Here is a 249,377-nt window from a genome sequence, read left to right on the forward strand (position 1 = left end):
GATAAGGTCTTATATAATATATATGGAGAAATTTCCAATGACTTGGGTTGAAGTACCAACTTGGAAGAGTATTCCAGCACAGCATCACTTAACCAAAGCAAAAAGTTTGATTGTTGGAGGAAAAGACTGGGCTTGATTGTAATGGTATTAATGCTTAATTTACTGATAGCTTTGGATAACTATAAAACTTTATTATTATTATTATTATTATTATTATTATTTTTCATTCATGATTCAATGTAAAAGTCAGTAACGTGCAAATTCTATAGAAAGCAACTGAAATGTTCTTAGGAAGTCTGGGCAAACAATGTTGAGGAAAATTACCTTTTTTAAAAAAACTTGATTGATTGATTGGCTTTGAGGCGACATCCAGCAGCGCTCAGGGTTTACTCTTGGCTCTGCACTCAGAAATCACCCCTGGCAGGCTGGGGGACCATATATGATGCCGGGAATCAAACCAGTCCCCCCACCCAGGTTGGCTGCATGCAAGACAAATGCCCTACCGCTGTGCGATCTCTCTGGCCTCGGAAAATCACTTTCTTGGGTTACTGTATATAGCCCCTCTGTTTGGCAAACTCTAGGATGAAGGCCTTCATCTATAAAGAGGCCAATGCCCTACAGCTGTGCTATAACTCTCTGGCCCCGGAAAATCACTTTCTTGAGCTACTGTATATAACCCCTCTATTTGTTAAACTCTAGGATGAAGGCCTTCATCTATAAAGAGGCCAGATTAGTGCCAGGTTTGCAGGCCTTTCAGCATAGGATGGTGGTCTTGCTTGGGGGCAATGTGCCGGTTATAAAAGGAACCCCTACTTAAAAATAAATTAATTAAAGAAAATAGAACCCTTTTGTGCTGAATTTTTCCCGTGATAACCCCACCCCTACTCCAAGCATATTAGTCAACTTTCACTGCAGTGATTGATTGATCTTTAGGAGCCTGAAAGAAGGAGTGACTCTTCTCTGAGGCCCTCTGGACATAACCTGTTTGCAAAGCCAAACACCTTTCAAGTTGTTGTTCATCCTTGATAATAGTGTTCTTGACATTTTCCTTTTGTGGGTGATCATCACCCCACTCTTAAAAGGGTGTTTTCCCTGCAAAAAAAAAATCCCTCTTTGGTCCTTGAAAGATCAAGAGATAGAACAGTTTTTAAGGGAAGAATATGCTCTGGCTGTTGCTGTGGCAAAGAAGCTAAGAGACACTGATGCAATTCTGGATGGATTACAACTCTATCACCACTTCCAGAACCTTGGTTGGTCTTGGGGTAATGTTGTTGAGAAGTGCATGAGAGGCATTCTAGAGGACATGCCAGAAATTTTACTGGTTTTCAGAGAATTTGTTGAGGATGAAGAGGTTGCAAAAATTATCATATATTCTATGCCATTGGTTTTGTACTGCCAGTTCCACAGACAGTGCTATTTACTCTGACATTCATACAACAAAATGTCTAACCATGCATTTATCAGAACATATTCTTGTCACAAAGGGATGTGTGTCTAATTTGTGTGCATCACAATATCAGAACATTTATTAGCAACAACAATTTGTTCAATGTTCAATGTTCCAACCACTAGGTGATTAACTATCTTCTCTGTGAATTTACTATCTTCTCTGCGGAGTCAGGTCGACATTTGGATTTTCCATTAAATTACTCAGTTTAATTGCTATATTTTTAATTCTAAAATTTCTGTTGGTGTGTGTGTGTGTGTGTGTGTGTGTGTGTGTGTGTGTTTGGACCACACTTGGCGATGCTCAGGGTTCAATCCTAGCTCTTCATTCAGGAATTATTTTTGTCAGTGCTCATATAACCTTTCAGGATGTCAAGAATCAAGCCTGAGTCAACTGCATGTAAGGCATTTGTAATACCCGTTGCACTATTGCTTCAATCCCTTGCTTTGTTTATAAAAATCATTTTTTATTGCTGTTGAACTTGTTATTTGTGTTTGCACTGTTTTTCTATTTTCATCAGTTGTCTGTTTCCTTATAAATATATCACTAAACCTCCTTAAAGGATTATTTTAAATTCTTGGCTTATAAATCTGTTTCTTTAGTGTCAGGTACATGAATTTTGTTATTTTGTGTGTGTGTGTGTTTGTGTGTGTGAAATCATGTCTTCCTCATTTTTGGTGCTCTCTGGTCTCCTTTGTTTGTATGTGAAAATCTGAATTCTTGATTGTCTCTCCTAGACTTTGCAGGTTTACTTCAACAGAGACAACTCACCGGTCAGGTCAGTTAGAGTTTCTGGGTGTGTCTGTTGGTTATATCCTAGGTAGGTGGGGTTGCTATTATTGTCTGGTTTTGATGAGGCAACTCTTCCAGTTTTGTGGATGGGTATGAAGGAAGTAAGGGAGGTGGGGTGTTGTGTCCCATTAGTTGGGACAGTTGAATTAATGCTGGGATATTGTTTACCCAGTTGAAACTGTAGGATGTGACCTGCTGTTACCTATATCATTGGGTCAGACTCAAATGGATGGGGCTGGGTCCTATATCTGGGAGAGATGGGCTCTGGATGAGATGGTCAGAGCTGGGTGCTATATCTGGTAGAGATGTGTTCTGGGTTAGTTTCCCTAATTTACTAGGAGATGTGGTCAAATTGTACCATGGTGTAACCTGAATTTCACAGTCAAGTAAGGTCTTCCTTGCTCGGTTTTACTCTGCAGTTAGGACAAGCTGTGTCTGTGTTCTCTGCTCATGTATCACTATATCCAGGACTGTTGCAGACTCCTCAGCTTTCTTTATGCTTTTAGGCTCCTGGTCATTTAGGCTGAAGAGCATCTTCAGAGATGAGAAGGCTTTACCTGTTGTTCCTTGCCCTGGCACCATGCAGAAAGCAGCTCTAAGGTGGGTAATATCCTGTGTTGCTTTCAGCTGACCTGCACTCCAGTTAGAACAGGACTACTGGCTTTTCTCTGCAATTCAAGGCTGGCATGGTGTTCTAGGTACTGGCACTTCTGGGCCCTACAGCATTGCACCCCTTCTATTGTTCAGGTGGGACTAGAAGAGACAATCTCTACATTGAGTGAAGCTGTGTCTGTGTCCTTTGCCTTTAGTTTTCCAGAAGGATTCCTGGGCCAGGAGCCGAACTGACAGTAGTATTCTTGAATTTGGATAAATCCTGTATTTGAGGACACAGGAGAGACTTATCTCTGACTTGACTTTAGGGTTCTGTCTCAGAGAGGCAGCTTTGTCAGTCTGCCTCTCAGCTTGAGTGCCAAGAAGCTGCACAGAGGTAGGACATTGTCACCTGCCCTTCTGCACAGTAGGGCTGGAAGGCATCTCTGCAGCAGTGGGGCCATGATGTAGCCTATACCTGCATTCCCGCACTGGGCCTGAAAAACTCCCCTTGTGAGTATTTGCATGGAGCAGCTCTGGGTCCTGCCAGACTTGGTATAGCCCTTCCTTGGTACAGCAGGGCTGCAGATTGGGGTGACTGTTTGAATTCTTGAATGTCCCAGCCACAGCCAGGATAGTCTCTGCACTCTGGTGGTCTCTGCTGAGAAGAGATTTAACTGGTCACAAGAGACAAACATTGCCCAGAAAAAAAAATTAACAAAACAAAACAAATAAAATGGGATCCATTTTCTCATCCCACCCTGCTTTGATCCCAATTATTAAACCTAGGGCCCCATACATGCACTCTGCTGCTGAGCTATTTTTGTTGTTGTTGATTATCTAGCTGGGAAGTTTATAATCTGCTTTCATATAATTTTTTGACAGCAGCAGTGGTGGAAGATGAGGATGGAGGAGGGTTATTAAGTGTTTAGTGGACTTGGGGGCCATTTCTAGTGATGCTTCATGCCAGGACCTGGTGATGTTGTGCTACTTAGATCCACACTGGACTGTTCCAAGGACCATACTCTGTCCTTTCCCATGTCAGAAGTGTACCGAGCCCCAGAGAGTTCTCCCCAACTCTGAATTATTTATTTACTTTTAGTTTTCAAAAGAAAACTCAGAGGAATGTTTCTAATAAAGATGCGTGTGTTTCATCATTATTAGCTGAGGTGAAAGGAGAAACACACTTTCTATTTTTATTATTTTATTTTATTATTGTATTAATATTTTTATTTAAAGACCTTGATTACAAATATGATTGTAGTTAGGTTTCAGTCATGTAAAGAACACCCCCCCCCCCTTCACTGGTGCAACATTCCTACCACCAATGTCCCAAATCTCTCTCCTCCCCACTTCACCCCTTCCTGAACTCTAGACAGGCTTTCCACTTCCCTCATTCATTCACATTGTTATGATAGTTCTCAGAAATACACTTTCTGGGGCCGGTGAGGTGGGACTAGAGGTAAGGTGTCTGCCGTGCAAGTGCTAGCCAAGAAAGGACTGTGTCTCCATCCCCCGGCGTCCCATATGGTCCCCCAAGCCGGGGCAATTTCTGAGCATTTAGCCAGGAGTAACCCCTGAGCACCAAACGGGTGTGGCCCAAAAAACCAAAATTAATTAATTAAAAGAAATACACTTTCCTAGGCAGTCCTTTTCCAGTTTCTGTGATCATTAAAGCGATCATGATTTGTCTAGCCTATTTGGACCATAAGAAAATGTGATATTCCTAACTGTAAGTTGGCCTATCTTGAAAACAAATAAGTCTATTTTGGGGGGAAAGTGGGAAAATGAGCCTTTCAAGGTATAATTGCTTGGGGTACTTAGTGATACCCTCCCAACCAGGCTAGCCTAGTCACTGCTGAGGCCTGAGGGACCACAAGGGACAAAACTTCTTGTCCTCAGGAAAAGGTTAGATCCTTGACCCCATGGGATGGTAGCCCATCAGTTGATAAACCTCTTGAAGAAGTTCGTGCCTCAATGCTCAATCTCTATAACTGCATTTCCTTTCATGGCGATGGGGATTTTGACTGTCATTACATTAAGGTTTTTGACCTAGAAAGACTTCTGGAATGTCCAAATAGGACCAATGCCATTACAAAGGCTCTGAAAAATAAACGCAGGAGAAAGAAACATAAGAATCAGCATGAGCCCAGAGAGATAGCACAGCGGCTTTTGCCTTGCAAGCAGCCAATCCAGGACCAAAGGTGGTTGGTTCGAATCCCGGTGTCCCATATGGTCCCCCGTGCCTGCCAGGAGCTATTTCTGAGCAGACAGCCAGGAGAAACCCCTGAGCACCACTGGGTGTGGCCCAAAAAAACAAACAAACAAACAAACAAAAAAGAATCAGCATGATAGAGCATATGTAAGATTTCTATTAGTCATTTTTTGGCTTTCCAGGACACAGCAAAACCGAGAATGTAGTCGGCTAATAAAGGTTAGTGCTCTACCCTTGGCCTTCATTAGGAATAAGGCTTGCCAACTCATTTTAGATTTAGATTCCAGAAGAGTTGACAGCAGATATGTATTAGTAATTTGGTAAAAAATATCTATCCAAAATGAGTGCAACATACCTACAAATTCTAAGGAAACTTCTTGTTCAAGTTTCCATGTCAGCTCTACCAATTTCCCTGAGAAAGTTTGTCTCCAGATATAGGACACTCAACTGGAGGTGCTCAGTAGAACATGTTATTTCCAAGGACTGGAACTGGGCTTCTACATGCAGAATCTACTCCAGCCCTTTGAGCCTTTCATTGGTCCAAGTGAGGCAAGTGTGGAACCAACTTTGAAATGCAGTTCACCAAGCATTCAGTGTGCGTATACCAGAGAGGATAGTGCTATGGTGTGACATAAACATCAGCAGTGTACCTCTCATGGGTCCTATGGACAAAGTGTGTGATATTTACTTTAGAAGCAGGGTAAATTCATGAGCCTTTTACCTGTATTCTGTTTTTTTTTTTCTTTAACTTATAGTGACACTGAATCAGGGGCATTCCCACCACCAATGTTGTCCTCCCTCCACCCCTGTTCCCAGCATGCATCGCATATCCCCTTCCTTCCCACCCCCCCTCCCCCAGGCTGCTAGTATAAGTGATCTCCCCTGTGTCTAGCTTGTTGTAGATTGGGTATCTATTCTGTTGTCATTGGCTTTGGATTTGGTGTTTAAGTCTGATCATCTTTTTTTATTTCTACTCTATGTTTATATGACTGTTTAGTCATGGTGCCTTCCATTATTTCTCCCTCAATTTGTGAGGCAGAACAAGAAGGAAAGAAAAAAAGTGGGGGGTTGCAAAATCAAGCAAGCAAAAAATGGGAGGAATTCTTCTAGAGGCTATAAATATCAATTTAAGAGAAGAAAGGGGGAAAAGGAAGAAAAACATAACAAGTAAACAGTAAAGTAACCCTATTCAGAGGTTGACTAGATGGTGTTCATACAAGGAACTGTCTATGGTGGTTGAACCTGCGTCAGAATTTAGGGTCACTTTAGTAATAGTATTGCAAATCAAGGTGTATAAAAGAGAATAAAAATAAGGAAGACAAAGAAAGAGAGAAGCAGGGAGAAGAAAAATGAATGCCATAGTGGCAGGTAGGAAGAAGACTAGAGGGGATGGTGTGAAGGGAAACTAGAGACATTGGTGATGGGAGATATTTACTGGGTATCTATTGGACATTGTATGATTGAAATCGAGTCATGAGCAATTTTATAACTGTATCTCATGGCGATTCAATTAAAAATGTATTTGAAAACATTTAGGGTCAAAGAGGGACAAACTATTATTAGAACATTGTAAGCAACTTTCTCAGAATTCTTAACATTTTAATTTAATTTGGAAACAGCCTAGATGCCCCTCAATAGATGAATGGTTCAAGAAACTATGGTAGATATACACAATGGAATATTATGCAGCCATCAGAAGAGATGAAGTCATGAAATTTTCCTATACATGGATGTAAATGGAATCTATTATGCTGAGTGAAATAAGTCAGAGGGAGAGAGAGGGACCAGAGAGATAGCATGGAGGTAAGGTGTTTGTCTTTCATGCAGAAGGTCATAAGTTTAAATCTGGCTTCCCATAAGATCCCCCGTGCCTGCCAGGAGCAATTTCTGAGCATGGAGCCAGGAGTTTCCCCTGAGCACTGCCGGGTGTGACCCTAAACACCCCCCCAAAAAAAAAAGAAAAGCAAAAAAAAAAAAACAAAAAAACAAAAAACAGAGGGAGAGAGAAACACAGAATGGCCTCGTTCATCGTGGGTTTTGAAAAAATGAAAAATATTTGTGTAATGATTCTCAGAGACAAAACAGAGGAGGACTGGAGGGTCCAGCTCCTGACATGAAGCTCACCACAGGGATCGTTTAGTGCAGTCACAGAAATAATAACACTGAGAACTATCATAACAAAATGTGACTGAATGAGGGAAGTAGAAAGCCTGTCTAGAGTACGGGCCATTGTGGGGTGGGGAGGAAGGACACTTGGAATATCGGTCATGGGAATGTTGCACTGGTGAAGGATTTTATATAATCAAAAAAAGATAAGGCCTCCCAATTCTTACCACAGGCTGTGTTCTTTACACTGACTGTATAGAAAGAGGAGGTATAGTAAATGCACCCCATATACACCTCAACACAGGCCCTTTGCCTGGTCTGTATTGTGAATTGGGGGACAAAAAAAAAAGAATAGAAAAATTTTTTTGCCTTTAGGACCACACCCTGCTGTGGTTAGGGGTTTCTCCTGCCTTTGCACTCAGAACTTACTCCTGATGGTTCATAGGAGGAGCCATAAGAAATCGAACTCAGATTGGCCTTGTGTAAGGCAAGCATCTTACCCTCTGTAATATCTCTCTAGCCCCTTAACATTTTATTTATTTATTTATTTATTTATTTATTTATTTATTTAGTTTTTGGGCCACACCCGGCATTGCTCAGGGGTCACTCTTGGCTGTCTGCTCAGAAATAGCTCCTGGCAGGCACAGGGGACCATATGGGACACTGGGGTTCGAACCAACCACCTTTGGTCCTGGATCGGCTGCTTGCAAGGCTATCTCTCCGGGCCCAACATTTTTATTTTTAACTGAAGTATAAATTATTTCAATCATAATATAGTAATGTATTGCTTAACTTCTTTCAGTCCACATGTACCATAAGTATGGGTTCATGGCAAAACATGCCATCTAGGTTTGGTTAATTACCACAGTCTCAGAATAAGTCCCTAATGTGAAGCAATGCTTGCAGGCATTGGTTTCAGATGAAGAACATAATGTTTTGACATAAATATACAATAAAAAATGAACACGATAAAACTATTTTATGTTCTTAGCAATTTTTTGAGTTTGCAATTTGGTCTTATTGCTTATCTCCATGTTGACTCTTTATACTCTCAGGACTCAATTTCTATGTGTTTTTTCTATGTGTTTCTTAATTTGCTTCATCTGTTTTTCACCTAATCGGTCTCCTGGTACTTGCCATACAGTTCTCTGTGAGGATTTCTGTTTGTTTCATTTTTATTTCTTTGAACAGAAGTGTCACATCCAGCCACACTCAGAAATGGACACTGAGCCTGTGATATTCAGGACCACCAAGGCTGAGGACAGGGCATGAGGCACTAGGTATCAACTTAGGGTCTCATATGTGCTTGACATCCCTCCAGCCCCCAATTTTTTTATGTTTTTAGTTTACACATAAAAGTAATATTTGCATTAATTAATTTGCTCTGAATTTACTGAAAACAGTAGATCAAGTTCCATTCAAGTTGTTGAAAATGAAAGATTGTATTATGAAAGATTGTAAATGAAAGATTGTAGTTTTTATGAATCTGTAGTTTGTTTCTGTGCAAATGTAATGTGTCCATTATACTCTTTATTCTATGTTTGTTTCCATACCTCAGCTATTATATTTATTTTTTTATTTTTTATTTTTTGGTTTTTGGGCCACACCCGGCGGTGCTCAGGGGTTACTCCTGGCTGTCTGCTCAGAAATAGCTCCTGGCAGGCACGGGGGACCATATGGGACACCGGGATTTGAACCAACCACCTTAGGTCCTGGATCGGCTGCTTGCAAGGCAAACGCCGCTGTGCTATCTCTCCGGGCCCACCTCGGCTATTATAAATCATGCTATAATGAATATTGGGATGTATAAATCAATCTATCTGTACCAATATACATTCTTGCCCCCAGTACATGAATTGTCCTTTTATCCATATCCTCACCAGCACTTACATATTTTTTATTTTGTCTTTGACAATGGCTATTGTGTTCAGTGTGAGGGGTTAGTGCTGTGGCTTTTATGGGCAGTTCCCAGGTGAAGAGAACTGTGGAAGTTCATTTCTTGTGCCTCTTGCTCAACTGCATGGGATGTAAACAATTATCAGGGATATTGGCCTATAATTTTCTTTTTTGGTGATGTTCTTATATTTTGTATCAGAGTAATGCTGGCATTGTAAGATGATTTTGAAAGCATTCCTTCCTCCAGTTTATTGGAGTTTGAGATATATAGATCATTTTTGGGATGGTATCATTTTTTCGAAACCAATGGATTTTAAACTTTTTCTTTTGGGGATATATTTGTTTATTGTTTCAATCTCTTTATTAATTTGTCTGTTCCTATAATTTTTTGAATTTATAGTTCAGTTTGGAGATAGTATGATTTAAGCTTTTGTAGCCCAATTTGCAGGCATATTGCTAATCTCAGTAGCCTCTTATGATTCTTTTTATTTTTGTTGTATAGTATAAACTTTTTTGTTTATAATTTTACTGATTTGAATACTATTTTTTCTTAGAGATTCTCTCAGGGATTGTCAAATTATCTTCATAAATAACTAGCTCTTAACTCAACCTTTTACCTTTTTGTCCTTTAGTCTCTCATTTATTTTTTAATATTATTTCTTTCCTTTGCTCTATTTGGATTTTGTTCTTTGTTTATTTTGTTCTTTATTTTTGGCATAACATTCGATTGGCTATTTTAGATTTTTTCTTGTTTCTATACATTTATGTAGTTACAGTGTTAAAGTCTCCTGCTATTACTATGTTGTCAGTGTTTTATATTTTTCTTAGATCTTTCACCTCTTTAGTTAAGTTGATTCAAAGTACTTGATTTTCTGAGGCACAATTATGAATGGGATTTTTATTTTTTTATTTTTTAAAATTATCTTTATTTAAACACCGTGATTACAAGTATGTTTATAGTTGTATGGTTACAGTCATGTAAAGAGCACCCCCCTTCGCCAGTGCAACATTCCCACCATCAATTTCCCAGATCTCCCTCCTCCCCACCCCACCCACATCTGTACTCGAGACAGGCTTTCTACTTCCCTCATTCATTCATATTGTTATGATAGTTTTTAGTGTAGTTATTTCTCTAACTGCACTCATCACTTTATGTGGTGAGCTGCATGTCATGAGCTGCACCTACCAGCTCTCATCTCTCTTGTCTCTGAGATACTGTTAAAAATGTCTTTCATTTTTCTTAAAATCCATAGATGAGTGAAATCATTCTGCGTCTTTCTCTCTTTCTCTGACTTACTTCACTCAGCATAATAGATTCCATGTACATCCATGTGTAGAAAAATTTCATGACTTCATCTCTCCTGACGGCCGCACAGTATTCCATTGTGTATATGTACCACAGTTTCTTTAGTCACTCATCTGTTGAAGGGCATCTTGGTTGTTTCCAGAGTCTGGCTATTGTAAATAGTGCTGCAAGGAATATAAGTGTAAGGAAGGGATTTTTGTATTGTATTTTTGTGTTCCTCGGGTATATTCCTAGGAGTGGTATAGCTGGCTCGTATGGGAGCTCAATTTCCAGTTTGTGAAGGAATCTCCATATCAATTTCCATAAAGATTGGACTAGATGGCATTCCCACCAGCAGTGAAAAGAGTTCCTTTTTCTCCACATGAATGGAATTTTTAAAGTTTCTTTCTTCTCTTTTATTATTTGCATATAAAAAATGTCATGGATGGGGCTGGAGTGATAGCACAGTGGTAGGGTGTTTGCCTTCCATGAGGCCAAGCTGGGACAGACCTGGGTTTGATCCCTGGCATCCCATAGGGTCCCCTAGAGCCTGCCAGGAGCAATTTCTGAGCACAAGCCAGGAGTAATTCCTGAGTGCAGCCAGGTGTGGCCCAAAAACAAAACAAAACAAAAGTCATGGATTTTTATCTATTAATTTTGTGGTCTGCCACTTTACTATACAAATCTATTATTTTTATTTTATTTTATTTTATTTGGTTTTGGCTTTTTTTTTTTTTTTTTTTTTTGGATCACACTTTGTGACACTTAGGGGTTATTCCTGGCTATGCACTCAGAAATCATTTCTGGCTTGGGGGACCATATGGAATGCCAGGAGATCTAACTGCGGTCCTTCCTGGGTCAGCCATGTGCAAGGCACATGAGCCACCTCCCCAGCCCCAAATCTATTATTTTTAGCTTTTTGTAGAGTCTTTAAGATGTTCTAAATATAGTACTAATACCATCTGCAAACAGTGAGAGCTTGATTTCTTTCTTTTCTAAGTGGATGCCTTTGATGTCCTTTCTTTGCCTAATTGCTATCACAAGTGTTCCCAGTACTATATTGAATAGATATGGTGAACGTGGGAAACCTTGTCTTGGGCCAGATCTTAGAAGAAAGGCTTTTAGTTTTTCCCCAATTGAATATATTCATGTTTGCCAATGGGTTGTGGTAGATTACTTTGACTATATTTAGGAAAGTTTTTTAATTCCCATCTTGTTGAGAGTTTTATTTTTTTTTTTATCATGAATAGGTAATGGATCTTGTCAAATGTTTTCTCTACATCTATTGATATGATCATATGACTTGTATTTTTCTATAAGTGATATATTGCATTATGTTGATTGACCATATGTTAAACCATCCATCCCTTCCTGGGATGAATCCTACTTGATTCATTTTCTATCCAAACCTAAAAATGGATTGATTGTAAGTCTTTTTTTAAGGAGCTGTAGGTACTCTCTAAAGGTTTGAAAGGATTCACTAGTGAATCCACCTGGGCTTTGGCTTTTATTTTTGGGAAGCCTTTTGATACCATTTCAATTTCCTCCATAGTGATAGGTCTGTTTAAGTATTTCATGTTATCTTGGTTCAACCTTGGGAGATCATAGGAGTCCAAGAATTTATCCATTTCTTCTAGGTTCTCTCACTTTGTGGCATATAGATTCTCAAAGTAATCTCTGATTATCTTTTGAATTTCTGTAGTAGCTGCTGTGGCATTCCCATTTCATGCTTGTTTCCGTTTATTAGAGCTTTCTCTCTCTCTTTCTCTTTCTCTCATTCATTTTTCCAAAGAACCAACTCTTACTTTTATTAATTTTTTGAATTGCTTTTTGGGTTTCCAGCTTATTAATGCCTGCCCTGAGTTTTATTATATCCTTTCTTTTGCCTGCTTCGGGCTCATTTGGTTGATTATTTTTTTATTTTTTCACCCATATCATTAAGTTATTTATGTATGCCTTTCATTATTTCCTGATAAATGCTTGCAAATCTAAAATTCTTTCTCTTAATACAACTCTTTCTGTGTCCCATAAATTCTGATCATTTGTGTCCTCATTCTCATTTGTTTCCAGGAATGTTTTGATTCCTCTCTGACCCACTGGTTGTTTAGGAGTAAGCTGCTCATATGTTGATTTCCACGTGTTAAAGTTATTTCTCCTTTTCTGTTGGTAACTCACTTTTATTTTAATGCATCAGAGTCTGAAAATATAGTTTATACATTTTATATCCTTTAGATATTATGGAGTTATGTTTTGTAACCCAGCATGTGGTTTATCTTGGAGATAGTTCCATATGCATTGGAGAAGAATGTGCATTTAACTTTTAGGGAATGAAAAGCCCTATATATATATATATATATATATATATATATATATATATATATATATATATATATATATATATCCCTCTCTTCCATTTTCTCTTTCAAAGCCAGTATACTCTTGTTGAGTTTTGTCCTGGTTGATCTAGCAAGAGGTGACAGAGTGGTGTTGAATTCTCCAACTATTATTGTGTTCCTATTTGTGTCTTTCTTCAAGTCTCTTAGCAGTTGGTTTAAGTAATTTGCTGACCACTCACTGGGTGCGTATATATTAAGGAGTGTGATTTCTTCCTGTGTACATATCCCTTGATTATTAAGAAATGACAAGATATTTATCTTGTAATCTTTTTAAGCCTGAAGTTATGTCATCTGACATTATACTCATCCCGCCATTTTAAGGGAGTTGCTTGCTTGAAGTATTGTCTTCCAAACTTTGACTTTGAGTATGTGATTGCTCTGACTATTCACATATGTTTCTTGAAGGTAGTAAAATGTTAGATTTAATGTTCTGATCCATCTTGCCACTCTGTGTATCTAAATTGGTGCATTTAGTTCATTTACAGCAGTACTCAATTATTTTCTGTCATGCCCCCCAGGAAGAAAAAAAACATTTTTACACCCCCATTTAACTATGAATAGTATCTGTATTAAAAAAAAAACTTTAGCCTGCAAAACAAAAATATATTAAATAATTTGAGCTGATTTTTAATCAAAGGTGGTGACTGGATTAATGGCTACAAAGAGCATGTTTAGCAATGCAAAGCTTTTCGAAGTGGGGTTTGAAGCAGGACACAGCAACTCTCAGCTTCAGAGACACACAGAGACATAAAGACAGGGCTTAGCTTGTTATGACAGTGTTTGCCTAGGTCAAACACGCCCCGCTTTATGGAGCCTCGCACCCCCCCTGGGGGGCGTGCCCCACTATTTGAGAAGCACTAATTTACATTGATTAGAGATTATTGTCATGGGACTTTGTGCCAAATTTTTGTAGAAGTTTGGTGTATTTGTGGTGTTTGCCTTGGCTTATACAAGTAACCCTCTTCAGCTATTTTAAAGCTGGTTTTGAGTTTGTATAGTTTCTGAGATATTGTTTATCTGTGAAGCTATATTTCCTTCCTGAAAATCTGAATGAGAGTTTGAGAGACTGACTGGGTGAAGTATATTTGGTAAAGCTTTTATTTCATTGAGTTTTTTTTCCCTCTATAGTCCACCACTGCTTTTGAGCCTGAAGGGGTTGTTTGTGATAAATCTGCTGTAACTGTTAAAGATAATTTTTAATGTAGTTTCCTTTATTATCTTGCTGATTTTAGTAATCTATATCTATAGATTTCTTCATTATGACTAGTATGTATCTTGGGGTGTTTTTATGTAGGTCTCTTTTAGCTGGTATTCTGCAGGCATCCAGGATGTGGGCACATGCATTATTTAGCTCTGGAAACTTCTCAGCAATGATGTATTTGACTGTTGCTACTTCATAGGGGGTTTCTTCTTGGCTCTTTGGGATCCTGATGATTCTTATGTTGTTTCTGTTTAATTTATTGCAAAGTTCTCATATTGTCTATTCATTTATTTTTATGATTTTACTCCCATCTCCTGCTCTTTTATTTTAAGACTATTTTCCTCTTCTGTTATCTGGAAGTGCTTGAGCTCACTAATTCTGTCATCAGCAGCTAGCTACTTTGCTAGTGAGGCCTTCCAATAAGTTTTTCACTTTTCCTATCAAAATTTTCAGTTCCGTCATTTCTGTTTGCAGTTTTCTCATTTCTACTCACGTATCTTCTTGAACAGTGGTCCTCAAACTATGGCCCGTGGGCCACATATTTGTATTTTGCTCCCATTTTGTTTCTTCACTGCAAAATAAGATATATGCAGTGTGCATAGGAATTTGTTTATAGTTTTTGTTTTTACTACAGTCTTGCCTTCCAACTGTCTGAGGGGGCAGTGAAATGGCCCCCTGTTTAAAATGTTTGAGGACCACTGCTTGAGTGTTAACTGTTGTTTCCGTGATTTTCCTTAATATCCTCAACATTTTGTTCCATCATTTCTTTGATTTTCCTTAACAAACATTGTCAACATTTTCTCTCTAACACCTTATCAGAGGATATATAGATGAATGATACTAGTTGGCTCTTCAAAACTACCATCCTCATTTACTAAGCATGGTGGGTCCTGCATGGCTTTCCCATTGTGACATTTGCATTTGTGGTAGATTTTTTTTTTTTTATGTCTTTCAGTGTGACGCATTGACTAGAAGGAATGCACAAAATAAAGCAAAGTGCTCTTCTAGGGAACACTGACCTGCAGTGTAAATGGCTCTTCTGGGGTCCTGAGTAACACCACAGTGGGTAGGGCATTTGCCTTTCATAGAACTTGGGTTCTATCCCTAACATCCCATTTGGAGTGCCAAGTCTACTAGGAGTAAATTCGAGTGCAGAGCTCAGGAGTAACCCAAGTGCTGTTAGATATGGTCCAAGCAAGGAAAACAAAAGCAAAGAAAGAAAAAAAATAAGAAAAATGAAAGAAAATGCCTCTTCTCTTCTGAGTCACAAAAAAGACCCTTCTACTGGTCTACAGATTTTGTTTTAAGGTCTAGTGTATTATGAAATGTTATATTAGCTTTATTTTTATTGTTATTTGTATGAGTCTCTGTTTGTATTTTCTCACCTATGGCTTGTATTTATGTGTGCCTACATCAGAAGTGGGTCTCTCGGTGGCAATGTGTAAATTAACTTGTTTACTTGTTTATTGTTTACATGTTCTCTTACATGCCTGGCTCTGCTAAGGCTTACTCTTGACTCTGTGACTCTGACACTTGGTGGGCCTTAGAGGACCATATGGGTTGCCAAAAATCTAAGCTGGGTTGGTTGCATGCAAGGCAAATGTACTATTAATCTGATCCCTCAGCCTCTCTCTTTGATTGGAGACTAGTAATTTTATATTTAAAGTCATTATTGATATATTGTCTTTTTTGGTTCATTTCCTTTTGGTAATATGTATGTATTATATTTTATCTGTCTATAATGGACTGTTTTTTAAATTGATGGCAGTTTAATTTTGAGTTCCTTTTGGCTTTGTCCTTAACTTTTGGAGTTTTAAGTAGAATATGTCTTGGTGTGAATTTCTGTGTGTTTATTTTGTTTGGAACTTTGAGCTTCCTAGGCCTGATTCCAATGTAATCATATTCAGGACTTTTCTAACTGATACATTCTATTAAAAATAGTTAAGTTTTGGGGGTCAGAGCATTAGCATAGCAGGAGGGCATTTGCCTTGCATGTGGCCAACCCGGGACAGATCCAGTTTCAATCCCTGGCATCCCATATGTTCCCCGGAGCCTGCCAGGAGCAATTTCTGAGCTCAGAGCCAGGAATAACCTCTGAGTGCTACCGGGTGTGGCCCCAAAACAAAAACAATTTAAGTTTTGTTGTAAATGCTTAGATATCAGGATTCCAGTGTTATTGACTGGTTTTTATTTTTTATTTTTGATATTTAGCTCTATCATTACTTACCCCACTGATATGCCTTTGTCCTTTTAACATCTATCCTGATATTTTTCATCTGTCTTTCTCCCCCTCTCCTTTTTCTTCTCCCTATACTGTGAGGGTGGTCTAGGTATATCCCTTTTTAAATTGCATTCCTTCATCCAGTTATTCTAAATACCACATATAAGGGATATCAGCCTGAGTTTATTGTTCTTCTGGCTTACCTCATTTAACATGATACCTTCTAGTTCCATCCATGTTGTACCAAATTACATGCTTTCATTATTCCTTAAAACTGTGTGGTACTCCATTGAGGATAAATACCACTTCTTCACGAACTGTTCATCTGTAGTTGGACATCTAGGTTGATTTCAAATCTCAACTATTGTACTAACAGTGTCTGTCAAGATGGCAGGCATAGAGTGTGGGATAGTATGGGAGAGAATTTGGGATTATTGGTGGAGGGAAGATGACGCTGGTGGTTTGATTGGTGCCAAACTATTGTATGTCCAAAACTCAACTCTGAACACCTTTGTGAACTATGGTGCTTTAACAAAATTTAAATAAAAACGTTGAAACAAAATTCATATTGTAGCTCAAAATGACTATGTGTTCTCATCATGTAGCTACAGGGGCAAGCTTTAATGAAAATAATCAATTAGGACAATTATCATGCCAAACACTATTTTTGGGATTGTATAGCACATAACCTTCACCTTTCAGGCACCTATAGAAGATGAATATTATTCTGTTTCATGTTGTGTTATATGTTTGTAAGCATCTTGCCTTAAAAATAATTTTTTCTGGGGCCGGAGAGATAACATGGAGGTAAGACATTTGCCTTGCATGCAGAAGGTCGGTGGTTTGAATCCCGGCATCCCATGTGTCGTCCCCTCCCCCCCCCCCCCAGCCAGCCAGGAGCGATTTCTGAGCATAGAGCCAGAAGTAACACCTGAGCGCTGCCAGGTGTGACCCAAAAACCAAAAATAAACAAACAAACAAACAAATAAATAAATAAATAAATACTTTTTTCTTCTTGTAGCTATTCTTTTTGTTTGTTTGTTTTGTTTTTGTGCCATACCCGGTGATGCTCAGGGGTTACTTCTGGCTATGCACTCAGAAATTGCTCCTGGCTTGGGGGACCATATGGGAGCCAGGGGATTGAATCATGGTCCATCCTAGGCTAGCGCAGGCAAGGCAGAGGCCTTACCGCTCGCGCCACCACTCCAGTCCCTTTGTAGCTATTCTTGGTGAGATCATTGCTCCTTCTTGGGGTTCAATGATGGATTCTGCGGCAACTAACTTCTCTATTTTTCAGGTTGGTTATTTTATTTGGGGGGGGGCGCCACACCTGAGGGGTTACTCTTGGCTCTGTGCTCAGAAATTGCTCTTGGTTCTGGGGACCATATGGAATGCCAGAGATTGAACCTGCAACCATTCTGGGTCAGCTGTGTGCAAGGCAAATGTCCTACCACTTTGCTATCACTCCAGTCCTGGTTATTGTATGTTGGAGATGTACATGAATTGGGTTAAACCCGGTGGTTCTCAGAGGTTATTCGTAGCTATGCGCTCTTGGGTACTTCGAGGGTGGGGCACATATGTGATGTCTGACATACAAGTCAAGTGCCTTCATCACATTCTATTCTTTAGCCCTGTTTATTGCCTTCTTCAGTGATATGATTTCGTGAGGTATTTGTCTTGTTGAAGTTCTCACTGAAAACTCATTTACTCTGAGTTTGGTGAACATCTTTTTTTTTTTTTTTTTGGATTTTGGGTCACACCTGGCAGTGCTCAGGGATTCCTCCTGGCTCTCCACTCAGAAATCGCTCCTGGCAGGCTCGGGGGACCATATGGGATGCCGGGATTTGAACCACTGTCCTTCTGCATGCAAGGCAAATGCCTTACCTCCATGCTATCTCTCCTGCCCCTTGGTGAGCAGTTATTTTTGTTCATTATATGATACATTGAATATCTCTATCTTATTAAAATATTTTTGAAAATTTTCTTTTTGTTGTTGTTTGTTTTTGTTTTGTTTTGCCCCAGTGACTCCTGGCTATGCGTTCAGAAATTGCTCCTGGCTTGGGGAACCATATGGGACACCAGGGATTGAACCAAGGTCTGTCCTGGTTTAGTCGCATGCAAGGCAAGCACCCTACTGCTGCGCTACGACTCCGGCCCTGAAAGTTTTATCTTGTCTTCTCTTTTGGGACATACTCCTGTCCTCCTATTGCCTAAATTGCTAGGTGAACAGTTGCCTTGCCCAGTCTTAGAATAGTAGTCTGGTGAACAAGATTACTCGTTTTGCTTGTATTTTTGTTATCTCCCCAACTTCTTTTGGTTTTGTTTTGGTTTTGGGGCCATAGCTAGTAGTGCTCAGGGCTATGACTAGATTAGTACTGGGAGTATTGACAGTGCTCAGGGAACCATTTGGTACTTGGGTTGAGACCTGGTTCTCCTACATGTCAGGTCTGTTCTCCTACCTATTGAGTTGTCTCCTACTCCTGGATCTCTGGGTAGCCATGCTATATTTGGTTGACCCTCACTGGCATGTGTGTGCTATCCTCTAGGGGTAAGGGCTGACAGAAGGGAACACAGCAGTGTTTTCAGGTATCAGTTTTCAGAGTCTGCCAGTGTGATCAGTCCTGGGACCATCATAATCCTGCTGCCCCCAGCCAAGTCAGGCGGGGGTGTCCCCTCTGGAGAGATGCAGGAATTTGGGTTCTTAACAGTTGTGTGTGTGTGTGTGTGTGTGTGTGTGTGTGTGTGTGTGTGTGTGTTGGGCTATACCCAGCAGTGTTCAGGGCTTATTTCTGGCTCTGCACTCAGGAATTATTCTTGGTGCTGTTCCGGAGACCATATGGGGTGCCGGGATCAAATTCACGTTGGCTATGTACAAGGGAAATTACCTCTCTGCTGTGTTATCACTACAACCCTCAGTTGGGTACTTTTCCTGGGAGGTCCTAATAAGCTGGAACTAGGCACTGGAAATGTATAAAGAGAGCCTCATCAACCCTGTTCTTTGAGGTCCATTGTGCCCTGCTGAGGACGATGCAGATCTCTGAGTCCAAAAGCAGAGGCTGGAATCCCTGAAGTTATGTAAGAGAGGGGGGGGGTCTATAATTTGCACTGGAGTGTTAAATAAAGAACAATCCAGGATCGTACGGGTGTCAAGATCATGCCTAGCAGGACTGGGAATGCGATATTGAGTTGTAGGTCAAAGTAGCTCATGAACTAAGGAAATGTGTCATACTCAAGACAAAACCTCTTTCTATAGTCAGGAAGTCAGTCTTGGGTTCAGCACAAACACAGATATGAGAATAATTTTCTGGAATGCATGAACTTCACGGTAGTCCTCTTTATAAGTCCAGTTCAAACTGATAGTTAAAGCATGATTTGCAGACATGGTGGTTTACATTCTCCCAGTAGTAACTATGACCAGGTTCATTTAGTGGAACAGAAAGCAGTTCTGGTCATGCAATCTTCAGCTGAGATTGTGGTGGGGCGAGAGAAAAGGGAAATGATTATATTGCAGAGTAATGGGAAATAAAACTGAATAGATCCATAATAAATAAATAAAAATAAAATAAATAAAGTGGGCAATATTGCCTCCAGAGATGGCGGATGACTTAGGTGGTTGGTGGTAGTTTCAGGTACGACTGGGAGGTGCTAAGTATTTTTTCCTAAAATAGGTCAAATAAGGTTGGGAACCTGTGTATTCTTTTCTTGATGTTTCTAACTACCCAAAGAAGTAAATGTTGATACCTCTCCTCTTTAGAATGGGATGAAAAGGAAAACAAGGAAAGGATTTGCTCAGAGTGATTGAAACCACTAACTCCGAGGTCATGTTCTTTCCATACCAAAATATTGCCAAGTGGATTTGGAAGTCGATTGGTACTTAACATACCAGTCATGTGGTTCAGCTTTCCTTACCAAACCTGGTTTTTCTTCCCTAGAATTTTTTCAGAAAGTTTCTGACCAGACTTTCTCAGTGATAGATTCTTTATATCTGGTTAGACTTTCCTGGTTAGTCCCAGGAGCAAACAGGTTAAATTCTAGGATCGTCTGACCTTAAGGGACCAGAAATGTTAGGCCAGTTCTTTCCATTAGTGCTTCTTGCAGAGAGAAGACGCACTTACGTTGTGAGATTCTTTTTGTTGTTGTCCAGAATTCACCTTAGGGGTTTTTCTCAAGCTTTATTCTTATTCTGGAGTGGTTTTTTTTTTTTTTTTTAGCTTTCTTTTTTTTTTTTCTTTCCAGACAAGGTAGATGATGCAGTTTCACTTCTACGTGTTAGGATTCTCTTTTCACACTTGTTTTGTCATGACCTTAAAGTATTTTTATGTTTCTCCTTCAGAAGCTTTTTAAAATATGCAGTGCCACAGTGGGCCAGTGGTTTGTTTTACGGGGATAAGTTTGAAATGCTGGCAGCAGGGAATGGGCAGTCCATGCAGATTTTTGAAATGGAGTGGAGATATTGAATAAAAGTTACATCCCTTTTTATTTTAACTTGAGGCTTGAGGGCTCAGACTTGGGGATTATTTACCTTCGGCATCCATCTTTAGGATGTAACAGGTACTGGATGTGGCATGCAATACCCGAGGTGAGATGCAGAAATCATAATCATAAGTGTCTTAATTTATAATTGCCAGTGCAGCCCCCATGGAAGCTAATTTATGAGGCCTTCGAGCTGCAGCCACCCACAAAAACCACAAACATGGCATTTTACTCAAAGCTTTACTTTAACCACGACTTTATGATGCTAAACTAGTGGAATTTTCGGTACTTTCTGTAAAACGAAATCTTTCTCGGGGCTTTCCAACTTTCTCATTACAATGAAGAACGCAGTAGGGCTTGCTGCTTTTCCTGGGATAGGACAGGATGCCAGAGTAGACCTGAATATTTTCATCTGGACAAGCCTTTCTTTTCAACAGAATGGTCTCCGTTGTAAAAATGCAATTACATAAGCTGTAAATCTATAAAATGTATAGTAGTAAAACAAAGGTATTAGGAGTTTATTTTTGCTTTCACTGCTTTTAGTCTCGACAGAGTCATCATTCAAAATACTCTCATCTTCAGATCCTTTTAGGAAAGTGATTAGAAAAGAGCAAATTGTTTGACATCGCAGCACAACATATGATCTACATGAGATCTTTCTGCTCCAGGAAACCAAATTCTGATGAAATGCCATCAACATCCCATGCTAGAAGGGAGATGACAGAGTGAAAAGAACCTTATGGATTTGGAAAGTCTGAAATCAGGAAACTTTGTTTATCCCACAGCTGAGTCTTTGAGCAAATTCCTTTGATGGGTGAAGGTTATTTCTTGTGAGTGTGTGTGTGTGTGTGTGTGTGTGTGTGTGTGTGTGTGTGTGTGTGTTTGTACGTTAGAAATATTTTTATTAGGGACCAGAGAGATAGCATGGAGGTAGGGTGTTTGCCTTGCATGCAGAAGGATGGTGGTTCAATTCCCGGCATCCCATATGGTCCCCTGAGCCTCCCAGGAGTGATTTCTGAGTGTAGAGACAGGAGTAACCATAACCCCTGAGCGCAGCCAGGTGTGACCCAAAAACAAAAACCAAAAAAAAATTTTTTTTATTTCACCTACAATTTTATTAAAGCACCATAATTTACAAACTTATTTATAGGTGAGTTTTAGACATACAATTTGTACCAGTTTCACCACTGGGTTTCCTCTCTCTCTCTCTCTCTCTCTCTCTCTCTCTCTCTCTCTCTCTCACACACACACACACACACACACACACACTTCTGCTATCTTGCTAAGCACTTTTCAGTTCAGTTGTTCAAGTTTGGTTCTCATAATTTCAGTGTTGTCAATTTTATGGTTAAGATATTTAGCTCTGGGCCCGGAGAGATAGCACAGCGGTGCTTGCCTTGCAAGCAGCCGATCCAGGACCAAAGATGGTTGGTTCGAATCCCGGTGTCCCATATGGTCCCTGCCTGCCAGGAGCTATTTCTGAGCAGACAGCCAGGAGTAACCCCTGAGCACCGCCGGGTGTGACCCAAAAACCAATATATATATATTTAGCTCTATCATTCCTTAAATTGCCAATGTGCCCAAATCCCTTTGATGCATCTTCCATTGCTTCTCATCTATCTCTTCTCTTTTCCCCTTCCCTCTACTTCTTTCCTTCTCCCTATAATCTGTGGCCAAGGGTGAGCTAGTCATTTCCCTTTGCATTTTCTCATCAAGTTATTAAATAGCACATATCAATATTTATCCTTCTTCGACTTACTTCACTGAATATGGTATCTCCCAGTTCTCTCCATGTTGTAGCAAACTGCATGCCATCATTCTTTGAAGCTGCATAGTATTCCATTGTGTAGAGTCACTCATCTATGGTTGGCGATCTAGGCTGATTAACTTTTCTATCTGCATAGCTATACCCCTACTGTATTGGAATTGTTTTCTAGGCAACTCTTATTATCTTTTTTTTTTTTTTTTTTTTGGTTTTTGGGCCACACCTGGCAATGCTCAGGGGTTACTCCTGGCTGTCTACTCAGAAATAGCTCCTGGCAGGCACGGGGGACCATATGGGACACCGGGATTCGAACCAACCACCTTAGGTCCTGGATCGGCTAATTGCAATGCAAACACCGCTGTGCTATCTCTCCGGGCCCAACTCTTATTATCTTAAAAGCCTCTGTAGAAGGCCTTTGTTGTTATAGCCTGTCTTCTGTAAGAGTGATTTTCACTGGCCTATAATTTCAACTTTCTACCAAGCACATATTTTTCAAAACTCAGACTTATTCTATTTTCCTAAATATTTCTTTGTGTTTTTGTATTATGTTTTCAAAAAAAAAATTCCCATCGATATATTCTAGAAGTTAGACTAATGATCTCAAAATTAGCCTTAAAATAACTATGAGAAAATTTCAGGATGTTTCTCGTTACTGCCTTATCCAAATAACTAGCGTAAAAAGATAGCGAGGTAGAATAGAGTGCTTAAGAGTTGAATGCTTTATTTTACTGTGACGATCTTGGCAGTTCTCCACTAGCATATACGGTTTGTTTAGTTTGCTACTGCAAAGACTGTGTATGGGTTAGCATCCACAAATAAAATGTCCTTGTTTTATCATTTGTAGGGAATATTTAAATAGGGTGAAAGATCCATTTTTCACAGGATCAAAATCGAGCAATTTGTTTCCAGAAAGCTCAATAAAAAGAATCGCCTGGCTGAGAAACAATGAATAAAGACTGTGAACCTGGAAGCAAATCAAATTAAATCTTCAAATTTTCAAAGGAGGTAAAAAGCAGCTTTGTGTGTGTGTGTGTGTGTGTGTGTGTGTGTGTGTTATGTGTTCTATTTGTGGAGGAAGGCTTTAGACACATATAGAGCCAAGAAAAAAATTATAAGCTGAAATACCATTTAAAGTTTGATTTATAAAAAAAATTTAAGTAAAAAATATAAAAATATATATCAGATTTGGGGCTGGAGTGATAGCACAGTGGGCAGAGTTTGTGTCTGTCTTGCACACAGCTGACCTGGATTTGATCCGAATGATTTCTGATTGCAGAGTCAAGAGTAACCCCTGAACACCGCCAGGTGTGGTTCAAAGATAAACAAAAAATAACAAAATAAAAATAAATAAAATAATTTATTTTATAATGAAATGTGATTTATATATTTTATACTATATACTTATATAAATATATTATATATGTTATAATTAAATATAATAATTAAAAATAAATAATTTGAGGACACAGCAACTCGAGTAGGAGCTTGAAGGTTGATCAATGCATAATTTAAGGGACGCAAAAAAAGGGCTTAAAACTAGAATGGGATTCCCTACATCTTAATTTAATATATCTTTTAGTTAAAGAAATTGGGAAAAATGCCTTTGCAATTGCAATGGGCCCTATAGCAAAAAGCACAAGTTCCTCTGTCACATCTCGACTCTCTCCCACCTCAGTCTTTGCTCAGTCGCCTCAAACAAACTCTGCCTTTTGGGCAGGTAACTCTGAAGGTGATTTGCACCTTGATCCCTGAAATAGAGGCGTGGAGAAAAAGGAATGTCTGGAGAAGGGTGAAATCACATCACACACACTGAAAAAAAAAAAAAAAAAAAAAAAACACAAAACCGCAGGAGTCTCAACTTGGGTTTTTGTGTTTCAGCGAGGCTTAGCTTTGTGCTCACACCCAGACTCAAGGTTAGCAGGGTGGAGGAGCATGAGACTGGAGTTGGACAGAATGGAGATTTATAGTTTATATCGCCAGTGACAGGCCTTGGAGAAAGCCAGTATGGCAGGCCCGTAAAAGCCCTGGCCAGAGCAAGTCAGTGCAGAGCCTCACAGGGCATGAGACGGGGTGTGGGAGAGGAGAGGCACTGTGGTACTGGGCCTGTCTGTGGAAAGGAGAGAGAGGCCAGGAAAGGGAGGAGGGAGGGAGGGGAAGGAGCAAGGGATGAGGAGGAAGGCAGTGAGAGAGAGAGAGAGAGAGAGAGAGAGAGAGAGAGAGAGAGAGAGAGAGAGAGAGAGAGAGAGAAGAGCCTGAGAGAGAGCAAGCAAGCCCTAGAGAGAGAGGGGAGGGAAGGAGGAGAGCAAGAAGGAAAGAGAAAAGAGAAAAAGAGAGAGCACAAGAGACAGGGAGAGGGAGAGAAAGAGGAAGGAGAGGGGGAAGGAGAGAGCCAGCCTGAGGAGTAAGAGAGAGTCCAAGAGAGAGTCTGAAGAGAAAAAGCCTGAGAGAGAGAGAGAGAGAGAGAGAGAGAGAGAGAGAGAGAGAGAGAGAGAGACCAAGATGGAGGAAGAAAGGAAAGGAATGAGAGGAGGGGAGAGGGAGGGGAAGAAGGATTGGGGAAGGAGAGAAAGCCTGAAGAGAGCCAGAGAAAGAGAGAGAGAGCCTGAGAGAGAGCAAGCCCTAGAGAGAGAGAGGAGAGGGAGGGGAAGGTGAGAGAAGAGAGAGAAAGAGAGCCCAAGAAAGAGGGAGAGGGAGGGAAAGGAGGAGAGGGGAAAGGGGAGAGAGAGAGCCCGAGAGAGGCAAGCCCAAGAGAGAGAGAAAGAGAGAGGAAGAGAGAGAGTGGGAAGGAGAGGAGAGAAAGAGAGATCCCAAGAGAGAGGGAGGGGAAAGGGAAATGGGGGAAGGAGAGAGAGAGCCTGAGGAGAAAGAGGGCCTGAGAAAAAGAGAGAGAGAGAGAGAGACCAAGATGAAGGGAGAGAAAGGAAAGGAAGAGAGAGGGAGAGGGAGGGGGAAGGAGGAATGAGGGAAGGAGAGAGAGAGAATCTGAGAGAGATAGAGAGTGAGCGAGTGAGAGAGACCAATATGGAGGGAGAGAAATGGAGAAGGAGAGAGAGCCTGAATAAAGAGAGCCAGAAAGAGAGAGAGAGAGAGAGAGAGAGAGAGAGAGAGAGAGAGAGAGAGAGAGAGAGAGAGAGAGAGAGAGAGAGAGAGAGAGAGAGAGAGAGAGAGAGAATGGGCTAAGTGGGACTCTATTTTCCTCTCCTGTCCAGTGGAGAAACCTCTGCTCCGGCTCCTTAACCAATCTTATCAGCCTGCTGGAGCAGCAGCCTGGGTTATGAAACTAGGCCTTAAGCCAGGACTGAATCCTGACCCAGTTCCCAGTGTTGGGTGCGAGGCCATTTGTCAGAGCTCAGAGGACTCCGTGGGAAAAAGAGGCACCAGTAGGGAGCTGTTTTGGGAATGGAACAAATCTGACTGACTTTCAGAAAAGTCCATCCTCCGCTTTTTAGCCCAAGGACCCTGACCACCCTGTGAAAATGAAAATAAACTTCAGCCCTTGGCAGTTCCTCCCAGTGACTGGTCCCCAGAGAGGCCCCAGGAGGCAGCACCCCACAGGGCATGTGATTTCCAACTTGCCAGGCTCAGGCAGAAGAGATGAGCAGCAGAGCATAGGCTCCCCAAATTTGCTCCAGCGGTTCTCTCTGAGGTCTCCCTAATCAGGGAGCCATTTTCTTTTTTCTTTCCTTTCTTCTTTCTTTCTTTCTTTCTTTCTTTCTTTCTTTCTTTCTTTCTTTCTTTCTTTCTTTCTTTCTTTCTTTCTTTCTTTCTTTCTTTCTTTCTTTCTTTCTTTCTTTCTTTCTTTCTTTCTTTCTTTCTTTCTTTTCTTCTTTCTTTCTTTCTTTCTTTCTTTCTTTCTTTCTTTCTTTCTTTCTTTCTTTCTTTCTTTCTTTCTTTCTTCTCTCTCTCTCTCTTTCTTTCTTTCTTTCTTTCTTTCTTTCTTTCTTTCTTTCTTTCTCTCTCTTTCTTCTTTCTTTCTTTCTTTCTCTTTCTTTTCTTTCTTTCTTTCTCTCTTTCTTTCTTTCTCTTTCTTTTCTTTCTTTCTCTTTCTTTCGTTCTTTCTTTCTCTTTCTTTCTTTCTTTCTTTCTTTCTTTCTTTCTTTCTTTCTTTCTTTCTTTCTTTCTTCCTTCCTTCCTTCCTTCCTTCCTTCTTTCTTTCTTTCTCTTTCTTTCTTTCTTTCTTTCTTTCTTTCTTTCTTTCTTTCTTTTCCTTTCTTTCTTTTTTATAAGTTTTTTAAATTAATATCTTTATTTAAACACCTTGATTACAAACATGATTGTGGTTGTGTTTCAATCATGTAAAGAACACCCCCCTTCACCAGTGCAACATTCCCATCACCAATGCCCCAAATCTCCCTCCTCCCCACCCCACCTTTGCCAGTACTCGAGACAGGCTTTCTACTTCCCTCATTCATTCATTCACATTTTTAGGATAGTTCTCAATGTAGTTATTTCTCTAACTGCACTCACCATTCTCTGTGGTGAGCTTCATGTCATGAGCTAGATCTTGCAGTCCTCCTCTTTTTTTCTCTGAAAATTAATGCAAGAATGCCTTTCATTTTTCTTAAAACTCATAGATGAATGATATTCTGCGTCTATCTCTCTCCCTCTGACTTATTTCACTCAACATAATAGATTCCATGTACATCCGTGTATAGGAAAATTTCATGACTTCATCTCTCCTGACGGCTGCATAATATTCCATTGTGTATATGTACCACAGTTTATTTAGCCATTCATCTGTTGAAGGGCATCTTGGTTGTTTCCAGAGTTTGGCTATTGTAAATAATGCTGCAATGAATATAGGTGTGAGGAAGGGATTTTTGTATTGTATTTTTTGTGTTTCTAGGATATATCCCTAGGAGTGGTATAGCTGGATTGTATGGGAGCTCAATTTCGAGTTTTTGGAGGAATCTCTATATATTTTCCATAAAGGCTGGACTAGATGGCATTCCCATTAGTCACACATCAAACTGGTCCTCAAGAAAAGGATGTAATTAGAATAGCCGTTAAGATGCAAAGAAAGCATCTTTCCAAAGAAAGCCACCGGTCACTATCATACAGCATCATTTATTAAATATTCTTATAAATGCATTTACAAACTTCACTCGTTTCATAACTCTGCTTTCAATACATTTGAAACTTTTTTTTTTTAAAACAGAGATTCTCTGGTAAAACAAGACCCATGTACAAAACTAGTCAACAGATATAAAAGTCTCCTTTCATACTTTTCATCCAGCAAGAAATCATGTGACAAAGAAATAAAAACCAAAATGAGGCTCTTTCACAAGAATAACATGTCAGTATTCAACTCTCAGCTCTAATGGGCTAGGTCCTATTTCATCTTTCTATGGGTGTAGGTCATCTTATTAATTCTCAGCTACTCTAGCATGTTGGTTTAGATGAAGACAAAAAAAAAATCAATGCTATTATTTGGACTAGATCATCTAGAAACCATTAAATTACTCGTTTCTTTAGACTGTGACTATACAATTCACCCAGGAGAGATGATACAGATTGGCCAGCGATATATGCATTTATTCCAAACAAGGTACAGAAAGTTTTCTTTCAAGAACTCGTACTAGAAGTTCTGCTCAACCTAATCATGTTCACGCTCTTATTTGAAGAACTAGTTGAAGCAATCAGTTGAGAAGCTTAAAAGTTATCTTAGAAACTAAAGTTGCTTTTCTTAAAGGAATGCTGACTTGGAGCATTGTCACTAAAAGATGGACAACTAGTGCCATGAGCAGGGTGTTGGAGTCACCGAGGACAATTACATGGAACAAATGCCCACAGGGCCAGAAACTCACTTTTCATAGGGTTTGGCAGCAGCATCATTGGACGTTTAACCATTTTATTACACAGTATTAACACACCAGCTTCAAAGATGGTCACTCCCTTCAGAATACCCAGGAGTTCAATTTCTCGTGATTGCATAATCATATTGCACAGTTTTATAAAAAAATAACATAAATACCGGCTATTCTAGTTTTAAATACAAAATACATGTCAGATACTTTTAAATCTATCCTCTGGTTCAAGTGCAAATCAGGTGCTTTCTTTAGTCCTGCCAAAGAAGACATTTTTCTTTTTTAAAAAATGATTTTTTTTGGCAGACACGACGACGTTTCGTTTTGCCAACCGTTCTAATTACATACATCCAAACCCTTAAGAATAGCAATCATATACATACAGTATAAAACCGAGTATTTACAAATGTACGAAGCATAAGTGTAACCTTTGTGTGTGTGGGGGAATCAGAACTCATCAGCTAAACCCACACAAGAAATAAGTAGAAAAGGTTCATCGGACGTCTTTATTTCATCTTGCTTATGCTGGTTGCTGTGGGTTGGCGTTCATGTGAGGGGGTTGTCCTAGGAGACCAATTCTTTGTTTCTGCTTCCTTTGTTCTGTCATCTGGAAAGTTAAAACAGTTTCATCATGAGACCCAGACGCTTCCTGTACGTCAAATTATACACTGAACCGTAGATTTACCTCTGTGGTTATGGTTTTTATACTGAAACCCACTTTCTACAAACAGTGAAAAGTCACTCTGTCATACGCACCAGCTTCAAAGGGACACGGTCCCGGGCGGCACGGGGGAATTCTGTGACCTAGTCCGTAGTGTGACATTCAGTTGTCTTGCTTTTACCTTGTTTCACCAAGAAACAAAACTCCACTCAACGATGAAAGAGTGAGCTCAAAGGGTTGAGTTCATGTTTTGCATACAGGGGGAGACCCCGGTTGGATTCCCAGCACAGCCAGGTGTGGAACACCCCCATGCACCCCCAAATGAAACAAAAACAAAGACGAAGCTAAGCGCAGGTGTCTGGACAGCTTTATAGGTCCATTTGCAGATGGATTTTTTTTTAGAACTTTATTTATGTATTTACTTATTTATTGGTTCTTGGGCCACACCCAGCGGTGCTCAGGGGTTACTCACTCTAATACTTAGAAATCACTCCTGGCAGGCTGGGGGACCATATGGGATGCCAGGAATTGAACCGAACAGGAGAGATAGCACAGTGATAGGGCATTTGCTTTGCATGTGGCTGACTGGACTGACCGGATTTGATTCCTGACATCCCATATGGTCCCCTGAGCTTGCCAGGAGTTTTGCCTGGAAATTTTCTTCCTGGTTCTCTGGGATTCCAATGATTCTTATGTTGTTTCTTTTGAGTTTATCAAAGACTTCTATTTTCATCTGTTCACATTCTTTGAAGATTTTTTTTTCCATTGTTTGATCACTGCTTTAAGGCTCCTTTCCTCTGAGCATCATCGGATGTGACTCCAAAACCAATCAATCAATCAATAAACTGCTTTAAAAAGAAAAATCCTGCAGCATACACCCCCCTTGGAGCTGAGTGTCTGTGCCTTTGAGGGCCATCCTAAGCAAAGCTACGGCACCCACAGAACGGCCATTCGAACCCGGATACAGACATGGCTTCAGGTTTGCAGAGACCATCTCTAAGGCTGGTCCCCCATTTTTCTTTTTCTTTTTTTTCTTTTTTTTTTTTTTTTTGGTTTTTGGGCCACACCCAGCGGTGCTCAGGAGTTACTCCTGGCTGTCTGCTCAGAAATAGCTCCTGATAGGCACGGGGGACCATATGGGACACCGGGATTCGAACCAACCACCTTTGGTCCTGGATTGGCTGCTTGCAAGGCAAACGCCGCTGTGCTATCTCTCCGGGCCCTGGTCCCCCATTTTTCCAGTGAACTTCCAGCACCCAGACAGTGAGTTTAGTTCAATTGGTGGATACCTTTCGCTGTCTCTATCTAGCCTGTCTCCGACCTTGGATATTCCTAGCTCTGTATCTGGCCCTGGCTATTTACATCAATTCTAATAAGGTTGTGGAGGACCAGACAGACAACACAGGGGATGAGGTACAAGCCCTGAATATTGTTGATATAGACTGGAGATGATCCCAGTACCTGAGCCTCACTACTTCCTTGATCCTCACACCAAACCACCATACCCGTTGGGCCAGGACGACCAAGAGGGCCCTGGGACAGAAGTGTTTGGAGAAACACCCTCAAAAAAAAAGGAGAAATGGCTTTATGATATAACTTAGTAGGTTTTAGTCCCAATTTCCAGCTTTTCCAAGTGAGAGAAACATTACATTCTAGTGGTAAAACAGGGGATTTAGGGACACAGATCCTTCCCTCTGGCTTTATTTCCATCTCGTTTTCTGTGCTAGCTCCTCTGCTAGGTGGTGCTGAGAGGAGACGTGCCATTTCTGGATCTGGTGTCAGATTGGAGGTGAGCATTTTGGTTTGGATTTGGACTGTTTTTTTTTGGTGCAGAATATCATAAAGAGAACGGAGAGTCTAACTTGCCTAGGTCAGTTTTGATTCTTTTTTCTTCTTTCTCTTTCTTTCTTTCTTTCTTTCTTTCTTTCTTTCTTTCTTTCTTTCTTTCTTTCTTTCTTTCTTTCTTTCTTTCTTTCCTTTCTTTCTTTGTTTCTTTATTTCCTTTCTCTTTCTTTCTTTCTTTCTTTCTTTCTTTCTTTCTTTCTTTCTCTCTCTCTCTCCCTCCCTCCCTCTCTCTTTCTTCTTTCTTTCTTTCTTTCTTTCTTTCTTTCTTTCTTTCTTTCTTTCTTTCTTTCTTTCTTTCTTTCTTTCTTTCTTTCTTTCTTTCTTTCTTTCTTTCCTTTCTTCTTTCCTTCCTCTTTCTTTCTTTCTTTCTTTCTTTCTTTCTTTCTTTCTTTCTTTCTTTCTTTCTTTCTTTCTTTCTTTCTTTCTTTCTTTCTTTCTTCTTTTCTTTTTCTTTCTTTTCTCTTTCTTTCTTCTCTCTCTTTCTCTCCCTTCCTTCCTTCCTTCCTTCCATCTTCCTTCCTTCCTTTTTTTTTTTTTTGGTTTTTGGGCCACACCCAGTGATGCTCAGGGGTTACTCCTGACTCTGTGATCAGAAATCACTCCTGGTTTAGGGGACCGTATGGGATGCTGGGGATCGAACCACAGTCCATCCCAGGTCAACCGCATGCAAGGCAAATGCCCTACTGCTGCACTACTGCTCCAACCCAAGTTTTGATTCTTTCAAGTCAGTTTTGTTCTGTGATGGGGGGCTCAGGGGAAGGTCCCCATGTGTCTCGGTCAGTGGATGAATGTGGTGCTGCCTGGGTGACTCTCTACGAGATGCCGGGATTCTACTGGGCCTTAGATCCTATACTACCTCTTTTTCCCCTCAAGATACTATATTTAGGTGCCTGTAAAATGTATTTGCTATTATCATTTGGGCCAGAAGATATAATAAGAATGAATTCTTTCTGAAAGATAGCATTTAAAGTTTAAAAAAAATTTTTAGAGGCCAGAGAGAGAGCATGGAGGTAGGGTATTTGCTTTGTATGCAGAAGGTCGGTGATTCGAATCCCGGCATCTTATATGGTCCCCCAAGCCTGCCTGGAGCGATTTCTGAGCATAGAGCCAGGGGTAACTCCTGAGCACTGCCGGGTGTGACCCAAAAAGTCCAAAATAAATAAATAATTTTTTTAATTATTTATAATTTTTGGTGTTTGGTTCAGATCTGGCAGTGTTTCAGGGCTTACTCTTGGCTCTGCACTCACAAATCACTCTTGGAAGGGGCTTGAGGGATTATATGTGATATTGGGGACCAAATCTTGGGGGACTATATATGATATTGGGGACCAAACCCAGGTCAGAGCTGAATTAGGGTACAGCTATTGCTTGCTACTTTACTCAGCTTCCTCTCCCCTTCCTCACTTCTGCCCCAAATATTCTCTGGGCAGGTAACCTCGACACAGAATCCAATAAAACTTAACTAAATTAAAAAAAAAAAACACAGGGGCTGGAGCGATGGCGCTAGAAGTAAGGCGTCTGCCTTGCAAGCACTAGCCGAGGACGGACCATGGTTCGATCCCCAGGAGAACCATATGGTCCCCCAAGCCAGGAGCAATTTCTGAGTGCATAGCCAGGAGAAACCTTTGAGCATCAATGGGTGTGGCCCCAAAACAAACAAGTAAAACCAAACAACAACAACAACAAAAAACCCAAAAACTTAGCTAAATTTCAGCAATCTAAAACACTGCTAATGAATTCAAGGTTTTGTGGGTGTGACGCCCCAATGGTATCAAGGGTTTCCATCACAACTGGGACTCAAGAGACAGAAGACCTGCCTTCAAGACATGGAGCCTGGGTTCAATCCCTGCCATGGAAAAAAGCCAAATTATCAAAGCTGCGAAGACTGGAGTAGGAGCCATGGATAGCAGGGAGAGTGTTTGCCTTGCATGTGGTAGATCCAGGTTTGATCCCCAACATCCCATCGGGTCCTCAGAGCACCACCGGGAGTAATTCATGAGTGTAGAGTCAGAGTTACCCCTGAACATCCTGGGTGTGGCTCAAAAATCTTGAAATAGTTTTTAAAACGTCATGGGGATCCTTCTATGGTCAGAGTTGGCTACTAAAGTTTTCTCCGGAATTTTCTATAAATAATGACAGTGACCTTTTATGTATATATATATGTTTGTTTGTTAAATCAGTTTTTCTTGACTTCTCTGTCATTTTTCCAGTAATTTTTTTAAAACTATATTTATTGATTGATCAAATGGCTTTGGGGCCACATCCAGCGGTGTTCAGGGGTTACTCCTGGTTCTGCACTCAGAAATTGCTGCTGGCAGGTTGGGGGACCATATGGATGCCAGGAATCAAACTGGGTCCCTCCTGGGTGGGCTGCATGCAAGACTATCACTGTGCTATCTCTCCAGCCCCCCATTTATCCAGTAATTGATTTTCTCAAAGCCTCTACAACTGTTCCCTACTAGAGCAGTTGAGTCTTCCATATATGGGGTGTCCCCCTCACACCCCAGAGGGCACCCCTCCCCTAGCCCTATCTCATCCTTTCTGCCATATGATCCTACAACTCTCTGCCTAGGTTAGAAGCCTAAATTTTTGTTCATTCATTTTCCTAGTAGAGACCTCATTTTGTCTTCTAGTTCCCTACACTGGGGGGAAAAAAATCGGTCACCTGCAAAACTATGTTTTTAAACTCTTGTATGACCTTCCTTCAGAAAGTCTGTTAGGGCACAGAGCTGGGCCCCTACATATATGTCCCACCAAGGTTCCAGCACTGCTGATGCTGCGGGTCTGAGGAACACCAAGAATTCCTGAAGGGTCTAGGGCTATGTGGGGCTCTTTCTATGAACCTCTACTTTGTGTATTTTGGTTTTGGGGGTCACATCTGGTGGCACTCAGGGGCTATTCCTGGACCTGCACTCAGAAATCGCCCCTGGTGGGCTCAAGGGAACCATATGGGATGCCGGAGATTGCACCACCATCTGTCCTGTGTTGGCTGTATGCAAGGCAAATGCCCTACTGCTGTGCTATCTCTCCGGCCTCTGAACCTCTACTTTATAAATGAGGTACCTGGGGTAAGTATATTTAATCAGGAGGAGAGCCAGGGCCTGCGAGAAGCTTCTCTGCAGTAAACACCAGGCAGATACACAAATGGGATTCTAGATGTCACTCAACCTTCCTCAGACAGAAGAGGCTCCTTAGGTGAGGGTTTAGTGCAGGGTAAAGTCACCTGCTTCAGACAGCATCTGGCCCTTTTGCAGCCGCTGCCTGCGGTATCTGCACAGCATCTGTGCTCTTCCCCCAGGAAGATCTTTGGTCTGGAGGAAACTGGGGCCGAAGGTCAGCATGGCTAGCTGGCAGGTGCCTCTGTTCTCAGTGCATTTTCTCACGTAAGTTCAGACTTTTTTTTTTCCCCTTTTACAGGCCATTCCTGTCTGGACTCAGGGTTATTCCTAGCTCTGTATTCAAAGATCACTCCTGGAGGTAGTCTGGGGGGACTTATAGGGGTACCCAAGATTGAACCTGGGTCATAAACATGCAAAGCAGGTGCCTTTCTTGCTACAGTACTGCTCTGGTACCTAATTTCTTTCTTTTTTTTTTGGGGGGGGGGGGTTCACACTAGGCAGTGCTCAGGGGTTACTCCTGGCTCTGCACTCAGAAGTCACTCCTGGCAGGCTTGGGGGACCATCTGGGTTCCATCCTGTGTTGGCTGTGTGCAAGGCAAACACCTTACCGCTGTGCTATTGCTCCAACCCCATGACACCTAATTTCTAACTTTTATTTTGTTTTGTTTTTTATTAGTTCAGTTCAACCTACATGCTATCACACATATACACTCTATCTCTATTTCACTGATATATTACGGATATAAAAACAAATATATATATATATATATAAACAAATATATTGGGCCCAGAGAGATGGCACAGTGGCGTTTGCCTTGCAAGCAGCCGATCCAGGACCAAAGGTGGTTGGTTCGAATCCCGGTGTCCCATATGGTCCCCTGTGCCTGCCAGGAGCTATTTCTGAGCAGACAGCCAGGAGTGACCCCTGAGCACCGCCGGGTGTGGCCCAAAAACCAAAAACCAAAAAAAAAAAAAACCCAAATATATAAAAACAAGGACAAAAGTCTATCCTTAGCAACATTCTAATATAAGTATTTACAATAGAATTGACCTGATAAAAATGTCCATCAGATTTCAATCTAAGATGACTGAAAAACTCTCATAATAAAAAAAATCTATTTTTGAATAGTATAAAATGTCTTATAGTATGTCTTGTAATTTATAAAATGTCTTGTAGTATGTATGGTTAATATCCTCAAAATTCCCAACTGCTTCTGGTGAACATTTCATCAGCGGTACTCTTCCTAGTTTCCTAAATACAGAAATGCCAATGCAATGGCACAGTGGGTAGGGCATTTGCTCTGCACATAACTAACCCAGGTTTGATCCCCAGCATTCCATATGATCCCCAGAGCCTGCCAGGTGCAGAGCCAAGAGACATCGCTGGGCACTGCTAAAGTGTGACCTCCTAAAACTAAAAAAATGACCAAAATCACATACAGAAATAAAAAACAAATAACAAAGTAAAAAAGAGAAATGCACTTGAATCTCTTCTGCATTTCTTCTTTTGGCCCAGTCTAAAAAAGAAGCAGAAGATATCACAGTTGTCTAAATCAGACATCTGAAAGAGTCCTCATGAAAACACTGAGAGTACAAATGAACAAATTTTTAATCTGCCAGCACTGGATTCTGAAGGAGTGATGGCTGGCCCACGACAGAAGGTCCATTCACAGTGCCCCCGCCAGGCGCATCTTTGGAGATCTGTCTGGTCGGAAAAGTGGTTTTCATGTCATAGTAAACTCATCGTTACTCAGACTAAAGAGCCAGGAAATCTTAGTAATTGAAATTCATTTTTAGAGGCCTGTAAATGCAGTCGCACTCAGATTATGAGCCTAAAACACTAAGAACAAAAGCAGTGTCTCTTCAATGTAGTGATGATGGTTGGTCTGAATGGACGATGGTGTCAAACTGTAGAACTGGTCCTAATGACCTGTTTTTTTTTTTTTTTTTTTTTTTTAAACAACCGCCTGTTAAGCTGTAATTTCAAATATAGAGTGAAAAGCCAACAGGCATCTGTTTTTGTTTTTTTTTTTTTTTTAAACAACCGCCTGTTAAGATGACCTGTTGTTTTTAGATCTAGCAACCTTCTGTGCCCGAAAAACAAGCTTCTGCACCAGCTCTGAGACTGCCCTGTTTTTCACATCTCTCCCAGAAACCAGGACCCACAAAATCTTTTGTTGACTTTATTCCCAGAGCTGTAAATCCACACCTCTGTTGCAGACTTGCCACATTCGGTGACAAGTTACTGTTTGTCTGACTTATTTTATTTTTAAATAAATAAATTAATTAATTAAATAATTTTGGGGGGCCAGAGAGATAGCACAGCAGTAGGGCTTTTGCCTTCCTTGCATGCGGCCAACCCAAGAGGGACCGGGTTTGACTACGGGCATCCCATATGGTTTCCCAGCCTGCCAGGGGTGATTTCTGAGTGCTCTTCTTCTTCCTCTTCTTCTCTGCCCTAACTGTACTCCCCCACTCTTTGTGGCAAGCTTCCTATCAAGGATCAGTCCTCCTGGCTGACTTCTAGACTGCCAGTTTGGAGAACAAGGAAAAACAATTGTGCTCATCTCTGTCATTCAATCACCTTGCCAACAGGTGTTTCAAAGAATGAATTAAACTGACCAGAACAGGGTACACCATTCCTAGAGCATGCATGCGTGTACTGTTATGCCTCTGCTCGTGTCCATCCCTCTCCTGGGGTAGGGGGGTGCCCCTTCCAGCATTTCTCAGCCATCTCAGTGGTCACGAGCATCTCAGTGGAGACGGTAGCAGATAAACTTCTTCCCCCCTCTTTTCCTTACACTGGGCCACCTGCCTCCCTGACTGTCCGGCTTACTTCATGCTTCAACTCACAGAACTTTGCAGACTCATTTCTTAGTTATAGGCCATATCTTTGTTTTGTTTTGTTTTGTTTTGTTTTTTTCTGGTTATTATGGGATACTTCTGGGTAGAATTTACTTCAATCCTTTATGGTTTCAGCCCAAGTAAGGAAGACAAACACTCAGAACCATTTGTTTAACAGTCCTTTTCCAAACTCTGGGCAATTATACCTATAGTTTAACTGCCTATACCCTTCTTTCTCTTGCAAGAAAAATGCCAAACACCACAACATGCTAACATTATCTAATTTTTTAAAGCATGTTTACAACCAATGTGAACTCCTTTCTCCATATTTGCTCTTTTGCACTATGAAGAAAACAGGCCAACAAAATTGTTGTTCTGACAGTAGTTCTCCTTCTTAGAATAAGGATTTAAGAAAACCATATTTAATGCTCAGAATTTCTTGGGAGGGAACACTTGAATATGAGATGCATCATTACAAACCCCTTAGAATAAGAATTATGATCATCTCTGTTTGGCAATAATAGAAAACATGCCAATAATGATCTTCATCCTTGACAATAACTTTTTCTCCTCACATCGGTATTTTCAAGAAAATATCCACCAGAGGCTAGAAGGGCATTTGCCTGGCAAGTGGCTGACCTAAGACAAACCTGGACCTGAGTTCAATCCCTGGCATTGCATATGGTGCCCAGAGCCTACCAGGAGGAGCAATTTCTGAGTGCAGAGTCAGAAATAACGCCTGAGCACTGCCAGGTGTGGCCCAAATATAAAAGAAAAGAAAAGATCCATTAAAGAGATAAATAACAGTGAAAACATTCAAATTCAACTATCATTGCACCATTATACTATTTTTTTTTGATTTGAGGTTCTAAATAAATAACTCAGCGATGAAGCAATTTTTCTGTTTTCCATCATGCTTCCCAGTGAATGGTATTCTTTCATAGCTGCTTAAAAAATATCAGAGTATCTTTCTTATTAATCATTTTGGGGGCTTTTCTTCTTTAATTCAGAAGAATTCTCTCTTTTTAGAAGCAGGAATTCTCACAACAGCATCTGAAAACTTAACTTTGTGGCTTCCATGGAGAGCAGCTGAAGAGATCTTTATGTTTGTTACCGAATCCAACTCTAAGGAAACTAAATCTCTTCAACAAGTGGATTCTCAAATGCAGTGATAACTTTTTAGAAGTGGTAAAATCAAAAGAAAACATGATTTCTTTTTGAAAGAAGCAACACTTTCTCGGAAAAAACAGATCAGTTCATTTCTGTCTCCCACCCTGTCATTCCATGTACATAAATAGATCCTCTCAGATCAAGGTGTAGAACCTGGTTTCATACTTCCTTTAACCTGCAATATTGTCTAAGAAAAAAAATTTTCTGAAGAGGGCTGCCAACATTAAAATGAAAAAATGTGGGAAGGATGAAAGCCAGCATGTTTAAACCTAAATGATTTTTTAATGTCACACAAGCTCACGCCAGCACAGATCTCTCATGGCTCATACTTGGATGTGACTTAATGGACATGAAAGCCATCACAAACATCAGCCTTCGTCCATCTAGAATCGGATTTGGCATATTTTGTTAGAGTTGATTTAATAGAAACAGTTTGACCTGGAGTTTGAAAGCTGACAGGTCACTACTGGGCTCTGTGGTTCTACGTGATGACGCATAAGTTTGCAGGTTTGGCTTTTCAGACTTTAAGATCCATGAGAAAGAATTTAAAAGTCAACCAGGAAAGACAAACAGGGTGGAGGGGGAAAAAAACCAAGTACACGAAAGCACAAATATACACAATTTATAGACATCAAAGTGTGGCAGGTAGTGCCCTTGGAAGCTAGGGCAATTCCTCAGGCAAATGGTCTCAGCATCCTGACTGGCTACATGAGACAGTTGGTGGTGCCAGTTGGTGGGTCTGGTCACCCCAAACAGAGGCTCTTTCTACTAGCCCCTCACTTAGCTCATTCCTTTGACTGAATTCACAGATAAGCTAGGGGCTTTAGAATGGCTCCAGTGAGCGCTTCAAAGTGAGATTCTTAGCACAAATAGCTGGTTTCAGGTCTTGCTTACAACTGACTCGGTCCTTTATTTAAAGTTGGTAATGGGTCAATTTATGTAATTTTTTTTTTGTTACCTAATTTAAAACATAGGTTTTAATTTCAATTCCTGGAACCACAGCTTTCTCTAAAGGAAGAAAATAAAAATGAAGCTTTGTTAGGTGTGTGAAGAAATTTGCTTCCTCGCCAGGGGTGGGTTGGGGGATAGAGACAAAAAAGAGAAGCAACATGTCTTAATGTGTGTACTCGTGAGTTGCACATGAATGCATATGTGTGTGTTTGTGTATGTATTTGGGCCACGCCTGGTGATGCTCAGGGGTTCCTCCTGGCTCTGAGATCAGAAATCGCTCCTGGCTTGGGGGGCCATATGGGACACCAGGAGATCAAACCACGGTCTGTCCTAGGTCAGCCACATGCAAGGCAAACACTCTACCACTGTGCCACCACTCAAGCCCCATTTATTAATGTCTTAATGTGGGTAAAAAAAAGAAAAAAAGAACAAGAACATGAGGCCATGTGGCCTGGAGGAACGCTGTGGGGGAGCATGGGTGGAAAGGAGATAGATTAGAGCAGAATGGCTGAAACATTGGCAGAAAGAGGCTGTCCACAGTCATGACCACAGAGACTGGCACATTGCCCCTCTTGCCCGCAGTCACGGGTTGCCTTGCCTGGTCTCTGGAGATGGCCGGGCACTCTCAGCAGCCAACAACTGTGCCAGAGTGTGACGGTTTGGCCAGTCAGTGGTGCCAGGGCACCTGTTTGACGCCTGCTTGGGCACAAGCCCTGGCACAGTCTGACCTGACTTGCCAGAAGCCCCTAGGCCTGGAACCTTCACATCAAGGGAAGAAATACAGGTTTGGCACAGCCCCAAGTCACTTCAAAAGGCAGAGCAGGGGCCGCAGAGATAGCATGGAGGTAAGACATTTGTTTGCCTTGCATGCAATAGGACGGTGGTTCGAATCCGGGCATCCCATATAGTCCCCGGAGCCTGCCCGGAGTGATTTCTGAGCGTAGAGCCAGGAGGAACCCCTGAGCGCTGCCGGGTGTGACCCCAAAACAAAACAAACAAAACAAAGCAGAAGAGGCAGAGCAGCAGAGCTTATGTCGAAGACCTTGAGGCCAGGTCAGGTCAGGGCAGAAGCGTTGAGTTAATGCTATGGGGCTGAGGGGACTTTCCCCATTTCACCCTGGGTGTGGGGGCAGAGGGGATCTTCCTCATTTCACCCCAATACCCAGGAGGTGTATGAATCTGGTAAACATGCAGTGAGAATTTTGCTTCAGGACTGGTTTCTCCTGGGACACTGGTTTCAGCGTCTTGGCTGAAGGGCTGATGGATGTATGGAGTGAAGCCACAAGGCGCCTTGAGTTTGGCCAGTGGAGCTTTATTCATGTTCTGGCTCAGCGCCTTCCTCAGGCCACCTGCAACAGGGCCCTCAGGTCCTCAGGAGAACCTTGTCCTGAGATGCTGTTGGCCACAGTTCCCCTCCTCTGACGCAGGGCCGGGGGTGGACGTGGGCCCTCCTCCACTTACCTGATCTTTCAGCTCTGTCAGCTGGCCTGAGAGGTTGGCCACAAGCTTCATGGTGGACTCGAGCTTCTCCTGCAGGTTCCTCAGCTCGTTCTGCTCGCCTTCCGAGTCACTGCTCACGAGGGACATGGCTCTCATCCGTGGAAACCAGTCCAGGTTCCTTTCCTAGGAGTATGTGGAATACATGAGGACAGGGAGCATGTCAGCCTAACTCCATGCTAGGCTGTGTAGTTCTGTTTAGCAATTTGGCCAAGTTCTACCCATAGGGCACTGGATCTTCTTTGGGGGGCTCCCAAGTGATAGCCAGGAGGCTTTGGGACCCTCTAGCATTTCTCAGGTAGCTGAGTTGGCACCACAATAGGCTGGCAGCTCAGTGTGAGGCCTGAAGATGAGGGGAGCTAATCAGAGCTGGGAAACTCCTTCGATTCTGCACTATTTTCTCTAGCCATGACAGAACCCCCTTAAAGCTTAAATATAGGGGGCTAGAGTGACAATATAGAGAGGAGGGTGTTTGTTTTTTTCACAGAGCCAACCCGGCATCCCATATGGTCCATTGAGTACCACCAGGAATGATTCCCAAGTCTGGATCCAGAAGTAACCAACCCTTGAGCATCTCCAGGTCTGACTTCAAAATAAAACAAGAGCTTAAATAGATGAGAAAAACAGATTTCTTAATAAGATTCCTGATTTATGGGGCTGGAGAGATGGCACAGTGGTAGGGTGTTGGCCTTGCACGCAGCTGACCCAGATGTACCACGGTTAGATTCCCTGGTGTCCCATATGGTCCTCCAAGCCAGGAGCAATTTCTGAGCGCATAGCCAGGAGTAACCCCTGAGAATCACTGGGGGTGGTCTCCTCCCCCCAAAAGAGAAACGAGTGGTCAACATAATATATGCTCAAATAAGTCAAGTTAAACACGGAGAAATGACCTCTGGATTTAGCAACAAGAAAATCAGGGTGATGAGAGTTTCTTGGGATTATTTGGGAAGGAATATACAAGTAAATGCTTAACAGCCCTCAAAAATAAGTATGCATTTATAGATATATTTAGTTTATTAAAAAATTTACTGATTAGGGACCAGAATGATAGCTCAGCAATAGAGCATTTGCCTTGCATGCGGCTAACCAGGATGGACTTGGCTTCAATCTCCGGCATCCTATATGGTCCCCCAAGCCAGGAGCGATTTCTGAACACATAGTCAGGAGGAACCTCTGAGCATCACCAGGTGTTGTGTCCCCCCCCCCCAAAGAAAAAAATTCCCGATTTGCAAATATAAATAATACTGCTTTGTTTCTGATCCAAGTCAACAAAATGGTTAAGGAGCCTTGGGTTGAAAATATGGTGGTAAGGTATAAAAACATTACATTTATCAACTCCCCCCACTGGGGCACTAGAGCTTGAACCCAGGACCTCTGTGCTGCTGCCATACCAGACTAGTGCCCCCTCTCAGTTACTTTAGGTGTGTAGATTGGTGGCCATCAGCTCAACTCTCCAACTTCCTCAGCTGGAACTTCATCCCTTGACACAAATAAGTCCCAGAATCTAGGCAGGGGTCCTCAAACTTTTTAAACAGGGGGCCAGTTCACTGTCCCTCAGACCATTGGAGGGTCTGACTCTAGTAAAAACAAAAATTAGGAACGAATTCTTATGCACACTGCATATATCTTATTTTGCAATGAAGAAACAAAACAGATACAAATACAATATGTGGCCCGCGGGCCATAGTTTGAGGACCACTGCTAGCGATCCCATTCTATACCTCTATGCCTCTCCCTCTTGTCCACCCCTCCTACTAGGCAGGATCTTTCTGGAAACATCAAGAAAGTTACCTGTGACTATTCTAGACATCTCAGATGTGTGTGTGTGTGTGTTTGTATGTGTGTGTGTGTGTGTTTGTATGTGTGTGTGTGTGTGTGTGTGTGTGTGTGTGTGTGTGTGTGTGTATTTGCTTTATGGGGACTTTCAACAGGCTGGAAATGGGGAATAGACTTTTTAAAAGAATTTCTTTTGGGGGGGTCACACCCAGCAGCACTCAGGGATTACTCCTGGCTCCATGCTCAGAAATTGCTCCTGGCAGGCTTGGGGGACCATATGGGATACCAGGATTCGAACCACTGTCCTTCTGCATGAAAGGCAAACGCCTTACCTCCATGCTATCTCTCTAGTCCCTTTGAAATAATTTTTTAATTTAATTGAAAAACTATGACTTATCTAGTTGTTGACAGATGAATTGGGCACACAATATCCCCACACCAATACTGCCACCAGCATCCCCTGCTCCCTTCTGTCCTACCTGCCACCATAACAGACACATTTCAGATTCTTTTTTTTTCTTTTTTTTTGTTTTTTGGGCCACACCTGTTTGACGCTCAGGGGTTACTCCTGGTTATGCGCTCAGAAATCGCCCCTGGCTTGGGGGGACCATATGGGACGCCGGGGGATCGAACCGCGGTCCGTCCTATGCTAGCGCTTGCAAGGTAGACACCTTACCTCTAGCGCCACCTTCCCGGCCCCACATTTCAGATTCTTTCTGCAGCTTAGCTCTCATGTTTTCAGTGGAGCTGAGTCTGTGATTCGGATGTACAGCTATTCCACTCTTCTACATTACCAGTATAACCGAAGCCCCTACCAGGGGTCTCAAACTTGAAGCCCACGGGCCGCAAACGGCCCTCCATACAACATTTTGTGGCCCTGCCCTAGAGGAATCTTTTTGTTTTGTTTTAGTTGTTTGGGTTATACCCCCCAATGTTCAAGGCTTACTACTGACTTTGCACTCAAGGATCACCCCGACTTTGCCTCCTGCGGCCCCCAGGTAAATTGAGCTTGAGACCCCTGTGCCTAACCCCGGTCCCCTATTACTTCCCTTTCTCAATTCCTTCCCTCTTAATTTCTTTCCTTCTCTGTGGAAGATCGGCTTCTTTAAAACAATTTAAAAATTTAGACTTCGAGTAACAGTCCTATCAATGAAGAGCTCTGGCCTGCACCCACACCATATACCTTTAGCCCATGGAGGTGGGCTCCTTGTTCAGTTCCCCTGCTTGGGGGGGGTCACTGAAATAATCTTTCTTCTCTTTTCTCTTCCCCTCCGCTTCCCTCTCTGAGATGTGAGAAGGAGGGACAGCCCACCCACCCACCCACTCACCCATCCATCTTCTCCCTGGCCATCCATCTCCCTGCATGCTCTTTCTTTCTGTGGATGTTTGCAGGCCACACCTGAGAACAGAGCTTCACAAAACCATGGAACTGAGACTCCCCCAGCTCACTTTTTCCTGCCCACAGAAGCCTTTCCACGAAGCTGGGAGCTTTGCGCATGATACCTGGATGTGGTCAGGAGAAATTCGAAGGCTGCTTTGCATATTCCAGGGTTAGAATTCTGGGTGGGTGACTTCTGACAGTAAATACCTTTGCCTTCGTAGACCAAGGATGTGGTCTCTGGCACAAGAACACTGACACTTATGTAGCGCTGTAAACAGCTAGACAACCATCAGAGATGTGTTGGCTGCATCTCAGTCACAGCCACTGACCCACGTGACATTCAGGTGTGACAACCTCCCACACAGACAACAGAAGGAACCAGTGTAATTAAATCAGAAACAAAGTCCACGCACTGGCCTGTGTCTGAATTTCATATATGTGACAGCAAAGCCTCATCTGAACTGATAGATTCACTCCTCAAGTCCAGTACATTGGGGAGACACGGGTCTGGAAGCAAACACCAATGCAGGAAATAATATATATATGGTAAAGGAGATAAAAAAAGGTTCAAGAACTCTTAACATGCAAGCCTTTCATTCCTAAGAAGCAGATAGCTCAGTGGTGGAAAGCGGGAAAAGCAAGAGAGCTTTTTCCTGAGTCCCGGGTTCTTTAGTAGAAAGCGCCAGATCGCACCCTGGGGTGGAGAACAAATGATCCATAGCACCAATCCAAAAGGTGCTTCATTCAAAGGTGTTTGCTATCAATGAGTAACAAGCAGACATTAAAAAAGGAAGAGACTTGGTTAATCTAGCACCACCGTAACCTAGACTGGACAGTCCAGCCAAACCAGGAAGAAAAGCGCATGACAGAGGTCAAGTGACAGATGTCTGTTATAGCAGATACCGACTTGGCCCGTGTGGTCACTGTGTACTGTCAGATCTGGGTGTGAAACTGGACCCTTGGGGATATCAGGCTGGTGCACAATGGCATGGGAGAGGCCAAGAGAAGAGAGTGGTTGAGTCTCTCTTTGAAGGACATTATTCGCTTTCTGCTATCTTTTTTTTTTTTTTTTTGGTTTTTGGGCCACACCCGGCGATGTTCAGGGGTTACTCCTGGCTGTCTGCTCAGAAATAGCTCCTGGCAGGCACGGGGGACCCTATGGGACACCGGGATTCGAACCAACCACCTTAGGTCCTGGATCGGCTGCTTGCAAGGCAAACGCCACTGTGCTATCTCTCCGGGCCCATTTTTCTGCTGTGTCTTACCCATAGCTTCCACTCACTCACCAGCCATACGTCGCCTGATTCACACCCTGCACCGTTTTTTATAGTCATTTCCAGCCATGCAGCATGATAAGACATCCCGGGAAGAGAGCCTAGGAATCAGGGGTGCTTCCATGTCCATGCCAACAGCCAGCATGCTGGCACCAAAATTGCCATACAGCATGACCCTGTGTGTGGTCGAGGTAACTGTGTCTGTAAGGTCAGGACCATAGTATCAGAACTTACAGTGGAATGAGGTGAGGGCTGCAGCCCAGGCACTTTAGAAAGGAAGCAACTTACCACATAAAAGACAGCAACACCTGGGTATGGCAGGGTGGAGGGAAGAGGCCATAGATAATGCCAAGAGGCCTAGGGAAAAAGGCTTGTGGGCACTTGCCCATCCAACCGGAATAGCACCCAGCATGTGATGTCTATGATACAGCAGTTAGAGCCCTGAAAAGAACCAGTGAGTAGGAGGCAAGAGTGATGGAGAAAGGATGCACCCCTGCATTCCACAGGCATTCTGGAAAATTCTGAGGTGCTTACAAATTGGAGACTTTATTGCATGCACCATTAGGGGTGTTGATAGAGCCCTAGATGAAAAGGAAAGATATGCAAAGCCAGACAGAGATGCTGCAAATAAAACTACTGAACAATATATATCCCTGATGAACACAGAGGCAAAGATCCTCAACAAAATCCTAGCAAACTGGATCCCAACACCTTATCAAGAAGGTCATACACCATGACCAAGTAGATTTCATCCCAAGGATGGTTTAACATACATAAATCAATCAAGATAATACACCATATCAATCAATAAAAATAAAAATCATACAATCATATCAATACATGCAGATAAAGCATTTAATAAGGTCCAAAATCCATTCATGATAAAAAAAACCTCTCAACAAGCTGGGAATGGAAGGAACTTTTCTCAATATAGTTAAAGCCATCTACCACAAGCCAACGGCAAATATTCTCAATGGAAATAAACTAAATGTCTTTCCTCTAACATCTGGTCCAGATAAGGCTGCCTCCTCTCACCACTCCTATTCAACAACTGGAAGTACTTGCCATAGTAATTAGGCAAGAAAAAAAAAATCAAGGGCATCGAGATCAGAAAGGAAGAAGTCAAGTTCTCACTGTTTGCAGATGGCATGATACTATATTTAGAAAACCCTAAAGACACTATCAAAATGCGTCTAGAAACAATAGATTCATATAGTAAAGTGGCAGACTACAAAATTAACACACAAAAATCAATGGCCTTGTTATTCACAAATAATGATAGAGAAGAAATAACATTAAAAAAGCAATCCCAGGGACCAAAGAGATAGCATGAAAGGCGTTTGCCTTTCATGCAGAAGAACGGTTGTTCGAATCCCGGCATCCTATATGGTCCCCCGAGCCTGCCAGGGGTGATTTCTGAGCATAGAACCAGGAGGAACCTGTGAGTGGCACCGGGTGTGACCCAAAAGCCAAAAAAAAAAAAAATCAATCCCTTTCACATTAATGCCACACAACTCAAATACCTTGGACTCACTTAACTAAAGAGATGAAGGACCTATACAAAGAAAACTGCAAAACCCTGCTTCAAGAAAAAAAGAGGACACAGAAAATGGAGACACATACCCTGTTCATGAATTGGAGGATTAACATCATGGAAAAGGAAATACTCCCCAAAACATTGTGCAGATTTAATGCAATGCCTCTAAGGATACCCATGACATTCTTCAAAGAAGTAGATCAAACACTCCTGAAATTCAGTTGGAACAATAAACATCCATGAATAGCTAAATCAACCCTTAGAAAAAAGAAAATGAAAAAAAGGAAAAAAGAAAAAAAAAGGGAGGCATCACTTACCCCAACTTTAAATTGTACTACAAAGCAATAGTCATTAAAACAGCACGGTATTGGAAGAAAGACAGAACCTCAGATCAATGGAATAGATCTGAGTATTTAGAGAATGTTCCCCAGATATACAATCAATTAATCTTTGATAAACGGGGCAAGAAATGCAAAATAGAGCAAGGAAAGCTTCTTCAACAAGTGGTGTTGGGACAAATGGTCAGCCACATGCAGAAAAGCAAACTAGGACATTCATCTAACACCATGCACAAAGGTCAAATAAAAAACGGATTAAAGACCTTGATATCAGATATGGAACCATAAGATATATAAAAGGTAAAAGGTAGGTAAAATACTCCATAACGTTGAGATTAAAGGCATCTTCAAGGAGAAAACATTACTGTCCAAACAAGTGGAAGCAGAGATAAATAAATGGAATTATATTAAACTGAAAAACTTCTGCAATTCAAAGAAACAGTGACTAGGGTTAAAAGGTCACCCACAGAACGGGAGGAACTATTCACACAACACTCATCAGATAAGGGACTATTATCTAAGATATACAAGGTACTGACAGAACTTAACAAGAAATAAACATACAACCCAATCAAATGATGTGGAGAAGAAATGAATAGACACTTTCTCAAAGAAGAAATACAAATGGCCAAAAGGCACATGAAAAAATGCTCCACATCACTAATCATCAGAGAGATGCAAATCAAATCAACAATGAGGCATTATCTCATGCCACAGATACTGGCACAGATCATAGAGAACAAAAAAAATCAGTGCTGGCAGAGATGTGGGGAGAAAGGAACTCTCATTCACTGCTGGTGGGAAGGCTGTCTTGTCCAGCTCTATGGAAAACAATATGGAGATTCCTCAGAAAACTGGAAATTGAGCTCCCATATGATCCAGCAATACCACTCCCAGGGATATACCTTAGGAACACAAAAACACAACACAAAAATGCCTTCTGCACACCTATCTTCATTACAGTGCTATTTACAATAGCCAGAATTAGCAAACAAGTCAGATGAGTGGCTAAAGCAACTGTGGTACATATATACAATGGAATACTATGCAGCCGTCAGAAGAGATGAGATCATGAATTTTTCCTATACATGAATGGACATAGAGATGAGGGCTGGAAGTACTTGCCTATGATATGTAGCATACCACAGAGTGGTGAAGGCAGTTATAGAAATAGAATGCCTGGCTCGATTATAGGCAGGGGTGGGAAAGGAGGGAGTTGGGAGTCATTGGTGGTAGGAATGTCGCACTAGTGAAGGGGGTTGTACTTTTTGTTTGCTTGTTTTTGGGTCACACTCAGCAGCGCTCAGAAATTTCTGGCTCTACGCTCAGAAATCGCTCCTGGCAGTCTCGGGGGACCAAATGGGATACCGGGATTCGAATCACCATCCTTCTGTATGCAAGGCAAATACCCTACCTCCAAGCAATCTCTCCAGCCCTGTACTTTTTTTTTTAATGATTGAAACCCAACAACAAACATGTTTGTAATCATGATGCTTAAATAAAGATATTATAAAAATTAATGCTTAAAATAATTAAAATGGAAGGCAGTTCTCTAAGGCAGAACATTTTCTAGGATGTCTGATATCAAACACATTCTTGGGTTTTGTTATCATTGTAGTTAATTGTTATTTTTTGGCCACACCAGCAGTGCTCAGGGGTTACTTCTGGCTCTGCACTCAGAAATCCCTCCTGGCGGTGTTGGGAAGGGGTAGAGGATGCCGGGGATAGAACCTAGGTTGGCTCATACAAGGCAAATGCCCTATCCACTGTGCTATCACTCCGGCCCTTTGAACACATTCTTAAAAGGGGGACCTTCTTTGTGTATTTGAACTATTTCCATGCATTCATGAATGCATGAATGGCTACCTGACAGGAGAGTGCGGTGTTAATTCTTCCCTCAGGTAAGCTGCAGCAAATGTTTTTTCAGAGCTGGGTTGATGCTAGTGAGGTAGTGAGGTGGGGCTGAGATTGTCTTCCTGACAGGCTCAGGCAAGCATAAGTCACTGGCCAACAGAGCGGGACCAGACCGGGCAGCAGGGACCCATTGCCACTAGAGTGATGCACAAGGGGACAGACAGTACAGGGGCACAGAGTGAGTGGAGACGCTGAGAAGGAAGGGGAGGGACCCAACCGGTAGACTAGGGAGTGAAAGCCGTTAACAAGCACTTGTTCCATGCACGAGCACACACGTAAACATGCACAAAGATGCTGGAACACATGTCCTAAATCTTCCCATAAAAGCCAGCTGGTACCTGGCTCTCGAACGTCTCATGTTCCTGTACTTAGCAAACCTTCCATAAAAATAGAAAATGTAGGGTGGGGAGGAGGGAGATTTGGGACACTGGTGATGGGAATGTTGCACTGGTGAAGGTGGGTGTTCTTTATATGACTGAAACCCAACTACAATCATATTTGCAATCAAGGTGTTTAAATAAAGATATTTAAAAAAATCTAATAGTCTTAATAACATGTCTTAAGAAGAGATAGTCATAGGAGAGATAACCATAACAACAGTGATAAGCAGTAAGAAGAAGAATAAAAGAGAAAATATAAAAAAAATAGGAACCGCAGAATTCACATGAATGAGGACTTGGAAAGAACAGAAAACCCAACCCACGCGAGAGTGTACAAAGTCATTTTCCCTTCCTTATTCCAGTCATGAGGGGTTGAATGACCTCTGGAAGATCTTTATCTTCCTGGGCTCCAACTCTCGATGCCCCCTTAGTGAGGTGTTTCCTCAACTTCATTCAAGCACCCACCACAGTTCCCACCTAGGCCAGAGCTCTAGGCCTAGAGAAAGTTCCAGAAAAACAGCAGCAAATACCGTTGCATCCCATCAAGGAATTCCCTGAAAGCCGACAGGAAGCAGAACAAAATCATGGAGACCTTTGGAAATTTGCCAGACTGCCTGGGTCACGTTGTGCTGGGAAGAACATGGCTCCAACTGAGGAGAGACCCCAGGGTACCCATGTTCTTGGCTCTGCCAGTCTCGACACATGCCAGCCACCAGCATACGTGTCCCCCATCTTCCTCCACCCAACATCAAACAACCAACGACGACGACGATTCCATAACCGCACAGTGTCCAAGACTTCAACAACTCGGGTGATGATTATGCTTCGCTGCTCTCCAAATCTGAGATCCAGGGTGTTACCAGTCTTTTAATTAAATAATTGTCCCGGGCTCTGAAATCAGGTCTCAAATTACTAAAGGCAGTTAAAAAGTGAATCAGAAATTCTGGCCGAACTGTTCTCATCATTTCCATCTGGCTCTGGGCCCTGTGCAGCAGCAGAAGTCCCAGCCGGGAATCAGTCTTCCCTCTCTCCCAAACTTGGGTTCTGATAAATGAATCCCACTGCAGTAGTTGGAGTAGCAAAGAAAGCCTTTCTTTGCTTCTCTCTGGTCCAGCAAGTGTTTGCCTGACACCATCTGTCAGCTGAAGATGACAAACAGCTCAGGGCCTGACTTCTGTGACATATTCATTTGTTTGTTGGTTTGTTTGGGGGCTGTACCGAGCCGTGCTCATGGGCTACTCCTGGCAGTGCTCAGAGATAATATGGGGTGCCAGGGATCAAACCTGGGCTGTGTCCAAGACATAAATGTCTATCACTCCTTTTCCTTCTATGGCATTTTTTAAGAAGCTTGCCTTAGGGGCCAGAGAGGTAGCATGGAGGTAAGATGCTTGCCTTGCATGCAGAAGGATGGTAGTTCGAATCCCAGCATCTCATATGGTTCTCTGAGCCTTTCAGGAGTGATTTCTGAGTCTAGAATCAGGAGTAACCCCTGAGCACTGCTGGGTGTGACCCAGAAACAAACAAAAAAAGAAGCTTGCCTTCTACCAAGATGCTCTGTTTTAGACCTGAATTTGCTATGTGGAGCTGTGTGTGTGTGTGTGTGTGTGTGTGTGTGTGTGCATACAAGTGCAAATATGCATGTGTTTGAGTGTTTGTGTCTGGGGGAGGCTCCTGACTTCCTCAGCCTCTGTCTCTGCACGTACTGTTCAGGTTCCAGGCTCTCCCGGTTGCTGGCATCTCATAGACCCATGGCATTAGTCAATGCCTGCCAGGTTTGCTCCCCAATCCAGCCCATGGATTCCCAGCACAGATGCGCTTCCTGTCAGAACAGGCTAACTGACTGAAGCCACAGCCGGAAGCAAGCTGACCACAAGTGCTAAATTTCTGGTGAGTTCTTTTCTAGGTAATATTGGAAAAGTCCCTGTGCAGAGGCAAAACACTGAAGTCTTAGGCACGGGGGCGGCACTGACCTCTTAAAATGTCTTTGACTGGAAAAAGAGAGAGAGAGGGGGAGAGAGAAAAGAGAGTGAGAAGAGAGAGAGTAGAGAGAGAGAACAGAGGAGAGAGGAAAGAGAATGTGGAGAGAGGAGAGAGGAAGTTGCATTGCATGATGCAAATTCTAATTATTCTGAGAAGTGTCTCTCCCACTATGCCCCACCCCGCCCCAATGATCTCAGGTTCAAGGGAAGAATATGTTCTGAGAAAGACTGAGGTGAGACCAATGTCCTCAGAGAAGGCTCAGGAGGAACAACCCAACACTGCCCGCAGTCCTGCCCGCAGTAGGCCAGGAAGGGCTTAGGGCATGCAGGTGAACAAAGCGTCATAGGAAAAGATAGTTTTCAAATGGAGAATCCACAGCTTCTCAGCTCTGGGAAGCCTCACAAAGGCCAAGGCCATTCTTCCACCCAACTCTACTTCTATTTATTTTACATCACATAATGACAAGATAAATTTCTTCAGAGGACTGTGGATGCTTCTAAGTGGCAGAATGGACAGAGTGGAGAGGTTAACCCTAAATTTAAAAGTGGTGGGAGGGGGGCCAGAGCAGTAGCACAGCAGTAGGGTATTTGCCTTGCATGCAGCCAACCCAGGACAGACCCCGGTTCGATTTCCAACAACCCATATGGTCCCCTGAACCTTCCAGGGGGCGATTTCTGAGCCCAGAGCCAGGAGTAACCCTTGAGCACCACCGCCGGGTGTGACCCAAAAACCAAAATAATAATAAAAAAATGGTGGAGGGGGGTGAAGGAGGGTGGAAATGCAGAATTGGTTTCCCAAAGCAGCAGAAGGCCACTCACTCAGCAAGCTTAGGTGGCTATGAATACGATTTAGGGTGAAAATAAACCTCACAGTCCATCTCTATTGAGCTCACAGCACAAATAAACAAAAAGGGGAAAAAAAAATCACTAGCCATATCCAAAATTTGCTCCTTTGAGGGGGCGGGGAAAGAAACTGATAATAATTTCCATCTCTGCTCAGTGACTCTTAAGAATTTACTGGACATGAAACACAGCTGAAGGGCGAATGCTCAGTGGGGACAAATGGTAGCCCAAGGTTATGGATGAATTGAGTCCAGAATCAGCTGTGATAGGCTGATAGGGGGGAAGAGGCCCTTCCTGCAGGACAAGATTCAGGGACCAGTTGAGCCTTGGGCAAGTCCGAAGGGGTGGCCCCCATCCAGGTGTATGTGGTACTGGCTGGGACAACATGACCTAACAGGCTACGTTATGTAACCTTCACTGGGGCTGGGCTGACCAATTCCCTGCCCAGGCTCAGCTGTTCTTGGAGGAGACGGTGGAACAAGACAGGCCGCCCTGGCCAGCATGGAAGGACACTCCCAATTCTGACGAAGTCAGAGGCAGCTGCGAGTTCCTGGACGTCAGTGGCCCACGGGGGTGGGGAGGTGGTGGTGTTGGTGACAGACAGATCATGCAAAGGCAAAGCTCGCTCCCTCACGATGCCAACACCGCATGCTGGCAACCTGGGCTGCCAGTTCTCATTATTTATTTAATTTTTTTGGTTTTTTGGGTCACACCGGCAGCGCTCAGGGGTTACTCTTGGCTCTACGCTCAGAAATTGCTCCTGGCAGGCTCAGGGGACCCTATGGGATGCTGGGATTTGAACCACCGACCCTCTGCATGCAAGGCAAATGTCTTACCTCCATGCTATCTCTCTGGCTGCTGGCTGCCAGTTCTCAAAGGAAGAAGATGGGCAGCTATGAGCTACCTCAGGGGGACCCTCCGACTGCCCACCTCTTTCTGAAGCAGTTCAGGGCATGCAAGCCCAGTTAGTTGAGACACAGCAGAACTCGCCTCTTCTTTACCTCTGGGCCTTTGAACAAATTTTTTCTTGCTTTTCTGGCATCCATGAGTTAGCTGTACATGGGATCTCGCTGCAATCCGAGGTTGCTGACTTTCGCTCTACTCCTGGCTCAAATGACTTTCAGAAGGGCTGTGATGTGTTGGGGGGACATCCATGTATAGATTTTTTGAAGACATACATGCGTACAGCAAACTGCTCGCTGTTTCACACGGCAATGCTCCTCCAGAGCTTTCTCCTCACGCACACACTGTCTTCCTAATTTTCCAAAATGCCAGTTCTCTGGCCTAGCGACATCATAAGAAAGTGAAAGGCCAGTATCATCTGGGCTTGGGCGCTGTCCCTACGCTGTCAGTGGGAGTCAGGGGAGCCCCAGCACTGGGACTGATGGACTGAAGGCTCTGGGAGTGTCCGGGTTCGAGGCCAGGAGCGAAGACCCTTTGGTTCTCTCTTTTGTAAGAGACAGAGAAGATGCAAACCACAGACTGGCCACTTGCTGCTTCTTTAGGAAAGTTGGAAGTAGTCAGATATCTGATTATGCCTGGTCCAGTGCAGGGCAGTGTGCAGGTCACAGCATTGCCATAGCTTACATTGGCCTCACAGGTTCTGCACAACATCCTGGGGTTGGGGGGGACTGTGGGGTGACCCAGTGGGGGCCAGAGCAGTGCTGAGAAGGAGTGTCTGTGTGAGTAGCCACTTCCTCCCTCTCACTTGGGGGTCTCAGGGCAGCTGAAGGGAGCCCCTGATCTATGCATGTTCTTGTCTGTATCTGGCCAGACCCCTGGCAAGGTGACCATTGGGCCAGACAACAACTCCCCTTTTTGCTGCCCTCTGTGCCAGCCCCCTTGGACACGGCGAGGACCAGAAAGGGATCGGGTGCTCAGTGCTGCCCTCTGGAGCCCCAGAACCAGGAACAAACCCAGATCTTGGTGCTCTGAAGGGGCAGAGTGTCCAAGTGTGGGCGGGCATGCCTGGCTGGGCGGCAGCCAGTGCTGACACGCTGTTTCCAGCCCTCTCAGCGTCTCCCTCCGCGCCCAGCCCGCCACAGCCCAGCAACCTGACCCAGCCCTGTGGAGCAGCACCCCGACAATCAAGTACACCCCAGTACAGCTGCAGGGCGCGGCAGGCGCTGAGCGGCGATCCCAGGCTGTCCTCCCGTGTCCTCCCCGTGCTCACAAGAGGACAGTCAGCACGTTTCTGCACATCTGCAAGAGGGGCAGAGGTCCAATGTCGCTGTATCAGCAACCAGGACCTGGCTGCCTGGCAGGTGCACAAAGTGGGGAGGTGGGGGACAGAGCGGTGGCACAAGCGGTAAGGCATCTGCCTTGCCTGTGCTAGCCTAGGATGAACCGTGGTTCGATGCCCCGGCGTCCCATATGGTCCCCCAAGCCAGGAGCGATTTCTGAGCGCATAGCCAGGAGTAACCCCTGACCGTTACCGGGTGTGGCCCAAAAACCAAAAAAAAAAAAAAAAAAAAAAAAGAAGAGGTTGACTTAAATAATACTTTTGTTTTATAGGCAAAGATATTCTTGGGGCCGGGAAGGTGGCGCTAGAGGTAAGGTGTCTGCCTTGCAAGCGCTAGCATATGACGGATTGCGGTTCGATCCCCCGGCGTTCCATATGGTTCCCCAAGCCAGGGGCAATTTCTGAGCACATAGCCAGGAGTAACCCCTGAGCGTCACTGGGTGTACCCCCCAAAAAAAACACAAAGTGGGGGCCCGGAGAGATAGCACAGCGGCGTTTGCCTTGCAAGCAGCCGATCCAGGACCAAAGGTGGTTGGTTCGAATCCCGGTGTCCCATATGGTCCCCCGTGCCTGCCAGGAGCTATTTCTGAGCAGACAGCCAGGAGTAACCCCTGAGCACAGCCGGGTGTGCCCCCCCCCGAAAAAAAACAAAAAAAATCACAAAGTGGGGAGAGGAAAGGAGGTGCTGGTGCCATCCTGTGCCCCCTGCCCAGCTGTCTACCTTGGCTGGTGCCTCTTTCTGATGTGTAACATCTACAGTAAATCAAGCGTCTCCAAGCCCTGTTCTCCATTCCCTGGTGGGGCCATATGCCTGCCTGGAGCCATAGGCCCATTTTGCTCTGTCACACAGGGCAGGATTTCCAGTTCTGCCAACAAACAAAGCCGTCGGCTCCCTCGGAGCTGCTCTTTGCCCTCTGAAAACCAGCTTTTGGCGGGCCTGTTTCCCATAAACACCCCGGGCATGGACACACAGCGGCCTGTGGCCAGACTCGCTGGACTATGAGATGGAGGGATAGGACGGATGCAGGAGGGGGGCAGACACTCAACTTGGCTGAGTGAATTGTCTGGAAAATTGCCCCCCCACCCCCAGATGCTTTAAGGCCTAAAAGCTTTTTTCCTGCATAGTCTTAGGAGATGAGTGAATGGTCAAGAGCTTTTCAGCAGCTTCCAGGACAAAAGGTTATAGGGACTCCCCCCACCTCTGAGAAGGAAAGCACCCCAGAATCTGCTGAGCAGAGAACACCACTATATTCTAAGCGTGCCTCCAGGCCTGATAGCTTGTGGCCTTCTAAACCAACCCGTACAGCCAGTTTCAGTGTTAAGGTAACCAGACCTGATGCGGGCTGAAGCATGTCGGAGCTTCAGAGGGAAGTGGGAGGAAGGCCACCTGCTGGGCTGAGAAAAAGCCAGCAGGGCTCTTGCACAGACGTCTGTGGGTTACGGGTTAATTGTCGGGGAGTCAGGCTTGCAGATGAGTCACTGGGCGTGGATGGGCGGCTGGTGGCCCCCAGAAGTCAGCCTGCCCTGCACGGTCACCAAGGGAACGTCTCTTGCTGCGGTCCCACTCGCTCCGGGTCGAGGTGAGGGCGTGGAGGTTCTGGGGTGGCAGAAAGCCAAGGAACGTTCCAGACACACCTCGAGGAGTGACACCCTTTTCCCAGGGCTCCGGGATTCGCACGGGGAGAAGTCCATGTACCCTAGAATTCTCTCCTGACTTCTCCAGGGTAACTGTTTTGGTATAGGAGGGTGAGGCTAAGGAAAAGCAGATACAGCAGAAACCAGGGCGTGCAAGACAGCTGTGAGGGTTCCCCAGAACTGGCTCAGAATTTCCATTCCAGCACCTCTCTCCTAGTGCTGGAGACCCAGGGGGAGCTCTGGACTGGCCTCGGAGGGTGCAAGACAGCTGCGAGGGCCAAGGGTTCCCCAGAACTGGCTCAGAATTTCCACTCCGGCACCTCCCTCCGAGTGCTACACCCAGGGGAAGCCGCACCCGAAACCACTGCACTCCAGGGCCGTTTCACAGCTGGGAAGCAGAGTCCACCGCACAGGGCAAGCCCCTAAGCAGCAGCCAGTTCTCGCCCGCCCCCGTGATCCCAGAGAACCAGCCAAGACGTCAGGGAGTGTGGAAAGACAACGTGCGGCTTGGCTGGTCTCTCTCATTTTTGGGGGGGGGTCCGTGAGAGGTTGGGGCCACACCCAACGATCCTCGGGGCTGACTTCTGGTTCTGTGCTCAGGAATTGCTCCTGCTGGGCACAGGGGGCCAGAGAGAAAACCCAGGTCAAGCATGCATAAGGCAAGAGCCCTGGTCGCTGTCTTGTTTTCTCTAGACCCATCTGTAGGAAGAGACCTTTACCCACAAACACCCTTTTGAATGCCAGAGAAGAGAAAGAGAGAGAGAGAGAGAGAGAGAGAGAGAGAGAGAGAGAGAGAGAGAGAGAGAGAGAGAGAGAGAGAGAGAGAGAAAGAGAGACAGGGAAAGACAGAGACAGAGAGAAAGAGAGACAGGGAAAGACAGAGACAGAGAGAAAGAGAGAGAATTCCAGGAAGTAAAGTTTCAGTGTTGTTAGCACCAAGAGCTGCCTTGGAGTTCTAAGGTGGCTCTCAGCACTTTTCATGTCTCTCGAGTCAGAACAACTTCATCAGCTTCTGGAATGAGGGACCGGCGTCCCCCCACCCCCAGAACACAACCGCCAGACAGTATAGGGGTCACACTTTTCCTGCCTGTCCTATGTGCTGCAGGCCCAACATGCAGGATTTAGAAACTCCCCAAAGACTCTGCCGAGGCGAGAGACATCAAGCCACGGGGCTTGTCAACTGGCCGAGTCTCACCCATTGGCACCAGAGAGAAGCCAGTGCCCATGGGGGCAAGTGTGGGCACTGAAAACATGGGGGGGGGGTCAGCAGGGTCTGTGTGTTCCAGAGATTGCCACTGTATGGCTCTGCATTTTAGCCCCAACCCTGGAGCTGTGGGGGGGGAGCAGGAATCAGAGATCTCATTTCTCCTACCCCCAGCATCAACCGGGGCCAAGCGAGGTCACACTGCCACCTCCGTCCTCTCCAAATTGAGGCCTGTCCGGGGGTGGCGCCCGCCCCTTAAGAGGCGATTGTGTTCCGGTTCTGCAGATTTGGGGAGATCAGCTCCCTCCAGGTCAGGCAAGCCTGTCCGAGGCGCAGACACCGGTGGCCAGCACTGACCTGCCTGCCAGTCACGCACACGGGAACTAACAGACGCGGGGGTGGCACCCGGGCTGGCAGGGAACGTGGGTGGAGGCTGCGGCTGGCACAGAAGCCAGTGCTGTCCGCAACCCGCTCGGCAGACAGAGGAGAAGACTGACCTTGTCTGACTCAGCACTGCAGGGCTCAGGCAAGCTTTAATTTAAGAGCGAGCAGAAGGCAGGAATTTTCCACACGAGAAGTTCTGGGGAGTCAAGACACCCGCTCTGATGCCTCATTCCCATCTGGTTGAGAAATTAGGATGTCTCGGCCACACATCTGAGCTGGACCCTCCTGCCCATTCCCTCCCCGATGCCTCCATCCTTCACCCCAAAGTTCCTCTGGCTCACGGGATGGACAGAACCTACGCTCAATCATTTCTGTCTCCGTCTCTCGGTGCTGACCCAACCCTGCCCTTGCCCTGAACCCCACAGACGCACCCCATCTCCCATAGTTTCCATGCTTTTTGGGGAGCAGCTGGTGGTTGAGTCTAGACTGTGAAACAGTACCTGCCCCCTGAGACATCAGGAGACCAGCCTTTCACTCAGAGAGGGGAGGCCTGGCAGTCAGGAAGAGCTAGTTTTGAGGAGCTGAGAAGTCCACTCTAGGACCCTGCTGTCCTCCTTGGCTATTTTCTATGCTGGTAGGCTCCTTCCACAGTGCTCTGGGTAGAGCCACTGGCCAGGAGGATTTTTGTGGCCATCCTAGCATTTCTCAGTCTGTGTACAGGTCCCATCTGGGTAAACTACTGCCCATTCTTCCATACCCATTCCCATGTGCATATGGGATGCCTGGGTTCCCATCCAGCTGAGATTTTCCCCAAGAGCAAAACCCCAGCCCTGTTGTTTTTCAGGGGCATGAAGGTGAGAAGGGCAGTGTACCCCAATGGACCGTTCACTCCCAGAATGGATTCCATTCAGGCCCTAGAGGTCCCCCGGTGTAGGGGGTGCAGGCATGGGGCCCATGGGGCTTCACAGCTCCCAGTGTTCCCTTTGAAAACCCAAGTTCAACCCAAGCTATGGCCGGTATCTGGAATGCATATGGCTCCCAAGAGTGGGCACAGATGAGATGGTGTTGGCCAGGGCCGGGTCTGATAACGGGCACAGAGCAGATGGCGCGAGGGCATAGCAGACTTGCTACCAGACCTTTGGCAGCAGTGTTCAGAGAGTCAAGGGTGGACGTAGCTGCAAAGCTCATATTTCTCATGGCCAGGGCTGTCCCAGCAACACCCTCGGTCTCCCCTCAGAATCCAAAGGATTGAGTTTGCCATGACCATGAGGAGTCACAAGTAATTGCCTATTTCTTTCTTCTTTCTTCTTTCTTCTTTCTTCTTCTTCTTCTTCTTCTTCTTCTTCTTCTTCTTCTTCTTCTTCTTCTTCTTCTTCTTCTTCTTCTTCTTCTTCTTCTTCTTCTTCTTCTTCTTCTTCTTCTTCTTCTTCTTCTTCTTCTTCTTCTTCTTCTTCTTCTTCTTCTTCTTCTTCTTCTTCTTCTTCTTCTTCTTCTTCTTCTTCTTCTTCTTCTTCTTCTTCCTCCCTCCCTCCCTCCCTCCCTCCCTCCCTCCCTCCCTCCCTCCTCCTTCCTTCCTTCCTTCCTTCCTTCCTTCCTTCCTTCCTTCCTTCCTTCCTTCCTTCCTTCCTTCCTTCCCTTTCTTTCCTTCCTTCCTTCCTTCCTTCCTTCCTTCCTTCCTTCCTTCCTTCCTTCCTTCCTTCCTTCTTTCTTTCTTTCTTTCTTTTATTTTGGGCCACACCCGGTGATGCTCAGGGGTTACTCCTGGCTACGCACTTAGAAATCGCTCCTGGCTTGGAGGACCATATGGGACGACAGAGGATCGAACCATGATCCATCCTGGGTCAGAAGCATGCAAGGCAGACACCCTACCACTGCGCCATCACTCCGGCCTCAGAAATCAACTATTTCTTTACAGATCAAACACTTCATTGGCACCAGAAGAACGAGCAAGGTGAAAAGGAGTGAGACTAAGGCAGGGTCTCCCTGCTAGCAAGGCCCACTGTGATAACCGTGTCAGTTTGTGTCATGCCTCGGTCGTGCCTACATCATGCCTGTTAGTACTACGACTGGCAGCTTCATTCCAACCCCACCGCAGCAGGAAGTGCAGGGCCCCCCTCAGATCAGCTGTTTTCACCGGGATGGGAAGCAGGAATGAGCCTACTTTGCCCTGTCACAGCTAATGCTGTGGCTGTGGCCTTGGCTCATGGCCTGGCTGCCTTGGCGTGCTTTCAGCAGGCCTGACTCCCACAACCAAGTACATTTTCCTCCCGGGTCTCACAGCTTCTCCCCATTCCTGCAAATGCTGACCCTGGTGTCCACCTTCCCCCCACTCCAAAGTCCCCTTTGCTAGCAGGCCACATCCACTACGAGGTTTGTTCATGCCGCTGCCCCAAGGACTTGAATGTCCAGACATCCCAGATTGATGCCTGAACAGCCCAGTATGGCAGGGCTAGCATGGCAATAAATTGGGGTTGCCACCTCCTGTCTACATAGGGCGATGCCTCAGGAATCTCAGGGTGTGGGGGAAAGCCTGGAGCTGATTTTTAAATTAATTTTTACTCTGAGGTAGGGGTTCGGTCACACCCTGCAATGTTCAGGGGTTACTCCCGGCTCTGCACTCAGAAATCACTCCTGGCAGGCTCTGGGGGACCATATGAGATGCTAAGAATCAAATCAGGGTCCATCCTGGGTTGGCCACATGCAAGGCAAATGCCCTATTGCTATGCTATCGCTCCGGCTCCTTGAAGCTATTTCTGAGACACGTTCATATGACTGGTCGCTGACCTCGAATCAGCCTAGACCTGGGCCTGGTGAATAATGTCTGATGTAGAGGCCCAAGGAGTTGGGGGGAAGGAATCCTTGACACCCACATTTGTGGGGAAAGCAGGGATGGGGACTGCTTGGGACCAAATCCCAGGCAGCACAGGGCCAGGCAGATGTCCCTCCAAGCAGAGTTTTGCGACAACGAAGCACTCAGATCTACATCCCCAGATCCTTCCAGAAAGGCAGCAAAGCAGCCATGCGGCCAACTGGGGAGAGACTCCATGACAAGCGTGACATCCACTGTCTCCCGGGAACACCCGGGAAAGGATGGAGCAAGTCCCGCAGACCCAGCGGCATCTCACCTTGATCATCTCCGCCACGTAGCTCTCGGGACCTGTGTACTCTGTGGAGTCCTTGACTTTGACCAGGACGATGAAGCACAGGTAGTGCCACATGTTGTGTTCTTCCTTGATGTGTTCCTCAAATGTCACCGTCTTGTTGTCAAACTTATCCCGCTCCAAGCCTGACATGGGAGAGGGTTCAGTCACAGGGGGCTCAGGGGCCCCACAGGTCCACCCAAAAATTCCACCCCTGTCTCTGCCTGAGGTCAGCTGAGAGCCAGTGGGACTGTGCGGACATGGTGCCCGGGTGCAACTACTGGAGGCCATGTTGTGTTTGAACATTCTCTGCAAGGGTGCTGGGTTCTGCGGAGTCCAAAAAAGCAGTTCTGAGCCTATGATTGTTTTTGTTTTTTTTGGGGCCACACCTGATGACGCTCAGGGGTTACTTCTGGTTATGCACTCAGAAATCACTCCTGGCTTAGGGGACCGTATGGGATGCTGGGGGATCAAACTGTGGTGCCGGCAAGGCAGACGCCTTATCGCTCTGCGCTCCTATGATTGTTTTTTGGACCATGGATAAAAACATCTACCCGGTGGCTTCTCACTATAGGGATGGCAAGGGCAAAGGGAAGGCTGGTCTGCGGCGTGGAATCAGAGATGTCAGCATAATATAGGAGATGAATATGGGCTTTCATGGGTGACCGCTATTGCCCACTGGGTCAGTCAGGAAGGTGCAAGCTATTCTGGAGCCAGGACGAGCTGGTGTGAATGAGCATGAAGGAGGTGAGATGAGAGTGAGGCAGACAGAGGTGAGTGACAGTTGGAAGGCTTTAGCACAGACAGACACGGACACAGTTGGAGCAAGGTTGGCAGAGTGGCTGGCCACAGCCTTGGAGAAAGTTCTAGAAAGCCACGTGGTGATAGGTGAGCAAGCATGTGGGGAAAGTAAAAACTCTTTTCCTTTCTTTTTCTTTCTTTTGGTTTTTGGGCCATACCCGGTGATGCTCAGGGGTTACTCCTGGCTATGCACTCAGAAATAGTTCCTGGATTGGGGGACCCTATAGGACACTGGAGGATTGAACCATGGTCTATTCTAGGTCAGTCTCGTGCAAGGCAGACACCCTACTGTTGTACCACTACTCTGTCCCCTTCTTTTTTTTTTTCTGTGGGGGAAGGTATTGGGGCCATACCCAGCAGTGCTTTTGGGCTTCCCTTGACTTGATGCCCAGGGTTCATACACTTGAAGGCACTAAGGGAATCAGATGTAGTGTCATCCAGGCTCTGAACCAGGGTTAGCTACTGGTAAGGCAAGTGACTTAATACTTTGTTCTATCTCTATAGTTCCTCTGTATTCACAGGGGGAAAAGAGTAAAAACAAAAACAGCAAAAATGAATGAATGAATGAATAAATAAATAAATAAGTCAAAAAATCCTACTGAGGGGCCAGAGCGGTGGTGCAGTGATACGGCTTGCACACGGCTGACCTAGGATGGACTGCAGTTTGATCCTGGTCCCCCAAACCAGGAGCAATTCCTGAGCTCATAGCCAGGAGTAACCTCTGAGCATCACCGGGTGTGGCCCAAAAACAAACAAACAAAAAAAATCCTATTGTCAAAACAAAGATAAGATTTGTAGTCAAAGAAATAACATATCTATTTTCATGTACCCTTCTCTGTTAATCTTCTCTGCTAAAAGTTCTTCTATGAAGACTAGGATAACTGCATTTGCTAAAAGAAACCAGTTGGCCTCCATTACCATCATAGACCTCACAATAGACCCACTCTTCAGCCAAGGAGGACAGGATACTCAGGGCCTTGGAGCCTCTTCCATGAGTGGCTCTTAGCCACAAGCAGCACTGGCCCTGCCTAGAAGCCATCATTGAGCCCGGGAAACATGGCCCAACCTTCCCACAAGAGTCCCCACAACTGCAAAAGTCCACAAGGTCACAGGCCTCTACCAGAAAAAATGATCAGTGCAGATGCAAGAGGGAGTGCCAACACAGTATTCCAGTGGTCGTAAAGGGAGGAGGTGACTTGGCCAGGAAGGGGAGCAGGGAGTGGAGGGGGTTGTCTCAGCCATGAAGGGGTAAGGGGATGAGGGGAAGGGGGGACTTGTCAGGAGCACACAGCCGGGGCTTTGGTTCACATCCCAGTTTATTTGTTTTTGGTTTTGGGGCCACACCCTGTGATGCTCAGTGGTTACTCCTGGCTCTGTGCTCAGAAATCGCTCTTGGTTCAGGGGACCATATGGGACGCCGGGGATTAAACCGTGGTCCATCCCGGGTCAGCGCGTGCAAGATAAGCGTCCTACCACCCTGCTACTACTACAGCCCCCCCCTCCCCAGTTTTGCTGATAATGATACTGCAGACCAAGAAAGCAAGTGTCAACCTTGAGAAAAAGGGCCCACATCATCATCCATTTTCATTTTTCATTAATGAAAAATTAATGAAGAAATGAAATTAATGCAAAAGGGAAGTATGTGTGTGACTGTATGCATGGTGCATGCATGTACAACTGCATGGGTGCATGTGTGTATGGAAGAAAGTTGATGTGAAATGCTAACATTTGATGAACCCTGGGAGAAGAGAAAATAAAAATTCTCTATTTGCCAAAAAGGCCCGCTTAGAGTAGTCAAATCAGTTGACCCTTTGCATGGATTGTTTGGCTATAATTCTAAACGTGGCTGTAACTATCTCTCTCTTTATTTTTGACCATTATTAGAAATCAGGCCTCAGTATTTCTTTCTAACAAAGGAGGACAGTACAAAGCCTGCCAAAAGTATCCTGCTGAGCTCTCTTGTGATCTCTCTCTCCCCCCATTTCCTTAAAGATATCTGGTTTCCTTTTACCTGTCTCTTCATATGCTAATTCTAGCTCTGATCTCATTGGTTCATCGCCTTTTCCTTTCTCCCTGGCTAGGCCCAAAAATCCGTCTATAGATAGGCCCAACTCAAGGAATAAAGTCTCTCTCTGGCCTCTACCTCTTGTTTTCACCATGAAAAAAAAAAAAGAAAAGAAAAGAAAAGAAAAATTCTCTGTACTATTCTTTTTTTGCTTCTGGGTCAGACCCAGTGGTACTCAGGGGCTACTCCTGGCTCTGCCAGAAATTGCTCCTGTTAGGCTTGGGGAACCATATGGGATGCCGGAGATCAAACTCGGGTAGTCTGAATGCAAAGCAAATGCCCTACCTGCTGTGCTACCACTCTGGCCCTCTGTACTATTCTTCTGACTTTCCTGAATCTTAAACTAGGTCCAAAATGCTACAAAATGCTTTCAAGGGGCAAAAACTAATTTTAGCGTTTAGATAGAAACACTCATTTCTGAGGATCCGTACTTGGAGGGAGCTCATATATTTAGCAACTATATCATGAATAATCCTGACCTAATTATTCGATGCCCAAGCTCCCGGGCTAGTTTCCATCCACCATGTCTTTCCCTAAAGTCACGGGGGACACATAATGTCCCAGGACACCCCACACACCACTCAGAAGTTGGCCACACCATACCAGGAGCTGTGGCTTGCCTGTTCCAGAGCCCTCAGATGGGGACAGGATTTAGATCTGTTTGCATGAGAAAGTGGAGGAAATGTCACCAGCAGCCCTCTACTTTGCACCCCTGTTCAGCTCTGGCCTTCCCCGCAGTGCAGAAGAGGGCAGAGTGGAGTAGAACAGAGCAGAGCAAGGCAAGGCAGAAGAGGGGAAGGGAGAGCAAGGATCAATGCAGAGCTGGGGAATGGAGAGGAGAGGAAGAGTAGAGAGGGGAGCAAAGGGCAGGGGAGGGCAGAGCAGGGCGCCCCACTCACCGCAGATGAAGCAGGTGGTCTTCAAGATCTCCTCTTTCTTCTGCTTCTCACTCCTCAGGTCAGCAAAAGTGTCAATGATGACCCCGAAAATCAGATTCAGGACGATGATGATGACCATGAAGAAGAACAGAAGGTCGTAGATCACCCGGGCAGCAAAGAGAGGTTCCTGGGACAGAGGCATCCCCGTGAGGACCTGAGCCTGCATCCCATTCCAGTCCCCCATCTGTCAACATCTGGGCCTCCCTCTCAGCTGCCTGTTGACCAGCCCCCAACCCCCCACGAAGGACCCCCCAGGAGTGGACCCTCTGGAAGCTCTGCGCTCTGGGTCTCAGTGGTGGTTGGAAAGGCCACACATGTGGCACCTTGCACATGGTGAGGGGGCCAAGGGTGATAGCAAAGCTACCCTCTGGCATTGTCCTCATCAGTGTGGGGCTGGCCCGTGAACCCCTGTCCCCTCTCTGTACCTCCTTGGATGGCTTCCGGAGCACATCACCAACGCCGCCCCCACTCCGCAGCCCGTGGCTCAGCACCGTGACGATGCACATGAGCAGCGTCTCACACGTGTGCTCCTTGTCCTCCTCCAGCTCGTCTGCGGATACCGACTCTGCCAAGAGCAGGGGACACGCTGAGTCTGCCATCCCCGGGACCCGGAAACCTGTCACTCTGCGACATGTGAGAACCATGGCTATGGACGGAGTGTGGTGGGGTCACATGCCTGCTACTGGTTCTGCCCTCTCTGGTCCCTGCCTTGGGCCGCTTCAAGGGGATGTCTGACCTTGGACAGATGAATATGGGGTGAGGCACAATTGCTTCATGCTGGAACTTCTGGGCCCTGTTTTGGGCCCAGCTTGCCACACTTTGCAACCTCCCCTTGACTGCTTGCTCTGAGTCCCTGAGCTGTCTTGCAATGCTCCCCTTCTGCGCTCCTATAGTGCTGTCGTGTACATCCCTACCCTACAGTGCTTGCACCACAGGCTCCCTTAAAGTGCTCCCATAATGTCCGCCCAATGTTCTCCATTGGGGGCATGCTGTCCCCCTGAGCTGGCCCTACGGTGCTCTTCCCTCTGGCCCCCCTGAACTACCCCATAGCGTTCCTCTGCTGTGCTTCTCTCCAGTGTTCTTCTGCCCCCCTTCCTGACACCCCATTCTGCTCAGCTGCCCCCTAAATCTGCTTCATTCATCCACCACCTCTCCCCATAGCCATCCCCTGGACATTCTCATAACTTCCCTCTCTGGTGTGACTGGGGGCTCGGCACCACCCTGGCACATGTGTACCCTCCCTGCCGTCTCCCACAAATGCTTTGCCTTTCTTTCTACATGTGGACCAAGCCTGCCTACATCCGTGCCTACCTTCGTGGGGTGCAGGAGAAGAGCAATTCTCCCCCATATCCAAACGGCACACGTCAGAGGACAGAGACTCGCCCGCTAAGCTCTCGCCAGCATCTGGGAAGGAGAATTTGATGCTGAATGTTCTGGCAGCACACGGTTCAAGTCTTGAAAATCTGTCAACTCATGGCTGATTAAACAGCTCCTTTCATAAACAACACCCCGCAATCCTGTACCTTATTTGAAGCAGAGGACACAATTTACTTTTTTTTTTTTTCTGGTAATCTGCTTGAGAAAATGCCGGGAATGGCAAATCCTGCAAGATTATTAAAAATAGCCCATTTGGGGCCAGAGAGATAGCATGGAGGTAAGGCATGCAGAAGGATGGTAGTTCGAATCCCGGCATCCCATATGGTCCCCCAAGCGAGCCTGTCAGGAGCAATTTCTGAGCATAGAAACAGGAGGAACCCCTGAGCACTGCTGTGTGTGACCCAAAACCAAAAACAAACAAACAAACAAAGAAAAAAGAAATAGCCCATTTAACCAGCAGCCTTTCCAATTCTAAAGCTGAACAGCCAAAAGCCTTGGGCCAGTGCTCGGAAAATAAGGTCTCGATCAAGGTTGATCCCTCTACTGTGCAGAAAAGTTGGTAGAGGTCAGGGCCAGACTGGCTCAGACAGACAACAGGACGGCTGGTCTGGGTGGTGCTGGGCAGAGGGTACCCCGATAAAATGAGACTCAACAGTTTTCATCTGTTTCCAGGACTCTGGGGATGTGATCTAAAGAAAACAGTGGGCCCGGAGAGATAGCACAGCGGCGTTTGCCTTGCAAGCAGCTGATCCAGGACCAAAGGTGGTTGGTTCGAATCCCGGTGTCCCATATGGTCCCCCGTGCCTGCCAGGAGCTATTTCTGAGCAGACAGCCAGGAGTAACCCTTGAGCAATGCTGGGTGTGGCCCCCCCCCCCAAAAAAAAAAAAAAGAAAACAGTGCCATTTCATCAAGCCCTGTCTGAGGGCTTGATCTCAAATGTGCAAAAAGATTACAAATTTCTTGTGCATAATCCCAGATGCATCCCAGTCCATCTCGAAGTTTGCAGAGTCTCTTGTTCCATGCTTTGAAACACACGTGAGCTTTATTTTTTTTTTTAAATTTCTTAAAAATAGACTTGGGGGAAAAAAAAGATAAATAAATAAATAATAGAAAAAAAGGGGCTGGAGAGGTGGCACTAGCGGTAAGGCGTCTGCCTTGCTCAAACAAGCCTAGGATGGATTGTGGTTCAATCCCCCAGTGCCCCATATGGTTCCCCCAAGCCAGGGGCGATTTCTGAGCACAGAGCCAGGAGGAATCCCTGAGCGTCAAACGGTGTGGCCAAAAACCAGAAACAAACAAACAAACTCAAAACCAACAACAACAAAAAAGAAATAAATAAAAATATACTTGGGGATGGGGGACTAAAGTGATAGCAAAACGAATAATGCATTTGCCCTGTACATGGCCAACCTGGGTTCAATCCCCAACATCCCTTATGGTCCCCCCAGCATTGCCAAGAGTGAACTGTAAGTAGAGCCAGGAGGAAGTCTTGAGCACTGCCAGGTAGGGTGCTAAAACAATATTCTTCTCTCTCTCTCACTCTTGGGTCCTAATATAATATCTTTTCTGTAACTTCTACATTCTTCTCTCTCTCTCTCTCTCTCTCTCTCTCTCTCTCTCTCTCTCTCTCTCTCTCTCTCACTCCCTCTTGGGTACTAGTATAATTTCTTTTCTGTAGCTTCTACATTCTTCTCTCTCTCTCTTTCTCTTTCTCTCTCTCTCTCTCTCTCCCCCCCCCTCTCTCTCTTGGGTCCTAGTATAATTTCTTTTCTGTAGCTTCTCTCCTGTGGATAATTTTTTCCATGAAGCTTTATAAAGATGCCCCCCCCCCCTGCAAGGTGTGTCACCCCCGATTGAATGCAATCCCTCAATCATGTAGATTTGATTCTAATGCCCACACATGTCCGTGCCTGCAGCAGCAGCAGAAATCTGTCCTTCCAGCCTAAATCCCTAGAAGTAGATCCAGGAAGACAAACAGATATGCTTGTCCAAGTACATGTTCAGATCTCTGACAAGCATGGTGCTGACCACCTTGAAGATGTGACATCAGGGTAAGGCACAGAACTGGACGAACCCTCACATCAAACCCACCCTTGGCCCATGGATAGATTTATTTCCTGCTGGGTGGCTGGAAACATCTACTGCAGCCTTGAAAAGGGATTTAGGGTCCCAACTCACCGGGAAGGGCTGTGTCATTGGGAAGCCGGTCCACCTCGAGGATGAAGTCATCCTTGAAGAAGAGGTACCCCACGATGGAGAAGAGGTAGACAAGGATGAGGGCCAGCACTGCTGTCAGGATGATGGAGCGGCCATTGCGAGTAACACTTTTAATGACATTAAGCAGTGTCTCTTCTCTGTACACGAGGTCAAAGAGCTTCCAGGACACAGAAGAAGACAAGGTGACAGTGTTAAGGGGCCCATCATCATCCTTTGGGTGCATTTTATTTCCTTCCTTCCTTCCTTCCTCCCTCCCTCCCTCCCTCCCTCCCTCCCTCCCTCCCTCCCTTTTCTCCCTCCCTCCCTCCCTTCCTTCCTTCCTCCCTCCCTCTTTCTTTCTTTCTTTCTTTCTTTCTTCTTTCTTTCTTTCTTTCTTTCTTTCTTTCTTTCTTTCTTTCTTCTTCCCATTTTTGGCTTTGGGTCACACCCAGTAGCACTCAGGGGTTACTCCTGGCTCTGTACTCAGAAGTCGCCCCTGGCAGGCTCCAGGGACCATATGGAATGCCGGGAATTGAACCAGGGTCTATTCCAGGTTGACTGCATGCAAGGCAAATGCCCTACTGCCGTGCTATCACTCCAGCCCCCTTTGAGTAGATTTTAGGAGAAATCACAATCTCATGCCCTGGCTTTGCTTTGGGGCTCTACCTACCCAGCAGTGCTCAGGGCTGACTCCCAATTCTTTGTTCAAGGCTGACTTCTGGCAGGCTTAGAACTGTCTAGGGTGTGTAGAGATTGGCTATGTATGTGCAAGTGCCCTCCCTGTCATGCCTTCTGTCTGGCATGGTTATGTTTATGTTCCACATCATAGCTCTCTCAATGACAGAATTGAATTCAAGGACGGTCACGATGAGGAAGAGCAGACACAGGGCAGAATTAAGAGGACCACCAGCAGTTCTAAGGAGCGACTCAGGGTTGAAGTAGATGGATGCATGCCACTGAGTCTGAGCAAGCCAGGTTTGAGAAACATGCAGAGCACTGGGCATGTGCCAAGGGAGGACTGGGCACTTTCTCCTACTTTGAAGAGAGGGTGCCTAATATGGTGTTATCCTGATTTGAGGTAAGAAGGACCAGATTGGGAGCAGGGCCACCATAGAGTCAGCAGCAAAGAGGGCTGGGCAGGGCAGTACCTTGGGTCTGCCCAGTATCCTGGCACCCAGCACTGCTGGACTTGAGAGATGACCAGAGAAGAGAAGATGAGGGCATAGCAGAAGGGGGTGTCACAGGCAGAGCCAATACTCCGGAAGTGGACTCTCCTAGCCCTTCAAAGGGAGACAAGGACCTCAAGGTAATATTTCTGTGCATCACAGAGCAAATCCCTCCACCAGGACAAGATGCAGAAAAATGGAGCTCTGGGGAGTCACCCAGGAAACCACAGTGCCCAGGCTGCATGGATGGACAGAGGGTCACCCTCCCATGACAACGCTGCAGGAAGGAACCCTCAAGGGATGGCCAGGTGCATGTTAGAGGTTTTCTTTTTTCTTTTTTTGGTTTTTGGGTCACACCAGGCAGTGTTAAGGGGTTCCTCCTGGCGCTATGCTCAGAAATCGTTCCTGGCAGGCTCTGGGGACCATATGGGATGCCGGGATTCAAATCACCATCCTTCTGCAAGCAAGGCAAACACCCTACCTCCATGCTACCTCTCCAGCCCCAAGAGTTTTAAAAGTTCTCAGCTATCCTAGTGAATGTTTCCAAATTGCTATGATGTTATGCTGTGTATCTGACATAGCAGCGTATCTTCAAACTCTATTATCTGCAGAAAAGTTCTTGTGATTTTGTTGCGAGAAGCTTACGAAAAGAAACTTGGAAGTTCTAGACTTATCAACAGTGCTTGTGTAGTTATACCAATAAAAGGTGGAGAAAGTGGGTATCCCCTCTACCAACTTGTTTATCCCCCCTGAATTATCAGAACCCCACCACCATCTGGAATGGGTGGGAAGAGGATCTCCTTGGGGGGAAAAAGAGGGGATAAAAGAGAGTTAGAGAGAGAAAGGAAAATCAGCATTGGCAGAATCCACACGGAGAACCAGCAAAGGGAAGTCAGTCAGCAACGAAGCCTGGAGAGCAACTGAAAGGGAGACAGAGGCAGAGAGAGCCCGAGAAGGAGCAGAGAAGTGGCTGCTTGCAAAAGGCTTAGCATAGAAGTCATGTGAGGAATTGTACATGGTGGATAGGACCGTGAAATAAAGCAGGCTGACTCCTGGAACTTCATCTGACTGCTTTGGGAATTTCTCTGTCATCACCTGGCAACCTTCAGACCCATCAAGCCATAGGGGCTACAGGAGTTGGGCCTAGCCAGCCGAGAAAGGCCTCACCATCCCCACACCAACACTGGGACTCATAAATTTATAAATAAAACAAGAGCCGGGCAGGCACCCTTATCCCTGAGTTGGCAGAGAACAAGTGACCGCAGAGAACAAGTGACATATCTACCTCAGGGCAGGAACGAACCACAGTACAGATCGGCCTGGCCCGGCTAGATCTTGGTACACGTGGGGAACTGAGACTCTGGGCAAGAAGCATAAAAGGGCACTAAAACTAGAAAGGAATCCTCTCTGTTTTGTTTTGATCCTGATCCTGGGGTCCTCAGCAGCGTCTGGCCCCCTCTGCTCACACAAGGTGTGGGGGAACCATTGGGGGCAGTTCTACAGTTCGATGAACTCCCACAAGGGGAGACGGTTAGCAAGAGCCACGCACGGCACAGAGACACGGTTGGGAGGACGTTGGAGATCTCAGATGGACAAAGGACTCTGACTGCAACCTGCAGCCAGTCATCTCTGTCCCTACCTGAACCCAGATATTGCCACCATGTGGGTCCGGGGCTTTGCCACGCCGGCACAATCTCTACACTTCAAAATCCACCGGCATTGTCTCTACACCTCAAACTTACCTGCAGTATCTCTGTACTTTGGAACTCCCCCAGCAACTCCTGCATGCACTCTGGGACTCCCACTCTCTGCACCCCAACTTTCTAGCACCTTCTCCGCACCCCAACTCACCAGCAGGCTATAGAAGAACTCATGGACGAAGAGCCCCAGCGCGCAGATAAGCAGGTAGAGCAGGTGGTAGAGAAAGTCTGCGTCCAGCACCATGGCCCGGCAGCCTCTGGTGAAAGTGCCACAGTTGCCCACGAAGCTCATTAGGAAGATGATCTTATTACAGACCTGCGTGCACAGGACAGAGGCCATGGGCACCAGGCTCAGACCAAGCACATCCTCAGGCCGCCGCTGTATCCTGGACCCCCAAAGAGCCGCCTTGGGGGTCACTCACTGCCTAGAATATTCTATGTGCCCAGAACTGAGAATGCCTCTGTGACAGATCCAAGCATAAAACCACAGGGCGACCATGTCCAGGAGATACCCTGGGCTGGCAATGTCTGATTTCCCACTTTGAAGAGACATGGAGCCTTCATGGAGTTCAGTATCTCATCCTGCTTATCTGTTTTGTTGTTGTTGTTGTTGTTGTTGTTGTTGTTGCTGTTTTGGGGCCACACCAGGTGACGCTCAGGGGTTACTCCTGGCTCTGTGCTCAGAAATCACTCCTGGCTCAGGGGACCATATGAGACATTGGGGATTGAACCCAGGTCCATCCTGGACAGTTGCATACAAGGCAAAAATCCTACTATTATGCTATCGGTCTGGCCCCATGCTTATCTGTGTTTGGGTCACACCTGGAGGTGCTCAGGGGTCACTCCTGACTCTGAGCTCAAAAATCGCTCCTGGCTCGGGGGAGCATATGGGACGCCAGGGATCGAACCCAGATCCATCCCGGGCAGTTGTGTGCAAAGCAAACACCCTACTGCTGTGCTATCGCTCTGGCCCCATGCTTATCTGAATTTGGGTCACACCTGGAGATGCTCAGAGCTTATTCTTGGCCCTGAGTTCAGGGGTCATTTCTGGCAGGACTTGGGGACCATACAGGGTGCTGACATCTCACATCCCAGCTGGCAAAACGCCCTGAAACCCCACTGTTTCCTTCTCAATGAGGGATCCCCACTAGACATGCTTTGGCACACAGAGGTGTGGGTCTAGTTCAGTCTACCAGCGGGGGCACTAAGACCAGCCCCAATCTAGGGCCTCCCCCAGCAGGAAGCTACTTCTGCTTGTGCCCGACTTGCAGCTGGGCCCACTTACGTTGAAGGCGCCCAGGAGGAAGAGTGTGGGCTGCAATCCCACGGAGAAGATGAGGCGCAGGATGGTGGACGCAATGAGGGCGCGGATGCCATGGGGCTTAGGCAGTGCGATGACGATGGCCAGGGAGACCAACATGGCCGTCCACAGCAGCCCGGACCAGTGTGGCTCCAGCGTCCCTGTGGGGAGGGGACAAAGGTCACACACTGGGCACAGTTGCACCCACAATCCAGCCACCTCTGGATCTCCCCAGGGCTGCCCTGAGCAGCATCAGCTGTGCCGCTGATGGTCTCCCTTGATCTTTGTCACCTCTTCTCATATTCCTTATTTTCTCTTCTCTCCCTCATCTCATCTATCTCTTCTCCCTTACTTCTCTCACTTCCTTTCACTTTCCTCAACTCATTTTATATTCCTTACTTTCTCTAAACTCAGCTCAGCTATCCCCTCTCCCTTATCTCTTACTCATTTCATTTCATCTCTGTCATCTCATTATCTCATTTGTCTCCTATCCCTTATCTCCCTCTCATCTCCCTTATATCTCTCTCTTTCTCTTTTTTGTTTTTGGGTCACATCCAGCAGCGCTCAGGGGTTCCTTTGGCTCTACGCTCAGAAATTGCTCCTGGCAGGCTCAGGGGACCATATGGGATGCTGGGATTCGAACCACCAACCTTCTGTATGCAAGACAAATGTCTTACCTCCATGCTATCTCTCTGGCCCTCATCTTTCTCTTTTAATTGTTTTATTTGGGGAGGGGCACACACTCACTAGTACACAGGGATTACTCTAAGTTCAGCACTCAGGAATGACTCCTGACAGGCCCAGAGATCTATAGGGAATGCCAGGGATGTAACCTGGGTCTGCTTCATGTAAAGTCTGTCCTAGGTTAGGCCTGAAAGACAAATGCCCTACCACCTGTACTACCGCTCCGGCTCCTATCTCCTCTCTTTTATTTTGGTTCCCTCACCTCCTCTCAAATCCCTTATCTCATTGCTTGTTGGTAGAGACCTTTGGATTGGTCCTCATATTGCCTTCTTTTTTTTGTTGTTGTTGTTGTTTTTGTTTTTGTTTTTGGTTCACACCTGGCAGCACTCAGGAGTTCCTCCTGGCTCTAAGCTCAGAAATCGCTTCTGGCAGGCTCGGGGGACCATATGGGATGCCGGGATTCAAACCACCGACTTCTGCATGCAAAGCCAATACCCAACTTCCATGCTATCTTTCTGGCCCCCTCATATTGACTTCTAACTAGATGTCTTTTGGTTGTCCTTTGGCTTTCCTGTTAAAAAGATGTTTCCCCATTGCCTGCCCCCTCATCTGGCTTTTTCCACTCCCCTTGGGAGTGGGCTTTGTTTTCCCCAATAAAGGCTACTCAGGCAGCCTGGAGGAAGGGCTGCCATCTTGGTTTGTGGTTCCATATGGTGGAGCGACCAGCTTGTGGGTGAACAGCTTGCGGTGTTAGCTCCTGGTCTGCTATACCTTCCCAGCTCTGTGTGTGGATTATTTCCTGTGTCGGAACTGCTGCCAGACCTGTGTCGCTTGTCCTACCCAAATTGGGGGCATGGGGATTCCTCTCCCTCTTTGAGGATTATGGAACGCACAACCTTCCCTCATATTAAGCAGTTGGCCCTGCCTGCCCCAATCACCCACTTGTTTTCCTTCCTTCCTTCCTTCCTTCCTTCCTTCCTTCCTTCCTTCCTTCCTTCCTTCCTTCCTTCCTTCCTTCCTTCCTTCCTTCCTCCCTCCCTCCCTCCCTCCCTCCCTCCCTCCCTCCCTCCCTCCCTCCCTCCTTCCTTCCTTCCTTCCTTCCTTCCTTCCTTCCTTCCTTCCTTCCTTCCTTCCTTCCTTCCTTCCTTCCTTCTTCCTCCCTCCTCCCTTCCCTTCTCTCCCCCCCCCCCCCTCAAAGGCTTGTTGGGGGAAGTCAGGCCATGCACGTGTGTCACATCTCATTCTTGGGGAAAGCGAAACTTCTCGTTTCTATTAAAAGGAGGCGAAGGAAAATTGCAGGGCCCCAGCCTCCGCCCAAATCAGATTTCTTCAGGGGGGGGAAAAGGGGGTAGGCAACTTCCGTATCATTAGCATCATCCTACAATTAGATTCTCCTTGTAGTCAAAAGACTTCAGACCAGTTTCTGTCATCTCTTGCTATTACAGGATCTATTTAGAGTGTCCCACGAGACGTCCTGGTTATATAACACGAGCCAACATGCCTAAAAATACAGTTCTGTAAAACACTCATTAAAAAAACACCGTTTCCAACGCTGTCACATCTCGACTCTCCTGCAGATGTAAACAAGTAGCGCTCTGTGATTAGAGAGCTTAGAGAAAGCCACCTCCCTTCCTCAGCTTTGGGAGAGTTTTCAGAGCCCCCCCCCCCCAATGCTGTACCCCCATCTCTCCCACTCTCTCCTCTAAGGAGCAGCTGGGGCCCAGGCCTGATGGGAGACAGCTGTGGAGAAACAGAGAGAGGAAGGGCCACTTTCTTGGGAGAATGGGGAGCCCCGGCTTTCCTTTCCAGAGCCCTATCCAAACACCCCAGCAGGGCAGGTCTGTCACCTCACTCGAATGACTGTCAGGCCTTGCAGCTTTGCCACCCTGACACTGCCGGGGGTGAGGTGGTGTCCCTGTACTCCCATCACGCCCTCTTAGCACCAGGTGCTAAAAGAACAAATCTACCCTTGGAAGTAGACTGTGGTGCCTTCCTGGAGGCAGCTGCAGGGCAGGTCAGCACCTGTAGTTGTCTCCAAAGCAGGAGAAGCAGGTTCTTAAACCGGCAGATTCCCAGGAGGGACAGCTATGCTATGCGACCCACTCCAGGTGGGAAATGGAGCCTGCATTGTTTCCTATGACTGTTGGCACAGACAGGTAGAGTGAGGGAATATATTGATATATGTATACATACATATATCAATATATGTGTGTATGAGTGGTAGTCTTCTTTCTTAAACATTATTTATTTATTTATTTATTTATTTATTTATTTATTTATGTAGGCTTTTGGGCCATATCCAGCAGTTCTCAGGGGTTATTCCCGGCAGGCTCGGGAGACCATATGGGTCATCGGGAATCGAACCAGGGTCCGTTCCAGATAGGCCACGTGCAAGGCAAACACCCCACTGTTGTGCTATCTATCACTCTGGCCCCATGAATGGTAGTAGGCACTCTTGGCTTTGTACTTAGGGGCTGCACCATGAAGTGTCCGGGACTGAACCAGGGTGAGCCACATATAAGGATTTGTACCTCAATCCCAGTATTGTTTCTCAGGCCTTGCTTCCTGTCACTCTAGTGTGGAACTTTCTACACTACACCCTCATAAAAAATCCATTAGCAGGTTGTATTTTTAATCCTTTCATCAACAAGAATTCAAGATTCATTCAGGCTCCAGGGTCAGTTTGGCCACAGCTGCCAGAGTATGAGGCACCATGGTGTTTGTGTTCCATGGTTGCTACTACTGTTTGTGTATGTCCAGCTGGGATTACTCAGTGACACCTAGGGATCATCCAGCATGGCTGGCAAGGGACACTTGGCTAATAGGCCTCTGGAATGTGTGGCTAAGACCCTACCTCATGCTTTCTCTCAGGGATGAGACCTTCCCCTACTACAGGAAACTTACAGCTTTCCCTGCCTTCCATCTGTCAAATAGTTCTATCATTGATCTTTCTTGACATGAGCTTATGTCTTCCTGATGTCCCCTAAGGGACAATAAAGACAACGATGTCATCCAAGCCGGTGACCACATGTTCCCTTTGATTGATGCAACTTCTGGGTCTTAATTTTTCTGTCGATGAGTTGACACCTTCCTACATTCTAGCCACGAGGCCTTGGGTCAGAGTCACGCTGTGTGAACAGTGGACCCCACTGGGCATTGTGGTTTGACTTTTCTTCCATTGCTGCTCTCACCTGTCTCTCTGGAGCTCAGAGGACACAGGCAGGTACCCAACTCCTAGAGGGACCACAAGCCACCAAGAAGGCCAATAAAGACAGGACTGAGATAAATACAGGGCTGTGACCATGGAGGGAACGCTCACAGGACATAGCTGCTAATTCTGTGGGCTGTGACAGAGGCCTCATGAGGATACAGGCATTCTGGATATCCAGCAAACTACGGGTGCAGCATCCCCAAATTGTTTTTGGTTTTGGGCCACACCCGATGATGCTCAGGGATTACTCCTGGCTAGGTGCTCAGAAATCGCTCCTGGCTCAGAGGACCATATGGGATGCTGAGGCTAGAATTGAGGTCTGTCCTGGGTCAGCTGCACGCAAGGCAAATGCCCTCCTGCTGGGCTATTACTCCGGCCCCATCCCAAAATATTTATAGGCAAAGCAACCTGGTGGACAGACACCTTAAAATGTTTCAGAAAATAGAGCCATAGATGAGATGAAAGTATTGATAAAGTATTGATAAAGGTCAAAGTTGGGCTGCCAGACACCAGAAAGTTTATTACCACATGATCTGGGCACATGTCTTGTGTGGTGAAAAACTACAAAGACAGACTCAACCACACCACTGCATCTGCCCTAAGCCTTGAGGCCCTCAAATTTGGCAGGAAATATAAAGCTGCCCATTCTGTGCCCTGGGAAGGCACCTTAGTATAGCCTAGAGAAGATTTTTTTTTAACTTTATTGATTGATTGATTGGTTTTTGGGCCACATCCAGTAGCACTCAGGGGTCACTCTTTGCTCTGCACTCAGAAATCGCCCTTGGCAGGCTTGGGGACCACGTGGGATGCTGGGAATCGAACCGGGTCCCTCAAGGGTCGGCTGCATGCAAGGCAAACTCCCTACTGCTGTGCTATCTCTGTGGCCCCCAAGCTGGAGCTTTTAAGGCCACTTAAATTCTCATACCCGCCAGCCACGGACCAGAAGTTTCAACAATCCTGATTTTAGGATACCAGAGCAGAGACCATACCCAGAATACTTTCAGGGAACTAGATTCCAGGCTCTCAGGAAGGCTGAGGTGATGCACATCACAGAGGCCAATGGACCCAAGCTTGGCCGCTGTCATGGAACAACCCTTCTGCCACTCCTCCCCACACTATCCTGGACTACAAGGGTGGGCCTGGGACCCCTGAGTGTAGCTCATTCCTGGATCTCCCACACTAAAATAGGAACAGTGCCCCTAAACCTCGGGGGGCAGTAGCCCCTCAAGGAACCTGCTGGGATGTCCAGAAACCCTTTAGCATCTCATTTGAGGCTCTTGACTCACAATTAATTCTACCATGAGGAGTGTCTTCTGCTGCTGGGGTCCCAGCCAGACCTGAACATCAGACCTTCGGACTCAATGGACAAAGCTGCTTACAGAAGGGGTCAGCCTAGGAAACAGGCCTCATGGGGACACTGACATAGTCTTAGTAGATGGAACAGGACAAGAGGATATGACACATGTGTCCTAGCTGTGGTCAGGCCAGCTGTTTCCAGTCTCCCCGAGAAAGAACAATCTAGATCACTGCAGATGGTCCTAGCATGAACTCCTGGCACCGCCATCATGAGAAAAAGCCCTTTGCAGGTCTTGGCTAGCCCCACACTGGCACAAGTTGGGAAATCTGGATGTTTTTGGGGGGCAGTTCCCCAACCCAACTACAGGGCTGCGGCTGCTCTTGGCTGTTCCTCTTGCCTGGGCAATGCCACCCCAGACCCCACCAAGACACGTACCTCCACGGGCTCCTCGGAAGGGGTAGAAGAAGGCCACAAGCAAGTTCATGAGCACAGCCAAGTTGAAGGAGATGCTGCTCCAGAAAGACATGTTTCGGGCACACCAGTACAGCACGGGTTGGGCTGTGGACAGAGACAGTGCTGGATGCGAGGTCTAAGACCCTAACGTCCATCCTGGACCACCACTACAGGATGGGCTGAACAGGGATATGGGTTCCAATCTTTTCCGGCCAATGCACACCCCAGGAATCTTCTTCAGGAAGGTATTCACGGAATCTGCATACTTGACTCTTCTGCTGGGAAAACTTTGGGGGGCATGGAGGGGCAAGAGGATGCACAGAGATTTAGGGGTTCTAGCACCCACCAGGGTTGAGGGACAGCAGCGATGTCTAGGGAAAGCCAAGGATTCAATTTACTTTCAGCAGAAGCGTGAGCCCAGCTAGTGGGGTGACACTCAGAGTGGGTCCCCATTGAGTGGCCACAAAGATAGCACCCCCTCTGCCACTCAGGTGTCCCCAGTCCCCTGGTCCTACTGTCCCTGCTGTCAGCACCATCACTGTGGTCACTGCCCTCTCCTTATCTGCACTGGTGGCTAGGAGACTGAAGTTTTTAATCTCATGACAGCTGTCTCATTCAGAGCTGCAGGGAACCAAGGATGCAGGACACTTGACCCCACCACCTCAAGGGGACCCACGTAGCCACAGTTCCATCTCAGGTCTCTGTCTCTGTCCCTTCCTGAGCCCCAAAACAGCTCCACAAAGTGGCCTTCCATGGGGGAACTGCCCGCAGGGAAGGACAAACGATCTAGTGGGTGGCCAGAGATATTTCTGGAAGAGTCTGAGTTCCCCCCATCTCTCCCCAACAAGTTCCCCAAGTTGCTGGGAGGGGCCCCAAATCCAGGGACCTCAGTAGTCTCTCAACCCAGGCAGCTCTGTCCTGATTTGCTTGTGTCCATGGGGAATACATGATGTCTAAGGATGATCTAAGCTGCCAGCACTACCAACGGGCATTTGGCTCAGGGACTCAGCCCAGCTAAGTGTGACCCTGTCAGTGGGCACAGCTGCTGTCCCTGCTGGCTAGGGAGTACAGACATAGCTGCCCTGCATCAGTATTGGCTTTTCCAGTAGGACACAGATGTGCTGAGGCCATGCAGAAAATCTTAGGGGGCCTGAGCCAGACCTGCAGGGGACAAAGCCCTGGTCAGCCTCATCTGAGATGGTTCATGCCAGGGGCTCCACAAATGGATCATCCATGGCCCGGCAAAGCCTGGAGCCTACGAGGGCCTTTCCATGGTCGTGAGCACCAGGGTGAGTGAGGTGGACAGGCAAAGCCCTAACTGACAAACTTTTCCTGGCCGGAGCCTCCAGCGTACAGACCCAAGAGGACCTCAACTGCAAGTGGGGCTCAGTCCAGGAGAATTCTGGAGTTTGGGGGGCAGACAATGAGGTAACCCCAATAATAAATGACAGGGTGAGGTCAGGTCTGGGGTCCCAGGGTGGGGGCACTCAAGAAGGTTGGTCTGCTCCAGGAAGAAATTCTTGGATTGGTTTTTGTTTTTGTTTTTGTTTTGGGCTACATCCAGCGGCACTCAGGGGTTACTCCTGTCTCTGCATTCAGAAATTGCTCCTGGCTTGGGGGACCATATGGGATGCCGGGGATTGAACCCACGTCCGTCCTGGGTTAGCATCATGCAAGGCAAACTCCCTACTGCGGTGCTACTGCTCCGGCCCCTGAATTGGGGTTTGCCATCATGGCAGCCGTGGAAGTCCCAGTGAGGGGAGACACCCCTCACCACCGGCACCCAGGACCCCGAGCCCTCACCCCGTAGCTTCTTCTGCCAATTCATCTCATTGAAGAGGTCCTCCGAGCGCAGGAAGAAGTCGTTGATCTTGCTGCCCTGCTCGTCGCGCTCCGTGGTATAGTAGATGCGCAGTTTGGACTCCTGCGTCAGGAACTCACAGATGCTGGGCACGGGGAACACGATCTGCTCCATGGTTCGGTCCAGGCGCACAATCTGGGAGGAAGAGATTGGGGGTGAATGGCCAAGGAAGGTCTAGCTCTATGCATGTACTGGAAACTTCTACCTGCCTCGCGGATGGCAGTGGGACTGACCAGGCAGAGTCCAGGGGGGTTCCCAGCAGGGGTCTTCCTGCATCAGACACTGCAGCAGGCATGGGGGTCTCCCCAAAAAGTCTGGAAGGGGGCAGCCTGGCTCCCTCCCTCTGGCAACCCCACCACACTGCTTGGCACAGGCTCTATGAGGTTTTTTAGGAGTACCCCATGACGCCTTTCTGAGACCAGTCTGCACCCAAGGTCATGCCCAGAACACCCTCTCTCGGCTTCTCAGAGACTGAAACCGAGTTCTGCTTTCTTCCCTGATCTTTGTTCCCTCAATGGCAGAAGATGGGGGGAACTCGAGGAGTGGCAGGCGCCCCCCGCTTTGGGTCACCGGCTCCCACCAATGCCCCATCTAGCTGGCTTGCTGACCAGGACAGCCAGCCTGAGAGAGGCCACCATGGGAGCCTGCTTGTAGGAGGAGACTTTTCTGAAATCTGGGTCAACTGACCCCCAGCTGGCTTCACCCTGGCACCCCCAACTCAGGAGAGTATTGGGCTAGGTACAGGGAACAGCTGGGGCCTGTTTTCGGGGGCTTTTGCATGTCTCTGGTCTGACTTCAGACTTCCCTCCTGGCACCTTCAGCCATCACTCCCATCTCCCCCAAAAGTCTCTGCTCTTGGGGCCAGAGTGATAGCACAGCAGTAGGGCATTTGCCTTGCATGTGGGTGACTCAGAACAGACCTGGGTTCGACCCCTGGCATCCCATACGGTTCCCCAAGCCTGCAAGGAGTGATTTCTGAGCAAAGAGTCAGGACTTACCCCTGAGTGCTGCCGGATATGGCCTCCCCCCAAAAAAAGTTTCTGTTCAGTGGTATGGCCACAGAGCTCTGCTTCAGGCTCCGTAAGAGCCCTCAGTGGTCCCTAACCCTGGTGCCGTGGGGCTGGCTGGTCCGAGGATGCCACCCATGGAGACTCACCTCAATTTGTGCAGTGTGCTTGGCGTAGAACTCCAGGGCTTCGTCCCCCTCAGCCTGCGCACATGGCTTCAGCATGCTCTGCAGCTCCTTGTTGTGACGGGCCAGCTGCAAGGATGCACCGTCTGTCTACATCCATGCCTCCAGCACAGCAGGACAGGGCACCCCCTATGGTGTTGCTGAGTCACCCCCATCCCCACCATCATGGCCCTCCAGGTGTATCAGATGAAAGAGGCAGGTAGTGGCCGCAGGCTGCTCTTCCACCCACCCCAGCCCAGACTATGGTAGCATCTGCACCTCCAAGGTGGGGGGACTCTGCCATGCGGTGTAGACGGGATACCTGATGGGCCAGGATGTAGATGTTGTGCCCCACGTTCCGGGGGGAGGCCGCCCCGTCTTCACCATTCTCCCCGTCCTCAAAGTCCACTTCGCCCTGCAGGTAGGCCTTCTTGATAACCTCCACCTGCAGGGGTGGGTTTGGGGTACCATGTTGGTGAAGATGGCCCCAAGCAAAGGTGTCTTGGAGCAGAAAATGCCACCAAAGCCAGTGAGATACCAGCTGTCTCTTTCCTGCTCTTCCAACTTTCCCAGTCCCATTGCCATCTCAGGGATATTAGTGTTGCCCATTGCTTTTTTAATTTGGGGGGCCATACCCGGTGGCACTCAGGGGTTCCTCCTGGCTCTGTGCTCAGAAATCCTGGCAGGCTTGGGGGATCATATGGGATGCTGGGATTCGAACCACTGTATGTCCTGGGTCTGCTACATGCAAGGCAAATGTCCTAGCGCCATGTTGTCTCTCCGGCCCGGTGCTGCCCATTCTTGTAGAAGCAACTGGAAACCACTTCTGGGCCATGGTCTGACCGTCAGCTCATGGGTGCATCCAGGCTGGATAGGTGCACTAGGTTTGGGATATTATATCCTCTCAGGGAAGCAGGAGGCCAGTGGGGGGCAGAAAGAGAGTCCAGTGGGCAGTGTGGGTCTTGCACATACAACTTAATTAGATTCGATGCCCAACAGTGATCGCTGAGTGCAAGGCCAGGAATCAGCCACCAAGAGTGATCCCTCAAACTAGAAATAAAAAATTAGCAGGAAGGCTACGAGATAGCATGGAGGTAGGGTGTTTGCCTTGCATGCAGAAGGACAGTGGTTCAAATCATGGCATTCCATATGGTCCCCAGAGCCTGCCAGGAGGGATTTCTGAGTGTAGAGCCAGGAGTAACTCCTGAGTGCTGCTGGGTGTGACCCCAAAACAAAACAAAACAAATTAGCAGGAGCTCAAAATTGAGCCATATCTCTGGGTGAGGATGTATCACACAGCTGGGACTGGTCAGAAACTTAGATCTGTCCATGGCATTGGGACTTGGGGGCTCAGACAGGGTTAGGGCATTGTGGCTCAGCACTGCGCTGTGGACCCCACTGTCTACTCCAGTGGCTCAAAGCCTCATGCCTAGCCTAGCCTGTGCTCCTCCATAAAACACAGGAGTGACCCCTGAGTGTATGACCAGGATTGAGTTCTGAGTGCAGAGTTAGGAGTTAGCCCTAAGTCCTACTGACAGTGACCCCTGAGCACAGAGCCAGCAGCCACCCCGAATAACACCAGGAGTTTGGTAGTAGAGCGAATAACACAGCAGAGAAACCTAAGCCTGCTGTTCAGGTGGCTTCAATGGCTGCCATATCCTGGGGCTGTGCTGGCCTGGCTTATAAACTTATAAACTGCACCCCAAAACACACAGACCGTGCTTTTCCAACACGAAAAGCCTAGAAGAACATCAGCCTTTGGACGTCACAAATATTAGTGACCCAACTTTGGGCTCCAGGGAGGATTATGAAACTTCCACTTTGCACACTGCCGCAATATCCATAGCAGAAGAGAGAAGCGAACAGGAGGGAAGAGGGGTGCTGAACCCAGGGAGGACCTCGGCACCTAGTTATGCTTCAACGAGCCTGCGTGATAGGACCCCTTCTCTGTGGGAGTCGATGGTGGCCAGGACCCCCAGGGAGAACTGGGGGAAGCGCTTTTTTGCCCCAATTGCAGGGGCATCCATGGGAAGTAGGTTCTCCATCCAGGCTGCCCCATATGGTCTTCCCCACTCTATACTCACCAGCTCCTTGGGGCGCATGTTATAAAGAATCCGCTCGGCATTCTCACTGTCATGGCGACTTTCCATGATGGCCAAGAGCAGTTTGGAGGCGTTGTTCTGATGAGAGAAGAAAAGGAAGAGAGAGAGCATGAGCCAGGGTCCCCAATGGATAGACCCAGAGCTGTATGTCCTGGGGGTGAAAGGCCCACAGATGGGGGCACAGAAGGATGGGGCAGCAACCATGCCTGGTCTCTGTCCATCGAGGCTCAGCCTTTGAATTCAGCTACCAGTGGCACCATGTGTCTTTTTAGGGCACACCTCTCCCCAATCACACATTGACACCCCCTTATTCTTTCTTTAGCTTTATTACTTTATTGAAAGATTTGATTTGATATAGGGCTGGAGGGACAGCACAACGGTAGGGCGTTTGCCTTGCAAGCAGCTGATCCAGGACAGACAGTGGTTCAAATCCCGGCATCCCATATGGTTTCCCATGCCTGCCAGGAACAATTTCTGTGCACAGAGCCAGGAGGAACCCCTGAGCACCGCCGAGTGACATCCCTCCACCCCAAAAAAAGGATTTGATATAGACTGAATAGGGTTGTAGAATCATCTGGACCTGCAAATTTAATACAACCCAAAGAGAATCTCACAACATTATTATATGAATGTAAATAATATCATTATTTTTTTTTCTTTTGTTTTGAGGGGCCACGCTCAGCAGTGCTTAGAGATATCACTGGCTTAGTGCTCAAGATTACTACAAGGTATTCACATAGTAGGTGACAAGTATTGAATAAGGGGTTCCCTTGGGTTAAGTGTGTGATCAATCTACAGTACTCTCTCTCTGTCTGTCTCTCCTTTTTTTCTCTCTCCCTCCAGTCCCTCAATAAATTCATTTTGATTTTTTTTAATTTTTTATTTTTAATTATGAGAACAAAGATGCAAAGAAAGAGGACAAGGTAAAGTTGCAGTGGAAGGACAATCACCCATACCATAATTCTCAGAAGAAGTCCCCTTGCTGATATCTTAACTTTGAACTTTCAGCCAAAGAACATTAAGATAAATAAAACAGAATCCATGTACAATTACTTTGTCCCTCAAGTCCCCAGATTGTAACACATTATAATATTTCTTAACAGCACACAAGGCAATCTAAAGCCATAAAACTTAGGTAACTCCTTAAACATTAGAGGCATAGTATTTTTTACATTTCCATGTACATGCATATTAGCTTAAGTTAACCTCAAATTTTAAGTGTTTTTTTTTTTTTTTTTTTTTTTTAAGGATTAGAGTCAAAGGAGCACAGTAAAAACGGTGTCAGAGTGGCAATTGTTTGCATAGGCCCACCAAAATATGAGGGGCATGGAAAGGAATAACCATGGCCTAAATACAAAGAGTCCCTACCCCTGAAGTTTCCTGGCATAAGACCAACTCTAGGCTCCAGGCAAGCTAGATCGTCCAATGTCTTGGGTTGGACGATCTAGCTTGCCTGGAGCCTAGAGTTGGTCTTATTTTGATTTTATTTTTAGAGATGCCAAAGATCAAACTCGAAGCCTTTTCTACGCAGGGCAAGGGCTCTAATGTATTCATATCCTTGAAATCGTAACTTATTAAGTGTTTAATGTGCAAGTGCAGAAGACTGCATAGATAACAGTATTAAAAAAAACTGTATTTATTGATTCATTGACTGGTTGTGGGGCCACACCCAGCGGCGCTCAGGGGTTCCTCCTGGCTTTGCACTCAGAAATTGCCCCTGGCAGGCTGGGAGACCATCTGGGATGCCGGAAATTGAACCAGGTCCCTCCTGGGTTGGCTGCGTGCAAGACAAATGCCCTACTGCTGTGTTATCTCTCCAGCCCCTTTAGCTAACAGTATTAAAGAACAGCCAGAAAATCGGTACTACCCAAATTCAAGCACTACTACCAAATTACAGAAGAGATTGGGGAAAGAACATTCCAATCTATTTATGGAACAGAATACAGAGCACAGAAACAGATCCATAATTGTGATTTGATAATACAGGGAAGCAAAAATATTTTTAAAAAAATAATAATTCTGGGGCCACAGTGGCTAGGGCATTTGCCCTAGAGTGAACTCATGTCTGATCTCCAGCATACCATATAGAATCTGGAGCTCCACCAGGAGTAATTACCGAGTGCAGAGCTAGAATGACACCCCCTTAGACCCACACATCTGCTCACACACATCTGCAAGCCCACAGCCCCCTGCAGGCTCTGGTTTCTAAGAACTGGCTGGTCCCCCTCAGAGCATGCCCAACCTCCAGTTTCTGTTCCCCATTCAGTACTTAGGAAAGTGGTCAAGAAGCTTAGAGGCCCACAGTCATCCCCTTAATAAGGGCTGATTTCCCCAAAAAATACAAGAGGCCAGGCCAGAGAGATAGCACAGCAGGACGGTGTTTGCCCTGCATGTAGCCGATCTAGGGCAGATCCTGGTTCGATTCTCAGCATCCCATATGGTCCCGTGCCTGCAGCCAGGAGTGACCCTGAGTGCAGCTGAGTGTGACCCCAAAACAAAAACAACAGGCCCCAAGCGCAGCTCATAGGTAAGTGCTACAAGCATGTGCGGCCTCGGTGGACTTACACAGAGTTTTGGGATTTGGGGGAACCTCTGAGGTCCTAAGAGAGGGATAGTATCAGCTTCCCTTCAGCCCAGGATCTAGGCAGAGGTCCTCAAACTATGGCCCGCGGGTCACATATTGTATTTGTTCCCATTTTGTTTCTTCACTTCAAAATCTATGCAGGAATTTGTTTATAGTTTTCGTTTTTACTATAGTCCAGCCCTCTAACCGTCTGAGAGACAGTGAACTGACTGAAACCTTGTTTAAAAAGTTTGAGAACCGGGCCCGGAGAGATAGCACAGCGGTGTTTGCCTTGCAAGCAGCCGATCCACGACCAGAGGTGGTTGGTTCGAATCCCGGTGTCCCATATGGTCCCCCGTGCCTGCCAGGAGCTATTTCTGAGCAGACAGCCAGGAGTAACCCTTGAGCAGTGCCGGGTGTGGCCCAAAAACCAAAAAAAAAAAAAAAGAAATAGATTGATTGGAGCCAAAGAGATTGCAGAGAGGTAGGGCATCTGTCTTGCATGCAGCCGATCTGGGACAGACCCAGATTAGATTTCCGGTATCCCTTATGGTCTTCTGTGCCTGAGTGCAGATCCAGTAGTAACTCCTAAGCACCTCAGGGTGCGACACAAAAACAAGGAAGAAGGAAGGAAGGAAGGAAGGAAGGAAGGAAGGAAGGAAGGAAGGAAGGAAGGAAGGAAGGAAGGAAGGAAGGAAGGAAGGAAGGAAGGAAGGAAGGAAGGAAGGAAGGAAGGAAGGAAGGAAGGAAGGAAGGAAGGAAGGGAAGGGAAGGAGGGAGGGAGGGAGGGGGGGGCCAGGAAGGTGGTGCTAGTGGTAAGGTGTCTGCCTTGCAAGCGCTAGTGTAGGATGGACAGCGGTTCGATCCCCCGGCGTCCCATATGGTCCCCGAAAGCCAGGAGAGATTTCTGAGCGCATAGCCAGGAGTAACCCCTGAGCGTCAGCCCCCCTTCAGCCCTACTCAATCTGTCTCCCTGCACTGTGCCCCTGGAAGGACACACTGCTCTGGGCTCAGCTGCCGGGGGCTTGGCCACTGAGCTGCTCTGCCCTGCACCCTCCAAATCTGAGGGGGCCCACTGAGCCTCGAATCCCTGCGCAACTCATGACCCCACCAAGCCCGGCCCCTTCCTTCCTTCCTTCGTGCACTTGCCTTGAGCTCCAGCACCAGGTCCATGCGCTTCTTGCCCAGTGGGTTGATATCATTGAGGATCAGGGCCGTGATGATGTCGATGCCGTTGGATTCGTGGGTGGCGATGCAATTCTGGGGAGGACACACGTCAGCACCTCGACTGAGCGGCCACTTCACATTCATGTGGGGGCTTGCCCATCCCAAGCACGGCTCCCTGCACTGTCCCTCCACATTTCGTACAACTGCCATGTTGTTCCAGCATAGCCCCCACCTCCCCAAATTCCCACTAGCACAGCTGTGGGCCCCGTTCTATGTTCCTTTTGGTTTTGGGGTCACACTCAGCAGCGCTCATGGCTCTGTGCTCTGAAATCAAGCAAGCTCAGGGGACCAAATGGGAGGCCGGGAATCGAACCGGGTCCCTTCTGGGTTGGCCGCATGCAAGGCAAACGCCCTACCGCTGTGCTATCTCTCTGGCTTATAAGGGCTCTATTCTAGATCCATCCTAGACTTGCACCCCACCAAATGTGATCTCCAAATCCCATAGTTACATGGCCCAGAACAGTCTCCCTCCCAATCTGCACAAGGCTGCACAGGCCTAGGCCCCCACTGCGGCTGCAGTCCCCTCCTCCTTCTCCATGTAGAAGGCCCTGCCCTGCGCCCCCACCTGGTTCTCGTGGCAGGGCCCCTGGCAGTATTCGGTGAGGCTCTCCAGGGTCTGGTTAATGAGTGCCACGTTCTTCTCGTTGATGTAGAGCCCCAGAAGCCCCAGCCCGCCCGTGGTGCTGCCGCAGATGCAATCCAGGAACTGCAGCGTCTCGCACACCAGGTTGTAGTTGGTCTTGTTGTTCTGGCAGCGGAGGAAGTTCTGGGCAGAGAACAGGGCACAGAGAAAGAGATGGGGGAGAGAGGAGGAAAATGGGGCGTGGGAGACAGAAGTGAAAAAATGGCGTGCAGGAGGGAGACAGAGAACAGGGTACAGAGAAGGAGATGGGGTACAGGGAGAGAGAGGAGGAAAATGGGGTGTTGAAGACAAAAATAAAAAATGGGGTGCAGGAGGGAGACAGAGAACAGGGTATAGAAAAGGAGATGGCAGACGGGGAGGAGGAAAATGGGGCGTGGGAGATAGAAGTGAAAAATGGGGTGCAGGAAGGAGAGAGCAAAACAGGGTACAAGGGAGAGAGGGGGAAATAGGGGATGGGGAACAGGATGCAAGAGAAGAGTAGGGAAATGGAGAGTGGGGGGAAGAAGAGGGGAAGAGAAAGAAAACAGGGTATGGAGAGAGAAAGAAATGGGGTGCAGGGGACAGAGAAAGAAATGGAGCATGGGGCAATGGGGGATCCATTTGACTAGAAGGGGCTTATGCAGGGAGTACTGGGGAACAGAAGAGCCCCATGTGGCCAATGTGTGGCCAGGTGTGGGGTGCAGAGAACTGGACCATGCCCTGGTGACATTCAAGGGGTGACCTCTCAGGGCAATGCGGTCTGGGCAGGCCCCCCCACACCCCATAGCCAAGACAGACGGCATCCACCACACCCTGTTTCCCTCTCTCCTTCCTGCACCCCATTTTTCACTTCTGTCTCCCACTACCCATTTTCCTCCTCTCTCTCTGGGTCCGCCATATCTCCTTCTCTGTACCTTGTTCCCCGTCTCCTTCCTGCACCCCATTTTTCACTTCTGTCTCCCACTCCCCATTTCTCTCCTCTTTCCCCCTGTATTCCATCTTCTTCTCTGTACCCTGTTCCTGTCTCCCTCCTGCACCCCATTTTTCACTTCTGTCTCCCATGCCCCATTTTCTTCCTCTCTCTCCCTGTACCCCATCTCCACCAGAGGGGTAGGTCTCAGAATGCTGAGAAGGGTCAAGGTTGGAAGTCAAAGGCCACCAAAGTAATGAAGTTAGGAGGTGGTGGGTGCGGAGAAAGGAAGCGTGGGGGCCAGTAAGGGTCTATGGCAAACTGGGGGGGGGGGGGAGAGCATGGCAGCTAGTGAGGGGCCAGGATTGTGACTGGGTTTGAGGCCCACCTGCAGGTCGCGATTGTGGTTCTCACACAGCAGCTGCAGGAAACGCAGGATGGGCTGCATGACTGTGACCACAGCACTCATCTCTAGCTCGTCTTTGGTCTTGTCTGCCGTGGCCTGCGTGCCTTCGGCAGCCTGGTAGTGGTCGTCGGGGTCGGCCTCTCGGCGGAAGGTGCTCAAGGCCTTCCTGGTGGCGGCCGATGCCTCCAGCAGCTGCTCGCGGGCCTCCTCCGTGATCTGGGGGGACGGCTCCTTGGCTGCAGGTAGGAGATGCTGTCAAGGCTGGTTCTTGGGGCCTCCAAGGATAGAGCTATGCACCTCTTTCACTGAGCTCACAGCCACGAAGTTGTGAAAACACAACTGGAGGCACAACAGCCTGATCCCTATTGGCTGTGTCCCCCTCAATACACACACACACACTGACGCCAGGCATTGCAGTGTGACCCTTGAGCCAAAGGGGGGCAGGTGTTCGTAGATATTGTTCGTAGGTGCTGTCTACAGGGATATGAACCTATTTTCAGCCCTAACCGAGTGTGAGTTAGGAGAAGGTGATGATGGGCTCCGAGACATACAAACCCACAGGGCTGCAGCATATTCAGGGACCCAGGAAGGGGTTAGTGGGGAGCTGTGGCCCCAGGGAAGAAGGACCCCAAGTTATGGAGGCCAGGAGTAGGTGCATCCGGGTGTGTGAGGAAGTGCGTTTATATATGTGTGTCTGTGTTGTATGTTTGTGTGTGTGTGTCTGGGTGTGTGTGGGTGCATCCGTTTGGATGCAAGTGTGGTCCCCTCACCTTTCTTGCGTGCAGGGGCATCCCTGTCCGCCTCCTCATCCTTCTTCTTATTCCCTAGGTCACTTGTGTTCACAGTCACCGTGGCTTTGATCTCCTGCTGGGCCACTTTCATGCGGTCATAGAACACCTTGAAGAACTTCTCTGACTTCTTGTCTTCGGTCAGGCGGCAGAAGAAGGAATGCTGCGAAGGGAGCATCGTGTCTACTATGCGGGGGGGACCCCGCTCAGTGCCCTTGCTTGCCTCTGTGCCTGGGCCATCGGGGAACCCTACCCAGTATCCCTGCGTGCTTTTACAGCCAGGGCCTGTGGGTCCATCACCCCTAGGGCCAGTATGGGTTGAAGTGTTCCCACTACATGCACCATCAGATGCACAGTTGCTCTTGGATGAGCATGAAGAGAACCCCAAGGTGCTCCGGGGGGAAGGCACAGGCATCTGGGATGACTGTGTATGGCCCCGCAAGGCAGCATAGGTGGTGGGGAACCGCTGGTGTGACCCCTGCCAAGGCATTTCTGGAACTGCAGTGGCTGATCACGTGCAGACGTATGATGGGGCTCTCCACCTCCAGCCCCCCTCAAGTGCCACACCTGGGAGCTAATCACACAGAGATACAGGAACAAAGTGCCACCCCCTCCCACCTTTGGGGGACACTAGCCCAGGAAGCAACTAGACTCCCAATGCCCCAACCTCCTCCCCATGCTGAGTCAGCAGTCTCATGACACCTGCCCCAGGGACACTGTCACTCGTGTTTGCTTACAAGTCATGTGTAGATGGGCCCCCCTATTCTGCTCACTGTCCCTTTCCTGATGCTCCTTCTTCCCCACAGCAAGGCCTCCTCGTTCTGTGTGCCCCCAAGTGCCTAAGATCCAACTCTTCACTGAGTTCAAGCATGTAGCTCTTTCCTTTTAAATTCTGATTATTTTATTCCCATATTATTTCATTCGATCACCAATCACCACTCCTCACTCATGAGTCCATCCATCCATTCAACCAACCCACCTTCCTTCCATCAGTTCATCCAAGTATCTGGCCCCAGCTATTTTTGACTTTCTGACTCTGCTCTTAGAAATTATCTGGGGGCAAGGCAGGAAAATGGGGGGCTTCTAGGGTAGGTGAAAAAGAGGGTGGTGAGACAGAGCTTCAGACCCCATTTCTGTCCTTTCCCTGCAAAGATAGCATTCCTTCAGCTTTTTGTCAGTTTGGGTGAAATTCTGGAGATAAGGTAGCTTTTGACAGAGCATCTGAACCCCAAGACTGAAAGGTTACAAGCAAGGAACAAAGAGAACTGGGCACCAGGTCATGCCCTGAGCAAGAGCAGGTACAAGATGAAAGCTGCCCCCAGGCCTGGGCCAAACTGTCTACAGAATCTGGCCTCTGTGTGGACCTGCCTGTCCATCCCCATCTGGCATCACAGAGATAGGGACCAACATCCCTTTGTGTTCTCTCCTGCAGGCATTTCCCGTGGCTTCCTGGCCCTCCCTGGGGTGGACACAGAGGCTGACCAGAACAGGACCCTGTGAAGCTAACCTCACCTAGTCCTGATGTGGGAGTTCAGCCCTGTCATTGAGGTGTCCATGTGACAGTGGTCTGGAGTGGGCACAGCCAGCCTGATGAAGGGGCACTGCCAAGGCTGCTTGGCCTGGCATCTCCACCCTCTGAGGGTCACTGCACTTTACCCAGTCCTTCGGCACCACTCACTGCCTGCTCAGGAAGAGAGCAGAAGACACAGTTCCAGGCCTTCTGGTCAGACCCCAGTCCTCCATATGATCTATACATTGCTACCATACAAAGGTCAACACAACAGCCAAATGACGACCAGTCCCGAAGGGCAGGACAGCAGAGAGGCCAGGGGCCAACAGGGCAGCAGCTCAGGAAATATGACTTGGGGCCAAAATGATAGCACAGAGGTAGGGCGTTTGTCTTGCATGTAGCCAACCCAGGAGGTACCCAGTTCAACTCCTAGCATCCCATATAGTCCCCTAGCTTGCCAGGGGAGATTTCTTTTTTTTTTTTTAAAGAATTTTTTGGGTCACACCCAGCAGCTCAGGGGTTCCTCCTGGCTCTACGCTCACAAATCGCTCCTGGCAGGCTCAGGGGACCATATGGGATACCGGTTGCGAACCACCATCCTTCTGCATTCAAGGCAAATGCTTTCCTCCATGCTATCTCTCCATCCCCCAGGGGAGATTTCTGAGCACAGAGCCAGGAGTAGCCCCTGAGTGCTGCTGAGTGGCCCCTCAAACCAACCAATAAATAAATAAATAAAGTTTAAAAAACAAAACAAATTAAGTCATGACCTGCAAAGGGCATGAGGGGACCTGGTGTTGACTCTCAAAGCGGGGCTGAGACAGGGGTTCAGTCAGGGACTGGCTGGGATCTCTGCTGCCCCAGGACACACAGATGGCTGGGTTCTCTGCCCATCCATGGGGGACAGGCCGAATCCTTCTCCCCTAGAAAGCTCCATCCTTAGGGTCAACATTACCTCGTGGGTCTGGAATTCTGGGCTGTTCACAGCTGCCTCAGGAGCAGCTTGAGGGGGGCTGTGGCCTTGGATTACTCAGACACCCGAAAGCGACTGATGATAATACAAGCTGCAGTCTGTGGTGAGGTTTCCCCGCTTCTGTCCCCAGGGTAGCCTCTAATGCTCTGACTTCCCTTCTCCTCTTTCCAGCCCTCCATCTGCAGGAGCCAGAGAAGAGTCCCCTCCACCTCCATCATGGTTCCCAGGGGCCAGAACTGTAGCCGTCTGTCCAGGTAGGACACGGCCCAGTGGTTTCCCCACCGGTGCTGGCCTTGCGATGGGCAGGAAGGAGACAAGTCCAGGCCTGGACACACATCAGCAGCCACAATCTGGGTCACAGGCATGACCCGTGGCACTGAGCCATGAAGCCCAAAGGAAGCTTCTAGAGTGGGGCTCGCAGTCCAGGTACCACCGTGGACAGCATATGGGACTGTACCCCAGGGGTCACTCTCATTGTATCATCATGGTCTGAGCCCACCATGGAGCATCCCAGGGGGTGAGTAGGATGAGTTTTGTTTCCTGAGTAGGTGTGATTCAAATAAGAAAGCTTGCATAGGAGAGGGCGGGAGAGAGGGAGAAGGAAAGCAAGGGGGTGGAGAGGAGAGAGGGAGAAACTGGGGAGAGAGAATAAAGGGGGGGGGAGGAAGAGAGAGAGAGAGATGTGGAGTGGGGAGAGGGAAAGACGGAGAGAGAGAGAGGAAGAGATGGATGGGGGAGAGAGAGAACAGGCATGCAGGCCGGGAGGGTGCGGGGCCAGCAGCCAGCCAGGCGCCATGACAACGCGTCCCCCCACTATCCACCCACCCTCAGCCGTGTCCCCACTGACACACTTGCGGCTCCTACCAGCTCGGGAAGGTGAGCAGAGCCGGGAGCTCATTAAATCCCTCTCTGTAGCCAGGCACAAACCTAAAAATAGCAGTTACATAAGAGCTGAGATGCCAAGCCTCGGGGCTCTCCGCATCAGCCTGACCCGTTTCCTCCACACTCAGGGCACCCCCAAACTGCCATGAGGGATCCTGGGGAAGGAGGAGGGGGTCTCAGGTCCAGGGACCTCCCAGGATGGAGGTTCCCCAGATCACCAAGGCTCCTTGCTTCTCCAACATGGGTGAGCCTCATGGATCTATGAGAGAGTGTGGGTTAGGGGCCAGCCAGAACTGGGGGTCAGCTGAATGCTGAGAACAGTTGGGGTGCTAAGGGTCAGATGGATGCTGGGGGGGTCAGCAGGGTATTGGGGGACTGAGCCAAGCACTGGGGTGTCCGTTGAACCAGGGTCTTCATAGTTCTTCCAAGGGGTCTATAGGCTACAGACAGGTGCTGCCCAGCTGGATGGAGACACCCCCTGTGCACTTCCGATGGACATAAAAACAAAAGGGAACTAAGGATGCGTGTCCGGTCTCCAGAGACTGCACAGAAACTTCGGGAAGCTTCCAGAACAATGCAAGGATCCGGTCAGTCCCTGTCCCAAAGCTCAGAGATAGTGTCCCTAAAAAGGATCTCAGGCCTGTCACTGTGTCCCCTAAGGAGCTTTAATATATTCATAGTGTCATCTTGTTCTGCCTCACAAATTGAGGCAGAAATAAGGGAGGGCCCCAAGACCAAAGTGTCGTATGAACATTGAGAAGAAATAAAAAATGATCAGACTTAGACACCAAATCCAAAGCCAACGACAACAGAATCGACACCCAAACTACAACAAGCTAGACCCAAGAGGGGACCACTTATACTAGCAGTCGGGGGTAAAGGAGGGGGATATGGGATGCATGCTGGGAAAAGGGATGGAGGGAGGACAACACTGGTGGTGGGAATGTCCCTGATTCAATGTCACTATGTATTAAAATATTACTGTGAAAGATTTGTAATCCACTGTGGTCAAAATAAAAAGTATTAAAAAAAATATACTCAGACTGTCCCAGAAGCACTGTCCCCCAGCTCAGACCCCCACAGTATTGTGTCCCCAGTTCAGGACCATAGCATCCCTGGACCCACACTGCCCGTTAACAAGGTGGAAATATTCCCGGGGCTGCTATACATGACAGCATACAGCCTTCACCACAGCTGATGTGGGCGGGAGTCGAAACACCGTGTTCCCTTAACACTCGGGCCCGGGTGTGAAAATAAAATTAAACGGGTACTTCCTCTTGTAAACAGAAGACAGCTGCACGTTTGCACCGAACGGCTACCGCCACTGTGTGCGTGTGATGCACTCGCTGGCCGGCATAGCCCCAGCCTGAATCCGAGAAACAGAATGGTGGCCTTCCCCTCACCCCCAGATCAAAAGGCCCTGACAGATGCCTGAATGTACCTGATGACCCAGAAATTCTAGGACCGGAATATCAGGGTCCCTGCACCCTCAGAACTGCCCTCCAGGGTAGATTTTAGGGTCATAGCGATGTACACTCAATTACAGGAACTGCTGAGGGGTCAGCTAGGGTTTGCAGCTGAGCTCTACAGAACCCCAGCCCCTCCTTCGTGACTCAGTTTCTCCTCTGTGCCTAGGCATCTGCTCAGCAGCACTGAGCAAAGGTGTCTGGGGGATAGAAAAGACTGTGTGGAAGGACAAGAGGACTCGCCTTTCCTCTGCCCTATGTGACTCGACTTGATGATGGCTCAAATGGTGGGGGATGTGTGATACCAACTGCCTCCTAGAGATGAGCCCCTGAAGGCTTCTTAAGACAAAAACCCCATCCTTACACCTATATTCATTGCAGCACTATTTACCATAGCAAGACTCTGGAAACAACCAAGATGCCCTTCAACAGACGAATGGCTCAAGAAACTGTGGTACATATACACAATGGAATATTATGCAGCTGTCAGGAGAGATGAAGTCATGAAATTTTCCTATACATGGATGTACACGGAATCTATTATGCTGAATGAAATAAGTCAGAGAGAGAGAGAGAAAAACGCAGAATGGTCTCAACTCATCTATGGGTTTTAAGAAAAATGAAAGACATTCTTGCAATAATAATTTTCAGACACAAAAGAGAAAAGAGCTGGAAGTTCCAGCTCACCTCAGGAAGCTCACCACAAAGAGTGATGAGTTTAGTTAGAGAAATAACTACATTTTGAACTGTCCTAAGAATGAGAATGTATGAGGGAAATGGAGAGCCTGTCTAGAGTACAGGCGGGGGTCGGGTGGGGAGGAGGGAGATTTGGGACATTGGTGATGGGAATGTTGCACTGGTGATGGGTGGTGTTCTTTACATGACTGAAACCCAAACACAATCATGTATGTAATCAAGGTGTTTAAAAAAAAAAAGACATGGGTGATGGGGCCCAAGCAATGGTGCAGCGGTAGGGCGTTTGCCTTGCACATGGCTGACCCAGGTGGGCCTGCGTTCGATCCCCGGAGTCCCATATGGTCCCCCGAGTCAGGAGTGATTTCTGAGCAGTAGGAATCCCTGAGCATCACCAGGTAGGACCCAAAAAACAAAAAGTAAAATAAAATAAAAGACATGGGTGAGAAGGCTAATGAGGATCACACAGGGCTGTCCCGAGGGCACATGGCCAGGACAGGGAGAGATAAGAAAATGTTCCCACGCACATCCTAAGTCATACATCCCAGCAGGCTCTGCCCCAAGAGCCAGGAAGCAAAGCAAGATCTCTTCCCAACATAGTGGATGCTGGTGTGTGCCTGGGAACTGGGGACGCCTCCCTTTTTATGTGGCTACTAGCTGCTGGTCAGAGAGAAGTTTCCAGAACAGGAAACACCTGACACAGGTTATGAATATGGCGAAGGCACCAGAGCTAGGAGGACGCCATGGATACCATGGCCAGGGGATAGTGCATTAGGCCTAGACGCCCTTCCATTCTCAGCCCTCAGTGGCCCGTTTCTGTCCATCTAGCTTCCGCCCCAGCTGTGGGCTCAGTGTTCTGTGCTCAGGAAGGAAGGGACACGGTGTGTCCAGAGTTCAAAAGCAAATGGTCAGGAAATACCCCCTTGCCAAAAAAACCCCAGAGACTGGCCGAGAGAATGTCAGTGCCTTGAGCTGCCCAAAGGTCATGGGCAGACGGGGCAGGACTTGAGCAATGTGGAGTCTGGGCTGTGCCAAGAGGGCACACAACCACACTGTACCCTTTGACCTCTGACCTCAGACCCCCCTCCCCAGGCCACAATAGCAGACTGGCTTCTGTGGGCGAGTGAATGTCAGGAAATGTGGACCGTCCCTAAGCCTTAAACTTTGTACAGGGAATACTGTGTTGTCATTCCAGGGTGTCCAGGGGTACCCCTGCCTGGATGCAGGACCTTGGAGGAGCTGGACTTGGTACCCCAGAGCCTCCAGTCAGCCAGAGAGCTGAGGCCGAACCTAGAAATAGCCCTGAGTGAGAGCTGAGTGGGGGTTCAGCCTGGCTTTTTGGGGACTCAGCTTTTTGAGGTCTCAGCTACAAAGCCCCTGAGCTGGGTGGGCCCCCTCCAGCTCTGGCATCTTCCTCTGCTCCCGGTCAGCAGTCCTAGTCTCTGCAGGGAGCCAGGGTCAGGGACCCCTTTGGGCTGTCCCCAATCTGCAGGGGAGGCCTCAGGCAGTGCCCCCACTTGGCTTCCAGCTGCAGGGCAAGCTGTGGGAACTCCAAAAGCCAGGATACTCCTGGGAGGACCAAAGCTGAGGTCAGAAAACACTGGCTGAGTCACCGACCTCCTCGCCAGAAGCAACACCCACTTACGTAACCCTGGCACTCGCTCCAGGCTCCCGGGGCTGCCCTTCTGCCCACCCGCCTGCCAGCCAGCCAGCCTGGGCCCCGACACTCTCTGCAGGGTCAGCGACCACACAGCCTGCTCCTGGGCCTTTCCAGAACTAGGGGACAGCCGACCTCAGCCAACCCCGGAGGCTTGCACGTGCACGAGGGAAGTGGCTGAAGTCAGGGAGCTCGGCCCAATTTCATCTGCTTCCTGGCTGCAAATCATATTTTCCAGCCAGGCTGTGGACGTGCAGGGCACAGAGCCTTCCTAAGAGTGTCTGCAGCCAGGCTTGGCAAGGACAGGGCATGGGAGGTTGTGCCACTGTCACTGGGTACAGTGGACCCCAACTCTGCTACTTCCCTAGTTGGGGCATACTCAGCAATCAATGCCAGCACTATAAATCCCCCAAATCACTCAAAAATCCCTGTAAGAGACGGCAGGGCTGGCCACTCAGGCAAAGGGGAGCAGCTGGGGAGGGGGTCTCAGTAGAGATACACACCCCCCAAGACCCTGCAGGGACCAGGAGAACAGAGGGGACCAGACAGGCAAAATAGCACACACTGAAAATGGACCAAAAAGCTAAGAGTCATATTTCCACCAGTTCTGAAGCCAGGGGGCAAATGCATATGTGGGGTGGAGGAAGGGATATATATCATATTTGGGGGGGGGGCAGGAAGCACAAGTCCCTGTTGGAGAGTGGCTTGGGTAAAACCCCTCTTTCTAGGGCTCGTAGCCACGCTGGAGTGTAGAGGGAACAGAGATCGAAGGAGCTGAGACACATGTGGGCAGGCGACAACAACACTGCAGACGGACATGGTCACCCACCAGGAGGTGGGATGCATCCCCCCAGGAAGCTCCAGGCCAGGTCTAAAGACTTCCGAGGTGCTGGCTAGAGCCAAGGCTACAAGATAAGTGGGTGCTCAGTACGCACCATCCCTCCTGATTTGGGAGTTCCTAGGAGTGAACTCCAGCATGTTGACAATGAGGTACAAAAATTTGCAGAGCTGTTATCCCTGAGACCTTGGGATTAGGATTTTTTGTTTCTCTGCCACATGCAAGCTTGTCCACTGCTTGCTCCCCTCGGCGATCTCCACCAGTGCAGCCACCAATGCCAATGGCCACAGTGGAGTCAGAAATCATGAGCTCTCCGGGTCCCCCCTTCCTAAGATGGGGTTTGGAAGAACCCCTGCTTGCCCTGGCCAGTCGTATACAAGTGAAACAGTGCTCAGAGGCCCAGTGCTGACTGGACAAGCCTGAATCATTCCCAGGAGCCCAACTTGCCCACACCTCTGGGCCCATCAAATCACAGGAAGCAAATAAACCTGACAAGCTCACATCTGTGATGGGACCACCTCAGAAAGACTCCAAGGGTCCCTGAGCCCCAGCAAAGCCCCTAGAACCAAGTTGAGCACCCCAGGAGAACCCACACTGCTGATTCTCCGCAGTCCTGGGGTTTCTTAGACTAGCAAAGCTTTAGTGTGAGTAGGAGACAAGGCGCCCCAAATTTCCAGCTTGGGAAAACCCCGTTCACTGGCCATTACAGCCACCATTCCTAAAGGCAGGGGTACAGGCCCCATACTCGAGGCCCCACTTTAGGCTCTGTGGAGTCAGGATATACTCCTGTGTATGTTTTGGAGGTCTCACCACTGGACCCCACTGTTCCCCCCACCCCCAATCATTCACAAGGGTCTGTGGGGCCTTGGCCAGATAGCCCCCACAGACATGGAGGCTCCGGCCTAAATTGTGAGCCAGGTGGGGATGATGTTGGGGTCCTCACAGTTCACGAAAGTCACTGTGATCAGAACATATTTCCAGCTCTTTCTTCCTTCTTTTTCCTCTTCATTCTCTCTCTTCTCTCTCTCCTCTCTGTTTGTCACTGAATCTGTCTCTCATCTCTCTGTCTCTGCTCTGTCTCTGGGCTCTCTGTCTCTCTCTATCTATCTATCTCTCTGTTTCTGTCTGTCTCTGCTCTCTGTCTCCCTGTCTCTGGTCTCTCTATCTGTCTGCCTCAACCCTCTGCCTCTGGTCTGTCTCTATATCTGGTCTCTCAGTCTCTATCTCTGTCTCTGTTCTCTGTCTCAGTATCTCTCTGTCTCTGGGCTCTCTGTCTCTCTCTCTATCTATCTCTCTGTTTCTGTCTGTCTCTGCTCTCTGTCTCCCTGTCTCTGGTCTCTCTATCTGTCTGCCTCGACCCTCTGCCTCTGGTCTGTCTCTATATCTGGTCTCTCTGTCTCTATCTCTGTCTCTGTTCTCTGTCTCAGTATCTCTCTGTTTCTGCTCCTCTGTCTCTGCTCTTTGTCTCTGAGCTCTCTGTCTCTGTCTCTGTTCTCTCTGTCTCTGCTCTCTGTCTCCCTGTCTCTCTCTGTCCATCTCTACTCTGTCTCTGCTCTCTTTGTCTCTTTGTCTCTGGTCTCTCTCTCTCTCTGTCTCTGCTCTCTCTATCTCTGCTCTCTTTGTCTCGGTTTCTATCTCTTTGTCTCTGTTCTCTCTGTCAAAAAAAGACAAAGAAAAAGAAGAAGGAAAAAAAAAAAAGAACACACCTCCAGATACTAAGCACTGAGAGCAGCAGGGAAGGCGTGGAGGAAGAACCCACCACTGTCCCCATGGGTGGGGGCAGCGACATGTGGTCAGATCTCCGGGGAGTCACGGTGCGGGGGGGGTGGGTGTACATGGGCATCTGCTTTACCACAAGCATAGGAACTGACACAGCACATTCCACCCTGATGGCCAAGAGCTTCTGGGTGGCCCAATTCCCTGTCCAGAGCCTGTCAGTTCACCCTCCGTACCACAGGGGATCCGGAGAGCCAGGCGTCCGCCAAGCTTTTGCCCTCGCCTGGCCTTGAGCTCTCACTCACTGAGATGTGGACTGGGTGGTGTGGAATGGGCAGCGTGGACACTGTGGTAGAACTGGATGACATGCTAACTCCTGGTCCCAAAGTTCATCCGTCCCCCAACTCCAGCTGTGCAGGAATTGGCGTAAACATCTGTAGGAGTCCATGTCTGAGGATGGGGGCCCCCAGCGTCCCTACCTGGATGGTGGTATTGCCCCCCTCCAGCAGAGCGATGGCCAACAGAATGCTCTCATGGAACACTCGGTCGCTGGCTGCGTTCATGATGAGGTCGATGACCAGGTTCGAGGCGCCTTCCTTGTCCAGGTGACACTGTACCTCGGCCAGGCTCATTTCGCCACGGCTCACGGAGCTGGGGCCTCCCCCTAGGAGGGCAGAGAGAAGGTGAGTCCCCAGAAGGATCTGGGGTGGGTTTCCCATTCCCACAAGGCACAGACTACTTCTCTTGCCACCAGGGAGAAGCTGGGAACTCTCATGGTGTAGGGCAGGAGGACAGTGTCCCCAGGACGAGGTGACATGAATGCTGTTGACTATCCTTGGCACTCCGGCCTTCCCCGTCCACACGGGGTTCCAGCAGAATCGACTGCTGACTCGGTCACTGTATATTATGGTCCCAGCCACTGTCCTTGTTTCGCAGTCCCTTGCCCTGGGTCCTACCTACAAAGTCCTACGGCAGCAGAACAGGGATGCATTCTAGGAAAAGACCTTTCTGTCTCCCCATCCCAGTCTTGGTTATGCCAATAAATAAGGGAGAAAAATGAGGGTTTGTGTCCTATCCTCCATCAGCAAGTTCTGTCTTGGATGTTTGCAGACATTGTCCAATCACAGCCTAATACTATCACCAAGTATCATGGATTTATGGAGCCAACTTGGGCACAGGACAGAGCATCTGAAACTTTGCTATGACTGTCCTGGCTATGTGGGCTTCTCTGAGAGTTGCTGTCCATCTACATCTCCTTCAGTGAGCACAGTGCTTGGAGCCCATGTCGAGACAGACCCAGGAGCCTGTTGTAGGAACTGGAGAATTTGGAAGCATCAAGATCCAGGCTTTTTCCTGGGGAACCCAAGCAGGAGATAGGCACCTCCCTGGTAGGCCAATGCTCTGGACCTCCATGTCTGCCACTGGTGGTGGTGGTGGTAGGGTCATATCCTGACAGCGGGGTTGCCCAATGTCCTGATTTTCAAGTTCCTTTAAGGCTGGTTTGTGGGGACTGAGCATCTGGGAGGCAAGTGGCTTGGAAAGGAACCCCATTTTGAACCAGGTTCAAGCTAGGATGGAAGAATTCCCAGCTTCTGTGAGTGGAGGCAGGGCAGGGGGCATCAACTGTGAGCTGAATGGTGCTTTCTCCTGCTCCTGGACATAGTGCCTAGAGCCCAAGATGCCAAGTCTCTGGATTCAAGAGGCCTCCATGGGGGGGATGTAAGGAGACCAGGTCAGGGAATCATATTTTATTCGTGGGGAGGTTCAATGTTTTGGGTCATGTGCAGTGATGCTCAGGGACAATTTTTCTGGCTTATTATGCTCAGGAGCTTTTAAGGGGTGCTATGGACTTGAACATTAATTGCAGCCACATGCAAACAAGGACCTCCCCCACCATGCACTATCTCTCCAGTACAGAACTGTGATTCATAGGTCTCCCAGCAGTGCTCTGAGTCATGGAGTCCAGGGCAGTTTAGCATCTGTCTGACCCTCGAGGACCAGTCCCCTGGAGGTACCTATTCTTCAATAGATGTGTGCCTACTGCGTGACTGAACACAGACTCTGACCAATGCACCTAAACTTTGGTGTGTGTCCCAGACGCAATCTCCCTACACACAGGGCCACAGAGACCCGGCCACCTGCCTACCTCCTCCTGCAGGCTTGCAGGCAGCTCCAGTTGACAATGGGCCATTGCCAAAGCTGGTTAGGCTCTCTCTTCTCCCCGAAGGCCGAATGTTTCCGTAGTAACGGTTCACTAGGATCTGCCTGAGCACCTCACCCTGGATCCAAAGAGGAGAAGGGGATAGGTCCAAATGAAGACCCAAACCACTAGTGTTCTGGACACACCAGAGTTGGGGATGGCGGGGTTGAGACCTGGGCATAAATGACTCGAGTGGGTCCAACGATACACACCAAATGTATGTTTTTGATGAATGCTAGATTCCGAAGTAGAACTCTTCAATATTTTCTCAGGAAATCAGATCGTTTAAAAATAAAACCGTCAAAGAAAAAGAGCAAAAACCAGCTCGTTGTGTAGGCTATTAAATATCTGACATCTTCCGCCTTTCAGCAACAAAGACAGGACACTGTGATCGTGAAGGGCCTTGAGAAAGTGCCTGGGAAAAGCCAATTAAAGTCTAGTGGCAAATGACATAATTGGCTTTCAGAGAGCAGTAGAAAAATGTCCCGGCCCAAGGAAGGTCCTATGAAAATATTAAGATTTCAGGGTAAAGAATGCTCAAAGCTGCGATGACCTGACAATGAGTTTCTGCCATGGAAATGTCCATGTGGAAGGAAAGACAGTGACCCAAAAAGAGAGTCACTAGCCACTCTGTCAGTGTAGATGGAATATTGAGGTTTCCCTGAAATGTTAAGAAGGAAGAGGGAACCATGTGGGGACAGTTGCTGAAGTTGGGTCATGGATTGAGCACTACAGAACGCTTCTACCTTTTATTGTTTGTTTTGGTGCCACACTCAGTGGGGCTCAGGGGTTACTTCTGAGCACGGATTGCTCAGAAATTACTCTGGGCAGGCTCGGGGGACCATATGGAATGCCAGGGATTAAACCCAGGGCACTTTCCCTGCTGTGCTATCACTCCAATCTGTTTCTGCCTCTTTTTGATCTTCTACGTGTGACAAGAACCATCTCTTCAAAAAAAAAAAAAAAAGAGAGAATCGTGGAAAAGGCAGTGGAACCTCTTTTGTCATTCCTGGGCCACGGGAGACCCATGAAGTTGGACGAGAGGCCTGACTTCACTTTTCTCTGCTGAGACCACTCTAACCTGCCAGGCTTAGAGGCAAAGGCTTGCTCTACAAAGACCCCAATGTAAAGTCTGATCTGGCAGAGTGTTGGAGATTTTAGGTATCCAAAATAGAGTCCCGGTGGGGGTCAGAGAGATAGCACAGCAGTAAGGAGTTTGCCTTGTATGCAGTCGACCCAGGAGGGACCTGGTTCGATTCCCGACATCCCATATGGTCCCCCAGCCTTTCAGGGGCAATCCATTTCTGAGCCCAGAACCAGGAGTAACCCCTGAGCACCACTAGGTGTGGCCCCAAAAATCAATTAATCAATATATAAATAAAGTTTAAAAAAACAAAACAAAATAGAGTCCTGTCTCCTCTACATTCCTGCCATCCCTACATTCACCTTCCAACCACCCCACAGAACTAATTTCCACCCTGGGCCATGGGAAGTTCCCACCTTCAGGGCTGGGGTTCAGAAATATCTATCATGCTCACAAATAAACTGTTTTCTGCCAGACCGTCTTGCACGGGGAGGAAAGCGCTTCCAGGAGCTGGGATGTAGCTGGCTGGGCTTAGCACTGCAGTGTCCCAGAAATGCTGTCCCCATGGCCACACAGCATAGCATAGCACAGGAAAGCCCGACTCCAGAGGACAAATGCAGCTTCCCGGAGGCGAGGGAGCCTCGGGGGAGGAAGGGATGGGCAGAGGGAGTTGTTTTCCTGGTGCCTATGTTGAGTGCATCTATCTGAGCAGCTGGCAGCAGGACCGGGCTTTGTGCCCATAGCAGACCACTGGGCTCTGAAGCTTGCAACTGCGTCCCCAAGACCCAAGAGACACAATGCTGAGACCCTGCAGGCTAGGCAACGGTCAGGGATGGGACAGCAGGTAGACCGTTGCATGCTCGATGAAGGTCAGCTACAACTCCGGCTGCAACTCTTTGGGTTGGATGCTGGAACATCATACATTGTACATTAGAGGGTGCAAACCGTTTCTGAGCAGGTTGGTGAAAGTGGACTCCATGGGCAAGACCACAGCTACATGACCCCATGGCCGGGCACCAAGCTTGGGTCACATGGGTCACAGGTCCAATCTCTCCCCGATCTCTCAGGCGGAGAAATCCAGGCAGTTGTCATAGCAACAGTGCTGCCTCCAGAACATTCCCTCAAGAGAAGCCCAGGAAGCTGCTAATTCTGCACGGTCCCATCCAGCCTCACTGCCTGCACACGCACTGTGCCACAGGTACTGGCACAAATGTCCGCACACATATACAGATGGTTACACAGATAATGCGGAGATACACAGACACGCAGTCATGTGAAGAGTCACATGGAGACACAGCTCTCTACACAAATGTCTACAGATTCCAGGTATACAGACACACAGAGATGTACAGACACATAACCACAAACACACAAACATAGAGACACAAATGCTATAGCCATACACAGATATGTGAGACAATGTAGACGCATACGGATAGGAACATATGTATACAGACAAGCAAAAATGCACTTTTAAACTAGGAGGAAAAGAAATGGCATGTGGATTTTCTAGATTTGTTTCAGAACAAGGAAAGGCCCTTTTTTCTGAACAGGAGGAAGGATTTGGGGTGAAAGTGGCTGAAAGGACAGGTCCACAACATCGTCCCAGTGTGGAACTCGTGCAGGCAGATATTGGCTCTGGGGACGGGGTTTGGGTACCATACATGAGGCCAGATGGGCACCTTCTGGAAATGATGAATTGTGTCCCTACCCAGCCCTTCCCCTGCCAGCAGGCGACAGACCCCAGCTGCTGCCTCTAGGAGCTTACTCTGGATGAAGACCCTGAATGGGTAAGCACTCTTGAAGCCAGAACAGCCTGGATACCAGCCACACAAGGATATCAATCCCTGAGGTTCTTGGCCCGGCCCAACCCAGCCCCTCGGGAAATTTGAGTTCCCACCCGGAGCCACAAGACCCTAACACTGGAGTCAGCATAAATAACCTCTGGTACCTGCTTCTGTCAGGCCCGGGGGCCGACCTACCATGTCCAGGGCAGTGGAGATGCCCCATTCACTGGAGAAACTGAGGCTCAAGAGTAGAAAGGGTATGCCCCCATCAGACAGCTGAGGGAGGCCAGACACCTTTTCTGATTCCAAAAGTCAGGGCATAGACATGCACAAAGCACATGCCAAGAGCCCTGGAATTGAGAGAGAGGGCAACCCAGGGCAGTTGCCTTGAAGACCAGGACAGCATTCCAGGGCCAGCCAGAGTGATGTCAGGTCCTCCATTTAGGGGTATAAAACCCATTTCTGGGGCGCCAGAGAGGGGGAGTTTCTGGAGGTGGTGGCGGTCCAGGCATGGCTGGGGTGGGGGTAAGCGAACAGGCCAAGCCCTCTGATTTGGGCCTGACTCCATGTCTCTGAGCCTCAGTTTCTCCATCTGTGAAGTAGGGGGTGGGCCAGCTAGCATCAAGGTGATATTTTAGTGTCTGACAAAGACAGAACATGACCGCCAGCCTCAGGGACATGCTGGTACGCCATGTCCTCTGTGTCCTTGGGAGGATTTGCACACTGTAGCCCAGAAACCCCTCTCCAGGGTTTCTCCCAGACAAACATGCCCACTTCCCTGTCACAGGGACAGCACCCTGGCCATAGATGGATGCCTGCGGAAGCAAGGCCACTAGACGTGACCAAACATGTGTCCAGGAGATGTGTGAGAGGCTCTGGGCAGCTGTGTGTGGGCTGGATCTTCAGCTGTCCAGGTCATGTCTCACCCCCAGACAAGGCACCACTTCCTGACCAGCTCGGAGCCCCCTGCACCCACGTTTCCCCCTGCTCCCAGCACAAGCCCTCCAGAGCAAGCAATTCCTCAGCAGACCCCAGAAGCTTCTATGCAGGCAGAAAAGTTGGGAGGGGGGCCGCGAAGGTCAGCGGGATGCGCCCTCGTGGCTATGATGGGCTGTGCCCCCAAAGGCGGCCGGACATGAGCGACGAGGGGCTCAGAACCACAGAGGGGTAGAGGGTGCAGGCACGCCCGGGCTGGGGCTACGTACCCTTTTATGGTCTTCCAACTGCCGCACCGGTGGGCTCGACTCAAGCTCCTGCTAAGCATGCAGAAAGGCCGGTTTCAGTGGACACTCGGACACACGACATTGGTCACACATGAAAACAACGTGCACCCACACACAAGGGTGGGCGGTATAGGCCCTGACTTTAGAGCTTGGAAGACTCTGAACTTCACAGTTGCCCTTGCCCCCGTCCCTCCATTGTTCAGGCTGCCTGGGCCACCGCTTTGTCCTTGGAAGACTGGCCGTCCGGCCACTCTGGACAGGGCGTTTTGGCAGAAGACCCATGCGTGGGCCCACTCCAGGGATGCCTCATGCACCAGCTCCCCTGCGCACGCATGCAGAGATGCAGAGAGCATGGCATTGTGCAACCTTCCTCGCCCACCCCACAACCCCGTGCACAACCTTGGACTACATCCTGGACAGGGATAAGACACGCCACATAACCCCCCCCCAACCCAGTTCCAAGGCTGGCATTGCAAATCTGTTCTACCTTTTCGGACCTGAATTCTCGGCCCCAGAAAGTGTCTCTGTGACTAAGAGGTCTGGATTAATTTAAGCACATCTGTACCCCAATTCTCACCCTGGACCAGCTGAGACCAGAGTAGGCCTTGTTGCAGGCCTGGGACAGCTGCTGTCTGCTAAAACTGTGCGAGAAACCTTGCCTCACAGTTGTCCCTATGCGACGACTCCATCTCAGGACCAAGCAAGAAGCTGCTCATGGGAAAGCACTGGGCCACACTTTGTGCCTTCCTGGAAGAAACACTGGGGGCAGAGAGGTCTGGGGCCGACACGGGGCATTCCCAATCAACTAGCACAAACAAATGCAAGCAACCACGAAAGTCCTGAGCCGTTTTGGAGAGCTGCACGTCTGTACCCATGCCCGGGGATGAGGTTTGGACAGGGCGCGCCACACACAGGCCCTGCGGTGACTCTGTGTTGGCAGCCCGTGGCTACCTACCCCCTCCACAGCACACACCTCGGTGGGATTCTCCGCATCTGGAGCTGGCGGCAGCTGGGTGGGAGCGAAAGGCAGCAAGGTCAGTCCCACAGCTCGACAGGGTGGGCACAGACAGGCAGAGACCCAAAGGAAGGATGGAACACGGAGGGAGACAGAAGAGAACACAGAGGAAAATGGAGGAGTCGGGGACCTCCTCCAGGCTTGGGAAGACACATAGAGCCGGGTTCGTGATGAATAGACTGGTGGATTCCAAGGGCGACAGACGTGAGCCAGAGAGAAGTCAGGGCATGTGTCAGCTGTCAGTCCCTGAGACAGAGGGGGTGCTAGTAGAGGTGGGCTAGGCAGGGTGACTCCAAATACCAGTCCTCCCAATGCCCAAATCAGCCCTCCATGGGGCAGGGATGTCTGCGCCCATCACTCCACTCTCCCTCTTGATCTGATAGTTAGGCAATAGCTGTGTCTTGCCCCTCGCTCCAGTTGCACACATCACTGAGTTCTGGGGTATCTGCGGATGCCAGAAGCTGGGGGGGCTGGGAGATACAGAAATAGCATCGGCCCTGTCTCCCCACGCTGTTGCTGGGGTCCCTGGAGTGATTCAATGGAAACAATGGCGCTGTCCAACATGTTCTGCCTTTTATCCCTTTGCCCATCAGGTGAAAGGAAATGTCAGCCAGGACAGCACTGCGCAGATGGGGCACAAATGGGGCTTCCTTTGAGGTCAGATGGGTTGGCGTGCAAGGCTCGATGGTAAGGCATCTATCTCCCTCTGACCCTGAGCATCAGCCACGGTCCCTGAAGGGCCTAGAGTAGAACAGGGCACGTCTAGGCATATCACCCTGCCTCAACATCCCCTTTCTCTCTAGAGACTGTGCCCACATTTCTGCCAGCAGCTCGCCGTGCTAACAGAGAGGGACAAAGCAGACACAAAGCACCAGCCTGCATGTGAGTAAACCCACAAAACAAAGAGAGATTCACTGTGGGACAGGGCCAGTCTGTCCTCCATGCTGGCCAGACCATGAACAGAACAAGGCCGACGGGCACCACGACTCTCCCGCTAGTCACAGGAACTCAGAGCGACACAGCGACCAGATCAAGCGGCACTTGATTTTCGAAATTCTCTGTGATCTTTGTCCCAAGCTGTAGCTTGAAGTTGGGGGGGCAGCGGTTGGCTCTGCTCCCTTCCCCGTCCACTGATACTGGGTTCCCCCACATAGCAGCCAGCTGTAGGGTAGTTTGCACAAGTTCCTCAGGCACCTTCAGATTCAACGGGACGCCAAGCAGCTGCTCATAAGAATCGCTGCTCACAGTCTGGAGGCTGTACAAGCGCTCTGTCTACGTTGGAGAGAAAAACAAAGCCTCCTGGTTTGGAAAACCAAGGTGATACTGGCATTGGGAGTGGCATTGAGCCACCGGGAGGCCATCGCAGAACCTCTTGGGGGCTCCAGAGCTGAGTTTCAGGGTTGGTTCTGCTCAGGTACTGCTTACAGTTCCCATTAGCCACATCCTTAGAATAACCTGTGATATTGCATCCGGGACTCCGGCATGGCCCAGCGTTAAGCGAAACAGCAACAAACCCCACATACAACCCACAAACCTGCCAATGCTTCCCTTTGGGAGATTGTTCCAATTTCTTCAGAATCAAGGGATCTATCTGATAGTGTCGAGTGGCTAATTTGAAAAACCTGATCATGCTCCCAAGTGACATGGGACTGCTGAGATGACAGTCTTTGGGGTACAGGGCAGCCCCACATCCAAGATCACAGCCCACGGGGAAATTGAGAATGATGGTCCACCCATAGGCATGGAGACTATGTGAGTCCCAAAGCCCAGGCTCTGGTCTTTGCCCCATGGCCCAAGGAGGTTGCAGGGATATGCAAAGATGATGTGGGGAGTTGCCTGGTATTGGGGTTCAACTCCTACTGCCTCTTCAAGTCTTCCCGGAGGAAGTCTTCCCGGAGTCTTCTGAGGCATAGTCAGCAAAATCCAATAGCACAGGAAAACCCAACTTGTTCTCGGTGGAATTTCAAGTCCAGAACTTGCTCATGTCCATCCTGGATGGAGCCACCATTGCGTGGGCCAGCCAGGCTATGGAGCATAGGGACACAGGGGACATGCATGAGGAAACTTGGCCTTACCTCCAGTTCAAAAGAGCTTTGCAAAATGGCATAGCACCTGCCATTGTTGGGAAGTTGTGCTTGGTGATACCTGGCCAAGTGGGCAAGGAAGTCTCTGCTGAGCATGAGAGGTCGGTCCCCTGGGCCACATCACAGATATTGGGCAGTGTGAGGAGTAAACAGGAGACCTTGTTACAAGTACATTCTGGTCCCTCAAACTGCCTTTCCAATTGGCACCTACTTGGACACATGCATGAGCACATACATGGATGTGTGTATGTGTGTGCGTGTCTCTCCTGTCTGCCTGCTCCAGGCCAGTACTGAGCTGGCTATGTAGAAACGTCTTTTGGGCCACTTTGACAATGGTCCCTCCTGGACACCCAGAGTCTTCTCAGAATCACAGGCCTGGCCCAGTGGGGTGCCAGCATGGAACCAAATCTCAGGCAGATCCAATACATTCAGCAGCTGCCTGGTATCCAGCCCTCAGGATGGATTTTTGACTCTTCTGCCTAGGGCAGGAAGGACAACTGCATGAAGGGACTCAGGACTGTGCATTGGACAACTTTTAGGGCGAAGGGACCCCTGAGCAATGTTGAGGACGGATGTGGCTGGGGCCCCTCAGAGCTATTGGCTTCTAGAACCTGAAGGTCTTGTGCAGGGGGTAGTTTGGGTTCACATGCCAGTTTCAGCCCTCAGAAGGTCTTGAGTCTCCTGTTCCTGGGAAGGGGGGCCCCCAGGGCCGTCCCCCAGGCCGGACGTTTGCTCGGACTAAAGCAAGGCCTGGCACCGAACAGCCGCTGCCTTTCTTGGCAATTACTGCCGAAGGTCACACACCAGCGGGTCCGGATTCCAGGAAAAAGCGGCTCTTATGTAAGCGCCGCCTGCATGCTGGCAGGCGCCCAGCCCAGGCTGCACAGCAGAAACTAGGGCGCCCCACCCTGGGCTGAGTGCCCCAAGAACACCCCTGAAGGGGAAATGGATCATGCCTGATTCTTGCAGAATTTTCCCAGGGACTTCATCAGGTGCTGTGTCCTCTCCAAGGTCTGTGGTACCCTGACTAGCAGGAGGAGTTAGAGGTAGCAGGGGAGGAGGACCGAGTTTTGGGGACTTCTTGGCCTGCTGACACTGGGAGGATAGAGATCAGGGTCCAGAGGCACTTGTCAGGCCTGTCCTTCCTCTACTCAGAGGCAGGGGTTCCCTGGGGCCAGGTTGGGGGGTGCTGCACTGGGACCCAACCCCCTTGGTTCACAGGTTCAAGTTGCTCACTTGGTTGCTTGATAACAGGCACAGCCCCTTTCCTGACCCCCAAAATTCCTGTCCTGATCTCTCCCACCTGACTCTCTACTGATCCCTCATCCCCAATCCATGGATTGACATCCTGATGTCTGATCCCTACCCCAAACCATATCCTCCCTCTTGGCCCCAACCCCCATCTTGATCCCAATCCCCCTCTGGATACCCTCTTTTTTTTTTTTTTTTAACTTTATTCATTGATTAATTGATTGGTTGTTGGGCTACACCTGGCAGTGCTCAGGGGTTACTCCTAGCTCTGCACTCAGAAATCGCCCCTGGCAGGCATAGGGGACCATATGGGATGCCAGGAATCCAACCGGGTCCCTCCAGGGTTGGCTGCATGCAAGGCAAATGCCCTACTATTGTGCTATCTCTCTGGTCCTTGGAATCTCCTCTTATCATCCTGATCCTTGATCCCTCTTTTGATCCCTAACTTACCCCCTAATCCCTTTTCCAACTGACCTGTGTGTGGAGGCCAGGAGGAGTGAGACCCCATGAGCAGCCTATGGCACCCTGGGGATGAGACTAGCAAGGGGCCAGCTCCAGACCTATCTCTGGACACAGAGGGCAGCAGGAAGAGAGACCATTACTGAGTCTCCCATGGCATACTGGGGGGGCAGGAGGAGTCTCCCCAATACTACCTGGTGATTGGTAGGACCCCAGAGGTCACCCTAGCAGATGAGGTGCACAGCTGCTTCCTAAAGAATCCTCAAGGAACATGATGGAGTCTAGAATGTTCCCCCCAACTGTTAGTCTCCACCAGAATGGACACAGATATCTATCTGTTCCTGTGGCCAGACAGGCCCCTTCGACAGGCCCCAAAATCACACTCAGACTTAGGGTACCTGTCAGCGACACAGGTCAACTGGGCTCTGCCTGCCCCACAGCAGTGACCCCTTTGGCCTCAGAAAACCCTGACAAGATGGTGGACGGAAAGTGGAGGGTGCTCTGGGAGGCTCAGTACAATGGCAGGCCCAGCCAGCCAGACACCCTGCCCCCAAGGAGAGACCTGGGCATGGCAGAACAAATCCACTGGGCAATCGTGGGGGCTGAGAGTTCAAACTGAGAGCCCCCAGCTCTGGCCGCAGGGAAATCAGAATTTAGTTCTCACGCCCCAGATTCCAAAGGCCTCAGTGTGGCCCAAAGGGGTGCATGCAGCTGTGAAGACAAACCAGGAAAAGAGCTTTGGAGTCATAAATGCTTCCAGAGCAGGGGACCCCACAACAGAACCTGATTCCTTCCTCCCCAGGAAGGAGAGAGCATAGTTCTAGCTGTCCCCAAATTAAGGCAATGAAAAATGAAAAATACAGAATCTCCAAAGCATCAAAAAATGCCCCCCGTTGCTCTTAATGATACTCACTCAGGAGGCTAAGAGCAGAGTGCAACCCAGAGTCTAGAAAAATCCCAAGAGGGGGACCCTGGGTTTGAGTAACAGCAACACCCCAAAATCACAAACTGAAGCAAAACAGCAAAATTAGAAACCAAATGAGCGAGGAGATGTCAACAGAGCATTCAGAGTCACCCTGAGCCAGAGTCCATATTTTTTTTTAGGGTACCCCCCCTCTCATGGCCACTTGAACAAGTGGAAGAGTGCTGGGACTTCCAAGCTAATCTGACACTCTCGGTGTCCTGACACCAGTAGCCACAGACGCGACTGAGATCCCAGACACAGATTGTGTCTTATCACAGGTCAGACACCCTCTTTCTCTCCACTCCGGGCTCTCCAAGGACAAAGGGCAAGGGATGATCGAACGAACGAGAGAGACGCAGATGCAGGCACGTAGCAGCAACTCCCTGCCTGGGGCACACACACACACACACACACATACATATGCTCCACATGGGACAAGCAGAGACATGGGTAGGGCAGGGCGATGGCCAGAGGGGGGGGGGGGCAGCATGAGACTAGGACAAGCACAGGGGAGAGAGAGGGAGGACCTCAGCATTCTCCGCCTCATCAATGGAAATAAGCTGCAAGAGAAAAGAGGGAGGGAGAGAGAAAGAGAGAGAAAGAGAGAGAGAGACAGTGTTAGTGCAGGAAAGGCCAGCGAGGGAGGAAGTCTTGCCCACCCTGGGAGGCAATCAATGCCGGGACCCACAAATCAGATTCGCCTCCATTTGGAAGCTCAAGGGGACCGCAAGAAATGTCGGGGAGCTTAGCAGGACTGAACTAGCCTCCCTGGACAACCAGAAAGGCTCTGAGGCTCTTTCTGCAAGGCCCCCCACAGCCCAGGAAAGAGGGATAGCAACATGGCTCCAGCTCCAAGCTGCAGCCCCTAACAGGGACCCCAGTAGGGGTATTATTTCCCAGGGAAATACAAATGCTCCTGTCCTCCCAGTGACTCTGAGATGACTCAGGTGAGAACAGGAAGAGGGAAAATTTATTAGTCTCACAGTGAAGGGAAAGAACCAGCAGAATGAGCTGCACAGGCAGCTGGAGGAGAGACAGGCCCCACCGTGCTCCCAGATACGCGTCACTGAAAACGTAAAACGTCTGTCTGCAGGCAGGAACCCTGGCAGCTGAGGGTGAGCTCAGAGGTTACAGACAGCAGGGTGGAGTGGGAAGGGGGGGGGGGGGGATGCAAGCTGTAGACAGCTGAGTGGCGTAAGTGGGGCATAGAAGGGCGGGAAGTAGTGGGGGACGAGCTAGAGAACAGCCCCCGAGCCATTGCCTGTAAGCTCACAATTCTCTCTCTACTCATTTCTCGGAGCCACGCCCAGCAATCTACTGAGGGTCCCAGGTCCTAGCAGCTGGCAAAGGGTTAAAGATGCCCCCTAATGAGAATCTGGGTTCCATCCCAGAAGCTCAGCAGTGGAACAAAGTGGCACCAAGGTCAGGAGGCAGATCTGTGCCTATGGCAGAACAGTGATGGCCACTGCAGCCCTGTCCTCACACCTGCCTTCTATTTCTTAATTTATTTCTTTTCTTTGGGGGGGGCACACCTGGTGACACTCAGGGGTTACTCCTGGCTATATGCTCAGAAATCATCCCTGGCTTGGGGGGACCATATGGGATGCCAGGGGATTGAACCGCGGTCTGTCCTAGGCTAGCATGTGCAAGGCAGACACCTTACGCTCTGCACCACTGCTTCAGCCCCCTACTTCCTAATTTCTGCAACAACTGCATGGCTGGTCAGGAGCATTTGAAGTATCTCAAGAAATAGCACTTCTGCTCTTGAGAGATGCTCCATCCGCCATCCCTGTATTGTGAATTGTGGGGGCACTTCTTAGGATGAGAGGCACACGTAGAGACCCTGATGGGCCTGATCCCCTTGGCAGGGCCAACTGGAGCACGGGGACGGCTCTGGGCAGGGTGAAGAGTTTTGTAGAAGTGGAGGGTCCAGAGCAGAGCAGGAATCTCAGAGTCCGCGTGTAAGTTCTGGGGTGTCTGTTAATCAAGGCAAGCCCTTCCACACCCAATGTCTGTACCATGAGCAGCTCTGTCTGGGGTTCAGTCAGCTTGGTTCCCAGAGGCTGTGAGTCACCCCGGAAGACACTGTGTGGCTCTAGAACTGTGTCTGAATATCTCAGGGGGCAGAGATGACATGCTTGGGGGCTTGGGAGAGAGGCTTTTGCTCAGTGACGAAGAGGATTTCCAAAAGCTGCTAAGATTGGGTCGGGCCCTCCTCACATCATAGGTACTGGTGGTTTAGGTTTATGGCTTTATGGCTTTGAGGTCAAGGCTAGCAGAGAAGTTCCAGAAGATCTTAGAAGGTTCTGGAAGGTTCCGGAAGGTTCCGAATATGAAGCCCAGGAAGTGTGACTCGCCTTTTTATTCAGCCTATGAGCCCAATGACAGTTTGTGTGAAAATGGGGAGATTTGCATGCAGATGACATGATGCATATTCTGGAAGGTTCCAGCCTCGAAGTAAAATCTGAGGCCTAGCTCCCAGACACAAGTACACATGGGGGTCTCAGAAGACCCTAGGAAACATGGCTGAGAATGTGGTGCCTGAACCTATGACTTCATGTAACCCCAAAGCCACTTGGTCTGCCCTGTGAAGTCCAGGACTGGACAAGAGAGGGTGCCAGAATGACGCAAGGGCTCCAGGCCAGAGTCTCTATGACTTCTATTCTTGCTTTGTTCTCATTTTTGGTTTGGAAGCTATACCTAGTGATGCTCAGGGGTCACGCCTGGTGGTGCTTGGGGAACAAAATTGAGTGATGGGGACTCAAACTGGGTTAAGTCACATGGCAGGCAAAAAGCCCTCCTCACTGTGCTATTGCTGCTGCCCCATATCTTCTCCTGAAGGGACAGTGGTGCCACAGGTTGTAAGGCAGGAGACGTGGCATAGGACCTACTTCTGAGCACAGAGAAGGGGCCAGACCTCAGATGAGCTGGGATCTCCCTCTTTTCCATCCCCTTGATTTCCAAGTCCTTTCAGTTGAGACCCTGTGTCCCTCAGTACAGTAGAACCCACATTGCCTTAACACTTGTCTGTCCTGGGCGCCATATTAGGAAAGGGAGGCCACGCCACCCACATAGTTGTCTCTGCAACTGGTACTAGCCCCAAGGTGGCAATGATTGGGGGACAGTAAGCCCAGAAGGACAGAGTCTACACACACAAACTGGCTTGTACTAAAGATGCAGACAGTCCCAACAGGAAGCCCTCAGGGAGGGAAAGGAGCATCTTGAGCTATTATGTTTTATCTGTCTCCTACCAAGGGAGAGAAAGGCTCCTAAGTTGCTATGCTGCTACATGTGGTATGAATAGCCTATGTTTTTCCACATGGGATCCACGAGCCTACGGGAACATAGTGTCCCCCAGTTGAGGACAGGAAAGCCACTTGATCACCAGCTTGGTGCAAAGACACCCCCTCCTGGCAGTTTCCTGCATCCACGTTCCCCCAGATTCAATAGCTTCCTGACAGGCACTCACATGTCCCCCGCTTCTGTGAGGTCTGAGTCAAAGTTTGGGACAGCGGGGGGAGCAGCCCACAGAGAAGAAGGGGTGTAATGCTGCTCTCGTTCTTCCCTCCGCAGTAAACATTGGGGTCCAGCCACAGATTGAGGCTCTCAGGGGAGAGAAAATGAAGTTCCTGGGGGTCCTGGTTGAGTTGGCGGTGGGATGACAGGGAAATGCAGACCTACACCAGGCATCTCTGATTCACTGAACTTCCCAGCGTGGAGACGCAGGGAGAAGGCACAGAAGGGGCCGCGTGGTCCCAGGTAAGGTGCTGCCATGACAGATTGGGGGGCCCTAGGGGAATCTCAACACAAAGCTGCATGTGACCTGCAGGCAGGTCTGTAGGGCCAGACCCACAGATTGGGGTTCAGTGAAGAGGGAGCTCCCAGCACTGGACACGGCAGAGACCTCAGCTCCGAGCTGCCAACCCAGGGTCCAGTTCCTGTCACCCACACTCATGGGAACCGAACCGCACGGTTGTCATAGAATCCACACAGATCTTCACGGAGACCAAACCTCAGAAATATCACCAGGACCTGGGCCCGGGCCCATCACTAGGACCGAACCTTGCGTCTATCATGGAACCCACTCGTGAAACTTTCATGGGCACCAAACCTCACAATGTCACTAGGAGGGACCCAGGCATGGATCCTTCACAAGGATGGAACCTCGTGGCTGTCTGCATGGTACCTTCTCTCCATAGCCTCTGTCCTTGGTCATCATCTCACGAAGGGTCTGCAGAACCTTGATGCAGAGTTTCTCTTCGTTTTCCTCCAGAAGCTGTTTGGTGTGTTTGATGAGCCTATGGGACACCAGGGGGGCCTCTTAGGAAAAGCCCAGAGGCTCCCACTGGAAGTCAGGTACAAGGCCTCAACTATAAGGGGGAGCAGCCAAGCAGGACTGTGGGTCAATGGTGCCGCCTGGTGGTAGGATGGTGCATACAGCATTGGGGGACCTGAAAACTACTCCCACACTTGGTCAGGGAGTGCCTGGGTGAGAGACAGCACAGATAGATGCAGGAGGAAGATGGCTGGGAAACCTTCCTGTCCCCCTCATCCTGTGCTTTGTGGGTTCTGAGAATTAAGATCATCCAGGGAGCCAAAGCTATAGCACAGCGGTAGGGGGTTTGCCTTGCACGTGGCCAACCCTGGACAGACTCAGGTTCGATTCCTGGTATCCCATACAGACCCTCGAGCCTGCCGGGAGTGACTTCTGAACGCACAGCCAGGAGTAACCCCTGAGCACTGCCTGGTGTGACCCAAAGACCAAAAATAGGAAGGAAGGAAGGAAGGAAGGAAGGAAGGAAGGAAGGAAGGAAGGAAGGAAGGAAGGAAGGAAGGAAGGAAGGAAGGAAGGAAGGAAGGAAGGAAGGAAGGAGGGAGTGAAGGAAGGAAGGAGGGAAGGAAGGAGGGAGTGAAGGAAGGAAGGAGGGAAGGAAGGAACGGAGGAAGGAAGGGAAGGAGGAAAGAAGGGAAGGAGGGAGGGAGGGAGGGAAGGAGGGAGGGAGGGAGGGAAGAAGGGAGGGAGGGAGTGAGGGAAGGAAGGAGGGAGGGAGGGAGGGAGGGAGGGAGGGAAGGAGAGAGGAAGGGAGGAAGGGAGGGAGGAAGGAGAAAAGAAGGAAGGGAAGAAGAAAGGAGGGGAAAAAGGGAGGAAGGAAGAAGGATGGAAGGAAGGGAGGAATGGATGGAGGAAGGGAAAAGGGAGGGAGGGAGGAAGAAAGGGAGTGAAGGAAGAGGGAAGGAAGGGAGGGAGAAGAGAGGGAGGAAGAAAGGAAGTGAAGAAGGAAGAGGGAAGGAAGGAAGGGAGGAAGAAAGGGAGGGAGGAAAGGAGTGAAGAAGGAAGAGGGAAGGAAGGAAGGGAGGAAGAAAGGGAGGGAGGGAGGAATGGAGGGAAAAGAAAGGAAGGGAGGGAGGAAGGAAGAAAGGGAAGAAGGGAGGGAGAAAGGAGGAAAGAAGGAAGGAAGGGGAAAGGGAGGAAGGAAGGATGGAGAAGGAAGGGTGGAAGGAAGGAGGGAGGAAGGAAGGGATGGAGGGAGGGAGAGGGGAGGGAGGGAAGAAGGAAGGAAGAAAGGGAGGGAGGAAGGGAGGAAGGGAAGAAGGAAGGGAGGAAGGAAGGGGTAAGAAAGAAAGGAAGAAAGGAGGGAGGGAGGAAGGAAAGAAGGAAGGAACCATCAAAGAAGTAGAGCCATTTCTCATGAGAATCCCCAAATATTGGGGAAAATCCTGGTGCTACCTCCACCGCTCTTATCACGTAGAAGACAAGATAGAGGTCCCAAGAGGGGGTCCCCACTGCATGAGGGGAATGGACTTCCTGTCCAGGGGTCTGCCCCGCCAGCATCATCTGCCCCTGGAAGCTGGCACCACCGCACCCCAAGGCGCTCACTTGCAGATGAAGCCGCCGCTCTCACACTTCCTCCGGGCATCGGTGTTTTCGGGAAACAGCAGCTCGGGCCGGTGTAGCACATCCACCAGCACAGATAGTTCGGCCTGAACCAGCGGCCGCAGTCGCTCTTCCAGAGCAGACACGATGTCCTGTGATAGTGGACAGCGTGAGTATGGCCCGTCTTAGAGTTTCACCACCCATGCTCTGCCCAGGGCCGCTGGCCAGAGGGGCAGTGAGTGAGCGACTCGAGCCTCAATGATGCAGGCTGGAGGGGTTCTGCTGGGCCATTTGTAGACCCCAAAACTGAGTGGTGGTCTCTGCCTGCATCATCACCCTGTCCTGCCTGTCAAAGTCTTGTCCAGGGCTCCCAATAGCACCGAGCTCTGGTGAGGGGAGTTTGAATCCCAAACTATGTTGTATGCGGAGGTCACTTGGGCAAGAAAAACAGAGACTGCAGATTTTTGGCGTCTTTATTTTTGGTTTTTGGGTCACACCCAGCAGCGCTCAAGGGTTACTCCTGGCTCTGGGCTCAGAAATTGCTCCTGGCCAACTTGGGGGACCATACGGGTTGCTGGGAATTGAACCCAGGTCTGTCCTGGATCAGCTGAGTGCAAGGCAAATGCCCTACGGCTGTGCTATCTCTCTGACCCATTTTGGTGTTTTCTGTGTGTGTGTGTGTGTGTGTGTGTGTTTTGGGTGTGTGTGTGTGTGTTTTGGGTGTGTGTGTGTGTGTGTGTGTGTGTGTGTTTTGGGTGTGTGTGTGTGTGTGTGTGTGTGTGTGTGTGTGTGTGTGTGTGTGTGTGTGTTGGGTCACACCCAGCAGCGCTTGGAGTCACTTCTGGCTCTACGCTCAGAAATTGCTCCCGGCAGGCTCAGGGGACCATATGGGATGCCGGGATTCGAACCACCAACCTTCTGCATGCAAGGCAAATGCCTTACCTTCATGCTATCTCTTCGACCCCTTAACATTTTTATTTTTGGTGTCTTCTGACCACAACTATGGCCAGCAAGTGACCTCCTGTCATGGGCCCAGCATGTATTCCTCTCTGTGTCTCTGTCCTGTTACTGGCTGACCCACTGCAGGGAACAGTGGAGTCCCCCACCTCTAGGCTTCAACCCCGTTGAGGAGTGCTTCCTTCTGAGGGGAGGTAAGAAAGAGGCTGGCCAGGACCCTGCAGCTATGGCCTTTGGGTCTAACCCCACATGCCCTGTCCTACTCTGTAGTCCCCCCACCCCCACCCCCGGGCCTGCTACTCACATACCTGTAGCCTTTCAATGATGTTTCGATAGTCACGGGAGGCCGCCAGCACAGAGTCCCGGCGGGCAGCATTGCGTGCTGTGAGTCGCCAGTTGAGGGCGGTTTTCTGCACAATGTTGTGTGACTTGAGGAAGAGATTGTTGACTTGGCTGTCCAGGTCCACGGGGATGGCGATCGCACGGCTCTTGGCTGCTCAGATAGGGAGATGCACATAAGCATGATGGGTCCAAGCTTGGGCATGAAGGGGATGGCAGGGTCAGGGGGCCCACAGGAATAGAGGGTGGGGTCAGCACCTGCCAAGGCCACACACATGGCATACGTAGGTTCAAGGTTATGGGTTGCCTTGCCAAGCAGTCTCCAAGGACTCTGCAGAACCTTGCAAGTGCAGGTAGAAACAACTTTGCCCAAGTTTCTCCAGTTCCACATTCAGGCCTGAGCAGGCACTGAGGCCTTACCTATTTATGGCATGACAGTTCCCCAAAAGAGATGTGGGGATACAGAGAGCATCTCATGCCCTAGGAAACCCACAGGACCCAACCACAGGTGCAAAGACAAGTACAGGGAGCAGGGTGGGGACAGCATAGAAATGGCCAGGGAGGATAGAGAGGAAATCCACAAAGGACAACAGAGTTGGGGTGCTGGGGATGGAAACCAGATCTATGATGAGCTCACGACGAGCTCCAGCCGCTTTAACTGTGTCCCCAGCCTCATGTTGTCTAAGAAACCAGGAGGACAACTAAACCGCCAGGACATGGAACCATGTTCTACCCATTGGTGTCCCACAAGAAAAATGAATCCTCATGTTCCACCAAGAAATGGACACCCAGTGTCCCACCAGGAAGTGGATCCCTGTGGTCCACCAGGAAATGGACACCTGATGTTCTACCAGGAAATGAACTGGCCCCTCCAAGTCTGACTGTTGCTCTCATCTTCCCCACCTAAAACCACTGATTAAAAAGGCCCTCAGGAACTGACTGTACCACCCCCAGGATTTGGATAGGCCCATGTGACTTCCAGCAGGAATCCAATGTGGGCAGCATTGAACAACCCACAAATCTCTGACAGGCAAATACAAGATCCTGAGGTAGGCGGCACCTCAACCAGCCCAGACACCCACTTCTGATGCATAGAATAGAGACCTGGGAGTCGGGGAGACACATGCACCAAGCAACAAAAGCAGGTGCTCATGGGGGAGAAGACAGGTGCTCTCATCTCAGAGACAGCACCATGCCCGGACCCCCAAGGGCACACACAACAAATTCCCTGCTCCCAGGCCAGCTCTCCTCTCCTCTGTGCCTGGCTCTCCTATCATAACTCCACCCAGGCTCTCCCTTCACTCCTACATCCCAGTTCTTCTTAGCCTTATGCCTTTCTCTTCCCAGTTCAGTGCTGTGAGGGTCACAGAGTTCCTCTAAGTTAAGTTGAGGACAGTGGTAGAGGCTTGGTCCCAGTTGACACTAGGATGAGATGAGGGTAGAGGAGAGATGAAGAGTGAGGGACCCTCTAAGCTCTGGGATGAGGATAGAGAGCAATGAGGAAGGACTCCAGACACCAGGCAGGGGTGCAGAAGTGGGTGAGGAGTCCCAGTCAGTATAGTCCATGCCTGCTGTTGGGTTCCACAGTGCTGACCCCAACATGCCGCCATTGTTGTGCATGTTGATGCAGGGGGTGAGCACAAATAGCAGGGGTGCTCAAGGGTAACTTAGGGCAGAAGACCCCACAAAGATCATTTTTGGAGGAGCAAAAGAAAGATAAGACTGTAAACCCGGTGAAAGAAAAGTCCTTCCAAGTTGCCTGTGAGGGACCACATGAAGGGTTGAGGGTTGTTGGTATTTGAGAAGAGGGGACAGTGTCCTGGTTAGAAGGCAGAAGGGACACATTTGCTGGATGAACAACACCGAGGAAAGTCAGGGTTGGGGTTCCTCCCATCGGAAGAGTGAACTGCAAGCTTACCCACGTCGGAGAGTACCCGGATGCAGCTCTCCACCGATGCCTTCTGGCTGGGCAGCAACCAGTTGCAATGGTAGACGCGGAACACGCCCTGCAGCAGCTGCACGAACACGGGTTGGCGTGTCTGCAGGAGAGGTGGGGCCAAGTTAGTATGGGCCAAGTTAGGTGGACAGTTAGTATGGGTGAGTCTGGATGGGATATGGATGGGCAGTTAGTATTGGTAGGTCTATGGATGGGTAGTTAGTACGGGTAAGTCTATGGATGGGCAGTTAGTATAGGTGAGTCTATAGATGAGTAGTTAATATGGGTGCATCTACGGATGGGTAGTTAATATGGGTAAGTCTACAGATGGGTAGTTAGTATGGGTAAGTCTATGGATAGGCAATTAGAATGGATGAGTCTATGGATGGAGTTAGTATGGGTGAGTCTATGGATGGGCAGTTAATATGGGTAAGTCTATAGATGGGCAGTTAGTATGGGTGAGTCTATGGATGAACAGGGTTTGTGGAGTTGGGGGAGATCCTGTTGGACAAGATCACATGAGGATGGGTGGAACCTTTGGTGGGAGGGACCAAATAAAGATAAGCACAGCTGTATGTAATAGGCAGGCCTTGAGGGTGGGTAGGCTCAGGATGTACGGAAGTGACTTCACCCACATTAGTGTTTCCTTCCTTGAGTGCAGGAAGGGACTAGGGTGGGGTGTAAAGAGGATTCCAGTTCTTTTTTTTTTCCCCCTGAGAGCCCGACAGACCACAGCTCTTTGCCTAGTGGTGGTCATGGCCAAGCAGGGCCACGGACCCCTCTGAGTCTCACTTTACCACCCCAGAAGGGGAAAGTGATAGGTTCTATCTGCATAGAGTCTGATAGACAGACTGAGTTGAACTTTCTCGAACTCAAGACTGGTTCGAGGAATGCTGAAGCATCTGGCAAACACACTGAGGAGAGCTTTCTCTGCTCCAAAGTACTCTTTCCCCATGGAGCCTCATCCTTCACCTCCAATGATTTGCATCCCATGACCTGGCTCCACCCTCAATGGGTTCCATCTCTTCATGTATGACCTGCAGGATGGAAATCTCTTATTTCTGCAGACCAGGCCCAGACAGAATTTTGTATGTGGCATCTAGGAGGCTGCCACAGCCGGGCACCAGTACCCATCTCAAAACAAGAGGGATTTTCCTACATGCAAGAATCTCCCGGAGCCATGCTCCCTTGGGGTTAAGATTGGAGGGCTTCAGGTAAGCAACGCCTTATAGCTTTAGGCCCTTAATGGCAGAGTAGTATTGCATCTGGTCCCAAGCACTGCTCAGTGGTTTCTAGTCTCATGTTAATACACACACAAACAAGGACCTGAAAGTTGCCTGTACTGGGGATGGGGATGGAGATGGACATGGGGGAGTGGCAGGGGAGAGGGGCATACACAGTAGAGGTGATGTCCCAGGCAAGGAAGGTTGCAGGAGGACATACCCAGGGTAGCATAGACTTCTCACCTGCAGTGTGGTGCTCTGATCTGAGAAGGGGGAGCTGAAGAATGTAGTGACGATGCTCATGACAATCTCGGTGACATATTTCTCCAGAATGGAGTCCGCGTGCTTGCGGTCGCTTGTGTTGTTACAGGCCTGAGAGATGATGGGGAACACCATCATGAGTTAACCAACCTGCTGCTGTGGCTGCCCCCCGAGTGATAAGTTAGTGTTCACTGTGCTAGAGGGAGACCCACAACCAGCAGCATTGGGCTGGAAAAGAAGACCTTTTGGTCTCCACCAGGTGGAATCTCACAATGTCCACATCAGTTTGGGACTTTCAAGACTTTCACTTCCAAGTGTCTGCCTGAAGTGAAGATTTGAACCCCAAGAAAAAGACTTGGGGAGCAGTGCTAACTCTGCCCTCTTGCAGAGCCCAATGTGGGCCTGCCTGAGGCAAATCCTTGACTCTCTTCCCCAGCCTGCAAATCAACAGGGGTGGAACCATCGTTAGCCAAGTCTGGAATTTGGAAATCAGCCCACTACAGGGCCAGGAACATACAGAGGATGAGGGACATGTGTCGCAGGCCCTGTGATTCTGGATGGAGCCCTGCCAACACAGGCCAGCAATACAGAGGGGACCAAGGACATGCGTCACAGGCCCGTCACGATGGGTGAAGAGATGCATTCAAGATTTAAGAAGAGACAGACTTCGGGGTTGGAGAGATCGCATGGATGGTGGTTCAAATCCCGGCATCCCATATGGTCCCCTGAGCCTGCCAGGAACAATTTCTGAGCATAGAGCCTGAAGTAACCCCTGAGCGCTGCTGAGTGTGACCCAAAAACAAAACAAACAAACAAACAAACAAAAAACAACAAAGGACAGACTGCCCAGGAAAAGAAAACCTGACAGTTCCAGTCAGGCTACCAAGTGGGACAGGAAACAGACAGAACGCAGGATGGATATGATCTTCCCCGAAGCTCATAAATAAAATCTCTTCTGTGCTTGGAATCAGGCCACAAAGCTGGTCACCAGGCATGGTGAACTTGACGACTGTGCCCTTTGAACCCCACAGACACACACAAATACCCATAAACGATTACACGTACGCTCAAAAATATCCATATATGCACACACAACTCACACACATGCTCACATCACACAACATTTGTGTGTGTGCATCACACAATTCATACGCATGCATGTAAAGGCGTACACGCATATACGCCCACCTGCATGGACTCATGGACACATTCCTACACGTTCAGTTGCATGAGTGTTCACACTCACACGGGCACACTCGTGGAGGCAAGTGCATACAGTCGCACCCTAACTCTGCCTTCAGCCCCAGGAAGCCATACCCTGCAGATGTCCACCAGAAAGTTCTCGAACAACTTCCACATATGGTTGCTTGTGTAGATCTCCTTCATCTCCACCTCCGTGTCCACGTAGCAGTGGTTCAGGAAGTTGATGTAGGCGATCTTCACCTGGACAGAAAGAACAGGCTGATGGGGCCGGAGCAGTGGTGCAGTGGTAGGGTGCTTATCTTGCACATGACTGACCCAGGACAGACCTGGTTCAATCCCCCAGCATCCCATATGGTCCCTCGAGCCAGGAATGATTTCTGAGTGTCTAGCCAGGAGTAACCCCTGAGTATCATTGGGTTTGACCCAGAAACAAAACAAAACAAAAAAGACATGCTATTGTACGCAGCTCGCCATGATTGTGATGGTGAGAGGCCGTCATTGTCTGCACCTCCTTACAATCAGCACCCAAAACAGTGAGTACCAGGAAGAGACATGTTCTTGAAAGTAGGACACACCAGGGACAGCAGGAGAACAGACGTCAAAAGAGAAGGGTGGGGGAGTTTTCCCTGAACCTTTTGCCTCTGTGATTTGCTTTTCAAGTTCTATTAACTTCCCAAGAATTTAATCCCAAACACAATGTATGTTAATGTATACAACATATGCTGCACAGAAAACATGTGTTTAGTTTGTGATACGCAGCAGTAGCAGTTATTTTAGAACACACAGGAATAAAATAAATAGCATCATGTAGAGAGCACCATAGAGAGGAAAAAGTCAGCCTGGAAGGACTGACTTCGAGAAACCAGAAAAAAGGGCTGAAGAGATAGCATGGAGGTAGGGCATTTGCCTTCATGCAGAAGGACGGTGGTTCAAATCCCGGCATTCCATATAGTCCCTCTAAGCCTGCCAGGAGCGATTTCTGAGCATAGAGCCAGGAGTAACCCCTGAACGCTGCCGAGTGTGACCCAAAAAACCATGGCATTGTCATTTTCTGGTGGGTACAAGGCTTTCTCTCTGCTACTTGGCATCCCTACCCATCCACAGGTCACTCTCAGGCTTTATTCCTGAAGGATCCTCTTTGTCTCTCTAGACTGGGAAAAGCTGGATCTCCCCTACTCTCAGCTCTTAGGAGCTAAACACAACAGTCTGTCCCCTATTCTCAAGGAGATGGATGCAAAAAATGTCCATCTGTCCCCAATCCCCTAATATACACAATACACAATACGTCCTGCCTCTGCTAAGTCAACATGACAAGAAGTTCCTGCAAGTAGAATAGTCATAACCCAGGGCCCTGTGGCTTCCAGGCGCTTGTCCCTATGAGACACGGAGGGACCCCAGCCCAGGCACACCTCGGGGATGCAGTCCTCATGCGTCACCACACGCACAATGTCGTCCAGAGGCAGCAGTGAGTTGCACTTGATCTCCGTGTACACGTTCTTGCCCTCCGTGCACACAGCCAGGAGCTCCACCAAGTGGATATGGTACATGAGTGGGCTGTTCTCGTCCATGCGGTCTCGCTCGGAGCGCATCATCTGGATCAAAGTCTGGAAGGACGCTCTGTCATTGTAGAATACCAGGACATCTTCTCCTGAGTTGACCAGCTGAGAAGAGAGGGATATGTGATGGGACACCCGCAAAGTGTGCCTGGATGGACCCGGGGCAGTGAGTGGCAGGAATGTGACCCTGGAAGCCTGCACCCTCTAAACCAGACCTGAGGACCCAGGAGCCTAAATCTCCCAACATCCAGACCCAAGGCCCCATGGGGCTGACACATCTACCTGTTTACAAAGACTAGGCCCAGACCCAGACATGAGGGCTGGGGAGCATTTGGCCCATCTAGTTCCAAACCTCAGGACCCAAGGTTATTTTTCTTGTTAAAAATGTCTGCAATGGAGGCTGGAGTGGTAGCACAGTGGTAGGGTGCTTGCCTTGTTGCACATGGCTGATTCAGGACTGACCTCGGTTCAATCCCCAGCGTCCCATATGGTCCCCCAAGCTAGGAGCGATTTCTGAGCACATAGCCAGGAGTAAACCCTGAGCATCAACAGGTATGGACCCGACCCCCCCCAAAAAAAAACGAAAAAAGGGCCAGAGTGGTGGCGCAAGGCGTATGATGTCTGCATTGCACCTGCTAGCCTAGGACAGACCATGGTTCGATCCCCCGGCATCCCAGATGGTCCCCCAAGCCAGGAGCAATTTCTGAACACATAGCCAGGAGTAACCCCTGAATGTCATAGGGTGTGGCCAAAAAAAAACAAAATAAAAAAAATGTCTGCAATGGGGCCAGAGAGAGCACAGCGATAAGACATTTGCCTTCCATTTAGCCAACTCTGGACAGACTGGACCCAGTTAGATTCCTGGCATCCCATATGATCCCCAAATTTGCCAGAAGTGATTTCTGAGCACAGAGTCACAAGTAACCCCTGAGTATTTCTGGGTATGGCCCCCAAACCAATCAATTAATCAATCAATAAACCACTTAAAATAAAATAAAATGTCTATAGTGCCTCTGCACTTTCTTTTTTGTTTGTTTGGTTGGTTGATTGGTTTTGGTTTTTGGGCCACACCCGTTTGATGCTCAGGGGTTACTCCTGGCTATGCGCTCAGAAATTGCCCCTGGCTTGGGGGACCATATGGGACGCCGGGGGATCAAACTGTGGTCCGTCCTACGCTAGCGCTTGCAAGGCAGGCACCTTATCTCTAGCGCCACCTTCCCGGCGCCGTGCCTCTGCACTTTCAAAATCTTCCTCTACATGTCTTTATTGCATTTTCTCTCTTTGTCTTGCCACAGAACCACATTACCTTATATCCAATTAAGATGATCAGTGAACTGGGCAGACACTCAAAGGCTAGGTCACCCAACTTGCGTGCCTGATCCCAGGTTCCAGCCCCAGGACTACCTGTCCCCAAAGGACCATTTCAAGTTTGACTCTGAAACACTGCCAGGTATAGACCAAAAAACCAAAACATGATCTGGGTTTGACAATACTCATCCAAGAGCTAAGGTATTCCATGTCCCAGGACGTGGACACAGGAAGTCATCACTGTCTAGAGAGCTTCTACCAAAGCAGAAACAAGTATTCATAGACAGTTCCTAATATAACAACAGCGAATCTGCACATATTCTATCTACATGCCAGGTACCAGGGTCAACCTCCATTTGGTTTCATTTCCACAGCAAGATTGAACAATAACACTGATTGAGGGGATCAAAAATTCACCAGAAACTGCTCAACCATGGAGTTAGGCTTGGGAGAGGGAATTTGGTAGGGTCAAAATTATCAGCAAGCTTAGCCACCCCGTCTTGCTGAGTCCTACCAGCACCTTTTCTGGGCAGCAACACCACACTACTTCATTTTCTAGAAATACACTCAGAGACTGAGATGGAGTGCTGTCTAAACCACAGCAGCAGAGGACATGCCAACACTGCCATAGCACTGCCTTCTCCAATCATGTTTTCCAGTCTTTAGCTGACTCAGACACATGGATGGCATCATGCCTCCATGCTGAGTACTTGTACTATATGGAAGGGGAGTCCCACAGATCACTGGGAGACCTGGATGCTTGGAACTCCAATTCCACTCCTGTATCCTAAGGGTAACACTTAGCAACTAAGCAGGAGACGACTGGGAGCACCAATGGGCAGCTCCTTCATGCACACTTTGCTGTCTCATTCTAGGGACCTCTTCTCCTTACCAAAAGCTGAATCAAACTTCTGCTCCTTGATGGATCCAGCCATTGCGACATCAACTCTGGCCCTCACTCCTTGCTGCTGCAACTACCAGTCATATTCATGTTCGTGAGCGTCCCCCCATGGCAAGCTTTGGTCCCTTTACATGCCTCCTCACCACACTAGCTCACATCACTAGCATCTGGGGACTCGGGACATGGCTAGCTAGGAGAACATGGCTGTCACCTCAGCCATGACCATATCTTGGCACTTCTTGATGAATTTGCCTTCGGCCTTGACAATGGTCTGCAGAAATTTAATATACTGGACACTGCGGCCGTGCGTCTCGATGCAGTGGACAAAGTGTTGGACCACGCGCTCGTTGATCTCGCTGCAGAGCTGCAGGTTGTTCATGAAGATGTGCTGCATGGTTACTGCCTCCAGGATCTGAAGAACAGAAAAGAACATAATCACAGGATGCTTGGGGCGGGCAGGACCACAACACAGAGGGAGCGGCCTTCCTCCCTCCACTTGTGGGGACTGTCCTCCTCCTTCATGCTGGTTCCTCTGCTATCAAAGCTCTCTTCCCAACAGAGAAAGCTCCGTGTCGTCCTGACTTTCACATAGGATCTGTAGAGAAACCAGGATCTCTAACGATAGAACCTGACTCCAACAACTGTGATTGTGAAGAGCTTTTCTGGGAGCACAGAGAAAGACTTTGGGGTTAGACAACTTAGCATTCCTGAAGCCTGAAGTTGGTCTTATGCCAGAATACTTCATGGGTAAGGTCTCTCTGGTTGGTTTGTTTTGTTTTGTTTTTTGTTTTTTTGGGGGGTCACACCCGGCAGCGCTCAGGGGTCCCTTCTGGCTTTACGCTCAGAAATCGCTCCTGGCAGGCTTGGGGGACCATATGGGATGCTGGGATTCAAACCATCGACCTTCTGCACGCAAGGCGAATGAATGCCTTACCTCCATGCCATCTCTCCGGCTCCAGGTCTCCCTGTTTTTAGGCCAGAGTTTTTCCTTTGTATTTCTCCCACATTTTGCTGTGCCTATGCAAACAACAACTGCCACACACACACACACAACTTTTTCATTGTACTTTTTTTAAATCTCTTATCTTTAAAAAAAAGTGAGCTTAGTAAATTTTCTGCTATTGTATTAATGACTTTATTGGAGATACAATAATTTTTCACAAATATACTTGCTACTGAACATTCTCTTTCTTTTTTCTTCTGTTCCATTCTATTTTGGGAGGGGGGGTTTGGATCACACCCAGTGACTCCTGGAGGTCATTCCTGGCTCTGCGCTCAGAAATGGCAGGCTCAAGGGACCATATGGGATGCCGGGATTTGAACCACTGTCCATACTGGGTCAGCTGCGTGCAAGACAAATGCCCTACTGCTGTGCTATCTCTCCAGTCCCTCCGTTCTAATTGTTTTAGCTTTTCTATTTTCTTTCTATTTTTTTAATAACTTTGCTTTCTGTCATCTTGAAACAAATGTATTATGATCAGCTACGTCAACTATGTGATGCATTTTCTTTAACTAAAATTAATTAAAAATTAAAAAAATACAAAGCCAGTTTCCCTACCTATCTCTCATATGTGTACATTCTCTCTCTCTCTCTCTCTCTCTCTCTCTCTCTCTCTCTCTCTCTCTCTCTCTCTCCCTCCTCTCTCTCTCTCCCCCTCCCCACATCGTCCTCACCGAGATCAAATGGGCATCCAGAGAGAAACTGCAAACACTTCCTAACCATCCTGATCATACACACTTGAAAGTGGACACTGGTTTCAAGCCTTCTTCTCTCCCTGACTTCAATATCACACAATAATACTCTCACTCATACTAGGGTGGTCATGCATCAGTGGTCATTCATGGCCATCAGCCCACAGCAAAGACCAGGATGGGTTTATTCTACTGTGAAAGATGCAGGCGAGGGAGAGTGGCAAATCTGATGGTAAGTGATGACAAAGGTTCTACCCTAACCAGCCTCACTCAGATCTGCTGGGAAAGCAAACACCCACTTCGTTGCCGGGTTAGGATCCGAGAATGAGGGTGCTGAGGCACATGGGGTAAAGTACTTGGTTCTTGGGGCCACTGTAACTCCACCCTGGATTTAGGCGTACCTACCTGAAACCCGCCCTTTTCTGGGAGGGGTCTTAGGAACCGGATATTAGGTGTAACCATACCTGCAAGACCCCTCCCATTCCGGGGAGTGGTCTTGGAAGGTTATATAAAGCCTCTGACCCAGGGGATTAGGGTCTTTGCCTCTTTTGGTCTTTGACCAGCATGGAGGTCAAAGGAAGATGGCTGAAAGGAGTTAAGATGCAGGGCCAAGAATAACTAGTGCTTGAAAGGTTATGAGTAGGCCACACACATGTGGTGGGTAGGGTATGAATAAAGCTGATGCTTCCTGATGCCTGCCTGTGAGTGAGTTCAGTACCCGTCGCTTTCCTGGACCCCAGACCCGCCGGTTGATGGGGGATGAAGCCACGTGGCCGGGGCCTAAGGACAAAGGCCTCCATCCTTCACCATCCTTCTCCATCCACCACCTTCGTTAATTATTTAATACAACAGGCCACTTCTAAATTGCTTTCGGAAGATGCTAATGTTCACAGCTTGCATCGAAGCTGCCCGAACTCCACCAGCCCTTAGCAATGTGGATGTCACCACCCCAAGTATGCCTTGCGCAGCTGGACTCATTGTGTGCTCCCCCGATGGGCATCTTGCCGCCTTCCCTAACAGTTCAAAGTCTTCTCCTCCTGGGCCCAGAGACATACCAAGTGAGGAAGGCACTTGCCTGGGGCACAGGTGACCCCTGTTCAATCTCCAACAACCTACACGGATCCCTGAATCCCTTTCAAAGTGACCCCTGAGCACAGAGCCAGATGTTAGCCCTGAGTACCACCGGGTGTGGCCCAAACCAGACCCACTAGCAGGGACTACAGCATCTGGAAAGTCCAGTGGCTTTCAACAAGTGGCTATATTTTTTGGTTTAGATTTTTCTGTATTTGTCACATAATCTGCCCTGAAGTCTTGGTGGGACTTCACAGATGTCCTTGCCTTATTCTGGCTTTGCCTTCAGACACTCAGTACTACGGTGATGAATATATTAAGAAGCCCCATGAGGGGCCGGAGAGATACCATGGAGGTAAGGTGTTTGCCTTTCATGCAGAAGGACGATGGTTCCAATCCCGGCATCCCATATGGTCCCCTGTGCCTGCCAGGAGTGATTTCTGAGCATAGAGCCAGGAGTAACCCCTGAGCGCTGCCGGGTGTGACCCAAAAACAAACAAACAAAAAAAAGAAGGCCCATGAGGGGGCTGGAGAGATAATACAGTAGTAGGGTGTTTGTTTTTCATGCGGTTGACCTAGGACGGACCGTGGTTCGATCCCTCGGTGTCCCACATGGGCCCCCAAGCCAGGGGCAATTTCTGAGTGCATAGCCAGGAGTAACTCCTGAGCATCACTGAGTATGGCCCAAAAAACAAACAAACAAACAAACAAACAAAGCTCCATGGGGTGGCCGGAGACTTAGCACAGCAGCAGGGCATTTGCCTTGCATGCAGCCAACCCAAGATGGACCCAGTTCAATTCCTTAAATCCCATATGGTCCTCCGAGCTTGCCAGGAGCAATTTCTGAGCACAGAGCCAGGAGTAACCCCTGAGCATCGCTGGGTGTGGACCCCAAATCAATCAACCAATCAATAAACTCTAAAAAATTACAAAGACGCCTCATGGGTTGGTATTTCCCCTCTACTACTGATGCCTTCGCCTAGAGAGCCTTCCCACCACAGGCTGCCAAGGTGCCCAGTTTCTCCCAGATGTGATTTTCTACTGTTGGGCATGAGATAGGGCTTTCACTTCAACTTGTATCTTTTCTTTCTCTTCCCCTAACAAGGAGAAATTGCTATGCTAGAATCCTGCCATCCCTCGATGCTCCAGCAGGGCTGAGTGATCACAGGGGCAGAAAACAGTGCTGGGTTGAGGCTCTATGTCTGGACAACCCCAGTTCAAATCCCCAGCACCATGGACAGTCTCCAGAGCACCTCCAGTGATCACTCTCAGGAAGTAGGAAATGGCCCCTGAGCACCATCAGTGTGACCCCAAAAACAAAAACAAAACAAAGAATGAGTGTGTACATGGAATTAAGACTAGGATGCTTATGAGGAGCCACCTTCTGTTTCAGAGAGATGCTGCCCAATGCTGTGAGAAGCCTTGGGCCATCCACCCAGGCAGGTGAAGTTTGAGGTTCAAGACTAAGTCTTGGGGAGGCATCAGGGCATATTAGGTAAGCAATAACACATGAGAAACAACATTGTTTTTTTGTTTTGTTTTGATTTTTGGGTCATACCCAGCAGATTCAAGGGACCAAATGGGATAGAGGGATTTGAACCATCGTCCTTCTACATGCAAGGCAAATGCCCTACCTCTATGCTATCTCTCCAGTCCGAGACACAACATTGTTTATCTTTTTTTTTTTTTTTTTTTTTGGGTTTTGGTTTTTGGGTCACACCCGGCGGTGCTCAGGGGTTACTCCTGGCTATCTGCTCAGAAATAGCTCCTGGCAGGCATGGGGGACCATATGGGACACCGGGATTCGAACCAACCACCTTTGGTCCAGGATCGGCTGCTTGCAAGGCAAACGCCGCTGTGCTATCTCTCCGGGCCCAACATTGTTTATCTTTAGGAAACATATTGCCCATGGAAAGACGTGTCAAAAACATGACAGCTGGGGCCAGAGAGATAGCACATATGGGCCCATCAATCAATCAGTAATAAATAAATAAAGTTAAAGAAAAAAACACATGACAGTTACGTTTCTGTAGTTGTGCCATGCTTTGCGAGCTGAGATTTTTACAGCATATGAGAAGTGTGTGGTGGGATGGTAAGAACCACCTACTCTACTACTGGGCTCCGACGAAATGAAGAAGGTCACAAAGGAAAAGAAGCAGGCTGGAGTAAGAGCTCAGTGGTAGGGTGTTAGCCTTGCACACGGCCGACCCTGAACGAACCCTGATTTGATCCTCGGCACCTCATTCGGTCTTCGATCCTACCAGAAGCAATTTCTGAGCATAGAGCCAGGAGGAACCCCTAATTAATGCTGCTGTGCCCTCCCCCATAAAAAAAATGAAAGGGAAGCAAACTTGGGGCCAGAAAGTAGACAGGATGTGACGTGTACCTTGCAGCACCCACTCCCAGTGCCTTACCTGATACCACCTGTCACCAGCATTTCCAGGGTAACCTGGACAGTCCTGGCACTGCAGAGCCTTAACAGTGACTAAGCACCACTGGGAGGGACCCCTGGGATCCCCAAAGTACCATTTGAGAGATCCCCATAAAGAAGAACAACTAGAAATATGTCCCATCTCTCCTGACTGGAAGGTCCCTCCTTGGCACAGTTGCTACAGTATGATGTTTGCCTATGGCGCAAGCAGCCAAGAGCCAGCTGTGCCCCCACCATCCACCCCTTCCAGTTCCCCAGAACCCCAGCTCACCCCTGGGTTGAGAAACAGGTTGATGTGTTTGTGCAGCAAAGCTTGGTTCTGCTGGTTGCCGGCGCAGAAATTCTGCAGAAACTCATGAGCCAGCCTCATGATCTCCTGCATCTTCATATCTTCAGCCTGTTTGGGGGAAGAGATGAAAAAGCAGAGTTTAGGCTCCCCCAAACCCAGTTAATTGCCATCTGACCCCAAACTCTGCGTGCCAGGTTTTTGTTGGACAAAGGACCACAGACAATACTATATTGCTTGGATGGATGAGCAGAAGGAAGCCCTGATGTGGGCCAGGGGGCTAGAGAGTGCCAACACCCCAACCCTAACCAGGCAGGGACAGAAGAATAATGGCACAAGAGAACCAGGAGCATTTTTTTCAGGGCACTGAGGATGAGATTCAAGCTTTGCCTTGTGAGATGATAGCAGGCACTCAGCAGAGTTTCAGGAGTGTACGGGAGATGAAAAGTGGGGTGTCTAATGTTCTTGGGGGAAGCCTATCACGCTCACCTTCTCATAGGGGATCTGCAGCAACTCCAGCACCACAGTGTGGGCCCCCATATTGCGCAGTAGCCTCTGCTGCTGCTTTCGGCTCTTGCGGCCTGAGGCCCCTTCCTGCACGCACAACTTGCTAAGCCGGATGAGGATCTGAGGGAGGAGGCAATGGCGGCATCTTGTTTGTGCTTCCAACCCTGTCACCACCCCGCATTGCCCATGACCCTGGCTTTCTGGCTATGCTACATTGGCTGGCAGAGCTGGCATATGGCATATGGTCCCCCAAGCCAGGGGTGATTTCTGAGCTCAGAGCCAAGAGTAATCCCTGAGCGCCACTGGATGGGACTCAAGAAATAAAAAACAAAAATAAAAACAAAACAAAAAGACCCTGTGATTATACTGAACCAGATCCTAACCCAATGGCACCTACTCACTTCTGGTGAGTTGCACTACGTCATCAGACCTTGAGCAATATATACTGGGCAATATATAGAAGGAAATATATAATATATAAACTAAATATCTATATAAACTGAATATATATAAACTGAATATATAAATATATAATGTATAAGTATATAAATTTATGTATAGAAATAGAATATATAAATATGTATGTGTAATTTACATATATATGTAATAAATACGTAATATACATGTGTAAATTGAATATATATAAATATATGTAATGGGTAATAAATATGTAAATTTATATATAATATATAAATATATATCAAATGAATATAGAATATATAAACTGGGCAATATATAAAAGGAAACAGATCTCAGCCAAGTGAGAAAATCAGGAAGAGATTTCAGGGAGTGGCCAGGGGCACTGAGATCCCAATTCACTGACACCCCCTACCCAAAGGGGATTCTTGCCCTGGATTAAATCCCCATTGCTGAGTCCCAGAGAATCTAAAGGGATAAAAATAAATCTTTGGCACAGCAGGGGGCTTGGTTCGAGAGAGATCAGGGACATGGAAAGCCAGAGGCCCCTTGGCTGAGGGAGGTCATGGAGAGGGGCAGACTGAGCCCAGATTCTGCAGAATCGACCCCTGAGTCAGAGAGACACTTCCCTGGCTATCATGTCCTGCCCCACTTGCCTTCAAGGGCACAAAGCAAGACCTAGGTATACCCTAGACCCTGTGATCCTGGAGGCCTGATTGCTGATTGGGGGGCCCAAGCAAAGAACAGGCACCCCACGCCCCACACTTGTCCCAGGGGAAACTCACCTCTTTGACTACTCGGTAGTTGTAGCTGCTGGTGCTCTCGTGCTGCTGGGGCCTGCTGCCCCCGTCCTAGGGAGCAAAGGGCACACGGAAGCTCTGAGGTTGGGCGCTCTAAGCTTAGGCACTGAGCTGTGCATGGTATTCAGAGCTCATGTGGTGCACTCTGCTCTGAAACCTGCCTTGTGTGTTCTGAGTTCTGTGTGGTATTCTATGCTTTGAGCTGTGTTCTCTGAGCTCTGTCCTCTGTGCTCTGAGCTCTATGCTACAAGTTCTATATTCTGAATTCCCTGTGTGGGTCACACCAGGGTAGGTGGGGGCAGCAGGTTCCACTCTGTGAAATGCCCTATTGACACAGACCTCTCCTCAAAGCCTCCCTCCTGGATATGCCATGGAAAAGGCTCAGAGCAGTTCAGCCCAGAAAGGTGGTGTGGTCATAGCGTCTATCTATGCGTTGCAAGCTTCACTTGTTCCAGCGTTCCTTGGGCACAGCCCCAAACATGACCGCGTTAAGTCCACGGGGAATTGCCCACAGGGAAGGACAAGGTCCAGGGCAGGCAACTGCCTCTCACCCACCTCTGCCTTCTTGTGTTCGTCACCCATTGCCCCGTCCATGGCCTCGTCAGGGCCTTGGCCCTTGTAGACCCAGAGCTCAGACTTCTCCACGATGGACCGCAGCTGGTCCAGATCCTGCTTGATCTGCTTGTAGTTGTCCACGTCCTGGCTGGTGACCAGCAGCTGGACCTGGAGAACATGACCAGGGGGTGACACTGGGCCTCTCTCAGACAGACACACAATGTCACAAGCATGCGCTCACACGCAGAACGATCACACTTACGCACAGACATGCGTTCACAGCCAAACACTTGCGCACGCATTCGGACACGGACACAACTGTTCATATGCATTTGTGACCCCCAATTATACTCTCGTACAGACGCAGGTGTGATCATGCTCACATACATACATGATTCCACATGTAGCCAAAGATGTGTAGACACAAACACACCAACTCACACTCATAATCCAGTACCAGTGCACGCAAAACGCACTTGTTGTGTATGTAAATATTTTAGGGGATTATGATGTGACTGACCCTACCCTGATCGGTGATTGTGCCCTACCCTAGGGTGTGACCTGGCATTCTGCCCCCAGCCTGGGGTGGTACCTGATTCTGCTTCCACCATTGGGTGGTATCTGATCCAACCATTGGGTGGTACCTGATTCTGGGGAATAAAAACAAGGGTCTGTGAAAGGCGAGAAGCTTTTGGCAGGAACTGATGCTGAGGCTTTGGATTTCAGTCTTGTCCACCGAATAAAGCTAATATTTCCACAAGCCTGACTGTCTGCAAGCTGTTTACCCGCCGTTTCGCCTCAGAACCGTCGGCTGGACAGGTGGCAGACACGTGCTCCGAGCTGGAGGGGAAAGACCTCATCCTCCATCCCTCCATCAGTCAACCTCTTCAGGGGCTGACTTGCAACACACACTCACATTTATGTAGGCTCATGTACTCGCATGTACAGGCATGACACAGACATGTCCTCAGAGAAACGCATGTAGAGCCATTCTTACACATACACTTGTGTGTGACAGAGACACACCCAAAGACACTCACAGCTACCTGAGATACATGGAAATAGACACAAAAAACATTTTTTTTTGGTTTTTGGGTCACACCCTGCAGCGGTTACTCCTGGCTCTATGCTCAGAAATCACTCCTGGCAGGCTCAGGGGACCATATGGGATGCCGGGATTCGAACCACCGTTCTTCTGCATGCAAGGCAAAAGCCTTACCTACATGCTATCTCTCAGGCCCCCACATTTGAATACTTTTGTAGTCAGACACACAGGCTCTTTCTTTCACGTACTAACGGGCACTCAAAAACACACAAGAACTCACTTGCCTTCCATGAGTCTCAGAGACAAACTAAAAACTTAGAAACTCACAAATGAGCACAGTCCCACTGAGGAATTCACTCGCATACATGTTTTATTTATTTATTTTTTGTTTTTTGGGTCACACCCAGCAGCCCTCAGGGGTTACTCCTGGCTCTATGCTCAGAAATCGCCCCTGGCAGGCACGGGGACCATATGGGATGCCGGGATTTGAACCACCATCCTTTTTTTTTTTTTTTTTAATAATATGATTTTTATTTTGATCATAGTGTCTTACATATTGTTGACAATAACATTTTAGGTACATATTTACATAAAATCAGGGGGGATTCCCATCACCAAATTGTCCTCCCTACACCTCCATTTTTGTCCTACCTCCCATTTCCTCTTCCCTCACCCCCAGGGCGGCTAGAATATGTGGTCCCCTCTTTATCCAACCCACTACTTAGTAGTCTTGCACTTGTTTGGTCTTGATGCCTCCCTTATCTCCCCCTCTAACTGTAGGCAGGACTAGCTAGTTCAAGTTGCATGGTTTTGCCGGAAAAAGAGAAGATAAATAAACTGGGGTAAGAGTCTAATACTCCAAAAATGGGTGGAATCCTTCTAGAGGCTCTCATCATCGATTTGGGAGATGAAGGAGAGAAAGAAGGTGAAACACTCCACCAGTACCAAAAAAAAAGTGTCAATTATCCAGTGAGGACTCCAGCTATATCGATAAGCACCACAAAAAATAGACGAAAAACAAAACAAAACAAAAAAAGACAAACAAAAACAAACAAACAAACCAAAAACACGCCATGGTCTTGAAATAAGAAACATGGTATAGCACATAACGAAAAAAGATAAAAGAAGAGAAAAAAATAAGTATAATTGGGGACAACGATTTCAATAATCACACCCAAACAGAGAAATCGACCAAAATAGATAGGTAAATAAAAATAATAACAATAATAAATGAAGGTAAAAAAATATATGTATATATATATATATAAAATAACCAAGGTTTTGTGCTTTTTGTATTTTTGTTTTTTCCCCTCCTGCTCTGGCACAGTAAATATTGGGGTCATTCGAAAAGGAATTCACTTGGCCTAAGAAATATGGGGTTTCTCCGTCCTTGGAGTATACTGTCATGGGATCAGCACCATCCTTTTGCATGCAAGGCAAATACCTTACCTCCATGCTATCTCTCCGGCCCCACATACATGCTTATAGTCATATAACACACATGTGCCCAAATACACAACACGTTTGCCTGTTCTACAAGCACACACACACTTGTTTATATGTGTGTAGAAACACACACCCCCGTACCTGTTTGAAGGCCTGCAGGACCTCCTGGCGCTGGCTGAAGTGGCGGAAGAGCAGCTGCAGGGCGCCCGACACGAGGGGTGGGTAGTCATGCATGGTCAAATGTAGCAGCACACGCAGGAAGGTTCGGCCCCCGTGGTCGTCCAGGTCCAGAGGTGTGTTCTCCTCACTGCAGGGGAGTAGACAGACACTTGGGGTCACTTTGGGGAGACAGGTGAGGCCCTGGAGGACAGACAGACTCTCAGAGTCACCGTGGGGGACCGCAGACCACACACACACTTATATATACATGGACCACACAATCACACACAGACTAACAAATAACACACATGTCTAGAACCCCCAAAATATATACACATACAAATTCATGCACACACAAATACATACACACATGACCTGAGCACCAAGTTTACAAAGGAGCCTGAGCTGGAGTCACCCCCAGACCTGCCTTGGAGACCCTCAGAGCAAAGTATCCCTGGGACCACCCCCACGAGCTACCCAACATCATGTTTGGAACCAACTTTCCTTCCCCCGAAGATGCCTTCCGCTTGCTCCTCGATGTGTTCAAAGTCAAGAGCGCCTGCAAGTCAGAGAGGACAGCTGAGAGGGGAAGGCGCTGAGAACACTGCCAGCCAGCCAGTCCCTTCCCACATCACAGTGACCTAGAACCTTCTAGAAGGCCACTGAGCCTTGAGGGCAGAGCCTAACCTCCTCAGGGACAGGAAGTCTGATGGGGAGCACCATTTCCCATCACCCTCACCCTGACCTCCAGGTATTGGACAGCTAGTGACTAGCATGGCCCAACCGGCATCATCTTGGGAGAACTCTATTATCTTGGGTTTCATCAAGGCAACTTCCTGGGTAGGCTTGTCACTAGGATCCCCAGCTGCCCAAACTGAGACAGTTCCAGAAGGAGGAAAGCAATGCTAGGGGCCATAATGATCAGATATGTCCATGCCCCTGGCCCAGAAGACCTCCAGAGCCCCATTTCCACTATCATAACTGTAGCAGAGTCCTGCTTGGGCCACTGCTGGAAAGTCTGCTAAGCTTCAGATGACCAAGCTACACTGCCCATGTGGCTGGACCCCACTGTCCTTTGCCGAAGCATTCCCCTCACTCTCTAGGCCCCACTGGCCATCAGAGACCTGGCCCCCTGATTTCACTGGCTGTCACTGGTTGACCTGGCCCCCTCACTCTCTGGCCCCAGTGGCTGCCACAGACCTGACACGCTGCTCGGCGTCTCTTGGCTGCAGTTGCCAGTAGGTATTTCCGACGTCTGCGAGTTGCTTTCATCAAATTCCCGCTTAAATATACACAGGAGGCAGGAGATCCTATAATCCAGCCGCACGTTCAAAATAAACTGAGTTGAAGCAGAAATGGAAACACAAGTTATAAGAGCCAGCCGTGGGCAACACCCCCCCCAAGCCAATGCTCGAAGCAGAACCCCTCAGCAGCTACCGTCCCTGAGATGCCACTGAGTGGGCCCCATCCTCAGAGCCCATCACCCCTGGAACTGACCGACCACCAAAGGGGCTTAAGCCTGGGGCAGCATGTGGCAAGGAAATCAGTTCTAAGCATGATCTACTCCTAGGCTTAACTTTAGCTCAACCAACTTGGGCCTCACTCAGGAAGGGGGAAACTGTCTGTTTTTAATTTGAACATTGATAGGAACAACTGCAAACAAAATCAGAACTGAGATCCTCTTTCCCAGGGTGCCCTGGGCTCAGCTGGTCATTGGATCCCAACCTTGGGAACCCGCTGGCCCTTCCTTGTTCCTTCACCTCAGCCCAGACCTGTCCTACCTGGAATGCTACCAGGCCCCAAGAAGTCCACAGCTGACTGCAGTGTGTGTGTGTGTGTGTGTGTGTGTGTGTGTGTGTGTGTCTCCTGGCCCCAAGCAGTACCTCCCATGCTAACCCTTAAACCTCCTTGCAGCCTCCCTCCCAGCACTGTACCCCAGTCCTGAGTGTTCCCGCCCCATCCTGCTCTATCCTCTCAGACCCTAAACTTCCGTGTCAAACTCAGATCAGCCCTGGCTGGTCTCTCCTGGCCTCAAGTCACTCTCAGAATGACCTGGACACACACATCAAGCCAAAGTCAGTTCCACCCCCCACTTTATGCCCTTATGTGGCCATCACACCCCCAAACACCTCGGCTCCAAGCATCTCCCTGAGGGCCAAGTCCCCTGGAAGTATCCAAAGGTCCAAAGACTTAGGGACTTCCATGATGGCTCAGGAGCTGTGACATAGGTCTGGCTTGCCCTAGGCCTAGTTCAATCCTACTACCACTGGAGGTGGCCCTGATGGGCCCCCTGATTTTTCCCAGTACCACAGGGCCCAGACTAAAGTTAGGCACTTCATGAGCATTTGGGAGCTCCTGAAAAAAACAGAGCCCTATGTCCAGCTATTCCTATGAACCCAGAGCTGAGTGTGAGTCCACTCTCACATCGATGGGAAGGGCAACATCAGGGTCCCAAAGCCCCTTTATACATTCCCCACTGTCACCTGTAGGATCTCAATGATCTTCAGCTTCGTGTCCATGACCATAATGTCCTCCTTCTCGGGCTCAGCCTGCTTCACAGTGCCCTCCGGAGCGGTGGCCATGGGCGTCAGGGGCAGGAGGCCCCCACCGCGGAGGACCACCTGGGTCATGAGTTCCCCAACACCATGGATGGAGCGCATCACATTACTGCCTGGAAGGGACATGCCAGTCACCATAGCCCGGGGGAGGACAGTGAGACTGTGGACTGTTCTGCTGTGAGCACAGTGGCCACATTCCTCACCCACGACCCTGCTCCGAGCAAAGGAGCAAAGCCACGTAGGCCAATTGCCCTGGGAAAGTGAGGCACTTCCTCTGTCTATGGACAACAGCAGGCCAGGAGTTCATAGAGCCTGGCAAGCTAGCTGTTGTATGTCTTTAGTTGTTTGTTTTTGGGAGGCAAACCTGACTATGTTTGGGCCTACTCTGGATTCTGTGCTTGCTTCGGAGTCACTCCCAGTGTTGCTTATGGCACTAGGCAGTGCTAGGGATTGAATTCTGTATGTGCTTGGTCTACTGAGCTCTCAGGCCACTGTTTAGGATCTTTTTTGTTTGTTTGTTTCTAGGCTACACCCGGCAGGGCTCAAGGTTACTCTTGGCTCTGAACTCTGAAATTGCTTCTGGCAGGCTCGGGGGGGGGGGGGGGGGGGGGGGGGGGGGGGGGGGGGGGGGGGGGAACCATATGGGAATGCCAGGAATCAAACCCAGGTCTGTCCTGGGTCGGCCTCAAGCAAGGCAAATGCTCTACCACTGTATTATCTCTCGGGCCCCCACTGTGTAGGATCTTTTTTTTTTTGTTGTTTTTTTGGGCCACACCCGGTAACGCTCAGCGGTTACTCCTGGCTATGCGCTCAGAAGTTGCTCCTGGCTTGGGGGACCATATGGGACGCCGGGGGATCAAACCGCCGTCCGTCCAAGGCTAGCGCAGGCAAGGCAGGCACCTTACCTTTAGCGCCACCGCCCGGCCCCATAAATAAACTCATTTGGTCATTTTTTTGTTGGTTTTTTTTTTGTTTTGTTTTTTTTGTTTTGTTTTTTTTGTTTTGTTTTTGGGCCACACCCATTTGACGCTCAGGGGTTACTCCTGGCTATGTGCTCAGAAATCGCCCCTGGCTTGGGGGGACCATATGGGACACCGGGGGATCGAACCGCGGTCCGTTCCTTGGTAGCGCTTACAAGGTAGACACCTTATCTCTAGCGCCACCTTCCCGGCCCAACTGTGTAGGATCTTTCCTGGTGCAACCCAAGAGACAGAGTCCTAGAGAAAAGGAGCTGGAACAAAGTCTTGGTTATCATCAAATCTTGGGGATCTGGGGTCCCCAGTATGACCTCTCTGATGATGTTCGTAATGAGAAGCTAGAGAGCAGACTGGGAGAAGTTTCTCCACTAGGAAAGGACAGGAAAGGACAGGAGCGTGTCTCACCAGAGGCTCCCTGTTCTGGCTAACTTTGCCCCATCTCACCTTTCGTCTCCTCCCCCTTGGTGATCTTGCTGATGGGGAAGATCGTGGTCACATGCACACAATCCAAGATGGCCAGCAGGATTTTGGTCAGTCGTAGAAGGTCAGAGAAGTTGTAGAAACCAAAGTAGATGAGATTCCTCGCTAAATTCACAACCTGGGATGGTAGACAATAGGGAAGGTGGTTTCCAAACCCCGTGCCCTCCGCCTCACTGTCGTTAATGGATCTGCCAGAATACGGCTGACGTAGACTTCTTGTTGGTGACAGGAAGTGAGAAGTTCGCCCCTGGTTACCAATCCCATCCTTTGTTATTTTTGTGGGAGAATGCCAATAAACTCAAAAGCCAAGAGCTAGGACAGTGAATAACTGACCTTCTTGAAGGGTCTAAAGGTTCATGGAGTTCCTAAGGACTCCACAGAGAGATCAGGACATCTATATATGAAGGACACAGGTAATAGTAACCCAACCCCTCCTCAAAAAGACAGCATCCCCAAAACAGGCACCTGTGAACAATTCTACCTATAACTCAGATGAGCAGAAGTGAGAGATGATCTAGCCTGTAACAGGACACAGTTTCAACCTGGCCCACTTGTGTTTGGCTACTCTGATGACCATTCCAAGAGTATGACAACCACCAAAGCAAGCAGCTGGTATCACTATGTCAATTCTACTTTAAAAAACAAAAACATTGGGGCCGGGCGGTGGCGCTGGAGGTAAGGTGCCTGCCTTGCCTGCGCTAGCCTAGGACGGACCACGGTTCGATCCCCCGGCGTCCCATATGGTCCCCCAAGAAGCCAGGAGTAACCCCTGAGCGTCACAGGGTGTGGCCCAAAAACCAAAAAAAAAAAAAAAAAAAACCAAAAAAAAACCATTTAATTATTTATTTAGGTTTTCGGGCCATACCCAGGTGTGCCCAGAGGTCATTCCTGGCTCTGTGCTCAGAAATCGCTTCTGACAGGCTCGGGGGACTATATGGGATGCTGGGATTTGAACCACCATCCATCCCTGTATTGGCTGATTGCAAGGCAAATGCCCCACCACTGTACTATCTCTTTGGTCCCTGTCTATATTTTTCTATTCAGAACAGATTCATCCGAACTCCCGCCCACTAACAAGCCATGGGGAGCCCCCCACTAGGGATCACCTCAAAGGTCAGCTTGTTCTTCTCCTTGTCTGAAAATGGGAACCGCTGGCACACGACATCCCTCAGGTACTCCTCCACAAAGTCCATAGTCTGTGCAAAGCGCTCCTTGATTTCATCTTTGGAAGTCCCGCTGCTGTCATAGCTGAGAGGGAGGGCAACAGGAGGTTCCGTATCAGCACCCCTTCTAGATATCAGCGCACCTCTCTCTGCCTCTGAGTCCTGAGTGCTGACCATGTCTGTCTCCCCATGTCCCAACGAACAACCCTAGTGTCCTATCTGAGGAGGGAGGTTGGAAGGGGGAAGGTACTTGCTTGGGTCATGGTCATTCTCGACTCAACTGAGAGCTATATTGACTAGTCTCCAGACTAGCATCCTGTGTAGAAGAAGGGGGCCTCACCAACATGGTCTCCTATCTATATGAAGGGGCGTCTCTTGGCCAGAGGAGAGGGCTGACTAGTTTTCTCACTAGACCACAGTAATTCGTCTTCTGACTATGCTAGAGATTGCTAACTAGTATCCCAAGTATTCTTGGGGCCACACCAATTAATTTCCTGACTAGACTGAAACTAGACTAGTCTTCTAACTAGGCCAAGAACCGAATCAAGTAGTCTCCTGACAAGCTAAAGCAGTAGTACTAACTATTCTCATAGCCAGACTGAAGGGGCTGCACTAAGCATAGTTTTTTGAGTAGATGAAGAAACTACTAACTAGCCTTCTGACTAGGCTGATAGTTGCACTAACCAGTCTTCTGGCTAGACTAAGGGGGTGATATTAAGTCTCCTACCAGACTGAGGGGACAAGACTAACTAGTCTCCTCACTAGAATAAGGGAGGCCCTAACTAATCTCCTGACTTGACTAATCTTTGAGTAGGCTAGTATTTTGACTAGGCTGGTATTTTGGCTAGTATCCTGACTAGACTGGGGCCATGAGGCAGAGCTGCACTCACTCATCAATGGCGATCTCCGAGGGGATCTCCGACCACAGGCGGGCGTATTTCACAGGGGTGACCTGCTCCTGGGGGTCCCGGTCCACATGCATGTGGAGCATGAGGCGGCAGAAGGAGGCGCGCAGATCATAGGGCAAATTCTCGTCCGACATGCAACGCAAGATGAGGTCTACGTCCAGTTGTCCTGAGATCTCATTGATGGCCAGGTACTGGCGGTCCAGACACATCCGTGCAAAAAGGTTCAACTGGTACCTGTGGGCAGGGCAGGAATACCAATCTGATGCTCAGAATGTGGGAAGGTAAAGGGGAGGTGGGGTCAGGGCAACTATGCCCACAGACCCCCAACTCGGGCACTGCTGACGTGTCAGATATAGGTGCAGTTCCAAAAACTACAATTCCATTCTGCTCACTGAGAGACGTCAGTGTGTGACCACTTAGTGCTGCAGGGAACTTTCCAATAAAGGACATCTGGCATAACATCTGTTGGGGTGAGTGCATCTTCCTCTGGAAAGCACCAGAGAGAATACTCTGGGGAAGCTCTTACCAGGCCTAGTCCAGCAGAAATACTTCCTGACTTTCGATAGTTCCTATCAGTTAATGTTAACACTCCTAGAGGGAAGGTTCAGGTCTCAAGGCCGCCATCTTTTTTCCTGCCCATCAACAAAGGACTCTGTCAAGCCTCAACCAGGCTCAGTTGAGCTTCTTTTCTTTTTGATCCTCAGGGAAGTTTCTTCCAAACGTTTATTTCAACTTATTGAAAGGCAAGAAGAAACCAAAGCTCTAGGCATAAATGCTAAGAGACTGTACTTAAAGCACTTCAGATTCCCGACGGCCATGGTGAGACCGTTCTTATGTTTCTTCTAAGGTCAGTGGAATAAAATCAGAAAGATGCTTTCAAGACCACACAGTGAACTAAAGTTAAAAAAATTTCTTTTTTCAATGTTCTTGGGGCCAGAGCAGTGGCACAAGCAATAAGGCTTGTCTGTCTGCCTTGACCACGCTAGCCTAGGACGGATCGTGGTTCCATCCCCCGATGTCCCATATGGTCCCCCAAGCCAGGAGCAATTTCTGAGCGCATAGCCAGGAATAACTTCTGAGCGTCACCGGGTGTGGCCCAAAAACCAAATACAAAAACAAAAAACAAAAAACAAACAAAAAAAAAAAATTTCAATGTTCCCAGCTAGCAAAGATGAGGGGAAAGGAACTTCTCATGTATCAGGAATAAAAGAGCCCTCAGGTCATTCCGGGGTTCTCAGCAGTTTTTTCGGGGTGTAAGAATCTCTCCCGAGGGGTCGGAGAGAAAGCACAGCGGTAGGGCATTTGTTTTGCATGTGGCCGACCCAGGAGGGAACTGGTTCGATTTCTGGCATTCCACATGGTCCCCTGAGCCTGTCAGGAGCAATTTCTGAGCACAGAGACAGGAGTAATCTCTGAGCATTGCCGGGTTTGGTTCCCCAAACCAATCAACTCGTAAATAAATAAGCTGGGAAAAAATAATCTCTCCTGAGGTCGGGGCTGCTCTCACATATGTTCCTCCACTTGCCAAGGAGTTTCGGGTGTATGACAACTCAGTGCAATGAAAACATGACCGGCTAATTCTTCAGTGTGATGAAAACATGGCCCACTGGTACCTCCGTGTGGTGAAAACCTGGCCCCCGTGTAACCAAGAACAATGAAAGGTGACTCGCTGGTTACTCATAGCAATGAAAATGTGGTCTAAGGAGAAAGTGGGGTCCATACTCAAGTGAGAAGATAAGTGTGCCCTTAAACACACCCTGGTGCTGAATAGGCGGTTTCAGACTGGAAGTCTGCACAGAGAGATTTCCTCAGGGGTCTGAGAAATGGCGCCATGCACAACCGGCTAAGAGCTGTCAGTGCAGGAACCTGAGCGAAGGCGCAGGAGCAGGTGGCGGCACCAGCCTTGTGCTTGACATGCTCCCGCCACTATGCTCCCTCATATGTCTTGGTCCCCTTATTGCTTCCTTCTAACCCCTTCCTTCAAGGCAGCAGGGTCACAGTCAGCAGGCCTCAGCATGGGCCTAGGATAGGAGCTGATGACAGAGCTGAAGCAAATAGGCAGGAACAATCAGGCCTAGGGCAGTGGATAGCATTTTCTAGGGTAGGCCAGAGCAACCCACAGTACTGAGTAAAACTGGAAGCACTGAGCTGTGCTTTTTGTTTGTTTGGTTGGTTGGTTGCTTGGTTGGTTTTGGGTCATACCTGGTAGCGCTCAGGGTTTACTCCTGGCTCTGTGCTCAGAAATTGCTCCTGGCTGGCTCGGGGGACCATTTGGGATGCTGGGAATCAAACCGGAGTCCATCCAGGGTTGGCTGTGTGCAAACACCCTACCACTGTGCTATGGCTTTGACACCTGAGGTGCGTTCTGAGCTGCTGCTCTATAACCATAGAAGGCAATAGCCATGGTGTGTGTGTGTGTGTGTGTGTGTGTGTGTGTGTGTGTGTGTGTGTGTGTGTGTGTGTGCGCGTGTGTACATGGATGGGCAGGTAGACTCAGACACACTGATAAGGGGGTGCACACACATTTCCTAACTCTGCCAAGTTCTGGTGAGTGGGCACCATGTGGAAAATGGACAGAGAGAGGCCAGTGACTGGACCAAAGTGCAACAGGGATGCAGAAAGGACAGGAGCTTCCTAACCAGCACATGCAGTGACCCTCTTCCAGGACAGCATCCTGCAGCGGTATCCAAGTGTCCTTCCCTCTGTACCCGCAAACTGTCTGTTAATACGCAGAGTTCACCACTGCTTACTTGCTGCATTTGCCAGCAAGTCTTATCCCAGGGCTCTGGGCACCCCCAACCTTGTCTGCTCCCTTGGCCCTGCCTGCCTTCAGCCCTGCCACATACTGGGCGCTGCTCTCAAGACCCCAGGCCTCACCCATACAACAAACCGCTCCCCCAGACCCTGCCCATCCTGAGCCTCACACAGGCCCTATACCACACCCAAGCCTGCCTCTAGACCCTGCCCGTTGTTCCCAGGCCCTGACACTGCCACCCGCCCACCTGTAGTAGCTGAGGACATCCCGGTCCTCCTTCTGGCCCTCCTTGGCATCTTGTGCCAGCTCCCGGACGCTCTTGCTGCGAATCTCCTTGCCACTGTCCCTCCAGAAGAGCCAGACCTCCTCTTCGTCCTCTCCAGCCTCCAGTGCATTGTCCCCAGCCCCGGAGACCCCTTCAAATTCAAACCTCGAGAGAACCAGCCTGCAGGAGAAGAGAGAACCTGTTAATTCTTTTTGGGGGGGGTCCATACCTGGTGGTACTCAGGGCTTACTTCTGGCTCTGTGGTCAGAAATCGCTCCTGGCAGGCTTGGGGGATCATATGGGATGCCAGAGATGGAACTCAAGTCCGTCCTGGGTCGGCAGTGTGCAAGGCAAATGCCCTACCACTGTGCTATCACTCTAGCTCATGAACCTGTTAGTTCTGTGGCACAGAAGGGTTGGCTGTAGAACCAAGAGCCAAGAGTCAAATCAGGTGGAGGGAAAGTCCAACAAACACTATTCTAGGGGTGCTGAACCAGAGACAGCCAGGAGCCTGGCATGTCTGGGGACACTCTTACCACCATTTGTGGTGATGGCCCCATGCTGAGAGGGACAACTAATTGTTCGACTCTAGGCAGGACAGAGCTAGTTTCGCTACCCGAATGGCACCCAGAAACCCTGGCGATGTTGCCTGCAGACTAACCATAGCCCCAAACCACTTTACCATAGGCACCAGTGGCAATGTAGAGAAAACATGGCGCTCTCAAAAGGTCCCTTGGGCCCACATCCCCTCCCAACAGACAGTACTGTAAGAGGAGGCCACCCTAAAAGACAACTCCCAGTCCCCTCAATAAGAGGCAGGTCAAAGGTGAACTGACTTCCAGCCAGCCAGAATGAAGGAGCTCAGGTCGCACGCAGCTGCCTGTCCTAGCCCCGGAGCACTGTGACCCCAAAGCCCTGAGGGCTCCTCTCACTTGGTCTCAATGAGGATGTCGCCGTTGGCTGGGTTCAGCACAGCTTTGCAGATCAGTTCCTGGGTCACCGGGATGGACTTGTTCATGGACACGCAGAGGTCAGAGAGGTAATCCAAGAACCTGGAAGTGAAGACAGGCTGAGCTCAGCATGGGTGCAAAGGTGTGTGCTCAGAATCTGTTCCTCCCACTCTGACCCTCTCTCCTCCTGGTGGTCGAAGCACGGATTTTTTTTTTTCCCAAAGTGAGTGATTGCAAGAGGGGGGGGGGGAGAGAGAGAGAGAAGAAAGAAAGAGAGGAGAGAAAGAGACATAGAGAAGAGAGAAAGAGACATAGAGAAGAGAGAAAGAGAAAGAGGCAAGAGGAAAGAGAAAGAGAGGAGAGTAAGAGACATAGAGAAGAGAGAAAGAGACAGAGAAGAGAGAAAGAGGCAGAGAGGAAAGAGAAAGAGAGGAGAAAGAGAGAGGAGAGAAAGAGACATAGAGAAGAGAGAAAGAGACAGAGAAGAGAGAAAGAGAAAGAGGCAGAGAGGAAAGAGAAAGAGCGGAGAAAGAGAGAGGAGAGAAAGAGAGTGGAGAGAGGAGAGAGGAAAGAAAGAAAAAGAGAGGAGAAAAAGAGGCACAGAGAAGAGAGAAAGAGAAAGAGGCAGAGAGGAAAGAGAAAGAGAGGAGAAAGAGGAACAGGAGAGAGAAAGAGGAGAGAGAAAGAGCAAGGAGAGAAAAAGAGAGGAGAAAGAGAAAGAGAAAGATGGAGACAGAGGAAAGAAAAAGAGAGAGGAGAAAGAAAAAGAGAGAAAGAAGAGAAAAGAGAGAAAGAGGCTAAAAAAGAGAGGAGAGAGAAAGAAAGAGAGGATAGAATGGGAAAGAGAAGAGAGGGAGGGAGACAGAAACAAAGAGAGAGGAGAAAGAGAGACAGAGGAGAGAAAGAGAAAGAGAAAGAAAGGAGAAAAAGAGAGAGGAGAAAGAGAAAGAGGCAGAGAGAGGATAGAAAGAGAAAGGAGAGAGAAAGAAAAATGGAGACAGAGAGACAAAGAGAGAGAGCTGAAGGAAAAGATGATGGAGTCCCTGGGAAGAGCATGCACCCAGGAGGCAAGAACACTTTGTCCAACACTGCATATGAAAGGCACCCCCCAATTCCTGCATCGAGGAGGCCCGGGCCCCTAGGCTCTGTCTGGCCTACCTGGGCTCCCGGTTCTTGCGAACCAGGCTGACAAAGGTGTCTATCTCAGCGGCCGTGATGTGCTTCTCTAGCAGCTTGCGGTTGTTGTGCAAGAGTGCTGTGATGGTGTCCTCGGCCAGGACGTCGTAGCCAATCTGCTTTTGCATGAAGCCAAACTGCTTCGCAATGTACTCCTGGGGGGACAGACACCCATCAGGGCATGCCCTGGGTAGCCTAGCAGCAGCAAAGCTCCCAGGAACCCCCATATCAAGTCCCAGACTGAAGCCACCCTGCTGCCGAGACACTGGTTCTCTGCAGGTAGCCCATCGGAATGGGCACTTGCTTTCCTAAAATCACTATTTTCTGGAAAGGTCTGGGCTCTGGTTTTATTACCCAACCAAAGGGCTGAGTTGTACCTACGGCCCCATCCTGAATGTACACAGCAAAGGCCCAAGAGCCAAGCACCCAGGGTCCCTACTTTGCCTTTATCTATCATGGAAATACATCTGCAAGGTAAATGAATGGGTGGCAGAGACAAGTGAAAGATGCTGAAGTCCCAATTTCACTCTCTTCCCAGCACCACTGAACCATTTCTGGCTTCTTTTTGGGGGACGGGCTATGTCTGAGAACTGAGAAAAACCTACAGATCTTTGCTCAAAACTCAGGTGCCCATAACATCTGCTTCACTTGGGTTGGAGAGATAACACAGTAGTAGAGCATTTGCCTTGCAAGCAGCCGATCTAGGACAGATGGTGGTTCGAATCCTGGCATCCCATATGGTTCTCCCAAACCTGCCAGAAGCGACTGCTGAGCACAGAGCCAGGAGTAACCTCTGAGTGCCGCTGAGTGTGATCCCCAAAACCAACCAACCAACCAACCAAACTAACAAATAAAGAAAGAAAAACACATCTGCTTCACTGAGTTTAAATACTGCAGACATCCTGGGCCTTGCATGGTGGCCATGAATCATTATACAGCCTGAGGTAGAGACTAAAAAAGGGACAGGGGATACCCAAACGCCTTGAGCCTTGGGAGCCATTGGCTGAATTTGATCTTCAGCTTGAGAAAAACAGGAAAAGGGCACAGACATTGGCACTACATGGGTGTAGGGTCACTGCACACAGCTCGCCTGCATACCCATAGCCCACCTGTCCAGTCCAGGAACCCTGGGACAAGAATGTTTCTGGGGATAACAAACCGCCAGGGTCTGCAACACCTATAGAACAATGGCTGACTCTGCAGTGCCTTCACCACAGTGGTAAAGAAACTCCTCAGAGAAAAGTGGAAATTTAAGTCAAGGCTGAATGAATAATAAATAAAAGGCCTTGGGGGGTTCGAAGGCTCAGCACAGTCACAGCTAACTTGTGTAAGGAGATCCTGCTCTGTGGGTGCAGCTAGTGTCTCCTACTCCTCGGGGCAGGATCTGAGTCTGGTGTGAGTAGGTGGCCCCGTACCGAATGGCAGGGGGAAAATTGCCCACAACTGACTACCAAACTGCTCCATGCCTGGGGAGATAAAGCTGCACTTTGCAAAATCACAATAATGGCATCTACATGATGCTTAGTGTCAGGGCAGAGAAGGACACTTCAAACACTGTAAGCCAGAACCCAAATAAAGAACAGCTTGCAGTGGAGTGGGGTGGGGGGGAACCCACAAAATAAAGTTCTGCTATATCCTCGATAAAAAAAAAACACACCAATTCGGGGCCGGACAGATAGCATGGAGGTAAGGCATTTGCTTTGCATGTAAAAGGATGGTGGTTCGAATCGCAGCATCCCAAATGGTCCCCCGAGCTGGCCAGGAGTGATTTCTGAGCGTAAAGCCAGGAGTAACCCCTGAGCGCTGCCGGGTGTGACCCAAAAACAACAAAACAAAACAAAACAAAACAAAAAAAAACAAAAAAAACCACCAAATCATTTCTCTCAAGTCTCAGGGACTTCCGGGGAGAGAAATGAGGGGCATTGGTGGTGGGAATGTTACATTGGTGAAGGGTGTGTGTGTTTTCTTATGACTGAAACCCAACTGCGATCATGTTTGTAATCATGGTGCTTAAATAAATATATTATTCAAACAAAAAAGAGCAGGAGGGCCCAGAGAGATAGCACAGCGGTGTTTGCCTTGCAAGCAACCGATCCAGGACCAAAGGTGGTTGGTTCGAATCCCAGTGTCCCATATGGTCCCCCCGTGCCTGCCAGGAGCTATTTCTGAGCAGACAGCCAGGAGTAAACCCTGAGCACCACTGGGTGTGGGCAAAAACAAACAAACAAAAAAAGAACAGGAGTGAAAAGAACTGGAATGTGGGAAGAATTCAGGGGAGACAGTTGGAGCTTAATCTTGAGGTTCTGGGGTTCAGTCAACTGTAGGAACAAGTCTTACCAGCATGGCTCGCTCATGGGGTATCCCCACCCCTGCACACCTGGTTTATGGGGAGCCTGCTGCAGGCGCCTGAGTCTCATGGTCACTTTTGCCCCAGGACTTGGTTATCTTGACAACCCTGCCCATCATACCTGGTGGTGCCATCCACACACACCTGGGTCATACATGTGCATAGCTCCACCCTGCACATCTGGTTCTTGTATAGCCCCCCCCCCTTCTACAGCTGGTTCTTGCATAGCCCTGCCCTCCCCCACACCTGGTTCTTCCGGTAGTCCTGCTGGGAGTGGCGCAACACCCGGTAGCAGAGGCGGCAGATGTGACGGAAGGGCGCGTGCCGCTGGTCCCCCAGTTCTTCCAGCCGCAGCATCGGGCCATCCCCACAGTCTGTGAACGGTGCCTGCAGCAACTTGAATATCTGTCGGGGCCAAGTGCCAGAAGGGTCATCACCTATCTCTGTGCCCCCTCAGAGGCACCCTCAAGGAAATAATGGGGGAGCAGAACATTTGTAGGTGCAGGTGGGGGTCCTGTGGGTTTCAGTGGGAAGTGCTCCTTAAGATTATTCATGATATGGGCCTGGAGAGATAGCACAGAGGCATTTGCCTTGCAAGCAGCCGATCCAGGACCAAAGGTGGTTGGTTCAAATCCCGGTGTCCCATATGGTCCCCCGTGCCTGCCAGGAGCTATTTCTGAGCAGACAGCCAGGAGTAACCCCTGAGTACTGCTGGGTGTGGCCCCAAAACAAAAACAAAACAAAACAAAAAAAACCCAAGATTATTCATGATGCATGGGATTTCTCATCAGGAACAGACCGAAGCCAGCACCTCACTCCAAGTGTGGGTGTGGGGAGGATGGCAGAGGAAGAAGGGAGAAGAGGGAAACTGAAGCAGAAAAAGGAGGGGCAGAGGGAGGGTGGAGCACAGGGAGGAGGGCCAGAGGGAGGACGTGAGTGGCCCTGAGCCAGAGCTGCAGGGCCGAGCTGCTCCTAACAGCTGGATTTTGTTCACTCTTGGCTGGAGCCCAGCGGCATATGAATTATTTGTCTAGACGGACAAGGGGTTGCCTCGACAGTTCCCACAGAGACTCCCAGACTCATAACTAATATGTTTTCCGATCTGCCCCGTAGCCAGAGACACCTCCTCCAGGCAGAGGCCCAGTTTCTGCCCTCTCAGGAACTGTATTCAATGAGGTCAGAGGGTCTTCCACATCTGTCTCTGGGACCCTCTGGTCTGATTTGCACAGACATAACCACTCACTGACATCTCCTGAATGTCCTTCTCGAAGTAATTGGATCCCCACAAGAGACTGGAGAGGCCTGAGTTTATAGAACCCCAAATATGCAAAATGGGGTTGGAGAGATAGCATGGAGATAAGGCGTTTGCCTTGCATGCAGAAGGTCGGTGGTTCGAATTCTGGCATCCTATATGGTCCCCTGAGCCTGCCAGGAGCGATTTCTGAGCATAAAGCCAGGAGGAACCCCTGAGCGCTGCCGGGTGTGACCCCAAAACAAAAACAAACAAGCAAACCAACAAAAATATGCAAAATGACCTGTAGAGTTCTGTGCATTTTATTTCTGAGAAAAATAAAGTCAGGCTTGGAATGCCTTGAGTTTCTACAGGACAGAAGGCTCAAAAGCAGCATATTCAAATGCTTATGCTTTCATTTTATTTTTTTTTAAATGTTTGTGATTTTTATCAACACCAGCGCTACCATCTCTCTGAGCTCAGCTACATCCGGCCGTATGTATGTATGTGTTGGCATACAAATGTGAAACTGAGCTCTATGGAGAGATATAAGGGGGTCTCTCTGCACCCCTGACTGTGTGGGCAGGTGGGAAGGGTTAGGGCTATATGTTTCGAACCATGACACAGCAAGGGACATGGGCAGATGGAGGGGGGCGATGGATGCAGTTCTGACCCACCTGCTTGAGGATATTCTGTTCCCGCATCAGTTTCTGCCTCTCCCTGTTGGGCTTGGAGAAAACCACTTCCAGCACATCCTGGCCCGAGTTGGTGCCTCCAGTGACGAAGTACACCAAGTCCTCCAGTAGTTTTGTTACCGACCTGTGGGTGGGCGACAGTGGTTGGTCTGAAGCAGAGTGGAAATTGGAGTGGCCTGTCCTCCCCACAGTCCTGAAATAGGCCATGGGCTAGGCAGCACTTGGCATTCCCCAAAGGGTGGCTTCCCCAAAGAGTTGATGCTTCTTTCAGGGACCCAGAGATGACTAGAGACAGTCTTGATCTGAGAGATTTGCTTCCTTCTGGGGAAGCAGAGATGCTTAGGAGCCATGAGGAGCTGGGGACCACACCAGGGCTCCCACATGTGGGGAATATGCTCCAGTTCTGCTCCCTTGCAGGTTTAGGGTGAACACTACGCAATACCTTTAAAGCACAGAGGAAGCTGCTTTGCTCTGCGCCAGCCCCAGGAATCTGCACTGAAGCCATGGGTTTGCGTTAAGTTTTCCATTTTCGGCTTGTCTTTAACCCGTGGGCCTGTCTCTCCCTTGCGTCTCTGTTTCTCGGTCTTTTCCACTCTATCAGACCTATATCCTCCCTGCCTCGAACACACCTCTCAGACCTACTGCTTTCCTCCTCAGACCCCCATCTCCTCTTCCATCAATTCCACTTCTTCTCCCCTTAGACCACTTCCTACCCCTCAGACCCATCACCTACCCTCAGACCTATCCCTCCATCATACCTACCTTCTCTCATTCTGGGTGATGGTTCCCTTCTCCAGCTTCCCTGCTATGGACCCCAGCACTTTGCTGGCATCGTTGGCAAAGTCCAGGTCTCGCACCTCGGCTGGAGACACGGGCACAATGGCAAAGGCTTCCTTGTCCTCCTTAACAGGGGAGGTGCCGATCTGAAAGCAGAGATATCCATCTGGGGGCACAGGCACAAAGCCCTTTGGACACAAAGGCCAGATCTGCAGCCATGTGCTCATGAGTGCTAGGCAGCCAAAGGCCCAGAGGTAGTTTTCAGTTAGAACCAAATAAGTGCTTCACATCAGCCTGACATCAATGAAAGAAATGCACAGAATCCAGAATCGTTAAATATAAGAATCTGATACCAACCGTAGCTAAAATGTGAAAAAGTTTCACCGGGACTACGGAGAATGACTCAGGTTGGACAGGCTGGTATGCCTGGAACCCAGAGTCAGTCTTATGCCAATAAACTTCTGGGGTGAGGCCTTTTTGTAATCAGGTCAAGGATCTATTTTTCCATTTTCTCCATTTTTCTGGACCTATGCAAACAATGGCGATTGCTACTATCACACCTTTATTATGTTTTTTTTACTCTTATCCTTTAAGGAAAAAAAATACAATTTATTGAACTTAAAAACAAATAACTGTAGTAGAATGCCTGTCTCGAATACAGGCAGGGGATGGGAAGAGGGGAGAGGGGAATGTTACACTGGTGAAGGGGGGTGTTCTGGTTATGACTGTAACCCACCTATGATCATGTTACTTAAATAAAAAATATATTAAAAAAAAAAAAAGAAAGAAAGAAAAGAACCAGGCCCAGAGAGATAGCACAGCGGTGTTTGCCTTGCAATCAGCCGATCCAGGACCAAAGGTGGTTGGTTTGAATCCTGGTGTCCCATAGGGTCCCCCATGCCTGCCAGGAACTATTTCTGAGCAGACAGCCAGAAGTAACCCCTGAGCACCGCTGGGTGTGGCCCAAAAAACAAAAAACAAAAAACAAACAAAAAAAAAGGAACCAAATAAGTGAAGAAAAACACCAAGGTTCACTCTTGGTGTCTGGCAGCGAGACAGGAGATGGGGGTCTGATTATGGGCCTGGAATTGCTAGATTTAGGGAGTTCCCAATTGTCTTCGTTAAAGTGAATGCTCAGGCTAGCGTGTAGATATGACACTCTTCTCTTGGGCACACAGACCTGTCTCTGCATGGGACTGTTCTCTACAGTAGGAAATAATCCTTTGGCTTCCCCATGATACAAAACAATTGGTGATCACAGATCATGTTTCTGTACAAAACAATGACCCTTGCTCCAGACCTTCATGTTCAGGGAGAGAAGCCAAGGAAATGGGAAGGTCATATGGGCAGGCATCAAATCCAGAGAAACAAGGAAAGAGTGAGGCATTGCCCATCGCCAGGACAGGCAGATGTTGTCACACACAGTCTAGAGCAGGATTTGTCCTTTGGTAGAACCACAGAAGCCAACACTAGGAATCTCAGGTTTGCTCTACCCGAACCCACTCCCCAACATACTTCTGCCAAAATAATATACACGCTTGCAACCACACCCACGGTCTGTTCCCAAGAAGCCATCCCAAGGCAGGCCCGGCTCAGACTTACCTTCAGCATCACCGGTTTCTCCTCTTCCTTGTCGATGGGAATGTTCGTGCTGTGTACCCAGGTATTGGTGCACAGGTGGCGGAGCCGGACGTAGGAGTTTCTGTGGGAGAAATGAAGAAAGAGTGGCCATGCAGCCACACAACTGCTCCATCATGGGTCTGTCTGTTCAGGAAAGGACACCAATAAACAGCTTTCTGCTTCCCACACCAGAAAATTTGAACTCAAGACCAAACCCTCAGTCATTCAGATGGCAGGCCCATGATTTGGGTGTGCAGGTTTTGAAACAGAGGTGCTAATCCTGGGATTGGGCCCCTCAGAACGAAATAGGGAATCCAGAAATATCCGCTGAGGATTGGGGCCAGAGTCGTATACAGCAGTAGGGTCAACACAGGACGAACCCCAGTTCGATTCCTGGCATCCTATATAGTCCCCCAAGCCTGTCAGGAGTGATTTCTGAGTGCAGAGCCAGAAGTAAACCCTGAGCGCTGCCAGGTGTGGTCCAAAATAAATAAATAAATAAATAAAGCAAAAAAATCCACCATATTCACTGAATATTATTAAAAAAATAAAAGCATAACTGAAATGTTACTATCATCGGTCAAATAGAACAGTAAATCTTGAAGCCAGAGAGACAACACCATGAGGCATAGTCCTTGAGCACAGACAAATCTGATCCTCAAACAAAACCAAACAAATCATGAAATTCCTAGAAAACCTTGGCACAGGGGATAGACAGTCTCTCAGAAACAGTAGCAAAAGACAAGGCCCGTAAATAAATGTCAGCAGTAAAAAATGGGGAAAAAATGATCTTGAAGTAGGATTAATTTTTATTGAAACTTATTTAGAAAGATATGAAGAGAGAGAAGTGTGTTCCAGAGAGAACATGGGCTTCCCAAGAATGGAAAAAGACCGAGGAAACAGAGACGCAAGGAAGAGACATGCCCATGGGTTGAAAACAAACCAAAAATGGAAAACTCAATGCAAACCCATGTCTTGTGTGCAGTAAAATAAAGACCGCATGTGACACTAGTAGGAAATGAGAAGGTCGTTTATCCAGGGACACAGAGACCTCAGGAAGGAAAAACTCCCACAGGAAAGAGAAGGGGAAAGATCACAACCCAGGACTCTAAGGAGTCACCCAGGCTCTCTGGCTCTCTCCTGACATCCAGAGACTCCTCAGAGCACAACAGGATGCCCTGTTCCAGTGTGGACCTGCCTGACATCCAAGAGTTCATGGACCCTGGGGAAAGTTCTATAAGCAAGGCTGCATTTTCTGTAGCACATATAAAATGCGCTTCTCGGGGCCGGAGAGATAGCATGGAGGTAAGGCATTTGCCTTTCATGCAGAAGGATGGTGGTTTGAATCCTGGCATCCCATATGGTCCCCTGTGCCTGCCAGGAGTGATTTCTGAGCATAGAGCCAGGAGTAACCCCTGAGCGCCACTGGGTGTGACCCAAAAACAAAAAAAAACAAAAATCAAAAACAAAAAAAATATAATAAAATGTGCTTTTCTGTCCATCTCATGGGTCCACTTTTATTTATTTATTTATTTATTTATTTATTTATTTATTTATTTATTTATTTATTTATTTTGGTTCTGGGGCCACACCTGGTGACGCTCAGGGGTTACTCCTGGCTATGTGCTCAGAAATCGCTCCTGGGTTGGAGGGCCATATGGGACGCTGGGGATCGAACCAAAGTCCATCCTGGATCAGCTGTATGCAAGGCAAACACCTTACCGCTGTGCTACCACTCCGGTCCCATCATGAGCCTACTTTTAGAGTTTTTTATTTCCTTAAAGGATGAGATGAGGGCTGGAGAGACAATCCAGGGATAGGGTCAACGTTTGTCTTGTACATGACTGACCCTGGGTTGATGCCAACATTGCATGCATTCTTAGGGTCCCACCAGGAGTGACCCTGAGCACCACAGAGTCAAGACTAGTGGCTGGCTGTCGCCCCCAAACAACCCTCCCCACCTAAAAATAAGAGAGAAAAGATGTGATGTAATGAGACACAAAAATGTTCAGCAGGGGTCGGAGAGATAGCATGGAGGTAGGGTGTTTGCCCTGCATGCACAAGGACGGTGGTTCGAATCCCAGAATCCCATATGGTCCCCCAGGCCTGGCAGGCGTGATTTCTGAGCATAGAGTCAGGAGCAGCCCCTGCCAGGTGTGACCCAAAATCAAAAACAAAAAAAGGTTCAGCAAAGCATTGCTTACAAATTATTACATGACATAAGTCCACTATGCTATTTGAAGTGATGGCAAGTGACATTTACTTGGAAAAATGTAGAAAAACATCATGTCCAGGGGAAGAAATGTTGGCAAGGTCCACTCAGAATCAATCACACTGGTTCCTCAAGCTAAACCTTTCACAATAGTCACCAGGAGTTGGTGCTCTCTGGGTTTGCCTCTTTATTCCAAGGTGAGTAGACACTCTTTACACTGCCTCTTGCTACTGTAAATCTAGAATGTTTTGTCTTTCTTTGATTTATCGGGGGTCCCCAATTGTGCCTAGGAAACCTGGGCATCCCACTGGTGATTCTTGTGAATTGGGTCAGTGGTCCAATGCAAGAGGCTGAGGGGGAAAGGTGTGTGAATACCAAGGTAATGCTGGAGCCACAAAGCTATGCTCAGCCAAGGTGACCAGACTATGTCAAGATGAAACTGGGGGTGGGGGGGCAGGCACATGCCTTGCTGTACCCTATCTACTGTACTATATTACCAGACCAATTTTGCTTTTCTTGTAAAGGGGCCGGAGAGATAGCACAGCGGTTGGGCATTTGCTTTGCAAGGAGCCAACCTAGGACAGATGGTTCAAATCCCAACATCCCATATGGTCCTCTGAGCCTGCCAGGAGTGATTTCTGAGTGCAGAGACAGGAGTAACCCCTGAGCACTGCCGGATGTGACCCAAAACCAAAACAACAACAACAACAACAAAAAAAAAAAAAACAGTGGCAGAAATCTTCCACTTTAGGCCCCTTCCCCAGAAGGAGATAGGCCGGCACACTCATAAGGCCAGTGCTTGTAAACACGCAAAGGTCAGTGAGAAAAAAAGCAAGGTCAGGATTTGGACCTCCAGAGCATACCAATAGCAACAGACACTCAGGGAGCTAGAGAAATGCTCAGCCAGAACTTAGTACAAGGGTGAATAGGAGGACTCCTTGGCCCTGGGTGCAGGAAGGAGGGGACACAGACCAAAGCGGCCAGTCTGATGGATTCATTTTGGGGCCACACCCAGTGGTGCTCAAGGGTTTCTCCTGGCTCTGCACTCAGAAATCGACCCTGGCTGGCTGGGGCACTATATGGGATGCCGGGAATCAAACTGGTCCCTCCCAGGTTGGCAGCAAGCAAGGCAAATGCCCTACTGCTGTGCTATCTCTCTGGCTCCAGAGACCCGGGTTTAGAAAGAGCCAGAATAGAGGCAAGCAAGGTTAGAGAGACCTAGACTTAAGAGATACAAGCTAAAGAGAGCCAGAATCAAGGCACCCAGGGGTAGAGACCCAGAGGGGACCAGCGCTCATGTTAGCTGGGATAAGAAACTCCTAGAATAATAAGCATTGCAAAAATCCAGATACTGAGTTTTTAGGCAAGTTCATTATTTACTGCCATGTATTATCCCTACCCCAACTTCAAGCCTATCCCACCTGGATGGTCAGCCCCACCCACACCCACACCAAGGAAGGGCTGCTCTTGGGAATAGATAGGGGTTGCCTGATGGGAGGGCGATAGAGAGGCAGAAGCAGTCAGGATGGATGAAGGAGGGTGCTTAAAAAGCTTAGCTTAGTGGGACCGGAGAGATAGCATGGAGATAGAGCATTTGCCTTGCATGTAGAAGGACGGTGGTTCGAATCTCGGCATCCCATATGGTCCCCTGAACCTGCCAGGAGTGATTTCTGAGCACAGAGCCAGAAGTAACCCCTGAGAGCTGCTGGGTGTGACCCAAAAACAAAAAAACAAAAACAAAAACAAAAAAAGAGCTTAGCTTAGAAGCCATGTGCTACATGGCGATTTAGTGCCTTGTAATAAAGCTGGATTTCTCCTGAAAGTTCATCTGACTGCTGTGGATTATTTCTCCACCCTGCAAGCTATAGACCCACCAGCCATAGGGGCTGCAGGTACCAGGCCAAGCCAGAAAAGGCCTCATCCCACAACACTAGGACTTCATAATTAATAATAAATACAACACCCATGAACCCCCATCTTCAAACAATACAACTGAGCGAACTTTGAACTGGTTCCCCAAGTGTTTTTTTTTTTACCCCCCAAGACCTTTTCTGAAGCCATGGCCCAAGAAGAATTGACTCTCTCAACCCTACACTTGGGGTTGAGAGGCAAATCTGGACAAAGTTGTAAAACCAAATCCATGGTCACCCTGGCAGAAAACACGCCACAGACCATGCCAGAGATTTTTTTCCCCAAGGAAAAAGCAGCTGCCATTGCTGGGTGTTTGGACTTATGCAGCAGGGAGACATGTCCACAAAAATGCCTTCAGCCATGACAGGTAGAAGACCATCAAAGTAGGGGGTATCTAGTGCCACTCCCACAGGCTGCCTCTGTAGCTGAACTGGGAGCTATGCCAGCCCCTTCCTCAGGAAAGGAAGGTGAGAAAGAAGCTGGGAAGAGAATTAGTGGGGTACAATTAGCCACATTCACCTGACTTGGGGTGTCTTGTCTGATCCACCTGAAACAAAGCGTGTCCAGAGCATGCCCAGAAGCTTCAGGAAAGGCTCTGGGTTGATGTGGGGGTCCTACCTGGGGACAAGACTGTCGCCGCCCCGGAGGGTGGTGGGGTCCAGCTCAAAGATGGAGGAAATGTCATTGCCCTCGGGTACAGATACCAGCGAGTATACCATCTTTTCCTGGGCGTTCCTCAGCCGGCTCCGGGATGCATCTTGGTCAGGATCCACCTGCCAAGCACAAGCGGTGTTGAGTTGAGGGACTTCCAAGGGGTCAGAGCCACTGTCCTGGGACAGGGACTGGGACCTCTAGGAAGTGGACATGGTTGGCCTTAGTCTTCTCCTCCACATGTGGCCTCAGAACATCAGAACTGGCCCCTGTGGAGGTCAAGGTCCCCGAGAAACCTGCAACACACTGAGCACAAGGAGCCCAGAAGCTCTGTGAGACGTAGGCCTAGCCGGAAGGACACACCCCCATATCAGGCAGGGTTCTTGGCCCATCAGGATGGAGTTGAATCAAGTCTTGACCACTTGCTGGTCAGCAGTGGCACGCTTTCCTCAGAACCTGCAAAATGTTCCAGGTTTTCACACCATCTGAAGAGCACTGGGGGAGTCAGATCAGTCGGGCTGGGTGTGTAGTGGACCTCTGCAGGTAGAATGTCTGTGTGTGTGAGAGAGGAAAGGAAGGAAGGAAGGAAGGAAGGAAGGAAGGAAGGAAGGAAGGAAGGAAGGAAGGAAGGGAGGGAGGGAGGGAGGGAGGGAGGGAGGGAGGGAGGGAGGGAGGGAGGGAGGGATGGGGAAAGAAAGAAAGAAAGAGAAAGAAAGAAAGAAAGAGAAAGAAAGAAAGAAAGAAAGAAAGAAAGAAAGAAAGAAAGAAAGAAAGAAAGAAAGAAAGAAAGAAAGAAAGAAAGAAAGAAAGAAAGAAAGAAAGGAGGGAAGGGAAGAGAAAGAAAGAAAGAAAGAAAGAGAAGAGAGAAAGAGAGAGAAAGAAAGAAAGAAAGAAAGAAAGAAAGAAAGAAAGAAAGAAAGAAAGAAAGAAAGAAGGAAGGAAGGAAGGAAGGAAGGAAGGAAGGAAGGAAGGAAGGAAGGAAGGAAGGAAGGAAGGAAGGAAGGAAGGAAGGAAGGAAGGGAGAGAGAGAGAGAAAGAAAGGAAGGAAGGAAGGAAGGAAGGAAGGAAGAAAGAAAGAAAGAAAGAAAGAAAGAAAGAAAGAAAGAAAGAAAGAAAGAAAGAAAGAAAGAAAGAAAGGAAGGAAGGAAGGAAGGAAGGAAGGAAGGAAGGAAGGAAGGAAGGAAGGAAGGAAAGAAAGAAAGAAAGAAAGAAAGAAAGAAAGAAAGAAAGAAAGAAAGAAGAAAGAAAGAAAGAAAGAAAGAAAGAAAGAAAGAAAGAAAGAAAGAAAGAAAGAGAAAGGAGGGAGGGAGGGATGGGGAGAGAAAGAAAGAAAGAAAGAAAGAAAGAAAGAAAGAAAGAAAGAAAGAAAGAAAGAAAGAAAGAAAGAAAGAAAGAAAGAAAGAAAGAAAGAAAGAAAGAAGGAAGGAAGGAAGGAAGGAAGGAAGGAAGGAAGGAAGGAAGGAAGGAAGGAAGGAAGGAAGGAAGGAAGGAAGGAAGGGAGAGAGAGAGAGAAAGGAAGGAAGGAAGGAAGGAAGGAAGGAAGGAAGGAAGAAAGAAAGAAAGAAAGAAAGAAAGAAAGAAAGAAAGAAAGAAAGAAAGAAAGAAAGAAAGAAAGAAAGAAAGAAAGAAAGAAAGAAAGAAAGAAAGAAAGAAAGAAAGAAAGAAAGAAAGAAAGAAAGAAAGAAAGAAAGAAAGAAAGAAAGAAAGGAAAGAAGAGGCAGCATGTAAAAAAGCAAGAATATAGGGCTGGAGAGATAGCACAGAGATAGAGCATTTGCCTTGCACATGGCCAACCCAGGACAAATGGTGGTTCAAGTCTCAGCATCCCACATGGTCCTCTGAGTCTGCCAGAAGCAATTTCTGAGCACAGAGCCAGGAGTAACCCCTGAACACCGACAGGTATGACCCATCAAAAAAAAAAAAAAAAAGCCAGAGTCTGTGAGAATACAAGTATGTCAGAGTACATGACAGATGATAGAGTGGCTATCACATGCATGTGATAATTGTGTGTGATTGTGTTAGAGAACATGAGCGTGTGTTGAGAGCAAATGTGTGAGAGTGTGTTTGTGTGAGGGCGAATGGGTAAGAATGTAAGAGTAGATATGAGAGTGTAAATAGAGAGTACGGAAGTACGAATAGATAACAGCATGTGTCAGAGAGAATATATGTATTGATTTGTGTCTGACAGACATGCAAAAAGCTTCAGTGCAGATGGAGGTTGTGTGTCTAAGAAAATGTTTGGGAATGGGTCTGTGAGACTTTTTGTGTAAGATTGTATGATAAGTATCTCTGAGACCGTGAGTTTGTGTGTCTGTGAGATCGTGTGTAATTTTGACTGTGTCTTTGAGAATTTAAGTATGGCCACGAGAAGGGGTTTATGGGTATGTCCATCCACCCACATATCCAGGGCAAGCCAGGACCTTGGCTTGCCATATAGGTTCATGGCGGCCCTTTGCCTATGTCTGTACCTGCAAAGGTCCCTTTCTCACCAGACCAGCTTCCTTCCTACCATAAGCCCAGGGGTTCTCCCCACAGGAGAGGGAATCCACAGGGACACCTGTGCTCTGTTTTCCTTCGAGGGAAGGAATGCGATCGTCACCACACGGTGAGGCCTCACGAGCCACACGCCACCTGTGAGGAGACGTCCTAGAGGCAGAAAATCCCACTCAGGCCAGCCACAGTGGTTGTCTGCTGCCACCGGGTGGCACGACAGGCATATGGCAGGCACGCTAGTTCCCTGCAAACTCTGCACCCAGAGGTCATTCATGGACTGAGCGAACCACAACCCCACAGTTCCTAGTGTCTGTCGTCTCAGGCCAACATGGGACCAACCAGCTGAAGAGTCACTTCCTGATTAACAACCTCAAGGCTTTCACCCTACTGGGCACCCCCAATCCCCAGGGCAACCCTTCTTCACATAGGCTGGGTAAGCTAGACATCTCAAAGGCGATTCAGGTGCAAGATGTTGCCGCAGCCCTGGGCAGAGAGTGCCTCATGGTGCCATCCCAACCACACTCCATTCTGCCGCCCCTCAGCCAGCCACTCATTAGCGGATTGTTTCCTCATTTCTCAGCTGCTCTACAACCAGATGTCCAGTGAACAGATACGAGCCATATACACCTACGCCCAAGACCCTGGGGACAGCTTCCAAGTGGCTTCAGATCTGAGAGGGGCCACTGTGATATGGAGTCACCAAGACCAAGATCTGTTTGTTTCCCTGGGATCAGGACATCCAAGACTATGAGCTGAGGCCTCCCAGAACCAGCCACATGAACCCCCCAGCAGAGAGAGAAACAGAGATCCCTCTTGCCCAAGGGGGTCAAGTCTCAACAGGTGCAGGAACCTGGCATCCCTCTGCTTCAGGAAGGGGGAAGACACAGGGAAGCTCAGGATTTCTTCGGGTGGCCCTATGCAGGTCCCAAAAATCACCGGGACAAACCTAACAGTGAGTGAGGGTCACAGCGCAGTCAAAATCCCAGCATGTGACAATGACACCCCTGTTCTCTCTGCATCTCACTAAAGCAGAGAAGAGCCATTGACTTGTACTGCCATCACTACCACAATAGGCCCAAGGCAGCGAACACATGGCATTGAAGCAAGAAGAGAAGTCAGCTCGCCGTTGGTCCCTCGGAGCCTGGCAAAGGGGTACGGCAAAGGATAGACATTTCTAGAATGTTCTGCTATGTGTCCTGGGCTAGATGCCATCCCAGAAGCCACGGCTTCACCCTCTCTAGGCCCAAGAGACAGAGACACAGGCAGGCTTCAGTGCACAGGAGACAAGTGCCTTCGCAGAGCTTCCTGCCCCCTTCTGTGCCCACACTCCGGCCCTTCGCACCTTCTTGGCCTCACCCTCGCCAGAGCCAAGGCGGAGGTGCTCAGGCCGTACTTACAGGGGGCTGAAACTGCAGGCATTCGTCCGCAAAGTCAGGGTCTGCCTGATGGAAGAAATCGGGAGGAAATTAAAAACTCAAGGCTCTGGGGGTATTCACACACCTTCCATCAGGCCTCACACTGAACCTCCTGCCCGCTGTTTACCACACCAGCATGCCACAACACGACAACCCAACCCAACACAACACAACACAGGAGCACAACGTGCAGCCCGGCCTGCAACAGGGAGGCACAACAGCTCCCAGCAGCACCTGGTCTGGGACGGTCCTGCTGAGTCCGAGGAAAGATTGAAAAGTTAGGCTGGGGCCTGCGGACACAGGCCTGAGTTCCTACAGAAGTGCCTACAGGGGGCCCTGTTTTGCCCCATCACAACCCTGCCTGGTGATCTGCAATGCAACACAAAGAGTTGCGTTGGGCAGAGCCAGGGACATCAGTCCTAGAGTGCCACCTGCCCAAAGGGACAGAAGCAAAACTACTCTGAGAAATCTCATCATCGCATCGTCCTGCTCCTGTGCGCCACCATCACAACTACCATGACCAGTCCATGCAAGCAGAGGGTACCCCTGAGTTTCAGCTGGTTTTGGGATCCTTCAGGGGTCAGTTGGAAAAACTCACTAAGGTTTGTAGATCCCTGGACCCTGACTCACCAAGCTGACCCTCAGGATCCCACACACTGGGACACAGGGCTGGAAGCTGGAAGGCCCAGGGCCTTGTGTCAGGTCTGGGGGCCCTGCACACTCTCGGTGCTTAGCCCCATGTTTCCCCCCCAAACCAGACATGAGTGAAATGCATGTCACTGGTCTCTGGCCTCCCTCCAAGATAGCACAAGATCCAGGCCTGAGTCCTGCTACTCCAGTCCTGCCAGCATCCAGGCTTGGCCACTCCATCATATATCAGCGGGTGTGGACGTGGGTGGGGACAGACAGTGTGGGGGTACTAGCAGTGAGCAAGGAGAAACAAGAGACACAACCTCACAAGCATGCTTCTAGAACAGCGTCTCTCAACCAGAGGCTTCAAGTGGGGTCACGGTGAAAACCGTGTCCATTGGGGAAGCTGACCAGAAAGATGAGGATGGGGAAAATGACTGAGACACAGTCCAGATTGGAAATGGTTCAGGGGCCACCATGGAAGAACGTTGAGAACTGCTGTTCCAGATATTCCCCCATTCCCCACACTCCAGTGAGAACCCCAGTGTGCCCTCAGTCCGCCATGTTGTTTTTTCCACCGGTGCAGCAGGTGCAAAGTGTCCCCACCTAGGAGCAAGCCCAGGCGTAGGTTGCAACTCAAGAGCAGTAGGCACTCACCTCTGCCGCCAGGTAATGGCCGGTAGCTAAGTGTTTGAACCGGAAGAGGCTATTCCAGTAGCCAGCTCCACCACGGCAAGGGTCATGTTGGACCACCTGAAAGAGAAGGCAGGTCAGGGCCAGAGCCAGTTTGGGATCCAGGCACTGTTTGGGGAAATCCCCAGAGATGCTGTCCTGCATGTGACTTCACCCTAGTGAATGAAGTCTGCAAGGCAGCATCAAGCCAAGGAGATTGCAAGTTGCAATACCCTAAAGTAGTTTACTGATTAATTGGTTGGTTGGTTGGTTGGTTTGGGGCCACACCCAGCTACGCTCAGGAGTTACTCCTGGCTTTGTGCTCAGAAAGCATTCTCGGCAAGATCAGGGGACCATATGGGATGCCAGGAATTGAACCGGGTCCATCCCAGGTTGGCCACATGCAAGGCAAATGCCTTACTGCTATGCTATCTCTCGGCCCCAGGTGGTGATACCCTAAATTGAAGGGAAATGCTGCCCGAGGAAGAGGTGCTAGGGCCTCAAGAAGAACAAGATCTGGAGCTGGCTGGATGCTCTGATGACTCCAGTGTCCAATGAGCTGGGAGAGCCCACTTTTAGGCCTCTGCTAACATACTCCCAGCTCGCACACCATGAGCAGAGTCCCCATTTTGGGCTACTCCCTCGCAGAAAATGGAGCCATCTCCACCCTGCTTGGTTCCAGATTCCAGGATACCATTCATTCCTGCTTGCCAAACTTGCCAGCCCTCTGTTCCCACCAAATCATCATTGACTTGTTTCCCCAAAAATGTCTCATTTCTCCAGCCCCACCCTGCTTGTAGAGAACCCTTGAGACCATTCACGACCCCTGAAGAAATGTAGGGCGCTCCAGAAGGCCACTACCTCCTTCAGGAAGTCTTCTGGAATCCCTCCCCTCACCCCCGTCCTTCCCAACCCTGGCAAAAAGGGTCTTCAAGACCCCAGTTCACCTTCCACTTCCCACAGCCTTGGGTGTGGTGAGTCACAGGCCCCCAATTCAGAAGTCAGTGATTGGGGAAAGGAAGCAGAAAGTGAAGGGTCCCACAGACTAGGGAACACGGGCAATGTCCAATTTTGCTCTGGCTTTGCTTCTGGGGTCTCACCTCCACCTCCCATAATGCTTTGGAACTTGTAGCCGACGTGGCTGACTGGCGGCCCGTGGTCCTCAGGAAAACATGCTGCTTCTTGCGATGCTCATCACACGTCAGAAACTTCTCCTGCTCTGCATGAAACAACCTCACCACATCCCCCTGTGGGACACCCAGAGTTAGCGATTGGTGGGGGAGCAGGTGGCCACTCCATCCCCCACCCGGGTGGCCCGCTGGGCCCACGCACCCCCTTCAGGATGTCATCTTTGTTGTCGCTCCACTTCATGAACAGAACAATCTTCCAGCTGGTGTTGCAGTTGACAGAATTAACCTGAGAAGAAGAGGAGCAGGCAATTCTGAGGTGCGGGGGAACCCCAAGTCCACCAGCTCCGAGAGCCAAGACAGGGATTAGTCCAAACCTCGCCTAATCCGACAGGTTTGGAATTCAACCCCTCTCAATTTCTCCTGCACCCCGTCCTCTCTGCCCTTCTCAAATTGCTTCTTCATTCCTTCTCCTGGAGCTATCAAGAAATTCATGGAACTCATAAATAAATAAGGCTGTTTCCTATAAAAATAAAAAATGGGGTCCAGAGCCATACTGTCGTGATGGGCTCTGCACAATTGTGGGACCACAGCCATGAAGGTGACATCTGTCACCAGCTGTGGATTCTCCTGCCCTGATCCCGGGGCACCTGCTTCCACCATCATTCACAACCTTGGGTCCCCAATTGACTCCATCTCTCCTGCAAACATGTGGGTCCATGCTAACCCTCTCCCTAGTGACAGACTTGGATGAGGCCTCCCTGTATGTCAGGGACCTTCTCGGGTACAGTTGACAGGAGAGTCACCCCCACAATGGCCAGGCTCAACTCACAAGACCCAGAAAGCACAAGGCTCCTGTTGGTCTTGAATAGGCTCATCATGTCTAATCTGACACCAGGACTCAATTTCCCCTGTCTGTCAGAAGGCCCACACCTACCCCTCAAGTCACTTCTGGGCCTACCTCATTGCAGCCCGGGTTGTCCACCAGCTGGTGGCTGCTGGCGTGCAGGGGCTGGCCAGCGTTGACAGGGTTGAGAACTACCTTGTCACCTATGACCACCTGAAGAAGAAAAAGGAAAAATTGAGTCAGAGAACCAAGATGGGGGGGGGGGGGTGTGGGAAACCCAGGCAATCCGGGGAAAGAGTTCTAGGGAAATCACTGGAACGAAGGCCCAGACACTGCTCAGGGGGCTAAATACAAGCCTGTTCCACCCGGCTAGGCGCACTAGGCTCCGGTTACACCCGATCTACCTGGCCAAGCCTGGGGCTGGAACAGGTCACCATGCTTCAGAAACATGGTTGACTTGGTTCCAGGAAGTCGTAGCCTCCAAACTGGTCAAGTCTGCACTTCTGAATAATCCATGATAGCCTCTTTGTTAACCGTTACTGCGTCACCTTGTAGCCCAAGTCTGCCTCGCACAGGACAAGTGTGGATTGGGGTTCAGCACCCGCCCCCAAATGCCTGTTCTGTACACAGCATGGCTGGTGCTTCCTGCTCTACTTCTATTTTCACATAACACCTGTGGGTGGGGACACAGTGGTCCCTGCAAAAATTCTGCTGACCCTTGTTCCAGAGACCCAACTCTATGGGGTGCAGAGGCAGACGCCAACCCAAGTGAAGCGCCCCTGTCGGCTTCTTCTGGGATGGAATGAGGGGATGATGGAATGATGGTTCCCGAAATGTAAAAGATTCCACTGCCAGCTCAGTTCTCTGGGGAACACATTCAGCTCCATTTCCTCTAACTCCAAGTGACCACATCCAACCCCCCAAATCAAGAGCTCGACTGTCTGCTCCTTGCAGCCAACAGCCATCAAGGTTTCCTCAGAGTCAGTGAGGCATGTTGGGACCAGCCGTCAACCAGACCATGAACTTCACACAAACATGGGGAAATGGCCAAAACCAGCTTCTGGTTTGAGCCTCTGACGAGATTTCATGTTCAAGGCATATTGTTGATATTATTTTTTTATTTTATTTTTTGTTTTTTTGAGGCCACACCCAGTGACGCTCAGGGGTTACTCCTGGCGATTCGCTCAGAAATCACTCCTGGCTTAGGGGACCATACGGGACTCTGGGGGATCGAACTGCTGTCTATCCTAGGCTAGCGTTGACAAGGCAGAGGCCTTACTGCTCTGTGCCACTGCTCCGGTCCCTTGCTGATATTGGTTTTAGTTAGAAAGAGACTATTTGAAAACAGCTTAAGCTCACAAGTGAAGCCACGGTGCAGCCGTCTCTCACCTCACACTCATGTAGAATGAAACAGCTGGTCAAGGAACGTTGTATGACTGCATCTGTGCATATTTACATGTGTGTTATGTGTGTACCCGTAACTGTGTATGTGTGTGCATGCGTGTTTGCATTCACTTGTGATACCCAGTTCCCAGGCCTGGGAGAAGAGCTTAAGTGCAACCTGGAGGGAATGGAGGCAGGGGAGAGATAGAAAGACCTCACAGACCCACAGCCTGGGTACCCTCACCTGGGGGACCCCCCAAACTGATGGCGGTAGGGTGCAGCAGTGAGGTCACCCCCAAACCACCCTCCTCTCTGCCCTTTCTGGTCCAACTCCCTCCAGACCATTTTTTAACTTGATTGATTGATTGATTGATTCTTGGACCACACCAGCGGAGCTCAGGGGCCACTCCTGGCTCTGCACTCAGAAATAGCTCCTGGAAAGCTCAAGGGAACATATGAGATAGTGGGAATAGAACAGGGTCCCTCCTGGGTTGGCTGCATGCAAGGCAAACACCTTACCACTGTGCAACCTCTCCAGCAATCCCCCTCAAAAGACCATCTAATCCTCAGGGACTGAGAAGGGTCCTCATGGGCACACAGGAGCCTTGGGCGCCCTCTCTAGGGCCCAGAGGGAAGCTTTTGGATGGGGGAAAGGAGTTGATCCAGGAGGGTGCACCCACTCACGCTGTCGCCAACAGAGCGCAGCTTGTAGAACGGCTGGATGTAGAACCAGGAGCCCTCGTTGCCCGCTTCGTCCAGGGTCACCCGCATGGCGTTCTTCTCCAGTAGTGCTGGCAGTCGCTTGTTCACAGTGAGATACTTGTTACTCTTTAGGTGCAGGAGCTGAAAAGCCACCGAGAGCAGGTAAGGGACACCATAGTCCCGCCAGGTCTGGGAGCGAGGAGTCACATTGCATGTACCAGGAGGTGAGCAAATCGCGACAGAAGGGACTGGGGTCTCGACGAGGAGGCAAGATCTATGGTCCAGGCACTGTGATCTAGTTCAGAGCACCCAGCTCAGACAAGACTGAACTGCTCAGGGCGAGCTATTCTGCCTGGTGCACCCATTACAGAGAATGAGATGGTTGCTTCGACAAATTGTCTGGGCATGGCTGAGTGGTGGAGGCTGAGGGACTGTTTATAACCTGTGGATAATGTGGTAAGCTCTGTGTGCTTCCATATTCAGTCCCCGAGCTCTCTTTCCACTCTCGGTTGATAGATCCAAGTAGGGGCCAAAGTGAGGCTCTGAGCACTGAGAGAGCTTGATACGACACTCCCATATGCTAACGGATGGCCCAGAAGGCCACAAATCCCAAGAGTGTTTGCTGTTGTGGGGTGGGCAGGGGTAAGTCCAAGACTTGCAGCTCTCTGGGCCTGTCCAGGATAACTCAACTAGATCAGTGCTGAAGCCTCTGGTAGCATCTAAAAAGCCATCTGAAAGCATCAAGAAGCATCAGCAAGTAACAGAGCCCAGCAACTCCAGAGCTCCCACTGCAACCTGCTATGACATGGCCCTATTCTGGTATTGCTGAAAGGCTCAGGGTCTCCCATGACTGCACTCTGGCTTTTGACCTTGCCTTCTGCACTTCGTCCTCCAACCAGGATGCCCTTTGGGTGTCCAGGCCCATTGCTGAATGCCCAATTCTGTGTCCAGCTGGCCCTGAAATTGATCTCAGCTGGACAGAATCTGGGCCTGACTGGTCCTGGACTCAGAAAGTGTTTCTAGTCACCTTTAGGTCATGACCCCATGGGGACAGAAGCTACTGTGACTCGCCTCCTGCTTGGGTCTCACAAGAATGCAAACAGGAAGGCACCATCAGAGAGGACAGTCAGGGGCCCGGAGAGATAGCACAGCGGCGTTTGCCTTGCAAGCAGCCGATCCAGGACCAAAGGTGGTTGGTTCGAATCCCGGTGTCCCATAGGGTCCCCCGTGCCTGCCAGGAGCTATTTCTGAGCAGACAGCCAGGAGTAACCCCTGAGCACTGCCGGGTGTGGCCCAAAAACCAAAAAAAAAAAAAAAAAAAAAAAAAAGAGAGGACAGTCAGAAAGCAGAGCCTGGGCAATGCTGACAGGTGATTGGTATGTAGGTAGGTGACCATATGATGGTCTTGGGCCTTCAGGTCCCAGAAATAGGGACAGAAAGATATCACACATGGCCACCCTGCAAAGGGTCTTGCCCCACCACAATGAAGTCAAAGATAAAATTAATCATAATTAGCCTATATTGGGGCCAGAGCCATGGCGCAAATGGGACCACATTTGCGTTGTGCACGCTAACCTAGGATGGACCATGGTTCAATCCTGCAGAGTCCCATATGGTCCCCCAAGCCAGGAGCCATTTCTGAGCACATAGCCAGGAGTAACCCCTGAGCATCACCGGGTGTGGTCCCCCCAAAAATAATCAGCCTATATTAAATTCAGGGGGTACTGGTACTCCCTACCCTGGCCCTGGTTCAGAGACAGGCACCTACTGCTGGCCCACCAAGCACCCCGGATCCAGCAGTTCTTGGGGACAGTTGCAGAGATGCTGTCATTCTGTAAGAAGACTGTCAAAGGCTTCAGTGAGACAGAGATAGTCAAACAGCCCCAGGGAAAGGCCTGCTCAAATATATGTGCCCAACTCCATGCAGGGACACAGGCCCAGCTAAAAAGCTCAGGAATCTAACCAGGTAATAAGAAACTAAAATAGGCTGGTGCGATAGCACAGCAGTAGGGTATTTGCCTTGAACGCAGCCAACCAAGGACGAACCCCGATTTGATTTCCAGTATCCCATATGGTCCCCTGAGCCTGCCAGAAACGATTTCTGAGCCCAGAGCCAGGAGTGACTCCTCAGCACTGTCAGGTGTGACCCAAAAACCAAAAATAAATAAATAAATAAATAAACAAACAAAGAAAACTACAAAACACTTCAAGAAATAAAAGAGGAAAAAAGAAATGGAAACACACCTCTTGCTCATGGGTTATGAAGATTAACATAATTAATCTTCTGGAAGACCTGGCAGCTAAGAACATGCCCTAGAAGAGCCACTGTATCAAACTGGAGAGAGAGCACAGCAGTAGGGCATTTGCCTGGCAGGCAGTCAACCCAGGACGGGACCCTGATTCGATTCCTGGCATCCCACGTGGTCCCCCAAGCCTGCCAGGAGTGATTTCTGAGTGCAGAGCCAAGAATAACCCCTGAGCGCCACCGGGTATGATCAAAATAACAAAAACAACAACAAATTAAAGTGACCGGGTTTTCCATCTACAGTGATGGAAAGGGTCATCAGCTGGTGGTGAGGCTCAGGGGAGAGAAAGAGGTCCACAGCTGGGTCTGGAGTTCGACTGTTTCTTCCTCTGAATAGAAAGCTGCCCAGAAGTGCCATAGGGACCAATCAGAAGACATCTCAGGATCTACTTGGGTTAAACTGGATTACAATTCCAGGATCTACATGGATGATGTTGCTATGATAAATCAAAGCCCTGAGACCTGCCTAGATCACACTTCCATACTAGCTGACTGTCCCAGGGACATATATGGATCATATTGCCATACTAAATCACTGTCCCAAGACCTATCTGGATCCACCTTGCCAGAGTAGATTACAGTCATAGGGACCTATCTGGATCCACTTACTATGCTGAATCACATAGTCCTGGGACCTACTTGGAAACCGCCATCATACAAGATCACAATCCTGGGACCCAGTTGGATCCAATAAGTACAATGGATCACATCGTCTCAGAACTTAGCTGAAACCCACCTGGGACCTAGTTGGATCCCATTACTTCAATGGATCACACAATCCCAAGACTTAGCTGGAACCCACCATGATACTAGATCCCAGTCGCAGGGACCTACCTGGATTACATTACCATACTGGATGACAGTCCCCAAGAGCTTCCTGTTCTCTGTCTCATTTTGCTTCTTCTCCAAGTCTGCAGCATGCTGTGAGAGAGAAGAAACCCAAAATGGGAGACTCCCACATAGTCCTGGGGCTTCTGTGAGGGGAAACTGGGATGTATACAGCTCTAGTTCAAGTGCATGACCCGTATCAACATTTCTGCTCCTTGGCTTCTGTTTCCTTTGGGGAATCCACCAAGAGGACAGGGTGCAGGGAGACATAAAGGAAAGCCAGGAGGAAGGAAGAAACAGGCAGAGCCCTTTGGAGTCAGTGATCCGTGAGGCTCTGCAGCCTGGAAGTAATATGTTAGCAAATGTTAGACCCTCGGGCTGCAGATGCGGGGAATGGGAATGAAACAGTCCCTGGGTAATGGCAGCAGGCCAGGCCAGTCCCTGTCATATCCAGGAGGGAGGTGTGAAACTCGCCATTGGATGGTGCAACCACTCAGATGACTGTCATGGGTGTGTCTGGAAGGGAAGGCTTTAAAGTCACTCGTAGATTTTATTTATTCATTCATTCATTCATTCATTCATTTATTAGTTTTTGGGTCCCATCTGGTGACACTCAGGGGTTACTCCTGACTATGCACTCAGAAATAGCATTTATTTATTTATTTATTTATTTATTTATTTATTGGTTTTGGGGCTCCACCTGGTGATGCTCAGGGATTACTCCTGGCTTGGGGGGAGACCATATGGGACATGGGATCAGACTGAGATCCATCTTAGGTCAGCCACGTGCAAGGCAAACATCCTACACTGTGCCACTTCTCCGGCCCCTGACTGTTCTTTCTTTCTTTTTTTTTTTAAATATCTTTATTTAAACACCTTGTTTACAAACATGCTTGAAGTTGTGTTTCAGTCATGTAAAGAATACCTCCCTTCTCCAGTGCAACATCCCCATCACCAATGTCCCAAATCTCCCTCCTCCCCACCCCGACGCCACCTGTACTCGAGATAGGCTTTCTACTTCCCTCACTCATTCACATTGTTATGGTAGTTCTCAATATAGTTATTTCTCTAACTGCCTGTTCTTTCTTTATCACAGCTTAGTGGAGTCATCCTTGACCACACAGGGGACTGATGCCAGAACTGCAGGTGCCAATGATTAGAAGCACAACCCAGTGTGAATAGTTGGCAAAGCTAGACAGAGCATTCCAGAACCGTGGCCCAATAGTCACACTGGGAATCCATGATAGATCAGAGACACAAGACAACCATTCTGAGGGCCCAGGAACACAACTCCCCTCACCCCTGACAGACCCCAGAGCTGGACCTTCCCCAGCACCCCTATACCCCAGGGCCCCTCTAGATCCCCCTGCAGGCGAGGTACATACATGCAGCTTATTGAGCAGCACAGCATCTGTCGTACTGTTGGCTCCGGGCTTTGCAGCTTTCCAGAATTGCTTCTGTGCCGAGTAGCGGTTCATGGGGCAGAGCTTGAAGAGGCAGTCTGAGAGAGAGAGAGAAAGAGACATAAATGGTCAGTGTTGTGGCCAGCCCACAGCTCTGGAGGCTACTGCAGAAGTAGCCAAGCCTGCCAGTCCCTGATCCCATCCCAGCCCTGAGATGTATCTAGGGAAGCCAGGCTCTGCGCATAGAATCAGCTGCTTCAAAAGTCTTTGCAAAGAAACTTAAGGGTAGAAGTTGGAGTATCCAGACCCAACAAAGGGCAGCTAGATAGTCCTGAATCTTTGTTGCTGGGAAGTCAGAGGACACACATTTCTGGCACTAGCAACCAACAATCCCCTCCTGGAATGACATCATGAGCCATGGATGGGATCTATAAGATGCCACAGGCATCTTGCAGAATCATGGAAACTCACTCCTCAGCCTGCTTGTCCTGCTTGTTTCCCAAGTGTAAGATTACACAATGTCACTATGTACCCAAAATATTACTGTGAAAGATCTGAAATCCACTTTGATCAAAATAAAAATTTAAAAAAATTACACTTCGTTTTATCCGAAACACAGCTCATCCCTGGTTCCTTTGTATCTGTTTGTTTACAACTTGGTTTTACCCCCAAAACAGAGATTGTCTTTACATGTGAACCTGGGTGAGACTGGCTCAGGATTGCCGGAACTATTTGCCCTTACTCCCCACCTGGGGGAAGTCTCTGTACTCAATAAAAATGACAGTTCTGGCAGGCAGCTGGCTCCTGTTATGAGGTAGAAGATTGCCAGACTACATGTGTTTCACCCTCAGCCTGATTTGGATTATTTCATGCATGACCCTGATTCAGACTTGTTCACCTGAGGTTGGAGATACGGCACATGGGGTGACTTTATGCCCAAGTGCTATAGGAAACTACGCTGACCCCCATATCCAAGAGCAGCTCTGCCCACCGAAAGGCCAGTGGTCAAAGCAGCCTAGAGACACTGACAGGCCTCAAGATCCACCTTGGACAGAGGGATTGCTCATTGTCAGGAGATGTAGCTCATGCATGGACATTCACTCTCATTTGAGCTCTACATCTAGCCCAGGGGCCTAGACAGAGACTTCAGATCTCAGTGCCTAGAAATTTCGTCTCTGTTGCTGTCACAGTTCTGAGCATTGACATTTCCCCGTAACTCTGATCACCTCTTTCAGTTGGGATAAAACAGTGTTGACTAAATATTGTGCAAAGACAGAAGGAGGAGAAAAAATGACTTAATTGAGTACTGACCCTATTTCTATCCTTGTCACCTTGGATTTTACTTTGTAAAATCCAGTCATAAGGTCTATACAAGGCTGTCATCAGGAATGACAGTGCAATTATCTGTGTATTCAGAGCAGCTCTGGGTCCTCGAGGGCAGTAGGAGCAGAAAACAGCCTTGAAAAGAGTCAAGTGCCACTGCCCTCAACTCCAGGAGGGCCATTAACATTGCTACTTTGGGGGCAAGTTCTGCGGGCAGTGGACTCCACACAGCCTGGACCACCTGAAAGACAGCAGAACCTCCTTCCTCATCACACACTTTCCAACAAGACATCTAACTGCATGGAGCACATGGGCTTTGCAATTTTGAAGTGATCAACAATGAGATAGTGGGCTGGAGAGATAGCATAGCAGTAGGGCATTTGCCTTGCATGTGGCCAACCCAGGAGGGACATGGTTCAATTCCTGGCATCCCATATGGGCCCCCAGCCTGCCAGGCATGCATTTTTTGAGTGTAGAGCCAGGAGTAACCCCTGAACACCTCTGGGCCTGGCCCCAAAACCAATCAATAAATAAATAAAGTTTAAAAAAAAGCAATGAGATGTTGAGAGGAAGAGAATTTGTGCAGACCCCCGCCCCAAATGTTTCACAGAATGACACTGTGAGGGTTGACTGGACTGGACTTGGAGGGCAGTCAGCTGAACCCCCAGACAATGGGTCACATTTTCACCCTGTCCCGGTTGTCCACAGTTGCCAGTTCAGCACCCCACCAAGACAGCAAGGACCCTACTTAACCCATATGCCGCACCACAAGCTCAAACTTGACACAGGCCAGGGGTGAGAGTGGGTCACACCCGTGTTCCCACTGACCCAGACCACACCAACCATCTTTTGGGGTGCAGGAAGGCCTGGCATTGACCTATGTGTCATGGCCCATGTCAACATGGTAAGTGTGAGAACTGAATTATCCTGGCTGATGTGGGCCCGTCTCCCAGTTGCTTAGCAACAGATTCTAAGTGAAAATTAAATTAAGCAATTCAGATGTGATCTTAAAGTAACCCTGCAAACTCTGCGCCTCGGGGCCTGCAGGCTGCCCTTTGCCAGGCCCAGTGGAGCTATGTAGAGAGAGATAACTGCAAACATAGCCAATGGAGAAAAGGACTTAGAGAGCATCTATACACTGGTGCATGCAAGCACATACAAGCCATGGCTCAAATTTCCCCCAAAGAAACATTGTAAGTATTTCCTGTGTGATGGACATTATGTTAGGCCTTTGAGGAATGAACTGAAGTTGCTCGCCAACTGGACTGTTCCTCCGCCCATACACAGCCAACAAGAGCTGGGTGGGGTAAAGAATGGGAGGCTGTGGGCTGTTATTCAAGGTGAATGGGCAGGTAATGGGGTGTTACAGAAGGCAGAGGAAAGAACCCTCCCACCCAATGAGTAATTGCTGTGATATCAGCAGGGGCAGGGCCAACAGTGGGGCACCCAAGGACAGCGCCATATCAGGAGATTGGTCAGAGAATGAAGGCCACAGTGTGAATACGGCCAGCTGGACCAGCAGCCTGAGGCAGAGCTTCAAAGCAGCAGCATGGGCAAGAGAGGTGAGGCAGACTGCAGTTAGTAAGTATTGCAAACCACAGTGTCTGAAAGAATGAAAAGGAAGGAAGGAAGGAAGGAAGGAAGGAAGGAAGGAAGGAAGGAAGGAAGGAAGGAAGGAAGGAAGGAAGGAAGGAAGGAAGGGAGGGAGGGAGGGAGGGAGGGAGGGAGGGAGGGAGGGAGGGGAGGGAGGGAGGGAGGGAGGGAGGGAGGGAGGAAGGGAAGAAGGAGGGAGGGAGGGAGGGAGGAAGGAAGGAAGGAAGGAAGGGAGGAAGAAAGAAAGAAAGAAAGAAAGAAAGAAAGAAAGAAAGAAAGAAAGAAAGAAAGAAAGAAAGAAAGAAAGAAGGAAGGAAGGAAGGAAGGAAGGAAGGAAGGAAGGAAGGAAGGAAGGAAGGAAGGAAGGAAGGAAGGAAGGAAGGAAGGAAGGAAGGAAGGAAGGAAGAAAGAAAGAAAGAAAGAAAGAAAGAAAGAAAGAAAGAAAGAAAGAAAGAAAGAAAGAAAGAAAGAAAGAAAGAAAGAAAGAAAGAAAGAAAGAAAGAAAGAAAGAAAGAAAGAAAGAAAGAAAGAAAAAGAGAGAAAGAAAGAGAGAAAGAGAGAAAGAAAGAGAGAGAAAGAGAGAGAGAAAGGGAGGAAGGGAGGGAGGAAAGAAAGAAAGAAAGAAAGAAAGAAAGAAAGAAAGAAAGAAAGAAAGAAAGAAAGAAAGAAAGAAAGAAAGAAAGAAAGAAAGAAAGAAAGAAAGAAAGAAAGAAAGAAAGAAAGAAAGAAAGAAAGAGGGAGGGAGGGAGGGAGGGAGGGGAGGAAGGAAGGAAGGAAGGAAGGAAGGAAGGAAGGAAGGAAGGAAGGAAGGAAGGAAGGAGGAAGGAAGGAAGGAAGGAAGGAAGGAAGGAAGGAAGGAAGGAAGGAAGGAAGAAGGAAGAAGGAAGGAAGGAAGGAAGGAAGGAAGGAAGGAAGGAAGGAAGGAAGGAAGAGAAAGAAAGAAAGAAAGAAAGAAAGAAAGAAAGAAAGAAAGAAAGAAAGAAAGAAAGAAAGAAAGAAAGAAAGAAAGAAAGAAAGAAAGAAAGGAAGGAAGGAAGGAAGGAAGGAAGGAAGGAAGGAAGGAAGAAAGAAAGGAAGGAAAGAAAGAGACAGAGGAAGAGGAGGCAGAAGAGAAGGAGGAAGAAAGTTTGCCACAGAAGCAGGCAGGGAGAGGAGAGACGATTTCCCAGGAGCGAAACTGAGGACATTGATGGCAGGAAATATGCACTGTTGAAGGGTCTTGGACACTGAATGACTGAAAATCAATCAAGAACAACTTTGTAACTCACGATGATTCCATTAAAAATTTTAATTCAAAAAATAAATTAAAATTTTAAAGAGGGAAACCAGGAGATGAACAGTGTAGATGACTGTCAAAGGAGGGTGCTGACATGTGGAGTTCACTAGTCTATCATTCCACCTGTGTGCACGGAGTCTTTAACTGTCCCAACACATCACTTCCTAGTAGGACATTTCCACAGCAGATCTTTATCATGTTCAAACAAGCTGTTTTCTTTGGACCCTACGGAGAGGGCGAGAGGGCCTGCGATCTGAAAAGGCCACTGCACTGACGCACGCAAAGGATGGGATGGATTCACTACTGGGAGAGAACATGGCGGATCATAGTATGGAAGGAGGTGAAGATAGAAGGGATGAAGAAGTCATGGAGCTGCTAGCTGGTCCCTGAACCTCTGAGAAGAGCCTTCACAGCAGAAATTCCCATCCCAAAATACAGGCTCATTTCCTTGGTTAATTTTATTTTTTTATTCAATGAAAAAAAATTTTAAATTTGATTCATTTGTTGATTTGTTGGTTGGTTTGGGGGCCACACCCAGCAGTGCTCAGGGGTCACTCCTGGTTTCTGCACTCAGAAATCACCCCTGGTAGGCTGGAAGGCCACATGAGATGCCAGGAATTGAACCGAGTCCTGGGTCGGCTGCATGCAAGACAAGCGCCCTCCTGCTGTGCTATCTCTCCGGCCGACCAATGAACATTTCTTAAGAACCTGTGTATCTGAGACAGAAATGCCTGAGAATCCTCTGGGGATATGGGGATGCAAGGCGTAAGAATTACTGAACAGACAGGGGTGGAAGAAACAGAAATAGAGCATTGAAAGAGGTGCAGAAACCAGGATGACAGGGCAGAGATAGGGGTTCAGGAAACAGGGGTAATGGGAGAGACAGGTGATGGGAAAGTAGAGATGGGGGAAAGGAACCAGAGTTACAAAGCAGAGACCAAAGAGCAGGGGATCGGCATGATAGAGTAGACAGGGTTCAGGGAACTAGGATTAAGAGCAGAGGCAGGGGTGCAGGGGACCATGTGTAAGAGCAGAGATGGAGTACAGAGGATCATGATGGCAATGGCCCAGACCAGGATGGGTACGGGGGAAGGGGCACCCCAACTCTGTGAGAGTCCTGTAGTCTTACAGACCAGGTTGGGAGGAGGGGGGAAGCATTGTGGAAAGGGGAGGGAGATGGCCCACATCACAGTATACAAGGAACCCCCATTTACGCATATCTCTGTGAGTGGCCCTGAAGATGCAGATTTGAAGACCACCACCCCCCAAAGCTTCCCCAGAGCTCAGAGGCCCTCCAGGGTCATGGAACTCTAGTGATCCTCAGTTGAATATCTCAGTTGACTCCTCCATTTCTCCCACTCCAGTACCCCCTCTCATTAACACTGGGCCAATCCCAATCTCTTCAGCCTGGGAAGTACCCCAGAGGACTCTGCTCCTTCCAACCCAATGATTGCTTTGCCCATGCGCCCCACTCATTGTAGACAACTCGCTTTCTGCACCTTGACCTTGCTCCTTGGTGGGGTCTATTTTTATCCCAGCAACACTGCGTACTGCCAACAGCCTTTTTAAGTCAAAATATCTGCCAGGAACTGTGGTGGCCAAGCTCTCCCCCAGAGCAGATACCTGGACAACAGCCTGTCCCCAGTAGCAGACCACCCCCAGTGAGTACCCACTCCCACTCACAGTGCTTCCATCTTGTGATCCACAGAGTTGGCCATGCTCCAGCTGCTCCGTCTCAGCACTGCCTAATGTCCTCTAACACAGTATCTTCCATTCTGGACATCTAGGGATACCTTCCTGTCCTTCATGAGAACAAGTGTCCTCAGGGGCCAAACATAAAGCCAGAAGGACAGTAGAGCAGGTAGGATGCCTGCATTGCATGCAACTGGACCAGGTTATATCCCGACACTCCCATCTGAGCACCATCGGGTTAAACCTGAGCATTGGCAGGTATAACCAAAACAAACAAACAAACAAAAGTTCCAGTGCCAAACACAGAAGGGCTGGGCTGATAAGAGTGCTCTCAGGGCTGGAGCAATAGCACAGTGATAGGGTGTTTGCCTTGCATGCAACTGACCCAGGATGGACCGCATTTGATCCCCAGTGTCCCATATGGTCCACCAAGCCAGGACTGATTTCTGAGTGCATAGCCAGAAGTAACCCCTGAGTGTCACCAGGTTTGGCTCAAAAACAAAAACAAAATAAAAGAATGCTCAAACTCCGGGCCTCAAGTCTCCAAAGAGAATTAGTGATGTTGACCCGGTCTCCAAGGCTCAGTTTCTTCCACCTGACCCTGGGCTTGCGACTACAATTCTCCCCATAATTGGTCCCCTTGGTCAAAGCCAAGATCCCAGCCCTAAAATTTTATCACCACTGCAGTGCTAAGTTCTCCCTAGACTCTGATTCACAGCACAGAGGTGGGGAGCAGATCCCAAACCTTGGTTCACCAAGATCATCCAGTGAGACACAAAATCGTGTCAGCACAGGCCATGTGAAGGCCAAGCCTGGAAGCAAAGCTCTGACCCTTTCTGGAAGTCTGGGAAGTCATGATGCACATGCCCTGGGGTCAGCTGTGCCACAGTCAGAAAGCTCCAGAGGGTCCTTCAGAGAAAAGAAAAAAAAAGGATGAGGAAGAGGAGGCAGTTGAGTGACTTCTCATGTTTCATTACCATCCACTGTCCAGCCTCGAACGTGACTTCACACAAGTGAAGGAACTTTGACCCAGTTCTTCAACATGCATCAAAACTCGGGGCCCAATTTCTATTATTGAAGCTACCAAATCCAATGTTCAAGAGCTGTCTAGGCCCTCCAAGAAACTGAGGCATGCTACAATTCAACCCCTGACTTGCAGCTCCTCAGTTGTCATCTCAACAGGGCCAATCGACCTTGGACAGACACAGAGCCAAGTCTACAGGACAATGATGACCTTCCAGGGAACAGTCCGGGCAGTGGCCAAATTCCTCGACACGCCCACTCCACCAAACTCACCTTGGGCGACCCAATTCCCAAAATCCAGGCAATATCAATCTATATATGAGTCATATCAACATTCCAACAATTCTGACAAATGCCAGGAAAGCGTCGGGGATTTAGAAGTGAGAAAATGACAATTATCTAAGTTCTGTTCAACCTCACCCCGTGCCCCAGGAAGGTCTGCGGAGGTGCCGTTCATCCTGAGAAGTTCAGGGACCTGCGAGGAGCCCTCCTAACACCCACAGAATTGGGGAAGAACAGATACTCTCCCTGCCGCATACATCCTGACACCGAGACAGGAGCCTGGAATGATCACCAAGGCCAGATGTGCTGGGATAGCAGGAACAGAAAGTGCAGCAACTCAGGAGCAATGAGACCCCAAGAACAGGGGTGAGGTAGGCAGAGGCAGCAGATGTGGCAAAGGGGGCATCAATAACCTAGGGGGCTGGGGAGGATCTTTAGGAATCTGAATTGAGTTGTCATGGGTGCATATGGATATCCACAGTCCCCAGGCCATTATGAGACACCAACATGCCTCAATAAAACTATGGAAAGGCAGTGAGGAGGCCCATTCAACTGGTTACTGCAGCTTCTAGGGGCCTGGAGGGGTTCCGTCACCTGTACCAAGTAACTACCCCCAGCTGGAAGTTGTCATGCAGGGCAATGCTAGCTATGGATCCTCACCACAAATGCAGAAAAGGGATCTGACAAAATGCAATGTCCTTACATGACCAAAGTCCTCCAGAAGTCACAGGCAGAAGAAGACAATTCGGGCATGGCGATAACACTACATGCTCTTCAGTGAGAGCACCGCAAAAGGTTCAGGCCAAATACATACAGCTCCATTCATGCTTCATTACACACAACATAGGTTGCAATTAGGCGAGACAAAAACAAAACAACCACTGGGCCCAGGGATGGGGCCATGTGGTAGAAAAGGAAGCTCCATGGGGCCAGAGAGATAGCGCAGCAGTAGGACATTTGCCTTGCATGCAGCTGACCCAGGACAGAGGTGGGTTCAATCCCTGGCATCCCAGATGGTCCCCCAAGCCAGGAGTGATTTCAGAGCACATAGCCAGGAGTAACCCCTGAGCATCACCGGGTGTGCCCCCCCCAAAAAAAATACAAAAGGAAAGGAACCTCCATAATTCACTCTGGGGTGGCCTTGACTAGACTAAGAAATGTCTGGTTACTTCTACTTTACTGAGATTTTATGCTTTTTATCAGTTAATTAATATATTAACGAATATTAATAAATTCTCATTTATACCAGAGGTTCTATATCTGATTAGTATTTTTTAAAACTACAAAGCCAATATTCCCTTTCTTAAAGCAGACTCATGACCTTTACGGGCCTGTTCAGAGTTTCCCTTTTAAATTTTTCTTAATTCTTGCCACTCTTCCTGAATTTGACATCTGTAATGTTTTCCTATTTCACGGAGACTAACAAGCATCAGAACATAATTCGCCATGATAGTCTTTAAATGTATAGAACTCTAAAAGAGTTTGTTTTTGAAAAAAAAAAATTCTATTTGACAATGTTGTATTATTTCAGGAGATCAGCTCTGTTCATCTATACGTGCGTGGGCATCACCACCTCCACATACACAAAAAGATTTGTCTATAGGAGGGGGGAAAGAAACATCGTAAGAGAACAGCAAATGGACATTCTGCCTGTGAAATGAGCACTCATTTGGGGCAGTGGACCTGGGACACCGGTGATAGGGTGGAGTGCTGGTATGATGCATCCATGAAAAGTGTGGTTATCGGGGTTTAAACCCTGCCTCTTCCATTAAAATGGTCTTAAAAATGCCTCTCCAGGGGCCGGAGTGATAGCACAGCAGTAGGGCATCTGCCTTGCATGTGGCCGATCCAGAACGGACTATGTTCGATCTCCAGAGTCCCATGTGGTCCTCAAGTCAGGTATGGTTTCTGAGCGCATAGCCAGGAGTAACTCCTGAGCATTTTGGGGTGTGGCCCCAAAACAAAACAAAAACAAAACAAAACAAAAACAAAAAGCCTCTTCAGGAACCAGAGCGATAGCACAACAGTTAGAGCTTGTCTTGCACATAGCCAACTTGGGTTCGAGCCCCAGCATCCCATATGGTTCCCCATGCCTTCCAGGAGTAATTCCTGAGTACAGAGCCAGGAATAACCCCTGAATACTGCTGGATATGGTCCCTAAAACCAAAACTGAAACCAAAGTCTCTTCATGTGCAGTCTTGAGTTTGCTCCACGGCACACGAGGACCCAAGAGTACCTGGTATCCCCTGAGCATTAATAGAAGAAGCCTCATGGCCTGTGAAGCTCCAAAAATGAGGTCCCTGCATGTCTGTGCTTACTGTGACCCCACTTCACTACAACCCAGAGAGTAAGTAAAAACACCTCCTATGCCCAAAGGGCAGACCTCATGCGAACAAGGAAAAATGAAGAAATGATTTCACCATTAGCCGGCGAGAAACCGAGAGTACTACTGAGAGAATAGGAGTTCTGCTAAGAGACCTAAGAGACTAGGAATACATCTGAGAGATCTGGAATATCTCTTGAGAAATCAGGATTGCTGATCAGAGTTTAAACAATAAATAACAATATGGCTGGAATCATGACTACTCTTGAGAGGCCATAAGTGTGGGAAACAGGCCAGGAGTATTTTTCTGAGAGGCCTTGAGTACTGCTAAGAGTACTAGGAAATTGTTTAGAGACTTGGAGTACTGTTTAGAGTACAGTGGTTATAGGGGTAGTACTTCTGAGAGACCAACAATATTACAGAGAGAGTCTGAGTACTAGCAAAGACCAGGGATAAGGCTTAAAGACCAGGAGTACTGCTTAGAAACCAGGAGTATTGCTGAGGAACTAGAAATATCCCTTGGAGACCAACAGTATTGCAGAGAGATTTTCCAATATTACTTAAGAGATCAGGAGTACTGCTGAGAGACTTGGAGTTCTACTCAGAGACCAGGATTACTGCTCAGAGACCAGAAACATCACTAGAGACCATAAGTACCAAAAAGACACCAGATGAACATTAGAAATCAGAAGTACTTCTATAAGTACTTCTATATCTGGAGTACCACTGAGAGACTAGGAATGTCATTTACAGACCAGGATTTCTCCTGAGAGAACTGGAATACTGCTGAGAGACCTAGAGGACTACTGAGAGACCAAAAGTACTTCTGAGAGACCTAGAGTACTGCTGTGGAACTTTGAATACTGCTGAGAGGCCCGGAGTATTACTGGGACCAAAAGTACTCCTGAAGGACCTTGAATACTACTAAGAGACCAGAAGTATTTCTGAGAGACCTGGAGTACTGTTGAGGGACCTTGAATACTGCTGAGAGACTCGAAGTATTACTGAGAGACCAAAAGTACTTCTGAGGAACCTGGAATACTGCTGAGACCAAAGGTACTTCTGAGAGACCTGAAGTACTGCTGAAGGACTTGGAGTATAACTGAGAGACCAAAAGTACTTCTGAGGGACCTAGAATACTGAAGAGAGACCAGAAGTATTTCTGAGAGACCTGAAGTACTGCTGAGAGATCTGGAATATTACTGAGAGACCAAAAGTACTTCTGAGGGACCTGGAATACTGCTGAGTGACCAGAAGTATTTCTGAGAAAACTGAAGTACTGCTGAGAGATCTGGAATATTACTGAGAGACCAAAAGTACTTCTGAGGGACCTTGAATATTGCTGAGAGACCCAGAGTATTACTGAGAGACCAAAAGTACTTCTGAGGGACCTGGTATACTGCTGAGAGACCAGAAGTATTTCTGAGAGACTTGAAGTACTACTAAGAGACCAGAAGTATTTCTGAGAGACCTGAGGTACTGATGAGGGATCCAGAATATTACAGAGAGACCTAAAGTACTTTCGAGGGACCTGGAATACTGCTGAGAGACCAGAAGTATTTCTGAGAGACCTGAAGTACTGCTGAGGGATCAGAATATTACAGAGAGACCTAAAGTACTTTCGAGGGACCTGGAATACTGCTGAGAGACCAGAAGTATTTCTGAGAGACCTGAAGTACTGCTGAGAGATCCAGAGTATTATTGAGAGGCCAAAAGTACTTCTCAGGGACTTGGAATACTGCTGAGAGACCAGAAGTATTTCTGAGAGACCTGAAGTAGTGCTGAGGGAGTTGTAGTACCGTTTAGAGGACCAGAGTATTACTGGGAGCCCAAAAGTACTTCTGAGGGAGCTGCAGTACTTCCGAGGGACCAAGGATATCGCTCAGAAACCAGGAATAGGGCATACAGACCTGCAGTTGTGCTTCCAGAACTGCAATTCTGTTTGCGATGGGCAGACCCAACCCTGCCTCACCCCAAAATTGTCACGATCCCAGACAGATGGTGCCTGCTCTCTCTTCCTCTGTCAAATGACACTTCCTTAGAAGCCCAGCTCTAAATTAACCTCTTCAAGAAAGAACGAGGGATCAAGGGTAAGAGATCAAAAGCAGGAGGCCCAATCTTGAAAGCCTGTAAAATCATAGACGTTCTAAACCCATGGCAATGCCTTTTCAATTCACAGCCTTAAAAGTCCGATTATGTAATGTGGTTATATCAGCTCAACCATTTGAACTGACAGTGCTCCAAAGGACTTAAAAAAAAAATTAAAATAAAACCTGTCAAGTGGCAGGCAGCGTCATTTCAACACATCACCTCCTCAGTCAGCCAGAGGAAGGCCTCCCAGCTAACACACAGCAATGCTCCCTTAAGCGTTGGGGTTCTGCCTCTGGCCCAAGGTTCATTCTCATCCCCCAAACAAAATGCCCAGGTTAAACACAAAGCCTTCTGCAAGGGCAGCCAGTCAAGTCTCCACTAAATGCAATCTACTCCCCAGCTGTTCTTTCTCTCTCTCTCTCTCTCTCTCTCTCTCTCTCTCTCTCTCTCTCTCTCTCTCTCTCTCTCTCTCTCTCTCTCTCTCTCTCTCTCTCTCTCTCTCTCTCTCTCTCTCTCTCTCTCTCTCTCTCTCTCTCTCTCTCTCTCTCTCTCTCTCTCTCTCTCTCTCTCTCTCTCTCTCTCTCTCTCTCTCTCTCTCTCTCTCTCTCTCTTTTCCAGATTCCCCCTTGGAAGACATGAGGAAGAGTCATCCTACACCCCAAACATGCAGAGGCACATCCAAAGGCAGGGGGAGAAGCAGCATTGTTCCTGCCATCAGTTTTGGAACAATGACAGCAGAGGTGCAAAAGGCCAGCATGCCAGCAGCAAAGCACCCCCACCCATTCCACTGACCATCCACCCACTAGCATAACACAGCACTTCTGAGCTTGCGTAACACCAAATCTGAATATCCTATTTGCGACAGACGTTAAAGAGAGGTGGAAAGATCAAGGTAGGAACCGCTCAAGGAAAGGTCAGGCCAGTGTCTTAGAGAGCAACCTGCGCATAGGTCAGTGAAGGACCAAAGACATCAGTTCCTCTAAACACTGAAGTGAGTTCTGGGCAGGACAAATAGTGCAGAGGCTCCAGGCAGAAAGGATCTTGTTCCAATTCAGGACAGGACAAGACAGGACAGGAGTGTGGCTGAAGCCAGGGGCTGGGTTCGATGATGCAGAGAGCATGTGAGGGTCAGAATGACCACAGAGAACGAACAGAAACTCTGGTTCAGGGCCATAATCCAGGTGAGCATACCAGATGCATATGTCCCAGCTACACATTTCAGGTGTATATGCTCCGTGTGCACATTCTATGAGTACATATCCCAGGTACAGATTCCAGGTGCATATGTTCCAGGTATTCATGCTAGGTGCACATTCCAGCACATATGTTCCTGGTGAGCATGTCCCAGATGTGTTTTCCAGGTGTGCAATCCCGGTGTATGTCTTCCAGGTGTGCAATCCAGGTGTACGTCTTCCAGGTGTGCAATCCAGATGTACATGCACCAGATGTACATTCCAGGGATACATATTCTAGGTGTGCGTTCCAGAGATCCATGTTCTAAGTGTGCATTCCAGGTTTACATGTTCCAGATGCACAATCCAGATGGACATGTTCTAGCTCCAAAACCAACTACATGTGTTCCAGAACTGCATTCTCATACATACAGGCCAGGAACAGAGCTGAGTTCTATTTGTCTAAAATGTAAATGACTGCCACTGGCTCCCTGCGCCAGCCTCCCCAGCAAGCCTCCAGACCAGGGGGCTTAAAGTACAGATCCGGTAGCCACTGGATTATAAGATCTACCCACAGGCTCCCCAAGAAGTGACAGAAGTTCCACAGAACTATAATAGCAGCACTAACTTGTGAGCCTGCAGTTTCTGTATATGTATCTCCCAGCTGCGTGGGAAATGGGCTCCATGTTGCAAAATGGAGGAGGATGGAACTAGGGCTGGGTCCTGCCCTGGGAAGCAGCCCTGGACTGGCGATGAGAACACAGCCAACCTCAATAGGCAGTGATGAGCTGAAGAGACTAGAGGGCCTCACGCAGTGCAGCTTTGGGCCTGACTGGAAAAGATGCTCGAGGACATGGAAACAGGAAACAGAGTCCAAGGGAAATGGCCTGGACCCCTTAACAGCACTCACATTGGCAATCAGCTGTGAGCTGTGTCTGGGGGATACATGGACATGAGAGAGGATGGAGTTATGAGCACGGTGAACCTCGAGGGCTAGACCAGAGCTTGTACAGAGAGTGGATATGGGGTATGGGGCAGAGAAAGATGGCCCAAAGACAAAGAAGGGCAAGAGTTACAGAGAGACTAGAGCAGGGGTCTCAAACTTTCGGCCACAGCCTTCCATGCAACATTTTATGGCCCTGCCCTAGAGGAATCTTTTTTTGTTTTGTTTTGTTTTTTAGTTGTTTGGGTCACACCCCCCAATGTTCAAGGCTTACTACTGACTTTGTAATCAAGGATCACCCCGACTTTGCCTCCTGCGGCCCCCAGGTAAATTGAGTTTGAGACCCCTGAACTAGAGGGTCCTTGGGGGGTAGGCAAAAGTCTCTAGAACTCAATGGCAAATGGGGCCCATTAAGCACATTAATCTGACAATCACTCTGGGGTGGAGACCAGAGAGAGTGCAGCAAAAGCCCGGTCAAACCAAAACACAGATGGAGGCTGGAATGAGGGAGTGAGGAGGACAGACAGCAGGGCGCCTTCTGTCCTAATAGCCTGCGTTGACTACTGCTACCACACTGAAGAGGCCTCTGGGCCACACAGCGTGGGAGTTTGCTGGGTCTCTGCCCCCACAGCCATCCCTCTTCCCAACCCCAGCCCTTCCCTTCCGGGAGCCCTTTTCTTCCGGGCCACCATCTGTCCTTCTCCAAGAAATGTGCTTCTGTTGTGTTTTTTTTTTTTTTGTTTCTCTTTCTTATATAATGGAAAACCCTGTTTTATGAAGCTCCATTAACTCTGAAGGCAGCCAGGTCCGGAAGGCATTGTGTTTGTACCAGGGGAAACAGCCAGACCTTCCAAAGCAGCTGAACCTGGGAGACTTTGTGAGGGCTTTCAGAGAAGGAAGAATTCAAGGCACCTCAAGCAGAGCAGGCTTGGAAGCGACTCCCTCGACTGAGCTTCTATTTTGGATCCGGGCTACTGAACAGAACAATCAAAGGAGAGAAGTTCAAACCCTTGCACTCGAAGCTTGTCTTCTAGAAGACTCCACAGCAGCTGGTGCTTTGGCCTCTGAATGCCACATCTGCCTCAGAAAGACCCTTTCAGGGCAGAGCTGGGGCTTTGGCCATGTCCCTTCCATCCATGGGTAAATGGGGACACAGTCAGGAGGTGACAGGTCCAGGGTTCAGGAGACTTAAGCTGCAGTTCTCTGTCACCTGGGCAAGGGGCATGACACTGGAAACTAGTTGCCAACACCTGGGATTGGTAATAAATAATATCTGAGACTAGTACAACACCTAGGACTGACTACTATACCTGGGACTGCTGACAACACCTGGAGCTAGTTACAACTACTAGAGCTGGTTACAACATCCAGGATAAATTACTATAGCTGGAACTGTTTATAACACCTAGGACTACTTATTATACCTGGGACTAATTATAACAACTGGAACTGATTACAGCATCTGGGACTGTTAACAATATCTGAGAACTGGTCATAGCATCTGGGGACAAGTCATAATCCCCAGGGGCTTGTTAGAAACCCTGAGGACTAGTTAGATCACCAGGGGACTGCTTAAGACTCCGAGTGGCTAATTCCAACATCTGGCAACTTGTCATAAGACCCAGAGGTGGGTTAGAACACACAATGACTAGCAGGATCCTGTAATGGTTAGAAGTCTGGGGATTGGTTAGATCTGCTAGAACTAGTTTTGACACCTAAGGACTGATTATGACAGCCAGGGTTGGTTAGGATACCATGTGACTAGCAGGATCCCAAGACAGGTTATTAGATATGCAGATATGCAGGGACAGAATAGGCCCCATGGTGCTGTGACAGATCACTGCAGGCTGTGGCCACTGCAGCGGGAACTATAGTTTTGGGGTGAGGATGGGGCTGCTGTCAGACTGTCTGGGACCCTCCCTGAGAAGTAAAATATCAGCTGAGTGCTGAAAATGAAAGTGGCTCCAGCCTCCAACAAATAATCACTCAGCTGCCCGCCAAACAATGAAGTCAACTTCCTTTTCAAAAAAAAGAAAAAAAAAATCATAACACCATGACCAGTTCAGTGCAGAAGCCCCACAAGTCCATCCTTCCACCTCACTTCCGCTGTCTGTCCCTGCCTCCATCCATCTCCGCTCCGCTCGGAGGAAAGAATCTCTTGGGGGTTGGGGGGCTCCAACTTCCTTTTTAGGCTAAAACACAAAACAAACACAAGTTCCAAGAAATAGAAGCCACACCTTCTCATTGCAAGCAACCAAAAACTTCTCCCTAGCACCGCATTTTTATAGCCCCAGAGAAGGGGCTATGCTGTCCTACGCTGAAGATTAGATTTGGGGTGCCACTTGCTTCAAGGGGCTGTCAGAAAGTTAGCTTTATAGGCGAGAAAGTGTCTTCCCGTAGGCAAGAACCATCGAGGTATAGGAAGATGGGAAGAATAAACTGGGAACTCTTGTCAACATAGGAAGGGATGTTCCTGAGAGCAAAGAAACATTAACAAAGACAGGGAGTCCCAAAGAGGTGGCAGAAAAGGGGGGCTAGGAACAGAAAGCAGGACAAGCAGCTGGGGGAATGGGAAAGCAGCAGCCTTGAGCCATCCCACATCCCTGTAATCCTTAGAGGTGGGAGTTCCCAGCACTCTGATCTTGGGGATGGACAAAGAACCCCTGCATGGCCTGCTGTGTCCCAAAAGCATGTAGACACAGCCTAGCCCGGAGCAGAGGCCAGTGGCTCAGCCCATCGGCCAGCCGTAGCATGACCAAATAAGGCGAATGAGAGAAATCCACGGAAGGAAACGCAGCTCCAGCTGTTTTTTCCCAAAAAACTTGCAGCTGGAGCATGGAAGTGTGAGCATCCCAACCAGACAGGCGGGACAGCAGCCAGGGGGAGAAACACGGACAGCGAAGGGTCTGCAGGGCGGTGACCAGGCTGGATTCCAGGAGCCTTTGCTTGCACCCACTCAAAACTTGTCTGTTCTCAGTGGCTCGAGCTGGGACCCGTCCCCACGCTGGCATTCCAACAGGACAGTCAAATATTATTAGGGGAGGGGCGGAGAGATAGCATGGAGGTAAGGCATTTGCCTTGCATGCAGAAGGATGGTGATTCAAATCCCAGCATCCCATAGGGTCCCCCAAATCAGCCAGGAGCAATTTCTGAGCATAGAGCCAGGAGGAACCTCTGAGCACTGCCGGGTGTGACCCAAAAACCAAAAGCAAGAAACAAAAATAAAAAATAAACCAAAATATTATTAGAGGGGAGGGTCCAACGACCTGTCTGTCCACCTTCCACAAACCCAAACGCTGCTTCTTAACATTGCTTTGAACGTTTTTCTTTTGCTTTCTTTCTTATTTTTTGGCTTTCAAAAGGCAGCTCCCCCTTCCATTTCCTGTTTGAGCCCATCTTTTCTAGGAAAAATGACTTTCAAACACCCCTTTTCTTCCCCCACCCCCAACACACCATGAGTCTTTTATATGCCTAAGATAAATGGAGGTGACTCCTGGAGGAACACTTTGAGAAAATAAAGGCTGAGGGTAAAATAAATAAATAGATCTTTCCTGGCTTCCGCCTTAGCCTGACCACATCTGCTGGGGGTCTGCGGCGTGCCAGGGGGTCTGGGGAATGTGGGTACGTGTCCCTGTTGGGAGCCCCATACATCCACTGGCAGGATGGACATGCATTTATTTAATAAACGGTTCCAGAACTTCAGTTGCTTTCACTTTCCTGCTGCTCTGACTTTCCAATCTTCCTCACAGGAAAACCATCCGAGGCGGAAACTTCCATTCCACCCTCCCAGGATGCCTTTGAGCTGAGGGGTTCGCAAAGCTACACAGCCTTGAGTGGAAAGAAAGCACAGGCTGAAGGTGCTTTTCTTGCACATTAGCTGGCGTAGGTTTGACACCTTGCTCCACATAGGATCCCCAACCACTGATTGCTCTACAGAGCCAGGAGTCAGCTTTGAATACAGCTAGGAATAATCCCCAAACAAACAAAAAGTGGCCTTTGCTTAAGGGTGTGACCCTTAAATCCGGAACTGGGGGGAGGTTGTCTATGAAACCTCCTTGGAAGGCACCATCTTATCCCTTCTCACTGCCCACTTGTTCTTGGAAAAGTGAATTGTGGAATACGGGCATGCATCAAGCCCAGGCACCTCTGCGGGTATGTCTGCTGGCATGGGAGACCCCCTGAGTTTCGCCAAGATGTGCCCCAACTGGAAACTTGGGCACTGTTCAAGTCAGAGGCATCTAGAATCCAGCAGGTCCAGGTCGACGGCCATGTTTCTAGGTCTTGTGTGACTGTCATTAGCCATGGGAGGTCAGCCTCAGTGACCTGAGAGACAGATGTCACCACTGAATTTGAGATTTGTGCCAGGGCCGGGGGCTCCCATATCAACATTCTTGGCCACACGAGCATCATCCGAGCAGAAGGGGGGGGGGAGACAGGAAAAGAGAGTCCCATCTCTGGTTACTCTACCCTGTATTCTGTTTATTTCCATTTCTCTCTTTTTTTTTCCAAGTCCTAAAAAAAGCCTCAAAAAACTTCAAGACCCAAATATTTCAAAAGAGGAAAAAAAAAAAAAAAGAAACAAGAAACAAGAAAAAAGAACTTGTCTAAATTATTTTCAGTTTCTCTAACAGTTTGTGTGGGCAAGATGACATTTCGGTACTCAGGGAGAATGGGGGTGCTGAGCAAAGCTGGCAGGAGGGCAGGGTCTCCGACTGTGCTGTGAGGCCCAAGCAGGGCAGAAAACAATCCCCCCCCCCCCTCTCCTTGGTCATTTTTTTTTTTTTTTTTTTTTGCATCACAAATGGTTTCTGAGCACTTGGCTATTTTTAGCGCTTCATACAGTGGCGTCTCGGGGAGCAAAAATAGCTGTTCGTTTCACATAGGACATGCTTGGGGGCAGAGCTGGTCCCAGGTGGGGCTCTGGGGTGAAGCCAATCACCAGCCCCACTTCTCCTGAGAAATGCTTCTTGGGTCATGGCGAGCTCATTGAACCCCTTCCTCCAAAGTGGGTTTGTGGGGTCTGAGCTGGGGGCAGAGCCTCAACGCTGGGAGTGTGGCTCACCCACATACAGCCATCATTTCTCATATGTAGGAGTGGGGGAGACCTAGGATGAGCAGGGCTATGTAGGAGTGAGTGAGGAAAATCCCCGATGAACAGAGCCATCAAGGGGCGAGTAGGGAAGACCCTAGAGTGAGCAGAGACATGGAGGGGTGAGATGAGAAGATTCCCCGAATTATTGGGCCATCCAAGGGTGAGTAGGGAAGATCCTCTGAATCAATAGGCCCATGCTGGGGTGAGTAGAAGAGACTCTAGGGTGAGCAGAGACATGAAGGGGGTGAATGGGGAAGATCCCTTGAATCAATAGGGCCATGCAGGGGTGAATGGGAGAGAGCCTGGGGTGAATAGTGCCATGCAGGGGTGAATGGAGGAGACCCCTGAGATGTGCAGTACCATGCAGAGGTGAGGCCCTGGGATGACCAGAGCCATGGCTGGCCCAGGAAACAGCACAGGTAAACAGACCCGTGGGATGATATGAAGTCTTATGGCCTGGACAAGGGTTGAGAGTCGCTGACCCTAACTGAGCTCAAAGGCTGCTCCCAATAGCATACTCAATCCAGTGGCCCTGCCCAGGGGACACCAGGGCTGTCCCCAACTGGGATTAAGGGGCACAAGACACCAGGGATCCAACTAGCTCCACTGAGCTATCTTTAGGCCCAGGACATTCTCCTGAGATTTGGCCCTTAGTGATTTCCAGAAGTTTCCTGAAGCTGTCCTTCCCGACAGTCCTTAGCAAGGACCTGAGGTGATAAGGGCTTCTCGAAGGCCAGTCAGGCAGGGGTGAGACTGAAGAAGCCCTGCCTCCCTGTCCCCAGAACACAGGGCACCCAGCTCAGCCATGCTGCGGTCCCTCTCTCATTCCTCTGATCCAGTGCCTATCCACCTCTTTGAAAGAAAAGTCCCTCCATGAACCCAGCCCTGGAAATGCATGTGTCTTCTTCAAGCAAAAGAGCAGGAAACACCCTCAAGCACACCGGAAACTGCCACTTGGCTTGGCAGAAAACTCAGCAATGAGGCCACACTCAGAAGGCAAGAAAAAGCACTAGGAAAATGGCAGAAGATATGTTCAGTCCTTGTGGAACCTTCTGGAATGAAGCTGCTAAGCCCAATAGCAAGAAGAGTCCTTGAGTGGCAGCTGTTGATTCATTGCTAGCCCTGAACAAGCCCGAGATCAACATTGGCACAGCTGGCATGAACGGCTCTGCCTGCTGGAGAGATTGAGCCAGAAGAAACAGATGTAAAGGGAAAAGTGGTGCCTCTTGGTGCGGCCATATTCAGGCAGAACCTTGGGCCAGGGCAGTCTCTCCTGGCATGATGAGAGGTAGTGGATGGGAAGGGAAAAATAGATCCAGCCTCCAGCTGCCTATGCCCAGGACACCCTAGAGTCCTTCTTATCACACTGATGACAAGCACAACATCTGGGAAGGCCCCAGAATCCTATTTCATCTAGAAAGAAGAGGAGATGAAACAGGAGAAAGAGGGGCCCGAGAGAGCACAGCAGTAGGGCATTTGGAGAAACTCGGTTATATTTCCGGCATCCCATATGAGCCTGCCATATGTCCCCTGAGCCTGCCAGGAGCGATTTCTGAGAGTAGAGCCAGGAGTAACCCCTGATTGCTGCCGGGTGTGACCCAAAAACAAACAAACAAACAAACAAACAAACAACAACAAAAAAATACCCAGAGCTGTATGCACTGACTTTGTAGGCCTTACCATCTAGGTCTGTGTTTTCTACATTTTAGTGAGACTTTAGTGTTTCTCTGGGTGATAGTTCCACTTTGACTTCTTTATCAAATTTAGAAGCCTTTCATTTCTTGCCCAATTGATATGATCAATAATTCTAATCTCACGAAAGCTCTGATGTTTGAGAAAAAAATTGAAAATATTTACAATCATGTGAAAAAGAAATGAAGAATAAGGGAATAAACTTAACTGGAAGTGAAAATTTTAATAGAAGCTCTATCAACTAGAGATATAAGATGCCAGAAAATAGAAACAAACATATTTCTTCTTTGTAAGCTAGAAAAATTAATATGGTTCAAATGACTATCCTACACAAGGAGTCAACAGATTCAATGCAGTCCTTGTGGAAAACCTCTAGCATTCTTCAAGGACATAGAACAAACACTGCTAACATTTACATGAAACCATAAAACTTAAAAAAATAGTAATAGGTGTTTTTCTGAGCAAGGAAAATGTTGGGGTCATTCATTATTTATTTATTTATTTATATTTGGTTTTGGGGTCACATCGAGGGATGCTCAGGAGTTACTCCTAGCTATGCACTCAGAAATTGCTCCTGGCTTGGGGGGGCCATATGGGACACTAGGGATCAAACCGAGGTTTGTCCTAGGCTAGTGCATGCAAAGCAGATGCTTTATCAACTGCACCACCGCTCCTGTCCTGAACACATTCCTTAATTTTTAACTATATAATAAAGCTATAGTAAATGAAACTGTGTAGAACTTATTTCATAAAGCAAATTCTTAGATCCATAGAATAGAATTCAGTATCCAGGGCAAACCCTTAGGTCAGTGGATAGTTCATGTAAGGCAAAATGATGGGAATGGAGGTTGAGGGAAGACAACTTTGGTGATGGGAATTTCCCTGACACATTGTTAATATGTATCTAAAATATTACTGTGAAAGATATGTAAGCCACTTTGGTCAAAATAAAATTTATGTCAAAAAAAATAAAAAGGTTAATGGAAGGAAAGCAAGAAGACTCACCCACCAATCATCATCATTACGCCAAAGAAACTGGACCCAACTCACTCCATACCAAAATGTTAAATCCAAAATGGACCAAAAGCATCTAGATCAGAATTTATAAATTCATAGATTCATATATTTGTGAATACATATATTCATAAAATACAGAGGAAACCATATGCAGAACTTCACATGGAAATGACCTCGGAGTAATCATCAATGATTCATCCCCACTGGCAAAGAATATAAAAGCATAAGTAAACAAACAGGACTACATTAAACTCAAAAGTACTGCATGGTGAAGCAAGTCTGGCCAAATGAATACTCCATGGACAAGAGAAATATCCACACATCACAGATCAGTCCAAGAGTTCATGTTCCAAGTAGATAAAGTGCTTATAAAATTCAGTGACAGGAAGGCGGAGTGATAGCACAGCAGTAGGGCATTTGCCTTGCATGCAGCTGACCTGGGATGGACCCGAGTTTGAACCCCAGCATCCCATATGGTCCTCTGTGCTTGTCAGGAGTGATTTCTGAGCACAAAGCCAAGAGTAATCCCTGAGCGCTGCCAGGTATGGCCCAAAAAAACAAAAACAAAAATTCAAAATTAATTAAAAATGAATAAATAAATGAAATACAATTCAATGACAGCAACAAAAAAATACATCAACTCTCAAAAATGGAGAGAGGACAGAAGAGACACTTCTCCACAGATGACAGAAGACACAAGAGGCGGTAATTGTCACCACAGATTATCAACCAGGGAAATTCAGATCAAAATGACACCGAACAAACCCCTCACACCTCTGTCACAGAAGTGGAAAAGAATCATGTTGTCAGAATATGGTGAGAAAGGAGACACGTTTATCGCCGGCAGCACTGTGGGCTGGCTCTGACTCTGAAAAATGATATGAATACTTTTCCAAAAATTAAAAATCAAATTTCCATCTGATGCAGTGATTTCCCACCCGGGAATCTATTCCAAAAACACAAAAGCATTCATTTAATAGTTTACATGTATATTTTACTCATTTTACAATAGCCAAGCTCTGGAAACAACCTGTGCCAGAGGAGAGAAGAATGGATGGGAAGAACGGAACGGCATGATTCAGCCATGAGCAGACAAGACATGACTTTGAAGGAGATGAGAATCTTGGTGGAAGAAGAGGAAGACAATAGTGGATGTCACAGACATGGAGGCTCAGGGAGACAGAGTGATGGAGCAGATGAGGCCCAAGAAACAAACCTGAGATGGAGCTGAGATCCAATCCCTACCAACAAGCACCAAGTTTACTCACTACTGCATCTACCAAGACATTGATTGCAGTGTAGACAGAAACAATCTGGTCTGGGTTCTGCCACTGTCAGTGACATGCGACACATCAGATGCCTGTCTCATAGGTTCCACTTATGTCCTAAGTGACAGAACTGTCCTCTGTACACAGGTTCTGCCAGCTGTTGGTCCAATGTTCTAGACACTCCCCAGGTCCAGATGTAGCCCTCAGTCACCCTTTGGCTGCCCATTGACTCATCAGTTTCCCACTAACCTTCTAGCTGCCCATTCATTCTCTAGTTGGCCATGCCCTGGGGGCCAAGAAAAATGGCGGCAGGGTTCAAAAAAGCCTACGAAAGCCCCCAACAGTACTGTCATGGTACTTTCACCTTTTAATTTTTTTTATGGGTTTTGGTTTTGGGGCCACACCGATGATGCTCAGGAGTTACTCCTGGCTCTGTGCTCAGAAATCAGTCTTGGCTTAGGGGACCACATGAGATGCTGGGGATTGAACCAAGGTCCATCCTCAATCAGCCACATGAATGAGAAATGCCCTATCACTGCGTTATCTCTCCAGCCCCATTTCACTTTTTTACTTAGTGACAGTATCTTTCAAACATGCAGAGAACTTGGGTCTGAGCCCTGGCTCTGCATTCCTCTATGCACCAGCCTGCAGGTTTGGAAGCAGCCAGAAAAGGAGCTGGCCATGCTGCATTCCATCTTCCAGCTGCTCCACGTCCCTCCCTCAGATGCATGAGTCTCTTCTCCGTGTTTTGAAAGGCTCTCCCGGATCCTCAGATCTGTGTTCTCTTAGATGCTTCTCTTGCATCCTGGCACAGATCTGAGGATGTGCTCAGCTGTTGGAACAGCTCTCTGGAAGAAAACAACTCAGGTAGGACCTTGTGGCTGTTTCCACAAGCAAGTTGGATATGTTCTGGGGAGTATGCCCAAAGGCTCACACATGCTGCAGGCAGAGAAATGGGGGCTCTGGAGATTATTTCAAGTCTCCTGAAATCCAAGCACCCTAAGTTGCCCAAGCAGAGACCTAGGAGTCTGCAGAGGAGCATCAGGCAAGCACCTCAACTCCAGGAGGCTGGGGAGCCCAAAATAGACATCCTGAGGCATGAAGAGGCGTGAGCAGGCTATGATGAAGTTGCGTGTGACGCTGTCACTGGCGCTGTCAACGTGATCGAGGCGGCAGATATTCCCTTCTGCAGCTCAGAGACAATTTAAAGCACAAGTGTTGGGCTCAACCAGTGTGTCCCCATCCTTGGGAAGGAAATGAATGTCTCTCCACCCCCAAAGTACTGTATGACATGTCTAGGAGAGAAGAACAAACCCTCCAGCACATCTTCCCTCCAGCACAAGTGGCAGGATAGAGCCAGGGATAGCTCTAGCAGGGAGAAAAATTCCATATTGGGATGGTATGGTTTCTTTATCTACCTCCAGCACACCCTGCTCCCAAATCTACTGCAGCACCAGTGTCTGGGATGGTTGGAGGTTTTGAAGCAGTGGTCCTCAAACTTTATAAACAGGGGGCCATTTTACCGTCTCTCAGACCGTTGGAAGCCAGACTATAGTAAAAAACCAAAATTATGATCAAATTCCTATGCACACTGCATAGATCTTATTTTGAAGTGAAGAAACAAAATGGGAACAAATACAATGCAGGCCAGAGTTTGAGGACCACTGCTTTAAAGTGTGTTTCCAGGATTCAATGTACCAAGGACAAGTTGTCCTCTCATTGCAATAGAAACGGGATTATGGGTATTTAAGAACAGAAAAGACCTGTCTCAAAAGGGTAGGACAGAGCAAACAAGGTCATCTACCTAGCAGACTTTCCAAGGAGAGGCAGAAGAGGTAAAGAATGGAGGAGGTCAAAGTGCTGAAGGAGGCAGAAAACATAAATGAGGAGGTGATGATGGAAGGAAAGTCAAGGGAAAAGCTAGATAAAGGAGGATGGAGGGAAGAGGTAGTAGAGGAGGGGGGCTGGAACAATAACACAGCGATAGGGCATTTGCCTTGCACACAGCTAATCCTGGATGGACCCTGGTTCCATTCCCAGCATCCCATATGGTTCCCTGAGCCTGCCAGGAGTTATTTCTGAACAGAGAGCCAGGAGTAATCCCTGAGTGCCACCGAGTGTGATTCAAAATTCCAAACACACACCCCCCCCAAAAAAAAAAGAAGTGAAGAAGGTAGAAGGAGGAGGGTCCCTCTAAGGTGCTTAAGGGGCACAGACCTGGTGCAGGAAAACAAGTGAGAAGTAAATAGAGCAGATTTGGAAAGAGAAGTCACAGGCAGCCCAGGATGAGAGTTTTAGGTGCAAGAGGCAGCCGGCAGGCACATCTGAGCTCCAGGGAAAAGGCTATGTTGCTGAGCACATGTCGGATGACTCCTGAACTGACCTCAGGGGTGCTGGAGCAAGAGGGGGGGAATGGGGTGTACTATAAAATACTCAGAGATGACAGGTAAAAGGACATGCAGAGAACAGGGCCTCAAAGACTGGTGAGATACATTCAGAGCAGTGTGAAAGTCAAGCACCTGAGAGTTGGTGCCTGCCTTGCAGCTCAGAAGGGAACCAATTAGGAGGACTGATTCATAGTGTGGTGAGTTCCTCCAAGCCCCTAGAGGTAACAAGTGGCCTGCACCTGCCCCATGAACTTGAAGTGAATCAGCAGGAGGGTTAAACAGCAGCTTGGTAAGCTCCCCTAGTAACCTGGAGAGTACAAGCGTCCAGTGATCACCCTGCAGCCCGAAAGGAACCAGCAGGAGGACTTGCCAACAGCATACCACATACACATCTTCTAGTAAACGATTCCCAGCAGAACGTGTAGAAAGCATCCCAATGCAGAGGATACAATGGGGGAAACAACGCAGACCACCACCATGCTTAGACAATAATACAGACTCTGCAAACCCAACAATTGCTTGACCATCTCTATGCTCTATGGCCTCTCTGATAAAGACTTTAGAGGAGAGATCTGGAGAATGCTCAAAGAACTCAAAGAAAGTTTGAGTTGGAACAAACTAAACAAACCACAAACAAGAATCAAGAGGATATGAGAGGAAACATAATGGAACCGAGTCACTTTTTTCATACCATACCAAAAAAAATCTATTAAAAGTTGATGAAATATTTAAACATGACACACAAAACCACAAGATTCATATTAGAAAATAAGAGGTAGGGGGCAGGAGAGATAGCACAGCGGTGTTTGCCTTGCAAGCAGCCAATCCAGGACCCAAGGTGGTTGGTTCGAATCCTGGCATCCCATATGGTCCCCCGTGCCTACCAGGAGCTATTTCTGAGCAGACAGCCAGGAGGGACCCCTGAGCACCGCCGGGTGTGGCCCCAAAACCACAAAAACCCGGTCTGGGGTCTGGGGAGACCCCAATGTCGAAGGCTTTCTCCCTAGCTTGGGTATGCTGGGAGCCTTGGTAGGCCCCCAGCCGTCCCTTCTCCTGCCCATCCCCACCCCCCGGCCTCCAGGCCTTCCCTGGGACCCAGCCAAGATGGCCAGAAAAGGTGGGTATCGGGTGGTCCCTCCTGGAGGGGATCCCAAGCTTTCCCCGCCATTCCCCCAGTGAAGAGGGGGTGAGAGGGCACAGGGAGGAGGGTGGGTAGATCCTGGCTTCCCATTCTCTACTGAATTCTTTCTTGATCTGGATGCTGGCTCTACCCGACATGGGGTCTGGGGAGACCCCAATGTCGAAGGCTTTCTCCCTAGCTTGGGCATGCTGGGAGTCTTGGTAAGCCCCCAGCCGCCTCCTCTCCTGCCCCCCCCCCCGGCCTCCGGGCCTTCCCTGGGACTCATTCCAGACTGCCAAAAATGATGGGTCCAAATTTGGGGGTGCTGAGAGCTGCTCATTTTTACTAAGGCAGTCTCTGGCCATTTCTTACCAGTCTACATGATCACCTATATATTAATAATATATCCTATCCTTAAGTTATGTTTTGTGTATGTAGAATGTCCATCTGGTATTCTGCCCTTTCGCACACACCTGTAAAGCTCATTTTCACTTTTTAACTCTATCACCCCCAAACATCAGTACCCCCATTTACCCTTTTTAACTTCAGTACTGCACAGTCCTAATCACACACCAACTTGGTACACTGGATTAAACAACCCCCAACTATTTCAAAAGACATAAAATGGACACGTATGGCTTTGAATATTGTATATCTATTTTCTTTGACAGATATCTCTTACTAAATATTCTCTTAAAAAGTGAAGATTTTCCCCACTTTTTATCTTTTCTTCTCTCTGTGAACTTTTCGATAAGAAGTATTCGGTGAAATAGTCCCTCAGTTTAATGCTTATGTTTAACCATGTCATGGGGAGTTTTGCACTTGTTCTTGCATCCCCCATATGGGCCTATAACGCCATGTGGCATTGTTCCTTGTTTGCATGGGCACATTAAAATGGGAAATACTATACACACAAATAAATTTCGCATCTAATAGAGATTGGAACACACAAATCTTGTAGTGCAATGGGACCTTACACCCTGAACATTGACATAATGACTGGGCACAGGCCTCAGAAGAATGGGCATTCTCCATTCACCCCTGAACCAGGGAAGCTATCTATGAAACATCCAAGGTTTTTTATAACAACACCTGGAAGCAATCCTCTACCTGGAAGACTCTACCGCTGCTCTGAGATCGATCTACTCAAAAGAGACTTCCCTTAACACTGAGAAGACTTAAGAACATCAACGACCTGCGTACTGGAGAGGGCTTTCTGTATTGCCCTTTATTTGTGAGGTGAAACTTGAGGATGCTCCACATCCTGACTTCAATGTAGGATATGCAGATTCCAGGATCTTTAATACAGAAACATGATACCAACAACAGAGACTGTGTGAAAAATAAAAGTGTGTTGGCACTACAAACAACTACTTGGATTGGGCAAACTAGTTTGCCTGGAGCCTAGAGTTGGTCTTATGCAGAAAACTTCAGGGGTAGGGTCTCCTGGTATTTAGGCCAAGGTCTTCCCTTTCCATGTCCCCCATATTTTGGTGGGCCTATGCAAACAATTATTGCCACTCTAACACCGTTTTTACTGTGTTCCTTTGACTCTTATCCTTAAAAAGAAAAACCCACTTTTGAGGTTAACTTAAACTAATATGTATGTGCATGGAAATGTAAAAAAGTACTTTGCCTTCAATGTTTAAGGAGTTACATAAGTTTCATGGCTTTAGATTGCTTGATGTGCTGCTAAGAAATATGTATTACAATCTGGGGACTTGAGGGACAAAGTAATTGTACATGGGTTCTGTTTTATTTTTCTTAATGTTCTTTGGCTGAAAGTTCAATGTTAAGATATCAACAAGGGGACTTCTGTGAATTCTGTTTATGGGTAATTGTCCTTCCACTGTAACTTTACCTTGTCCTCTTTCTTTTCATCTTTGTTCTCATAATTAAAAAAAAATTAGGATGTAGCCCCTGGAGTGGGTTTTGGTAATAATAGTTTTTATTTGAAGAGAGGAGGAGGAAGAGGAGGAAGATCAGAAGTAGGAGGAGGAAGAGGAGGAGGAGGAAGAGAAGGAAGAGGAGATAAAAGTAGAAATAAGAAAACTTCAAACTGAAATAATAGTAATAAAAAAACTTGGTAAGCGAAATGAAAACCCCACTGAAAAGCCTATCTAAAAAGTAATAGCAGCTGAGGACAGAATCAGTGAGCTGGAAGATAAGATGAATAACTCCATACAATAGAAGAGATTAGAAAAGAGGCTTAAAACAATCAGACAGGGGCCAGAATGATAGCACAGCAGTAGGGCATTTGCCTTGCAAGCAGCCTACCCAGGAGGGATCTGGTTCGATTCTGGCATCCCATATGGTCCCTCAGCTTGCCAGCGATGATTTCTGAGTGCAGAGCCAGGAGTAACCCCTGAGCAATGCTAGGTGTGGTTCAAAAACCAATCAATCAATCAATAAAGTTAAAAAAATAAAACAGGGGCCGGAGCGGTGGCACAAGTGGTAAGGTGTCTGCCTTGCCCGCGCTAGCCTAGGACCGACCGCGGTTCGATCCCCCAGCGTCCCATATGGTCCCTCTGAGCACATAGCCAGGAGTAACCCCTGAGCGTCACTGGGTGTGGCCCCAAAACAAAAAACCAAAAAAGAAAAAAGACCTTCAGATCAATGGAATAGACTTGAGTATTCTGCAAATAACCACCAGACATACCTATCAATTAATTTTTGATAAAGGTTCAAAATTCAAAATGCAAAATGGAACAAGAAAAGTCAACAAGTGGTGTTGGGACAACTGATCAGTTACACACAAAACAGTGAACTCAGACCCCCAACTAACACCATGCAGAAAGGTCATATCCAAGTGGATTAAAAACCTTGATATCAGATCCAAAACTATAAGGTATAATGAAGAAAACGTAGGCAAAATACTCAATGACATTAAGACTAAAGGCATCTTCAAGGAGGAAATACCGCTGTGCAAATAATTGGAAGCAGAGGTAAACAAATGGGACTATAGTAAACTGAGATTCTGCACCTCAAAGAAAATAGTGACTAGAATACAATGGCCACCCACAGAATGGGAGAAACTATTCACTCAATACCCAACAGATAAGGGGCTAATATCTAAGACCTACAAGGTACTAACAGATCTTAACAAGAAAAGAACATCTAACCCCATTAAAAAAAATAGAGAGAAAAGAAATGAACAGACATTTTCTCAAAGAAGAAATACAGATGGCCAAAAAGCACATAAAAAATGCTCCACATTACTAGTCATCAGAGAAATGCAAATAAAACAACAGTATCTCATGCCACGGAGACTGGCACATAATCACATAGAACAAGAACAACCAGTGCTGGCATGAATGCGGGGAGAAAGGAATTCTCCTTCACTGACGGTAAGAATTCCATCTCGTCCAGCCTTTCTGGAAAATAATATGGATGTTCCTTAAAAGAATGAAAATTGAGCTCCCATATGACCCAGCAATACCACTCCTTGGTATATACCCTAGGAATACAAAAACGCAATACAAAAATTCCCTCTGCAGTTCTAAGATCATTGCAGCACTATTTACAATAGCTAGAATCTAGAACTCAACTCAAGTTCCTAACAGATGAGTATCTACAGAAACTGTGGTATCTCAAATACTAGGGAGCAGTTAGAAAAAAAATTAAGTCATAAAATCTATCTATACATAATGGACACAGAGACTATTATGCTGAGTAAAATGCATCAGAGAGAGAGATAGACACAGAATTGTCTCACTCATCTATGGGATTTAAGAAAAATAAAAGACATTATTATAATAATGCCCAGAGACAATGGAGATGAGGGCTGGAAGGACTAGCCCATAATATACATGAAGCTTACCACAAAGAGTGGTGAGTGCAGTTAGAGAAATAACTACACTGTCAACTACCAAGACAATGACAATGAGAGAGAAACAGAATGGCCTGAAGCCAGGCAGAGGTGGGGGAGGAGGGAAATGGGGGACATTGGTGGTGGGAAAGTTGGGCTGGTGAAGGGGGGGGGGTGTGCATTCTATGACTGAAACCTAACTATGAACATTTTCGTAACCATGGTACTCAAAAAGAAACCTTTTTTTTTTGGTTTGGGTCACACCCAGCCTTGCTCATGGGTTACTCCTGGCTCTGTGCTCAGAAATCACTCCAGGCAGGCATGAGGGACCATATGGGATGCTGGGATTCGAATCACCATCCATCCTGGATTGGCTGCTTGCAAAGCAAACACCCTACCACTGTACTATCTCTCCAGCTCCCCAAAAATAATTTTTGGGTTTTTTTTGGGGGGGTGACCAAACCCAGTGATGCTCAGGGGTTACTTCTGGCTATGTGCTCAGAAATCACTCCTGATTTGGGGGACCATATGGGACACTGGGGGGGTCAAACCACAGTCTATCCTAGGTTAATGCATGCAAGGCAAGAGCCCTATTGCTTGTGCCACCGCTCTGGCCCTAAAAAGAAATTATCTTTAAAAATAAAATTAAGCATGGGTATGAATACAAAGTTATACACCAGTGTAGTTACATAGTTCTGCATTGATGTGCTTAAGAGACCAGAGTAATAACACAGCCATACATCAGTGAGACACAAGTGTACTCAAAGACAGGTATATTGAAAGACAAATATACTCAGACAAAGGTATACTTAGAGGCAGGTATACTTAGAGACACATGCAATTAGAGGCAGGTGTATTTAGAAACAACTCTGGAAGGCATCATATTGAACTGTCCCCAAATCTAAAAAGATCCACCCTTCACCCTCCACCCCACTTCTAGGTCTCTGTGTCCAGGAGGGTCAGAGGCACTAACAACAGATGTTGTCAAGACACTCATGACACCAATTTACCAATGTCACAGTGTCCATAAACACTGAAAAAAACCAAGACTTTTGCCATTTGGAGAGTTGTCCTCATAGGCTCAGAAAGATGGGAGAGGTAGGCATGGGGTGAGATTGCTTCAGGGTTTCCTATACCTAGGCTAAGACATGAGGGGAGGTCAGAATAGAAGAGTGGCTGGAGATGGGCATGGACCAGCCTGTAACAGCCTCCTGGGTCCAGTCCAAGCCAGCAAGAGAAGAAGCAAGATTGAGGGGACTTTGGGGAGCTGGAGGTGCAGATCCAAGGCAGAGAAAATGATGGTGGGGGGAAGAGCACAATCAGAGCAGATCCTCTCCCTGGCATCCCAGCCTCACAGATGACCCCTGTCTTTCTTGGGCAGATGATGTCAACTGTCCCTGCAAGTCTGTGTGAGGGGGCATCTGCCATTCACATGATCCAGAATCCAACTATTGATCCCCAACTATGGTCAACCAATTAGCTGCCATGTCACAGCTTACCATAAAAGATGACAAAAAAGCAGGGGGAGCTGGAGCGGTGGCGCAGTGGTAGGGTGCTTGCCTTGCATACGGCTGACCTAGGTTCGATCCCCCTGCGTCCCATATGGTCCCCCAAGCAAGGAGCAATTTCTGAGCACATAGCCAGGAGTAACCTCTGAGCGTCACCAGGTATGGCCCAAAAAAACAAAAACAAAAACAAACAAAAAAAAAATAGTGAGGCCCAGAGAGAGACTGACTCATGATTCCAGACTATAGGGCACTTTCCTAGGAAAAGGCTTTAGATTCTTTCTACATCCCTCTGGCTCCTGGGACCATGGGAGATGGTTTCATATGATACAGGTCAGATGTTGCATGTCTGGAACACTCACACACTCATGAACTCATGCCTCACGAAAGAATCTCAAGTCACTGATCACTCCCCCTTATTCTACTGGGGATGGTTCTATGCAAGTAGGACCCCCCACTCAAAAAAAAAGATGAAAATAAAAAAGGATAAAAACAACAATTGGAACAAGATTAGGGCGCCATGACTGTCACTCATCCTGCCCTATAAAGTGTCAAGGTGAGGCTATTTTCTTACTTCCACCACCTGGGACAACATTCCCAGTGGGTATCATGAATTCCAAAGTCCTTTGTGCTCAGGCTGTACACCGAACCCCAAAAGACTGGCTCAGAGATAGATTCTCTGAGAGCTCAAGTCAGTCCCGGGCTCTCATAAAAGCGACTCATCAATCACAGAAAACATTGTGATCATGTGGCTTACTTTCTGAGATGCAGACAAGTTTTCACAGAGTTCCATGTTGATGGCCTGGATTTTCTATGCTGGATTGACAATGGGCTCCCAGCCTGAAAGATTTGGAAGGAACTAACAACTTCTTACTGACCTCTGGTCAAATTGGCGATCGATCTAGGCATTTCCACTCAGAAATTCTCTCTGCTCTGTTTGCTAAAACAGCACAGTGAGGGTGCTAATATGTGAAAGGCTCCAGGCTGAAGGCAACTTGGCAGCTGAATAGGGAGATAGAAGGGTGAACTGTTATACTTGGAACCTCAAGTCCGGAACATCAGGAAAGGCCGGTCGTTGGCCAACCAACAGTTTAATAAAACTGTGAGATGCCTACAGAAAATTCTTTCCTAGAACTTGAGCAAAACTGGCTTCAGGTCTCTCACAGATGGTGAAGAAAAAAATCAAATATTCACAAATGCCTCCCCAGCAGGTTCTCAAAACCAGCTATTTCAGAGTATGATGTGAGTAGAGAATTTCAGGGGAAAGTTGGTTCCTAAACCAAGTGACTCCACCAGAAATCCTGCCCCTTAAATATTAGCAAAGCCTCTTCCTCTGCCCACCCTCCGCTACCGGAACCCTGCTGTGACACAGGCCTCCCTGGGTCCCTCCATGGGAGACAGCAGAGGAAGCAGTTTTAATAGGGATTAGCCAGAGTCACCCACAAAAGTGAGTTTCAGGGGTCATTGAGGCTTCACAAGTCTTGATTTTTCACCCACTTTGTCCTGTACCCAAATACCAGTCTGAAGGTCCCTCAAAAACAAATCTCAGGGATTAAGGCTGGGTGTTGGGGCAGGCAGGGGTTAAGAGGGGAGACAGCCACAGTCCCCTCCTGAGAGTCAAGATCACAGCACCGGAAACATGTAAACTCTTGCACTTCCTGGTACAAAGGGGACCATTCCAGATTCAAATTCAATTTCAATATTGAATTCAAAGTTCAAATTTCAATATTCAGATCCAAAACAGAAGAGAAGGGAGCCCCGTGTCTTTTGGAGAGACCAGGACTTACCAAAACATACTGAGACCTCATGTGGGGCTTTGGGGGGTGGGCTACTCACTCCCTGGGAAACCCAAGCAGTCCTGCTTTCCTGTCCCCAGCCATCCCAAGAGGGGAGACACAAGGTCACTGCATGGAGATACAGTCGCTCCTTGGAGATGGGGTGGGAGAGAGATCCACCCAGCAGAGGCCCCACACACTTCGCCTTCTTCTTGGCAGCAGAACAGGATGCAGCTTCGCTCTGTGCCCATGGGATCCTCGTCTCCCTAACAGGAGCATATTCCTGCGTACCAAGACAGGGGAAGCTTCCAGAAAGCAATCTGGGGGGAACAGGAAGCCAAGAGACCCCAAGGGTGACTGAACACAGCAAGTTTCATGTATCGACTCCAGCAGATGGTCATGGAGCAGAAAAGTCGGGGTGCAACACAAGGAGATTGTAGGTCCCCAGGAAAAGGTGGGTGCAGGGCGTAGAACTGGCATTTTCAGAGCACATAATTTTTATCAATAAAATTAATTCCATTACGAGAAGCATTCACTTAGCCTGCCTGTAAAACGTAAACAGAGTGTAGATATCAAAAAAATAAAAATAAAGAAGAGCAGGGGCCGGGCGGTGGCGCTGGAGGTAAGGTGCCTGCCTTGCCTGCGCTAGCCTAGGACGGACCGCGGTTCGATCCCCCGGCGTCCCATATGGTCCCCCAAGAAGCCAGGAGCAACTTCTGAGCGCATAGCCAGGAGTAACCCCTGAGCGTCACAGGGTGTGGCCCAAAAAAAAAAAAAAAAAAAAAAAAAGAAGAGCAAACGTAAACCAGAAGTAGTAATCCTCTGCACATATGTATAGTTTCCAGTTTTCTTTTTCTTTTTTTTGTGGTTTTTGGGTCACACCTGGCAGTGCTCAGGGGTTACTCCTGGCTTCATGCTCAGAAATTGCTCCTGGCAGGCACGGGGACCATATGGGATGCCGGGATTCGAACTGATAACCTTCTGCATGAAAGCCTTACCTCCATGCTATCTCTCCGGCCCCTCCAATTTTCTTGATGTTAGTGCGACACACAGTCTCCAAGTTCATCTAATTACAGTTTCTATAATGTGAGGATTCTATATACAATGGACAAGACAGATATAGAAGCATGTAAATGCCTACATATGAAAGCACTAAAATGCCTACATTTCAAAGGTAGAGAACACCAAAGATCAATCTGGCTTTAATGACCAATCTTTTTGCTCTACTGGGAAATCCTTATAGCTTTTGTTTTGCTTTTTTGGGTCACAACCAGCAGTGCTCAGGGGTTACTCCTGGCTCTAGGCTCAAAAATCATCCCTGGCAGGCACAGGGGACCATATGGGATGCCGGGATTCAAACCACCGTTCTTCTGCATAAAAGGCAAATGCCTTACCTCCATGCTATCTCTCCAGCCCCTCCTTCTAGCTTCTTAACATTCAGAGGTTAACAGTTGAGTTATGCTAAAGACATATTCTATGACAGAACCATACTCGATGCAACTATTCCTTCCTTGTCAACAACAACTGAATTCTAGCCTGTCTGTTCTCCACCCCACATCCCACACCCCATCTTCCTCAGAGGAGAAAAAGGTGTATGGCTCTCATGGTAGAAATGGGGCCAGGTGTTGACATGGTGTTGACAAGAAGGATTGGATCCAGTCCCAGTATCCAACCAGGAGAACTCTGCTGGTCCCCTAGCATCACCTCATCTCAGATCCCAACACTGAACAAACCTGTTGGCCAAGTGCCCCCCAAGTTCCCTGAAAAACTAAGAAACAAGACTGCAAGTGTGCTGTGGTGGGGAACCTAGAGGGCAGAGGAAGCTCTGGGTAAGAAAGTTCCCACACTTGTGGCACAGATGTAGGTAGCACTGGGACAGCTAGGCTGCAGGCAATGGAAGGCATATGTGTATATAGAGGCTCAGGCGACCTGTGCTACTAGCTGGTACTGGGGAGGGCAGAACTGGGTTGGCACCTACCAAGCACCTTCTCTGAGGTACTAAGATTCATGAGCCTCGTACTATATGCCCCCACCACAGTCAGAGACCATAATATAGGGAGGAAGAAATCCCCAGATTAGGGACTGCCATTTTTGTCCAGTCACTTCCACATGGAACCAAAACCAGGTATCAAGGGGGCATCATTCCTGGCAGCTGATTCAACCTCACAGGGAAGGGTTAGTCTCATCTACACCCTCTATTCGGGCTCGGATTCTGGGGTTCCTGATGCCCAAGCAGGCACACCACAATCTAGACATCATTCTCCTAAAATTCCTCTTCCTTCTGGTCTACTGCTGGCTACCAGGCCTATCCACCCTCCACCTTCCTGCATGCTCTCATCTCTGGGGGATCTTTCTAGTATTCAATGTCTGCTCACCTGTCCTCCCTACTTATAAGAGAGGAGTGAGAATAGATTCTGCCTTCTAGCTGAGCTCAGCGCTACCTCTGTGATCAATATTTCCTCATGCCCAGCACTACCTTAGCTCAGTGAAAGCACCACTTAGTTTCAGTTCTGGTTTGCTTCTGAGTGAATAAATGAGTAACTGAGTGAGAAGACGCCTTTGAAGATGAACTCTTTCCCTCTGGCTACAAAATTGTGCGGTGTATCTGAAGGAGAACGAAGAGCTGGGGCAATTAGAAGATTCTGGAAAGTCTCAGCATACAGAGTTGGCAAATCTAAAACTTTTAAGGTATTGGTAATGCGAATGGAAATTGTCCCTATGATAAACAACGTGTCCCATGTAATGTAAACATGTCCAATACCCTTCCCTAAGTAATCACAGCTTAAACAATTAGTCTGATGTGACAACCACTCACTAGTTGGGGTTTTTTTATACACTATCCATTTTTTAAAAAAATAAACTATGGTTACTACGAGCCAAGCTTTTAATAAAACTGATGTCTATTAAACAGCAAAAAACAAAGCTATTAGGTGCATGTATAAGTTCCACCTAACATTTTTCTCATAAAAACAAAAATTAACGTTTTTACAGCGTTGCGTATTTTAATGGGCTTTATCGAAATTCTAATCTTTCGCATGTTCAGAGAGTAAACATGCATGACAAACCAAGTTAAAGAAAGGTCAGTGACCAGCAAGCTACTCCATTCAACTTATCCGAAGCATTTCCGAAATAAGACAGCCTGAGCTGGAGCTGATGGAATAAACAAACCGGAGTGTCTGTTTCTATTCGTAAGAAGCTATTGGTAAGCCCATTATTCATATCCCTTTACCCCACATTTATTTTTTAATGTAAGTTATTCTAGTTAAACTATGACTAACAGAAGCCCATCTTATAAATAAAAATGAAATCTCAGGGGAAATGTAATACTCAACACTGAAAATCTACTCCAGATTTTTATAAAACAGAAAGCAAAGAAACCCAGGAATAAAATTCACTCACAGACATTCCTGTTTTCTCTTCCACTACCCCCAACTCCTGCTTTTTTGGACTCAACATGTCCATGTTTGGACTTAGAAATGTACTTTAGGGCCGGAGAGATAGCATGGAGGTAAGGCGTTTGCCTCTCATGCAGGAGGTCATCGGTTCGAATCCCGGCGTCCCATATATGGTCCTCCCGTGCCTGCCAGGAGCAATTTCTGAGCCTGGAGCCAGGAATAACCCCTGAGCACTGCCGGGTGTGACCCAAAAACCACAAAAAAAAAAAAAAAAGAAATGTACTTTAATGTGTTTTGGTTCTTAGTACATAAATGTCTCTATATTAAAAAGTTAAGAAATATAATAAGCTGGTCAGAATGAGTAAGGATTTCTGGAGACACCATTAGTGCTTGGTTTCCCCACATTAAAGTCACCAGAGTGGGGCTTGTCTGATCTGAATAATGCAGAGGGCGGGAATTCCAGTGTAGAAGGAACACAGTGGAAGGAACTTCCCTCACACCATGAACAATTATAGGAACTCAGTTCATGGATCAATGAGCTTGTTGCCCCTTAGTTGGGAAGCCAATGCAATCACGTCCATTTGGCTAAACGACCAATGAGACGAAGTCCCTTTAACATGAGACCAATGAGGTCACACCAGTTTGATGAAATGACCGATGAGATGGTGCCATGCCTCCCACTCTGTGCAACACTCCCCTTCCTAGTCACTGAGTCACTGCCCATAAAGTGGGCTGTTGGACAGTGTCCACCTCCTTTCCTCTCCATCTCTGGCAGAATCATAAAATGCCAGACCTATAATCCTCTCAACTCCCTCCTCAAAGCAGCAGAGGAAGAGCAGGGATATGGCTCAGACGGAGCACACATTTCTTGGGCTTGGACCCCAGCTCTACAAACTAAACAAAGGTGCAGGGAAGCACATCACTGGTCTCCAACAAACTCATCCCTGGTTTCTAAGCAACTCACTTTCAGATATTCAGATGCTTTCAGTCAACCCAAGTCCAAAATTCTGCAACCATTCTAATCTTGACCACCCCCAGTCACCTCAAAGCCTCTTCATGAGACACGGGGTCATACCTGCTGCCACTGGCACAATCACAGGTTCCTCCAGAATCTTATGCAATTTATTTTTTTGGTTTTTGGGTCACACTCGGCAGTGCTCAGGGGTTCCTCCTGGCTCCACACTCAGAAATCACTCTTGGCAAGCATAGGGGACCATATGAGATGCCAGGATTTGAACCAATGACCTTCTGCATGAAAGGTAAACAGCTTACCTCCATGCTATCTCTCAGGCCCCTCTGCAATTGTTTTTAATGTTGTGATGAAACCATTGCCTTTTTCTTCCTTCTAAACCCTACCCAGTTCCCTCTCTTTCCACAGAAAGAATGGCAATGCAATGGTACCTTCTATGTTCCCCAGAAGTCCGTGAGATTTGATGAACAAGAAGAACCCATGGAAAAGGCATGTTCAGAGCAGACAGCAACACTGAAAATGACAGAACATCAAGCACTGGTTGATCACCCAGCTCACAGGACTAGAGGGAATTGTGTCTGATAAGAGACTTCCTTGGCTTATGCTACTGTAGGAGGAACAGCAGGAGGAAGCCGGAGCCCACACTTCCTAATCTGTCCATCTGTCCACCTGGCCACATTTGCCTCGCAGGGCTTTTTGCCCATGGTCATCACCATGGTTTCTGTATGTGTAGGTGGCAGGTCTTTTCCAGTCCCAAGGTCTTTTCCAAGAGCCATCTGAACCTCTTAACCATCTGTACAGCAGAACTATGACACCTGGGACTGGAAAGATAGCACAGTGGTAGGGTGTTTGCCTTGCACGGGTTCAATTCCCAACATCCCATATAGTCCCCCGAGCCTGCCAGGAGTGATTTCTGAGTTCAGAGCCAGGAGGAATCCCTGAGTGCCACCAGATTTCACCCAAAAAACAAAAACAAAAGCAAGGCAGGGAAACTGAGGTCAGAAAAATACACTGCCAGAATAAGGAGGGGGGAGAAAAGGACTAGCTCCCAGACCCATGCTTATAGCAACGCAAGATATACTGTCCTTGAGAAAAGTTCTAGAACACCAAGCGGGGAGTCCTATGCGACAGAGGGATTAGGGGCTTAGGCTCTTGGATCAGCAAGTGCGAATATAGGCTGAGTCACTTTCCAAACACAGACATTTCATCTCCAGGGCTCACATTCCTGGGTGCACAACAGGAGTTCCCCGTATAGTCCCATAAGCACTCAGTAAGAGGTATCCAGCACACTAGCCAGCACCTAATAAGGAATCCCCTGGGTCTTGGCTTTACAAACACACACACACACACACACACCAAAAAAGACAGCCAAGATTCTACCTCACAACTCCCTTGTTAGGGACAGGTACAAAACATCCTCTCTAACTGAAAACCGTAGGTGGAGACAATGGTTTTATTCACCACTAAATAAAAAAAAAAAAAAAACACATTAATAGTTGCTACATAAATGTTTCTAGCATTAGGAAAGTTCAAGTTTAAGAATCAGGGCCAAAGTAATAGTGCAGTGGTAGGGCGTTTGCCTTGCATGCAGATGATCCAGCAGGGGACCTCGGTTCAATCCCCCAGTGTCCCATACGGTCCCCCAAGCCAGGAGCAATTTCTTAGTGCACAGCCTGGAGTAACCCCTGAGCATCACTGGCTGTGGCCCAAAACCCATAAAGAAAAACAAAAACAAGCTTAAGAAACAAGAGGAATTCTGGAGGCCAGAGAGCGCATGAGGGTTCCAAAGCATGCCTTGCTTGCAATGGATCCCTCTGAGATCTGATCTCTGGTGCCATATGTCTCCCAAGTACCAACCAGCTCATCCATGGCATCACCAGAACCCATTAGTACTGCACTTGCAGGTCTCAGATCAACTATCAACTTGGTTACCAAGAAATACCTGGACTGGCCCCAGGGTCCCCCTCAGCCTACTGCCTACGCGTCTCCCCCCATAAAATAAACTAATAAAGTAGAAGGAAAGCGTTTAAAAGTCTGTAATGCTATCTGTACTTTTTCAACCCTTTTCAAATTTTAGTCAGAATTAATGACAAGCTTTAATTAAATTAATACAGGCACATATTTTGCATACCAAATGTTTTTCAGTAAAGCCAATGTCATGCTGCAACGCAAAGGCATTTGGGGGGATTAAGGGAGTCTTCCCAGAGGTTAAAGAGAAGGGCTGGGACAACAGTGCAAAAAGGGCTGGAGCACATTTTTGCATGTGGGGGACCTGAGTTCAATTCCCAATAACTCATGGAACCCCAGACCCACTCATGGGGTGTCCCTGGTATCCCACCCAGCATACCTGGTGTGAGCAGCTTATCCTCATCATATCCCTTCACAGTGGGCAAATTATAACCAGGAGTGACCCCCAAGGACCTCGAGGACTGGTAATGGAGTCCCCCTTACCCCCATCCAACACACACACATACACACACATATACACACAATTAAAGACATATACAGGGGCAAGTATAAGGGGTACTTTATACAAGGACTCATATCGGGGATGTATATACAGGGCTCAAATGCAGGGCCTGACATATAGGTATTTACATACAGCAGGGGTCTGAAACTCAATTGACCTGGGGGCCGCAGGAGGCAAAGTCGGGGTGATCCTTGAGTGCAAAGTCAGTAGTAAGCCTTGAACATTGGGGGGGGGTATGACCCAAACTAAAACAAAACAAAACAAAAAAGATTCCTCTAGGGCAGGGCCACAAAATGTTGTACGGAGGGCCGCAAACGGCCCGCGGGCCGCGAGTTTGAGACCCCTGACATACAGGGTTCATATACAGGGGAATCATAAACAGGGCTCATGTAGGGGCTCAATTTCATTATCCGCACATTCCACATCTCACTTGCTAATGGGTCCTGTTATTTGAACAATCTGGCCTGCAAGCGGAACTATACTCACAAAAAATATATAAGCCCAGCCTTGAGTTTCAATAAATTGGAATTGGATTCCGATTTGGCTGGAATCCTTTTCCCACTTTTGTCTGTCTCTGTGTTGTCTTTGTGTCTTTGTGTTTGCGAGATCTCCCTCAGAAATAGCTCCTGGCAGGCATGGGGTACCATAAGGGACACCGGGATTCGAACCAACCACCTTAGGTCCTGGATCAGCTGCTTGCAAGGTAAACGCCGCTGTGCTATCTCTCCGGGCCTGAATAACCACATCTTAATTGGTGTCCCTGCAGACTGAGGCACCCACAGGATCATATAGTGGCTCATATACAGAAGCTCATGTATAGGAATTTTGTTTTATTTTGTTTTGGGGTCACACCCGGCAGCACTCAGGGGTTCCTCCTGGCTCTAGGCCCAGAAATCGCTCCTGGCAGGCTCGGAGGACCATATGGGATGCCAGGATTTGAACCACCATCCTTCTGCATGCAAGGCAAACCCCTACCTCTATGCTATCTCTCCAACCCCGTGCACAGGAATTTATATACAAAAATCCTATAAGAAGATTCATCTGCAGAAGCTCATATATAAATGCTCTTACAGAAGTGAGCCTTGCTGGGATTTGCATTTGTTAACATTTTTCAATTTTTGTGCCATACCCTAAGTTGCTCAGGGCTTACTCTGAGCTCAGGAATCAGTACTGATGGGGTTCAAGGGCTATATGGAGTGTTGGGGACTGAGCCTGGTTCTTGCACGCAACACCAGCACCCTATTCACTGCACTATTGTTCTAGCTCCCCAAAAATACATTTATAAAATTAAAATAAAAAGCATCCTTCTCATGGCATGCCTAGAAGCCCTTTTACAAACCTTTGCAGGACACACACTGTCTGTGTATCCTTTCATTATTTTTATTTCTTTATTTTAATTAATAAATATAAATAAATAATAAAATTGGGGGCCGGAAAGATAGCATGAAGGTAAGACGTTTGCCTTGCATGCAGAAGGACGGTGGTTTGAATCCCGGCATCCCATATGGTCCCCGAGCCTGCCAGGAGCAATTTCTGAGTGTAGAGCCAGGAGGAACCCCTGAGTGATGCCGGGTGTGACCCCAAAACCAAAACAAAGAAACAAAAAATATAAATAATAAAATTAATATACTTATTTTATAAATAATATCTATTTAATGACTAAAATATATAATATTATTTATAATCTTTTCACTTATCAGCACTGTGACTTTCTCCTTCGGAAAGATGACATCCAACAGTCTCTTTGTTTTTGCACTTTAAGCTATGATGTTTATTTCAAAACAAACATGGCACCTTTGATCATATTGAGGGGTGCCACATGCAGTGGTGCTCAGGGGCTATCCCTAGAGGTACTTTGGGGTTTACCCCTAAGCACGTGAGCATTTGCTGTCATGATTTGAACCAGCGTTGGCGGCAGGCACATGCTAAGAGATCACTTCACTTCTGTCTAGATCCCTCCAGCTCCAAACTACAGCGTGGCATGCAGCAACTCTACCAACCAACTTCTCCCCTGCCCTATCTGCCATTCCAGGCCTCCAGTGTGAGAGCATATGGTCAGAGAAAGGTGGGGCTCCATAGTTATGGGACCCCATTACGATCCTGAGTGCATTACACTATTCTTTATTACATTATTCTTCATCTCCCTTTCACAATCCAAATCAAAGCTCACCTTCACCAGGGCTTCAGAGGTGAAGGAAGGCTTTAGTTCTGATTGCTAGCGTGTAAAAGCCCTACATGTTGGGTTCCAAAGACAGGATCTACCGAAAGAATCTGCAGAAAGAAACGAAAGACATTCCAGTGTGATGACCCTCAACTACTCTTGATCACAGATGGGAAAGAAATAGACATTTACCCAATGATACTGTGAGAGCCCAGTCAAAATGCAGCATCACACAGAGACCCAAGTGAACCATTAGGAGGAAATTAATGAATAAGCATTAAGGACAAATTCTTGCCGGAGTGATAGCACAGTGGTAGGGCATCTGCCTTGTGTGCAGCTGTCCCGGGAGGGACCCGGTTCAATTCCCGGCATCCCATATGGTCCCCCAGCCTGCCAGGGGCGATTTCTGAGTGTAGAGGCAGGAGGACCCCTGAGTGCCGCCGGATGTGGGTCAAAAACCAATCAATAAATATATAAATAAAGTTTCTTAAAAAAATGCACAAATTCTAGACTTGGAGAGATCTGGGTTCAACTCACCAACTGGGACCCACTAAACCAAAGGAGTAGAAACCTATGCAGAATGTCATTCGCAGGCCATACAACACTATCTGACAGGCCAGGGGTCGCTGACATGAAAGCTTGTGTGTCTGTCCCCACCACATTGGGATTCCATGATGCTCCGGTCCCTGCATGACACGGTAATTTATTGTTTTGTTTGTTTTGTTTTTGTTTCTTGGGTCACACCCAGCAGCACTCAGGGGTTACTCCTAGCTCTGCACTCAGAAACCGCTCCTGGCAGGCTCAGGGGACCATATGGGATGCCAGGAATCGAACCACCGTCCTTCTGCATGCAAGGCAAATGCCATACCTCCATGCTATTTCTCTGGCCCTTGACATAGTAATTTGTGTTGCATGAAATGTCTGCTGTACCGCCCAGCCCCTCTTCCCACCATGACCAGAATGGTGTGAGAGGAGGCAAGGGGTCTCTTTCACAACTAGGGGAGGGCTGCCAAGAGTCAATTCTGCTTCTTCTGCAGAAAAAGGGTAGAAAAAGATAAACAGGAGCAATAGTACAGCAGTAGGGTGTCCGCCTTGCACACAGCTGACCCAGGATGGACCTGGGTTCGATCCCCAACATCTCATATAATCCCCCAAATTAGGAGAGATTTCTGAGTGCATAGCCAGGAATAACCCCTGAGCATCACCAGGTGTGGCCCAAACCTTCACCCCAAAGTAAAAGAAACAGGTAAAGACATTGTGAGCTTGAGGGGGCTGGGGGACACTACAGAGAGGGTGAAACAGCTATGGCAGAGGGAAGTATTCAACTGGGAGGAGGAGGAGGAAGAGGAGGAGGAGGTGGTGCTGAAAGTGGCAAAGTGTTATGTAGGAAACCCTATCAGCGCTATACATCACATTGTGAAAACAAACAAAATAGATAGTGCCTATCAAGAAACCGTCTGGTGAGTGGGAGGAAAATGGGGGCACACTGGTGGAGAGAAGTGGACACTAGTGAAGGGATGTGTTGAAACACTGTATGCCTGAAACCCAGTAAGTTTGTCGTTTCACTGTGAATAAATGAAAAACAAACAAAACCCCTGCGAGCCCAAGACAAAGCTAAGGAAGTACAATGGGGCTACAATGGAATTTGTTTTTAATGCTATGCTACAACTACTTGAAATGCCCCTCTTTTACAAAGAAACCCAGATCTCTCTCTCTTTCTCTCTCGCTCTCTTTCACACACACACACACACACACACACACACACACACACACACCATCCATCCATCCATCCATCCATCCATCCATCCATCCATCCATTCATCTATATCCATCCATCCATCTTAAGAGTTAAGAGTGAAGGACACTCTATCATATATAGCAGCAGGTAGATCTGCTGGCATCAGGCTAAAGCAAAGGCAAATGTCAGATCTCTCTGAAATGTGGGATCTTGTGATCTCACAAGCAAGAAGAGATCCGCATGGCAGTGAGCAGGGACTACAGGGTAGAAGAACTGAGGAGGGTGTTAGTCAGATGACAAAGATGAGCCAGAGCAATAGAACAGCAGGGAGGATTCTTGCCTTGCAATCAGATGACACCGGGTGGATCCTCAGAACCACGATGGTTCCCCCAAGCCTGCCAAGTATGAGGCCTGAGTACTGCTAGATGTGACCCCTCCCCAAATGGCACAAATATTCAGTTATGAGGATCAAGGCCTGGAGATACACAGTCTGGGCACTGCAGCTTATAAATGCGTATGTAGGGTTGAAAGTGACTAAGCCAGATCTCAACTATCTGCCCCCCAAAAAGTAAGTAGGGACCATGACTGTGTGAACAGGGCTGGCAGATTCGAGGCGGTGATATTCTGCAACCAAGTAGTGAATTGCCTTTGTGCACCTTCAACTCCCATAATGTCATCTGTCGACTCTGTCTTGAAAAGGGTTGAAGGAAAGAACGAACAAGTGTCTGGGCCACAAAACCCTTGTAGCATCAATAAAGAGACTCTACATGCTCAGACTTGTTAGGTACCAATGTGTGGAGGCATCGAGAGCTTGGAGCATAGAATTAAACAAGCAAACAAAAAAGCCACTTATGAGAGAATCTATTCACCCAATACCCATCACCTAAGGGGCTAATATCTAAGCTATACAAGTTACTGATAGAACTTAACAAGAAAAAAACATCTAACCCCATCAAAAAATGGGGATAAAAAAAGAACACTTTGTAAAAGAAGAAATACAAATGGCCAAAAGGCACATGAAAATATATTCTACATCACTAATCATTAGGGAGATGCAAATGGAAACAACAATGAGGTACCATCTCATGCCATAGAGACTGGTACACATCACAAAGAATAAGAACAATAAGTGTCGGTGGGGATGTGGAGAGAAAGAAACTCTCATTCACTGCTGGTGGGAATGCCGTCTAGTTCAACCTTTATGGAAAGCAATATGGAGATTCCTCCAAAAACTGGAAATTGAACTCCCATTTGATCCAGCTATACCACTCCTAGGGATATACCCTAGGAACACAAAAATGCAATATAAAAAAATGCAATACAAAAATCCCTTCCTCACATCTATATTCGCTACAGCACTATTTACAATAGCCAGACTCTGGAAACAACCGAGATGCCCTTCAACAGATGAATGGCTAAAGAAACTGTGGTACATATACACAATGAAATATTATGCAGCCATCAGGAGAGATGAAGTCATGAAATTTTCCTATACATGGATGTACATGGAATCTATTATGTTAAGTGAAATAAGTCAGAGGGAGAGAGATAGACACAGAAATGCCTCACTTATCTATGGGTTTTAAGGAAAATAAAAGGCATTATTGTAATAATGCCCAGAGATGTGGTCCTGAAAGACCAGATCACGATATGAAGCTCACCTCGAGGAGGAATGAGTGCAGTTAGAACACTAACAACTACCAAGACAATGTTAACGAGTAAGAGAAGTAGAATGCCTGTTTCAAATACAGGCAGGGGGTATAGATGGAAGGAGATGGGGTGCATTGGTGGTGGGAATGTTGCACTGGTGAAGGGGGGGGTGTTCTTTTTTGTGACTGAGATCCAACTATAGTCATGTTTGTAGTCATGGTATTTAAATAAAGATATTAAAAAAAAAGATACTCACTGTCATCCCCAGTGCCAGCCCTAGAGGGTCCAAGAATTTCTCTCTCTGCTCATTTTACATAAGGAACTGGGCCCCATGGTGGCATTCTAGCACTTTCTACAAGCAAAAGCACTGGCTCCCCTGCCCCCCATGGCTATGTTCTAGAAGCTGGGGGATAACAGGCCTGTCGCTTCAAAAGCACAATCCACACCAGATGGAGAGAGGCTCCAAGCCTGTATGGTGCCCCGAGCCCAGTCTCTGTGCCAGCCCCCACATGCTGCATGCACCCCCAAACAAGCGTAGCTCGGTGGCTCAATCAGTATTTCTGCACCTTCCCTCGGGGTCAACAACAAATCCATTTGCTCTGTGGCTTGCACACACCGCAGCCATGTGGTTCCCCCATGCAAGAAGGCTCAAGAGTTGGTTCTAGATCAATGAGTTGGTCTTGTTTGCATCATTCCTCAGTGAAGGTTGAAACACAGGCTTTGTCACGGACCCCATCATGACACTTGGTCACTGCTGAGAGAGGGTAAGCCTTCCTCTTGCCTTTCCCCTTAGCCCCAACCCCTTGAGATCCATGGGGGGAGACACCCTAGCATCCCAATAGGATCAGCATGAAACAGCAAGTTCAGGTCACAGAAAGTGTCTTCCATGACCTAGCAGAGTTTCTTCTGAGAATTGGGGGGTCTCACTGAAACAGGAAAGAAATGTGTCCCCCAGACCCATTACACCCTTCATGCCATGGTTTGAGGCAGGAGATGCCTCCCAGATCTCGCAGGATTCCTCCACCGAGGGACCAAGAACTGACCACCAAGCCCACTTGCCCTCAGAGCTGTGGAAGGGCCAGCACAGACAGAAAGCATACGTGCCATGTAGGGTTTGCAAGAGGGTGGCATGCGTTAGTGGAACCTGAGGTAGTGAGTCTCTCCTCTTAGCAGGTTCACAACTAGAAGTTGCAGCAAACAGAGCAAAGCCCATCAGCACTACAGTCTCAGCCACTTCTGCTAGGACTAAGGGACACGATCTCACTCATTACAAGCTGCTGCCATTTGTCCACTGACCCCAGAGTTCTCACCTACATCTAAGAATAATTGGGGATGCAGCCCCTCTGTCCTCTTCCCCTAAGCAGAAAGCACATATCAGACACAGTTAAACATTCGTCTAAAGGTTGCAATCGTGTGACCTCTTCCAAGAAAGGTCCCTGTCCTGACACCAGCCTCCTCAACTCTACCTCACATGCCTGCCCAATCTGTGTTCTCTGTCTGACCCTCACAGGTATGTGGTCTGCTCCTCACACTGGCTTCCTGACATGCTGACACTGGTTCTGAGGGCTCTAGGGGACACACAGAGGCAATTGTGCCCTGGAGAAATGAGGTATCAAATCAACTCATGGAACCCACTGTAAATATCAGCTCTTCACACACACCCCTCTTTCAAAGGCACAAGGGTCTGCTGATGCATAGGGGCGTCACGGGGTCACCCCAGATTTGGTGGTCAGTGGCGGTATGGGTGTGAATGCTGAAGAGGCCCCTGAAGTGGCAGTTGTGAGAAGTCAAGCAAACCCAACTGCACTTGGACTCAGAGTAGCCATAGCCCGACATCCCATATGGTCCCCCAGCCTGCCAGGGGCGATTTCTGAGTGCAGAGCCATGAGTGATCCCTGAGGGCCACTGGGCGTGGCCCAGAAACCAATCAACCAACCAATCAATACATCAATCAATTTTAAAAAGAAAAATGATGTCTCAAGAGCGAAAGGGCACTTGTAGTTCAACTCCCTGGTTCCCCAACATGGTCCCACCAGGGTGATCCCTTAAGGAAGAGCCAGGAGTAAGCCCTGAGCACCGTAGGTGTGGCCCCCAAACAAACAAACAAAAAAGACAAAGGGGAAAATGACGTTTCTAATCACCTCTCACCATGTTGATCCTCCACTCTCCATAACCTTAGGGGTGCCTGGAGCTAAGGAGTTCAAAGAGAAAAGCCAAGGTGAGTCCCCTCAAACGAAGCCCATCTTGCAGCTCTGTGGCCCACGTGGACCCAGAGCAAACGTGAATGAGTGACTGCAGAGGAGTGCTAAGAATGACGCAAATGGCGGAGCCAAGACCCAAACATGACCCTCGATTCACTGCAGGAAGGGGTCTCAGGTGTAGGCCCTTGAAGGGGTTAACCAACTCAAAGTTCAGAGGCTCCCTCTGCACCCCAGACACAAACCAGACCGTGGCCATGAAGCAAATGTCAGTTTAAAGTTTAAGCAACGTGGGACCAGAGTGGTGGCACAGCCACAAAGGGTCTTTGCCTTAAATATGGCTGACCTAGGACAGACCGCAGTTCGCTCCCCGGCATCCCAAATGGTCCTCCAAGCCAGGAGGCTCAAAAGAATTTGCCCCTAACTCTTAGCACAGACATCCCTTTATAATCAGTGAGACTTGGAGGAATACACCACCAAGTAAGAAGCCACTTTCTGGCTCTCTGGGCAGGAGGGGGACACATGAGGAGCCCATTGGCCAGCCCAAGACTGGGCAGGAAGTAGGCCCAGAAGGAAGTTTTGGGAGCTCCTGTTTAGGCTTCCTGTGACCAAATCTGAGGGTAGATACTTGACTTGGAAGGCGATAGACAAGTGTCTATACTTGGAAAACGGCATAACCCACCATCTCCAGTGCAGAGAGGACAGAGGGGTGAGGGAGGCAGGAGCCCAGAGCACAGAAACACACAACAGCTCCCCACCATCAAAGCTTGCTCTCATAGGGCCCTGTGGGATGTTTTCTGCCCCCCAACTCCATTCTTTCACAGGAGATGAATCTCTCATCCAGGCTCAGAGGCAGAGCTCAAGTCAGAAATAAACCTGTGGGTAAAATCCAGGTTCCATCCACCAGGTAAGTCTACAGATCCCAAACAGTCTAGCCTGTCTTTGATCTGTCCTTCCACAGGCCCTCAAAAACTGCTGTCTTTGTTTTATTTATGAGCAAATATAGATTCTTTGCCCAAGATGGCTTGTTGTTTTAAAATATAGATAGATAGATAGATAGATAGATAGATAGATAGATAGATAGATAGATAGATAGATAGATAGATAGAGATATAGATAGAGAGATAAAGAGATGATAGATGATAGATAGATAGATAGATAGATAGATAGATAGATAGATAGATAGATAGATAGATAGATAGATAGATGATAGATAGAGGATAGATAGATGAAAGATAGATGATAGATAGATAGACAGACAGACAGACAGGTAGATAGATAGATGGATGGATGGAAGGATGGATGGATAGATAGATAGATAGATAGATAGATAGATAGATAGATAGATAGATAGATAGATAGATAGATAGATAGATAGATAGATAGATAGATAGATATAGACAGACAGACAGTTCACATGTGTTGGTGTGGGATATGGTGAGGCCTTTCTTGGCTCGGCCCAGCTCCTGCAGCATCTACGGCCTGGCAGGTCTGAAGGTTGTGGGGTGATGGTAGAGACATTTCTAAAGCAGTCAGATGAAGTTCCAGGAGTCAGCTAGCTTTATTTCACAGCCCTACCTGCCATGTGCATTTATTTCCTCACATGGCTTCTATGCTAAGTCTTTTCCTAGCAGCCACTTCTCTGCTCCTTCTCGGGCTCTCTCTGCCTCTGGCTCCCTTTCGGCTGTTCTCCAGGGTTCATTGCTGACTGACTCCCCTTTGCTCATTTTCTCTGCTGCTTCTCCCTTCTCTTTCTAACTCTCCTTCTTATTCCTTCTCTCCCCCCAGGCAGACTCTTCTTCCTGCCCATTCCAAGTGTGGATGGTTCTAATCATTCAGGTGGGAAAAACAAGAATTTGGTTCAGGGGATACCCACCATGGCTCTCTTGTGGGGCGTGGAAGCTGAGAGTGAGGTTTCCAAACACAAATCCTTGACTCTGAACAGCCTTCCATGTTCAGCATCACACCCAGGCCAGGGACTGTCTGTCTCTCTGTGCTCAAGGGCCACTCCTGGCAGTGCTAAGGGAGACCATTTGCAGTGCAGGAAACAGAAAACAGGGTCAGTCACACATAGGCCCAACATTTGCACCCCTGAACTGGCTTTATAAGACAGTCTTTTTTCTTTCTTTATCCCCTTATGTGGAATTCTGGACGTAGCAGTGCTATACTTGTAAACTCTGAACTGCATGCTTGTCCCAGAAGCTTAAACTACAGAGTTGCCTGCCATCTTCGAGTTCAGGCAACAAATGCCTTCTCCAGAACTTTCCAGAACAAAGGAATGCCCCCCGCAGGACAAAGAAAGGAAAATGTGCTGCATTTTTTTTGGGGGGGGGCACACCCGATGACACTCAGGGGTTACTCCTGGCTATGCGCTCAGAAATTGCTCCTGGCTTGGGGGACCATATAGGATACCGGGGGATAGAACCGCAGTCCGTCCTAGGTCAGCCACATGCAAGGCAAAGGCCCTACCACTTGCACCATCGCTTCAGCTCCAAATGTGCTGAATTTTAAAATAGGTCATCAATTTTATTTCAGGAGTTCCCTCAAGTGTGATCTCTTAGAGGCAAAAGGGAATGGCCAACTGTTGTGGACACAAGCTCTTGGTTCTTAGGGAGCAGCTCCAAGGACAGTGACTGTGATGAAGACCAGGCTCAAGAAGGACCCCCCCCCCAATCAGTCCCCTTTATCCTGTTTAATCAGCAGCACAGATAAGTGAGAGCAACTGAAATGTGTACCTCTTACTCCAATGAACATGAGAGCCTTCGTTCCACCCAAGTGGCAGTGAATCGCATGATTTCATCATCCCAAGCCAACTAAACAAAAATGTGCCTGCCAAGAAAGCAGGCTGGGGGTGGGGAAGAAACTGAGGATGCTGGTAGAGAAAAAAGGTCACAACACTGGTAGAGGGTTTGGTGCCTAAACATTATACATATATGAAACATGTTTATCAACAACTTTGGAAATCATGGTAACTCTAAGAAAACAGAGACACCCGTGGGGATCCTTGCTTCACCACTCCCTGTTTCTAATTCTCTCTCATTGAGGTGTTTTTTTTTTAATATAAATCTTTAAGCACCATGATTCCAATTATGTTTGTAGTTGGGTTTCAATTCTAAACAGAACACCCCCCCCCTCACCAGTGCAACATTGGTCCTGACAGTACCTTCATTGAAAAAACACAAATATTTTTAAAATAAATAATAGAATTGAAAGACAGAGTTAAAAACAAAGAATGAACGTCCTCTGGCAATGTCCTCGGGAGCCATTGCATCATGCCCAGATCCCTTGGTTACGAATCTTCCAGCAATGCCAAATCCACAAAGCTATGTTTCACCTGCTTGGTTCTGGAAAAGGAGAGAAAAAACCAAGATTTGTGGGGGCCCACCACTCACTGCACTGCATGGGAAATCCTTAAAGCTGACCAGGGAATAAACCAACACAGCAAAACTCAAAAAGAAAATCACAGATGAGAAAAAAAAACTGGATTTAAAGCAGGCCAGAGTTCAGTTTAAGTAAGTTTTCAGACAACTGGCCAAGGAAAATCACTTTCTCTGGAAGAAATTAACTTCACCCCAGGCCTCAAAGAACCCCTGCAGGTAAGATGCCAAGAAACACAGGCTGACAAAAATCACAAAATAAAGGGAGAAATAGGACTGTTTATAATTAAGGTCACTTCCAAGAAACTGAAATGCTGAATCGCCAGCCCAGAAAGCGGAGTGTCACCAAGGATGGTCCCTGCCACAAGTTAAAATATATTTTTATGGCTTTTACATAACACAAAGTGGAATGGAGGTTGAACATAAGGCAAAGCAAAAAATCATCCAGAAATAAAATTTAATGGAAATGAACTCTCCAGGAAAAAAATAACAGACTGGGCCAGAATTTACCCACAAGGAGGACATGAGCTCAGAGATATTTTTCCATGTGTGACCCTGAGCAGAGATGGAAAAAAGAAGAGGTAAGTATCTAGTAATGAGGACCAATATGTCCAGAATCAGGGCAAGAGCAGTCCTGCCATAGTTGGGGGGACAAGCACCAGACAGTTAAGTGAACATTATAACATCTGGATTCAAACAATGACAGTAGGAGAAAAATCTAACACAGAATTTTCCTTGAGTGGGCTGGAGAAAATCCTCTGCTTTTCACAGCAAAGAAACCTGAGTACACTGAAACAAAGCCCAGTGATCCGTTTCTAGATTGCTGAATTGTCACTTATTAAAAAAATAGAAAAAAGTTAAATCTTCAGATAAACAAGGGGCCAGAGAGACAGCACAGCAGTAGGGTGTTTGCCTTGCAAGGGGCCAATCCAGGAAGGACCCATATGGTCCCCCAAGCCTGCCAGGAACAATTTCTGAATGCAGACGTCAGGAGTAGCCCCTGAGCGCCATCAGGTGTGGCCCAAAAACCAATCAATCAATTAATAAATAAAAGGTAAAAAAATAAAAATCTTCGACACACAGTAATGTATTTTGCACTGTATTTTTTTAGACAGGAGTGGATCATGCAGAGACCAAAGAGCTTGGGAAACCCAGTGATATCCATCCAGTTGAGTCAGAGAGCTCACACTTAGAGCCATCAACACACTGGGGTGAGGAATGGAGAAGGGTAACACGCATGCAGTACCAGGGATCAAACTTAGAGACTCAAAATTGCAAAGTATGTTCCCCAGTTCTTTGAGTTACTTTTCCAGACTCCAAAGTGAACAGTTTCAACGAAGAATATTTAGGGCCAGATAGTACACAGTGAGTAAGGAAGGCACTTACCTTGCATGTGGCCCACACAACTTCAATCCCTGATACCCCATATGTTCCCCTAAGCCTAAGATATCTAAGATATCCAAGAGCACAGAGCCAGAAGTAAGACCTGAACACTGCCAGGAGTGACCCAAAAACATAAAAACAAACAAAATAAATCTAATAAGAGTATTTACCATTCACCAGCCCTTTAAAGTCTAAAAATATATTCTTCAAAGCAAAAAGAAAACTCTCCCAGAGGGATAATTTTTTTAATGATAGTATAAAACAAAAGCCCTCTACATGTGCCAAGTTTAAATAAAAAATAAATAAAAGACTAACACTTAAGAACAACAAAAGCACATAGTAAGAGCCAGCAACAGGAATCACAGAGCTTTATGCTGTACAAGGAATAGGACCAGTGATAAACTGTGGGCTGGGCTGGCAGAGCTCTGGAGGGGGAATGGCTGTAGAAATGCACAGATCAGGGGGCCAGAGAAATAGCACAGCAGTAGGCATTTGCCTTGCATGCAACCAACCCAGGAGATGGTGGCTTGATTCCCAGCATCCCATATGGTCTCCCAAGCCTGCCAGGAGCAACTTCTGAGCATATAGCCAATAGTAACCTCTGAGCACCAATGGGTGTGGCCCAAAACCCAAAAAATAATGAAATGCACAGATAATGTGACTCTCCAGTTAGGGTGTGTGTGTGTGGAAAACAACCGTCCTGACATCTAAAGAAGGCAACAGGGGAAGTACAGGGGCTAAAAACCAACACTGGGAAATCCCAAACCATCCCCAAGTGTAAGAACTGTGAAAAGACTAACATTCAAACAGAGGTAGTTAAACCCTTATTAACTGCAGTTCATCTCTAAACCCTAGTGGTAGTTCATTTAAAAATTCAAGAAAGAGCCAGAGTGATAGTACAGTGGTATGGCGTTTGCCTTAAGTTGTCTACCCGGGATGGACCTGGATTCAATCCCCCGCATCCCATACGGTTCCCGAGCCTTCCAGGAGTAATTTCTAGCCACAGAGTCAGGAGTAAGCCCTGAGCACCAAAAGGTGTGGCCTAAAAAAAAAAAAAAAAAGCAAATAAAAATAAAAATTCAAGACAAGGGCAGAGCAATAGCACAGCAGGTAGGATGTTTGCCTCATACATGCTCAACCCAGCTTCAATCTCCATCATCCAACATAGTCCCCTGAGCACTGTACTGTATAATTCCTGAGTGCAAAGCCAGGAGTAACTCATGTATGGTCCAAGAAACAAAAAATAAAATTAAAGACAGACGGAGCCGGAGAAATGACATGGAGGTAAGGCATTTGCCTTGCATGCAGAAGGTCGGTGGTTCGAATCCCAGCATCCCATATGGTCCCCCGAGCCTGCCAGGAGCGATTTCTGAGTCTAGAGCCAGGAGTAACCCCTGAGCACTGCCGGGTGTGACCCAAAAACCAAAACAAAAAAAAAAAATTAAAGACAGTGGACAGAGTGATAGTACAGTGGGGAGAGTGTTTGCCTTACATGCAAAACCTATCTGGGTTTGATCCCGACATCCCATATGTTCTTCTGCCAGGATTGATCAACAGAAGCAAGTACTGAGCACCCCAAGGTATGCTCTTCCTCCCAGCAAAATAAATAACGCATGGGGCCAGAGAGATAGTACAGCAGTAGGGCATTTGCCTAGCATGCAGCCAACCTAGGAGGGACCCAGTTTGATTCCTGGCATCTCATATGGTCCCCCCAAGCCAGGAGCGATTTCTGAGCACAAAGCCAGGAGTAACCCCTGAGCATCAATGGGTGTAGCCCAAAAACAAAAACAACAACAACAAAATGATGAAATATTTCTGACCAAGCAAGTGGAAGCCAACATAAGTAAGTGGGACTACATTAAATCACAGCTGACAGAATGGGAGAAATTATTTACCCACCAACCATCTGATAAGGGGCTCATATCAAAGATGTATATAAGACACTGGTAGAACTTTACAAGAAAGTATCCGACCCTCTTAAAAAATGGAGAGAAGAAATGAACAGAAATTATTTTCTCAAAGAAAAAATACAAATGGCCAAAAAATACAAGAAGCAATTCTCTATATTATTAATCAACAGGGAAATGTAAATCAAAGCAACAATGAGATAATATCTCACTCCACAGAGACTGGCACACATCACAAAGAACAAGAACAGTGTTATGGTAATAGCCAGGCTCTGGAAACAACCAAGATGCCCTTCAACAGACGAATGGCTAAAGAAACTATGGTACATATACACAATGGAATATTATGCAGCCGTCAGGAGAGATGAAGTCATAAAATTTTCCTATACATGGATGTACATGGAATCTATCATGCTGAGTGAAGTAAGTCAGAGGGAGAGAGAGAGAGAGAGAGAGAGAGAGAGAGAGAGAGAGAGAGAGAGAGAGAGAGAGAGAGACACGCAGAATAGTCTCACTCATCTATGGGTTTTAAGAAAAATAAAAGTCATTTTTGTAACAATCCTCAGAGACAATGAGAGGAGGGCTGGAACACCAGCTCACTCCATGAAGCTCACCACAAAGAGTGGTGAGTACAGCTATAGAAATAACTACATAGAGAACTACCATAATCAAGTGAATGAATGAGGGAACTGGAAAGCCTGTCTGGAGTACAGGTGGGGGTGGGGTGGGATGGAGGGAGATTGGGGACATTGGTGGTGGGAATGTTGCACTGGTGAAGGGGGTGTTCTTTACATGACTGAAACCTAATCACAATCATTTATGTAATCAAGATGTTCAAATAAAGAAGGAAAACAAAAAGAAAGAGGACCCTCACTCACTGCTAACTAGTCCTACCATTTTGGAAAATATTATGAACTTTCCTCAAAAATTAGGAATTGATGGGGCTGGTGTGGTGTCACAAGGGGTAAGGCATCTATCTGCCTTGCCCACACTAGCCTAGGACAGACCAAGGTTCGATCCTCCAGCATCCCATATGGTCCCCCCCAAGTCAGGAGGGATTTCTGATCACATAGCCAGGAGTAACTGCTGAGCATCACTGGGTGTGGCCCAAAAAAACAAAAAACAAAAAAACCTAGGAATTGAGCTTCCATATATAACCCAGCAATTCTGCTCCTGGGAATATACCAAGGACCCCAAAACACAATGCAGAAAAGCCCTCTGCACTCCTACGTTCTTACGGCACTATTCACAATAGCTAGAACTGAAAACATGTGCGTACCTGAGAGCAGACAAGTGAATAAACGATAGTACATCTTCACGATGGAATACCATACAGCCATTAAAAGCTGAAACTCAATCATGAACAACTTGGTGATTTTGATTCTAATAATGATGCCATCCATGTTTTAACTTTAATAAAATAGATGTTCACCAGACAAAACACTGAGCTATTCTTGTGTTATTCAGATAAAACTGACTGAGACAGACAGATAAAAACAAACCCTAAAGTAAGGAGAAAATGTTTAGCTCACCAAGAACTGACAATCATCTTTTTAGCACACATCTTTATTAACATCCCTTCGGTGTACTTTAAAAGTAAACCCAAAAATGCTGAAAAAAATTACCAGGCAGAATGGCAAAGTTGCTGTCATGGTGGGTATATTTAAAAACCTTTGTCTAAAATATTTATAGGCAGTAAGAAAATCAGTTGGATTTGGTGAACAATTCTACAAGTCTGAATGAATACAATACACTGTGTCAACACAATCATCATGAGAATGACTTTGTTGTCCCCCTGATGAAGAAGAAACTGTTAGCAGAAGCCTTTCGGGGACTGAGAATGATGGAGACAAAATCCAAACCACCAATGAGAGGGCACTGGGGGAGATGGGGTCCCCCCCTCTCCGTGCTGGGACCAGCACGCCCTGGGCTGAGAAAAGAGAACAGAGGGAGAGAGAACCCATAATAAGTCCAACTCGGGGCATATTCTCTCTCTCTCTCTCTCTCTCTCTCTCTCTCTCTCTCTCTCTCTCTCTCTCTCTCTCTCTCTCTCTCTTCTCTCTCTCTCCTCTCTCTCTCTCTCCTCTCTCTCTCTCCTCTCTCTCTCTCTCCTCTCTCTCTCTCCTCTCTCTCTCCTCTCTCTCTCTCTCTCTCTCTCTCTCTCTCTGTCACACACACACACACACACACACACACACACACACACACACACACGCCATGTGGTATTTCCGGGTGCAGAAAAAGTCAAAGGCACAAAGGAGGAGTAGGGACAATCCAAGAGCATCTTATGTCCCTGAGCGATGGCTTCCCATGACGTGGGTAGAGGGGGACAGCTACTGATTGGTGGGACCCTGGTTCCCAATCTGCTTCCTTTCTGCACCCTTGCGGTAGGAACCCTGAGTTGAAATCTCTCAGGGACAGCGGCCCAGTGCTCGATGGCTTCTGTCATCGGGCCTGTCCAGTTCTGACGTCCTTGAGTCTCCCAGGAAATATTTCATGAAATCCCGACTCACTCACTGCTTGTGCACAGCTCACTAATTTTAGAAAACCGATTAAGCTAGTTCTTTCTAACTGTATGTTATTGTAGCTAAGGTCACATTTTTCACAGAAACTATGGCAACAAAACTCCAAGCTTCTTTGCCACCACGAGGGAAGCAAAGTTCTCAAGAGCTGGGGTCTCGGCTTATGCAGGAGCCAGGTAGGCGCCCTGGGTGGCCCAGGACTGGGACGGCCACAGGGGCTCCTAGATCTAGGACCTTGCCCTCGGTGGCGATGAAGACAAGTGTCACCCATGGTAACATTTTTAGACACATGTAATTTTAGCAGCACAAAACATCCAGACGTTTCAGAGGAACCCAAATTGGAAGGCAAATGTACCCAGAAAAATTCCAGCCAGGCAAAAGAAAACTGGAATGTCAAAAGAAGGAAAAAAATGCCCTCTACCCTCCTTGGGCCCAGCAGGGGGTTCATCAGAGCCCAGCTATAATTCTCAAAGGACGTCCTTCTCTTGACAGCCACGGACACCTGAAGCCAGTGACACCGCAAAGCAGCAACTTGGAAACCTTCTCCAAGGCCTGCCCAGGACAGGACTCCCCACTATTCCTCCAGGAGCTGAAGGGAATGCACCATAAGCCCTCTGAACCCCTGGTAGGGCCATCCTACCCCCAGATAGCAATTGTGTCCAAGGCCCAGGGGAGCAGTGTCTGTGCTATTGTCCTCCTGCCCAGCACAGTGGGGTCCCCACACAGCCCAGATAAGCTCCACTTCCTCCACCCAGAGTCAGCCACGCGCTCAGCCCCTGGGAGGCTCAGAATCCAGCAGAGCCAGCCAGCATCTGGCTGCTGCATATTGTATGATCTGGAACTTTCCATGGGATGATCAGGGGTGATGCTATGGCGAGTTGTCCCAGCAGATCCCTGGAGAGAGAGGCAGGGCCTTTCCTGTGAGTCCAAGGACAGCCCAAGGTGACAGACGGCACTTCTCAAGCACACTATTGACTCCCCCCAGAAGACAAGACCACCCCTCACCCTGTATCATATACCCATTTCAGGAGCCCTGGAGCTATGGCCACACCCTGCCTTGACCCCCTGCTGTGATGGACACAGCAACGGCTAGTTTGGTGTGGGCATGCAGGGGACCTTCTCTGCCTCCAAAGTCACAGAGGCACTGAAACAAGTCTCCTGAATTGCAAAGGGATGTGAGAGCAGAAAGAGGGTCGCAGCTGAGTTTAGAGAATTCCAGAGTGTTCCAGAGGGTTCCAAGCATTCCAAAGGGCTCCAGGGGGGGAATTCTAGAGCCCTCCAGAGGGAAAGCAAAGGCTGTCATGTGCAGGACACACAAGTGACCCCCCCCAGCCAAAGCTCCTGAGGGCCACAGGGACCAAGCAGTGGGAGATGGGGTATGGTTCACTGCCTCCTGGCTCAAAGGAAATAAATGCACCCCTTAAAATCACACCCCACGTTCTCCCCTACTTCGGTACACCCCAATTGTGATGCTAGCTGAGTAGCACTCTATCTCTGGAGGGGTCAGGATGCAGAGCCCCCACGGATAGTGTTTGCATCCTGACCCTACCTGGGCGCAGGCCACTGGGGTGCAAGGAGGCCAGCTCTAAATCTGAGGCAGGAGCCCCACCTCCCAGTTCCTCATTGTCCCCCCCCCAGCCAAAGCTTGAGGAGTCTTTTGGGCAAAGCTTCTGTGGAGGCAGAGTCTTGTGGGGCACAGTGTTTTGTTTTGGTTTGGTTTGGTTTTGGTTTATGGGTCACACCTGGCAGTGCTCAGGGGTTACTCCTGGTTCTATGCTCAGATATCGATCCTGGCAGGCTTGGGGTACCATATGGGATGCCGGGATTTGAACCACCGTCCTTCTGCATGCAAGGCAAAAAGCCCTACCTCCATGCTATCTCTCCAGCCCCTTGGGGCACAGTGTTTATGGGAACAGGATGTTAGGGGTTCCAGAAAGGAGGATGAGGCGCTTCCCAGCTCCCTTTTCTAGTGTGGGTGAGGGTGGGGAGGGCACAAAGGGCGCTGTGGACACTACACCACAGCACGACTCTGTAGCTGCAGTCCTGGAGCTTTCTGATAGCCCAAGGAATGGGTCCAAATTACAGGCCTGATCCCCTCGGTGGTGCCTGCTGCAGATAAACTGGTAAGTCTGAAATGAAGATTATGAAATCCTACTAAGCCTTTGATTAAACTGGAACTGATTTTGTGAGCTCAGAGGAGCTTTAGGGGTGTTCCAGCCGGCAGCTGCCTTCACCACGCCTCCCACCAGGCACTGGGCACAGATCAGACTCTGTCCTACTGGCCTGGTGGTGACCCAGGATGACAAACAAAACTCAGGTGAGGCCTGAAGCCCTGTCGAGACTGTTGACTCTTTGGATGGAGACTGAGGACAGGGTGGAAATCTGGGAGTTTAGTCAGGAAAATGGGTGACATGAAGGGACACAACAAAGCCAGAGACCCTCACACAGGCAACAGAATAAGAAGCTATGGATAAGACATGAACTTGTGAGCAAAACCAAGCTTTGGGGGGGGGCAGAAAGCAACTGTCCCCATGTGGAAAGATACAACTGAACCCACTGAAACTATAAAACAACCCCCCAGCAGTGATGTTTTCTGAGTGATTCTGGGATCGAAGCCAAGCCTGGGATATTTTTCCCACCTGTTCCCTGTGGATATGTTTGTGGGGTCAGGGACAAAGAAGAAACAGGGGTCGAGGTGGTGGCACAGCAGTAGGGTATTTGCCTTGCACGTGGCTGACCTAGGACGGGCTGAGGTTCAATCCTCCGGCATCCCATATGGCCCCCCAAGCCAGGAGTGATTTGAGTGCATAGCCAGTAGTAACTCCTGAGTGTCACAGGGTTTGGCCCAAAATCCAAAAAATAAAATAAAATAAGAGAAAAAAATGGCAGCAGAGAATCCAAACAATAGTACAGAGAAGAAAATGTTTGCCTTGAGCATGGCCAGCCCAGGTTCATCCCCCAGTATCACATCCAGTGCCCCAAAACCACCAGAAGTGACCCCTAAGGGCAGAGCTCAGGGTCAGCCCTTAGCATAACTGGGTGTGACACACACACACACACACACACACACACACACCCCTCCCAAAAGAAAAGGGAAAAGACAGGAGAGAGAAAGAAACTCACTGACAGCAAAGTTTCCTATCCTAGTTCCGTTTCAAGTCTATTCTTCCCCTTCATGCCCAGGTGACAAGCAAGAGAAGGACGTGAGAGGAGCACACGGGAGGCATGGCTGTATCTGTGCTTGGGGCCTTGTAGGATTCAGTATAGGACCCAAGCAAGGGAGTGCAGGATAGGGTTCTCGTGTGTGCAAATCCACACTGGCCTTCACAAAGCCCACAGCAGCTCTGAGACAGCTCTGCCCCCAGCACAGAGTTCCTCCCCATCTCGAAACCATCACCTCATCCAAGACAAGAATGACAGGCCGGGCACTGTAAATGGACTTATAATAGCCAGGGTAGCCAAAAGTGATCTCAGTGTTCTGCCCAATAGCTTTGAAGTCTTGAGATAAGCCCAACCAGATGCGTCAAGGGATGGCACCCCAGCCTGGCCCTGGAATGGTACCTATAGGATGCTCAACTCTGGCCCTGTTCACACATCAATATTCTTCCAGTATCTGAGGAACCCCAATTCCCTCTGTGCCTTTAGCCATGTGTGCTAGAGGGAAAAGGGGGAAATTCACTCCCAACCACACCCAGGAACACAAAGTCAGGCATCCTTCCAAATTTCCATGCCTGCCTGCTCACATGACATCCCTGGGGTGACGTGACAGACCTGACAATTCTCTTTTTGTTTGTTTGTTTGTTTGTTTTTGGGTCACACCCAGCAGCGCTCAGGGGTTACTCCTGGCTCCACACTCAGAAATGACTCCTAGCAGGCTCGGGGGACCATATGGGATGCCAGGATTCGAACCTGTCCTGCATGCAAGGCAAATGCCTTACCTCCATGCTATCTCTCTGGCCCCAAGACCTGACAATTCTTGGTGGCCTCTTGGGGGCTTCCGAGCAGCCAGAGAAACACCCCCCCCCAGTATCCACACCTATAGCTCTGGATCCCTTGACCCTGGAGGACACTCACCCCAGGAGAACAGACCACCCCTGTGAAAACTCCTCAGTGCAGTACAGGGCAATGCTAGGTAAACTGAGGCACACAGCACGGCTAGGAGTGGAGAACTGAGTGACAGATTGAATTACGCTCCGTGAATTAATGCCTGTCTTACTGTACTCAGAATCCCCATGGTAGCTTCAGGGGTCTTCACTGCTGAGGGAAACAGTTCGAGATGGGGTGTGGGTCTGAGGTTGGAACTTGCCCCCAACCCTGCCTGCTCTCAACAGTTTCCTCTACATTTCTCCACCACAAGTCACAGCTCTAAACCTCCATCCAGCACAGACCTCCTGTCCCGACACTCCTGTCCTGTCTCAACAGGTCTCAGAGATCTCTGGCGGGGCCTGGGAGGGAGCTCACAGATCAGGGACATGTGCATTGCATGGAGAAGGGCCCAGCATGACCCCTGGCAATATGTGACCCCTTAGCACAGTAAGGGAAGCCCAGAGGCCCATGCACCAGTAATGAGCACTGACTCATGGCCAAGTCAGCCGGGAGTGACCCCAGGTCCTACTGGGCACAGTTTTGGGTCCAGAGTGTTACAAATAGGTAAAACCACTTAGAAATTTGGCCATGAGCCAGTCCCCAGACCCTGATCCTCCAAGCTTATTGCCCATCTGGCATCCTCTCTCACCACAACTTTGCTTTTCTCCCCTCCCCAAATATCCACCTCTCCAAGATCCTACTATGTAGCTAAAGCCAAGAGCCACCAAAAGAAATCAAATGTTCAGCAAATGGGGTTCCATCTGGGGTCTGGTCAGACCCAGAACCCCATAGAACCCCATGGAAAGGTCCTTCAGAATGAGCAAAGTAGCTTCCCAGAGTCGCCCAGCATGGGGGCCCAGGACAGGATACAACAGGAATTGTCCATGTAGAAATTCAAAGCAGGGCACAGCAGGGGACGGCCCAACTCAGAGCCCATGGGTCAGCATGGCAGGGACTGTCAGGGTCTTCCAATCACCTAGGAATGTGACCATTTGGGCCTGGGCCCAGATCCTCAAACCATTTGCTTGGACACATCCACCGTAGCTCATGTGTGTCTGAGCCACAGACAAAGTCCAGCAGACCTTCTCAGAAGCTGTCCTGGACATCCCTGAGTTTCCTGATGGGGGTTCAGGTCACCCCCAAGTCAAGAACTGAAACCTCGGGGCCGGGCGGTGGCGCTGGAGGTAAGGTGCCTGCCTTACCTGCGCTAGCCTAGGAGACGGACCGCGGTTCGATCCCCCGGCGTCCCATATGGTCCCCCAAGCCAGGAGCGACTTCTGAGCGCATAGCCAGGAGTAACCCCTGAGCGTTACCGGGTGTGGCCCAAAAACCAAAAAAAAAAAAAAAAAAAAGAACTGAAACCTCAGAAAATATGAACGAATAAACCCACAATTAAAGAGAAACACAGCCAGCACGCAATTCCAGTGCTTCCGTGGGAGCAAGGCAGGCCCTTGGAAAAGGCGCCCACTTACCTCGAAATTTCTTCGGGGGGTTGTTCAGGTCCCCAGCTTCTGGCTGCACCACACAGCGGTCATCAACCAAGCTGCAGGAAGACAGAGATGGAAGTGACACAGAGCCATGGGCATGAAAATAGAAGCTCAGCTCTGGGTACTAATCCAAGAACCTGCAGGGCCATTGCTCAAGGGCCAGGGGTCAAGGCACAGGGCCATAGGTTAGGGGTCAAGGGAGATATCTCAGGGGTCAGAGGTACAGGATAGGATGTGCACATGCAAGGAACAGGTTTGACCCCCGGCATTGCACGGCCTCCATCCCATGCACCACTGTAGAGGTTCTGTGGGCCCCCCAGAACTACAGGGCCAGTAGTATTTTGGCTTTTGTAGCATAGAAGGGCTCAGAGCATCGACCCAACTAGCCTGGAAGGCAGAGGGAGGACTACCAAAAATGCTCCCTGGTCCCCTAAGCTGCCCTCACAAGCCAACGGAGGAGCTATGCGTGTAAATGTATATGTGTGTGTGTGTGTGTGTGTGTGTGTGTGTGAGAGAGAGAGAGAGAGAGAGAGAGAGAGAGAGAGAGAGAGAGAGAGAGAGAGAGAAAGAGAGAGAGAGAGAGAATGAGCATGTGGAATCAAGAAACTGGGGCTCTTCATACAGAGAAAACTCATAAAAGAAAACACTAAATCACTCTGGAAATAAATAGAAAAGGACACCAGAAAATGGGGGAAAAAAATCCCAAGACTTAACACATTCAACTGACCATCCTACGCAAAGCATCCCAGTGTCAATGCAAACCCTATCAAGAGCCTCCTAGTATTTCCTCAAGAATAACTGTAATTGGGGCTGAAGAGATAGTATGGAGGTAAGGCATATGCCTTGCATGCAGAAGGATGGTGAGTCGAATCCCGGCATCCCATATGGTCCCCCGAGCCTGCCAGGAGTGATTTCTGAGCGTAGAGCCAGGAGGAACCCCTGAGTGCTGCAGGGTGTGACCCAAAAAAACAAAACAAAAAAATAAGCTGTAATTGGGGCCAAAGAGATAGCATAGCGGTAGGGTGTTTGCCTTGCACATGGCCAACTTAGGAGATGGTGGTTTGATTCCCGGCATCCCATATGGTCCCCCAAGCCTGCCAGGGGCAATTTCTGAGCTCAAAGCTAGGAGTACACCTGAATGCCACTGTGTGTGACCCATAAAAAAGAAAATACCAAAAAAAATAATAATTGTAACTGAACTCAGGTGGAAACACAGACACATTCGTACTCATATAAACTCACACAAACACACATTGCCTCTGAGAAATGCAGATGGAAATTTTACATTCTCTGACTTTGAGATATACTATAAAGTCATAGCAATTAAAACTGTCTGTTGCTGGAACAAAAGCAGAGTGATCAATGGAGTAGAACTGAGAATTCAGACATAGGCTCTCATGTACAGCAAAAAAGCCTAGAGCACAAAATGGAAAGAAAATCTCTTGCAAAAATGATTCTGGGAGGATAGCTTGCTTTCCAATTCAGGTTCAATCCTCAGGACTACATACAGTCCCCAAGTCCTTCAAGAAGGGATCCCTGAGATTCAGGTAGAAGCCCCAAGCACCACCAGGTGCAGGCCCAAAAGCCAAAAACCAAAAAACAAACCAAAAAATAAAAACTGTGCTGGAAAAACTAGTCAACCACCTGCTAGATCTCTGCGTCATTCTATGCACAAAAGTTTAATCGACATGGAATCAAGACTTAGATGGCAAACCTACATCTATAAAATATAAAGAAGATGGGCCGGAGTGATAGCAACAGCGATAGGGCATTTGCCTTGCACGGACCCGGGTTGATTCCAGGCATCCCATTTGGTCTCCTGAGCCTGTCAGGAGCGATTTCTGAGTACAGAGCCAAGAGTAACTCCTGAGCATCACCAGGTGAAGCCCAAAAGCCAAAATAATAATAATGATAAAATAAAATAAAATACACAGAAGAAAACATTTCATGAAAGCTTCAGTGGTGGTTTCAGCAACTAACTCAAGGTTACTGGCAAGAAAAACAAAAACAGAAAGAAATGGGGACAGAACAACTCTCATTCACTGCTGGTGGAAATTCAGCCTTTCTGGAAAACAATAATAGATATTTTTCAAAAAGCTGGAAATTGAGCTCCCATATGATCCAGCTATACCACTCCTAGGGATAGACCCTAGGGATACAAAAACACAATACAATAATGCCCTCAGCATGCCTGTGTTCACTGCAGCACTATTTTCAATAGCCAGAACCTAGAAACAATAACCCAAGTGCCTGACGACAGATAAGTGGCTAAAGAAACTGTGCTAAGTCTACACAATAGAATACCATGCAGCCATTAGGAAAATTGAAATTATGAAGTTTGTCTATACAGGGATAGACATGGGGATTATTATGCTGAGTGAAGTGAGTCAGAGGGAGAGAGATAGATACAGAATAGTCTCACTCATCTGTGGGATTTCAGAAAAATAAGACAGTATGGTAATAATATCCAAAGACACAACAGAGATGAGGGCTGAGAGGAACAGTCCATGATATGAAGCGTGCCACAATTGAGTGTTGTTAGAAGAGAAGAGTCTACCATGACCATGATAGCTAGAATGGATCACTTTGGACAAGAAGTGGGTGCTGACAGGGGATAAAGTGGCAATGCATGGCACCCCTTCATTAACAAAATAGCAAACCACAGTAGCAGAAAGGAAAGAGAGAAAGAGTGAGTTAGAAGCAAAATGGCTGCCCCAGAAACAGGTGAGGCAGGTAGGAGGAAAATGGCGGACATTGGTGGTGGGAAAGTTGCACTGGTGAAGGGCAATAAACATCCTATGACTAAAACTCAACTTTTTTTTTTCTTTTTTAATTTTTTTGTTTGTTTGAGCACCATGATTACATACATGATTGTAGGCATAAAAAGAACACTCCCTCCTTCACCAATGCGACATTTCTACCACCAGTGCCCCCCCCCCTCCTTCCTCCCCCACAACCTTCCTGTATTCGAGACAGGCATTCTATTTCTTTCACTCACTACCATGCGCCGGATAGTTGTCAGTGTAGTTATTTCTCTAACTGTACTCACCAATCTTTATGGTAAGCTTCAGATCATTGGCCAGTCTATCATTATCCTTCCAAAATTCATTTCTATTGTCTCTGGCTATTATTACCACACTGTCTTTTATTTTTCATAAATCCCATAGATGAGTGAGACTATTCTGTGTCTATCTCTCGCCCTCTGACTTATTTCACCCAGCATAATGGTGAAGCCCAACTCTGAACATTACTGTAACTGCAATATTTAAATTAAAAATATTATTGTTTGAAAAAAAGCAGAAAAAATGAAATACATCAAATTTAAAAGCCTCTTCACTGTGCAAGAAATTAGCAGGAAGACAGAAAAGAAGTCCCACTGAGTGGGAGAAAGTAGTCACTATACATGTAACTGAGGAATGATACCCCATATCTGCAAACACCCACAAAACAGCAGCTCCCACTGGAAACAGGCAAAGCTTGGAAGAGAGACTTCTCCCAAACACAGGCAGTAGAGACAAAATGGTGGTCAACATGGATTATCCAGAAAATGCAAATCAAAATGATGATGAGAGAAGGAAAAGAGTCTGAGAGATGCGAAGAGAAGGATTTGTTAAAGGCCAGATATAAGAGGGAGAAAAACGGGATTTTTTTCGAGCTGGAGGAATGCAAAGTGGCACAGCCTCTGCAGGCATAGAGACCACTCACAAACTTTGAACAGAAGTCTCAGAGTTAGAGGGACAGCATAGGACCTAAGACACTGGTCTTGCATGTGTCCAGCCACAGCTTAATGTCCCACACTGCAAAAGGTCCCTAAACACTGTCAAGAGTGATCCCTGAGCACTGTGTGATCCAAAACAACAACAAAATTTTAAGAGTAATCTTGGGATCTAGGATCTAAGAATTAAAAAAAATAAATAAAAAGGAAAATTCTTCATATCAAAGGAGGCAAAGGGCAGGGAGGGTGGGAGATGCTCGAGGTAAAGCACTGGAGTGACATGTGGGGGCCTGGGAATCCCAGAATGACCCCCAGCACCACAGCCAAAACCACACACTTAACAACAGGGCCTACACCAAGCTGTCCTCTGAGGAATACCTAACATCACTGGATGTGGCCCCTATAAAAAACAAAATACAGGGGCCAGAGTGATAGCGGTAGGGCGTTTGCTTTGCACAAGGCTGACCCAGGACAAATTATGGTTCGATCCCTGGCATCCCATATGGTCCCCCAAGCCAGGAGCGATTTCTGAGTGCATAGCCCGGACTAACCCCTGAGTGTCACTGAGTGTGGCCCCCCCAAAACAAAACAAAACAAAACAAAACAAAAACCAGCTCTCTCTTTCTCTTTCTCTCTCTCTCTCTCTCCTCTCACTCTCCTCCTTCTCTCACCCTCCCCTTCTCTTTCTCTTTCTCTCTCTCTCCCTTTCTCCCTCAATATCCCCCCCACTTTTTGTTTTCTTTTTCTTTTCTCTCCTCTCTCTTTTCTTTATTTTATTTCTTTCTTTATTTTTTAGTTTTGGGGCCACACAGGACCGTGCTCAGGAGTTACTCCTAACTCAGTGCTCAGAAGTTGCTCCTAGCATGCTCCGAGGACCATATGGGTTGCCAGGAATCCAACCCAGGTCCTCCAGGATTGGCTGAGTGCAAGGCAAAGACACTACTGCTGTGCTTTCTCTCTGACCCCTTTCCTTTCTTTTTTTCCTCTCATTCTCTCCTCTCTCTGTCTCTCTCTTCTCTCTACTCTCAAAGAAAAGAAAAAAAAATTAAAAAAAAAAATGTGGGGCCTTAACCACTGAACTATTCACAAAGCTGTCCACAGATAGGTGATCTGTAGGTCGGAAGGGAAGATGGTGGAGCAGGTGTGAGAAGGGCTGCACTCTGTGGTCACCTGGGGACATTGTGTCATGACCATTGGCCAGAGTCAGGTGCTCAGAGACGGGATGGCTAGGGGACCAGGACAGAAAGAATGTGTGAGGGGACAGGGAGTTGCAGACAGAAACCAGAAGGGTGGAGATCGGGGTGCACTAGAGGCGAATGGGTGCACCCCTCAGACAGAGAGGGAATCTCAAGTCAAGCATGTGGTCTCCCCAAAGTACCACACCAGTGGGGACAGAGGCAGAGCAACAACAAGGATGTCAAGACAGATGGCTCAGAGACAAAAGCCCCATGATAGATGTCCTAGCATAACCCCTACAGATGTCCAGGGGGGCATCTCCAGGAACGAGTCCTGGAGGTAACAATGAACAGGCTCTGTTAGTTCCGGTTCGCCAAGCAACTCCGCAAAGGAGATTTTTTCTGCTGTGAGGCAAGACAAGGCTTATCATCCCCAAGGTCGGGATCCCCTGACCCCAGAGGGCCTGAGAATGTCATGGCACCAATAGCAGGAGAACAAGTGGCTTCAATAGCCTCAAACATAGGATGTATCCTGCGACCACCAGTAAGAGCGGAGGGACTGCCTTCTGCCTTCTGCCCTGCTCTCATCCAGGTTACATTCCCCTAGGGGGGCCTCCCTGCCAAGCCTCCAGCATGCCTGGCTCAGATTAGCCAAAACACAACAGCCATCTTTGCCCATTCGATCTTCCTTCTTATGAGGAGGAGTCAATCCTGACTTCATCAGGCCCTGAACATCACTGCACAGATGGAGACAACCAAGAGCAAAAGCAGGGTGCTGGGTCATGCAAGCAGCTGGCCAGAGTTCAATCCCAACACTCCATGTGTCCCCACAGTCACCAGGAGTGATTGACCCCTGAGCACAGCCGGGTATGGCCCCAAAAACAAAAATAAAAAAAGGCAACATGGAGCAGAACAGCCAAGGCATGCTGGGCAAACAGTTTTGGGAAGAAGCCAAGACTTCACTGTCTGTTCACAGTGGAGCATCAGGCACAGCCCCTCCCATTTGGCCCAATGGGAAGCCCATTTCTGGGTCAAAGGCGAGGTCTGGCCATCAGAGCAGGTCATGACACAATGTCCCCAGATGACCACAGAGTGTCACCCGTCAACTCTCACACTTGCCCTTTGCAAATCTAAGAGTGATCTCTAGCCCCGGACTGTAGTCCAGATTGCCCTCCGAGCACCCCAGGTTTCACCTGGCCTGCCCCCCACTTATTGCAGTCCCCAGGAGCCACCAGTCTTAAACCTCTTCCAAACACTTCCCCCAGACCCTCAACCAATCTTGCTCTGCTTTCATCCCAGCGTCTGGCCCCATTCCAGCTATCCCTGCTGCTGCTGGCCCACACTCACTTCAGGCCCCAGCCCTGGCCAGCCCCCCCACCTCACCCCAACTCCTGGCCCACTCACCCCAGAGTGCTGATGAAGCCATTGGTGGAGCCCTCGGCGTACAGGGAGCAGATATCTCCAATGTGTAGGAAGCTGGACATCTTGTCTGACATGTCTGCAGCTCAGCTCCTAGGAGAGACACAGCCAAGGTGAGAAGGGACGAAGCAGAGTTGGCTAGTGTTGGTCAGGGAGGGAGCAGCAAGGGTGGAGACCTCCCCAGGACACCCCAGAGGCACTTCCACCAGGGTGGCTTTGTGCGGGCTTCTGAGACCCCAAATTACTTGCTTCAGACAAACCCTCAATCCACCTAAGGACTTGTACACAGGTATACAGACAACTAAGGAGCAGCCACTCTCACCAGGCTCTCATGAAGCAGGGAGCGGCCAGCCCAGAAGGACACTGGAGGAAGGACATGGGGCGCCCCCAGGGACTGGCAGGGCCACACAGCCAAAGGAAGCTGAAAGAGGCCAGACCAGAAAGTTCCATTGGCCTTTCCTAATCAGCAAGTGCACTCTGGGGCTACCCTGCACCCCTCCTTCGAGCTGAGAGTCCAGGGAGCCAAATCCCAGGATGTACAAGACCCCAACAGGCCCAGAAATACACACACATGAAAACACGAGCACACATAGGAGCCCGATCACAATGCGTAATGTGTGCGCGCAACCACACATGCAGCGCCTGTGATCCTACGTGTGCATGCGGCTGCGTGTGTGGGACCATTCTGTGATCATGTGTGCGCAGATGATTGCCAAACATGCATAGCATATTTACATGATGGATTGCGTGGAGATGTGCACAGTCGAGTGAGTTTGTGTTGCGTGTGCGTGTGTTTGCGCGTGCCTTCGTACATGCACGTGCAGAACATGAGACAATCGTGTGTAAGCACAGAAACACACGGCGAGATACCCATGTGCAAGCATGGTCATGCAAGCATACGGATATATGCAGGAACATGAACTCGCATGCTGTCACTAACACGCATGCAGAGACAGAGATACCCATGTCAAGCTTGCATATCCACACTACAGAAATAGCAACAGGAATATTGACAGGACTCACAGAAACAGCTTCCACTGGGATCATGAATCTCGAAGGTGGAAGCATCATCAAAAGCTAAACTGGTGTTTAAAAGCCCGGCACAGAGTGATAGCACAGCGGGAGGACAGACATCAGTTCAATCGCCGGCGTCCCATATGGTTCCCCCAAACCAGGAGCGATTTCTGAGCACAAAGCCAGGAGTAACCCCTGAGCGTCACTGGGTGTGACCCAAAACAAACAAACAAACAAACAAAAATAAGGGGCCAGAGAGATAGCATGGAGGTGAGGTGTTTGCCTCGCATGCAGAAGGTCGGTGGTTCAAACCCCAGCATCCCATATAGTCCCCCGAGCTTGCCAGGAGCAATTTATGAGCATAGAGCCAGGAGGAACCCCTGAGCACTGCCGGGTGTGGCCCAAAAGCAAACAAACAAATAAACAAAAATACAAAATAATAAAATAAACTCCCAGCAAGGGTCCCAGAAAGGCACTACAAATACTGGTGCTGACCAGTTTTCCAGGCTCTCAGTCCCTCAGACCCCCTTTCCACAGCCTGGTGAGATGCAAGAGGTACAGCAAGGCTCTAGCTGGGGTCCTCAATGTCTGAGCGCGGTCCTATAAACTCTGAGCACCAAACTGTGAGGTCTGCACTGCCAGGAGTGGCCAAGGGACAACTTTGGGTGGGCTCTGCTAAGACCTTCCTTCCCCTCTCCTTCAGTTTCCCTGCCAGGGGGTTGGGGAGCCAGCTTGCAAGCCACAGAGACTGCACCCTGAAATCGCTTCCTGGTTGGAACTGTGCTCCTGAGTGGCCCTCGGCAGGAAAGCTCCAGAAGTCCACCCCTGTAGCCTGCAGGAGTGGCTGGGGCTAAGACCTCCAGCAGTCAGTGCAAGGTCAAGGAGAAGCTGAAGGAAAATCTCTGCATCGCCAAGGAAGCCAGGCATCCCTGGAGACAGGTGCATGGTACCACCTGCAGACTTCTCTTCGGGAAGAGGCAATGCCACAGACCAGAGCCAGCCAAAGTGCCCGCTTCGCAGGCAGTCACATGTACCCAAGGCCTGTACAACTGGGTCACAAGCACCTTGGGTGCTGTAGACACTCTGGCTGAGGCAGACCTGAGTCTCCACTGCACCCCAAAACCCAACAGAATCTCCACACCAAGGGTTGCAGAGTGCAGAGCCAGGAGTGGCCCCTGAGCACCATAGAGTGTGGCCCAAAAACCAATCGGGTGTTCTGTTTATGACTGAAACCCAACTACAAACATGCTTGCAATCATGCTTAAATAAAAGAAAGTCTCATCTCCAACAGTCTTGCTTCATACATGAGGCAGGCACCACCGGAACTCTCGTTTCACTGTTGGGGAAACCGAGGCACAGCTAAAATGCCCGAAGAAAGAAAATCAGCACACAGAAAGGCCAACGTTCATCTTTTTATTATTAAATTTAACTATGAACTTTAGAGTATACCAGATGCAAACAGCAATTTCCATCAAAGCACAAAAGAGAAGAGAAAGAAGGATGAGAACTGCCCAAACTTGGGGTCCACCAGCATCTAAAAGCCTGAAGAGATGCCGCCCTCCTAGCTATAAGGTTGTTCTTTCTTGCTCTTTCTTTGTTTGTCTTTTGCTTTTTTGGGGGTGGGAACCTCCTTGCGACCCTCAGTCAATCAGGCAAGGTTGACGCCTGGCACGGCCCAAGGATGACGTGGCATGCTGGAGGCAGAAAAATGGGTTCACCCCTATCCAGTCCCTTGCTCCCTATGCTCTCCCTCACAAGCAAGGCTGTTTCCTCGCAGCCATGGAACCCCAATAAGTCAGGAACAAAACATTCTCCGGCCAACATGCTGACACTGAGACCCGAATGAGTGATATAACTGACATCCCAGCCTGGTCATATGGAGCAGCACTGGTCCCTCGGGCCTAGGGTCCCCATGATGGATCCGCAGGGCCCAGTACTCCCAAACACTCCCAAAGGTCAGGGCGGCCCTTCCTGCCAGCTGGAAGCCTCAGGGATCTCCCAACCTCTGGGTGGTGAGGTCCTGGAAGAGTCATCAGTGAATGTTCTGGAAAGAAAACAAAGGCCGGGGAAGCCGGCACAGACCAGAGGGAGGGGCCTGGGAGGTTTTTCCTGTTGTGCACAGGCTGCTGAAGCTGCCCCGTTTATCTGATCCCTGAAAAGATGCTCCAGCCAGCCCTGGGCCTCACACACGGGGGGATCCCCAGAGCCCAAAGCAAACCTGGTCAGACCCTCTGTAAGACCCAAAGTTTAGGGGCCAGAGCAGTGGCACAGTGGTAGGGCATTTGCCTTGCATGCAGCTGACCTAGGATAGACTGCATTTCAATCCCCCGGCATCCTATATGTTCCCCCAAGCCAGGAGTGATTTCTGAGCGCATAGCCAGGAGTAACCCCTGAGTATCACTGGTTGTGGCCCAAAATCCAATAAATAAATAAATAAAGACCTAAGCTTTAGGGCCATCCGGGCATGTTTGTCTGAGCTCATCTGGCTGGGCACCACCAACTCCCCTTCCTACATCTGAGAAATGGACCCTCAGTCCTCATACATTCCCTGCTGGAGGGAGGCAGGCAAAGGCACAGCTGCCTTCAAGGGGGTCTGGGACACCCCAGAACTCCTCCTGGCATTAAGTGATACAAGCAAAGTACCCCTGAGGTGTCAAGTGGGTGTCAGAAATCTCAGTAGAGAGCAAGGTGGGGGCGTGCAAAGATCCAACAGTCATCATCACTCCCACCCCAAGACACAGAGGGCCCCACCCTAAGAACAGCTACTTCCTCAGATGTTCAAAGACCCCAAACCCAGGATGTTCACTCATTCTGACTTCTGGCTGCCACACACCCCTTGAGCCCCAAGCAGACAGCCCCTGGCTCAAAGCTAGTCTATTCTCATCAGCTATTCTGCCACCTCTGCGCTTAGATGTCCCTGGTACAAGCCAGATCCTAGCCCCAGATTTGCTTCAGGAGCCAAGTAAAAAGAAAAGAAGTGAGGGGCTGGAATGACAGCACAGTGGTAGGGTGTTTGCCTTGCATGCAGCCAACACAGGACAGACCCCAGTTCAAATCCCAGCATCCCATATGGTCCCTCGAGACTGCCAGGAGCGACTTCTTAGCGTAGAGCCAGGAGTAACCCCTGAGTGTCACTGGGTGTGGACCCCCCCCCCAAAGAAAGAGGTGTCATGGCCCAATCTGCAGGAAGTCGAGGACACAAAAAGAGAGAGACCTTCTGCCTCCATCTCCACTGCCCCCAAACCTTGCTTCCTGAATGCTCTCCTGGCTATGGTGTGGAGAACACAGAGACCCACAAAGATCTAGCAGGATCACCCCAGGATGATCCTCACGTGCATAATGGGGCCCCACATTTCTCTTGGGGTCCCTCTGGGGGCCTGACTGGGGCACAAGTGTTTGGCATTAAATTTGGCATCAACAACCAGGAGCACAGGCCGCGTGGGCTTGGCATAGGGACAGTAATGGGGACAAGATGCTGACATTTCATGGTTACTGGGAGGAGACCCCCAGTGTCCAGACATGCTTATAAGAGAGCCCACAGGCTTCCCCAAGGGCCCCTCAATGCTACACACACACACACACACGTTGTTCCTCCATAACCTGGCCCAGTCAGCACCACCCAAGATCTGGTGATGTCTGTACATGCTGGAAACATAAGCAAGGAATGTGCCCCAAAAAGGCCATACTGGGAAGTGGGAGACACCTCATCCAATTGTCCACCGCAACTTCAAGGTGCTCGAAACAGCAGGACCTCACTGCAGGCCTCACTCTTACTGCTAACATTGACCCACGCCCAAAAACCTCTGTTCTCCATGGCCAAGACAAGCGGAAGTGGAAAGTTCCAAACAACTCTCTGAAAAAGCTCAGAATAAGTTTGGGGTCCATTGTGTGTGTGTTTGTGTGTGTGTGTGTGTGTGTGTGTGTGTGTGTGTGTGTGTGTCCCTCTCTTGCTAAAAAGCTTTTAACTCTGGCAGAAAACTCACATATTGACATTTTTTCCCCACCTATTTCTTCGGCACACACTTAACTAATTGCATTAAATTCATTTTTCTAAAAAAAAATTTTTTTTTTGCGACTTTCGCCTACACACAATTCAGAATGGAAAAGTTAGCAACTCCTGAAATGCAGATGGATTAGAACAATTGAATCAGCCAAGAAGTTACCTGAGGATCCACTTGATCCTCCATAGAGAGGCTGGTGGCCAGAACCCTCTTTCAGTCATGGCACCGTGAGCCCTGTAGTCCCCTGGCCAGTGGACCAGCCTTTAATGGCCCAAGTCCAACAACCTCACCTGGGAATCCCCGCAGTAATCACCTGCCCATGACCACTGTGAAAAATCCCATCTTGCCTCAGAAGTACTTGAGACCCAAATCAACAGCCACTGCCTCTGGGCTTTCCATATCCTCATGGACTTCTGAACAAGAATAGTGACCAGTCAGCCCTCATATCCCTGGTCGTTCTTGAAGCACTGATGCTCAACAGATATTCCAGTGTATCCCCAGGTGTGCTGCTAAGCACAGAACACAGAGGTGGGGTGACTGTTCTCTGTTCCCCCATCCAGTGGCCTTCTATCCAGTATGTCATAGAATTCTGGAGGCCCCAACCTTAGGCCCTGTTGCAGATCTTCTGCCCAGTTCCACACACAAATGCAGAGGACTATCGCAGGGTCTGAGGGTGTGGGTGTTGTTCTGGACTTGAGTTCTGGTTTACACAGCCACTGCCACCCCAGAATTCTAGATATGGAGTTCCCCATGCTCCCTCTGTGTGGACTTTTGACAAGACCCCCCCAACTGCCAACAGGTAAAACTTAGGAAAATGCTATGGCATAATGGCTCTTTTTTTTTTGAGGGGAGGGCACACCCAGTAATGCTCAGGGGTTACTCCTGGCTATGTGCTCAGAAATCGCTCCTGGCTTGGGGGACCATATGGGATGCCAGAAATTGAACCCAGGTTCAGCCTCATGCAAGGTAAATGCCCTACTGCTACGCTATCACTCCACCCCTATAATGGCTTTTCTTTTAGTCCAGTTTGGCCCCAGCTGTGTATTAATAACATGAGCCACACCCACAAGGGAAATTGAGGTTCCACTTGGTCCAACTCCCTCCCTGTCTATCGGGGGAGGGGGGGGTTGTTCTCATGGCTTTTGGGTTTCAGGATCAGCACACAGATGGCAAAACAATGGGGACAGCTAGCTGGGTTTGTGCGGGGTATGAGATAATGGGGGTGTAGGAGTCCTTGAGAAGCTGCTGTGATACCCAGTAACACCCACAGGACCTTTTCATTTCTGCTGCTACAGAGCTCACAGAGTCCCAGGACTGAGGGCAACTGGGTAAGTCTACACACCATAAAGTAACCCCAAGACCTGGAAGATCCCAGAAGGAAGAGCAAGACTAGATAAAGGCTCTGGGACAGAGTGTGATAAGGCACCCCTGAATTAGTGCAACAAAAACCTCAGTCTAGTTTCAGGCCCTTGGTGTCCTGGCTAGCAGAACAGGTTGAGACTTCATGGATCACTATGCTGAGAGTTGCAGGTTAGAAGTGGCCACAATGAGGGCCAGTAAGAACCCAGGATTGGGGTCCAGAGCAGTGGCACAAGCAGTAGGGTGTTTGCCTTGCATGTGCTAACCTAGGACAAACCACGGTTGGATCCCCCGGCGTCCCATATGGTCCCCCAAGCCAGGGGCGATTTCTGAGTTCATAGCCAGGAGTAACCGCTGAATATCATTCCAAAAACAAGAGCCCAGGAGTGGCCCTGTGCATCCACCATTGGCTCTCATACTTCCCAGGCCCTCAGAGTGGGTAGCCCCAATACCACCCTACACAACTCAGCATTCTTGGTGAAATGAGACCACTAAACAGGCTTCATTGGGTGAGGCTGGCTACATGCCACAGCCTGGGTACATTGTGGGTCTGCCCCTCACCACCATAGGAA

General features: G+C 48.1%; 1 protein-coding gene and 1 non-coding gene across 4 annotated transcripts; one reads left to right on the forward strand and one right to left on the reverse strand.

Annotated features, from left to right (window-relative positions):
* The first annotated feature begins 7,361 nt into the window (after positions 1 to 7,361).
* Positions 7,362 to 7,494, forward strand: LOC125998444 (small nucleolar RNA SNORA51). The gene has a single exon (XR_007492012.1). It is a non-coding gene; the product is annotated as a small nucleolar RNA SNORA51 (small nucleolar RNA).
* A 19,941-nt stretch (positions 7,495 to 27,435) lies between these two features.
* On the reverse strand, positions 27,436 to 242,526 carry ITPR1 (inositol 1,4,5-trisphosphate receptor type 1). 3 transcript variants are annotated; one of them, XM_049766350.1, is made up of 60 exons: positions 242,417 to 242,526; positions 236,108 to 236,178; positions 173,379 to 173,494; positions 172,000 to 172,086; positions 168,843 to 169,001; positions 166,890 to 166,988; positions 166,134 to 166,217; positions 165,902 to 166,048; positions 164,787 to 164,882; positions 163,482 to 163,526; positions 159,559 to 159,713; positions 154,800 to 154,899; positions 153,183 to 153,343; positions 152,403 to 152,544; positions 150,741 to 150,899; positions 148,130 to 148,302; positions 146,954 to 147,073; positions 146,004 to 146,201; positions 142,984 to 143,235; positions 142,037 to 142,178; positions 140,895 to 141,048; positions 139,399 to 139,586; positions 138,116 to 138,254; positions 137,416 to 137,474; positions 136,898 to 137,059; positions 134,266 to 134,433; positions 133,696 to 133,761; positions 132,476 to 132,613; positions 131,972 to 132,097; positions 126,718 to 126,918; positions 124,151 to 124,402; positions 122,856 to 122,981; positions 121,521 to 121,649; positions 120,037 to 120,157; positions 118,088 to 118,272; positions 116,826 to 116,974; positions 115,134 to 115,245; positions 111,475 to 111,507; positions 106,148 to 106,183; positions 105,157 to 105,204; positions 101,027 to 101,159; positions 99,360 to 99,544; positions 89,131 to 89,311; positions 88,343 to 88,596; positions 86,988 to 87,188; positions 86,345 to 86,455; positions 82,615 to 82,710; positions 80,853 to 80,975; positions 80,516 to 80,620; positions 79,302 to 79,494; positions 77,481 to 77,603; positions 71,839 to 72,014; positions 70,705 to 70,869; positions 67,670 to 67,865; positions 65,425 to 65,517; positions 64,539 to 64,678; positions 64,075 to 64,240; positions 60,295 to 60,455; positions 40,247 to 40,408; positions 27,436 to 28,802 (listed from the first exon to the last, which is right to left on the reverse strand). In XM_049766350.1, exons 1-60 carry the CDS (start codon positions 242,506 to 242,508, stop codon positions 28,716 to 28,718), a joined length of 8,241 nt encoding a protein of 2,746 aa, XP_049622307.1. In that variant the 5' UTR covers positions 242,509 to 242,526; the 3' UTR covers positions 27,436 to 28,715. The 3 variants fall into 3 exon arrangements, with proteins under 3 accessions (XP_049622307.1, XP_049622306.1, XP_049622308.1); XM_049766349.1 differs by having other exon boundaries at positions 105,157 to 105,207; XM_049766351.1 differs by lacking the exon at positions 163,482 to 163,526.
* Positions 242,527 to 249,377: the final 6,851 nt, after the last annotated feature.

Source organism: Suncus etruscus, chromosome 20, assembly GCF_024139225.1.
Source record: "Suncus etruscus isolate mSunEtr1 chromosome 20, mSunEtr1.pri.cur, whole genome shotgun sequence".
Lineage (NCBI taxonomy): Eukaryota > Metazoa > Chordata > Mammalia > Eulipotyphla > Soricidae > Suncus > Suncus etruscus.

Excerpts from the sequence above, each read along its gene's own strand:
- ITPR1 (XM_049766349.1), bottom strand. The coding sequence starts at position 242,508 with ATGTCAGACAAGATGTCCAGCTTCCTACACATTGGAGATATCTGCTCC. Across the intron at positions 99,545-101,026 it reads CTGCAAGCCTGCAGGAGGAG|GGGGAGGCCCCAGCTCCGTG; the intron begins GTAGGCAGGTGG and ends CTGCCCTCCTAG. Across the intron at positions 64,679-65,424 it reads TTCTCCTGCACCCCACGAAG|AGTCGGTATCCGCAGACGAG; the intron begins GTAGGCACGGAT and ends TGCTCTTGGCAG.